Here is a 288,358-nt window from a genome sequence, read left to right on the forward strand (position 1 = left end):
CTAATTTTCAATTGTATGTGATGGTAGTGCACCGGGGAACCAATTTCAGGTTGGGAAAAAAACGGCCCCTTTTCATGAGCACATCCAATTTTGAATTGTATTGTCCAACAAAATTTTTTTTGACAACTGCTAACCATCTTGATCTGTCAGCGCCAGTCAAATCCATCCAGTCCTGCACAACACCCCCAAGATCCTTCTGCATGCTAACTCTGTCCCAAACCTTCCTTATTAATATCATGGACGAATGAAGCCCTTGACCGCTTTCCAAAATCTTGATCTTCAGGGCCCCCCCCAATCAAAAATTATTGCCCACTCCTTCTATAAATAACGGCCTTCCCCTGAGAAGTCTGGGAGATGGACGATGGTGTGACTGTAGGACTATGAGAAGGTATGATGGACGTGAGCTTTCGGCAGACCTATCAGCCGTCATAGCTCACTCAGTGTCTGAGCATCTATGGCTCCATAGTAAGTAAAGAGGAGGGCCATTTAAAAAGCAGTGGCAGAATAGAGCAAAGGCTCTGGTGGAGAAGAGTATACCCAGCTGCCTGAGACTAAACTAAGGGCCATTTAGAAGCATGGACGAAGGGCCTGGCTGGTTGCACGGAGTCTATGAAGAAAATCGTTCTTCTGAGGGGGCCGCACCATTTCAGGCCTAAGATTGCTGAGAGACAATCCGTGCCAGGCTACAGGAACTTCCTGGGGTCACCAGCGGAGAAGCGTACAGCTAGAGCCATGCAAGAAAGGAGATGTTCAGGAGAGGTGCCATAGAACTGTTTTTGATTCGTATCCTGGCGCCACGGCTTTTCGCGCATCAGTACCACAAGTAGGACACTATCTCAACGATTTAACTACCTGCGTCCTGCGTCAAAGACCTTTTAAATCTGCACTTGAGAGGGAATCCTCTGAACTGTCATTCATGCTAAAATTCGACACGTTAGTCTCACCAAAGACTCTGGCTATCTTACCCATTACAAAGATAGCTTCCCCAATTTTCACCTCTAATACCATTAGCTCACAGACATCTACCTTCCCCCCCATCCCCCTTCTGTTCTGAAATTTCATTTGTTCTTTTCATATGTGTTCATTTTTTTAATTGTATCCTTTGGTATATATGATTGTGACTATTTTCTTCCACTATTTCATCTGAGGAAGTGGGTCAAGCTCACGAAAGCTCATCATCCAATAAACCATCTTGTTAGTCTTTAAAGTGCTACATAATCCTGTATTTTTTTTCCGTTCGCAGTGAGGCGTTATAAAGGCTAGGCAAAACATGCAATAGACGTTTACAGAGCTGTTTCTCAGCCATGTTTTCAGCTCTCAATGTTGCTTTTAGTCAAGCCGTTTGTTCGCGACTACTTCCTGCTGCTGGGCATTATTCCAAGCTGTAGCCAGAGAAATTCTAGGGCGCTAGATGAAAAGTGGTGTTTAATTCATGATAGTCATAATGTCAACCTATTCAGAATGTCTGTTGATTTGCAGTGTTTTTGTTGTTCTCCGCTAAGGCATATTTGTTCAGAGAAATAGCCATGGAGCTATATTTAACCAGTTCTACTTCAAAGAAGCAAAAGGTGGAGTGAATTTTTTTAAGGCACTGCTGGTGTACTTATTGTCATACCACAAGAGCCCCACTTGGTGTAAATCAGGTTAGGCCATCAATCATGGTTGAAAAGTACATGTAACACTGCTAAAAAGAACAAGCGAGCAGTTAATTTTGATGGTGAGCCAATGGGCTGACAGCCTTGCAGTAGGGAGGGGGGGCTTAGGCTGCCGGTCCCGCAACTAACTCTCAGCAGTACCAGGCGCACGGTTCACGGAGCACCCACAGTAATTTAAAGAGCTCAGGCTACCGTTGCTGCTATGACTGTGTGGTGCGCTAGCTGGCTGTCTTTCTAGAAGAATCGGTCCCATGGCCTTTGGTTTAAGGATGACACAATTGCATTCAAAATATTTTTAAATTCTAGACGCGTCATTGAACAGGTTTTATTTCAGTGGTTTCATTTAGGGAGCCCTACTGCGTTTCTTCACCAATAACAATTTTGTCAGGCTTTAGGGATCATTTGGTATTCTAACGATGTGATGGTGTGCTACACCCGGTAATTAAACTAAGTAAGGACAGAGCCTTCCCCGATATGTAAAGATTTTTGGAGAGTCATTTGAGAATCTTGGTAACTGAAATCCTTTTGTAAACAAATAACTGTCTCGTACGTGCCCCCTTTTGGCTGAGGATGTGAATACGCGCCGGTATGCTAACTAGTTCTAGGCATGTAGCTAGGCCAGTTCTCCTTCTTCCTACCCTCTTTAGGAAGCCTAGTTCGCCACACTACCACCGCGGACAAAACCCACAGAATTTCTAAAACGGCAACCGTAATATAGTGTTCGTGGAGCTGTGGAAACCCTGTGTGGCCAATTTCGGCAGTGGCTCAATTTGTCCCGATCCAAGTTGAGATATTTTCCACTTTGTACAGTATATGTGGTTACTTAATGTTCGTTTTGACTTGATGAATTAGGTCTATTTTGCCTTGAATTCTGTGCTTGTCTGATGAAACTCAGTGGCCGTTCTTCTGCACGAACAAGTTTAATATACGCTAAATCGTCTTAGCGTCAAAACTGTCACCTTACTGAACTAATGCTGTGGTCATTGAATTTCCAAAAGCATGGGTCATGGCGGATTTTATATATATATAATTATGTTGTTTTAACTCATAGCTGGCGTGGGGGGGCTGTGAGTTGTCAATTCTCCCTCAAAGCAGGAGCTTTGCCTCTTTCCTTAACCAGCTGACTCGCCCAACATCAGGAACGCCATCTGAAGAACTACTGAGTTCGTAACCAGTCAATATAGGCATAATACAAGCGTACCAATCAAGACTAAGGCTTGACTAAGTCAGGGAGACTGGGGCCCACTTTAATAGGTGAGGCAGAGTTGTGACCACAAAGTACTTTTGTCCTTGGCTAGCCAGTCACAGTGTTTGTTTAATCCTGAACTGATGGGGTCAAATTTGTAGTTGAAGTAGTCGCTCTTTGCAGGTAGTCTTGAAGGTGTTTCGCTGCAGTATGGCATAAGACATTCTCATTGAAGTGGAACAGTTGTAGTGCTTGGTTCGCAATGGATTTGTAAGCAAAATTAAGGGGACGTTAAAAAGGAACATGCTAACATAACGCAGCGAATTTGTTTATACTTTTTCCCTTTCATAAATGGCACAGGAACAATTTTTGACGTTTTTCTCTGCGTTGCGTGGCACCCTGATTAAGAAATAAATTTACTACCAATGCATATCTCTAAAGCATCTCCGTTAAATCTTTTCCCTAATGGCGAAGCTAGCATTATCCCACTGTAACGTCAGACTGTTTTCTTCAGCTCATCACTACGGTGACCACCTTTCCGCCATCCTCTTTGGAGCCTGCCTCAAGGAATTTGAAATCTGCTATCACAGTCCCCCCACTCACACGTCTCTTCTGCAGACTAAAGAGCCGCAACTCCCTTTCTGCATACGGCATATGCTCCAGCCCCTCATGATTTTGGTCACCCTCCACTGGCCTCTCTCCAATGCGGTCACTAAAAGGGAATACTCACTTCCCTAGCTCCCAGGAGGCAATGCGCCCCCGTGGTAACCCCCCCCATTGCTCATTTATCTGGCTCACGGGCATATACAGAAGTAAACCACAAGTCCTTTTCTGTGGAACTGCCACTTAACCAGTCAGTTCCCAATCTGTAAAAATGCCTGGAATTCTTCCATACCAAGTGCAGGACTGTATATTTGTGTTGCTTGAGTCTCATCAAATTTCTTTAGACCGCTCCTCTAATCTGGCCAGGACACTCCAGAGTCTAGCCCTGGCCTTCAGGGGGCTACGGTGGAGGAGGATGCTGGTGACATAGAGGAAGCGATGGGCGAACATCGCAGAGAGCGAGCATGGAATAGTTCCGCATCTTGGCGCTAGTCTGCCTCTGCCGGAGAGCTCCCAGGGTTCCAAGGAGCCAAAACAATTTCTCGTTCGTTCGCTAACTTTATCTATAACTAAATGGTGGACCGGGGGGGGGCGGGGGGGGCGGTTTAAGGTGGCAGTTGTTGACTGGCTGCCCACTCCTTGTACAGTGTACTCAGCGGGGGGGGGGGGGGGGGAGAGGGGGCTCATGATAGGCCTCTCTGGCCTCCTTGGTTCCACGCCATCCCACAACACGCCACCAGTTTGACATCATGGAGCCACACAACAGTGCTGCACGCTGCCCACGGTTATGGCTGCACTCAGTTGCATAATAAATACTTCAATAGTCCTGTGTCTTGCAAGGTGCAGGACTAGGACCCAGGTTATCAGTATAGTCACAAAAGGGATACTAAAATTGTGACATAATAGAGAATGAAATAAAATCAGTCTTTTTTTAAATGTTTGGCCGCTTGGAAAGGCATAAAGTATAATCTTATACTAAGGTTGATCGTGATGTCTGGCGTTTGACTTTTATACGGCATATTAAAAAAAACCCGAAACGTAATAAGCAAATGCTTGTTGCCAAACTTCGAAATTGTCCTGCACCTAAGGAGCTGTGATGCAGCATTTTTCATAGCATGAATGTATAGAATGCTTCGCCCACACTCCCACAGAGCAACATTCCAAGAAGATGCCTGACAGTGTTTAACAAGCACAGCTTCTCTTGCTGCTTTCTTTGGCAGCATTACCATTGCTCTTTTTAAAGCTAGTATTTTTTTCACATTATGAGTACAGTGGCATCTGTATAACCACCAGAATCAACAATATTAGGATCCGCCAATCAATAAAGTTAGGCGCTTAGAACCAATGAAGGTATAATAGCTGACTAATAGAAAGCCCGTATGCCATGTGGTCGTGGCACTCACCTAGTAGAATAATTTCTTTCACATGATAATGTAGATGAATAATTACACCGCTGAATGTGTTTGTGAGTCCTTCCGTACCCAATTGTACGGTTCAGGGCTGTAGTTTCCTAACGCAGTTCAGGGCATGAGACAGGCTATTATAATAGAACACTAAGGTTATGGCTGGATAGCATCACCATGTCAAATACGTAGCTTGCGTAGGCTTTTGGCATTATCTGCATTGCAGGCTGTCCAAAGAGGAACCGCCAGCTCGCCATTATTTCAAAATCTATTCTTGAATGTGTATACATCTCTTTTACGCGGTCCTTGTGTTACTTCATGGTCTACCACTTCCCTGCTTTACCTCCGGGCTTACGTCAGCGCCCCCTATCCCCCGCCAACTAACTTAGTTTAAAGCGTGCCTGGTTTACAAGGCGGGCTGAGTCCCATCTTGTACTAATAAGCCTTGTGCCTGGAGCCCATGTTTGAAGAATACAAATCCCTGTCGCTGCACTCCCTCAAATTTACCATCAAACGTCTTGCTTCTTCGTTCCAGCGCTACTTAATCGTCAGTGACTTGTTTAACGGCATACTTGGCACTTGTGCTAGCTACTTAATGGAGACGGAGGCAGGTTAGTGATCTGAAGTTTTCTCAGGCACGTAAGATTCTTGGGCACTTCCTGACTGCTAGCTCCAGTCAAGCAGCAGCCCGCACGTTCAAGTTTGGATGATGCTGTCTGTCTGTCTTAGACGGCAGTCCACAATCATCAGAAGCTGGCGACTCTCTTGGGAGTGGCGCCTCTCTCTAGGATTATACATATTCTTACATACTACTGCGTCTCTTTAGCGTAGGCGCCAAAGCAGCCCTTCCCCTCAGTGGGATGTGTTTTACAGTAATGCCGGTGGTACAGCCTGATAGTGGGACTTTTACCTCTATTGAGATTGGGGATACCTGAGTTTTCTCCGGGAAGGTCACACGCTGCAAATTGTCTGCACCGTTCTGCAGTGCAAGTACCCCCCCCAACACACACAGACAATCACTTAAATCAAGGGTTCCAGAAGCATTTCTGCTTCAACTGGAGAAGTCCCTCACAAAAGTTCTTTTTAGCTTCTCTTGTTTTGATTAACACGAAAAACAAGAAATAGCCTGGTAGCACGTTAATGACTACGAAAACATGGCAATGGTATCACTATCTATGCCATCACGAGCTGTCATGTGCAGAGCTGTCATGTGCAGTTTCCGCAGCTGAGTATAGTGTTGACTGTCCACAATGACGGGACCAAGTAGGGGGAGAGGGAACAGACACCTAAAGCCTCGATAGTGGAAAGAGGCAGATGACAACAATTAGCGAAGACAAGTAGGAACACCAACTACTATAGAGGCACAGAATCATTGGCGACATCATTGTTTGGCAGGTGGGTCATTACCTGCCATTACCAGCCATCCGGTAGCTCTATTTAATCGTGCACCATGAGTATCAAACCTCCTAATGACTTGTATTCCCTTTGTATTTGGCGTGTGGCATTGGTTTGTGAAAAACAGGCACTTGATGCGCAGTTAATGAATGCCGTAGTAGATTTAAATTTTTCCCAACTGGTTTGTGTCTGTTCTCTTTAGGGCTACTGTGGCCATTAAATGTTTCCTGCAGAGACTGTGCAGTGACTGTGTAGTTTGGCCTATATCTATTGCATTCGATGGCATAGATTACGTTGAGATTTTTGGGGGAGGTTGGTTGTCTGTAAGCCAGAACTGGCCTTTCCTCCAAGGTATCTGAGCGTGAGGGGGTTATTTCCAGGTAGATTACTGCAAATGCGTTGGCGGGGGGTACGTAGTGAAATGTGAGAAGAAACGGAAAGATTTTTATTTTCCCTTTTGGGGCTGTTTTGAAGTAATTCATGCCTCGGTACGTTTTTGGCATTATGAAGCTGTTGTGTCACTTTTCCAGTCTGTGTGTGGGGGGGGGAAGGGGGCGGGTTATTTCAGTTATAGCGCTTCTCTGTCTGTGGGATCAGCGATATCTCGTTGTATCTTAAGGCTGGGCTACTCTGAGCATTGTTTCTGGACTGGAAGCTGGAGGCGTGAATTGTAGCTGTCGGCGAGTTTGCGGTATACTGCGGTGGAAAGTTTTCCATTATTGACTTGTACTGTAGCGTCCAGCATGTGGTTTTCTTCTGAAGCCAGATCCAGGCTGAGATTGTTGGTGGGCTGGCTGTTGAAATCCCTTGTTAAACTCTTCAAGCGGCTTCCATGTGAAGCTGTCATCAATAGAGTGTAAGTAAAGTGCATGTGAGCGCTGAAGAAAAGTTGTACAGCGGTAGCTATAACTCTCTTGTCATAGTGTGGTTGCACGCTCAGCCGCGGATTTAAAAGATGCAAACTGTTGCCGAAAGCGAAGCTCTTATGTATGAAGACAAAAAGCGCAGCGCTCTGTAAGTAGGTGGGCAATGGTGTTATTCGGGATGGTGTGCATCGTGGCCTGTAAACAATCGCCTTGTGGAATCTTGACGTAAAGGACGTCAAGTTACCAGTTTCGGAGTAAGGGTCTTAAGCGAGTGTTAGTGAAACTTTGTTCCCAGAGCAGACGTTTCAGATTTTTTTGGGTATCCTTTAGAGCGCTCACAGGAAGAGAGGCTTGTATAATTTGGTTTGACCTGTTCATGAAGATCCTAGCACTGTCTTTTTATACTACCTGTGCCTGCTAATGGGAAAAAAATACAGTGAATGGAAGACGAACAATCACGTGGAAAGCCGAGCTGGAATGTAACAGGAAAAACAGCTAGTCTCTAAGCATCTAAAGGCTGCATAGTCAAAAGAGACTGCTACAAACTATTAGCAGGCACCACGTACTATAAAAAGATACCCTCAGGCATGCAGAACACATTGCTAAACCATTAATCCTAGACAGAAACTGCCTTTCTGTTAACCAAGATACAAAAATGCGAAAAGGCCAGCCGATTCATCAGCTCAAGTAGTGGCAACAAAAACTCAAGTATTGGCACAGGCTTAGCTGGCTATATTGATTCCCTCCTCAGACCCTGTGCTGCCAGCATGCAGTAGCTCCCTCCATGACACCACTAACGTCCTGAGAACCCGTCAAAACAGCAGTACTTTACATGATACGATCATCCTGGTAACTTGACGTCCTTTACCTCAAGATTCCACAAAGCGCCTATACAGTAGTTGGTGGTCATACTTTTCTTCTCTAGACTGCTCATCAATGACCCCTGTCTCCACCCCAGCCGTCTACGGTAAGAGCCCAACACTATGTCCTCATTCTTACACATGCTGTGGAATTGCTGTTCCCTAATGCTGTCCTGAGCTTCCCGAAGGGAGGGATTGTGCTAGGACAGTGTCTTTGGTTTGTGGTCTCCTACAGCCTTCTTGGCCAGAAGTTAAAGAAAAAAGACTCGGATAAAATGGACAGTAAGTTGTCGGGCTCAATAGGTAGGCATCATCAGTTGGATGTAAAACAGCCATCAGGGCAGCCTAGCTTGGCGCCAACTTAATGCCCTTACTGCAACTTACTTTCTTAATGTGCTTCCTAATTACGAATTATTTACTCAGCCTTTTAGCCGGCAACAAGGTACAACCCTTGTTGTAAGAGCGCATGTAAATGTACAGGAACATGGGACTCTTCGGTTTGTTTGCCCAGGAAAGCTGTGCCTAAGCTGGTCTGTCAGACGTAGCTGGAGCCTTTCTGGTACAACTAGCAACAGCAGTGAAGCCAGAACAGCCTGGGCCTCTGTTCAGATCCTATAGCATGGCGCAGTTGCCGGTGTATATCTGCTAAGCATGCTAGTCTTCTCTAAAGCTCGCACTGCACGGCCGTGGATGCGCGCTAGTCCCTGCAGTTTTTTTTGCTACCTACTCCGTATATTAAAGCCAGATTCTTACGCTGGCTCGGGTAAACAAGCCGTCAGGCACAGGAACACTAATGCGGTTGTGGGGGTGTGACTCAAGCCTGTTATTTTTGCAGTGTGGACAAAGCTCACACTACAGGTGTCAGAAATGCCGATGGAGGCGGTTAGCTGACAGACCCAGCCCAGCAACTCTAAACCTGGTTTGCAGTGTGGACTCTCAAGTGCTTCCATGAGAAACATGACCGCACATGTCCCAATGACCCAGAGGCAGTGAGCGGTGGACATATCCCATGGAGGCCCCAGTGCATATGTCCATCCCCATTTGTCAAAACACCTGGACTTTAATGGGCCAGAACTGGACGCTGTACGTTGCTGCATAGCAGCCAAGGAGTCCCAGTGCTTAAAGCGGTAGAGTACGGCTTAGGCCAGTGGTCTCCAACCTTTTTACACCCAAGATCACTTTTTCAATGACAGACCAAGCCAAGATCTACTGCCCCGCCCCTTCCTTGATGCCCCGCCCCTTCCATAAAGCCCCGCCCTCTCTATTCTCCTCCTCTCCATCACGTGCTATCCCCAATCCTTACACTGCTGCGTATTTTTTTTTATTCTTCCGTAGGAAGAGGTTTTTTTCCAACATTTGGCCTGTCTACATTGGACCAAATGTCAGAAAAAAAACCCTTCTTTTGGAAGCCACCTTATTTCTTGTGGAAAGAAGAATATAGGGGTGGCCAAAAGAGCCTGTGTGCTCTTCCACTAAAAAAAGCGGAAGAACAAACGCAACCCTGGCTGCAGAAGAGTTTTTCTGGGATATCTCCAGAATCCTGAAAAACTCCTGCAGTCTTGCTGGACCCTTGCTATGTTGAGACAGGATGTGTAGGCTCTGGGGTGGGAATGAGGGATTTGGGTGTGGGAAGGGGTGAGAGGTGCAAGCTCTGGGAGGAATTCTGGATGCAGGAGGAGGTGGAGAAGGGGACACTGGCTCGGGGAGGGGGCTCCAGGCTGGGCTGTGTTGGGATACTAAGCAAGCCACAGGCTTGCGGCTGTGAGGCTGCAAGAATTTGGGTTGGGGGATGTGAGGGGCTGTGGACATGAGGTTCCAGTGTTTGATAGGCTCAGATCTAGGGTCTGGGGAAGGGGGAATGCAGGAGTGGTTGTGGCCAGATGGGGGCTTGGCCCCAATTTTGAGTTTGTTGGCCAGGCTTCATTTTTAAATAGAATACTATGTTAAACACAAAAAGTTTCTGCATTGTCTTTATTTATGAGAATGGCAGGGAACCTGCCTTGAGTCAGGGTCACTGACCCATAGAAAAGTCATTTGGGAGCAGAGGACACAGTACTGGGGAGGGGTGCTAGTGGGTTCTGGAGCAGGGAACAGGGTGCCAGTGGGGGCAGGGGAGAGGGGGCAGGGTGCCAGGACAGGTTTCTGCAGCAGGGGACAGGGTGCTGGGAGGGGGACAGGTTTCTGCAGAGGGGAGCAGGGGGACAGGTTTCTGTAGTGGGAGACAGGGTGCCAGAGGGAACTGGTTTCTGCAGGGGGGGGGCAGAGTGCCGGGGGACAAGTTTCTGCAGGGGGGGGCAGGTTTCTGTAGCGGGGTCGAGGGGGCAAGGAGAGGGAACAAAGTTTGGGCAGGGCGTTCCCTACACCAGCCATGGAGGGAAGCCTCCGACCCGCGCTCCCTCCGGACTGACCGCCGGGCTGGAGCGAAGAAAAGCGGCTCAACGGCCAGCTGGCCATGGCACTCGGACAGGGTACCATCAAGTTCCATGTGGGCAGGCGCAGAGGGGAAGCCGCCCAATCAGCTGGAGCGTGGTTCAGCCTCCTCTGGGCTGAACGCCACAGCCAGCAGGCCAGGCAGCTTCTCCTCTGTGCCAGCCCACGTGGAGCGTGGTGCACCCTGGCTGAGCGCCATGGCCAGCTGGCCGGGCAGCTGCTTCTCTTGCCTCCAGCCCGGGTGCCCTGCGCTCAGCCCAGGGAGGCTGTGCCTAGCTCCAGATGTGAAAGCCAGTCAGCTGGCTGGAGTGTTTCAGCCCTCCCAGCTCCCACCTTTCCTCGCAGCTACTCACCTGTGTTGTTAGTGAGTAGCTGCTCCTCAAATGAGGAAATCTAATGTAAATGTCCTGCACAGGTGTGCATTTCAGAGAGGGCTCAAGAGCTGCTCTTAGAGCCCCTGAGTTCTACCGGTAGCTCACGATCTACTTGTTGGTAACCACAGGCTTAGGCAATGCTTTCAGTTAGTCAGGTTGAGCCTGACTCCTAAAGGTCACCACTTACTTCCTATTATATAGGAAGCAGGACAATGGAGCTAATGAATGCTTCTGCCAATAGTGAGGGCCCTAAGCCTGGGTTTCTACCCAAATTCAGGTCAAAGGTCTCCAAGTTTAACTGAAGGCCCCAAAGCAGCTGATGGCAAACAAGAGCCCTGCAATGCTTTGATGTGTGCTAAGGATGAGCGGTTGTGCAAGGAATGATAATTGAGTGACGGACTTTGCAATACTGATTTTTGTCATGTTCAGGGAAAAGTTAGTGTTTCCTTTGGCGTAAATAGCTGTGTCTTCCACGGTGTTTTGATTAATTATCTTGGTCACTTTAGTCAGGGAAATACTTTTGACACTGCAGTGAACTGAAATGACCTAGAAGTAATTTCTTAAAGAAAGCTGACACTGCTGTTTATCTCTAAGTAGCTATTTAATGTCTTGCTCAGAGATGCTTTTTGGAAAACCAGCCCTGAGTTACTATCAAGGCTGCATACCATCACAATACCAGATGACATTAAACAAACCAAATTAATGTCTTCATTCAATAACTTTCTGCACAAGGGCTGGGGGTTGGGAATGAAAATTGTAAAGGGTTCAGCCTGTAGCTTTGTGGCTTGGAAACATACAATGTCACCAAAGGAAACAAACAAAAGCCACCATCTTTTTCAGGAATCCACTATAGCAACCAACATGTGTCTTCCATGGCTTGCAACTCGCATATCACAGGATGGGGGGGGGTGTGATTCTTAAACAAAATATTACGTGATAGATAGTCTGGCTCTATTCCCCCCCAATGAGAAGCGTGTCTAGCTTCTGTTGCAGGAGAGTCTCATGAGAGGGCTACGGAAGGGTTGGGTTGGAGGAAAGGAGCCAAACGCTTACCCTCGGAGATTATTTACAAAGCCCATGTGGCTGAAGCTCTGTGAGCTCAAGCACGATGGCAAAGGTTGCAGAATTTGGTGGCTCGACCAAGTCTTCAAAATGCCTATCTGGAATTTGCAGGTAGGATGCGGTAGCTTGGGCCTGGGGCAATGGGACGACCACCAATGGCTCCGGAACTTATGCATGCGAAAGCAGACGTTCCTGGAGCTATGTTCCAGGCTCGCCTCTGCGCTCCAGAGAACCACCACCCAGCTGCGGGCACCCATCCCCTTTAACAAGAGGGGCGCCATCGCAGTCTGGAAGCTGGCCACCCCGGACAGCTACCAATCAGTGGCAAACCAGTTCAGGGTGGGCAGATCCACCAACAGTGGCGTTGTGATGGAGGTAAGTCCCGGGGGGGGGAGTGGCATGGGGGGAGGGTGCTGCACTCCATGACCAGGGGCAGCCAAGACTCCAGACAAGGATTTTGGATGTTAAGAGCAGCCCATTTTTAATGGAAATTGGTTAGCTAAAACATCTTTGAAACACCCTCAGACATTATTTATTTGTATTTTAGGCTTTTCCACAGCTTTTAGTTTTTTAGGGTTTTTTTTTAAAGACACACGCTGATGGACTTAAACTGTGCCTTTTTCTCCCCCATGTTACTTCCTAATGGATCAGTGTCTACCATGAATACTTTATTTACTTCTTTTGGGGTAATACATACTTCAATATCAGCTCTGTTGTGCCAAACGCCTAATATGCTACTGAAATTCACTACTGCATCACAACTGGGACCAATATATTACTTCTTGTGGGTACCATAAAACATGTTTTGCGGAGGGTTGGGGGTAACGTTTTTTCTTTACAAAGGGAAGTGGGTAATGCGCATCTGATACTTGCTCGGGTGAATAATTCTTATACTAATCTTTACCTTGGGCTAGATTCTCTATTGCCTTGTATTGTCCATAGTAGTCCATACAGTTAATGTGTTAAAATCCCTCCCTGTTAAGCAAAGCTCTTAAAGCAATGGGATTTAGCCTGTACTGCAGTACTTTGCTGAATCAATGTCTTTTGCCTGTGGAAGGTGGCTATACATTGCTTCCTATACAACTTGCAAGGCAGGAGGTTCAGGTTAACTACATTCCATGAGACTACATGAGGAAGGATTATCACCCGTTCGGGCAAAAGTCCTTTTCCGGAAAAACTGTTCCGGAAAAGGGCCAGTGTAGACAGTACAGTAGTCTTTTCCGCAAAAAAGCCCCGATCGCGAAAATGACGATCGGGGCTTTTTTGCGGAAAAGCGCGCCTACATTGGCCACAGACGCTTTTCCGGAAAAAAGTGCTTTTCCGGAAAAGCATCCTGCCAATGTAGATGCGGTTTTTCCGGAAATACTTATAATGGAAAACTGTTCCGTTTTAAGCATTTCCGGAAAAGGGTGCCAGTGTAGACGTAGCCATATTGTTTATTATTGTTTAATGACAGATAAACACACACAAAATGTTACAACACTAAACTCTTAATAGTTTGGCATCTGCTTCATGGGATAAGAAAATAAAGTGATTTGAAAAAAGCTTGTTTTCACCTAGTACAGGTATCATAACATCACATCATTTAATGTATAATATAACCTTTATTTTTTCTAAACTCTTGGAAACGTACATAACAATCGTGCTTTATTTATGACACCATTTATAGACATTAAAATGCATCTTAATTTATAAATATTGTACATTTGGTCCATAGAATAAGTTGCAATTTACTAAATAATACTGTACTCTTTTAAACAGGCTCTGTATATATTTTAGAATATGTATATATTACATATATATTTTTATATAGAGATAGATTTGCTTGGTGTTTAGAGAATAATTCCTTATTGCAAAAAGCATATATGATCATACAATAATTTTTCTTCTTTAGGGCAAATACTACAAAAAGATACAACTATTCACAGTTTACACGCAATAATTCTACAACACTATGTTTGTGCTATATATGATAATAGTCTGTACAGAGCTCTGCTATAGAGAGGTCTGCCAAACATCTGTCATAATTGTTTACAATTAAACATTTAATACTGCATTTTTCTTAGAACAACATGGGACTCAATTACATTAAATAAAGCAAAAGTTGGAATTTTTATCCTTAGTCTAATGAAAATCACAATTATCATGTGTATATATGATTTGTACGTATGGTGTATGTTTTTTCCTAAACCCTGAAAACTTACAAGACTTGAATTTAGGAATGAATTCAGCTAAAGACATGTAGAATGTATCTTTGATTTTAGAGTATTTTTACAGTTGACCTACTGTATGAAACAATTTAGCAGCTACTAAACAATACTTTGTGATTTTATGACATAGGTTGAAATATATGTGTATATATATATTCTACAATTATGTGCTTGACATTCTGAGAATAATACCTTATTGCAAGAACATATGTTTGTCAACTTCAGACAAAAACAACAAAAAACCCAATGTTCACAGTTAATGTTTTTCACATAGTAGTTCTACATAAATTGTGTGCTATCTAACATTGTACTTTGCACAAACGTTTGCTGAAAAAGCATGTTTCATTGCACAGTTCTGTCACAGTCATTTACAATTGAACATCGAATACTGCATTTCCCATAACTCTTGCCATCCTACTTATAGCTGCCAAATAAGTAACACCAAATAGGATCTGATCTTGCATTTTCTATACAGGAAGAGCTTCAGTGGGAGATTTAATATAAAGGAAATTCAGAGTAGAACCCATAATGCTATTTATGTTATAGCAATAACCTTGTGCCTTCATCACCACCATGGACAATATGAAAAAAAATCAAGAAAATAAAAAATAAAGTCTTCAAAGTGCTAGAGCAGTCTACAACTTATTATGTACTTGTTAGTTACAAACTGTGTTGAAAGATCTTTAAAAAGACTGAATACAACAGTCCATGATTTAAAGCCCTAACTTAGACTCATATGGAAATGGTTCAATATTTAAACTGTTGTTTTGGTTTTTATTTTGGTGGCAATATGATATTCTTGTTTATGGAGTAATATAATCAGAAACATTAGGGCTGTGTCTACATTGGCATCCCTTTCCGGAAAAGGGATGCTAATGAGACACTTCAGAATTGCAAATCCGCGGGGGATTTAAATATCCCCCGCGGCATTTGCATTTACATGGCTGCTGCTTTTTTCCAGCTCGGGGTTTTTGCCGGAGAAAGCGCCAGTCTAGACGCGATTTTCCGGAAAATAAGCCCTTTTCCAGAGGATCCCTTATTCCTACTTGAAAGGATCCCTTATTCCTACTCGCGTCTAGACTGGTGCTTTTCTCCGGCAAAAAGCCTGAGCCGGAAAAAAGCGGCAGCCATGTAAATGCAAATGCCGCGAATTTGCAATTCTGAAGTGTCTCATTAGCATCCCTTTTCTGGAAAGGAATGCCAATGTAGACACAGCCTATCTGTATTTGGCTACAAATAATTTCTGCTGCTTTAACTTGGGAAGCTTAGGAAGAACTTATAATAGTTTCATATTACTGTACTATGTATTTTGCTAAAAAAATTGAATGAAATATTATGCTTCTACTGTGTGTATCTAAAAATAGACATACAATGATTCAGTATATTTCACTATAAGACCATATTATTAGTTTGTGGAAGTAAGTGCGGCAAGCCTAAGTGTAAATAATGTATTTAAGCCAGTATGCAAGAAATTGTTTAAACTGTATTTCTATAAATATGAATCAAACTGAACCTATACCAGGAAAGGTTTATAAATATAGCTAAACTTAAGATGTTGGAAAAATAATGAAAAGAATAAAAAAGAATAGTGTTTACTAATACGAATTTCAAGGGCAAACTTTTCACTGGAAATCATCTGTTTACAAAATATTTTGCCTGTAAAAAACAGCTTTCAAATTTAATCGCACATCCTGCAAAGTCAGAAATAACAGTCTTGGGATTCAGCTGTAAGAAATATATCATTAAACTACTAGAAATCATCAGCACAAAACATCAAATTGTTATGCTAAAAGATAGATTAAAAATGTCCTGCACCTTAGTTTACAAATTCCAAGATAGTTAACTCTTATTGTGAAAGGATAAAAACATTAACAGTCTGTGGATTGCCAGAAAACATAACATTGTCAACATCTGAGTCCCCCCACATGATTTGATCGTACCCCCCAACAATTCCCTAACAGGGGTGATGGGTTGTGTTTTTTTGCCACTAGAGGTAGGTAATTATATTCTCAGACATAAATTTGTGGTCATATGCAACCATTTTTTTGTTTTGTTTTTCCAGAGTACCATTTGTACCTCTCCAATACAGAAATTTAGATATATGCTTCTTTGTTTGCGGAGTTGCTTTGCTGGGCTTGGTCCGGACAATTTTCAGGATGAGTAATGTCTTCACTTGGCTGAATCATTACTTGGATGCGCTGTTTAAAAATGAGTGAGAAGTCACTGAATATTTCTAAACTTTTCATTCAAGTCTTAGCTAAACATCTTTCTCTGGACATTGCTGTCTATTCCACCTGGTGATGCAAAGATTAAAATACACAGGCAGTCACATTTGCTAAACATTTTAGTAATGAACTCCAGTAAAGGTGAGTATTTGGTCTCCTTAATCAGGACAGGAATGGGAATAATTTGTAAATGGAATCAGGTGCATTAACATAAAGACTGAAGTATTTCAGCTAAGCACTGAAGTGCTTTACTGGAATTCAGCTTTATCAAGATGAAAAGGGTGTCAGCTAGGCAAATCATGCATTTTTAAATCTTGTTTCAATTATTGCACATCATGCAGCCAGACACTGGCATACTTTTGACATTGTGTTAAAGAAAACAATTTTTAATATAGATACATGGCCATAAAAAGCTTTTCCTCCCTAGCATAAAACATGGCTTCAGCCCTAATAGGGCTGTTGTGTAACTTAAACATTTTGGCTTACATTATGCAAGATTACTATTCTTTCCCCCCCTTCTATGTTTTATTACTGGGGACATCATATGCAAAAAAGGGGTCTCTGATCCTTAATCATTTTTCTCACTTGAAATCAAAATCCTGCATTGGTAATCCTGACCTAGAGTTTTTTTAACAAAAGGCGGTCAGGATTGAATCTTTGATCAGCAAGTAATTTTTAGAGCTGATCCAAAAAAGGAATTTCTATTCTGTGGGAAATTCCAACATTTAAACATTTGTTTTCATTCTGCAAAAACATGAAAAAAAATCTTAACTAGAAAATGACTCTTCAGAAGTTCACTTTGAGTTTTGGATAAAAGTTAACAGAGTTATAACATTATCTGCTTGGTTTGCCTATGTGACGTAGTGGTTTGCCTATGTGACCTTGCTGGTTGCTATGCTGGGCAGTGGGTGGTGAGTGACCTCCACTGGCTGCTGGCTGCAGCACGGCCCAGTAGGGCAGGGCATGAGTCATTATGCAAGGGGGCTTTGAACCTGTCTGACCAATTATCTCCCAGGGAGCGGAACAATGGGAAGAAGGGGAGTGGACTGGGGGCAGGGCTGGAAGTGAGTGAGTGAGGTTTCTGACTGGTATCATGGAGGAAGCAGCCTAGGCAATGGGCTGGGATTTAGGGGCCCAGGCTCCCCCATCTCAAGGGGGGCTGAGACATCCTAGGCCTGCCCTGTAACCAGATTCCATCTGTGCTGTGCTGTATCCTGGAGAAGCAATAAACTCCCTCTATTCTACTGGCTGGTGGAGTCTGTCCATGCCATTACGGGGGTGCAGGAGATGGGAAAACCCCAATGCGCTGTCACAGCCTATTTATAGTTAGTGGTCACATACAATATTCAGTTACTACTTACGGTTTATGAAAGCTTGATGATGCTTTAAAATGACTAATCAAACGTTATAGATTTAATCTATTAAGTTATTCATGTCTGTATTATCTACTAATTGTGTATCAATCTTAAATTAAAGGGTAATTAAATTGGCCAACTTCAGTCATGGTATCACATAGCATGGCTATAAAACAAATCTGCCCCTAAGATTCTATTTCCATACAAATGCCCCAGCACTCATAATTATTAGGAAAAGCAGAAGGGAAGAGAGATTCCAAAAATATTTCAGTCAAAAATTAGAATTTTTTTCCATAATCTTCCATGAAACATCAGCAAGGCTTTAAGGCTGAGTGATGACAAGGGTTTGGGCAGCAGATTTGAACAATTCATAAGCCATCACCAATTGATTGTGTTTAGGGTCATCTGTCTTCTTGCAGGGACTTAAGGAATAAGGAAACCCTTGCCATTGGGGTGGATGTGTTCCTACACCCACTGCAAATGGCAACATTTGCAAATACTGGGAGCTGTAGGTCCCAGTATCTCCCTGTGGCTTCCAAACTCACTGGGAACTCACTGTGGCTCCTGGAAATTGTGGAGAACTCACCACAGCTGCTGGGAACCATGGGGAACTCACTCATTCCTCAACAGGCCAGGACAGGAGACCCGTGAATATACAGAACCACAAATAGGGTCTTCTGTACTCTAGAAAATCTGACACAAATCTGAAAAGCTCTGGTACCTCCAATCATGAATCACAAGAATCACAATGATGTTTTAGCACAGAAGATAACATATATGTTCAGATATAATCTATTTGGTGATGACTTTGTACACTGACATATAGAACATTTTGCCATTCTATAGCAGCAGCTGTCTGGCGGTCTCAAAAAGCTTTAAAAATATTAAGGGTGTGAGCCATTCAACACCCTTATTAAGTTGGAAGTGCTATCACTCCCATTTTATATATGGGAAAATGACACAGAGTGAAGTTAAGAATAAACTTCCAGAATAAAATAAGGCCTTTATTCAAGCTGTTTAATTAAAAGACTAAATAATGGTAAAGCATAATTATAAGCAATGGACTTGATTTTCAGGACAATTTCCCAGTGATAGAATAGCACTGTGGTATGCTAGGCAGCCAAGAATAAATTAAAGCAACCGCCAGGCTACTCAGGAGCCAGAACGGCTCCAAGACTGGGAGAACACAAAAAATGGGTGAAGGCTTTCTTTGCTGCTATCCAGTGTCCCCGCAAACCCCAGCTTAACCACATCACTGGATCTGGGACAATGTCGATGGGAATACTTCTGGGTAGCCTCAGGAAAGAGTTCTCTCTTTCAGGTTCAGAGATTCAGGCCATTGTGATAATCTAGTCAGATTTCCTGCATAAATCATGAAACCACACCCACTGATTTTTGCATCAACCCCACAACTTCCAACTGAGCAATAGCATATCATTTACTTAGAAAGGTTTCCCTTCTTGAATTACAAATTTTTCAGATGACTGAAAAATGACTATGCCCCAAGATCTTCATTTCCCTTATTTCTGCAGGCCTTTGGCAAGACCTTTCAGGGTGCAAACAATGATATTGAGCAAAGATACTCTCCCCTCTACTAAGCCCATTTCTGAAGACAGAGCTGTCACTCGTGTCATGGCCTCATGGGATATCAGTATGCCTATATACCTTTTAGGAGCTGGGGTTTTTGAAATACATTTTGTGGTCACTTTCATACATACTAAAGAAGCTGGAAGGTGCAGAACCAAACACACTATGTTGGCTTCACATGGGCTGTCAGACAGGTAATTTTGTTGCAAACCAGGAACAGGTAGTAGCTCTCCTGGTGAGAGGTCCTGTGTAGTGAGCATAGGCCTCTCCTGCAGCCTTTGCTCATGAGAGTAATCACAAAAGATAACTTATGCATGTGGATTACAGCATGTGCTCTCCAGATACTCTGCTGATTTTCCAGTCTCAGCAAGAGCAGAGATATAGGTAGGAGTGACTAATTTTTAATTCCTTCAGAAGGATAGCCAAGTTGTGGAGTTGTGGTAGTCTGTAACTAGAAAAACTTAAAAACAATGAATAGTCTAGAAGTACCATAAAGACTAACGAAACATGTAGATGGTACTGAGGGAGTTGGCAAATGTCATTGCAGAGCTTTTGGCTATTATCTTTGAAAAGTCGTGGAGATCGGGAGAAATCCCGGATGACTGGAAAAAGGCAAATGTAGTGCCCATCTTCAAAAAAGGGAAGAAGGATGATCCAGGGAATTATAGGTCGGTCAGTCTTATCTCAGTTCCTGGAAAAATCACGGAAGGGATCCTTAAGGAATCCATATTGAGGCAGTTGGATGAGAGGAAAGTGATTAGGAATAGTCAGCATGGATTCACAAAGGGCAAGTCGTGCCTGACCAATCTGATTAGCTTCTATGATGAGGTAACTGGCTCGGTGGACATGGGGAAGTCAGTGGATGTTATATACCTTGACTTTAGCAAGGCTTTTGATACGGTCTCCCACAATATTCTTGCCAGCAAGTTAAGGGATTGTGGATTGGATAAATGGACGGTAAGATGGATAGAAAGAGAGCTAGAAGGCCGGGCCCAGCGGGTAATGATCAATGGCTCGATGTCAGGATGGCGGTCAGTTTCTAGCGGAGTGCCCCAAGGTTCGGTTCTAGGACCGGTTTTGTTCAATATCTTTATTAATGATCTGGATGAGGGGATGGATTGCACCCTCAGCAAGTTTGCGGATGACACTAAGCTGGGGGGAGAGGTAGATACGCTTAAGGGCAGAGATAGGGTACAGAATGACTTAGACAAATTGGAGGATTGGGCCACAAGAAATCTGATGAGGTTCAACAAGGACAAGTGTAGAGTCCTGCACTTGGGACGGAAGAATCCCAAGCATAGTTACAAGCTGGGGACCAACCGGTTAAGTAGTAGTTCTGCAGAAAAGGACCTGGGGGTTACAGTGGATGAGAAGCTAGATATGAGTCAACAGTGTGCCCTTGTAGCCAAGAAGGCTAATGGCATATTAGGTTGCATTAAGAGGAGCATTGCCAGCAGATCCAGAGATGTCATCATTCCCCTTTATTTGGCTTTGGTGAGGATGCGGATCTGGAGTATTGCGTCCAGTTCTGGGCCCCCCACTACAAAAAGGATGTGGACACATTGGAAAGGGTCCAGCAGAGGGCAACCAAAATGATTAGGGGGCTGGAGCATATGACTTATGAGGAGAGGCTGAGGGACTTGGGTCTGTTTAGTCTGCAGAAGTGAAGAGTGAGGGGGGATTTGACAGCAGCCTTCAACTTCCTGAAGGGAGGTTGCAAAGAGGATGGAGAGAGGCTGTTCTCAGTAGTGACAGATGGCAGAACAAGGAGCAATGGTCTCAAGTTGTGGTGGGAGAGGTCCAGGTTGGATATTAGGAAAAACTATTTCATTAGGAGGGTGGTGAAGCACTGAAATGGGTTACCTAGGGAAGTAGTGGAGTCTCCATCCCTAGAGGTGTTTAAGTCTCGGCTTGACAAAGCCCTGGCCGGGTTGATTTAGTTGGAATTGGTCCTGCCTAGAGCAGGGGGCTGGACTTGATGACCTTCTGAGGTCTCTTCCAGTTCTATGATTCTATGATTCTATGATAATGAACTTTCCTGTGTACAACCCACTTCTTCAGATGAATGGAGCATTAAAAGTCCAGATCCAAGAATAAATAAGGGAAGAGAGCAAGGGGAAAAGGGGAAAAAAGGGGAAAAGTAAAAAAAAAAGTGAATTTGAGTGTTTCAGTTTCAAGAAACCGATAAGAACAATTTGCACTTACTCTTAGTGCCCATTGTTGAGTTGGCTAAGTCATTAGGATGTGGAAGGTAGTGTGCTAGCCAGACAATGTCTTTATTCATACCTCTATGATAGGAATCAAACTTGTAAATGAAGTTAAGTTCCAACCCTTCCCTGTGTATTTGGCTTGTGGAATTGGCCTGAAACAACACAGTGACTTGGAGATCCATTAATGAGTTTCCCGGGCAGGTTGAAGTGTTCTCTAACAGATTTTTGTGTGTTGCCTTTTTGGATATCTGATTTGTGTCCATTAATTCTTTCTCATAGAGACTGTCCAGTTTGGCCAATGTACCTGGCAATTGCTGGCATTTGATGGCATAGATCCATGGCTCTGAAACTTTTTGGGCTCTGGAACCCATTAAATGCATAAAAATTTATGCGGAGCCCCAGCGGTCCACTGATTGTATGTGTTGTGCCTATTGATGCTGGTCACGTTAGACTTCCAAATTTTGTGAAATTTTGTACATATATTTATCAACTCGTGTATTTTATTCATAAATAATAACAATTAAATCATTTACTTTTTAATTCAGATTTTAAAGCACAACATTTTTTATAAGAAAAATTACTATTTTTTGCCCCAAATCAAAAACAATCATTATTTTTAGTGAGAAGAGTGGGCTTGCTTTCTATTCTTACAAAGTTCTTTAATGTCTGGCTTGATAGAAGAAAGCTGGATTCACATATCTGCTTCTGCATCCAGTCTGTTGCAGTATTTAATTTTGGTTGAAGTGAATGAAGAAAATCCAGTCTTGCATAGATAAGTAGTGGCGAATGGGAGGAGTATTTTAACAGCTTTCTTCGATAACTATGGATATTCTCCTCTGATACTGCACCAAAATTCCAGAAATGGTAGTTTCTCAAAGGTTGGTTGTATTGAGGAATCCAAAATCATGTCAATGAAAATTTGTCAACCTCGCGGAGCTCCTGGAGATGTCTCGCGGAGCCAAGGGGCTCCGCGGAGCACAGTTTGAGAAACACTGGCATAGATCTCATTAGTGAATATGCAGTTAAATGAGCCCCTGATGTAGTGGCTGATGTGGCTGGGTCCAGTGATGAAATTGCTTGTGTAGATGTGTGGACAGAGTTGGCACTGGGGCTGATTGTAGGGGTGGTCTCCTGGATGAGTAAGATGGAGGCGTGCTGGGTAGTTACTAGAAAGAATTTGTTTGAGGTTAGGGGGTTGTTTTTAGGCAAGGATTGGCCTTTCTCCCAAGGCCTGTGAGAGTGAGGGGTCATTTTCCAGGATAGGTTGTAGATTGTTGATAATGTGTTGGAGGGGTTTAAGTTGTGGGCTACAAGTGATGACAAGTGGATGAATATCACAGAGGTATGAATAAAGACATTGTCTGGCTACCTTCCACATCCTAATGACTTAACCAACTAAAAAATGGGCACTTAGAGTAAGTGCAAATTGTTCTTATCAGCTTCTTGTAACTTGAGGATATGTCTACACTAGCCCCCTAGTTCGATCTAGGGAGGCCAATGAGGGTGACCGAAATTGCAAATGAAGCGTGGGATTTAAATATCTACATATATTATACCATCTACATGTTTTGTTACTCTTTAAGGTAGTGTTTCTTAAATTTTTTGAGACTATGGAACACCAAACAATAATATTTCTTTATGTGGAACACCTATGAAATATTTTCATTAACATGTTCCCGGCCGGTCACCATTTTAGAAATTGACTAGCTCGAAGTAACTGCCCGCGTTTACACGCGGCAGTGAAACAGGATTCCGAATTAAAGCCCTAACTTGAATTAGCTGTTATTCCTCCTGCAATGAGGTTTACTAGCTAATTCGAGTTAGAGCTTTAATTCGGAATCCCATTTCACTGCTGCGTGTAAATGCGGGCAGTTACTTCGGGCTAGTCAATTTCTAAAATGGCGACCGGACGTGAACATGCTAATGAAGTGTGGGATATTTAAATCCCGTGCTTCATTTGCAATTTCGGTTGCCCTCATTAGCCTTCCTAGATCGAACTAGGAGGCTAGTGCAGACATACCCTAATTCACTTTTTTTTTTTAACTCCCTTCCATTTCCCCTTGCTCTCTTCCCTTATTTGTTCTTGGATCTGGACTTTTAGGCTATGTCTACACTGCACCCCTTTTCCGGAAAGGTCCCTTATTTCTCTTAAAATCAGGAATAAGGGACCTTTAGGAAAAGGCTTTATTTTCCGAAAGATCCCAGTCTAGACTGGCACTTTTTTCCGGCAAAGCACCGAGCCGGAAAAAAGTGGCAACCATGTACATGCAAATGCAGCGGGAGATATTTAAATTCCCCGCTTCATTTGCAATTCTGACTTGTCTCATCTGCACCCCTTTTCCAGAAAAGGGGTGCAGTGTAGACACAGCCTTAATGTTCCATTCATCTGAAGAAGTGGGTTGTACCCATGAATGCTCATTATACCATCTACATGTTTTGTTACTCTTTAAGGCAGTGTTTCTTACCATGGAACACCAAACAATAATATTTCTTTATGTGGAACCCCTATGAAAATTTTCTTTAAAAAAATTGTTGTCAGACAAAAAGAGACAAAACCAAAGAAACAACAAAACCAAAGAAGAGGTTAAGGCATACCTATGAGTTGTTCATGGAACACCAGTGTTCTGCGGAACATAGTTTAAGAAAACTGGTTTAATGTGTTGCTAGACTATTAGTTGTTTTTTAAGTTTTTTAATTCCTTGCGGGAATCATAATTTGTATTGACTTCTGGGGGGATTATGTGCTTCAGCAGTGGCCCAATCCTTCACACATTACAGAGGGAGAATTCTTAATCATCCTCACTGGGAAGTTTGCCTCAGGGAGGACTGTAAGAAAAGGCAACAGAGTTCAGATTTTCCGGTCTGCTAAGGCCACTTTCTGCTGCTACACCAAAGGGACAGGAGAGGAGGAGGTGTTGGTTTGGGGCAAGCTGGGGGCAGGAAGATGTAAGAGACCTTATGCTAACACCACAAGTTAGAGTAGGATCCTTCCCCTTATTTCTATATTGTGGTGAGGTCAGGCAATTACATTAATCTCCCTGTAGCTCAGAGCATGTTGGATGTAGTGACGAATAGGGGTTCAGGTCTTTAGTAATGTCACAGCCAGAGCCTCATGATGTCTAACCCCAATGGAATCAAGGGAGCTACACTGACTTGCTGCTAAAGATTTGTCCCCCGCCCCTCCAGATCCCTATAACTACATCAACCTTATCACAGATCAGCTGTGCCACAGTTGGCTACTGTGTTAGGAGTAAATTGCACTTAGTGGGCTAAAGATTGGCCACTTTGCCATCCTTGTACATTATAACTGGTGTTATGGTAGCAAGATATGTTACTATCTGACACCTTCAAAACTACTACATTTCCACATTTATCTTTTGAAGCAAAATTACTGTGCTAAGACAACTGATGCCAAGGAAACTAAGCATATATAGCTTGCATCATAGAATCGTGCACAACATTACCTGTTTTAAGGAGCCTTTTAAGGTAAGAAACATATATGCCATGTAGCCTGGAATCAGCACCATAGAAGAGAGCGCCATGAACCAGCCAACCCCTTGGCCCCATTTTGGGAAAACATAATTGCCCATAGTGAGAGGAGTCATCTGCACAGCACTGAAGATAAACACTCCCTGGAAAAAAAAATGGAAAAAACAGTGAAGCTTGACTGTGACCTACATTCATCAAACCACTTTGCTGGAGTTCCTGTGTTCAACCCTGAGACTGCCTCCAACCCCATGAAGCAGAGAGGAGAGGAAAGTGGGCAAAAAGTGTCTCCTTACCTCCTTGCCCTCATCACCGAATCCTACATGTGGGTGGGGGAGATCTGCCACAGCTGCAAGCCGGAACAACCCTCCTCTATCCCTCTTCTATCAGGCCTGCTTTATCCCTGCCAGCCAGTGCAGATGGGCCACTGAAGAAGGGGAAGTGAGCTGAGGCCAGGAAAACAGCAGGCATGGCCTACTTCTCCCACAGAGTTAGGGGGAAGCAGGAACTGAATTCTGGCTGAATTTTTGGCTCTGCCCTGCTCTGTGCTTACTGGGGGTTATATTGCAAAACTCTAGTCTACCCTGTGAGAAGCCAAGAATCATTAGTCTGAGAAATGGAAATTGTTTAACTACTTTAGGCTTTGTACTTTACTACCCTGTAAAATGTTAAAAGGTGTAATAGTTACTAAAACAGATGTGAATCTATGGTGTACATACTGGCTGCATTGGGCCAAAGTTTGACTTGTGATGACTACAACCCAATATCCCAAAAGTGATGACCAACACGGTCTGTATGTTTCTTGCATAAACTCCTTGACCCTTTACCATCCTTAATGCATATTCCTTTGGCAGGCTGTCTCCACTCTTTGGAATAGATCCTGGAAGGTATGCATGTATGGAACTTTACCAGAAGATAGAATAATACTTTTGCAGTATATCCAATATATTTGAGAAAGTTTGTCTGTGAGTGAGCAAGCAAGTCTTTCTGTCTGTCCATTTGTTAAAGAAACAAACGGTAAGCACTAGGACCACCAAATTTAATATTTGGATAATCTTATCCTAACTTAAAGCAAAGACAGGGGTTGGCTATGTCAGGAAAATGGGAAATGCCAGGAATGGAATTGTTTTCCATAACACAGGATGGGAGGGATCCAAGAGCAGAGACAGTTATACTCTGCAATGACCAGTGAGCACAAGGGACAGTTATACTGCGGAGTAACCACAGGCTGCACCAGGAAGAGAGTAGCCAGTTGGATCCAGAGTTCTCCATGCCATCAGCCATGGGCAAGTGGCCCTTTTACCCCCAAAACCTTTTCCCCAGACCTTGGTGGCAGTGCCAGACAGATGGAAGAGGAGAACATTTTTTATGTTTGTGCATCACTCCCTCTTTTAAAATGTGTCCCTAGTTCTTTCTCATTTTAGCTGCATTTTAGTATGCATTTGCACTGGTTTCCGACCACCAGGCCACAGACCCATGCCAGGCTGCAAACCGCTGGCTGCCCGGCCACAGCACACTGCCAGGCCACGCCCATGCCTTGATGATTGGCTCAGTGAGACTTTGGAGCAAGGTCCAATCTGCCCAGAAACCCCCCTTCTCCTTTCACTGAGATTGTCTCTTTTCCCTACACCCAGTGCTGCGCTGGCTTCTCTGCATGACACTACCTTGATGTGAGGGATACTACCTGAGCCCAGGAGTGGGAGGGTCCCAGGGGCAGGGGCTTTAGTGCAGTAGGTTGCTGGCTAGAACCCAACAGCAGCAGGCAGGGGCTCTGGGAGCCAGGGAGAGGCTTAGCCCCCACAGCAGGAAGCAACTTGAAGCTGCTGCTCGTGGTAACTCTGGGCCATGCTCTTGGCCAGATCCCCGAGTACTGGAAGGGGCTGGTGTTGGGCCCCCAGAGCTTGGGCTGCAGCCAGGAGGGGGCCAGTCCTGCCGCACTCCAGGAGCCTCTTCCAAGGCAGCACCCGCAGCCTGGCCAGGGCCCTACCCAGCCTAGCCCCTGTCTCAGGGCAGGCAGTGCTCAGAGGACAGATAAGAGAGATCTTGCCTCCCGCCCAGGAGTGGTGGCCCCGGTGTCCTGGCACTGCAAGGGGAGGGTTTGGCCCTGGGCTGCTTCCAGCTGAGCTGGCTGCGATTCCTGCCTGGGGCCCACAGAAGCTGCCACCAGCACCCAGTCTGTGCAGGGCTTGGGGACCCAGCCCTGGTGGGGAGAGTTGGGAGGGGCTGAGGGGTGGGGGCAGACAATGGGGTAAGAGGGAACAGGGATGTGAGAGGTGGGAGCAGGAAGGGGATGCAGGAGGCACTGAAAGGAGGTTGGGAGGATTCAGGGGAGACTTAGGGGTGGATGGGAGCAGGGGTGCAATAAAGGGAAACTCTGGTGGGGGGATCACAGGAGGGAAAGGGGAGGATGTGGGGAGGGGAGCCTGGGTGGAGACTGCAGGAGCAAGAGCAGCCTGGCTGGGGAAGGGAAAGACACAGAGCAGGGGTTGCACAGACGGGGAGGGAGAGATACAATGGCAGCTGCCCCACCCCAAGAGACAGGAGTAGGGAGGGGAGAGGTGACTAGTGGTAGTACTTGGGGCACCAGCTCCTATGCCCCTGACAACATTTCAGTTGTTAAATGCCCCCTGCCCCTGTGTGTGCCCCTCTCTGCACCCCTCCCTCTGCAGGCACCAGTTGCCCCTGGGGGAGGGACTGCCCCACCCAGCAGCCAGAGGGGAATTCTTTCTGTGATTTTTTTTAGCACTGTAAATATCTGCAACCTCTGATAAGTTACAATGACATGTATTGTGTGCAGGCAGATGCAGTGTAAAATAACACATGACCTCTTAACATTAATTACCATAATAAATATGCAAATAAAATGTTACCAGTGTGCCAAAAGTTTGTGAATGGGTTTGCCGGCCCATGGTATAAAAAAGGTTGGGAACCACTGTATGTATTGGATTTAGGGGACAGATATATTGCATAGGCTGCTTGTCAATTTCTTACTGCTGAGGAAACAGAGTGTGTCCATTTGGAATTCCCAACTTAAAACTGGTTTGGAATCATTTGAAAGATACCTTTTCATCATTTTTGCAATAGAAAGTTTGGAGGGGGAGGGGGGGTTGAGTTGCAATCCCATAATCTAACTTTAAACATAGGATTTAAGGAAACATGCTAAATCAAAGCAAAGCATGTCAATTGACCTGAACTGAACATTTAGTGGTTCACAAAAGTGAGATTTTGACTCCCCATCCCGATTTACAATGAGAGGAAAATCTTCACTTCTCACAGGATGGGCAAACTTCTCTGCTGAAATTTGAAGATAAAGTGGACTTACTGTAGAAGAATACAGAATAGTAGGTCAGTACTTCCACACACTAACTAGGTATAATAGGACTGACTCTTTTTTGTAAGCCAGGGAAAAGTATTCAGCATACTGTGTGCAGTATGGAATACTATTTGCCTTGTATTGCTTCAGTGTACTAACTGAACTTGCACTAACAAGTGATGCTCATCTAATCCCCCATTCATTTTGTTGAAAATATTATCTCTTGATATGTAATGTTGTCATTTTTCTGTAAATTCATCAAATTCAAAATCCCTTTCTTTCCTAGCCTGCTGCAAAAGGCTAACGCAGCATCCCGCAGGGGTAACAAAGAAATCAAAGCTCACTTCACTCACTAGTTCAGCCTTTATTTGCAAAGGCCACAAATAGAAAGTTTTGCCAAAGAGGAAAATACAATAGTAGCTTTTAAATCATATTATCATCACCTGTAAACACACAGTGATCAATGGATTACAGAAATAAAGATTTTTAAATAAAAAGCAATTATGCTCTCCTCACTCCTTCCATTTCCCATTGCAATTTTTTCAGACTTCCAGACAATATTTTAAAATTATTTTTAGAGAACTGAGAGGTGGGTCACTGCATTTGGGGAATGGCTGAATGCAAGGAACACTCAGAGCCCTGTGTGTCACTTCTTTGTATGGCTATTACAAATGATTGCTCATTAATCCTTTAATGAGAAAGGCACAAACTTTAACAATATGACTCCAGAATCTGCACACACCCATCTGTACATATGCTGTGTCTGGCACCCAACGAAGAGCTAGTTTCTGATTCCCTCATTTGCGGTGAGTGGTATCTAAATAATTCCTATTTTCAGATGTGACCACTGATGAAGTAAGTTTTTTTTTCAATGTGAGGATAGCAGAATCTGCCTCTGAATATGTAATAATAATCTTTCTGAATAGGTTGCATCTCATAATCTCTAATTTATACAAAAAAAGCAGCACATTTGTAAAACAGGCATGGATTGCAGTATCAATCCATGAGCCTCCCAATCTGAAGAGGTATTTCTCCATCTAACCAGTGGTCTCTAATTTTTCCTTTTGTGTGTATGCATTATGCAGTTTTCCATTATATGTTTATATAACATTGAATGATGTGAGCTAGAAGGTTTAAAAATCCTAATGATCTGTTTTGGTAATGGGTGCTGTGAAAAAGGTTACAAAAATGCCAGCTAATGAAAAGTAATGTGTAATTTTTATAACAATTAAAATTAATTGTTAATACATTTATAATTAGTTTAGTGTTTCTCCCTAATAAATATAATATATGATAATAGATAATTAGATATAGATAATTTTGTTGCCATATTGGTCATAACCATAAGCAAAATTCATTAATTTGACCAGTAGAGAGGATCTGCTGAACCAAATCACACTATTCCATGTTTAAATATTCAGTAAGATACTTAAACGTGTATCTAATTTTAAGCATGAATGTAGTTTCAACAAAGTCATGTGCTTAATGTCAGATATATGCTTAAATACCTTGCTGAAATGGGGCCTATACAATTATTAGAGCTGATCAGTAAAACCCTGCATAGATGCAAAATTCGCATCAATATCCACAAAAATTAGCTGTGCATATCTGCTTTCACATCCATGGATGGAAACAGATGGATTTAAACAGATGTCCCCAAATGTACAGGGTTCTAGATACAAAGTTTGTATCTGCATCTACATCTGTATCTGCAAAAATGAGCCATAGATGCCCATGATTATAAAATGGGTATCTGTGGATTTGCAGGGCTCTACTGGTCAGCAAATATTTCCTTCCCTTATGTATGGGAAACATTGATAGAAACAAAATCATTTAAGTTAAAACTGTTAGCAGAAATTATGGGCTTTGTAATAAAAATACTGAAAGTTTTTAAAAATTTCTAATGAAAAATTCCCAGGAAAGTGGACAGACTCTGTGGAAATTTTCGTTTTAGTCAAAACCCTAAATTTTTAGTCTATCCCTTCAGATTATATTAGGAAAGATGAAATTATAACTTATACATACACAAATGGGCAATATTTCAAGGCTTTTCTGGCTATTTTTTTGGGGGAGGGGTTAAATCTCAGATTTAACACTGCATCAACACTGTGTGTTGAGTGCCCACAGAGAAGGTAGAGCAGAAGGTAGATCAAGAAACCGAAAAATGGAAGGCAGAGATCTTTCTGATGTAAGGAGACACAGTGATGTTCATTAAATATTTTCTCAAGTGAGCCATTTATTCCCTTCAATTCAGTTAGCTAAAACTCTTTCTCATTTAAAATAAGCCTGCAGATTAAAGAGTAAAACATCCATTAGGTTGTCAGAAGCAGATGCCCTCAATAGTGCATTTTATATGCTGGGATTCATCCTCACTATCTTGAATCTGTGGCATTTCAATGAAGTTGAGATACACTAAACCAGCAAAGCCCATGATATTTACATATTACATTCCACTGGTTTACATGACACTTTTGGACAAAAGCCTCTCAGCGGGCCGTATCCGGCCCACTGAGGGCTTTGATCTGGCTCGGGAGGCAGTTTCAGGCCCTGCCTCCTAAACACATTGCCTCAGAGTTGGAAAGGTGTGCAAGCCCTCCTAACCGCTTTTATTGAAAGGGCTCACATCTTCCCCGTGTGCAGGGAAGGTGCAAGCCCTTTAAATAGGAACAGTTCAAAGGGCTCCGCATCTCTGTCTCCCTGGCAATGCGCTAGAGGCCCAGGGAGCGGCGAGTCCTTTTAAGTGCTTCTTTTTAAAGGGCTGGCACCTTCCCTGTGCCTGTCAGGCAGAGTGTTGCCTCGCAGCCACAGAGAACAGGAGAGCCCTTTAAATAGAAACAGCTGAAAGGGCTCACAGGTCCCCGCTCCTCTAGCGTGATGCAAGAGACACACAAGCTCTTTTCAGCTGTTTCTGTTTAAAGGGCTCTCATGTCCCCCATGGCTCCTAGGCAGTGCTGCCTGACAGGCCTGGGGAAGGCAGGAGCCTTTTAAACAGAAGCACTTGAAAGTCCTTGTATCTCTCTCCCTAGCAACACACTTGAAGCCAGGGGAGCTGCGAGCCCTTCCAGTTGTTTCTATATAAAGGGCTCTCCTGTTCTCTGTGGCTGTGAGGCAACACTCTGCCTGACAGGCACAGGGAAGGTGCCAGCCCTTTAAAAAGAAGCACTTAAAAGGACTCACCGCTCCCTGAGCCTATAGCACGTTGCCAGGGAGACAGAGATGCGGAGCCCTTTGAACTGTTCCTATTTAAAGGGCTTGCGCCTTCCCTGCACACGGGGAAGATGTGAGCCCTTTCAATAAAAGCGGTTAGGAGGCAGGCATGGGGAAGGGGCAAGCCCTTTAAAAAGAAGCACTTAAAAGCAGGAGCGGCCTTGGGTGAGCTGGCGCCCCAGGCGAAACACGCGATCGGCACCCCCGCCTCCAAAGCCCTCAAAGGCTGTTTATCTTGGCGCCCTAGGTGACCTCCTAGTTCACCTGTATTGATGGGCTGCCACTGCTTAAAAGGGCTCAGAGATCCCCGCGCCTCTAGGGCGTTGCAGGGAGCCAGAGACACGAGCCCTTTCAACTGTTTCTATTGAAAGGGCTCACCTGCTGGGTCCCGCATTGCTTCATTGCCTTAAACTGAAGCAATTGAAAAGAGCTCACAGCTCTTCCCCCTCTGGCCCGTTGCCTGGGAGCTGCCTGGGAGGTGTGAGCCCTTTCAACTGCTTCTGTTCAAAGGGCTTGCAACTGCCAAGCAGCTGCCAGACAACAGGTTAGCAGTGAGGGCCAGGAGCTGCGAGCCCTATTATGTGAAATCTAAGCCTCCACCCCAGACAACTCTGGGAGGAGGTTAGCTGCTGGCACCTTCCCCTCTGCTCCAGGTCCCTTCCATTGGCCAAAAGTCAGGGGGCAAGGACAGCAGGCCAAGGAAAGCGCCTAGTAGAGTATCTCCCAACCCTGCTCTTTCTGCCCTTCTGGGTTGGCCCATAGCAACTTCCAAAATTTGTGAAGTGGCCCCCCCTTCAAAAATTATTGGCCACCCCTGTTTTGGGGGCATTCTAGACCTTGGAATAGTACTGCTGTATCATATTGAACAGTGTGGAATATACCATACAATATGTGCCATCTTCACCATCAAACTACTCACCGCTTCTGAAAGACACTACAGGTTGAACTTCTCTGATCTGTGACTCTTTGGTCCAGCAACATCCATAGATACTGGTAGGACCATGGATGTTGCTGAATCCCAGAGTCAGAGTTTGCCAGCGGTCAGCAGTGGAGCTAGGCCTTCAAGCTGGCAGTCTGTTTGGCCAATAGCAGCAGAGTCTGGTGGCTGGAGAGGGGAGCCCAGTGGGGACGCTAGAGCCCCCATCCCTAAGAATCCAGAGGTCTGACCTTCCCTGGTTCAGCAATGCCCATTGTTCGGGACCCAGGAGTGCTGAAACAAGGAGGTCCAACCAGTAATATTAACCCTAGAATTCTGCTAGATATTTGTTTTTTAAACTGCTTCCAAAAGACTGACGTTCTAAGGGCCTGATTCTCCATTGGTCTTAAAGGAAACGACTTGTATTAATGTGCTAAGACAGCATGACTACATTCTAGCACCTTCTATATCGAGGTCATTCAGATCCCTCATATAATGGTATAAAGAATATTTTTGTTCCTTACTGCCACAATGATAGGAGTAAAGAAAGACCAGCAAAGTTTCCACCAAATGCAAGGTCTGTATCCCACCATCTCCTGGATGTTGTCATAAAATCTGTTCACACCTAGAAGACAGAAATAAAAAGAAAAAAAATTGTGACTGCCAGATGATGAAAACGTAACTGGACTGAGATAATAAAGTGTATGACCTTGCCACTATTCTGTCATCCTCCAAAAAGTTAAAATCTGCAGATCTGTGTTTTGTCCTCATCTGGGATAGCTAATGTTGCATTTCTTAAGAACATGAGAACATAAGAATGGACATACTGGGTTAGGCCAAAGGACCATGTAGCCCAAGTATTCTGTCTTCCAATGGTGGCCAATGCCAGGTGCCCCAGAGACAATGAACAACACAGGTAATCATCAAGTGATCCATCCTCTGTCACCCTTTCCCAGTGTCCAACAAACTGGGGTGAGGGACATTATTCCTGCCCATTCCGGCTAACAGTTTCTTTGTATGTTGGATTCATATGATGCATAGCTGCTTTCTATTCAAACATGATTTAGTTCTATTAAAGATCTCATCCAAAGACCATTACAAGCCACAGAAGATGTCCTACTGACTTCAGTGGGCTTTTGATCAGGCCCACTGATCAAATTAAAGTTACTAAATTGTTCCTGCTTTCCACAAATGACGATGGTTACCGTTCTGGCTTGGACAAGCATAGTGAGATATATAGTAGTCAGCAAAGTCCTTAACTAAAATTCACTCATGGACATGACTGTGTTTTGCATAAGCATGGAACTGGGGTCCCAACCCAATATTAAACTTGCTAGGACCCAGGGCAGAATATGGTATACGTTAGATTTTTACCTTGCTCATGCACAGGTAGCAATTTTTTTCAGCCAGGCTTTTAATCTTCAAAAGAGAAAAATTTGGCCCAATCTATTCTGCATCTCTATGCACCACCACAACAGTAAAGAAGCAACTAGAGCTAGACTGGAAGCAACTAGAGCTAGATTGGAAGAAAACATACCATAGCACCACGATATAGAGATACACTCAAAGAATACAAGAAATAACAGGCTCATTCCGCTTGCAGAGTAGTAGTCAAACAGCTTGAACACATAAATTCCACCCTATGAAATATAAGAAAAAATGACTAAAATTATCCCATTTCATCTGGTATTTGTTTGGAAACAGGTTAATATTTTTCAATTATATTTTGTAGTTATCTATTATTATTTAAAATTGTAGCTTATATAATTACTTTCTGAAAAGCTATATAATACTTAAGGTTGTATTGACTGCCTTTTTAAGAGGTCAGTAATTACCAAGTTCTAAAGTAACAGTAACCAATTAGTTTGCATATGTAAATTACAAACTCCTGATTGGCTCTACATTTAGTAATTTTTCTGTACTAATTTGCAACCAGTCAATTTATCATAATATTATTTTGTTTCATAGTGTTGTCATTTAAGGATTTCAAAGAGCTTTAGGAATATTGGATGCCCCAATATTACCCCAACTGGTGTAAATCAACATAGTTCTATTGACTTAAGTTAATTTTTGCTCCTTGAGCAAATCTTTATAGAATCATGATGGTTTTTGTCAATCTCCATTTTCAGCCCCTTGCAGTATATTTCTTTGTAAATATATTATCTTTAGAGCCACAGTAAAGGAGTTTTTCCATTTTTAACTTTATGAGCTTGATTGAATATACAAATACTGTAAGCGAGTGTTCAAAATCCCTTATATAAAATTTACCTGAGTAATATTGGACAGTCCTATCAGATAGGAAACAACGCACACAACAGCAATGAAGATTTCTCTTCGATTGCGTAATAATTTTGGAAATTCGTCCACCAAAGCTGTTATGAATCCTTCCACAGTACAGAACTGCAAGTAGATTTATAGGTTATATACAACACATTAAAATGGTGGCATTAGATTTAGCGCAATGTTTTTGAACATTCAATGCTGCCTTATAGCTGCTCCCATTAAAGCTAATGGAAAATTCAGTGGATGCAACATAGGTCAATGCTGAACACTTCTGAAAAACCACCTTTACTGGTTATTAAAATCTAAGCAACAAATTATCCTACAAATTAACAGATGCTTCATTACAATGAATGTTGTTTCTTTTGTGATGGAAGAAGAGGTGCATACAGCCTAAGCCCCACATCTGGCAAACAATTATGCTTGTTCCTGATTGGGATTTCATACAAGCAGAACATTAAGTATATGCATAAAAGCTTTCCAGACTATGCACCTTAATTGGAAGGTGAAAAGCTTAGGGTTGGCTCCTCATTTGGTACGTATCACCATAGCACCATTCAGGCAGTAGAATGATGCCAATCTACATCAGCTGACAGTCTGAACCCCCATGGAGAAACATAAGAAAAATGGCCAATAGAAAGTTATTTTCATGATGACTGAATGTATGCCAGTCTGTTGTATGCAAAATTATAGTCACAGTAAGAAGCGAAATCATGACTTAGCCAATATTTGCATTTCTTCTTAATGAAACATTTCATGCACCATAACTGATGGAATAGTTAGAAAAAAAGAAGAAAGCCTGACAGCCTATTGACATATCTTGTTTGTAATAATTTTAGACTCACTTCTTTGGCTATTACAGTAGCCTCGAGACAACCTCTTCGAAGAACATTTTTGACCCAATTAATTTCACAATAGTTCCCCAGAGTGAAGGTTGTGGTTTATTATTTTTCAACGAACTTTACGCTTGACAAAGGAAATAGTAAAAAGAATAACCTTTGGTTTAATTTTATTTCTTTTATTAAAATGCCTTGCTTTTGTTTGCATATGTACCATTAGTAACCAAATGTATAATATTATTTGCTAAGGTCCTTCACATGGCAGCTGTATCTATGAATCCCTGCATCTCTGTTGAACTTCAGAACTGTTTTATGCAGGGATCTTCACTCTCATGGTCAGTGGCAGGATCATGGTCTACAAAGGTATTTTGTAAATGAATGGAATGTAGAGAAACTGAAAATATTATCACCCTTTTGGCAATTAAAATATAAGCTACCCATTCCTTTTTCTGTGGTGTAAATATGTTCTTGCAGTTGTATGATGTTTTATAATTTTTTAAGCACTGTAAGTCCAAAAAAGATTTTCTCCAAAATATTATTCTTTCGCATCTTGTTTTCAGTTCGACAGTCTGGCAGAACCTTTGAGCTCTGTACTGACCGACTAGTCATTTCAATATTGAGGTTAACATGGATAAAGTCCTTCCTGGTGTAGGCCTAGCATCTCAGAGACTTGCTTCCTTTCCACACATTACCATGAGAACTGTGCTAGCCTCTCTCTCTTTTTTGTCCTTCAGGTGCCCAAGACAAAGTTTCACAGTAGTAGCCATCTGACTCTTGAATTGCATTTATAAGTTATACTTCAAACCTTGCAATTTAAGATGCAACATGGCCTCTTAGTCTACACCTTCTGCTAGTTGTAGATTCTGAAGGCTCCTTCCACTTGTTCCACTAAGCTAGACTTTTCTAGCTATCAGATTAGCTTTCAAGTCAGGTGCTGTGGGGAGTCATAGTGTATATGATTCCTTCATTAGGAAACGTTTGTTACAGCTAAACCTCTAAACTATGTTAAAATATTGCTACAGAGATGAACGCCTCAGAAATGTTTATAATCTAGGGATGTTAGAGTATAACCGATTAATGGATAAGCTGATGTTTATCAGTTAATTGCCTCAGTTACACTCAGTCAGCTCCCGGGGAAGTGGTTTCACTGTGGCAGGGTAGCAAAGCCACCTCCCCAGGAGCCAGGGAGGCAAGAGTTGACTGCTGCTCGTGAGCCCTCCCGAGAGGTTTCTCTGCAGGCTCTATAGCATGAAGCCTTTGCTGTGGGCTCTGTAGTATAAAGCTAAGCGGGCAACTGTGTAACTGCTGAGATTTTCAGTGGTTACATGTTTACCCTATTACACAATTTGTAACATCATGACTGGCTTCGTTTTTTCGAATGGCGAGTTTTCAGATCAATTTGAGATATCCAATGGTGTGAAGCAAGGATGTGTGCTGGCCCCAGTGCTAGTCAACCTCTTTTTTACATGTGTCCTCAGCCACACAGTCAGGGACTTGGACCATGGAGTCAGGCTTGATGAGTCACTTTTCGACCTTTGTCGTTTGAATGCTAGAACCAAGACACTTGAGAGGCTCATTCTTGAAGCCCTTTTTGCTGACAACTGTGCACTTATGGCACACAAGGAATCTGATCTCCAGCTGATCTCAAGTTTGCTGAAGCAACTCGCCTCCTTGCTTTGACCATCAGCCTAGGTACTGTTTCAGCCTGCTCCAGGATCTGCTGCTCTCCCCCTTCAATCTTTATTGAAGGAACAGAGTTAAAAACAGTGGACGAGTTTAAGTACCTCGGCAGTGTGATAGCCAATGACGGCTCCCTTGACAAAGAAATTAATGCCAGGATCTGCAAAGCCAATCAGGCATGAGGACGTCTGAGAGCACGAATGTTGAATCAGCACAATATTTGACAATCCACTAAACTGAAAGTATACAGGGCTGTAGTCTTGACCTGTTTGGATGTGAAGCATGGACCTTATACAGAAAACATGTGAAACTATTGGAGCACTTCCACACATGCAGCCTGAGGCCATTACTGCACATTCGATGGCAGGCACAAACTTGGAAGTCCTTGACAGAGCAGGAACCACAAGCATTGAAGCCATGATTCTGAAAGCCCAGCTTTGTTGGACAAGGCACATCATTTGAATGGAGGAGTCAAAAATTCCTAAGCAACTCCTCTATAGAGAATTCTCCCAGGGCAAAAGGAATCAAGGTAGGCCTCAGAAGAGGTATAAAGACTGTGTAAAGGCCAACGTTGGTCATGCTGGATTAAAGCTAAAGCAGCTAGAGCTGCATGCAGAAGACCGAACAGGCTGGAATGCTCTCGTACAACACATATATGACAACTTTGAAGAGCAGTGATGTATATGCCTGATTGATGCTCGTGAGAGGAGAAAAGCAACAGTAGCAGCCACACCAACAGAGCCACGACAATTCCTTTGCCCCCACTGTGAACGTCCATGCCATTCAAGGCTTGGACTCCTCAGCCACATATGAGTCCACAACCGATGAGCCTGTGCAAGCTCAAGACATCACGTCAGACACGACAGACTACCAACAACATCCCTATTATAATAAATAGAAATTTGTTAATAGGGATATTTGTTAACAGGAGGCCCAGTTTGCAGAGTACGCATCCTGCATACTGAACCTATTTTTGCTGCAGCCATTGACTCTGAGGTTTGGAAGTAGTAGTTCCTGTGGAAAGTGGCTCAGTACCATTTGCTGGCCCTCAGAATATTCCAAACCCTGAGGTCCCCTTACCTATATAAGGGTATGTCTACACTACAAAGTTAATTCGAACTAACAGACGTTAGTTCGAATTAACTTTGCTAGGCGCTACACATGCAAACCGCTCGTTCGAACTTAATTCGAACTAACAGTGCGCTTAATTCGAACTAGGTAAACCTCATTGCACAAGGACTAACGCCTAGTTCGAATTAAATAGTTCGAATTAAGGGCTGTGTAGCCACTTAATTTGAACAAGTGGGACGCTAGCCCTTCCCAGCTTGCCCTGGTGGCCACTCTGGGCACCACCAGGGAAACTCTTCTGCCCCCCTCCCGGCCCCGGAGCCCTTAAAGGGGCACGGGCTGGCTACGGTGCCCGTGCCAGGTGCAAGCCTGCCAGCACCCAGCCAGCAGACCCTGCACCTGGCACGGCTCGAGCCGGCCACCCGCTACCACGCAGCCCTCCCCCTCTTCCCGGGACCAGGCTGGCGGCTCCCGGGAGTCTGCCCAGGTCCGCTAGACCAGGCGGGTGCCCGCCTCTTGTGCAGACATCGTGGACCTCATCCACGACCTCTGCACTAGGCACAGGAAAGTGGCAGTCTAGGGCAGGAGAGCTGGAGCTGGAGAGCTGGAGCAGGTTGGCATGAAAATCAAGGTGGTCCAGTGAGACCCCTGACCCTGAGCCCTGAGCTTAGAATGGCCGTACTGGGTCAGACCAAAGGTCCATCTAGCCCAGTAGCCTGTCTGCCGACTGCGGCCAACACTAGGGACCCTGGAGGGGATAGACTGAAGACAATGACCAAGCCATTTGTCTCGTGCCATCCATCTCCAGCCTTCCACAAACAGAGGCCAGGGACACCATTCCTACCCCCTGGCTAATAGCACTCCATGGACCCAACCTCCATGACTTTATCTCACTTCTCTTTAAACTCTGTTATAGTTCTAGCCTTCACAGCCTCATACAGAAAGGAGTTCCACAGGTTGACTATGTGCTTTGTGAAGAAGAACTTTCTGTTGTTAGTTTGAAGCCTGCTACCCATTCATTTCATTTGGTGTCCTTTAGTCCTTCTATTATGGGAACTAATGAAGAACTTTTCTTTATGCACCCTCTCCACACCACTCATGCTTTTATAGACCTCTATCATATCCCCCTTCAGTCTCCTCTTTTCCAAGCTGAAAAGTCCCAGTCTCTTTAGCCTCTCTTCATATGGGACCTGTTCCAAACTCCTGATCATTTTAGTTGCCCTCCCCTCTCCCACCCTCTCTCTTCCCCTCTCCCACCTCCTTTTCCCAGTCTCCCCGAGTTTTGTTCAATAAAGAGAGTTTCTATTTTTAAACACACGTGTCCTTTATTTTGTACATCAGGAAGGGGGGCTAGGGAGGGGTAAATGGAAGGAGGTGAGGGAGGAATGGGGTACGAGCCCCCGATGGGGAGGACTGGACTGGCTCTGCGGGCTCCTCGGGGTAGAAACTCTCCTGAAGCCCCTCAATTGACCCCCCCCTCCAGATGGCAGCCTGCGGCAAGTGCAGCCGGGCTGATGGCCGAGTGCTGTGATGTGCCGAGTGTGGGCACTCCAAGCCAGGACTGCTTTGCAAGCGGGGAACCCCTGAGAACTATCTGTCTGGGGTGGGGTTCGGGTCCCTTTAAGCACAGCCCTCGGCTAGCCTGAGGCAGCAGCTCCACACTCTAATTCCTAACCTGATGCCCTGCCGGCACTGCTTCTGGCCAGCCTTAACCTCAGTTCAGGGTCCACTCAATGTGGACATGCTAGTTCGAATTCGCAAAATGCGAAGTCGAACTAGTTTTTAAGTCTAGATGCGCTAATTCGAATTAGCTTAGTTAGTAATTAAGTTAGTTCGAATTAGTGCTGTAGTGTAGACATACCCTCAGTGATTCTGTACTCAGTGATGGCTTACACTTTGAAATGCATAGGAAGAGCATATCGTGTCAGAACTGTGTGTCATTAGAAAGAAAAGGTGAATCACCAATAAAATATACTTACCTCTCTCGCTTTGTCTCTCTAATGTCCTGGCACGAACATGGCTACAACAACACTGTATACTGTGGGTCATGTCATACATACTGTAGAATAAAATTTGCTTTCTTAGTAAATATTTTTAAAAATAATCTACAGTAAGCAACATTACCTGGCTGTCAATTCCAAGCATAAGCAACATGGAGAAGAACAGAATTGCCCACAATGGAGAGACAGGTAACTGTGTTACAGCTTCTGGATAAGCTAAAAATGCCAGTCCAGGACCTGGTAAGAGAAGCAAGAGATGGGTTGTTAATGGTATGTCTTTATTTTAGCTTTGATATAATACATCAGAATGGGGAAGGTATTTGCATGCTCTGGTACTTCAGTTTTAGATTTGTTTGCCAATCTGTTCCAGGTGCAAGTTGGGCTAGGACAGCTATAACAGAGACAGAAAATAAACTTCATTATAGAGAAATAAGTGTTACTTCAAGTTCAAATGTTTTAATTTAGGATTTTGCATCTTTGGACTCCTTGGTGAACTATATCGGCTTTAGATCTACACTCAAAGGCTGTGTCCAGACTCAGGGTTTTTTTTCGGAAAAAGTAGCCTTTTTCCAAAAAAACTTCACCTGCGTCTAGACTGCAGCCGCGTTCTTTCGAAATTAAATCGAAAGAACGCGGCTCTTCTTTCGACGGCGGTAAACCTCATTTCATGAAGAAGAACGCCTTCTTTCGAAAGTGCTCTTTCGAAAGAAGGCGTTCTTGAATGTAAATAGGGCTTCTTCGAAAGAGAGCATCCAGACTCACTGGGTGCTTTCTTTCGAAAAAGCAGCTTGCTTTTTCGAAAGTTCCGTGTGCAGTCTAGACGCTCTCTTTCGAAAGAGGCTTGCAGTCTAGACATAGCCAAACAGTTGCTGATAGCTGTAACTACAGCCAGAGAAGTCCTTAGGAAATGTGCAGACAATTCCCCTCGGTGTGGACAGAATAGATAATAAGAATATCAAAAGTAGCTCTGCTGGAGATGGAGATTTACTTCCTTTTATTTAGAATACAACCACTTGCTATTTCATGGAATTATTTCTATTGCCATGTACATCACTCAAGAACTGTTTTCTAACAGTGGCTCAGGCCAGATGCTTCAGAGAGAATGAACAAAACAGGGCAATTCCAAATGATCCATCCCATTATTTAGTACCAGGTTCTGACACTTGGAGGTTTAGAAAGTCCTGCAGCATGAGGTTGTATTCCTGGCCATCTGGGCTACTATCAACTGATGGACATATCCTCCATGAATTTAACTGTTAAACGTCATTCACAACATCCCCAGAAACCAAGTTTCACAGGATGACTTTGCAGTCTTTGAAGAATTACTTCCTTTTGATAGCTTTAAACCTGTTGCCTATTAATTTTATCTGGTGATGACCAATTCTTGTGCTATATAAAGGGGTAAGTAGCACTTCCCTATCATTTTCTCCACATCATTCATGAGGGGTATTTTAATCAGCCTCTACCATGTCCCACTTAACTGTTTTTTTCCTAAGATGAACAGTCCCATCTTTTTAATCTCTTTTTTTTATATGGAAGCTGTTCCGTGCTCCTAATCACTTCTGTTGCCTTTTTCTGTACCTTTTCTAATTCTAATATATCTTTTTTGAGATGAAGCAACCAGAACTGCACACTGTAATCAAAGTGTGGATGTGTCATATAGTGGCATTAGGATATCTATTTTATTATCTATAAACTTTTCTAATGGTTCCTAATATTCTGTTTGCTTTTTTTTTATTGCTGCTGCACCTTAAGTTGCAGGGTGGGAGGTCTAGGTTGGATATTAAGAAAAACTATTTCACTAGGAGGGTGGTGAAGTACTGGAATGGGTTACCTAGGGAGGGGCTGGAATCTCCATCCCTAGAAGTTTTTAAGTCCCAGTGTGACAAAGCCCTGGCTGGGATGATTTAGTTAGGGTTGGTCCTGCTTTGGGCAGAGGCTGGACTTTATGACTTCCTGAGATCACTTCCAGCCCTATGATTCTCTGATTCTATAATTAAGTGACTGTATTCAGGAAACTATCCACAATAAGTGAAAAATCTCTTTCTTGAGTGGTAACAGCTAATTTAGATCCCACCATTTTGTATGTGTAGTTGTGATTATTATTTCCAATGTGCATTACTTTGCACTTTTCATCATTGAAATTCCTATGCCATTTTGTTGCCCAGTCACCTAGTTTAAAGAGATACTTCTGTAATGCTTCACATTCAGCTTTGGACTTAACCTCTCACAAGTAATTTTGTATCAACTGCAAACGTTGTCACTTCACCATTCACCCCTTTTGTCCAGAATACATAGAACAGTGCTGGTCCCAGTATGCTTGGTTTTTTTACCATGAATCACAAGGACTGAAAAATGAAGTGAAAAATTACTTTAATTAAAAAAGGAAAAAGCTTGCTTTTGTTATCTCAGCACATTGGGAACTACTGTTAGTAGGTTGATGGAGAAATTCACAACAGCTAAAATAATAATAGAAATAAAAAATGGGGTGCCTCTTCCTAAAGTGGATACCCTAGTTATTAACTGTAAATTTAATAAAACCTTATTCAGTTTTCACAGAAAATAAATTACATCTGTGATAACTGGCAGGAACATACTGTAGCTTTTGGAAAAGCAAAGTAGCATACAACATTAGACAACTGAATCGTCTGTTTCCATATCCACATTGCATACACATTGACGTTTGCTGGTCAACATTATGAAATATGATTGGAATGCATCCTACTAGGGATGTTAGTGTATAGTTGTGCAAATGATTAATTGAATATCCTGGGCTTATCGGTTAATCCTAAAGATGACACGCACTCCTTCCTTCTTGCTGACTCTGATACAGAGGCAGCAAGGGGGGTGGAGGTGAGAGCTGGTGAGAGCTGGAACACACAGAGCTGCCTGCCTTCTTACCCCTAAACTGCAGCTTTGATAAACCCAGCTCCCCTCATGGACTGGCTCCTGCCTCTGATAAAGAGGCAGCAGTGTGAATAGCAGGGGGCTCCCCAGAGGTGGGGCCAGGAGTGCACTGGCTGCCAGCCCCAACCCTGGGGACCTTTGAATAATCATGTAATCGGTAAGATTTGGTGTGGTTACATGGTTATTCAATTAAACAATATCTAACATCGCTATTTCCTACAAGACAAAAATGCCAGAAAGAGAAATGTGCGCTTGTTTTGCTGTGTTCCCAAGCCTCAAGGAAATACAGAGCAGAGGTTGCTAAGATCATGTCTAAAAATTCCTCTCTTAATTCATACTACTATTTGCAAAATGAAACTGGAACTTTTAGATAAAATATCGGCAATAAATATATTAAGATTCAAAGACCAAATATTTCAGGTTGCATTGTGCAGTTTATGGTGTATTAACAAACCCACATGTTTAAAAATAATATTTGAGATGGGCCCAACCCAATATAGCAGATCTGTATTGCTCCATAATTTTGGGTGGTGGGTTCTGAACTGGAATCTGCAGACAAATGTTAGGGTTGGCTTGTATCTCTGGACTAAACCAATAATCCCAGGTCCAAACACCATAATACACAATGTATGAAATCCACATATTGAGCCAAGCTCCTTTCTGATAATAATGATACCTTACACCTAACAAAAGGGAGCAAGTATTCTTCAGAGCTTAATCCAAATCAGTCCGATGATATATATAAATCAGGATATGAACCACATTTTTTTCCAGTGTTGCTTAGCAAAACAGAGTATGCTTCCAAAATCAAATCCCAACAGGAACATGGAACTGCCAAACTAGATTTGGCTACAGCACAGCATCTGTAGTGTAATTGTCAAAAGAAATATACACAATACAGGCAGTCCCCGACTTATGCGGATCCGACTTATGTCGGATCCGCAGTTACGAACACGGACTGCGGGACCTCGCGGTCCCGCCGCCCGTGTACTCCCAGCGAGAAAAGCTGCTCTGCGTCTGCCTGGTCTGCAGACCAGGAAGACGTGGAGCAAGGCCGCGGAGGGGCTCCGGCAGAGGAGCAGCCCAGGTGCGCCTGGGCTGCCCCAATGCCGGCTTCCCCCGAGGCTTTGCAAAGCCCCTCCGCTGCCAGAGCCCCTCCGCGGCTTTGCAAAGCCTCGGGGGAAGCCGGCAGGGGGGCAGCCCAGGCGCCCTGGGCTGCTCCGCTGCCCGAGCCCCTCCGCAGCTTTGCAAAGCCGCGGGAGAAGCCAGCAGCAGGGCAGACCAGACGCGCCGCGGCTGTCCCGCTGCCGGCGTCCTCAGAGGCTTTGCTCCCTGTCTCCCTGGTCTGCTGGTCTCCAGCAGACCAGGGAGACGGGGAGCAAAGCCTCGGAGGACCTGGGCGGCGAGACCGCAGTGCGTCTTGGTCCGCCGCCCGCGTCTTCCTGGTCTGCTGGGGGGGGGGGGCGCAGCTAGTACGCCCCCCCCCCAGCAGACTAGGCTTTTCTCCGGTCGCCTGTGGCGAGCAGCTGGGGCGCTGCTGGTTGGTCCCGCAGCGCTGCTCTGGTCGCTACTGGACCAACCCGGCAGCACCCCAGCTGCTCTGCCCCAGGCATCCCCAAGTCAGCTGCTGCTGAAACTGACCAGCGCTGACTACAGGAAGCCCGAGGCAGAGTTGCTCTGCCCCGGGCTTCCTGGAATCAGCTGCTGATCAGTTTCAGCAGCAGCTGACTCGGGGAGCTTGGGGTTCTTAAGTTGATTCTGTATGTAAGTCGGAACTGGCGGTCAGTTTCAGCAGCGGCTGAATCTGGACGCCAGTTCCGACTTACATACAGATTCAACTTAAGAACAAACCTACAATCCCTATCTTGTACATAACCTGGGGACTGCCTGTATTCCAAAAGCCACTTCCACAATATCATAAACTGCTCTTTCAATTCAAGTAGCCTATCTCCTGTCTGTGAAATCAAGGGAATGTCATTTGACTAAGGATGTTAAAATGCAGTTAATTGACTAGTTGACTAGTTGATGAAATTTCCATGACTGGTCGATAGGCACTGCCGCATTCCTCCTTTGAAATGTGCAAGAGCCCCAGCAGGAACTCCCAGTGGAGGGCAGGGGGGGTCTTGTGCATTTCAAAGCCATGGAGGCTGGGGTGGGTAGGGGACTCCATGCTAAGGGCTCCCCTATCCCTTTGAATCACACGGAGGCAGCAGTTTCAATGGGGCAGCAGCAGCACAGCTCCTCGCGAATCTGGGATCAACTGGGGACTCCCCAGCTAATCCTGGGTCCTGGGGAAATGCCATGGGGAGGCCAAGATCAGCTGGGAATCTCCTGCTGATCCCGGTATCCAGGGCTGCTCCTTTGAATCCCCGCAGAGGTGGTGTTTTAAAGGGGCAGCCTGCTGCACAGCTGTGCAGCTGCTGCCTTGGAGTTTCAAAGCTGTGCAGCATTGCCACTTTGAAGTACCCCTCCGCCCCCTTTGCTGCCTCTATTTCATAGGGGCAGTGGGGGGGGGGGGGAGGAGGGGGGGATGGAGAAGGGGGGGAATTGACTAGTTGACATTACTATTTGATAAGCAAATGCTTATTGGATAGTCGACTAGTCTTTAACATCCTTACATTTGACTGGTATTTTTTATTTCCATTTGCATATTGTTTTATACCAATGTTGCTGAGAAAAGTAGCAATACACCACTACACAGTCCAGCAAATCATGTGCTTGCTGATCTTATAGAAAGGCTCTTTACAAGAGCAGCTGCAGATAATAATGACAAAAACTCAAGTCCAAAAAGAGACATATAATAGTTTCATGACAGTGCATATCACTTTTTCAGAATAAAAAAGATATGAACTTCTGCAGATATGGAAGAAAAAATAATGACAAATAAAATCCAAAACTAATACTATGTATTAAGTCCCATCTGGACATTAGAGGCATTTACGTCAATATTAGAGACTGATACAGGTTTCTGAATGCGTTCACTTCTCTCTCAACTCTCTTTCCACTATCCCAATCATCATTGGGTAAAACAGTATTCTGGAAAAAAAAACCTATGATTAAGACACAATAACCACTCATAGACTTTAAGGTCAGAAGGGACCATTATGATCATCTAGTCTGACCCCCTGCACAATGCAGGCCACAGAATCTCACCCACCCACTGCTAGAATAATCCTCTCACCTATATCTCAGATATTGAAGTCCTTGAAATGATGGTTCAAAGACCCCAAGATTCAGAGAATCCCCCCGCAAATGACTCATGCCCCAGGCTACAGAGGAAGGCAAAAAACCACCAGGGCCTCTGCCAATCTACCCTGGAGGAAAATTCCTTCCCGACCCCAAATATGGTGATTAGCTAAACCCTGAGCATGTGGGCAAGACTCACCAACCAGATACCCAGAAAAAAGTTCTCTATAGCAACTCCTATCTTCCCACCATTGGCCTATTTACCACTGATAGTGAAAGGTCAATTAATTGCCAAGATCATGTTAGCTCATTAAACCATCCCCTTCATAAGCCCATCTAGCTTTATCTTGAAGCCAGATAGGTCTTTTGCCCCCACTACTTCCTTTGGAAGGCTGTTCCAGAACTTCACTCCTCTGATGGTTAGAAACCTTCACCTAATTTCGAGTCTAAACTTCCTAATAGCCAGTTTATATCCATTTGTTCTTGTGTCCACATTGGTATTGAGCTTAAATAATTCCTTTCCCTCCCTGGCATTTATCCCTCTACTATATTTAAAGAGAGCAATCATATCTCCCCTCAGCCTTCTTTTGGGTAAGGTAAACAAGTCAAGCTCCTGGAGTCTCCTTTCATAAGACAGGTTTTCCATTCCTCGGATCATCCTAGTGGCCCTAATTTGCACCTGTTCCAGTTTGAATTCATCCTTCTTAAACATGGGAGACCAGAACTGCACACAGTATTCCAAATGAGGTCTCACTAATGCCTTATATAACAGCACTAACACCTCCTTATCCCTACTGGAAATACCTCACCTAATGCATCCCAAGACCGTATTAGCCTTTTTCACAGCCATGTCACAATAGTCATCCTGTAATCAACCAGGACTCCGAGGTCCTTCTCCTCTTCCATCACTTCCAACTGATGTGTCCCCAGCTTATAATTAAAATTCTTGTTATTAATCCCTAAATGTATAACCTTACACTTCTCACTATTAAATTTCATCCTATTACTATGACTCCAATTTACAAGATCATCCAGATCTTTCTGTATGATATCCCGATCTTTTTCTGAATTGGCAATACCTCCCAACTTTGTGTCATCCACCAACTTTATTAGCATACTCCCACTTTTAGTGCTGAGGTCAGTAATAAAAAGATTAAATAATAATGGTCCCAGAACAGATCCCTGAGGAACTCCACTAGTAACCTCTCTGGAGCCTGACACTTCACCTTTCAGTATGACTCGCTGTAGTCTCCCCTTTAACCAGTTCCTTATCCAGCTCTCAATTTTCATATTGAGCCCCATCTTTTCCAATTTAACCAATAATTCCCTATGTGGTACTGTATCAAATGCCTTACTGAAATCGAGGTAGATTAAATCCACTGCATTTCCTTTATCTAAAAAAATCTGTTACTTTCTCAAAGAAGGAGATCAGGTTGGTTTGGCAAGATCTACCTTTTGTAAAACCATGTTGTAATTTGTCCCAATTGCCTATGTCTCAATGTCCCTAACTCCTTTCTCCTTCAAAATTTTTTCCAAGACTTTGCATACTACAGTGGCTCGTCTACACTGGCCCCTTTTCCGAAAGGGGCATGTTAATTTCACAGGTCGTAATAGGGAAATCCGCGGGGGATTTAAATATCCCCCGCGGCATTTAAATAAAGATGTCCGCCGCTTTTTTCCGGCTTTTAGAAAAGCCGGAAAAGAACGTCTACACTGGCCCCGATCCTCTGGAAAAAAAGCCCTTTTCCAGAGGATCTTATTCCTACTTCAAAGTAGGAAAGGGCTTTTTTTCCGGAGGATCGGGGCCAGTGTAGACGCTCTTTTCTGGCTTTTCTAAAAGCCGGAAAAAAGCGGCGGACATCTTTATTTAAATGCCGCGGGGGATATTTAAATCCCCCACGGATTTCCCTATTACGACCTGTGAAATTAACATGCCCCTTTCAGAAAAGGGGCCAGTGTAGACGTAGCCAAGGGTTGTACCGTTTGACTGGAGAATTGCTAATATAGTTCCTATCTTTAAGAAAGGGAAAAAAAGTGACCCAGGTAACTACAGGAATATTCGAAGTAGGAATAAGACCCTCCGGAAAAGGGCACTTTTTCCGGAGGATCGGGGCCAGTGTAGACGCTCTTTTCCGGCTTTTTTAAAAGCCGGAAAAAAGCGGCGGACATTTTTATTTAAATGCCACGGGGGATATTTAAATCCCCCGCGGATTTCCCTACGACGACTGGTGAAATTTACATGCCCCTTCCGGAAAAGGGGCCAGTGTAGACGTAGCCCTTGAGTTTAGAGATTCATTAAAAATTTTTGCTAATGGACTTGCAATTTCATGTGCCAGTTCCTTTAATATTCTTGGATGAAGATTATCTGGGCCCCCCAATTTACTCCAATTAAGATGTTCAAGTTTGGTTTCTACCTCGGATTTGGTAATATCTACCTCCATATCCTTATTCCCATTTGTTATGTTGCTGTTATCCCTAAGCTCTTCATTAGCCTCATTAAAGACTGAAACAAAGTATTTGTTTAGATATTGAGCCATGCCTAGATTATCCTTAACTTCCACTCCATCCTCAGTGATTAGCGGTCCCACTTCTCTCTCTCTTTTTTTTTTTTCCTATTTATATGGCTATAAAACCTTTTACTATTGGTTTTAATTCCCTTTGCAAGGTCCAACTCTACATGACTTTTAGCCTCTCTTACTTTGTCCCTACATGCTCGAACCTCAATAAGGTAGCTTTCTTTGCTGAGCCCTCCCATCTTCCACTCCTTATATGCTTTCTGCTTTCCCTCACAATCTCTTAGCATATTAACTGCAATTTACTTAAAATAAACTATGTTAAAAGTGTTTTTTTTAATTCAGGAAGGTCATTTAATATTTTCCCTATAACTGTACTGCTTTCATAGGGTGCATCTACACAGCAGGGGTTAACTCGAAATAAACTACGCAAATTGAGCTACGTCAATTGCGTAGCTTATTTAGAAATAGCTTATTTTGAAATTGGGAGTGGCTACACAGCACTTATTTCAAAATAGAGCACTCTTCCTCTGACTTCCTTTACTCCTCATATAATGAGGATCACAATAAGAAGTTCTCCAGCTTGACAGTATTTCGACATTATTTCAAAATAACTTTCTGCTGGGTAGACGCAAACTATGTTATTTTGAAATAATGCTAGTTATTGCGAAATAATGTTGCTATGTAGATGTACCCATACCTATTCTATAATTGTGGGTGAGTCTGACATTTTTCAAAGTTTTAAAAAAAATTTAAGAACCAAACTGTGAAGAGAGAATGACCCATGCTGAAAACATTCTGTGTTCTGTATTCATCTCATGTTGCACAGAAAAGCCCACTAGATCTTGCTCCGGCAAGAAGAAATATAGTAACAGATGCACATTATTTTTTAGCATGAAACAGCTACTGTATTTCAGCTATTTGCTTCAGCCTGGATTCATAAAGGAAATTTAAGTGTTGCAATACTCAGTGTCAGAATACCTAACTTTTAGATGTTTAATAAAGTTAGTTTAACAAGCAGAATGATTAATCAAAACAATCAAAGTTAGAATAATTAACCTATATAACAAAAAGGATTTAGTATAATTATTGACATATATGAATATTATAGAACAATGAAAAAATAATGGGTGAGCAGAAGTTAGAAGACACCATTGCTGCTAGTCTGCTGCTTTTGCTTCAGAAAAGCACGAGAGCACATTTTTGGTTTTAAGTTGTATGGATGTGTAAAAGGAAATTACTCACCTTGTGCAGTAACAACTGTTCTTTGAGATATGTGTCCCCATGGGTGCTCCACTGTTCGTGTCAAGCTCATCATGGTGCCACAGATCAGAGATTTTTCTAACAGTGTCTGGCCAGGTTGCACATGTGCGGTGGGAGGGGTGCATGCTGTTTGGACCTTGAAGCTCATAAGAACATAAGAATGGCCGTACTGGGTCAGACCAAAGGTCCATCTAGCCCAGTATCCTGTCTACCAACAGTGGCCAGCACCAGGTACCCCAGAGAGGGTTGACCGAAGACAATGATCAAGCGATTTGTCTCCTGCCATCCCTCTCCAGCCTCTGACAAACAGAGGCCAAGGACACCATTTTATCCCCTGGCTAATAGCCTTTTATGGACCTAACCTCCATGAATTTATCCAGCTTCTCTTTAAACTCTGTTAGGGTATGTCTACACTACCCCGCTAGTTCGAACTAGCGGGGTAATGTATGCATACCGCACTTGCTAATGAAGCCCGGGATTTGAATTTCCAGGGCTTCATTAGCATAAGCGGGGAGCCGCCGTTTTTAAATCCCCGCTGCTTCGAACCCCGTGCAGCGCGGCTACACGGGGCTCGAACTAGGTAGTTCGGACTAGGTTCCTATTCCGAACTACCGTTACTCCTCGTGAAACGGTATGCATACATTACCCTCCTAGTTCGAACTAGGAGGGTAGTGTAGACATACCCTTATAGTCCTAGCCTTCACTGCCTCCTCTGGCAAGGAGTTCCATAGGTTGACAACACGCTGTTTGAAGAAGAACTTCCTTTTATTAGTTTTAAACCTGCTACCCATTAATTTCATTTGGTGTCCTCTAGTTCTTCTATTATGGGAACTAATAAATAACTTTTCTTTATCAGCCCTCTCCACACCACTCATGATTTTATAGACCTCTATCATATCCCCCCTCAGTCTCCTCTTTTCTAAACTGTAAAGTCCCAGTCTCTTTAGCCTCTCCTCATATGGGACCCGTTCCAAACCCCTAATCATTTTAGTTGCCCTTTTCTGAACCCTTTCCAAGGCCAAAATATCTTTTTTGAGGTGAGGAGACCACATCTGTACACAGTATTCAAGATGTGGGCGTACCATATTTTTATAAAGGGGCAGTAAGATGTTCTGGGTCTTATTTTCTATCCCTTTCCTAATAATTCCTAGCAACCTATTTGCCTTTTTGACCGCCGCTGCACACTGTGTGGAAGTTTTCAGAGAATTGTCCACGATAACTCCAAGATCTCTTTCCTGATTTGTCGTAGCCAAATTAGCCCCCATCATACTGTACGTATAGTTGGGGTTATTTTTCCCGATGTGCATTACTTTACACTTATCCACATTAAATTTAATTTGCCATTTTGTTGCCCAATCACTCAGTTTGGTGAGATCTTCTTGGAGTCCCTCACAGTCTGCTTCTGTCTTGACTATCCTAAACAGTTTGGTATCATCTGCAAACTTTACTACGTCACTGCTTACCCCTTTCTCCAGATCATTTATGAATAAGTTGAAAAGGATTGGTCCCAGGACTGACCCTTGGGGTACACCACTAGTTACCCCTCTCCAATCTGAAAATTTACCATTTATAAATGAGCTTGTGCGCACAGCCTACCTGCCCTTAGTTTCTTCGTTTACAGCCTGTCTACTATAGTTGATCTGAAGAAGCAGTGAGGATGGGTGGATCATGGAGTACCCATGGGGATACACATCTCAAAGAAACATCATTACTGAACAAGGTGAGTAACTTCCTTTCTTCTTTGAGTGATGTCCCTGTGGGTGCTCCACTGTTGCTGACTACACAGCAGTACCCCAAAAATGGTAGGAGGGCTTTGGATTAATTTATGTGAGCTGTGGAAAGCACTGCACTGGCATCATTGGAATTCGTGGTCAGCTTCATAGAAATTGCATAATGTCTCATGAAGGTATGCTTAGATGATCAAGTGGCAGCACAGCAACTGTCCTTAAAAGGTTGCTACAGCTCATGTTGAATGAGTTCTAGGAAGCTTAGGGAGATGTCTGCCTTGTAGGGAGTAGCACTGGGTAATACAAGATCAGTTTGGAGGTGCACTGAGGAGAGATGCATCTGATGAAGTGGGTCATTGCCTAGGAAAGCTCATGCTCCAATAAATCTGTTAGTCTATAACATGTCACAGGACTTCTCATTGGTTTTGAGAGGAGAGAAGCATTTCTCGAAACAAATAACTTGTGTGACCTGCGAAACGGTTGTATGCAGTCTATATAAAAGTACAAAGCTCTCCGTATGTCTAGGGTACGTCTAGACTACATGCCTCTGGCGACAGAGGCATGTAGATTAGGGTACCGGACATAGTAAAATGAAACGGCGATTTAAATAATCGCCGCTTCATTTAAATTTACATGGCTGCTGTGCTGAGCCGACAAACAGCTGATCAGCTGTTTGTCGGCTCAGCGCGATAGTCTGGACGCTCCCCTGCCGACATCAAAGATATTTGTCGACCACCCAGGTAAACCTCATCCCAGGAGGCATACCTGGGTGGTCGACAAATACCTTTGATGTCGGCAGGGGAGCGTCCAGACTATCGCGCTGAGCCGACAAACAGCTGATCAGCTGTTTGTCGGCTCAGCGCGGCAGCCATGTAAATTTAAATGAAGCGGCGATTATTTAAATCGCCGCTTCATTTTACTATGTCTGGTAGCCTAATCTACATGCCTCTGGCGACAGAGGCATGTAGTCTAGACGTACCCTAAGGTATGTAGAATGGCTTGTTTGTGGGAGGTGGGAGGCTTTGGATAAAAGGTTCATAGGATGATGGGCTCCTTAATATGGAAATCTGAACAGACTTTTGGCAGGAAGGAAGGGTGAGGCTGAAGAATCACTTTGTCCTTATGATACATGGTATAAGGCAGGGTGGCTGTGAGAATAATCTCACTAATGCTTTGTGCAGATGTGATTACTACCAAAAATACCATTTTCATCACCTGTAGAGCTAGGGGGCATTTGGCAAGAGGCTCAAATGGTAATCTAGTTAAAGCACTGAGCACCAGCTCCAAATCCCACATAGGGGCTATAGGTCTATGTGGGGGGCAAGGGTTGTGGTTAGCCAGCCCCTCGAGGAACCTCTTGGAAATGAGGTGTACAAAAACCGAAGCCCCATCAATCAGTAGATGGAGTGTTGATAGTGCTGCTAGGCGAACTCTTAGAGGCCTTGTTTTAGGTGTACGATATAGTCAAGGATTAAGTGAAGAGGAGGATCAGATGGATACATATCAATGCTTGTACACTAAGATGCGAAGTACTTCCACTTATGAAGGTAGGTATTGTGAGTGGTCTGTCTTCTACTCTGGAGAAGAATGGCTTTCACTTGCTGGGAACACCTTTCTTCCATTCCTGCGAATCAGATAGAAAACAGGCTATCAGATCTAGGGTTTCTGGGTGGGGATGGAGAAAGGTGACTCTGTTCTGCAATAGGAGGTCTGGGCAAGTTGGAAGAGGGAAGGAAGGTTGAAGAGACATTTGAGAGAGATAGAGAAGCCAGGTCTGTCTAGGCCAACCTGGCGTTATGAGGTTGACCCAGGCCCCATCCAACTTGATCTTCCTGAGGACCCAGGCAATAAGTGGGATGGGTGGGAAGGCATAGTGGAAATGAGCATCCATAGAATCAGGAAGACATCACCCAATAATCTGGAACCTATGCCCACTCTAGAGCAATGAAGGGCACATTTGGTATTCCTGTATTTTGCAAAGAGATCTACTGTCAAGAATCCCCAACAGCAGAAGATTTCTTGCAAGACTTGCATATAGATCTCCCATTTGTGGTCTATTTTGAAGTAACGGCTGAGGGCATCACCTATAATATTCTTGATGCCTGGGAGATATGGCACCATGATGTTGACGACATTCCAGATACACCAGTTCCAGAGGCATACAGCTTTAGCACAAAGGGAGCGAGAATGGACACCCACCGATGGTTGATGTAAAACATAGTGGTTGTATTGTCCATGAGGATGCATACTGTAGAACCCTGCATGTGCTGAAGAAACTGCCTGCAAGCATTGTGCACAGCCCTGAGCTCCAGCAGGTAGATGTGTAGATGTGTGAGGACCGCTTGCCTTGGGCAAAATGGTGGTATAAGTATGCCCCCCCAACTGAGGAGAGATGTGTTGGTAGTAATCTGGCTCGACTTTTGGGCTTGGTGGAAAGGGACACCCGCAAGAAGGTTGACAGGACAGATTCACCATTGCAATGAAGTGAGAATCCTTGGAGGTATGGAAATTCACGTATGAATGTGGTATTTGGAAGAAATGTACACTGCAGTGAGCCAGTGTTGGAGGCAATGAAAGTGAAGTTGAGCGTGTTGGACCACATACGTTGTGGTGGACCACATACATTATGGTAGTGACATGATCCATTAGACAGATGCTGGTAAATACTGATACCGTAGGGCTTGACACCATGGTGGAAAGCAGCTTTCTTATTGTCTCAAATCACTGGTGCGGAGGTAAGCATGTGCTGTCAGGGAGTCCAGATGGACTCTTATCAACTCTAGAGATTGGTTAGGATGTAGGGTGGACTTCTAGTGGTTTATAATGAACCTGAGGGAATTGAACAACCTCTGAGCAAATAGCACCATGCTCTCTGTGGCTTGTTTGGAAGGACTGCAAATGAGACAATCATCCAAGTAAGGAAAAATTATGGTGCCTGCATGACATAGGAATGTAGCAACTACAGCCAGCATCTTGGAGAAGACTCTGGGATTGGAGGAGAGCCCAAAAGACAGATATTGGAAATGGTCCGAGGCAACCGTAAACCAAAGGAAACATCTGAGTGCAGGGTGAATTGTTATGTGGAATTAGGTGCCTTGGAGGTCGAAGGCAGCAAACCAGTCTTCCTTGTCCAGTGCCAGGATAATTGATGTGAGTGTAATCATCTTGAACACTTTGTTGAACTTTGTTGAACTGCTGAAGATCAAGGATTGGTCTCCACGCGCCTGTTCTCTTCTCTGTGAGGAAGTAATTTGGATAAAATCCCTTGCTCTGATATCTTTCGGGCACCTAATCTATGGCTCCTATGTGGAGAAGTTCTACCTCTCAACAGAGGAGTATTTTGTGAGAGGGGGTCCCTGAAGAGGGATGGGGAGGGTGGGGAGGTTAGCGGAATGGTGGTAAGAAGGAGGGAGTATCCGCATTTGATGATTTCTAATACCCAATAGTCCATGGTAATCGTCACCCACTGATTGAGAAAGGGGCATAAACAGCGGTGGAAAATGTTGCGTTTGGGTGGAGAGGTACCACTGGCTCTTGAAAAAGCTTCAAACCTGCTGTTTAGAGACTTGGTGAGCAGATGGGCGGTTGTTTGGGATTAATCGGCGTTGATTTCTAGGCTTAGCGCGAGGTTGGTCAAATGGCCTTTGCTGTTGTATGCCATAAGAGAACTCATGTTGTCTTTGGTAGGGTGTATAGTGCTTCCTTCAATATGGGGGCAGATACACCCTAGAGTACACAATGTTGTGTGAGAGTCCTTGCTAGAGTGAAGGATCTCATTAGTTTTAGCTGCAAAATGTTTATCTTTGCCAAAAGGAGAGGTCCTCCTCTTTGTTTTGAAAATCCTAGGGGACCACCGTCGCTTGAAGCCATGATTATCGCCTCATGACAATGGAAGTAGCCGTCACTCTTGCAACTGTATCAGCAGAATCAAGAGCCATTTGAAGGTGTGCTGTAGTGTAACCCTCTTAAACTATTGATTTTAGGATTGGTCTCTTGCCACGCAGGAGGTATGGCATAAACTCAGTGTGTCTTTTTATAGTTATCAAAATTGTGGTTGGCGAGTAAGGCAGTGTAGTTGGCTATTCTAAGTTGTAATGTGGATGAGGAGTATACTTCCCTACCAAATAAGTCCAGGAATTTGTGCTCTTTTTCTTTTTGAGCGGATTTGTATTGGGGGTTTTGGGCTCTATGCTGTGCTGCGTCCATAACCAGTGAATTTGGTTGTGGGTATAGAAATAAAAAGTCCATGCTTTTGGATGGCACAAAATATTTTCTATCAGCCCTCTTGTTCATTGAGGGGCTGAGGCTGGTGTGTGCCAAACCTCATCTGCCACTTCCACAATTACTTCATTGATTGGGAGGGCAATTCTTGATTTTGAGCCGTGCTGAAGGTTCTTCAGGAGCTTATGCTGTTTCTCCTGAACTACTGATAATACCACCTCCTGGCTAGTGGTGACTCTTTTGAATAGATCATGAAACTCTTTCAGGTCATCAGTGGATAATGGATCATCTGGGATGACAGCCTTGTCTGGTGAGGAAGAGGATTTGTCAACTGGGGAAATGTCAGGTTGTTCTGCATCCTCAGTAATTAGGCCATCCTCTGTCTCAATGTCCTCAGTTGGCTGGGGAGAGCAACAAGTGTGAGAGGCAGGTATGGACCTAGGAACTGACAGTGATGGTACCATTCGTCAGTGTCATGGAGGTGCCCAAAAGCAACATGGGGACCAGCGAGGGGAGTAACATGAGTGGTAGGACCAGTCCTGGTAAAAGGAAGGGTGATGGTCATTGCATGGTTGGTGTCTGTAGTAAGATACACATGTTCTGGCAGGAGAAGAAAGATGGGAAGAAAACAAAGTGCTCTGATCATTGTCGTAGGTGCTGTCGTGGGATAACACCAGTGAGCAAGGTGGGGAACTTCTTATTGACAAAGGGAATGAGAATGGTGTCTTGGAGGAGAAGGATGTGGACTTCTCTGACGTGGATCTACAATCAGTGATGGCTCCCGGTAATCGCGGGAACGTAAGACAGAGTGGTGGTGGTCAGGAGGAAGACTTTGTGGTGCTGCAGAACTCGGTGCCAATGGTTGGGGCATCGGTGCCAGTGGAGACAGCTGTGGTTCTGGGCTGTGTGTGTGAGGCAAGGGCTTGGCAGATTTAGATTTTGCTTTTGCTGGTGCCAAGGTCTTAACTGGTGCCGCCATTGTCTGCGGAGCCACCGAGGAGCTGGTGCTGTTGGTGTTGCCGGTTTCCTGTTCCCAGGTATCAGACTTTTTCAGTGCCAAAGAGGATGGTATCAACTTTTGGGTGGCACACAAGGTGCCTGGCTTGTCTCCCGAACTCATTCTTGGAGGTAAGAAGCAGGCTGGGGAGACTTGGGCAGCGAGAGCTCCAAGTCTTTAGACTTCCTGTTAGCCTTGTCAAGGTGGCTGTCTTTGTCCCTGGTGGTTTGAGGCTTCACAGCCTTGTCAAAAAGCAGCATATGCAGCCTGAGTTCCCTGTCTTTGTGGGCTCTGGCAGTAAGGCTTCAGCAGTGTACACATTTCTGGGGAATATGGGCCCAGACAGCGTATGCACGACCCGTGGCCATCAGAAGCGAGCATAGGGTCATGCCATTTTTCACGTCTTAAAACCCAGAGAGCTAGGCATGTTGTCAACAGAGCTTTCTTTCTTTCTTTCTTTCTTTCTTTCTTTCTTTCTTTCTTTCTTTCTTTCTTTCTTTCTTTCTTTCTTTCTTTCTTTCTTTCTTTCTTTCTTTCTTTCTTTCTTTCTTTCTTTCTTTCTTTCTTTCTAAACTCTGCAAAGCAGGGTTTCTTCTTTCCTTCTCTTCTCACCTTTTTTTAAATTAAGGCTGAAGGGACCATCGCTGGAGACTATTGGCACGGCTCCCTCAGAAACACTGAAGCAACTATTTACAGCAAAACCTTTTTTTTTTATAACAACTAACAAGTTACTGGAACATAACAACTATCAGCTCTATATCAATTAATTCTAATAAAAATGTTAATTCTAGGAATCGGAAGGAGGAGAGAAGTTCGAATTCCATCTGTGACCGGGGGTAGTAATGAATAAACTGAGGGCAGGTGGGCTGCACGTGCAAGCTCCAAGGCACAAACAGCATGCATCCCTCCCACCACACATGAGCATCCTGGCCAGACACTGTCTGTGGTTCCGGGATGAGCCCAACACCAACATTGGAGCATCCATGGGGACATTACTTGAAGAAGAACTTCCAAGTTTTGCTTTGAGAATGTTTGCATTTCAAAGCAAAGATCTCAGAAAGTGCAAACACAGATGGAAGCTAAATACTGCAGTCAGTTTTAACAGCTGCAGCTACTCAATGATCTGCTTCATTATTTTTTAGACTGTCAAGAACCTGATAATTTCAAAGCAAAACTCACTTGATTTTTAGTCAAAACTATGAAAAAACTGACTCATCCAGTTTCAGTGCAAAACATGAATTGACTGAGATTTACTCAATAGAACATCCAGATTCACTTGAAACTGATAACTAATTTCTTATAACCCTAAAGTACCTTTGAATGTACAAGCAGTAGTAGTTTATGTTGTAAATTACTTATTACAGGAAAAGTATTACCCAACTGGTGTTACAGAGATGCTCAGACTACCTATGAAGACGCTAAGGCAATGGCCACACTTCCCTGTAGTTTGGATTATGAGTGTGTGCACCAAAATGCTGCAATATGTGGATGCTGTCAGCATAAGCTGTTTGAAAAGGACTATGTTAATGAAAACAAGAAACCTTGCAATCAACACCTGCAGCCTCTACCCAGGGGAGCTACCATGCAATGCTTTGTTATGTGTTGCTTTTCCCACTCCCATGGTTCAAACTATGGGGCACAGTAGACAAGGCCTAGGACTGCTCTTATTTTTCAATCACAGATCACTCACAACAGGCCTGTATGCAGGGTGTGTGAGTAAAGGGTGTGAATGCATCCCCCCAATGGTCCTCCAAATTGCCCCCTAGTTGCCCCAGCCTCCCTCCCCCGTCTTCTGGCCTGCCGGGGGAAGACAGGGGTGGCATGCTGCCCAAGCCTCCCTCCCCTGTGCTCTGGCCAGCCGTGGGAAGGCAGGGGCTGATTTCCTTTCCCTCCCCCAGGAGTGAGGCCAGGGGCAGGGCTGAGCCACTATGGCAAGAGCGGAGCAGCCACCAACCCCTCCCATGACTTAGGCTGGGCTGCTGTAGCTGCATCATGGACAGTCAGGGGCTGATTCCACTATAGCCCTCCCAGGTAGCCAGGGAAGCAGGCTACTGTTCTGCTTCGTGATCCACCAGTTGACTGCTTGCTATCAACCGATCGACTGTGATTGACATCTTGGGCACCCCAGATATAGGATGTAATTGTAATTGGGCTATAATTGAGCCTTGCTGGGTGATCCACAGGCATCGGGTGATTAGCCCTGCTTGATAGCAAACTGTTGTTCTTTTCATTGAAAAGGTACCAGTTAGGACGCCAATATAAAGCAACAATAGACAAATGACAAAACATATGCGTTAGCTTCCCATCGCTAACAGTTCATTTTAAAATATACAGGCATTTCAAAATAATTCCTTGTTAATATTATTCTAGTTTAAAATAGTATTTATTTTTGAAATTGGATTTTAGGCACAACTGGAATATAACTGGAAAATAAGGGACCATTTTAAATTTAAATGAAAATTATTTAAAATTAAAACCCTTTATAAAAATGGTCCCTTAAATTCCAGTTGTGACAGTTTTTATTCAAAACAGATTTAAATATTGCTATGGGGAGGAAAAAGCAGCAGGAAATATATATTTTAAAAAATTATATTTAAAAACATTGTGGTCCACATTTACAAAAAAGTAACCTGGTTTTGGTACACACTTCATTTATATCAGTCTATTTCCAAAGTTACCTGTTTCATTGCAACCTTCCAGCTGACTCAACATTTACTAGTTAAATCCTTTCATATGCCCTTTATTGAATCATTTAAGCTGCTATAAATCTTGGCAGTAGTACATTGTGAAAATATTATTTAAAACAGCTTTCAAAACATGTTCAAGGCTACCACAAAGTGAAATCATCATGGGAATCTTGCTCTTAGGGAAGCCTTAAAATTTTGTAAGCCTATATTGCCAACAAGTAATTAAACAGAATAGTTCGATAAAGTATATTGTAGAAAGTATATTGTATAATGTATATTGCTGTAAGCAGATTAATGGATGTAACTGAACTGCTTAAAGAAATAGGTTGCCTACCTGATGCTGCAACATCTGCAATAGGCCTTTTTGTGACATTAGCCATGAATCCAACAATGGAAAAGATGACAAAGCCAGCAAACATACTTGTGCATGAATTTATACAACACACTATGATGGAATCCCTGAAACAAAGGAAGAGGTGCATTAGACTAATAAATAAAGCAATACTGGTTACATTCCTGTATTTTCTATTATCTTTGTTGAGAGGAAGGGTGCCTAAGGTTAAGGCACTTGACTCATCACATCTGGATTCTGTGATATACCTTCTATGTGACTCTGTACAAGTCACAGAAAGTAGTAAAGTGGGGATACTATTTTGGTCTTTCCTATTTAGATTATTTGATTTTAGGATCTGGAAATGTTTCTTAGTATGTATTTGTAGAGCTCCCAATACAGTGGGGTCCTGATCTCAGTAAAGATGCCTAAGTGCTACTGTAATATATATAACAATATGTTTACCTGTAAACGTTGTTGTGGAAAGGGTTGTAGCTTCCAAGAGCTATCAGTGAACCAAGACCCAAACCATACGAGAAAAAAATTTGCGTAGCAGCATCCAGCCAGACCTAATTGCAGAAAGTAACATATTTTTTCACTATGTTTAGACAGAAACTTGTGTGGCTGCTCAGGTGCTTTTGTAATGGTGAGCAATTCACATGGAACTTTTGTTTACAAGAATTAAATGTTTACCTCAGAATCAGAAAGCTTACTGAAGTTAGGAGTGATATAGAATAAAATGCCTTCCTTTGCTCCAGGTAGCGTCACTCCACGGAAGAACAGGATAATTAGCATGACATATGGATAAGTAGCGGAGAAGTATACCACCTAAGAGAAAGAAAAGGATTTGTAAGCATGGAGTTAAAATGGGCCCTTTGCATTGACTTTCAGTAGCTTTAGCTATTTGCTTCAGAAGTGATAAAACCCAGATTTGTTTTTCAATCCATAATAACGGGCAAGGGTCACATTTCATGGGGAAATAATGGGACACTGCTCTTTGTTCCCCTACGCCATGCCCAGAATCTTCCATTCAACCAATCTAAACTAACAGCCCCTTTCCACTGTTTTTCTCTCTGCCCTTAGGACCAGAGGCTAGGGAGAAGACAGGGCTGCCAGTGAAGCACTGGTTCACATTGCTCTTCTCCTTGTGCTTGCAGTGTGAACACCAGCTTTGCCATGCAGAGCCCAGCCAGGAGGAGAGCACCAAATGGTTCTTCCCACTGAATGAACTCTATCCCTGCTAGAGGGGCTCTGTTCCTACGCCAGGAAGGGTGAAAGACATTTGTCGGTGATAGAATTACCCTGCAGTGTCTCATGACATCATCTGTCTTCCAAAACTCCTGAGATGGGTTGATGTGAAGTTAAGCTACAAAAAGGCTACGTCTAGACTGGCATGATTCTCCGCAAATGCTTTTAACTGAAAAGTTTTCCGTTAAAAGCATTTGTGGAAAAGAGCGTCCATGCCAATCTAGACGCACTTTTCCACAAAAAAGCCCCGATCGCCATTTTCGTGATCGGGGTTTTTTTGAGCAAAACAAATCTGAGCTGTCTACACTGGCTTTTGCCCAAACGGGAGCAGCATAGTCTTTCTGCAAGAAGCACTGATTTCAGACATAGGAAGTCAGTGTTCTTGCGGAAATTCAAGCAGCCAGTGTAGACAGCTGGCAAGTTTTTCCGCAAAAGCAGTTGCTTTTGCGAAAAACTTGCCAATCTAGACACAGCCAAACAGTATGGCTGCTTCCTTTAAGAATACTAATGCAGGAGAAGGAGAAATGAAATTCTACACTGCAGCTGTGTCCTTTTAACAGCTACATCCAGTTCTCAGCTGAACCTGAAAGTGGAATGTGGATTTTAATGACCTTTGAGAAAGTCTTTAATTGGTCACATAAAAATTTGAGTGTGGAATTCATTTAAAGCATACGTCCTAATGGCAGAGTTAAGTATTAGCACAGTATGATAGCACTACTAGAGCGGAGACCGAATCTGATGACTACAAATACTTCTCTCTTCAGAAAAGCAGCAATTCATTTTAACATTGCCTTCAGTCCATATAAAGGGAGCAGATGTGCACACAGCATTCACTGGATTACTGCCTTTCAGTAACTTGTATTTTTCTGTATAATGATAATGTTTTATATCTCGTCAGCATGCCAAATCCTGGCCCCCTGCACAAAACCCAAAGTCCTGGTAGTGTGGGATCCCACAGCCTCATCCAAAAGCAGGTTGGAGCTGTTTCCAACAGCAGCAGCAACAGCACCTACACTGCACATCTTCCTGTTTGGGGAGTTGTTTTTATTCACAGAAGGGTTAATGAGAACACTATAAAAACATGGGTCCATGCTAACTGCAGATCTCAGGTGCACATATCCCCAGCCATCCCTAGGGAAGCAGGGAAGGAGTAGTCTTTGCCTTCCCTGCAGCACAGTGACAGCAATTCTGATTGGCCCCAACAAGGGCTCTGCAAGGATGAAAGGCTCTCTGGACCCTTTCCAACCCAGTGTGCAATGGCACAAAGGCCAAGCCTTCGAATTACACTGCAGATGCATTTCAAATGCATGCAGTTAGTGTACTGTATGTGTCATTTTTCGTAAGTACACTGCAGCATTATTGCTATCACCAGTAGATATTCACAAGACAGCGTGATGGATGCAGACCAGTTGGCCGCTGAAGTCTAGAAGGGTATGTCTACACTACAAAGTTAGTTCGAACTAACAGACATTAGTTCGAACTAACTTTCATAGGCGCTACACTAGCGCTCCGTTAGTTCGAATTTAATTCGAACAAATGGAGCGCTTAGTTCGAACTAGGTAATCCTCATTTTACAAGAATTAAGCCTAGTTCGAACTTACTAGTTCGAATTAAGGGCTGTGTAGACCCTTAATTCGAACTAGTGGGAGGCTAGCTCTCCCCAGGTTTCCCTGGTGGCCACTCTGGCCAACACCAGGGAAACTCGTCTGCCCCCCTTAAAGGGGCACGGACTGGCTACGGTACCCATGCCAGGTACAAGCCTGCCAGCACCCAGCCAGCAGACCCTGCACCTGGCACGGATCGAGCCACCCACCCGATGCCCCCCAGCCCTCCCCCTCTTCCCGGGACCAGGCTGGCAGCTCCCGGGAGCTTGCCTGGGACCGCAAGAGGCGGGCACCCGCCTGGGCTAGTGCGGACATCATGGACCTCGTCCACGACCTCCGCACTAGGCACAGGAAAGTGGCCGGCTAGGGCAGGAGAGCTGCCAGCCTGGCCACCCAGGAGCAGGTGTGCATGAAAATCAAGGTGGTCCACTGAGACCCCCGACCCTGAGCCCTGAACTTACAATGGCTGTCCTGGGTCAGACCAAAGGTCCATCTAGCCCAGTAGCCTGTCTGCCGACAGCGGCCAACCCTAGGGATCCTGGAGGGGATGGACCGAAGACAGTGACCAAGCCATTTGTGTCGTGCCATCCCTCTCCAGCCTTCCACAAACCTTGGGCAGGGACACCACTCCTACCCCCTGGCTAATACCACTCCATGGACCCAACCTCCATGACTTGATCTCACGTCCCTTTAAACTCTGTTCTAGTTGTAGCCTTCACATCCTCCTGCAGCAAGGAGTTCCACAGGTTGACTCTTTGCTTTGTGAAGAACAACTTTCTGTTACTAGTTTGAAGCCTGCTACCCATTCCTTTCCTTTCCTTTCCTTTCCTTTGGTGTCCTCTAGTCCTCCTTTATGGGAACTAATGAAGAACTTTTCTGTATGCACCCTCTCCACCCCACTCATGCTTTTAGAGACCTCTATCCTGTCCCCCCTCCGTCTCCTCTTTTCTAAGCTGAAAAGTCCCAGTCTCTTTAGCCTCTCTTCATATGGGACCTGTTCCCAACCCCTGATCATTGTAGTTGCCGTCCCCTCTCCCACCCTCTCTCTTCCCCTCTCCCACCTCCTTTTCCCAGTCTCCCCCAGTTTTGTTCAATAAAGACAGATTCCATTTTGGAACACAATTGTCCTTTATTTTGTACATCAAGAAGAGGGGCTAAGGAAGGGTGAGTGGAAGGAGGTGAGGGAGGAATGGGGTACAAGTCCCCGATGGGGAGGACTGGGCTGGCTCTGCGGGCTTCTGGGGGTGGAAACTCTCCTGCAGCCCCCCAATTGCCCTCTCTCCCCAGATGGCAGCCTGCGGCAAGTGCAGCCGGTCTGATGGCTGAGTGTTGTGATGTGCCCAGTGTGGGTACTCCGGGCAATCCAAGCCAGGACTGCTTTGCAAGTGGGCACCCCTGAGAACTGTCTGTCCGGGGTGGGGGTCAGGACCCTTTAAGCACAGCCCTTGGCTAGCCTGAGACAGCATCTCCACGCTCTAAGTCCTCCTCTGATGCCCTGCCGGCACTGCTTCTGGCCATCCTTACACCTGGTTCAGGGTCCACTTAATGTGGACATGCTAGTTCGAATTAGCAAAACACTAATTCGAACTAGTTTTTTAGTCTAGATCCGTTAGTTCGAATTAGCTTAGTTCGAATTAACTAATTCGAACTAAGTTAGTTCGAATTAACGTTGTAGTGTAGACGTACCCATAGAAAGTAGATTTAGTGTTTTCTGTTCTCTGAGGTTATGTCTACACAGGAACATTATTTTGAAATAACATAATCCACATCTACGTAGCCAGCAGTTATTTCGACACAATTTTGAAATACTATCAAGTTGGAGGGACTCCTTACTTGGACTCCTGTAACACTCATTTTATGAGAAGTAAGAGAAGTAGGAGGAAGAGTGCTCTATTTCAAAGTAAGGGTTGTGTAGACAGTATCAAAACTCAAAATAAGCTATTTTGAAATAAGCTATGCAATTGATGTAGCTTAATTTACATAGCTTATTTTGAGTTAAGCTCTGCTATGTAGACGTGCCCTGAATGACCAAGGCAGGGACTGCTACAATGCAATTAAGGGTATGTCTACACTACAGCACTAATTTGAACTAAGCTAATTCAAATTAGCACATCTAGACTTAAAAACTAGTTCGAATTAGCGTTTTGCTAATTCGAACTAGTGTGTCCACACTTATTGGACGCTGGGGCGCATTTAAGGGCAGCTGAAACCGGTTCCGGCAGGGCATCAGGTCAGTAGTTGCTTTGTGTGGCTGCTGTCGGAGGCTATCTGAGACTCATGCTTAAAGGGGCCCCCCTGGACAGCCGGTTCTCAGCTTTTCCGCTTGCTTGCCTACCTCGCCGAGGGACAGGAAAGTGTTTTTCTCTCTGCCTGTCTGTGTCGGTGCTTCCCTTTCGAGACGCTGCTGCAGTTGGCAACATGGAGCCAGAGCTTGCCCTGGGCTTTTCGGTGCAGTTTTTGGACTTGCTGCTGCAAGCCTGCCAGCAATGGCTGGAGGCTGCTTTGTACCACCTGGTGCACGTCAGACCCCTACCTCTCCACCTGGCCTCCCTGGGGGCCGTGGAGGAGCCACAGCACCACCTGGACGCCAGCGTGCCCCGCTGCATCTGGCATCTGGACACCAGCAGCGACTGGTGAGACCGCATCGTCCTGGACCGCTGGGGAGACAGACAATGGACCAAGAACTTCAGGATGAAAAGGGACACCTTCCTGGAGCTCTGCGAGTGGCTCGCCCCTGCTCTGCAGCGACGGGACACTTGCATGAGGCCCGCCATCCCCCTCCAGAAGCGTGTGGCCATCGCCCTCTGGAAGCTCTCCACGCCGGACAGCTACCGATCCGTCGGGAACCAGTTCAGCATGGGGAGATCCACCATCGGAGCAGTGCTCATGCAGGTACAGCACTCACCGGCCACTGGGCCGGGGGGGAGGGCGGCTGCAAGGAGGGCCGCCAAATGAAATTAATGGGGAGCAGGTTTAAAACTAATAATAAAAGAAAGTTCTTCTTCACACAGCGTGTAGTCAACCTGTGGAACTCCTTGCCAGAGGACGCTGTGAAGGCTAGGCTATAAGGGTATGTCTACACTACCCTCCTAGTTCGAACTAGGAGGGTAAAGTAGGCATTCTGCACTTGCAAATGAAGCCCGGGATTTGAATTTCCCGGGCTTCATTTGCATAAGCGGGGAGCCGCCATTTTTAAAACCCCGCTGGTTCGAACTCTGTGCAGCGTGGCTACATGGGGCATGAACTAGGTAGTTCGAACTAGGCTTCCTAATTCGAACTACCGTTAATCCTCATTTCACGAGGAGTAACGGTAGTTCAAACTAGGAAGCCTAGTTCGAACTACCTAGTTCGTGCCCCGTGTAGCCGCGCTACATGGGGTTCGAACCAGCGGGGTTTTAAAAATGGCGGCTCCCCGCTTATGCAAATGAAGCCCGGGAAATTCAAATCCCGGGCTTCATTTGCAAGTGCGGTATGCCTACATTACCCCGCTAGTTCGAACTAGCAGGGTAGTGTAGACATACCCTAATAGAGTTTGAAGAGAAGCTAGATAATTTCATGAAGGTTAGGTCCATAAAAGGCTATTAGCCAGGGGATAAAATGGTGTCCTTGGCCTCTGTCTGTCAGAGGCTGGAGAGGGATGGCAGGAGACAAATCGCTTGATCGTTGTCTTTGGTCCACCCTCTCTGGGGAACCTGGTGCTGGCCACTGTCAGTAGACAGGATACTGGGCTAGATGGACCTTTGGTCTGACCCAGTACAGCCGTTCTTATGTTTTTATGTTCTTATGACCCAGGGAAAATAGGGGGGAGGAGGCGAAAGTGCCCCGCATGAGAAGGTTCAGTCTGTCCCGTCCGTACTACCCGCTGCCCGCGGGGGTTGCTTCTGGGAGTGGGGTGTGCGGCAGTGCAAGGGAATGAACACTCCCCGCCACCCGGGTGCCCCAGTGATTCGTGGTTTGCTGTGTCTCTCTGCAGGTGGTCAAGGCCATCAACTGGGTGCTGCTCTACAGGGTGGTCTGCCTCACCCCCGTCATCTGGGGGTTCAGCGCCCTTGGCTTCCCCAACTGCGGGGGGGGGGGCATCGATGGGATGCACATCCCCATCCGTGCCCCGGAACACCAGGCCTCCCAGTACATTAACAGGAAGGGGTACTTCTCCGTGCTCCTGCAGGCCATGTGTGACCACCGGGGCCAGTTCACGGACATTAATGTGGGCTGGTCCGGCAAGGCACACGATGCCAGGGTGTTCCGCAATTCCTTCATCTGCCAGAGGCTGCACGCTGGGACCTTCTTCCCCGACCGCCACATCAGGGTCGGGGACATGGACATGCCCGTGCGGCCTACCCCCTACAACCCTGGCTCATGAAGCCGTACACGGGGCACCTCAACCCCACTTGCCCGGCCTTCAATGCCAGGCTCACCAGGGCCAGCATTGTGGTGGAGGGGGCCTTCGGATGATTGAAAGCACGATTTAGGTGCCTCCTCACCCGCCTCGACCTCGCCGAGCACAATATCCCTCCCGTGGTGGCAGCATGTTGTGTGCTGCACAATTTGTGCGAGAGGAAGGGGGAGGCTTTCCTGCCAGCCTGGATGGCTGAGGCTGAGCGCATGGCTGGCCAGTACACTCAGCCCCGCACCGCCGCCATCCGGGAGGCCCAGCAGGGGGCCATCCGGATCCGGGAAGCCCTGCGGGAGAGCTTCCATGTGGAGGAGGAGGACTGAATTCTCCCTGCATGCCCCACTGGGGCCTTCTTCCACCCTCCGCTCCTTCCCCTTTCCCCCCCTAACCCGCCTTCCTAATGTCAAATAAAGACATCTGTTTTGCCAACAAAAATCTCTTTATTGTACATAACTGGGGTGGGGGAGGGAGGAGGAAGGGTGGGAGAGGGGAGGGGGAAACCTGGGAGGAGGGAGCTGGAAGGGGGTGGAAGGGAAGGAAGGGAAGGGAAAGCTCAGGCTTGGGGATCCTGCTGGCTCTCCCGTCTCGCAGCACTGCGGGTGCGGGGGAGTCGGGGGGGAGTGGGTGTGGAGGGTGGGGCAGGAGGGAAAGGGGGTGCGGAGGAAACGGGAGGGGGAGCAGGGGTGGGAGGAGGAGCAAGAGCTGGGATGGCCACAGGGGATGGAGCAGGAGGAGGCAGGAACCTGTCCACCAAGGTCTGGAGGTGACCTGTAAGGGCACAGCCCTGCTCCTCCAGCACCTCCAAACTCCGCTGCCACAGCCGCAGGTCCTCCCGGACCCAGTGGTCCTGGGTGTGGAGCTGGTGCTCCAGGAGCCAGAGGTGCCACCACTGGCACTCCTCCTGGTGCCTGGTGCGCCTACTGGCCTGGGTGCAGGTGGCTGTTGCAGGCGGGGTGGTGCACCCTGCAGTCCCAGGTGCTGTGGCTGTGGTGAAACAAGAGCAGTGGTCAATTCTCCCTGGAGACAAGGTGGGTGAAACCCAGACCCCCTCTTCAAGGCCAGGGCCCCTGCATGACATCCAGCTGCTGCTCCATGGTGGGCAAGGCCCAGGCGCACGGTCCCTGGGCTCCCTCTCCCCCACCCTCCCATACACATAAGGGGAGCACGATGGCACTCACATGTGGCGCCCTCCTCGGCCTCGGACGACACAGCTGATGTGCTCTGTGGGATGCCTCGGGGGTCCTGGGCAAGCTCCCTGCAGGCTCCTGGCTCTCAGCATCCTCCTCCTCCTCCTCCGTATCAGGGACAGGTCCCTCTGCCCCGGGGTCAATCACCATCCAGGGGGCATGGATGGCGTGAGCCCCCAGGATGCGGTCCGGGGCCTTAAAGTGGGGGCAGGTCTCCGGGTCGGCCCCTGGCTGGCAGGCCCTGGAGTAGGACTGCCGCAGGTCCTTGATTTTGCAGCGGACCTGCTCCCAGGTCCGCATGTGGCCTCTGGAGGCCAGGCTGGCAGCCATGCGGCTGTAGACGGCCACGTTCCTGTGGCTAGTGTGGAGATCATGGACATTGGACGCTTCCCCCCAAACCTCGATGAGGTCCACGATCTCCACACTTGACCAGGTCGGCACCTGCTTCTTGAGGCCCTGGGCAGGCTCCTGGGAGCTGCCAGCCTGGTCCTCGGAAGAGGGGGAGGGCTGGGTGGCAGCGGGTGGCTGGCTCATCCTGTGCCAGGTGCAGGGTCTGTTGGCTGGGTGCTGGCAGGCTTGCAACTGGCACAAGCAGTGTAGCCAGACAGTGGCCCTTTAAGGGCTCCGGGTCCAGGAGGGGGGCAGAAGAGTTTTCCTGGTTTGGCCCAGAGTGGCCACCAGGGCAAGCTGGGAAGGCCTAGCCTCCCACTAGTTCGAATTAAGTGGCTACACAGCCCTTAATTCGAACTAGTTAATTCGAACTAGGCGTTAGTCCTCGTAGAATGAGGTTTACCTAGCTCGAATTAAGCGCTCTGCTAGTTCGAATTAAGTTAGAACTAGCGGTTTGTATGTGAAGTGCCTATCAAAGTTAATTCGAACTAACGGCTCTTAGTTCAAATTAACTTTGTAGGGTAGACATACCCTAAGTCAGGCTGGCACCTGGGGCCAGTTAAGAACTTTCCAGAAGCAGCAGGCTAATCTGAGCACCTGAAGGCCATTAAGGACTTGTTGGGGCTAGTTTAAAAAGCCTCCCATCAGGCAGGGCTAGCAGGTAAGGACTGGGAGTGAAGAGGTGCTGGGGAAGAGCAGAAGATTGAGGTCAGGTACTAGGAGAAAGCTACTGGGAGGAGTTGGTTGGGGAAGTTGCCCAGAGAGATGCTGTTGCTCTGGTGGTAGAGAAATTACTACTTCCTCCTACTGCTGCCATTAGGGTCCCTGGGCTAATGTTGCATTAATGTTTAGTAATGTAACCTCTACCTTACCTGTGTGTAAAAAGAATCTGCTCTCAGATCAGAGAGCAGGCCTGGGTCCTCATTCCAACTCTCCCTGCACTGTTACAGTGGCAACCCTTGAAGGGGGCGTTTGGGACTAAAGAGTAGTTCACCCCAAACCCATTTGTCTGGCCTATGATGAGAATGGCTTAGTAGTCTGTGACCCTTATCTCTAGTAAAGGGCAAGAGGCTATGCAGAATGTCACTGAGAGCCTCTGAGAGAAATGCTATCCCCCTAGATGTGCAGGATCTGTGTGGCAAGGCTGGAGCTTTGCCACAATAGGTACCTTGTAATAAGAATACAGGAGTGTTGGAAAACCTACATCCTTGTGGCAAAGTTAAAGAGTTAATTATCCAGTATGGGATTTACTTTGGCATTATTGGTCACAGGAAACCTAGAATGAAAATTTCCAAACGGTTGATTCAGGGTTGTGTGGGTTTCCCTCCCCCACCCCCCGACTCTCATTTATTCTAAGACTGGTAGTATAGTAGATAAAGTGGCCTCAAAAAGTGAGTGTAATCAATCTGCTCTCCTTTACACTGGCAGAGTGGTACAAAGAAGCATTAGGGTACGTAAGAATCAACTCCTTAAACTAGAACCTTTCTCCTCCCCCCACGGACAGCTGCTTCATTAAGCAGGGACTAACTTCTTTAACCAAAGTATGAAGCTGTGAATTTCTTCTTACACACAGGTAAGGTAGAGGTTACATTACTAAACATATTGGGCTAAATGCACCACAGTTGCACATCTACATCCATATTACATGGTTTTAAGTTGACCCATTTTTCATGAAGTTTTCCATTATCATAGAATCATAGAATCATAGGACTGGAAGGGACCTCAAGAGGTCATCGAGTCCAGCCCCCCGCCCTCAAGGCAGGACCAAGCTCCGTCTACACCATCCCTGACAGATGTCTATCTAACCTGTTCTTAAATATCTCCAGAGCGGGAGATTCCACCACCTCCCTTGGCAATTTATTCCAATATTTGACCACCCTGACAGTTAGGAATTTTTTCCTAATGTCCAATCTAAACCTCCCCTGCTGCACTTTAAGTCCATTACTCCTTGTCCTGTCCTCAGAAACCAAGAGGAACAAATTTTCTCCTTCCTCCTTGTGACACCCTTTTAGATATTTGAAAACCGCTATCATGTCCCCCCTTAATCTTCTTTTTTCCAAACTAAACAAGCCCAGTTCATGAAGCCTGGCTTCATAGGTCATGTTCTCTAAACCTTTAATCATTCTTGTCGCTCTTCTCTGTACCCTTTCCAATTTCTCCACATCTTTCTTGAAATGTGGCACCCAGAACTGGACACAGTACTCCAGCTGAGGCCTAACTAGTGCAGAGTAGAGCGGCAGAATGACTTCACGAGTTTTGCTTACAACACACCTGTTGATACAACCTAGAATCATATTTGCTTTTTTTGCAACAGCATCACACTGTTGACTCATATTCAACTTGTGGTCCACTATGACCCCTAGATCCCTTTCCGCCATGCTCCTTCCTAGACAGTCGCTTCCCATCTTGTATGTATGGAACTGATTGTTCCTTCCTAAGTGGAGCACTTTGCATTTCTCTTTATTAAACCTCATCCTGTTTACCTCTGACCATTTCTCTAACTTGCTAAGGTCATTTTGAATTATGTCCCTATCCTCCAAAGAAGTTGCAACCCCACCCAGTTTGGTATCATCTGCAAACTTAATAAGCGTACTCTCTATCCCAATATCTACATCATTGATGAAGATATTGAACAGTACGGGTCCCAAAACAGACCCTTGAGGAACTCCACTTGTTATCCCTTTCCAGCAGGATTTAGCACCGTTAACAACAACTCTCTGACTACGGTTATCCAGCCAATTATGCACCCACCTTATCGTGGCCCTATCTAAGTTATATTTGCCTAGTTTATCAATAAGAATATCATGCGAGACCATATCAAATGCCTTACTAAAGTCTAGGTATATGACATCCACCGCTTCTCCCTTATCCACAAGGCTCGTTATCCTATCAAAGAAAGCTATTAGATTAGTTTGGCATGACTTGTTCTTCACAAACCCATGCTGGCTATTCCCTATCACTTTATTACCTTCCAAGTGTTTGCATATGATTTCCTTAATTACCTGCTCCATTATCTTCCCTGGGACAGACGTTAAACTGACCGGTCTGTAGTTTCCTGGGTTGTTCTTATTCCCCTTTTTATACATGGGCACAATATTTGCCCTTTTCCAGTCTTCTGGAATCTTCCCTGTCTGCCATGATTTTTCAAAAATCATAGCTAAAGGCCCAGATACCTCCTCTATCAGCTCCTTGAGTATCCTGGGATGCATTTCATCAGGACCTGGTGCATTTGTAGGAACATTTGTAGTCATTGTTTGTAATGTTGTAGTTGTGTTGGTTCCAGGATATAAGTAGGCAATTGCCTACTTCATTTTAAGTGGAGTTTTACAAGATGTTTGAATTATTTAACCTTGTACACTCTAATTGTCTTCTCCAGACCTCAGGGAGAGTTCTGTGAAGCTGCAAAGTTTTCCCCTTCCACCCACAGAGATTAATGTAACAAATTATTCATTCCGTCCCCCCCATCTGGTCTGTCTTTCTCTCTCATTTTTAGTAATTACCTAGTAATTTTTGAGTATTTATCAAAAACCTTCATATGTTGTGTTAAAATATGCTTGACAGAGCCAAGGAAGGAAAATGGAAGATTCTGTACTTTATAGTAAAGCAGCAATCTCAGAGGGGTCTTCAGAATATTTTGTTGGGCAAAATAGGCATAGCTTTAATTTAAGAGTATTCACAGTTCTAAAGCTTACCTTTCCTGTCCAGCCTACCCCCTTCCAGATGCAAAAATACACTAAAATCCAGGCAATTGCCAGGGTAATCGCTAATGGCCATCGGATCTGCCCTGACTTTTCCAGCCCATCTGTCATTTGATGCATGTTGCGTCTAGAATCAGCAAAAAGAATGATGCATTTAACAACCACTTATTCAGAAGTATGTATGATGTAGCTGAACTATGCATATGCACACAAATTATGTATAGAAAAATTCTGCTCAGCTTACTCCCAAAATTCGACCACAGCACTTGTCATGTTGGTGGTATTTGCTATACTGTAATTGGAGAAACAGTGTTCCGTGTTCCATGAATTTCCACAGTGTCTCCAAGGAAGAGTCTATTTTAAAAGAAAAAGAATAAAACTACTAAAAATATTTTACAAGTAAACATCACCTCAGGTATATCCTCTGACAAAGATTGATGGTTGATTCAAAAACTAATGTAGGTTGAGTTCTGCATTGTACGTATTTCCCTGGGGGGAATTTCTTCTCAATTACATGAATCAAAAATGAAAATGTTTCCTCCTTTCTTCACTGCATCAGGCAAAAATGTTTCAGAATCAGCTATGCCTCTCAAAATGTGAGTGTATTGACAGTTCTTTAAGCTACAGCTGCTCAGGAAAGGACCTCAAGGACTTTATTAAAGGTAATGAAATGTGACTACTTTTGAACACACCATTTCCAAAGGTTTCATTTCCCCCCCCCCTCAGACCTAGATAACTTAAACTAGATTTACTATTTTATATGACAGTATTCCTTACTTAAAGATACTTAATTGATGTTTTTGATTAAAAACCAGAATGCAGTGATTGGATATCTGTGCAAGTAATTTTGGACAACTTGTGGCAAGTAATTTCAATAATGTATATTCCCTGTTGATAGTAATACCTTTGGAAGCCAAAAATTTCACATACTGCATATGTTGCAGTATACAGAGTGGGTGCGTCTAGATTGGCAAGATTTTGAGCAAAAGCTGTCTACACTGGCCACTTGAATTTGCGCAAGAGCACTGACGTTCTAATGTAAGAATTCAGAGTTTCTTGCGCAAATACTTTGATGCTTCCACTCAGGGATAAACCCTCTTGTGCAAGAATACTTGCGCAAGAGGGTCAGTGTAGATAGGCACCTTAATTTTTTGCACAAGAAAGCCCGATGGCTAAAATGGCCATTGGAGCTTTCTTGTGCAAAAGCGCATCTATACTGGGCACGTATGCTTTTGCGCAAAAGCACTTTTTGCACAAAAGCATCCGTGCCAATCTAGACGCTCTTTTGTGTTAAAAGTATTTTTGTGTTAAAACGGAAAACTTTTCCATTAAAAGTATTTCCGCAAAATCATGCCAGTCTAGACGCAACCAGTGAGTTTATCAGAAACTTCATGAGAATTCAAAATACTCTAATTCAGACCCCGATCCTACAAGAACACTTCCCAACAACATTGTCACATGTAAAACATGTTATGGGCAAATAGAATATAATCACAAACAAAGAAACTGGTTCTTTACTGAGGTCAAAATTCCCAGAGCTGAACACAATTATGAGCAAAATTGAGTGGGAGGAAAAAATAAGTGAATGACAGTTGGAAATTGTTTAAGAATGCTTTAAGAAATTATTTTAAAAAGCTGAAATGTATCCATAAGAAAATCTATGACCTGTAAGGTTAAAGAAACTAGGAAGGAATTATTTAGATGAAGATATTACTCGCCCTGTTCAGTAGCAATGGTTCTGTGAAATGTATATCCCTGTGGGTGCTCCACTCAGGCCTCGGTGCAAAAATCTCCTGTGATAGTCTGTGGTGGTTCTCTTCTATAGACAGTAGGAAGTGTATATGCAATTAGCAATCCACTTGGACATGTTATGCAGAGACAGCTGTTCCATGGGAACCAGACGTAGAAATGAAAAGTCTGTCTGATTTCCTGAATTCCTTGGTTCTATCTATGTAGAACACAAGGGCTCATCTAGTGTCCAGAGTCATTGAGGTGAAAGTCCGATATAACTTTAGGAAGGCACTTGTGATGAGCTCTGAGGATGATTTTATCCTTGGCAAAAATAGTATGGAGGATGAGCCATCAGGGCTGCAATTTCCCTTACCCTTCTGGCAGAGGTAATTGCCACTATCAAGGCTACTTTCATAGCTAGATGTTGTGGAGAAGCAATGGCTAATGACTCAAAGGGGAGGGGTTATTTCTGTGAGTGTGCCAAGCACAAGGTTTAAGTCCCAAGGTGGCAATGGCAGATGTAAATTTGGATGCATCTTTTGCAAACCCATTAAGAAACACTTCCTGGTTCATGGAAAGCTGTGATGGCGGACAAGTGGACATGAATGGAACTAATATAAAGGTCCATCAGGTATTCCAGCATGATAGTTATTGGAACAGTGTTTGGTAGCCATTAACAATGGCGGCACCACTCTTGAAATAATTTCCATGTGTTTTTGTAGGTTTACCTCATGGAGAAGCACTGACTATTCAAGAGGATCTGCTTCACTCTCTCTGAACAGGTAAGTTCTTCATTTTGGAATCTTGAAGAAGCCATGCTGTGCATTTGAGGGCCCTGAGCTTTATTTGAGAGTTTTGCCTTGATTCTGGGTCAGTAAGTGGGGACCAGTAGGGAAGGGGATCAGGTGGACAATTGATAGATGGTGCAGATAGGAAAACCACGGTTGTCTTGGCCAGTAGGGCGCTATTAGAATCACTGTGGCTCAGTCTGTGCAAATCTTGTTGATCACCCTAAAGAGTAAGGGGGTCAGTGGGAAGGCATACAAAAGGGGAGAGGTCTAGGGTATAGTGAAGGCATCTCCCTCTGATCTCTTGCCTCAACTCGCTTGGGAGCAGAAGCGGTGACATTTGCCATTGGCTGCTGTCTCAAATAAGTCTGACTGGGAACTCCCATTGTCGGAAGATTGGGAGGATGACATTGAGGCTGAACTCCCACTCGTGCTTTTCTGAGACGAGTCTATTCCAGTTCCAGAACCTGATTGCTCCTGCTGGTTGATATAAAACGTAGAGGGTGTGTTGTCCATGAGGATATATATGGTTCTGCCCTGGATGATGGTAAAGAAGTGTGCATATGCACTGCAGATGACCCCGAGTTCGAGTGTTGATGTGAAGCTGCATCTCAGATCGTGATCATCTGCCCTGGATTGTCTGTGTGCTGCAGTTGGCACCCCAACTTAGTTATGATACATTGGTTGTGACGACCATTGATGATGAGGAGATTGCATGGGGAGGTCCACCTTTTGAGAGATCGGAGAACTAATGGAGGAACTGTAAGACATCTTGTGTGACTATGTCAGTTGGGAATGTAAATGGTTGCAAGCCAAATCTATAGGCAGCACATGTGTAACCTCGCATGGGAGACAACAAATGTAATAGCTGCCATGTGTCCTAGAATCTGAAGGCATATGTGTGCAGTCATAAAGGGAGTATGTATGACTCCCTTGATAAGTTCATATAGTGTCTGGATCTGCTGTAGCAGAAAGTAGGCTCTGGCTGTCACAGCATCCAGGAATGACCCAATAAACTCTATCTTCTGGGTCGGCTCTAGGGTGGATTTCTAGATGTTTATGAGTAGACCCAGGTGAGAGAAGCAGTCCTTGATGGCATTTGTCATGATTAGTGTTTGCTGATGTGAGGAGCCCTTGATTAAGCAATTGTCCAGGTAGGGGAATATAATGATGACCTGCCTCCTGAAGAATGCCTTAACCACAGCCAGAGTTTTAGAAAAGACCAGTGGAACCATGGGAAGTCCAAAAGGAAGGACTCAATAATGGTTAGAGGTCTTCACCTACCATAAATATGAGAAACCTAAGTGTCGAGTGTATCATTATATGAAAATATGCATCCTGAAGGTCAAGGACTAAGAACCAGTCCCTGTCATCAAGTGCTGGTATAATAATTCCCAGAGTCACCATTCGAAACTTGCTGTTGTGTATGAATTTGAGCTTTCTGAGATCCAAAATAGGCCTCCAACCCCTTGTTTTCTTAGCAGTTAGGAAATAGTTGGAATAAAACCTTATTCTTTGAAATTCTGGAGAGACCAGCTCTACTGCCCCTAAGCTGAGTAGTTTTTGTACCTCTGCTCATAGAAGGGGCTCATGAGAGGGGTCCCTGAAGAGGAATAGGGAAAGGGGATGGGTAGGGGATATAGAGATGAAAGTTAATTGTGTAGCTAGTATTGATGATCTCTAGGACCCATTTGTCAGTAGTGAAGAGAGCCCATTTGTGCCAAAAGGGCCTCAAATGGTGGTGGAAAATAGGAGTGGTATCACTGGATCGGTGGGATGGTCGCTCAGACCCCTGACCACATCTTCAAATTTGGTTGTAGTTGGTTGGTTATTAGAGGACTGATTATGTTCTATTGAAACGCTGTTTGGGTCTGTTATCATATGGACCCTGCTGCTGTCTCTGATAGTATTTCTTGGCCTCTGGTATGGAGTTTATCTTTTATTAGGCTGGGTGTACATGCCTAATGTTGGAAGTGATTTGTGGGAGTCCTTCACTGAATATAGGACTTTGTCTGTCTTGGCCGCAAATAGTTAGTTCCTGTTGAAGGGAAATCTTCTATCTTTGTCTGCAACTCTCTTGGGACTCCAGAAGATTGCAACCATGAAGCCCTGTGCACGACTCTCGCAGTCGCTACCATGTCAGCTACGTCCAGAGATGCCTGAAGGGCTGTTCATGCTATTGATTGGCCCTCTTTCATTATGGATTGGAGCCGGGGCCTTTTTACTCAGGGAGGTCTTGCAGAAGCTCCTGTAGCCTAATGTAGTTGGTGTGGTCATAGTTCGCCAGGAGAGAAGTGTAATTTGATATTCAAAACTGAAGAGCAGCAGAGGAAGAAAGAGTTACTCACCTTGTGCAGTAATGGTAGTTCTTCGAGATGTGTCCCCCCGTGGGTGCTCCACTCCGGGTGCTGATGTGTCCTCATGCTGGTGACTGGAGACTTTTCCAGTGGTTTCCACCATGCCGTGCATGTGCTGTGGTGCCCCTTTGTACCGTTGGAGTCTGTTAGGCGCGCACAGCACAGCACGGCCCCTCCGTTCCTTCTCTACCTGTTAGAGCATGGGGCTCCAAAGCAGGGGAAGGATGGAGGGTAGTGGAGCACCCATGGGGGGACACATCTTGAAGAACTGTGTGAGTAACAAGGTGAGTAACTCTTTCTTCTCCTTGGAGTGGTGTCCCTGTGGGTGCTCCACTCTGGGTGACTACACAGCAGTTGTCGGCCCATGGAGGTGGGTTTGGAGCTCTGTGTTAGTCACTGTGGATAGTACTGCTTGTCCCACTGCCCTGGAAGATGTGATTGAAGAGGAGAGAGGGTAATTCTGTGTGAATGGACGGTCAGATGACCAGGTGGCAGTGTTACAAATGTCCTGGAGAAGAACGTTGCTGAGAAAGGCAATAGTGGAAGACATCGCCCTGGTGGAATGTACTGTGATGGTTTCAGGTAAGTTTTTTATCAGTGTATAGCATATCCGAATACAGGAGGAGATCCATCTTGAGATCCTCTGAGATGAGATTGCTTATCCTTTGGATCATTCTGCATAGCACAGAAACAGTCTAGGGGATGCTCGCCAGGCTCTGGTGCGGTCAATGTAAAATGCAAGTGCCCTGAGGACATCAAGAGTGTGCCATGCAGCATGCACTGGATTGGCATGCGGCTTAGGAAAAAGGCAGGTAAGTTTATGGGTTCGTTGACATGGAAGGGGGAAGGTACTTTGGGGAGGAACTTCGGGTGGGGTTGAAGTATAACTCTGTCTTTGGTGAACACCGTGTACGGGGTTCAGCCATCAACGTGGCGAGCTCGCTCACCCTCCTACTGGAAGTCATTGCAACTAGGAAGGACTCCTTCATCGATAGATCTGACCAAGAGCAGCTCACTAGTGGTTCAAAGGGTGGTTTTGTCAAGCTCTTGAGTACATGGTTCAGATCCCAGACTGGTACTGGTGGACAGATGGGTGGGAAAGTGTTCTGTAGACACTTAAGGAACCTCTTGGTTATCGGGTTTGCGAGGAAGGAAACCCCTTGTTCAGTGCGATGAAACACTGCTATGGCAGCCACGTGTACTTTAATGGTGCTAAGAGCAGGGCCTGACTGTTTCAGGCATAATAAGTAGTCTTAACAGGATGGGGAGGGAGTGGATTTCAGGGTTGTCGTATGTGAGCGCTTGCACCAGTGAGAAAATCTGTTCCATTTATAGAGGTATGTTCTCCTAGTGGATTTTCTTCTACTGTTGATCAGTATTTCCTTCACTGCTTCTGAACAGTTGTTTTCAGCATCCTGGAGCCATGAAGGAGCCAAGCGTGGAGATGAAGCTTGTGGAGTTCTGGATGGAGAGTTCTCTCGTGGTTCTGCGATAAAAGGTCATGATGGAGTGAGAAGGCATACGGATCTACCATTGTCATCTTGTGAAGGTAAGGATACCAAGTCTGTCTAGGCCACGCTGGTGCCACTAGTGTGACTTGAGCCTGATTTGTCCTGATCTTGTTGAGGACCTTGTGTAGGAGAGGAAAAGGAGGGAAAGCGTAAAGGAGAGGAGCATCCCACCTAATAGAAAAGTTTCCCTAGGGCTGCTCTGGAGCAATAGAGGTGACACTTCCTGTTGCTTCTTGTGGCAAAGAGGTCTATGTCTGATTGGCCCCACTAGTGAAAGACTAGATGGAGTGTGTCTTTGTCTATTTCCCATTTGTGCTGGTTGTGGAACATGTTGCTTAGTGATCTGCTGTGATGTTGAGTACTCCAGGAAGGTAGGAGGCCAGCGGGGTGACCTGATGTACCAGACACCAGTTCCATAATTTGATGGCTTCCGTGCAAAGGGATGGGGATTGTGCACCTCCCTGTCGATTGATATAGTACATGCAGGTGGTGTTGTCTGTCATTATAGTAATGGACTTGCAAGCTATGTAAGGTTGGAAGTGTTGACATGCATATCTGACTGCTCATAATTCGAGGAGGTTGATATGAAAAGTTTGTTCCATAAAGGACCATTTGCCGTAAGCTGTGATGGTCCCTAAATGGGCTCCCCAACCCATTTGATGAGTGATCATTGTAACTGTGGGGGAAGGCTGCTGGCATGGTATGTCATCTAGCATGTTTTGTGGGTTTGTCCACCATTGTAGGGAATTGAGGATGCGTGGTGGGATAGTAACTCATTTGGAAAGTTGATCCCTGGAGGGCTTGTAGGTTGTGGCCAACCATGACTGTAGGCCCCTCATGTGAAGTCTGGCCAACTTGATGACGTATGTTGTAGAAGCCATATGCCCGAGGATTTTGAGGCATTTGCGTACCGTCATGGTCAGAGCTGATTGTGCACTCATGATAAGATCGTGTATGGTATTAAATCTGTGTTCGGGCAGAGTAGCCTTTGTTGCCACTGTGTTGATGAGGGCCCCTATAAACTCCAACTTCTGGGTTGGGTATAGCATAGATTTTGTATGATTTATATGGAAGGCAAAGGGACAAGATTTATCCATACCCTTGATCTGGGAGGCCGGTTTTGGAGCCGCTGGTGCATCCTCTGATGGTGGTTGAAGTGACTTCTCATAGAGGAGTTTTCAGTCTGTTCGCTCGATCACGTCATGCTCTAGCCGTTAGCTTCGAGCAGTGGGGGCACTTTTGTGTCTGATGCGACTCCCCTAGTTACTTTATACACTTAGAATGCCTGTCGGAAATGGGCATAGCATCCCGGCACGTCTCGCACCTTTTAAAGCCGGGAGATCCCAGCATGAGTTACGGGGGAAAGGCGGCAAGTCACAATGAAACTTTTTTTTTAAACTTTTGATTGGGGCAGGTTGGCAGGGGTAAAATAACTTGGGGTATGTCTACACTACCCCCCTAGTTCAAACTAGGGGGGGGTAATGTAGTCATACGGAGTTGCAAATGAAGCCCGGGATTTGAATTTCCCGGGCTTCATTTGCATAAAGCCGGCTGGTGCCATTTTTAAATGCCGGCTAGGTCGGACCCCATGCTGCGCGGCATAGACTAGCTAGTTCGGATTAGGCTTCCGAGGTGTACAGCTAGTTCGGATTAGGAAGCCTAACCCGAACTAGCTAGTCCATGCCGCACGTAGCCGCGCGGCATGGAGTCCGACCTAGCCGGCATTTAAAAATGGCGCCGGCCGGCTTTATGCAAATGAAGCCCGGGAAATTCAAATCCTGGGCTTCATTTGCAACTCTGTATGACTACAATACCCCCCCTAGTTCGAACTAGGTGGGTAGTATAGACATACCCCAAGATACTGACGTAACTAATAGGATTAACTGGGTTTTTTTTATAGTTTTCTTTGACAGAGGTCGCGAGGAAAAGATGCTCCATCTGCTGCCGAGAATGGTAGAGAAGGAACTGAGGGGCCATGCTGTGCGTGTGCTTAACAGACTCCAACAGCACAAGGGGGCACCACAGCGCATGTGCAGTGCGGTGGAAACTGCTGGAAAAGTCTCCGGTTGCCGGCTCGAGGACGCACCAGAACCCAAAGTGGAGCACCAACACAGACACCACTTGAAGCAGAATAGACTTTCCTGCCAAAGATATCCAAGGTGTGGCTTTGTACTAAGGCTGTCTGGCTCGTGATGGACTGAGTCCATGACCAATGAATTTAGATAGAGATGTGAAAAGAGAAAATCCATGCCCCTGGTCAGGAATAAATATTTCCTATCTACTCTGTAGTTAGTAGGAGGGAGAGAGGCTGTTTGCCAGAGTGCCCCTGCTGGTTCCATAATAGCCTCATTGATCAGCAATGCTATCCTAGAGAATGTTGCTGGTTAGAATATCTTGAATAGTTTGGGTTCTTTTTCCAGCACCTCCAGCAGTGCAATGTCCTGAGATTGAGCTACATGCTTGAATAAGTCCTGAAATTGTTTCAGGTTGTCTTCTGGTAGAGAGGAAGATGAGCAGAAGATGGCCTCATTTGGAGAAGAGAAAGACTGTGGAACTGTCCAAGAGGGAGTGAGAAGTCATCATTTTTGTCCATTGGCTCGGGTTGGGCTGTTACTGAAGGTGAGTGTGGAGGATTAAATGGTGAGGAGCGTGTTGTGATGAGTGAAGAAGGCATTGCTGTATGTGCTACTGTGGATACCAGTGTCTCATATGAACAATGATGGTGAGAGGAATGGGGGTGGTATTGGTTCCCAGGGGGGCCATTGGGTTTGGAACTGCTGAGGTCAGTAAGGACAAGTGTGATTAAACCACAGAAATTGCGGTGGGTGGTGTGATGCTTGGTGCTGAGTGGAATGCAATGAAATCATTGAGCCTTTTTTTGGGTGCAGTGCTGTGAGAAGAATCTGCTATCCTGTTTGGTTCTTTGGCCAGTACCAGGTGACGATGTTGTGGGTGAGAAAGAAATAAGTTCCGAAGATTGTTGGTGCGGCCATGGTTGATGGATTCTTGGAGAATGCAGTGGTGAAAGTGCACTCGGCCCCAGTGGAGATGGTGCATGGGGCTGCAGCACTTGGTGCATATGATGTGTTTTACACAAAAGCTTCTTGGCTCTGGGGCCGGAGCATGCTTCAATTTTGTCTGCCAGGAACCAGAATGTTCACTCAGGGTATGTCTACACTACCCCGCTAGTTCGAACAAGCGGGGTAATGTAGGCATACCGCACTTGCAAATGAAGCCCGGGATTTGAATTTCCCGGGCTTCATTTGCATAAGCGGGGCGCCGCCATTTTTAAAACCCCGCTCGTTCGAACCCCGTGCAGCGCGGCTACACGGGGCACGAACTAGGTAGTTCGAACTAGGCTTCCTAGTTCGAACTACCTAGTTCGTGCCCCGTGTAGCCGCGCTGCATGAGGTTCGAACGAGCGGGGTTTTAAAAATGGCGGCGCCCCGCTTATGCAAATGAAGCCCGGGAAATTCAAATCCCGGGCTTCATTTGCAAGTGCGGTATGCCTACATTACCCTTCTAGTTCGAATTAGGAGGTTAGTGTAGACATACCCTCAGTGACGAGATGGCCATAGGTGCCGGGAGCAGTGGCATGTCTGGTTTTGTCGGAGCTGATTGAGAAGCAGCACCAGTTGGTATGGAGGAGCTAGACTTTCTCTTTGGTGCCAACTCCACTTTCTTTGAACATGCCATTTTTCGCTTCTCCATGGTGCCAGAAGTAGATGGCACCGGCAAGTGGGAGAGTGGTAGTGATTAATGGCTCGATGTCAGGGTGGTGGTTGATTTCTAGTGGAGTTCCCCAAGGATCAGTCCTAGAGACAGTTTTGTTCAACATCTTTATTAATGACCTGGATGAGGGGATGGATTGCACCCTCAGCAAGTTTGCAGATGACACTAAGCTAGGGGGAGAGGTAGATACCCTGGAAGGTAGGGATATGGTCCAGAGTAACCTAGACAGATTAGAGGATTGGGCCAAAAGAAATCTGATGAGGTTCAACAAGGACAAGTGTAGAGTCCTGCACTTGGAACAGAAGAATCCCAAGTATTGTTACAGGCTGGGGACCACATGGCTAAGTAGCAGTTTAACAGAAAAGGACCTGGGGATTACAGTGGATGAAAATCTGCATATGAGCCAACCGTGTGCCCTTGTAGCCAAGCAGGCTAATGGCATATTAGGTTGCATTAGGAGGAGCGTTGCCAGCAGATCCAGAGAAGTGATTATTCCCCTTTATTTGTCTCTGGTGAGGCCACATCTGGAGTATTTTGTCCAGTTCTGGGCCCCCCACTATAGAAATGATGTGGACACATTTGGTCCAGGGGAGGGTGATCAAAATGATTAGAGGGCTGGAGCGCATGACCTATGAGGAGAGGCTGAGGTATTTGGGTTTGTTTAGTCTGCAGAAGAGAAGCGTGAGGGGGGATTTGATAGCAGCCTTCAACTTAGAATCATAGAATCATAGAACTGGAAGAGACCTCAGAAGGTCATCAAGTCCAGCCCCCTGCTCTAGGCAGGACCAATTCCAACTAAATCAACCCGGCCAGGGCTTTTTCAAGCCGAGACTTAAACACCTCTAGGGATGGAGACTCCACTACTTCCCTAGGTAACCCATTTCAGTGCTTCACCACCCTCCTAGTGAAATAGTTTTCCCTAATATCCAACCTGGACCTCTCCCACCACAACTTGAGACCATTGCTCCTTGTTTTGCCATCTGTCACTACTGAGAACAGCCTCTCTCCATCCTCTTTGGAACCTCCCTTCAGGAAGTTGAAGGCTGCTATCAAATCCCCCCTCACTCTTCGCTTCTGCAGACTAAACAGACCCAAGTCCCTCAGCCTCTCCTCATAAGTCATATGCTCCAGCCCCCTAATCATTTTGGTTGCCCTCCGCTGGACCCTCTCCAATGCGTCCACATCCTTTTTGTAGTGGGGGGCCCAGAACTGGACACAATACTCCAGATGCGGCCTCACCAAAGCTGAATAAAGGGGAATGATGACATCTCTGGATCTGCTGGCAATGCTCCTCTTAATGCAACCTAATATGCCATTAGCCTTCTTGGCTACAAGGGCACACTGTTGACTCATATCTAGCTTCTCATCCACTGTAACCCCCAGGTCCTTTTCTGCAGAACTACTACTTAACCGGTTGGTCCCCAGCTTGTAACTATGCTTGGGATTCTTCCGTCCCAAGTGCAGGACTCTACACTTGTCCTTGTTGAACCTCATCAGATTTCTTTGTGGCCCAATCCTCCAATTTGTCTAAGTCATTCTGTACCCTATCTCTGCCCTTGAGCGTGTCTACCTCTCCCCCCAACTTAGTGTCATCCGCAAACTTGCTGAGGGTGCAATCCATCCCCTCATCCAGATCATTAATAAAGATATTGAACAAAACCGGTCCTAGAACCGAACCTTGGGGCACTCCACTAGAAACCGACCGCCATCCTGACATCGAGCCATTGATCACTACCCGCTGGGCTCGGCCTTCTAGCCATCTTTCTATCCATCTTACCGTCCATTTATCCAATCCACAATCCCTTAACTTGCTGGCAAGAATATTGTGGGAGACCGTATCAAAAGCCTTGCTAAAGTCAAGGTATATAACATCCACTGACTTCCCCATGTCCACCGAGCCAGTTACCTCATCATAGAAGCTAATCAGATTGGTCAGGCACGACTTGCCCTTCGTGAATCCATGCTGACTATTCCTAATCACTTTTCTCTCATCCAAGTGCCTCAATATGGATTCCTTAAGGATCCCTTCCATGATTTTTCCAGGAACCGAGGTAAGACTGACCGGCCTATAGTTCCCTGGATCATCCGTCTTCCCTTTTTTGAAGATGGGCACTACATTTGCCTTTTTCCAGTCATCCGGGATTTCTCCCGATCTCCACGACTTTTCAAAGATATTAGCCAAAGGCTCCACAATGACATTTGCCAACTCCCTCATTACCCTCGGATGCACTAAGTCCGGACCCATGGATTTATGTACGTTTAGGTTTTCTAAATAGTTCCTAACCTGTTCTTTACCTACCACGGGCTGTCCATCTTCATCCCATCTTGCGTCACTTGGCGCGGAAGTCCAGGAGCCGACCTTGTCCGTGAATACAGAGGCAAAGAAAGCATTGAGTACTTCAGCTTTCCCCACATCATCTGTCACTAGGTTACCTCCTTCATCCATTAGGGGCCGCACACCCTCTCTGATCACCTTCTTCGTTTTAACATGCTTGTTATCCTTCATATCCTTAGCCAGTCGTAATTCCATTTGTGCTTTCACCTTCCTGATAACCCCCCGGCATTCTCGAGCTATACCTTTAAACTCCTCCCTGGTCATTTGTCCAAGTTTCCACTTTTTGCAAGCTTCCTTTTTGTGCTTAAGTTCACCAAGGATTTCCCCTGTAAGCCAGTCCGGTCTCCTACCATGTTTGCCTCTCTTGCTACGCGTCGGGATGGTTTCTTTCTGTGCCTTCAATAAGGCTTCTTTAAAATACTGCAAGCTGTCCTGGACTCCTTTACCCTTCATGTTTACATCCGAGGGGATTCTACCCATCAGATCTCCGAGGGAGTCAAAATCTGCTTTTCTGAAGTCCAGGGTGTGTATTTTACTACTCTCTTTTCTTCCTTTGGTCAGGATCCTGAAATCTACCATCTCATGATCACTGCTTCCCAGGTTGTCACCCACCTCCACTTCCCCTATTAGTTCCTTCCTGTTTGTGAGCAGAAGGTCAAGCTGCGCACGGCCCCTGGTCGGATCCTTCAGCACCTGTGTCAAGAAGTTATCCCCAACATTCTCCAAAAACTTCCTGGATTGCCTGTGTACTGCCGTATAGGTTTCCCAGCAGATGTCAGGGTGATTAAAGTCCCCCACGAGAACCAGGGCCTGCGATCTGGAAGCTTCGCTCAGTTGTCCGAAGAAAGCCTCATCTACCTCATCCACCTGATTCGGTGGCCTGTAGCAAACACCAACCACAACATCAATGCTGTTGTTTGCTCCTGTAAACTTCCTGAAGGGAGGTTCCAAAGAGAATGGAGAGAGACTGTTCTCAGTAGTGACTGATGGCAGAACAAGAAGCAATGGTCTCAAGTTACAGTGGGGGAGTTTAGGTTGGATATTAAGAAAATGATGTCACTAGGAGGGTGGTGAAGCACTGGAATTGGTTACCTAGGGAGGTGGTGGAGGTTTTTAAGTCTCAGCTTGACAAAGCCGTGGCTGGTTTGAGTTAGTTGGGATTGGTCCTGTTTTGGACAGGGGCTGGACTTGATGACCTGTTGATGTCTCTTCCAGCTCTATGGTTCTATGACCCAGGACGTTGACAGCAAAGACGATCCGGAGAGGCCCAGGATGAGTGGGAGATTTGAGGGCAATGAATTAGCCCTCTTGTGAGGTGTCAACTGCTCTGCCAGTTCAGAAAACATCCCCCAGTGGTTGAAGGGACTTTTTCTTTAGGAGGTTCTCAAGTCTCATTTCTCTTTTTTTTTTCTGGCTCTGGCCATCATGTTCTGGCAGTGTGGGCAGTTCTGCACCACATGGCCTTTGCCTAGACATTTTATGGAGGACATGTGGTCATCTGATGCAAGCATTGAGTCCCTGCAAGAGTCACATTTTTTAAAATCAGGAGAGCCTGGCATTTTGACTAGGAGAAGATTTAAAAAAACCCGGAGAAATAGTAAGCAGAGAAAAACCAGGCAAGTGTGGTTTTTTTTTTTAAACTATGAACTAATGAACACTAACTTAAACTAATTAAAACTGGTAACAAATTATAAACTAACTACATTATTTTTATCTTTTCAGTCAGAAAGAAAGCACTACTGTAACTCCATCTTCTGCCAAGGACGGTAGGAGTACCTGTATACATCAGGGCTAAAGCTGAATTAAGCTATGAAACTTTAGCTATGTCAAGAGCATAGCTTAAGTCTAAATAGCTTAATTTGGCTTTTGGCACTGTCTACACAGCAGGAAGTCGAAGAAAGAACACTCCTCCTTCGACTTCTCTTACTCTCCATAAGAAGTCCTCCAGCTCAATATTATTTCAAAATAAAGGCTTGTAGTGTAGATGTGCACTATATTATTTCAGAATAAAACCAGTTGTTCCGAAATAATGCTGCTGTGTAGACATACCCTAGAAAAGGAACTAAGGGACACTTGCTCCATGCACACAGCCAACAGAACAGCGCAAGACAGCTACTGTGCATGAGCAGCGCGGGAAGGCACTGTTAGGCAAAAATCTCTGATGGTGCGAGGATGCACCAAGACCTGAGTGGAGCACCCACAGGGACACCATTTGAAGGAGAATCATTATCTACAAACAAAATCCTAACACAGCAAACAAATCTGATGCTTTTTTTAGATGAAGGGTGCTATGACTTAATAGACTTAAATTTTATGAGGCATCTGTCTTGGTGCCATACAAAAAATCACGATATAATAGCAGAATAGTGTAAATTAAGTGGTTTGATAACACAAAGTAACTATTGTATTATTAGGGAATTATCCTATGGGGTGTTTCTAGTGAGGTTCTACCAGAAACTGTTCTTGGCTCAATGCTATTCAAATATTTAGCAATAATCTGGAAGAAATCATTGCTAATGAAATTTGCAGCACACACAAAAATGATGGGAAGTTAAATAATGATGAGGACAGACCAGTTACACAGATTGATCTGGATTATTTAGTCATGAACACTTTTGTTTGAACAAAATGCACTTTAGTGTAACGAAATGCCAGTCATGTATCTTGCAATAAAGAATTTGTTTTGCACTTACAAGATGGTAGACAATTTTGACATGGAGTGATGCTGAAAAGAACTTAGGGGTAAATGGTAGGTGGCCACCTGAACATAAGCTTCCAGGGCAATGCTGTAGGTAAGAGGGCAAACACAGTCACTGGTTGCATAAGAGGAGGAAGTTTGAGTAGGAGAGGGAGGTGGCAATACCTCTGTATACAGCATTAATGAGACCATTAATTAAATATTGCATCCAGTTCTGAATTCTCCATTTTAAAAATATTGAAAAACTGGAAATGGTTCAACAATTTATTCAAGGTCTTGAAAACATGCTTCATAGTGAGACACTCATGAACCTCATTTTATTTAGTTTATCCAAGAGAAGATTAAGAGGTAGTTTGATTTTGGTCTAACATGGCCAGGGAACCACTTTTGGCCAGGGCCACTGACCCACAGAAAAATCAGTTGGGGGCCACACACAAGCAACCCTCCCCCCCCAAAACAAAACCTTCACTACTCATATGCCCCTTCCTCACACTGAACTCAGTGCACACCACTCTCCAGTTCCTGCAGGTGACCAATCCAGCACTAATGCTCCAGCCCTGAGGGGGTGAGAGGAGGGTACCAAGGCTCCATGTTTCTTCTGTAGATAAGCAAGCCAGCACTAACATTCTAGCCCCACAGGGAGGGAGATGCTGAGTCTCTGGGATTCCTCTTGCAGCTAGCATCCTAGCTCTGTAGGGGGAGGCACCAAATCTTTGGGCTTCCATCTACAGCTCAGGAAGCTGGCACTTATGTGCCAGCCCCACAGGGGAAGGGGACACTAAGGCCTGGGGCTCCCCTTCACTGCAGAACAAGCCAGTGCATGTGGTCCAGTTCCATGAGGGGAAGAGGACACAGGTTCAGGGCTTCTGGCCAGTAGGATGGAAACTTGCTGTGGCCAGATCCAATTAAGCCAGGAACTGGATCTGGTGTAGGTTCCCTACTCCTTGCCCACAAGTATCTACATGTGGAAGAAATTTTTTATATCAGATGGCTCTGTAATGTAGCAGAAAAAAGCATAACAAAATACAGTGGTTGGAAGCTTGACCTAGACAATTTCAGACTAATTATAAGGCACAATATTTTTTTAGCAGCAAGGGTAATTGACCATTGGAACAACACATTTCAGAACATGGTGGATTCTCTGTCACTTGCAGTCTTTAAATCAAGACTAAATGATATGGTATAGCTGAAACAGATGTTATGAATCTGTTTCATAACAATAAAATAATACATTAGGCAAGATTCTTGACTCTGCCATGGCCACTTTGAGATACGTTAGTGGCACAAATTAGCCATAACTGACCTCATGTTTCCCTTATGAATTTGATGCAGAAATTACTGAGTGATGTTCTCTGGCCTGTTATCTAGTCTCTGGCCTCAGACTAGATGACCATAATTCTCCATTCTGGCCATAAATCTATGACTCATGGAAACATCTTAAGTTCCTAAGGAACTCATTTAGAGTACAGATGCAAGTTCTAACTGAGTCTGTATACATTCAAATGTAATATGTTTGGAAAGTGGTTTTACCAAATTTTTTCCTATGCATTTAAAAAAAAGTTAGAGAACAAGAGTTCCTTAAATATGAAATATAAAAAATAAAGAGAAGCAAAGTAAAGGTTCTAAAGAAAAGCCCAGTTAAAAGAATCTAATGAAAGCTGAATTCAGAATTTCCATTGTAGCATACATAATATTGAACAATAACATAATAAATTAGGCAAGATTCTTGACTCTGCCATGGCCACTTTGAGACATTTTAGTGGCACAATTTAGCCATAGCTGACCTCATGTTTCCCCTTATGTTGGTAATTCCAGGGTGGTACAGAACCATGTTTCCTGGATCTCTACATTGGTGGGTGCATGTGTGGAGTGCCACTGCACTTTGGCAACCTATGGAGTTCTCTGGAGTTACAAACTGAGCCTGCTCTAAAATGCACTAAAAGGAACTGAACCAATCACAGGATTGGGGAACAACAAAGGTTCAGAAAAACTAGCTTTGTCCTCTCACACTCATGGTCTTCTGCTGAACAAAGAATCTAGATATCTGTCTTAGAACAATGTGGCAGAATAAAGACAAATGTTTCTAAATAGAAGCAGGTGAGCACAAAACAACAAGCACTAAGTTGTTGTTTCTATATTTCTGTTTGGGGGAGGAGGGTGGAGCATCTTTACAAACAAAGAACACGAGATCAGATCTGTTTTAGTCAGGCTTGCACTAATGAGAACTAAACGGGAAGCATCTCTTACATTATATCACACATAGGTGGAATCCCACTTAAATTTCCATGAAATTCCATTCAGCATATAGTGGAAGAGAAGACAGATGTAGACTGTGCTCTACAGAAGTGTAGTGTTCTCAGGCAAAACTCTGGGTAACTGGGTAATAATTTAATAAAACTGTATGAGTGGACCCAGTTGTACAGGAAGGGCACTTAAAACATTAATACATAAGTAAAAAATGTCAATGTGCCAACTGTACTTCCAGTTATAATGGACCTTTAATTTAGTAACATTGCTTGTTGACAAAAACAATACTCAATTTTGGAGCCTATTTATATTTTTCAACTGAAATATTTTCCTGATGAAAAATAGGGTTTTGTTGGACACAAGTTTTGCATGAAAATATCTTCTAACACTTGTGGCCTTTTAAGGGCAAATTTTGAAATGAAACACATTCTTTCAAATTCAAATTTGTTTAAAATATTTTGAATTTCTTCTCCCCTCTCATTTTATCTTCTTTTCCCCACAAAGTGTAATGAAAGGAATAATGTCCAACTTTTTTTTTCCTCCCTCACTTTTTTCATTGTATCTTTTCAGAACTTTGTTAACATCGGAAAAGTTAGAGTGGCGAAAGGAACATTACTACTCCAACTTTTTCAAAATTGGAGAAGTTTTGAGAAGTTACAGAATAGGGGAGAAAAAGTGGTGGGTGTCTGTGGGACTGCAAATGCCATTCATTCTGTGAAGTCATGGTTGAAAACAGGGGAAAAAAGTATGAAATTCCAACATTTTGGAATTTTTGGGCTATTAGAAAAACTGAATCCAAATGAAATTTTCACTGAGTTTCATTCTGTATTTTTAATGAAAAACTGCATTTTTTTTGTTATAAATTTTCTGTTGGGGGGGGGGAAGAAAGGACTGTTTATGTGCTTTATTTGTTTTCTTTTTTAAAATTTCTCTCTACTCAAATATAAAGGTTCCACCCAATTTTATTCTCAATAAGATTATTTTTAAATCCACAATGAAGTTTAATGAGGGTAGATTAAGCAAGTATCAGCAATAAATTTCTGTATCTTCTATTAAAACAAAAGTACACACACACACACACACACACACACACACACACACACACACACACACACACACACACACACACACACACACTTACTTACAGTGGTAAATGAACTATATAGGTAATATATGGCCCAAGAAATAATCACAATGTAGTAAATATTTAGCCAAAAGGACAGGACAGCAGCTGCTAATCCCACTCCTGTAGGAAAACAAAACAAAAGCATTAGAGATTTTTCAATTACTCTTTGCAAAGTTTTTAACAAAATCAGTACCATTATAAACAATCATATTTTGAAAGGAAAACATCACATATCGAACAATTATATCATACTGATTTAGCTATCATGAACCCAGCTGAAATTCTAGAAGTAACATAAGAAGTGGACACTAATTATGAGTGATTCACATTTTGGGTGCGCCAGTTGAGACACCTGATTCCTGAGTTTGTGAAGTGATAAACACTAAGGCTGTGTCTACATTGGCACCCCTTTCCGGAAAAGGGATGCTAATGAGACCAATCGGAATTGCAAATGCCGTGGGGGGGTTAAATATCCCCCGCGGCATTTGCATGAACATGGCTGCCGCTTTTTTCCGGCTCGGGGTTTTGCCGGAGAAAAGCGCCAGTCTAGACGGGATCTTGCGGAAAATAAGCCCTTTTCCACAAGATCCCTTATTCCTACTTGAAAAACCCCGAGCCGGAAAAAAGCGGCAGCCATGTGCATGCAAATGCCGCGGGGGATATTTAAATCCCCCACGGCATTTGCAATTCCTACTGGTCTCATTAGCATCCCTTTTCCGAAAAGGGGTGCTAATGTAGACGCAGCCTAAGCTTTTATTCACATCCGCTGTCACTGAGGTGCTCACCACTCTTGAAAATAACAAAAATAACCATCTCTTAGATACCTCGAGTTAGCACCCAGAACAAATGGATACTTTTGAAAACCGAGGCCTAGTTGTATGTTCAGTACTGTATTGAAATACATATGAAAAGATTTCCAACACACAAAGCTATGCACTAACTCCCTTCCTTAAGTAAGTTACCCCATCTCAACCCTGGTCTCTCAGCAAATGTCCATGGACACAGAATAAGCATCCCCCAGCAGCCAGCAAAGGAAGGGTATAGAGTTAAGGGCTACCCACTGAGAATGCTCCACCCTCAGCTTCCTACAGCAACTCCTGGAGGGACTGTTTGCCATTCAAGCTGGTTTCAAAGGTACATAGGATCCAAACAATATAAGACTGTTCACACAATTGTGCCTGGAGAAGATCAGGTGTGAACTCCAGAGCACAGATGTAATATGTTATCTGTGAGAAACACCATTATGTAGGCAGTAACCTGCATCATCTGAATTCTCCAAGAAGCTCTCCCAGTACAGCCCTATTTCAGTAATCCACACAAGAGGTGGACAAGGTGAGAGTTTTAAGTATAGCATGATCTGCATCTAATGGGTAAAGTTGCGCACACAGATGGCAACGCAGAAAAACTAAAATGTGTACTGCAGAGCAGAGCTCTACTAACTTTTGTATACTTAGTTTCATTTCAGGTTTCATTACTAACCCAAAGCCCTAGTGCTGGGTGCTACAAAATGATTTGTGATTTCATATGCAACCCAGTTAAAACTCATGGTTTCTCGTTGTTGTCTCAGTAAAAAAAAAAAAAAAAAAAAGTTTGGATTACGTTTTGCCCTAAGTTCAAACTTAAAATTGTATTGGGGCCTACAGGCATTGGGGCCTATAGGCATTGCTGTAATACAAAATATTAATATATCATATATAATTAATATAATTATTAATAGGGGCCGAAAACCTATCTGAAGAAGGTTAAAAGGGAGATTGCCCAATGTTTCTATGAACTGAAACTACTATATTTTATACCTCCTCCACATAGTACACTTCAAACACTCTTTACTAAGACCTCCTCGTCTACACTGCAGGTTTCTTGCAAAAAAGTTCTTGTGCAACAGTGTGTCCATACTGCCATGTGCTTTTGCGCAAGAGCATCCATGGCAGTGTGGACGCTGTATTGCACAAGAAAGCTCTGATGGCCATTTGCACAAGGGCTCTTGCACAAAAAGGCTTATTCCTCATACAAAGAGGAATAACTCTTGCGCAAAAAGCCCTGTGTTCTTACTATTTACTGTACTTTTTCCTTGCGCAAGAATGCACTTGTAGTGTGGATGCTCTACAAGTTTTTTCACAAAAATGGATGTTTTTGCACAAAAACTCTGCAATGTAGATTTAGCCTAGGTAAAACTTTCTGAGATTTTTCAGAATGACTCAAGAAATTTGTATGCCCAACTTCTGTTAATTTTAATGAAATCTGAGTGTATAAATCCCTTATGTAACTTTAAATGTTTCAGTCCCACTTCAGAAAATCATGTATTTCTTTTAAAAAATGAGCAAAATAAAAATGAAACTATGTTGTATCTGTTCCATAAGTTCATTGAATCTGGAAGTGTCAGAGAATACATATTTATGCAAATCTCATACTGTACCTTTAAACATTGGTGCAAGCTTCCAGACTCCGAGGCCTCCTATAGATGTGAACTGACCAAGAGAACATTCCAAAAGAAATAGTGGAACTCCAGCAAAAATTAAAGTGAGAAAATATGGAATCAGGAATGCTCCTAAAAGGAACACAGCAAGCAGTCTGTTAGAGTGAAAAAATTTTAAACCCACAATTTTATCATCTTCCTTGCCTATTATAGAGCAGATTTTCTCATCGTATCTTTTTTATTTTGGTTATTAAAAGTAGCTAATATACATTAATGCCTTTCTGAACAACTAGAAGCTCTAAGAGTTAGAAAGTCAAGGAAAGAAGGGACTTCACCTAGCATCATTTAGATTACTTGTCTTTAAAATAGATAAGGTGGCACAAAGGAGAAGGAAAGCTGCTGGATGTGGCCAGGTGAGAATTACCCGATAAAGGGGAAGCTCACAGCTGAGGTAGCCAGCCCTTGCATCATGTCAGCTCTGTTCTGGTAATGAAGCAGCACTGCCAGGCTACGTCTACACTGGCATGATTTTCCAGAAATGCTTTTAACGGAAAAGGTTTTCCATTAAAAGTATTTCTGGAAAAACGCGTCTACATTGGTAGGACGCTTTTCCGGAAAAGCACTTTTTGCGGAAAAGCGTCCGTGGCCAATCTAGATGCGCTTTTCCACAAAAAAGCCCCGATCGTCATTTTCGCGATCGGGGCTTTTTTGCGGAAAACAAATCTTAGTTGTCTACACTGGCCCTTTTCCGGAACTGTTTTCTGGAAAAAGACTTTTGCCCGAACGGGAGCAGCATAGTTTTTCTGGAAAAGCACTGATGATTTTACATTAGATTGTCAGTGCTTTTCCAGAAATTCAAGCGGCCAGTGTAGACACCTGGCAAGTTTTTCCAGAAAAGCAGCTGATTTTCCGGAATAACTTGCCAGTGTAGACACAGCCCCAGAGGGTAATGTGTTTGGTTAATTATAATTGCCAACCCCATGAATGCTCTGATCTCCACAGGCCCACAGCAGTGCAATCCATCCTGAGAATCAAGCTGTAACCAGTTCCTTGATGGCCACCTCCTTGCCACACCAAGCAAACAATTTATTTTCTTGTTTTCATAGACTGGAAAAAAGATTATCCAAAGCTTTCATTTTAATGTTAAAACAAACATTTTGTGGTGAGTTCTAATCTAAATATATACAGCAGCCCACAAACATAAAATAAAATGCGTACCTCCACCATTCTTGCCACAAAGATATGGAAATCGCCATACATTCCCCAAGCCAATAGCATAACCCACACAGGACATAAGAAAGTCAAATCGTCCTTTCCAGGTATCTCGGTCTGGAAGATCGGTTTTCTTCTTCTGTACTTTTACTACTAAGGTCTTAGGCTTGTCATTGGTAATTGAAGCATCACTAAGTTCAGTGGAGATTTGTCCATCTGCAACTTTTGTTCCATTCGTTGCCATGTTTCTGGGTTTAGCTGGAGAGGCTCTGGCAGGTGGACGAGAAATTTCAGCACCGGTCCACGTGGACAGCAGCTTTGCGGTTCTAGATATCCAACTAGGAAGTTAAGAGTTTGATAAAATGAAAGAATGCTGGAATGGTTTGTGACCTGATCTGAAATCTCAAAATCCACTTCTCTAATAATCTGTAAGACATAAGATCAAAACAGAATTCAGAGCTGTTCCTACTGTAGTGGTCTCCAACATTTTATGTGGAAGATCATTTTTTGAGTTTAAGGGTAACCCAGGATCTCCTACAATGCTTCCCTGAGGCTCCACCCTCTTCTCCAAAGCTCCCCTTCCTCCTTCACTCTCCCCCACCCTCATTCACTTTCATCTGGCTGGGGCAAGAAGTGCAGGAAGAGGGTGAACATTGCAGGTTCTGAGAGGCAGTTTGGGTGCAGAAGGAGGCTCCAGGCTGGGGAAGAGGGTTGGGATAAAGGAGTGAGGAGTGCAAGCTATAGGAAGTAGTTTGCCAGGCCCATGGACAGGGTGGGAGCAAAGGTGGGAACTGTCCTGGCCCTGGGGCCTGGCAGTTCTGAAAGGCCCAGGGTTCCCAGCTGCTGCCCTTTATATCACTGCCAGAGTGTGGTGCGGCACACTCTCCATGACTAAGGGCTGGGACAGCATGGTTCTGACAGAGCTGAAGGCTGGCTGCCCTTCCTCTGCCCTTTCCACCCCTTCTGGCAATGCAGAGTTGCCCCTCCCTGCCCAGGGGCCTGGCATGACTGTCAGCTCCCCTAGCCTCAGCCTGGATCTCCTTCCTGCACCCAAACTTTCTCCCAGAGCTTGCAGCCCTCCCTCCCTCCTGTATCCCAACACTCCGGGGCTACGTCTACACTGGCATGATCAGTTTTCCGTTATAAGTATTTCCGGAAAAAGCGCGTCTACATTGGCAGGATGCTTTTCTGGAAAAGCTCTTTTTCCGAAAAAGCATCCGTGCCAATGTAGATGCGCTTTTCCGCAAAAAAGCCCCGATCGTCATTTTTGCGATCGGGCCTTTTTTGCGGAAAAGAAATCTGTGCTGTCTACACTGGCCCTTTTCCAGAACAGTTTTCCGGAAAAGGACTTTTGCCCGAACGGGAGCAGCATAGTTTTTCCGGAAAAGCACTGATGATTTTACAGTAGATCGTCAGTGCTTTCCCAGAAATTCAAAGGGCCAGTGTAGACAGCTGGCAAGTTATTCCAGAAAAGCAGCTGATTTTCTGGAATAAGTGGCCAGTGTAGACACAGCCTGGATGTAGGAGGGGGCTCTAGGCTGGAGCAGAGTGTTGGGTGCAGGAGGGATGCAATGTGAGCAAGTTTGAGGGCTGGCACAAGGAGTAGGGGTGCAGGCTGCAGCTAGGAAGCACTTACTACAGGTGGCTCCCAATCTGCAGCACTACAGGGCTCAGGCAAGCTACTTCTGCTTGGCCCCATGCTGCTCCTGGAAACACTGGCTGGCTGAGTTCAGGTACCCTCTGTATGGTCCTGGAGGGAGTCCCTAATGTGATATACTGCTGCCTGTATTGGCTAGTTCCCAGCCAATGGAAGCTGCTTGGGCAGTGCTGGAGGAGGAGGAGGCAGCATGGAGCTACCTCACCATTCCCAGGGGCTACAGAGACTGCGTGTGTAACCACCACCAGGTGGATTTGAACCTGGGACCTTTGGAGCTTAATATAGGAGCCCTTTGAGGTAAAAGCCAACTAGCTCTTAGTCCATGCTGTAGAAGTCACTTGTTCTTATCTGGTGCTGTGTTCTAGGTGCCACTGCACAGGACAGTGAACCACACTAGGTGTGTGGATTACACTTGCACTCAGTCAGCTGGCTGCTCCTAGGAGCAGTGTGGAGCCAGACAGAGACTGCCTATCTGAGGATCACAATCAACTGGCAGAGGCTCCAGGATCTACCAGTCTATCACATTTGATAGATTGGTGAGCAGTGTTTTACTGTAACCTCCTGTCTGAAGCCTAATCCAAAGCCTGTTCGTATCAATGAGATGACGTTCGTTGACTTAATAGCCTTTGGATTGGCGTCTTTCATTATGAAAGCTACTTTTATCATGTGTTTTATGTAAGGGCTTGATCCTGCCTTATGGGATATTTGGTGTTGAATCAACCAGAGCAGGATCAGAGTGTCAGACCAAGCATAAAACTAAATAGTAAGCTTCAGACCTCATGCTTAAACATGCATTTAACAATTCCAGTAGCACAGCATAACATTCTACAGTAAGGAATAGCATACACTGACTTTTTCTTATGCTCCAAAGAAAGCAGTAGTGCGGTGGCAACAATCAGGAAAATTAAACAAGGGACTCAGGACACATCCCACATAATGAACGTGCTTGACAAAATATCCCTGATCTTTTTTAGACTAGAGTTTAACATCAATCTACAGGTTGGTCAGGGACCAAGTGTTTCTACATCCCAGTGCATAATTCTGCTCCTTAGTATGATTTGTTAATAATGAATGTGCTGCTTTAACTGTTTAATAGATTCTTTAAGTTGTAACAAATTAATTACATTCACAGGTTCTCTTTATTTTCAGGGACCTATCATGACTATCAGTATTATTTTCTATAGATAATTGGTGCATTCTTCTTTTTAAGATGATGCATTTAGAACAGCGTGTTTCATCCAGGAGACTCAAAGGTATTTGCAAATAGGTTACATTGATCCACAAGGCTCAACTCTTAAAGGCTGAAGTAAAGTAAGTCATAACCTTATATATTCCTCCCATTAACAACTAGTATATAGAATGCAGATGATTCACTCCACCTTGAAATTTAAGATATCAGGCTACAGTGATCACAGGACCATAGCCCTGTATTTTCTGGTATGTGTTATACCCCTGGGCCTTTTAAACACATTTCCTAATACTGAATCAATCATTCTATACTGCTTTACCATGGTGGCATGTTACTCTTCTGCGGCCATGGTACACAGAAGAGAAAGAGCAGAAAATAGGCATAACTTGTAATCCTGCAAAGTGCTAAGCATCTGCAAATCCTATCGATTTCAATGGCTTATTTTTAATTCAACCAGCATTTTTAAGGATATGAGTTCTTGAACACTGAACAGCCCTATGTTTGCAAGGGGCAAAACTGTATAACAACAAAGAAGCTGAACATGGATTAAGTTAGATAACAGTCAGTAAAAGACTGAGGGAGTGTCTAGACTACATTCCTCTTTCAAAAGAGGAAAGTAAATGAAGGAAATAAAAAATGCAAATGAAGTGCAGATTTACAAATCTCACGCTTCATTTGCATAATCATGTCTGATTGCTTTTTAAAAAAAGTTTTTTTTTTAAAAAAAAAAGCACTCTGGACATGGTTCTTACAAAAAGAAAACCCTTTTTTGAAAGAACCCTGTAAACTTCATTTTTTCAGAAATAAGGGTTCTTTCGAAAAAGGTTTTTTTTTTTCAAAATAACTGCATCTAGACTGCTTTTTTTAAAAAAACCTTTTTTGAAAAAGTGATCTAATGTGATTGCAAATGAAGCGCAGATTTACAAATCTTGTGCTTCATTTGCATATTTTCAATTTCCTTCATTACATTCCTCTTTCAAAAGAGGAATGTAAGTCTAGACACACACTTTAGTGTATTGGCTTTACTCTGCGGTTAATGTACATTGGCATGATCTTGCGCAAATACTTTTAATGCAAGAGTTTTTGCGTTAAAGTATTCGCTTAAGAGAGCGTCTACACTGGCATGTGCTTTTGCACAAGAGGTGTGCTTTTGTGCAAAAGCATCCATTTTAACCAGCGGACTTTCTTGCGCAAGAAATTCATGTTGCCTGTCTACACTGGCCTCTTGTGCAAGAACAGTTGCGCAAGTGGGCTTATTCCTCAGCGAGAACCTTATAGTTCTTGCGCAAGAAGCACTGATTTCACACATTAGAACATCAGTGTTCTTGCGCAAGAACTCCCTGCCAGTGTAGACAGGCAGCATTTTTTTGTGCAAAAGTGCGTGCTTTTGCGCAAAATCATGCCAATGTAGACACAGCCTGCATGTTGTATTTATAATCAACAAATTGTAACAGAGTTTAATACAGTCATTTGAAAAAACTTTTCGAATCAGGGTACATCTAGACTGCAGAATTTTTTCTGGAACGGAAAATTTTGGAAAAGCAGGCGCACATTTTTGGCATCCCTGTAAACTTTGTTCTATGAGGAAGAAGGAATGTTCTGAAAGAGGCTTCCCCCCCCCCCCGACATTTGACCCAGTGTAGATGGGCCAATTGTCGAAAAAACCTCTTTCGGAAGAAAAGCAGAAAAGTTCTTTTTCCAATAGAACTTTGTAGTCTAGAGACAGCCTCACACTATACTTTCCATTCCTCTTAGATCCACAGGTCACATCCCTAAATAGAATGATTTCATGTGGATAAAATCAACTGGAATTGTGCTGGAAAGAACACATCATCAATCACAGCTTCTGGACTCAAATTGAGAAATATCAACAATTTACATCTCTCTTATTAAGTCCTTCCTCCTCCTTTTGAGCTGCAGTTCAGTTCTCTTCTGGTCACACAGATTAATAATTTAAAATGACCATATTCTATAATGTGGGACAACTCTATCTGTAGGATTAGTTGCCAGCACTAAACATTTACTACGTCCCATTTCAAATTTAGTACTTGAATAAGGATTTGTTAAATACAAGTCATGCATGTTCATAAAGACACAAAAAATCCTTATAGCTGTGTCTAGACCATCTCTCTTTCAACAGAGGGATGTAAATTAGACACTTCAAAATTGCAAATGAAGCAGAGATTTAAATATCCTGTGCTTCATTTGCATAATCGCATCATTGCGTTCTTTTGAAATGGCACTTTTTTAAAAGAACACCATGATGTGATTATGCAAATGAAGTGTGGGATATTTAAATCTCCGCTTCATTTGCAATTTTGAAATGTCTAATTTACATTCCTCTGTTGAAAGAGGGATGTAGTCTAGACACAACCTATGGCTATTTCTACACTGGCGGGTTGTTGCGCCAGAAGTATGCAAATGAGACTAAGCATGGAATATTGCTGAGCCTCATTTGCATACCTAATGAGCTGCCATTTTTGCGGAAGAGGCTCTTGCGCTAGAAGGAGCTCTTGCGCTAGAAGGAGCTGTCTATATTGCCCCTTCTTGCGCAAGAAAAACCCTCTTGCACAATGCCGCTACGCTGATTATTTTCAGGAATAACTGCATTGCGCAAGAGAAGTTTTCTTGCACAAGAAGGGGCAGTGTAGACAGCTCCTTCTAGCGCAAAAGCCTCTTCTGCAAAAATGGCAGCTCATTAGGTATGCAAATGAGGCTCAGCAATATTCCACTTTTAGCCTCATTTGCATACTTCTGGTGCAATAACCCGCCAACGTAGACATAGTCTGTGTGTCTTGCTCAAGATGTTTGATTCTTCTCTCCATCACATCCCAGTTATTTTTACTGCAGAAATCTCTGCTGCCATCTATCCCCAGCTTTCTCCAACTCAGATATTTCTTCCATTGTTTCCAGTTCATCATTTCTAAAAGACAAATGCATTTACTCTGATTTTCTGGTTTGGAGACTTTCCTTTTGGTAAGGGTATCTGGCACTGTATCCATAATATTTGTAAAAGCTCCCATCCTGAGTGCGGAAAGCTCCTACTGCCAGGGTGCGCATATTTCCAAATTTGGAGAATGAGTGTGGGCTTTGGGAAAATTAGTCTCCCTTTGCCATTTGGTCATTTTCAAGGGGGAGGGGGGAGAACATTGTTTTGCAACATCTGAACAAAAAATTGCAGATGTAGATATCAGAATGTTCTTCCAGCTAGCTTTAAGCACTGGGGAATCAAGGATAAACCCTATACCAATGTAAACAGTGAGAGCACAAGTGAAAGTGGCTAGAGATGGGTAGGTGTCATCATTCCCAGTATCTGCCAGTCAATAGAAGAAAAAACATCAAAAGTGACATTTTGAGTTTAACCTGGATTTTTGTTTTAAAAATTGTACTTTGAAATATCTGTTCTATGATACAATGGTCTAAATTCCCTCCCCACTTCAATAGTTGAAGTTAGGGGAGTGATTAATTTGGCCCATATTCCCTGACTCAGGCAAAAAAAAAAAAATTACACATAAATGGTAAAATATTTGTAGGATTAAGGTTGGATTTTTCCCAGGAGTCTTTATGGAAACAAGTGCCCAAATTTGTGCCTATTTCCCTTAGGCTGAAATGTTCAAAGGAACTCAAGTGAGTGGAGAAGTCTGTCTCTGGACAATGTGATAGCTGAATATGGGCTTGATGCTTATGATAACAAGGAATCAAAGCTCCAACTAATCAACCACATGGGCAAGCTTGGGAACCCAGTTTGACTAATGCACTTCAGGCCTGACCTATAACAACTTGTGCTATAGTTCCTGTCTGTGACCATGTTGGAGAATATTGTACAAGTGTGAGTGTGTAAACGAAGAGCTGGTGCAGACAAATATCCACTAGGGCAGGGATTCTCAAACTTCATTGCACTGGGATCCCCTTCTGACAACAAAAATTACTACAGGACTCCAGGAGAGGAGACAGAAGTCTGAGCCGCCTTGGAGAAGTGGGGAGAGCCAAAGCTCCACTGACCCAGGCCCAAGGGCTTCAGTCCAAGGCAGGGGACCTGTTACCTGAGCCCTACTGCCCAGGGCTGATGCCCTCAGGGTTAGGCCCCAGGCTCCAACAAATCTAAGGTAGCTCTGGCAATCCCATTAAAACAGAGTCCTGACCCACAATTGAAGAACCATTGCACTAGGGTTTAAACAGAGACAAAGAAGCTCTCTTGTAACCTGCATAGGATTGGAAACATATTAGAAGTCATGCTGTAAAATACTAGGTAGCACTTTGGACCAAATTTTTGAGTGTAACTGCTTTTGACACTACAAAAACAAAAATGCACTTGTACATTATATGCTTACCTGCCATTGGACATGCCTTGTAAGTACACTGTAACTACATCATTTTATAGATTACTGGTAATTACACATTGGATCAAGTGTCCATGTTGTCTGTGCATCACCAAAAATAAAACAAAAACCATTGTCATTAGCATAATTTTTGGATATATATTGTGGCAAAGTTATGGCTGTGCCCGAGGTTCCTGTGCTTCTGGTGGATAGTGTTCAGCCTCAGAGGCTCTCTGTGTCCCACCACACAGCCTCTTTCTTTTAACTAGAGGCAGTGTTCACCACATACTGAGCCAAACTCATCACAGGCTAGTCCATAATATGGGGGTGAAACCCTCTGTAGTCCCAGTCTCCCTATCCAGGAACATACTCTGTAGTGGTGTGAAGAGGGTTGGGGGGAACCTGGGTCCACCCACTACTCGAAGTTCCAGCCCAGCAACCATATGACAGAGGCAACAGATGGTGTTCATTCTACTTCCTGTCTGGCAGCTACTTCCCTGGGCCACTTCCCCAAACAATCCCTCCCAGTACCTTTTCCTGGTACCTGATCCTCCAACACTCTCTTCCTGCCTTGCAGCTCACACCCAAACACCTCTCACTCTCAACACTTTGGCTCCTTCCTTCCTTCCTCCTCCATGCCACCTAATAGGAGAGGAGCTCTTTTAAACCAGTCTCAGCAGGTTCGTGATTGGCCCCAGGTGGTCTAATTAGCCTGACTCCTTTTTCTCTTGGAGGCTCCTAATGAACTCCAGGTGTTCTAATTGGCCTGATTATCCAGACTACTTCTGGAAAGTTCCTGCTGGTTCTAGGTCAGCCCCTGACAGTTTACCCAGGGACCAGAGATCTACTTAGTCTAAGGCTCACATACTTTTCTTCTAGCATGCTTCTGTAACCCTCTGACCTGACCCTGTCACAAGATCTATGATTTCAGTAGGAGCTACGTAAATATAAGTAAATGATCATGAAATATATTTGAAATATTTTCTAAACAGTTCCATGTATTTTAGTCCAGTCTCTTTGCTAGTATAAACAGGTGTCACTTTGGCTAGAATGGTACCTATTTACACAAGCAGATGATCTGGATCCTGTATTGTTTGACAGATGACATAATTTACATTTCACGTGACAGCCACCAATAGTGAAGGAAATGCAGTTGAATGTGAAAGTTTGAGCAGATACATAGATGTGTAGTGCTCTAATCTTGAATGCCCACTCTTTAGAATGCAATTTTTTTTTTAGGGGGCAATTCAAACCTGAAGCTGAGTTGCTAAATGGATGCATTTTAACATTGTTTTAAACATTAGCATAGTGAGTGCTAGACTTACGCTTTGCCACCTGACATCTAGTTTAGAGAAGAGGCATAAATGAACATGCTCTATATCATATCTGACACTAATCACTCATTTTAGGTGACTGCAGATATGTACTCTTCAAAAGGTAAGTAGCAATAAAGTGTGGGCATTCCAGTCACTTTATTTAAAATCTAAGCACTATTTCAAAATTAAGGCCTTAATATTTTAAGGAGAGCCCCTACACATGGACCCTGCAACAATGCAGAGCCCCAGTGAATTCAGTCACGTGGAATTCTTTTTCACCAAAACCAAAACAAAGAATGGATGCTGGTGATGAGGTTTTGCAGGTCTTGTGGCCAATGTAAAACTCCTGGCAGGCTCTCCTGTGGGACAGTCACTTTCCGGCTACATCTAGACTACAAGCCTCTTTCGAAAGAGACTTTTTCAAAAGATACTTTCGAAAAAGCTTCTTTGAAAAAGAGCTTCTAGACTACAACCAGTACTTTTGAAAAAGCAAACCGCTTTTTTGAGAGAGAGAACTCAGGCAGTCTGGATGCTCTCTTTTGAAAAAGCAGTTTGCATTACATAGCGCCTTTTTTCAAAAGAGCACTTTCAAAAAAAGGCGTTCTTCCTAGTAAAACTAGATTTTCCGTGGTTGAAAAAACTGCCACGTTCTTTTGATTTACTTTCAAAAGAACTCAGTGACAGTCTAGACGCAGGGGAAGTTTTTTCGAAAAAAGCCCACTTTTTTCGAAAAAACCCTGTAGTCTAGCACACCCTCCTTGTCCACAATTGTCCTGCCTCTGACCTTTCAAGCTACCTCTTATGGGTTTCAAAACATATTAGCTTCTATTTCCTTGCATTTACTTGATTAAGTTTGCCACAATGCTTGTGAGCTCTCAGCGAGGGGATTGGATGCTAGTGCAGATGTGGCATTAAGGATTGATTTTGTTACAGTGATGCTGGGTTCCACAAAGCCATTTTATGAAATAAACAAAATGGTGGGGGGCTAGGGTGGAAGGGGGGGGAAAGGTAAGCAACAGTATTGAAAACTATGATTTCTGTGTACTGATACCAGAGGGCAAAATGGGAACTGCCTTCTGCTTTGCGCAAAAAATGATGAGCAATTCTTTTTCCAGTTTTTCATTCATATTTTTCAATCATCTTTTTTTGTGTGTCAGTACCATGATTACATAAATGGAAAACCTCCCTTTCTGTTAGAAAAATCTAAATCAGGATTATTTATGATTTCCTGTTTTAACCAGTGAGAAAAATCCATGTAAATCTGGCCAGCAGCCCTTACTTCTTGTTTCCCCTTTTGTGGCTTACTGCTCAGATAGGAAAGTTACTCACCCTGTGCAGTAATGACTGTTCTTCAAAATGTGTGTCTCCGTGGGTGCTCCACTGTTGGTGCTGGGTCATCCTAGAGCTGCTGATTGGTGCCTTTGCAGCATTTGTTAGTGGGGCCACACATGCGTGAGAGGCACCTTATGTCATTCGTGCCTCAGCACCTCACATGTGCACAGCCCCTCCCCCCAGTTCCTCATATATGCCCAAGTAAAGTAGACTCCAAGCAGTGGTGCAGAAGGGAGGGTTGTGGAGCACCCACGGAGACACACATCTTAAAGAGCAGTCATTACTTTATTTTCCGGAGGCTTTATTTTCCGGAGGTTCTCTTATTCCTACTTGAAAGTAGGAATAAGAGATCCTCCGGAAAAGGCTTTATTTTCCGGAGAAGCACGTCTAGACTGGCGCTTTTCTCCGGCTTATCTCCAAGCCGGAAAAAAGCGGCAGCCATGTTAATGCAAATACCGCGGGAGATATTTAAATCCCCTGCGGATTTGCCTATTCCAAAGTGCTACATTAGCATCCCTTTTCCGAAAGGGAGGCCAGTGTAGACACAGCCAAGGTGAGTACAAGGCAGTACACTGGTGGGATTCAGAGTCACTGTTTGGCGGCTGTGGACAAGACAGCAGTAGCTACCGCTGTATCTTCTGTGAGCTAAGACATAATGGGATAGTGCCTATCAAAGGTATGGTCAGATGACCAGGTGGCTGCCTGGTAAATAACTTTAAGAGACATATTCTTCAGAAAAGCTGTCGAAGTTGCAGTAGCATGGGTAGAGTGTGCCCTTGGTGGAGTTGCTAAAGGCTTACTGCGGATGGAATAACAGTGGAGTATGCATGATGATATCCATTTAGAGATACACTGGGTTGAAACTGGCATGCCTCTCAAGCATTCTGTGATTGATACACAAAAAGGCATGGAGTCTTACACAAAGACTGAGTCCTATCTATGCAGAAGGCCAACGCACGTCTAATGTACAGAGTATGAAGCATAGCATCCCTAGGGGATGTATGAGGTTTGGGAAAGAATGTGGGTCAGACTATTGGTTCATTAATGTGGAAGGAGGTGCAGAGGTAAGAAGGGGGGGATGTGGGCACAGAGTTACTTTTCCCTTAGTGAAAATAGTATAGGGCAGCCCCAATATCAAAGCCCCAGTCTCACTAACCCTCCTTGCAGAGGTGATTGCAATTAAAAACAGCACTTTCATCAGAAGCAATGGAAGAGTACAAGTCATGATGGGCTCGAAAGACAATGTAGAGCCAAGTCCAGATTCCTCGAGGGTGCTGGGGCCCTATGTGAGAGATATAGATTCACGAGGCCCTGAAAGAATCTCCTGGTGATGGGGTGAGTGAAAATTGATGAACTCATACATGAAAAGCTCTTATTGCTGCAAGATATAGCTTGAGCCATGAAATGGATAGACCCCCATTTTTCGGGTGTAATATGTAGTCAAGGATTCAGTGTAATGGTGCAGTTCCAGGATCGATGTGAATTTGCTGGCACCAGGAAGAGAACCGCTTCCACTTTTGCAGGTAAGTGCAGGGAATTGGAGCAATCAAATTTTTGAATTGCTCCTCTTCAGCTCCGCTCTGGCACCAATAGTGACGGCCCCAGCTCCGCTCCGACTCCACTCCGCGCTCCGACTCAAATTAATTTTTAACTAAATAAAAAAGTGCATACTGTAATTTTGAAAAAACATGATTTTTATTCAGTTTTAAAACAATTTAAATGTCATCAACAATGATGCAAACTAGAATAATTCATAATTCAATCTTTAAAAAATTATTGCAGCAATCAAGTCGTCTTTAATAGCCTGCTGCAGATCATTTAAAATGAATTTTAAAGCTGAAAACAGTCGCTCTACACTAGCTTGAGTTGTTTGCATGCTTGAAGCAATTCTACAGGCAGCCTGAATGTGGTGTTGGTAGCTGTGAATGGCCTCAAAAACAGACTTAACTTTTAGCCTACCAACAGACTCCATCACCTCACAATCTTCCCAAAAATTTCTCTTGAATAATGCTTCATTACAATTATGAATCGCAGAAACTCGCTGGCGTCTTTCTTGTTTATCCAATTCCTTTTCGAAGTTGTCATCTTCTGAAGAATTGGTGCTTGAATTATCTCCATTTCTCTGTGATGGTTGAAGACGTCTCAGGGATGGACCCTCGAATGCTTGCCGAGACGCGTGCTTAAAGGGACCCCCCCCAGACAACTGTTTCTCTGCTTCTGCTGCTGGCTTACCTCAGGGAGGGATGGCAAAGCTTCTGCAGTGTGTGCTCTTGTTGCCTAGCTTTCTTAGATGCCACAGAAGTTTGGTTTCATATTTTTTTTTCTGGTTTTTAATCTTTTTTTGCCATGGAGCTGGAGCTGCCCCCGGGCAGGCGATGGCCCTGCACTCATGCTGCAGTTTCTGCAGTACTTCTTTGATATCACCATGACAGTCTTTCTCCATCTGGACTCAGACCTCACCCTTGAAACTCCTGCCCTTGGTGCAGGACCAATGCTCTTGTCACCAAACTTCCTAGTGGAGAGGCAATTTTGGAGGCTGGACACCAGTTCCAACTGGTGGAACAGGCTCATCCTGGAGTGGTGGAACAACCAAAACTTCTGCAAGCAGAAGGCCACATTCCTGGAGCTCTGTGCCTGGCTCATCCCTCCCTCCGATGACAGGACACCCATTTGTGGCCCGCCATCCCCCTGGAGAAGTGGGTCGCTATTGCCCTGTGTCAAGTATCAGAGGGGTAGCCGTGTTAGTCTGAATCTGCAAAAGGGGTGAGGAGTCCTGTGGCACCTTATAGACTAACTGAAGTGTAGGAGCATAAGCTTTTGTGGGCAAAGACCCACTTTGTCAGATGCATGTGGAATCTCACCACATTGCATATTGCCCTGTGGAAGCTCACCATCCCCGACAACTACCACTCAGTGGAACACCAGTTCAGTGTGGGGAGGTCCACCGCTGGGGCCATCTTGATGGAGGTCAGGCACTCTCGGGGGACATCCCTGTGGTGGGAGGAGGAGCTGGAAAAGGAGTACTGTCAGGAAAGGGTAGGGAGAGTAGGGGGTGGAGTGGGAGTGTATGTGGGGGGCCTCCTGGCCTCACCCAGCCCTGCTGCTGGGGGTGTGGTCTGAGAGGGTGGCTCCTGTGGTCCTTGGGGGGGATGAGAGGATGGCGGGCACCTGTTTTGTGTGTTTCTATATGTCTCCTTCTGCAGGTGGTGAGGGCCATCAACTCCGAGCTGCTGCACAAGATCATCCACTTCAGAGGCCTGGACACCATCATGGATGGCTTTGCTGCCCTTAGATTCCCGAGTTGTGGAGGAGCAATTGATGGGACACACATCGCAATCTGTGCATCGCCCCATTGAGCAGTCCAGTATATCAACAGGAAGGGCTACTTCTCCATGGTGCTGCAGGCCCTGGTTGACCACCAGCGACAGTTTACAGACATTTGTGTCGGGTGGTGGGGTGGGCACATAATGCTCGCATGTTTAGGAACTCATACCTCTGCTGCAGGCTGGAACATTCTTCCCGCAGTGGAACTTTGCGGTCAGGGATGTGCAGATGCTGATTTGCATCATGGGTGACGCAGCCTACCCCCTGATGCTGCGGCTCATGAAGCCTTGCACTGGCCACCTGGACCCAAGCAAGGAACAATTTAATATGCATATGAACAGGGCTCGGATACAGGTGGAATGTGCCTTTTGGGCGTCTAAAGGGGAGGTTCAGGTGCTTGCTCACTTGCTTCGACATAGGGGATTGCAACATCCCCAAGGTGGTGGCTGTGTGTTGCATGCTCCACAAGCTTGTGGAAAGCAAAGGGGAGGCCTTCCTCCCAGGGTGGGTGACAGCAGCTAGTGGCGAGGAAAGGAAGTTTGAATAGCCCCGGACAGCTGCCATACGCCAGGCCCATCAGGACGGGGGGGCGCATCTGGGATTCTCTGAAGGAGCCCAGTGACTCTCCCCAGGGCCTCCCCAATGGGGGCTTAACCCTGGCCCCCCAATACCTTTCCCCCCACAACCCATCCCTGCTCCCACTTACTGGACATTCAGTACAGACACCACGTTATGTTAGAAAAATAAGCTTTGTATTCAGTTATAATAAATGTAATTAACAAAGACGCCAGGTTATGTTTGAAAAATAAACCTTGCATTCAATTGAAATAAATGTGATTAACGGAGGTGGAGGGGGATCAGAACCTAGAGTGGAAAGGGGAGATCAGAACCTGGAGGGGGGAGGAAGGAGGGAGGCTCAGGACTGAGCGCGTCGCCTGGACCGCAAGCTCCTGCCGCCTCGGGTCCGAGGACCTTGACGGACTCGGGGTTGGGTGGGGCGTGGCACAGTAGGGGCTGGGCAGGAGTGGGGGCTGCAGATGGGTCTGGGATGGCAGGGGATGAGAGGGGGCAGAGGGACAGGAGCAGAGTGAGCAGGAGGAGCAGCAATGGGGACAGGATCTGGGAAGGCTGTGACCTCCTGGATGATGGCACATATTGTAGTTCACTGCTGGATGAGCTTGTTCAGCCAGCGGTCGTGCAACAGAGTCTCTGCCCGCATCCTCTCAGCTATGTTGTCCTTCAGCCCTTCGAGGACCCCAATGTGCTGGCACATGAGGTCTGGATAGATATGCCATGGGCCCAGCTGGGTGGTGGGACTGGTGTAGCTTGATCCTCAGGCTGTGGAGGACAAGAGAGAGAAGTGGTCAGTCTTGCGTGCACACACTGTCCCTGAGGGCATGCTCTCCTTGTGAGCAGTGAGTAACTGTCCTTGGAACAAGGGACGCCAATGTTCTGTCAGCAAGCCCACGTGTGGCCTGGCCAGCAACCCCGGCCTCACAGGGGCCCCAAAGTGCCCAGAGCACCATCCTGTCCCCGCCCCCACACACACCATGGCCAAGCAGCCCAGGGAAGTGTTTGGCTACTATGGGTTCCCAGGTGCTGGAGAGGGGCCTGGAGCAGCTTGGCCCTCCCAGGCCCTTCCCTCCCTATGCCTGCATGTGGCAGCACTGTCTGCGGGAGCAGTGTTGCTTTGCACGTGCACACATGGCCGAGTGCTATGTGCGACACTCGATCTGTGTGGGGTCGTGTGTGCACCCTTGTGCCCAGCCTGCTTCCCGCAATGCCTGGTGTGGGGAGGACAGCCTTCCCTAGGGTCGGACATGTGTGGGGCCCTCCCCAGGCTGTGAGCAGCAGCCCATGTGTGCCCTGGGACAGCTGCATGCTGCCCAGGCCAAACATGATGCATGATAATTGCACCCCATCCTCTGTGCTGCTGCCTCCCCCACCCTGTGTGTGTGGCAACCTCACAGCACTCACCTGATGTTCCCTCCCGGGGGTCTGAAGATGCCTTGGAGGCCTCCTGGGTCTGAAGGACCACAGTACCAGTGTCCTCCTCCTCCTCCAGCTGCTTGTCTTCTGGATCCCCCTCCACTGGGAGCTCCAGCCACTGCTGTATGGGTGTCTCCATCCCAGACTCGACCCGCACCCATGGAGACAGGGGTTCCCCACACCCCAGGGTTCTGACCAGTTCCTCATAATAAGCGCAGTAGTGAGGAGCTTCCCTGGAGCGGGAACTGTGCTTATGGGCCCTTGCATAATCCTTAACCTTTGCTCTTACTTGATCCTGGGTGCGGGGATGGTGGCCTTTCTTCACCAGACAATCAGCCATGAGGCCATAAATGTCTGCATTCCTGCGGCATGACTGGAGGGCCTACAGGGACTCCTCCCCTGACCACAGCTCAAGGAGTGTCTGGATCTCTGCCCCGAACTAGCATGTAGCCCTGCGTTTTGTGCCCCTGGATGGGTCCTGAAATGGCTCCCAGGAAGGGCCAGGAGGATGTCGAGGGGAAGGAAGGGGAGGTTGTGGCTGTGCCATGGCTGTTTCTTGTTGTGGTAGGGAGAGCCAAGCAGTCAGGGTCCTGCTCTGAGGCTGGCTTACTGCCACAAAGGATGACCCAGGTGCTTGTGGCTTTAAGACATGGGCTGGAGACAGGAAGTATAGAGCTGTGATTAGTGTGGATGGAGTGGCCACCAGGGTTTTTCCCGGAGGCCTTTTTTGAAAAAGGCATTCTTCCTCATAAAATTTACTGCTGTAAAAAAATGGCCACATTCTTTCTATTTAATTTCGAAAGAACGTGACAGCAATCTAGATGCAGGTGAAGTTTTTTCGAAAAAAGACCACTTTTTTCAAAGAATCTCTGTAATCTAGACATACCCTAAGGTGCCACAGGAGTACTCATTGTTTTTAAAGTTACAGACTAACATGGCTACTCCGCTGAGATTTTATTTATAGACTGGCTTATAGTACCACCTATTAAGGTTTCCTGACAATTCCCATTATAAGATATTGTTTTTATTTGCTTATAACTTTGTTGAATTTAACCATGCAAGGCAATATTTTCTACCATGTCTGCTTGATTCTCTGTTCTCAGTGCCAGTGCTGGGCTGAGAGCAGTAATTAAAAGGAAAGCCCGTCTGAGCCCAGAGCAGTTGCTTTGTAAGGATGGTACAGACATTGTCTGTATTTACCCAGGAGCTGTGAGGCGATGGAGAATGATCTGTTGCTCTGTGGGAATGGCTTATGACTTTCTAATCTTCCACATGTGAAGGTATGAAATGTGCCCAGTTTGGTTATCAACAGGGACTGTCAGAACCTCGAGCACAGAATCTTCAGAGCTCTTAGGTGTTAAGCTGTACCATATCTCTGTGTGTAAAAAGGGAGTTATTCACTTTGCACAGTAACAACTGTTCTTCGAGATGTGTGTCCTCGTGGGTGCTCCACTGTTGGTGATGAGTCGCCCGGAGTTGCAAATCAGAGCCTTCCAACTAGTTTCCCCCATTGAGCTGCACATGCACAGGAGGCATCTCATGATGCTCCTGCCTGAGTGTGCTATTCATGGGGCTCAACCCCTCCCTGTCAATTCCTCATCTGCACCTGAGTAAGATTCCAAGCAAAGAGGAGGACGAGAGGGTCATGGAGCACCCACAGGGGGACACATCTCGAAGAACAGTCATTACTGCATGAAGTGAGTAACTCCTTTTTCTTCTTCGAGTGATGTCCCCGTGGGTGCGCCACCGTTGGTGACAATAGAGCAGTATTCAACCTGGATGGAGGGAGTCAGAGTCATTGTTTGGTCGTGGTGGACAAAACAGCCGTAGCCACCACTGAATCATAAGTGAGTTGTGGTAACATGGCATAATGTTTAGTGAAAGTGTGGTCTGATGACTATGTCACAGCTTGATAAATGTTTCTTAAGGGAATGTTCAAAAAGGCCATGGAAGCCTCTGTAGCCTGAATAGAATGTGCTCGTGGTCGATGCTGTAATGGTCTGTTGGCCTGGGTATAACATCTAACTATGCTTGTCTAGATCTACTTTGAGATATGTTGGGATGAAATAGATGTACCTCTTGAGTATTCAGTGATGGAAATAAAAAGTCATTGAGATTTATGAAATGCTCATGTTCTCTCCAAGAAGGCCAATGCTTCTCAAATATCAAGAACGTGTAGGCTAGCATCTCGTGGTGAGGCATGGGGCTTTGGGAAAAAGGTAGGTAATACAATGGGCTCATTCACATGGAATGCTGTACAGACTTTTGATAAGAATGCCAGATGAGGTCTCAGTGTGACTCTGTCCTTTGTAAAAACCATGTATGGTGGCTCCGCCATAACGGCCCCAAGTTCCCCAACTCTCCTCTCTGAAGTGATGACTAGTAAAAAACAGACCTTTATAAAGAGGAAGGGGAGTGCAACAGTGGCCGACAGTTCAAAGGGGATACGTTGAGCTGGTCAAATAATCCAAAACAAGGTTCAAGTCCCATAAGGTTCAAGGTAGAGTCCTATGTTGTGGAGGCCCTTAAGGAATCTTTTAGTGACAGGAAGAGCAAATACGGAGAAACCATCTCTAGGGGTGTGAAAAGCTGTTATTGCAGAAAGGCGGACCCTTAGAGAGGAGAGTGAAAGCCCTGGCATCTTAATATTTAGCATGTAGTCCAGGATGGTGTTCAGTGGGTTTGTCCAAGGGTATATCTCGGACCTCTGACACCACTGAGAGAAACGTGCCCATTTTTGCAGGTAAGTCTTTTGTGTAGATGATCTCCTGCTATGAAGGAGAGCATCCTTTATCTACTGAGAACATCAGGCTTCCAGGTCCGTGAACCAGAGAGAAGCCATGCTTGAGATGAAGAGTATACGGTTGGGGGTGCAACATCTTCCCGTGGTTCTGGGAAAGGTTGCGGCGGCATGGCAATGGGTAAGGAGGTTGAACCAATAGCTTGTGCAGGTATTGGTACCCATCTGTGCAGATCTTGTGTAGGACTCTGGGAATAAGAGGTATGGGGGGAAAAGCATAATGCAGAGGGGCTGTACATTGTATCACAAATGCATCTCCCAGAGAGTGTTTGCCGAGTCCCGCTCAGGAGCAGAATCAGGGGCATTTGTTATTTTGGGGAGAAGTGAAGAGGTTTATCGATGGCCACCCCCATTGGTAGACTATTGAGTTCGTGATCTCTGGATGTAGTTCCCATTCCTGGTCTGTGGAAAAGTTGCAGCTCAAGGAGTCTGCTGTGGTGTTGCTGGCCCCAGGTAGGTAAGATGCTATGAGTGTAACCTGGTTGCAAACGCACCAATTCCTTAGGAAGATAGCCTCTGCACATAGGGAGTGGGAGCAGGTACGGGAGCGGGTGCTGCCTTGTCTGTTTATGTAAAACATTGTGGAGATGTCATCTGTGGGATCCAAATTATGTGATGGACAATTCTGGGCAAGGCTGGATTAAGGGGGGGCTAGTCGGGCAGCTGCCCGGGGTGCCAACCTATGTGGGGAGCCTGATGGCAGTGGTAAGGGGCACCGTGCGCCCGGCCACGCAGTGCCCCTTATATCTGCTACAAGCACCGCGCACCCAGGGCCGGGGGCCATGCAGTGCCCCTTAGAGCTGCAATCAGGCGCCATGCACCCGATTGCAGCTGTAAGGTGCGCAGCACACCAGGGGACGGGCATGTGCTGTGCACCCGGGGGCAGAGCTGCACATGCATCGCATGCCTGCTGCCCGGGGCGCAGGAATGGCTTGAGCCGGCCCTAATTCTGGGCACTAAATGTGTGTGTTTCTTACTGCCCCTAGCTCCAACAGGTTGATGTGCAATGATGTCTCGTGCAGAGACCATTTGCCTTGGACCACTTGGTCGTTCATATGGACTCCCCAGCCTAGGAGAGATGCGTCCGTCATAATTTGTACTGTAGGCTCAGTTTAATGGAATGGAAACCCCCACCAAGAGATTGTCCGCTGACATCCACTATTGTAGAGATGCAAGAACGTCTGGAGGTATAGTAACTCTCTTGCTTTGAGAGTGGTGAGATGTGATGCACACAACTGATATCCAGAGTTGAAAGCAACGGAAGTTCAGATGGGCATGATGGACCACGTAAGTAGTTGCAGCCATGTGGCCCATCAACCGGAGGCAGGTGAATATCATGGTAGAAGAGGTCATGGATATGGTGTTTATGAGATCTTGCATAGCTACGAATCATCGCCAAGATAAGTATGCGTGGGCTGAAACTGAATCTAGGCAAGCACCAGTAAACTCTATGCCCTGGACTGGGTACAGTGCCCATTTTTGTTTGTTGATAAGAAGGCCTAGACAACTGAGGAGGGCTCTGGTTTTGTTTATAATGGAAGTGGTTTCTTCCCATGACACTCCTTTTATCAGGCAGTAATTGAGGTATGGAAAAATGATGACGTGAGTTGTATGAGGTACGCAGTGACCACTGCTAATACCTTTGAAAATACTTGGGGAGATGATGAAAGACTGAAGGGTAGGACGTTGTACTGATAGCAGTCTGATCCGAGAGTAAAACACAGGTAATGCCTGTGTGCTGGATGAATGGCAACATGAAAGTAAGCGTCCTGCAGGTCGAGAGCTGCGAACCAGTCCCCTTAATCTAATAATGGGATAATTGTGGTTAGTGTGATCATCTTGAATCAGTGCTTCTTGAGAAATTTGTTCAGTTTGCGGAGGTTGAAGATCAACCACCAACCCTCCATTTTTTTCTCTGTCAAGAAGTAATTAGAGTAGAACCCCCTTCTGTGAAATTCCTCAGGTACTCCCTCTATAATCCCAATCATCAGGAGGTGATTGATCTCTTGTCTTAGTAGGGCTTTGTGAGAAGGGTTCCTGAAGAGGGATAGGGTAGGGGGTTGATTGGGGAGGGGGGAATAGAGGTAAAGGGGATCATATATCCTATACAAATTATTTTTAACACCCAAGGGTCTGACGTAATGGACTCCCAATGTGTTAAGAAGGGATGCAAAAGGTGGCCTTACTGCATTGGCATTGGATTGTGAGGGAGGTTTTGCAGACCCTCAAATCTTCTGCGTTGTGGCTTGGTTGGTAGAGGGGCAGCCCTGGTTGAAGCACCTTCTTTGTACCCACTGTCCCAGTCTGGTATCTTCCTAGGGTCTCTGTGGTGGTCAGTTATATTGTCCATATCTGTTGCAGTTATAGGGGGTGGAGTGTACATGCCCAGAGTGCAGAGCATGCTTCTTGAATCTTTACTATTGTGCAGAACATCATCTGTTTTAGTTGCAAACAATTTCAATTTGTCAAATGGTAGGCCCTCCACTTTGGACTGAAGTTCCCGGGGAACACCAGAGGCCTATAATCAGGACACCCTGAGCATTACCATTGCTGTAGCTGTCACCCTAGCTCCAGTATCGGCGACATCCAATGCTGTTTGTAAGGCGGTGCAGGTCATTGTATGGCCCTTATGGACTATTGCCTTGAGGATAGGTCTTTATTTCTTTTAAATTAGCTATAAGACTACTTTGCAAAAGTTGTTTTCTGGTATGATTCGCAGCTCTTTAAGCATGAGCAGAGCTATAAAACTGACAAGTGTTCACAAACTGGTTCCAAATGTAATATATAGTGTCATACCAATGCAATAGTTTCCATTCTTCTAAATGCAATTCTGTTGCGTCAGCAGCACCTTGCAGAATCTGCCACTTTTCAATGACTTACAGCGCCCTGAATAAAATCTATTTTGCATTGAAACTTGATGTTGTGCATCACTTTAAGGAGCAACTCATCCTGCTAATGGTGTAAAAGGAGCAGCTGTTATATATGCTCTTCTAGCTCTCAAAGCCCATAGAATCTGATTCAAACTACTGTACCTAACAGAAAATTCACAAGGTTCTCACTGTTTGCCATCCTGTAAAAATTAAGAAATATATTGAAATTACATGGGCCAAATTCAGAATAAGTACAAGTGGGCATAATGCAAATTTGCTGCAATATTTTCAGTACTGCCAATCCAGAGCTTAAAAATTAGCCAGAACAAAAAATATCATGACCTCTGCTTAAAAATTATGAGTTTTTTAAAAACAATATTTTGGTTTATTTGCTTTCTCGTTTTAGAGCCTTTAAGGCTGACTTGGTCTATATTTTCAAGCTTCACTGTAGCCAGGAGGGGTAGAAATATACTTCACCTAATCACAGCACAGGAGCTCAGACTTTCAGGAAAATACTAACATCATGAGAATTGGCAATCACGTACTTCTAAGCAGACTGATGGGAACAGCCATCTTGCTGAATGGCATTATTATTTATGAGTTGTGATAGAAATGTAGCCGTGTTAGTCTGGTGTAGCTGAAACAAAATACAGGGCTATGTAGCACTTTAAAGACTAACAAGATGGTTTATTAGATGATGAGCTTTCGTGGACCAGACCCACTTCCACTATTTGATCTGAGGAAGTGGGTCTGGCCCACGAAAGCTCATCATCTAATAAACCATCTTGTTAGTCTTTAAAGTGCTACATAGTCCTGTATTTTATTTGAGTTGACACTCTTGCCACACATTCATGCTTTCCTGACCATCTTCACCTTTTAAACATGGGGATAGTTGGTTTTATTATTTTAATTTAAGAGAGTATCCTTACATCACTAAAGGGAGAATGTTGCCTTCATCATCAAGTTCTTATTCATAAACATGCAGGTTTTCAGCCTCCTAATAATATGGGTGGCATCAATAGACCCTAACATCCTATTGCTAGCCCTGAAAACACTGTGGGTCCAAATCTTGTTACGATGCAGCTAAGTAACTTTTACTCCCCAATGAGCAATAACACTGAGAGGGAAAGGATTGCCTAGTGGTTAGGAGCTAGCTTCAGAGAGTACGCTTCAATTCTTGATGTGCTGCAGACATCCCATGTGACCTTGGGCAAGTCATGTAGTCTCTCTGTGCCTCAGTCCATGTGTTAAATAGGAATAACAACACTGCCCTACCTCATGAAGATATTAGGATAAATATATGAAAGTCTCCTGTTCTCAAATACTATGGTACTGGAATCTGTACAATACAACAGACAGTCTGCAGGCAGTTCATGCTTAGTAGCATAAGGAATAAGGTCATTTCCCTTGCAGAAAATATTTTGCCAGTATCAATGCTAGCCTGTTATTGAATATGCCCTAGATCAAAATAAATAAATACATTCATGGTCTCTTAGGGAATGTCTACACAGTATGGCTAAATCTGAAATAAGCTACACAACTTGAGCTACATCAATTTCGACTTTGAGCACATCTACACAGCATTTATTTTGAAACAGAGCACTCTTCCCCCCACTTACTTTACTCCTCATACAATTAGTTTTACAGAAGTCGGAGTAAGAAGCCCATTAGTTCAAATTTATTTCAAAGTAACAGGCTTTCTGTGTAGATGCACACTACATTATTTCAGGATAACTGATGTTATTCCAAATAACACTGCTGTGTAGAAATGCCCTTAGTTAACAGGTCGAAAACTGTTTTCAGGGTGGTTATATCCATGCTGGTTCCAGGATATTAGAGAGACAAGTTGGTTGAGATAATATCTTTTCTTGAACCAGTCAGTCAGTCAGAGACAAGCTTTCAACTTCGCCAGGCTCTTCTTCAGACTACCTCTCAGAATCTAGCATTGGAATTTACATAATTATCTATACTGATAAACATACCCATGCACATTTCCTTGACTGACATTTAAACTGCCAAGTATAGATGGTCATTGTTTCCCCATGCTGAAGGCCCCATACGCCACATGACTGGTTTGTGGAAAAAATTAACATAAATGTATTTAACTTTTATTCCAAAATACCTAGGCAGAGGAACATGAAAATGAATGGCCTCTCTCCGTGAGTCAGCAACCAATTACACATGTATTTTAGATGATTAGCTAAAGACCCTAATCCAGCAAACCATGCAAGTAAAGGAGTAGCCCACAAAATCAAAGGTTAAACATGCGCTTGGATGCTTTGTGGGAGCATCTAATTTTGTTCCTTTGTATTGATAGAGTTTGTAGGACTGAAGGTGGGTTTTCAAGTCTATGGCCCAGGTCCTACAGTGAATTGTATGCAGCAGAGCCCTGTCAATGGGGCTCCATGTGGGTGCTGCACTCATTGCAAGAACAGGTCCATGTTGGTAGCTATTGCCCACTGCTGGATGAGAAGAATGGCAACTCTATGTACAGACAAATGGAAGAACCATTTATATTTCCACTTCCTAGCCTATGTGACTAGTTACAATTCAAACCAGTGTGTATCTATATATCTGTGGTTTCCACAGCTGCCAACAGATGGCAGACTACAAAAGCAGTAATGAAATGATGCTTATGTACCCCCTAAAAAAGGGGTACAACATTTTTTAAAGCCTGCCCTCATTCCAACCTGAACTCAATGGAGAGATCAAAATGAAAATGCATCTCCTACAGCTCTTCCACTTCGTACTCAAACTGCTTCCTTGGAGCACTTTAGGCTCTGATCTCTTGGACACAAAGATCACATCTTCCTCTCTATTTATGTAACCTTGGTAGACTAGACTTCACTTCCCTTTTTCCAGTGTCTACATAAATCCCAACTCTCATAGAATGTAGCTGGAGACCTAGAAAAAATTCCTTAAAGAATTTCAGGAAGGACCGCCTAGTGTCAGCCTCCCTACATGCAAGTCCCAAAAGAAACAAAAGAAATTAATTTAATTAAATAACTTTATAAAATCTTATGATGAAGGAACAAATAATAATCATTTTATAGCCTGTCTTCACTGGTTACTGTCTTCACAGTTACTACAACACAAAGAGAAAACCAAAAGTATAATTTGAACAGTTCAGGCCACACAAAACACAAAAAGAAATGGAGAGATCCCAACAGCTTAGGTTTAGTTCACCAAATTCTTGGTTTGGGTCTCTGCTCATCACATCTGCACCATATGTGGAATCTGAACCATCTCTCTACTTGCTTGTAGGCTTCCTCAGCTGAACTCCAAGCAGCCTCCCCTACTGCTGTGGATCACTGCTAGACAGCCAGCTAACTGATTAGCCAGTCAGTTAACTCACAAGTTAACTTAAAGAAAACCCTGTTACAAGAAAATATAAAACCTGAGAACAAAATAGAAATGGCTCTTTCCCCATTGCTACATTTAAAGAGGAGCTGAAGAATCACACTAGCTAAAAGAGTTAACTCAAACAGTTTGGCTAAAATCAAACAACATTCCAAACATATAACTAAAACAGAAGAAGTTATTTGCCCCTCCCTATTTTCCCTTGATACAATTAATATTACCTGCTGCAAAGTGCTGTAGAGTGAGGGCAGCAGCCTGCCCTCTGCTCCTGGCTCAGCCTCTCCCAGCTTATGTGGGGCCCTTAGAAAAGAAGCTACCCTGCCTCCTTGCTCATGGAGTCTGATCCCAGCAACAGAGACAGAATCTATTGCAGCAGACACCAAACTAGAGATGTTAAATTAATAGTAATTGATTAATTGAATAGTCAATGCATTTTGTATCGACTATTCGATTAGTTGACAGGGTGTCTCTGCCTTTGAAGTGTAGAAATAGCCCTAGGGCTGTTGCTACATTTTAAAAGCGAAAGCACCACATGGAGCCTTGGCTCCCGCTGACCTCGGGCTCCGTGTAGCGCTGCCACTTTGAAACATCACAGGAAGCCCAGAGTCAGGCTCCTCACAGCATTTCAAAGCAGCAGTACCCTGTGGAGCCCGGGATCAGCTGGGGACTCCTCTGCTGACCTCGGGCTCCACATGGTGCTGCCACCTTGAAAGGCTGCATGCAGCCCAGATCCCAGGCTCCACACGGTTCTGCCATTTTGAAGTACCCTCTCCTCTTCCCTGTCCCCTTCCTGCCTCTTTCTGATAGAGGCAGAAAGGGGGGGTGGGGAAGCGACTAGTTAACAAGCATTTGCTTATCGGATAGTCAACTAGTCTTTTTGGGTATGTCTACACTACAAAGTTAGTTCGAACTAACGGACGGTAGTTCAAACTAACTTTAATAGGCGCTACACTAGCGCTCCGCTAGTTCGAATTTGAATCGAACTAGCGGAGCGCTTAGTTCGAACTAGGTAAACCTCATTTTACGAGGATTAAGCCTAGTTCGAACTAGCTAGTTCGAATTAAGGGCTGTGTAGCCCCTTAATTCGAACTAGTGGGAGGCTAGCCCTCCCCAGGTTTCCCTGGTGGCCACTCTGGCCAACACCAGGGAAACTCTATGCCCCCCTCCTGGCCCCGGACCCCTTAAAGGGGCACGGGCTGGCTACGGTGCCCGTGCCAGGTGCAAGCCTGCCAGCACCCAGACAGCAGACCCTGCACCTGGCACGGCACAGAGCCACCCACCCGATGTCCCCCAGCCCACCCCCTCTTCCCGGGACCAGGCTGGCGGCTCCCGGGAGCTTGCCCTGGACCGCAAGAGGCGGGCACCTTCCTGGGCTAGTGCGGATATCGTGGACCTCATCCACGATCTCCGCACTAGGCACAGGAAAGTGGCCGTCTAGGGCAGGAGAGCTGCCAGCCTGGCCACCCAAGAGCAGGTGTGCATGAAAATCAAGGGGGTCCACTGAGACCCCCGACCCTGAGCCCTGAGCTTACAATGGCCGTACTGGGTCAGACCAAAGGTCCATCTAGCCCAGTAGCCTGTCTGCCGACAGCAGCCAACCCTAGGGACCCTGGAGGGGATGGACCGAAGACAGTGACCAAGCCATTTGTCTCATGCCATCCCTCTCCAGCCTTCCATAAACTTTGGGCAGGGACACCACTCCTACCCCCTGGCTAAGACTACTCCATGGACCCAACCTCCATGACTTGATCTCACTTCCCTTTAAACTCTGTTCTAGTTGTAGCCTTCACAGCCTCCTGCAGCAAGGAGTTCCACAGGTTAACTATTTGCTTTGGGAAGAACAACTTTCTCTTACTAGTTTGAAGCCTGCTACCCATTCCTTTCCTTTGGTGTCCTCTAGTCCTTCTTTATGGGAACTCAGGAAGAACTTTTCTGAATGCACCCTCTCCACCCAACCCCTGCTTTTAGAGACCTCTATCCTGTCCCCCCTCCGTCTCCTCTTTTCTAAGCTGAACAGTCCCAGTCTCTGTAGCCTCTCTTCATCTGGGACCTGTTCCCAACCCCTGATCATGTTAGTTGCCCTCCCCTCTCCCAGCCTTTCTCTTCCCCTCTCCCACCTCCTTTTCCCAGTCTCCCCCAGTTTTGTTCAATAAAGACAGAGTCAATGTTGGAAGAAATGTTATCTTTATTTTGTACATCAATAAGAAGGGGGGCTAGGGAAGGGTAAGTGGAAGGAGGTGAGGGAGGAATGGGGTACGAGCCCCCGATGGGGAGGACTGGGCTGGCTCTGCGGGTTTCTGGGGGTGGAAGCTCTCCTGCAGCTCCCCGATTGCCCCCTCTCCCCAGATGGCAGCCTGCGGCAAGTGCAGCCGGTCTGATGGCCGAGTGGTGTGATGTGCCCAGTGTGGGTACTCCGGGCACTCCAAGCCAGAACTTCTTTGCAAGCGGGGCACCCCTTAGAACTGTGTGTCCGGGCTGGGGGTCGGGACCCTTTAAGCGCAGCCCGCGGCTAGCCTGAGACAGCATCTCCATGCTCTAAGTCCTCCTCTTATGCCCTGCCGGCACTGCTTCCGGCCATCCTTAAGCCCTGTTCAGAGTCCACTCAATGTGGACTTGCTAGTTCGAATTAGCAAAACGCTAATTCGAACTAGTTTTTAGTTCTAGACGCGTTAGTTCGAATTAGCTTAGTTCGAATTAACTAATTCGAACTAAGTTAGTTCGAACTAACTTTGTAGTGTAGACATACCCTTACTTAGGTGAAAGGGATCATGATTTTAAGGAATTGTAGAAGGGAGAACAGCAAAATAGAGACAATGGATTTCAGGAAGGCAGGTTTTGGTAAGCTCAGAGAGCTGGTAGGTAAGGTCCCATGGGAAGCAAGACTAAAGGGAAAAATAACTGAAGGGAGTTGGCAGTTTTTCAAAGGGACATTATTAAGGGCCCAAAAGCAAACTACTGTGTAGGAAAGATAGAAAGGATGGAAAAAATAGCTTTGGCTTAACCAGGAGCTCTTGCATGATCTAAAAATAAAAAAGGAGTCATATAAAAAATGGAAAGAAGAACAAATTACAAAAGATGAGTATAAGCAAACAACACACGTATGCAGGGGCAAGATTAGAAAGGCAAAGGCACAAAACGAGCTCAGACTAGCTACAGACATAAGGGAAACAAGACAACTTTCTATAAATATATTAGAAGCAAGAGGAAGACAGGGTAGGCCCATTGCTCACTGAGGAGGGAGAAACAATAACAGGAAACTTGGAAATGGCAGAGGTGCTTAATGACTTCTTTGTTTCAGTCTTCACCAGGAAGTCTGATGATGAAGGGATGCCTAACATAGTAAATACTAGTTGGAATGGGGTAGGTTCAGAACATAAAATAAAAAAAAGAACAAATTAAAAATTACTTAGAAAAGTTAGATGTCTGCAAGTCACCAGGGACTGATGAAATGCATCCTAGAATACTCAAGGAGCTGATAGAGAAGGTATCTGAGCCTTTAGCTATCATCTTTGAAAAATCATGGAAGTTGGGAGAGATTCAGAAGACTGGAAAAGGGCAAATATAGTGCCCTTTTAAAAAGGGAAATGAGAACAACCCAGGAAACTACAGACCAATCAGTTTAACTTCTGTGTCAGGAAAGATAATGGAGCAGGTAATTAAGGAATTCATCTGCAAACACCTGGAAGATAATAAGGTAACAGGTAACAGCCAGCATGGATTTGTAAAGAACAAATCATGTCAAACCAATCGGATAGCTTTCCTTGATAGGATAACGAATCTGGTGGATAAGGGAGAAGCGGTGGATGTGGCATACCTAGACTTTAGTAAGACATTTAATATGGTCTTGCATGATCTTCTTATCAATAAACTAGGCAAATATAACTTAGATGGGGCTACTATAAGGTAGGTGTATAACTGGCTGGATATCCACTCACAGAGTAGTTATTAACGGTTCACAATCATGCTGGAAGGGCAGAACAAATGGGGTTCTGCAGGGTCTTGAGACCAGGGCCAGATTAAGGGGGGGGGGGGCTAGCCGGGAAGTGGTAAGGGGCGCCACGTGCCCAGGGGCGGGGCCACATATATGTTGCGTGCCCGGGCACTTGACGCCCCTTGCCACTTCAATCAGGCGCCCCCACCATAGGTTGGCACCCGTGGGCAGAGCTGTGCATGTGCCACTCGCCTGGAGGCGTGGCACTCCTTACCATGTCAATCAGGTGCTGTGCGCCCGGGGTGGGGCCACGCCTGCGCCGCGTGCCCGCTGCCTGAGGCCCAAGTATGGCTCAGTCCGGCACTGCCTGAGACCGGTTCTGTTCATCATCATCAACAATTTAGATATTGGCATAGAGAGTACACTTATTAAGTTTACAGATGACACCAAGCTGGGAGGGGTTGCAACTGCTTTGGAGAATAGGGTCTTCATTTTAAATGATCTGGACAAACTGGAGAAATGGTCTGAGGTAAATAGAATGAAGTTTAATAAGAACAAATGCAAAGCGCTCCACTTAGGAAGGAACAATCAGTTTCACACATACAGAACGGGAAGTGACTATCTTGGAAGGAGTACTGCAGGAAGGGATCAAGTGAAATATGAGCCATTAGTGTGACGCTGTTGCAAAAATAGAAAACATGATTCTAGGATGCATTAAGAAGAGTGTTGTGAGCAAAACACAAGAAGTCATTCTTTCACTCTACTCTGCACTGGTGAGGCCTCAATTGGAGTACTGTGTACAGTTCTGGGCCCAACATTTCAATGTGGAGAAATTGGAGAAGGTCTAAAGAAGAGCAACAAGAATGATTAAAGGTCTAGAGAACATGACCTATGAAGGAAGACTGAAAGAATTGGGTTTGTTTAGTTTAGTTAGGAGAAGACTTAGATGGGACATGATTGTGGTTTTCAGGTATCTAAAAGGGTGTCACAAGGAGGAGGAAGAAAAATTCTTCTCCTTGGTCTCTGAGGATAGAACAAGAAGCAATGGGCTTAAACTGCAGCAAGCGAGGTTTAGGTTGGACATTAGGAAAAACTTCCTGACTGTCAGGGTGGTTAAACACTGGAATAAGTTGCCTAGTGCTGGCTGGCTGACCCTTCATTGGGTAAGCCTGAGCAAACTTAGGGTATGTCTGCATTTACACCCTAGTTCGAACTAGGGATGCAAATGCAGGCATTCGAAATAGTAAATGAAGCTGCGATTTAAATGTCCCGCACTTCATTAGCATTATCTCGGCAATGCGCTGTTTCAGAACCCAGCTGATTCGAAAGTGAAAGTACACTCCGGGCCGCATTAGTTCGAATCAAACCCCTTGGTTCGAACTAATGTTACTCCTCAAAAAATTTAAATCCTGTCTTCATTTACTATTTCGAATGCCTACATTTGCATCCCTAGTTCAAACTAGAGTGCAAGTGTACACGTACCCTAAGTGATCAGCCACCACAAGAATAGTCTTAGTGCAGGAAGCATCTGTCTCTAAGGTTAAAAAGTCTATGCACACCAGTTCCATAGGAGCATATACCTTAATATTCACAAGCTTGGCAGCTTTTTCCACTCTAGCTTTTCTCTGAATATAGTGCTCACATTCTTGACATATCCTTTCTACTGCCTGGTCATTCTAGGCCAATAAAATCAGTCTCTAGCTAATTCCAAAGCTCTCTCAGTCCCAAGATAACTCATTTAATCATGGATGCCTTCTAATGCTCTATCCCAATGTGTGCAGGGGATTATTAGCTAAACTGGTCGCCATTGGACTTTCTGGTACAAGACCCCATCTGAAAGAAAAATCTTGGGCCATTCCCATAAATATAAGGGAAATGTTTTTTCTATTGTGGGCAATGGATAGGCATCCTTTCTGGTAATGCTGTTCAGTTTCCTATAATCCACCACCATTCTAAGAACTCCTGTCTCCTTACGCACCATAGGAGATGCATATGGGCAACAGGTTTCCTCAATCCCTCCAAGGGCCACCCACTCACAAAGATGCTGGCATAGATCTCATAGGGTACGTCTACACTACAGCGCTAATTCGAACTAAGCTAATTCGAACTAACGTGTCTAGAACTAAAAACTAGTTCGAATTAGCGTTTTGCTAATTCGAACTAGCATGTCCACATTAAGTGGACCCTGAACCTGGCTTAAGGATGGCCGGAAGCAGTGCTGGCAGGGCATCGGAGGAGGACTTAGAGCGTGGAGATGCTGTCTCAGGCTAGCCGAGGGCTGCGCTTAAAGGGACCCGACCCCCACCCCGGACAGACAGTTCTCAGGGGTGCCCTGCTTGCAAACCAGTCCTGGCTTGGAGTGCCCGGAGTGCCCACACTGGGCACATCACACCACTCGGCCATCAGACCGGCTGCACTTGCCGCAGGCTGCCATCTGGGGAAAGAGGGCAATTGGGGGGCTGCAGGAGAGTTTCCACCCCCAGAAGCCCGCAGAGCCAGCCCAGTCCTCCCCATCAGGGGCTCGTACCCCATTCCTCCCTCACCTCCTTCCACTTACCCTTCCCTAGCCCCTTTTCTTGATGTACAAAATAAAGGACAATTGTGTTCCAAAATGGAATCTGTCTTTATTGAACAAAACTGGGGGAGACTGGGAAAAGGAGGTGGGAGAGGGGAAGAGGGAGGCTGGAACAGGGGAGGGCAACTACAATGATCAGGGGTTGGGAACAGGTCCCATATGAAGAGAGGCTAAACAGACTGGGACTTTTTAGCTTAGAAAAGAGGAGACGGAGGGAGGACAGGATAGAGGTCTCTAAAAGCAGGAATTGGGTGGAGAGGGTGCATTCAGAAAAGTTCTTCATTAGTTCCCATAAAGAAGGACTAGAGGACACCAAAGGAAAAGAATGGGTAGCAGGCTTCAAACTAGTAACAGAAAGTTGTTCTTCACAAAGCAAAGAGTCAACCTGTGGAACTCCTTGCTGCAGGAGGCTGTGAAGGCTACAACTAGAACAGAGTTTAAAGGGACGTGAGATCAAGTGATGGAGGTTGGGTCCATGGATTGGTATTAGCCAGGGGGTAGGAGTGGTGTCCCTGCCCAAGGTTTGTGGAAGGCTGGAGAGGGATGGCACGAGACAAATGGCTTGGTCACTGTCTTCAGTCCATCCCCTCCACGGTCCCTAGGGTTGGCCGCTGTCAGCAGACAGGCTACTGGGCTAGATGGACCTTTGGTCTGACCCAGTACGGCCATTGTAAGCTCAGGGCTCAGGGTCGGGGGTCTCAGGGGACCCCCTTGATTTTCATGCACACCTGTTCCTGGGTGGCCAGGCTGGCAGCTCTCCTGCCCTAGACAGCCACTTTCCTGTGCCTAGTGCGGAGATCGTGGACGAGGTCCACGATGTCCGCACCAGCCCAGGCAGGTGCCCGCCTCTTGCGGTCCCGGGCAAGCTCCCGGGAGCCGCCAGCCTGGTCCCGGGAAGAGGGGGAGGGCTGGGGGGCATTGGGTGGCTGGCTCGATCCGTGCCAGGTGCAGGGTCTGCTGTCTGGGTGCTGGCAGGCTTGCACCTGGCACGGGCACCGTAGCCAGCCCGTGCCCCTTTAAGGGGTCTGGGGCCGGGAGGGGGGCAATAGAGTTTCCCTGGTGTTGGCCAGAGTGGCCACCAGGGAAACCTGGGGAGGGCTAGCCTTCCACTAGTTCGAATTAAGGGGCTACACACCCCTTAATTCGAACTAGCTAGTTCGAACTAGGCTTAATCCTCGTAAAATGAGGTTTTCCTAGTTCGAACTAAGCGCTCCGCTAGTTCGAATTAAGTTCGAACTAGCGGAGCGCTAGTGTAGCGCCTATGAAAGTTAGTTCGAACTAACGTCCGTTAGTTCGAACTAACTCTGTAGTGTAGACATACCCATAAATCTTCAAAATCTGAAGGTGAAAGCCTTCTAGTTCTTTCTTTAAAAGATACATTATCTGTAAGTTCAATTCTGTGTGTCACTCCTGAAACTCTTCCAAAGTCTAGGTTATGAACAGCAAAGGCCTTATAAGCTTCTTTACTGACAGTTTCAGCAATCCTCTTCTTCTCTGCAGCACTAAGAGGGGATTTTTCAAAGTCAAGTGGCAGTATGATGCCATCTCTATCTTTAGTTGTAGCTGCTGAAACCTAGGTCGGCACCAGTTTTATACACTCCACTGCTTGCCCTTTCATAAAGACAGTGTGAGGTTTCAATATACATCCTTCCTTGTTAGGTTTTTTACCTGTACTTCTATTCTCAGAACTGCTAGCGCTCAAGGTGCAACACCAACACCTGGATCTTCCAGAATTACAACAGTCGCTTAATTCATCCACAGCAATTTTCAGAATTCCTGGCACTGTTTTGGATGTGCCAGGTGGAATTTTCACTGATTTTCTTCCTCTCAAGACCACTTCAATCCCTTTATCAGCTTCTTTCAGTAACCTCTGAGTGAGTAAAAAATTGACTGTACATTTCAGCCCATTCATTTGGTAATTAAATCCTACTTAAGAATTCAGTACCCCATATTTTCTTACAGTCTGCCACAAGATGTTTCTACAGGCTGGTGCTTATGAGTGCTGACACTTGTTGATTCAGACATTTATCTGAACAAACCAAGGCTAGTACCTTGTTTGTCATGTTGTTTGTCAGTCCCACAGATGAACTTTGGGAATCATATTTTCAAAGTTATATATCCAAGATATGCAATCATTTTCCCTCCAGCCCGTTCTATCTGAAGTATAGACTGTATACAGTTGACTGTATCTTTTGATAAGATAAATACTCATAATAGAAAGTTTCACATATGCATGTCACTCGAGAACTAGTATCTGTTGGACAGGTACTCTATCTAGGTTAACATAGCCATGACCAGCAGGTTGTTCCAACTGTCGGATGGCTTCACTGACACCCATTTGGTGTCCTCAGTCTCTTGAACCCATTGATTAGCAGCCTGGTTCTGAGAGTTGTTAGTTTCTTTCCTTCCTTGCTCACAGTTGACTGTCCATCAATCAATTGCTGATGTACTAATTTGGGGTTAGGAGAATTCTCACATTCAATTTGCAAATGTCCCTTTTGACCACACTTAAAGGATTTCTTGCGTTAAAATTTTAATATTACTTGTTTATTAGATTCTTTAGGGCTTTGAGGAGTAAATCGTTTGTCTGAAATGGACATTTCAGAACTTGTCTGGGTCAACTGCAGTCCCACTAACTGCTGTTCAGCCTTGCAGATATTTTTCCTTCCAGTCTATTGCAGTGACTTCTTCATTGGTGCAGAAAGTAATTGCAAATGCCTTTTCCAATGGCAAACTACTCCTACTCAATTGCCTTCCTTTTTCCTCCAGTTCTTATAAAAGTTTTCTCTTTTGTTTATCGGAGTACTCCCTTTCAATGGACCTCACCTCAAAAAGGAGTGTGGAGTAAGAGATGTTCTTTTTTCTACCACTATAATTAATTCCTTTTATTAAAAGTATATTTAATAAGGATTCATGCCAACAACCACAGAAAAATTGATCTTGGATTATGAATACAATTCAATATATTTTACCCTACCAGCCTCAAATTTTTTTTGAGCTAATGCATATAGTCCAGTGAGGAATGCAGAAATTGGTTCTCTAGTATGCTGGTATGTCTCAGAAAATTGAGCCTTAAGATCAGATGAACTTATTACACTTCCATATGCTTTCTCTAAAATATCAAAGCATTCTACAGCATATGCCTTGCTACTAGCTCCTAAGGCCACCTTCAATGCTCTGGGTAATTAACTTACAATAATGTTCCTTCTTTTAACTTTATCAGAAATCTCACTCTTCTATCATCTCTTTAGCTTGTGCTTGTCAAGTAGGATAATTTACTTCTTCATTGGGTCTAGGTGAATTACCCAAGAAACATTTTAGTTTAAATTGCATATCAGTCACTGGCAGATTTCACCACTCTCTTCAACAAGAGATGGTGCATGGTAGGAGGGAGACTCACCACAGAAGTGGAGGCTTCTACTGGAACTCTGTCTAGAACTGGTGTAACATCTGTTAACCACCCACTCTGTCTTTCACATGCAAGTGTATCCACAGCCTGTTCAGTCTTGAACCCTCTGTCAGAATGCACAGAATAGCCATGATCCCTGCACTGAGGCACTCTAGACAAAGAAACAGTGGATATAAATGGCAAAACCTCAAGATGAATAGGAGTTACAACCCATTCCTGCTCTAGTGTCTGCAACACACATTCTCTTCATATGCATATCACAGAAACAGGGTCTTCAATTTCACAGAGAATCATATTGCTTTGTTCTCCCATCACCCTCTTCATATTAGTCACATGATCAAAGGCTCAAATAGCTCTCTTAATTTCTGCTGTACTATCAACACAGGATGCATCACTGATCCAAATAGTCCTAACCCTAACTGGATGCAAGTTTTCATTACCTTAATATTATAATAAAATAAATGTTATAACTATGATAGAACCCCACATGGACATGAATATATGCAACTCAAAGGTGCTTTGAGCAAATCATTTCATATAACTTATCTATCTTCATATCATGATCCACCAGTTGGCTGTGTCTACACTGGCAAGTTATTCCGGAAAATCAGCAGCTTTTCTGGAATAACTTGCCAGCTTTCTACACTGGCCCCTTGAATTTCCGGAAAAGCACTGACGATCTACTGTAAAATCATCAGTACTTTTCCAGAAAAACTATGCTGCTCCCGTTCGGGCAAAAGACCTTTTCCAGAAAACTGTTCCAGAAAAGAGCCAGTGTAGACAGCACAGATTTCTTTTCCGCAAAAAAGCCCCGATCGTGAAAATGACGATCGGGGCTTTTTTGTGGAAAAGCGTGTCTACACTGGCACGGATGCTTTTCCGGAAAAAGTGCTTTTCCGGAAAAGCATCCTGCCAATGTAGACGAGCTTTTTCTGGAAATACTTATAACGGAAAACTGTTCCGTTTTAAGCATTTCCGAAAAATCATGCCAGTGTAGATGTAGCCATTTTGTTTATCTTATTTTGATGTGTCATTCTTTTGTGTAAGATTAGTCATATGGAGTAGACAATACTTTATGATTTTTAAATACGTGAATGAAAGTCATCAAGAGATGCCTAGGTGTCTTGGCAATTGTGTGCAAATAGCCTTTTGTCCTTAAGTCTTAGCAGTAGTTGATAGGGAGCAAACAAGTGACTCCTCATGCAATTAGGGAATTCTTTACAAAGAATAGGAAGGTGGGAGTCTTTTGTCTGGGCTGCACCTGAAAGAAGGAGCCAAAGACCCCAGGGTGGGGAACAGCCCTGCTATGGAGGGGCAGCCGGAAAAGGGGTTTTAGTTTGAAAAGTTTGTCCTGAAGTTTCAGTGTAGAATCAGCTAAGCATTTTTGTCTCTTTTGATTTGTAACCTACTTTGCTCTGCCTGTTCTCACTTATTACCACTTCAATCCTACTGCTTGTACTTAATAAAATCACTTTTATTTTCTATCAGACCCAGTGCAAACAATTATCTGGGGAAGCAATCAGTGTGCACATTGCCCCTTTCATTGTTAAAGGTGACTTACTGAATTCATTTGGGGGTCGGGGGGTTGATCCCATTTGGGAGTGCTATCCCTAGAAGCTGAGCCCAGAACTACACTCTCCTTAGACCTGAAAAAGTTCAGTGTCTGTATTGAGGCTCAGGGTCTTGGCTGGGGGAGACCACTGGGAGCTGGCCCAACTGGATGTGGTGGTGAGAAGTCCCAGAGAACAGGAAGATGAGTGGCTGTGGCCCTGTCAGCACTCTGGGAGGCACCTCCCAATGGGTCTTCTGTGACTGCACCCTGTCACAATAATTAACTGCAATATTCCTCAAAAGAATTCAGAGGTGAGCTCTGAGCAATCCTCAAGTCCCTATCTGTTTGGGCACCAATTTGTAAACCTTGGGTGGGCTCCACTTCACTGCCCTTCTCCAGTGTCTACAGAAACCTCAACTCCCACAGAAAGTAGCTGGAGACCCAGAATTCAGTCTCTTAAGGAATTTCAGCAATGATTGTACAGTGTCAGCCTCCCTACATTCAAGTGCCAAAAGAAACTAAGGAAATGAATTTAATTAAAGAACTTAATAAAATCTTATGATGAAGAAACAATCTAATTTTACAAGATAACATAACCATTTTATAACCCACAGACATGGTATTCATAATTACTACAACAGAAGAGAAAACCAAAAGTAAAATTTGAACAGTTCAGGACACAAAACACATGAAGAAACTGAGAGAGCCCAAGAGCTTAGATTGAGTTCATCAAAGTCTCGGTTTGTGTCTCACATCTGCACCATATGTGGAATCTGAACCATCTCTCCACTTGCTTGTAGGGATCCTCAGTTGAAGTCCACGCAGCCTCTTCCCCTGCTGTGGATCACTGCTAGACAGCCAGCTAATTGATTAGCCAGTCAGTTAACTCACAAGTGAACAGACCAAAGGTAAGTCTACACTACAAAGTTAATTCGAAATAGCAGCTGTTATTTCGAATTAACTTTCATAGTGTCTACACAAGCCGCTATTTTGAAATAAATTCAAGATAGTGGAGCCTTTATTTTGAATTTGGTAAACCTCATTCTACAAGGAATAACACCAAATTTGAAATAGCTAAGTCGAAATAAGTGCCGTGTAGACACTTATTTCAAATTAGGGGGCCTTCAGCGCTTCCCAGTTTCCTCTGGTGGCCACTCTGGACCAAACCAGGAAAACTCCTCTCCTCTCCCCTAGCCCCGGGGCCCTTAAAGGGGCAGACTCTGGCCACTGGGCACGTGCAAGAGCCAGGCCTACCAGCAGCCGCAGACCCTCAGCCAGTGGTCACACAATGGCAGCCAGTGCCCACCGGCTGTCCCCAGCCCAGTCCCCCAGCATCCAGGGGCCAGCCAAGGACCATAGACAGCGCGTGCCCTCATAGACTAGTGTGGAGATCATGGACCTCATTGAGGTTTGGGGGGAGGCTTCCAACGTCCATGATCTCCGCACTAGGCAGAGGAACGTGGCCATCTACGGCCTCATAGTGGCCACCAAGGCCAGGAAAGGCCACAGGCGCACCCAGGAGCAGGTGCGCCTGAAGGTGAAGGAGCTGCGGCAGGTGTACACCAGGGCCACCAGGGGAAGCACCACAGCAGGGGGAGGGGAGGGCAGCGAGCTGGGAGCTGAGGTCCCTGACCCGGGTGCAGCAGAGGGGCCACCACTAGCTGTCCCGGCACCAGAGTCGGCAGGGTCGTCCGGGGAGGCCATACCAGGTAAGTGCCAGCACTGTCCCCTACCCAGGGGGAGGCAGGGAGGGAGACCAGGGACTGTGCATGTGGGTCATACCTCCCACGGATCATGCAGCCACCTGTGCACATGCGAGCACGTGCCATGCCACCCTTGGGCAGGTGGCTCCAGCTGCGTGACACCCAAGGGCCATGGACCAATAGGCACACGTGTGTGTGAAGAGACCTGACACGCTCCCAACCCCAGGGCAGGACCCAGCAGGACGCTCTCCCTTCACACGCCCCCCCACACAGAAGCAGGGGACGTTTCCCCCCCGGCCGCACTATACATGGCACATGGGGCATGGGTGTGGTCTTGGGGCAGCTCCCAGTCCTGGGGGGAGCCAGACATCCTGACCATGGCCTCTGTGCAAGCACATCGGCTCTGACGGTTCAGGGCATGGTTGCCCTCACGTCACAGGGGGCGGGGCTGGGCATCATCCACTGTGTCCCCAGGGAGAACTGACCACTTCTCTTCTTTCTCTACAGCTGCACCAGCTGCTTGTACAGGGTGCATCACCCAAACCAGGACAAGCTCCCACACCTTGGCCTCAGCAGGACAACCACCACGCTGCAGAGGTAGTGGGACCAGCACTTGGGTGCCGTGCAAGCCCTGTACCGCACCATCCAGGCCTGGATGCAGGAGGACCTGCAGCTCCGCTGGGAGCAGCTTGCTCAGGACCGTGCCATGTGCTCAAACCTGCAGGCCCTGCTGCAGAGCGTGCTGCCCTGTGCCGGTCCTGCGCCTGCTGCCCCCCTAGCTACTGTTCCTCCTCCCACTCCTGCCCCCTCCCACCTCTTCCTCCTCAACCTCCACACCTTCCTCCTCAACCTCCGCACCCTCCTCCCCATCCCAACCGGGGATGCCGAGGCCCCTGCACCTGCCATGCTGGGAGACATGTGGCCCGATGAGACCCCCACCCCTGAGCCCTGAGCTTCCCCTCCCGCTTCTTCCCCTTGCTTCCCCCTTCCAGCTCTCTCCTCTCCTCTCCTCTCCTCTCCTCTCCTCTCCTCTCCTCTCCTCTCCTCTCCTCTCCTCTCCTCTCCAACCTCCTTTCCCCAGTCTTCCCAGAGTTTCATTCCCTCTCCCTAGTTGTGTTAAATAAAGACATTTTCTATTTTTGAAAATATGTGTATTTTATTTGACATCAGGAAGGGGGGGGCTAGGAAGGGTAAGTGAAAGGACGAAAGGGAGGAATGGGGCACAAGCCTCCAGTGGGGCAGACCGGGAGACTGTTAGTGCTTCTCAGGGTGGAAGCTCTCCTGCAGGGCCCCCTGGATCCTGACAGCCCCTCAATTGGTCATCCCGGATGGCAGCCTGCAGACAGTGCAGCCAGGCTGCCGGCAACATGTCCACGAGACGCAGCAGAGTCCCCGGGGGCAGGTCTAGTTCCATGTTGCAGAATGCCATGGTGCCCCGAGTGAGGGCAAGCAGAGCACTCCGAGACACAAATGCTTTGCTGTCCCTCAGCGTGGTAGACCAGCAAGCACAGAAACCTGAGAACTGTCTGTCCGGGATGGGGGGTCGGGTCCCTTTAAGCACAGACTTCGGATAGCCTGAGGCAGCAGACCCACACCCTAAGTCCGACACTGATGCCCTGCTGGCACTGGTTCCGGCCAGCCTTACCTTTCATTCAGGGTCCACTCAATGTGGATGTGCTATTTCAAATTAGAAAAACACTATTTTGAATTAGTTTTTGTGTCTAGATGTGTTATTTCGAATTAGCTTATTTCGAATTAACTAATTTGAAATAGTGCTGTAGTGTAGACATACCCGGGGGCTGTGTCTACATTGGCACCCCTTTCCGGAAAAGGGATGCTAATGAGACCAGTCGGAATTGCAAATTCCGCGGGGGATTTAAATATCCCCCACAGCATTTGCATTTACATGGCTGCCGATTTTTCCGGCTCGGGGTTTTGCCGGAGAAAAGCGCCAGTCTAGACGCGATTCTCCGGAAAATAAGCCCTTTTCCAGAAGATCCCTTATTCCTACTTTCAAGGAACAGGAATAAGGGATCTTCCAGAAAAGGGCTTATTTTCCGGAAAATCGCATCTAGACTGGCGCTTTTCTCCGGCAAAACCCCAAGCTGGAAAAAAGTGGCAGCCATGTAAATGCAAATGCTGTGGGGGATATTTAAATCCCCTGCGGAATTTGCAATTCCGACTGGTCTCATTAGCATCCCTTTTCCGGAAAGGGGTGCCAATGTAGACACAGCCTTAAAGAAAAGGCTGTTACAAGAAAATACAAAAACTGAAAACAACAAAATAGAAATGACTATTTCCCCACTGCTACATTTAAAGAGGAGCAAAAATCAATTGCAGTGATGCATAAATGGGTGTGCACTAAAATGGAGGCTTATAGGCCTAAAATTCCACTAAAATCTGAGTTCCCTTAACTCCCACTGAATTCAGTAGACATTGGATTGGTACCTACTGGAGGAATGAACTTTCATGGACAAGAAGTGGTAGTTCCCAACACCTTTGGAGCTTGGTTCTACAATCCTTATTTCAAACCAGGTTTCCATTGGCTTTAGTAGGAGCTGAGGTAAGGATTGTAGCTTGAGTCTGAGAAATGGCATTGGTTAAAAAAAACCCTTTTCTAATTTTAAACTTCATATGGATGCAGATCTGAATTTTCCTGACATTGACAGCATTTAGAAAGGAGGAAGTGGGGTAGGCTTGGTTAATACTAATTTCTATTTCCAAATGTACACATCTATCAACCGACCAGCTGCTGTTAAAGAAGTTTGTTCCAAATGCTTCTAAGGTGTTTTATGATGTGTATACATTTTAGATCCCAGCTTATTGTTTTACATAGCCCTATTTGCTGAACATTACAAAAAACAACCTTTTGCATTATGCACTCATGCTTTCTACACATAGTTGGCTACGTCTACACTGGCACCCTTTTCCGGAAATGCTTAAAACGGAACAGTTTTTCGTTATAAGTATTTCCGGAAAAAGCGCATCTACATTGGCAGGATGCTTTTCCAGAAAAGCACTTTTTCCAGAAAAGCGTCCGTGCCAGTGTAGACGTGCTTTTCCGCAAAAAAGCCCCGATCGTCATTTTCGCGATCGGGGCTTTTTTGCAGAAAAGAAATCTGTGCTGTCTACACTGGCCCTTTTCCGGAACAGTTTTCTGGAAAAGGACTTTTGCCCAAACGGGAGCAGCATAGTTTTTCCGGAAAAGCACTGATGATTTTACAGTAGATCGTCAGTGCTTTTCTGGAAATTCAAGGGGCCAGTGTAGACAGCTGGCAAGTTATTCCGGAAAAAGGCTGATTTTATTTGACATCAGGAAGGGGGGACTAGGAAAGGGTAAGTGGAAGGACGAGAGGGAGGAATGGGGCACAAGCCCCCAGTGTGGCAGACCTGGGAGACTGTTAGCGCTTCTCAGGGTTCCGGAAAAGCGGCTGATTTTCCTGAATAAGTGACCAGTGTAGACACAGCCGTTGTGTTTTATATTATATATATAAAAAAAACAGGTTATAGGCACACATTGCGACAGATGGCTTCTTTTGGAGGAACCAGAATGGATATGCCCTCAAACAAAATAAAATGGTTACCTTTTCAGCTACTGCTTCAAGTTAAAGTCAATTTTTCCTTTTTTTTTTTTAATCCTCAGGCTTCAATCCAGACCTCTAGGTTTAAATGGGATTTCATTTTTAAATTAAAGCAGTTTAACTCAGAGCAAGAAACCCTCATTCCCTGTCAAATCAGAAATTTAAAATGGTGTGCTACTGAAGTGTCTCGCTATCTTTAAAATTTCTGGCTTGGAGTGATAAGGACAACCAGTAAGCTTGTTCCAAAAGTAAGAGATAAACTAAACAATTTGCTTTCATCTTGCTTCAAAAAGTAGAAGCTCAAGATAAATTTTCAAATGTTGCAAATGGTCAATAGGTGAAGATTAGTCATCTTTTTCTTTGAGTGGTGACCGAATTTCATTACTCTATTGACACAGCATGCTGGTAGCCCCTCCAGCAGCCATAAAGGCTGTGTCTAGACTGCATCCCTTTTCTGTAAAAGGGATGCAGATTAGACACATCGCAATTGCAAATGAAGCGGGGATTTAAATCCCCCCCCGCTTCATTTGCATAAACATGGCTGCCGCTTTTTTCCGGCTCGGAGGTTTGCCGGAAAAAAGCGCCAGTCTAGACGGGATCTTTTGGAAAATAAAGCCTTTTCCGAAAGATCCCTGTCTAGACTGGTGCTTTTTTCCGGCAAAGCTCCGAGCCGGAAAAAAGCAGCAGCCATGTTTATGCAAATGAAGCGGGGGGGGGGATTTAAATTCCCGCTTCATTTGCAATTGCAATGTGTCTAATTTGCATCCCTTTTACGGAAAAGGGATGCAGTCTAGACACAGCCAAAGTGTAGCTAGCAACTATATTCCCAAAACTAATACAGTCAAAGCTTGTTATCTGGCACTTGAATATTGAGAAAACTCAGTTAACCATCATTGCTTCCAGCCACCATACCCCATGTCTTCAGGTGCACATGTTCCCGCCAGTCCAGTTGGCCAGCTTGATTGCCTCTACCCATTGCAGGGCTTCTGACAGCCAGCACTGCCAGCTGCCGTCATCCTCAGGTTTCTTCTTCCACTTCAGCCTACCTTAAGCTTTTGGGAGCCAACTCTGCTGGAGAAGTGGTGAGGAGTCCTGTGGCACCTTATAGACTAACTGAAGTGTTGGAGCATAAGCTTTCGTGGGCAAAGACCCACTTCATCCGATACATGTCTTTGCCCACGAAAGCTTATGCTCCAACACTTCAGTTAGTCTATACGGTGCCACAGTACTCCTCACCGCTTTTGCAGATTCAGACTAACACGGCTACCCCTCTGATAACTCTGCTGGAGGGCTCCTTGGCAGCTGGCCCACTTGTCTGCCTGCCGCATAGAAGAGCTCTGAGGCTCTGGGGGAAGGTGAAGGTTGCCAGGCGTTTCTAAAAGGGTTGAGGGGGTTGATTGATGTGTTTTCCTCTGGACAGGGGCAGGGGCAGGGCAATAAGTTTGAATATACAGCACATTCGGTTAACCAGTAACTTCCATTCCCCATGAGTCCTGGATAACAAAGCTTTTATTGTACCAGATTTGCTGAGCATGGACCGCCCAAGCCCAAGCTGGTGATGCTGTTCAGTACCATGTACACTAAATGTCACTTTGGGGTAGGGATGTCATCGTGTAGACTGGGCTTACCAGTTAATCCTGTCGACTACATGCATTTCCACTCCCCTTGCAGCCTCTGTATCACAGGCAGCAATGGGCAGAGACTGGGAGCTGGTGCCTGTGCCTGTGCCTTAAAAGCCAGCTTCCCATGAGCATTGGTTCTGCTTGCTCCCTCCTGTACTGCACTCTGTACTCCTGTACTCTGATAAAGAGGCAGCAGCATGGAGGGTGAGAGGATTAGGCCTCCCCCACCCTTTCTGCTCCTACAGAGTTTGGAGGGGGCAGGCAGAAACCGGTATTGGGGGGAGCCAGCTTAAAAGCTGGTTCCCCCCCAGCACCAGCTCCTCGGTGCCACCTGCCCCCCAGGCTGCTACTGCAGACAGAGGCTGCTTCACAGCAGCCTCCTCTGACCCCCATGGTATGGCTTCCTAATAGAGGCTGCAACGTGGGACAGTGGAGGCGGGCCAGAGGAGGCTGCCACAAAACAGCCTCTGTCTGTAGTAGGCCTGCGCTCTTGGCAGTGACAGGTTGCTCTGCATCCCACGGAACAGCCTGTCTACAGGGGGTCAGAGCTCCCCATAGACAGAAGCTGCTCCGCATCCTATGGTACAGCCCCTATCTCCTGGGTGTGTGTGTCTGAGCTCCCCACTGACAGACGCTGCTCTGCATTCCAACAGAACAGCCTGGCTGTGTCTACACTGCACCCCTTTTCCAGAAAAGGGATGCAGATTAGACACTTCAGAATTGCAAATCCGCGGGGGATTTAACTATCCCCCGTGGCATTTGCATTTACATGGCTGCCGCTTTTTTCCGGCTTGAGGATAAGTAGGAATAAGAAATCCTCCGGAAAAGGGCTTATTTTCCGGAGAATCGCATCTAGACTGGCGCTTTTCTCCGGCTTATCCCCAAACCGGAAAAAAGCGGCAGCCATGTAAATGCAAATGCCGCGGGGGATATTTAAATCCCCATGCAGCTTTGCAATTCCGACTCGTCTCATTAGCATCCCTTTTCCGGAAAGGGATGCCAATGTAGACGTAGCCCCCATATCTGCAGGGAGTTGGAGCTCCCCATGGACAGAGGCTGTTGCCACAGAGCAGCCTCTGTCTGTGCGAAACTTAGACCCCCACCCCTCGCAACCCTGCTGCTGCCTCTGTATCGGAGGAAGCAGACAGCCAGTCTCCATGGGGAGCTGCTTTTTAAAGTAGCTCCCCTGACAGACTGGTGCCTGCCTGCCACCCTGTACTGCTGCCTCTGATACAGAGACAGCAACGCAGCGTGGCAGGGGGCTCCTCGGAAATGGGGCCAGGAGCACGCTGGCTGCTGGCCCTGCCTCCGGGGACTATCGAATAATCATGTAACTGCTAAGATTTCATGTGGTGATACAACTATTCAATTACATGATATCTAACATCCCTACTTTGGGGGAAAATAATTTAGTCCTATAAGCAGTGTATGTAGGTCAGAGCATATTGATCATAAGTTCTGGACAACTAGATCTACTATACTGGCAAGTAAAATGTCAGGTTTCCTGCTTACCAAACCAGGCCAACTGGTAGACTGAATGACCGTCACAGCAGTCTGAGCTCTCTCAGTGGTAACTGGAGAAGGTCTGTGCACAGAACTAGAATGGAGATTCTATTCAGATTGGAAAGGGAAGGACCAGGGGAAGGGCCGTGGTCTGACTCAATGTCTTGGAGAAGATGGTGGGACTGGGGAAAACGTGCTTTGGTTTCAATGTGCTGGCCATCTGTGCTCTGATCTGTAGTCTGTTAGTACAGTAAAGCAGATGATGCAAGAAACATTTTTATTTTTATTTTTAAAGGCAGAATATTGTTTGCAAGTTACAAGTCAAACTCTGATGGTTTGAAGTGAGAGAAAGAGAGAGAAGGCTTTGACAGGCTTGGAGTACATAGAAAAGGGTTGGGTATTTTTTAAATAACCCAGAGGTATTACGTTAAATCAATATAGCTATATTAGTATAAACCTCTATTACAGGTTCTACTACTACAGGTTGAACCTCAGTTGTCTGGCACCATCAGGACCTAATCAGTGCCAAACCAGAGAATTTGCCAAACCATGGGAAGTCAATATTGTCAAGTAGTATTACCAACACTTCCACTGCTTAGGCTATGTCTAGACTGCATGCCTTTTTCGACTCTGTCCAGATTACATTATGCGGATTAAAAAGTCAATTTGCTTTTTCAAAAAAAAGCGTCCAGACTGCCGGATGCTCTGTTAAAAAAAGAAGGCACCCAGAAGTGCTTCTGGCAGGGCATGGGGGCAGCCTTTATTTCCAGGTGCTGCTGCATGCCCTTTGCAGAGACGCATGCTTAAAGGGATCCCCCTGGACAGCCGTTGCTCTGCTCCTGCTTCTGGCTTGACTACCTCCTAGAGGGAAAGCAAAGCTGCTGCAGTGCTTGCTCTGGCTGTCCTGCTTCCTCGGACACCGCAGCAGTTTATTTGCAGGGTTTTTCCCTGCTTTTCACCATGGTTTTGGCCATGGAGTCTGAGCTACCCTTGGGCAGGCGATGGCCCCACACTGCCATACTGCAGCTTCTGCTGCATTTGTATGACTCTGTCATGAATCTCCTGCCCCATATAGACCCAGACTGCACTGAGAAGACCCTCCTCCGGGATGCAGGAGCTCTGACCTTGCCCCCAAACTTTTTTGGGGACAGGCATATTTGGAGGCACGAGACGAGTTTGGACTGGTGGGACCGACTCGTCATGCAGCTCTGGGGCAACGACCGCTGGCTCCACAACTTCCAGATGCAGAAGGCCACATTCCTGGAGCTGTGTGCCTGGCTCGCCCCTGCTCTGGAACACCAGGACACCCACCTGCCTGCCATCCCCCTGCAGAAGCGGGTCACAATCACCCTGTGGAAGCTGGCCACCCCCGACAGCTACCACTCTGTGGGACACCAGTTTGGCATGGGGAGGTCTACCGTCGGGGCCGTCTTGATGGAGATAAGTCACTGTCAGGGGACAGGCCCTGCTGAGTGGGGGGGTTGAGAAAGGGCAGGGCAAGGACAAGAGGGAGTGGGGGATGGAGTGGCACTCGGAGGCCACTCGGAGGCCACGCCTGCACTGAGGCGGGAGAGGAGGGCATCCTGACAAGGGGAGGGGTTGGTTGGGGACTGGGATGGTTCTCTTCCCAAGCGCTTAGGTAACCTGTCTAACTCCCTGGTCTCTGTCTGTCTATTTGTCTCATGCTGCAGGTGGTGAGGGCCATCAATGTGGAGCTGCTGAAGAGGCTTGTCTGTCTCAGGGACCTGGACAACATCATTGCCAGGTTTGCCGCCCTTGGCTTACAGAACTGCAGAGGAGCCCTCAATGGGACACACATCGCAATCTGCGCACCGCCCCATCAAGCAGCCCAATTTATATAGAGGAAGGGCTACTATTCCATGGTGCTGCACACCCTGGTCGACCACCAGGGACACTTTATGGACATTTGTGTCGGGTGGTCGGGGTGGGCACATGATGCCACATATTCAGGAACTCCTACCTGTACTGCAGGTTGCAGGCAGGAACATTTTCCCCCCAGCGGCACCTCGCGCTGAGGGACATGCAGATGCTGGTGTGCATAGTGGTTGACGTGGCCTACCTCCTGAAGCCCTACACTGGCCACCTGGATGTGAGCAAGGAGCTTCTCAACACGCATCTTCGCCAGGCTCGCATGCAGGTGGAATGCGCCTTTGGCCGGCTGAAAGGGAGGTTCCGTTGCCTCCTCACATGCCTGGAGATGGGTGAACGCAACACCTTGGAGGCGGTGGCCACATGTTGAGCCCTCCATAACCTGGTGGAGAAGAAAGGGGAGGCCTTCCTACCAGGGTGGTAGACAGGTCCTGATGGTGAGGAGAGGCCATTTCAGCAGCCCTGGATGGCTGCCATCTGCCAGGCTCACTAGGCTGGTGTCCAAATCTGAGAGGCTCTGAGGGAGAGATTCTCAGAAGGAGCCCACTGACTCTCCCCAGGCTCTACCCGGTGGAGGGTTTGGCCTGGCCCACCCCTACCTTTCCCTCCGCAACTCTCACTCTCTTCCCATTAAGAAGACATATAAGAGCCGATTTTCTTTGTAAACAGAAATTTGTTTTATTAGAAACACTAGCAGTAAAGGAAATGTGTGAACTGTTTAACAAAACTCTCTTTTTACTGTTCAACTGTTTATAAACAAAGTAAATCTGTCAGTCAAAAATACAAATTTTGTAACATAACTGAAATGTCCTTTAACTGGGGTGGTAGGGGACTGAAAACCTGGAGCGGGGAGGGAGCTCAAGTAGGGTCCTGCCACCTTCCTGCAGTCTGGCATCTCCATGGCCTTGGGATTGGGTGGAGTGAGACCCAGTCCTGGCCTGGGCAGGAGGTGGGGGGGGGGGGGTGGAGCTATTGGGCCTGTGGGGGCTCGGGAGCAGGAGGGGCTGAGGAGGAAGGGGGGCTGGAGGAGCAAGAGGGGCTGGAGGTGAAGGGGGAGCAGAGGCCTGGCGTGCAGGAGGAACAGTGCCCGTGACAGGGGCAGGCAAGGCAAAGACCTCCCACATTGTGGCACAGATGTTAGTGCGCTGCTGGACTAGTTCATCAGATGTCAGTGCACGGCTGGACCAGCCTCTGCCTCTGTCCTCTGCTGGAGGGTTCTGTTGAGGTACTGCAGGGCCACTACGAGCTCCCTCAGCAGGTCTGCGTAGACCCGCCAGTGCCTGTGGGTGTCATGGGTCCAGGATGGGGGTGGGGCGGGTGTGGTGCTCCCCTGCTGGGTAGAGGGCCTGGCTGTGGAGTAAAAGAAGAGGAGACAATCAATGTCTGTGTGTACCTCTGTTGTCCCCGAGGGCATGCCTTTGGACTGGAGACTCAGGGGTGTTACACATGACACCGCGTGTGAGTTGGGCAGCAGCCTGAAAGCCTCACAGGGGCCCCACAGTGGCAATGGAACTAGGTGGCCCCCCGCACTGCCAACCCGCCCCTGTGTGGTGACTCCTCAAAGCACTCACCTGATGATCCCTCCTTGATGTCCACGGATGCCTGGGAGGCCTCTGGGGTCTGGAGGGCCAGCTCCTGGGAGAGGGTCCCTGCTGCCTCCTCTTCCTCCTCCTCCTGATGCAGCTCTCCCACCTCTCCTGCCTCATCTTCCTCCCTTGGGGGTCAGTCCACGATGTGGTGGGGTAACCCAGACTCCACCACACGCAGTGGAGTCTGGGCTTCCCCACTGCCCAGGATCTTCTCCAACTCCTGGTAGTAAGGGCAGCTCTCTGGGGCTACCCTGAAGCGGGAGCTTTGGTCCCGGGCCTTGGCATATCCCTGCCGCAGCTCTTTGACCTTGGCCCTCACTTGTGCCATGGTGCGGGGGTGATGCCCTTTGGTGGCCAGTCTCTGGGCCACGTGCTCGTAGATGTCCGCATTCCTGCGGTGGGTCTGCAGGGCCTGCAGGGCTTTTTCCTGGGATCAGAGCTCCAGCAGGTTTTTGATTTCTGGTGCCCCCCTTTTGGTGCCCCTGGCTGGGTCCTCCTATCTGTCCTGAGAAGGGCCTTGAGGCAGAGACATGGCTGGCACGGGTGCTCTGGATAGTTGCCGGACAGCAAGGCCTGTCTGGGTGCCTGTGCCTTTAAGAGGCTGCAGCCAGGAACCACAGAGGTGCTCTACATGGAAAGGCTGGACTGTCCACCAGGGCTTCTTCCTGGAGGCCTTTTCTCCCAACAGAACAGGCTCCCTGCGCCACACACACCCTTCTGTCGACAGATCTCTGTCAACAAAGGTGTTTGTCTGTCAACGAGGTTTACTGCTGTCGACAAGACTGCCGAGTTCTGTTGACTTACTGTTCACAGAATGCAGCGGTAGTGTAAATGCAGGTATAGTTTTTTTCAACAAAAGCCAACTTTTGTCAAAAAAACTCTGTAGTCTAGACACACCCTTCCTGGGATATTAGAAGATGTGTATGGGTAAAATTAGAACTAAAGAACAGCACAGAACTCTGAAAGCCAGGACTGGTGGCTGTAAATAATTTTTATGAGACCATGGGAAACTTGGCCACATCCATGATAAGTGGACATCCAACTAACTAAAATCATGCTGGACCATGAATGTTCCTGGACCAGAGGGGTGTAACCTATACAAGGCCAGGACTACATAAATAAACTTCTGCTGGTACAGTAACATTGGTTGTAATTTTTATCACTTCTATACTGTCAAAAGTTTGAGTGAAGACACATAGCATAAAGTACTTTTGATGGTATAGTTTATTTTTCTCATCAGATTGATATAAGCTATGCTGGCAAAATCACTTTTTTGGCAGTACAAGATTCATTGACATGAAGAAAGTATGTCATCATAGCATGCCAGTAACCCTTTTCCAGCAAAGGCCTGGCCTACGAGTGCCTTCTTTCAGTTTAGCTAATGCTGATTGTTTTAAGCTAAGCCACAAAATAACTTCTCATGTCCATGCATCCCACTGATTTTAGCCTGTAACTTGCAAAGTTATCACAGTACGACTATACTGGAAAACAGGTAAAACTTTCCTGTGTAGACAAATCCTCATTTGCTGCTGCTGGATAACACAATTTAATTTCATTTTGTGAGAGACATGGCATCTTCTCTTCTACTTTTTAACAAACTTGTAATTGCACTGTTACCTGCATTTGTCAAGGGTCAGGCAGTTTAATTTTCTAATTTTCCTTGATTGGCAAGGTCATTATTTCAAATGCCCATATATGAAAACTATTCAAAACTATTTGAAAAATATTGGGAACACGGGGCACCTTGTTGTGTTTTCTGTTTTAAAAATAAAAAAGTATATCTGCCATCCTGAATCAAATGAAGTCTGCACATGTGTAGAATCCAAAGGTTTCAAGAGTGTGGCTTTATTAACAATTAAATTAACAAGAGCAAAATACATCTCTCCAAGCTCCACTGCTCTGAGGATTCCTACTTCAGGACCACTCAGCTCAGACCCTAGATCAGGGCTGGGCAAAACATGGTCCCCGGAGCTACCAGATCAGGCCTGTGGATGCAGGGGGAAGCCCCAGGCAGGCTCTCTGCTTGCCTTGTCTCACCTGCATGCGGCTTAGATGAGCGGCTGCCAGGCTGGTTTTTTCCCACAATTGTGAGCCTGGAGAGGAGGTGAGAAAGGCTTCAGGAGCTGCCCCCAGCCCCAGCTCAATGCCATTGGCTGGTTTCTGGCAATTGCGAGCTGCCTATACAAAGCACCATGCCCTCCCTCCCTTCAGACTCATAAGGGAATGTCTACACTAGCTCGTTAGTTCAAGCTAGGTAAGGTAATTAGGGCAAGTGGAGTTGCAAATGAAGCCTGGGTTTTAAATATCCCGGGCTTCATTTGCATGTTCCCGAGCACCGCCATTTTTAAACCCCCTTTGTCCGAACTCCGTGCCCGCAGCTACATGCAGCATGGAGTAGGTAGTTGGAATTAAAGATCCTAATTCGATCTACCATTACTCCTCATTCCACGAGGTGTAATGGTAGTTTGAATTAGGATCTTTAATTCCAACTACCTACTCCCTGCTGCGTGTAGCCGCGGGCACGGAGTTCGGACTAAGGGGGATTTAAAAATGGCAGCGCTCGGGAACATGCAAATGAAGCCCGGGATATTTAAAACCCAGGCTTCATTTGCAACTCCGCTTGCCCTCATTACCCTACCTAGCTCCAACTACCGAGCTAGTGTAGACATACCTATAGTTATTCACACATGCACATGGCCCCTGTAACCTCTGCAGGGGTGGAGCAGGCAGGGAGACTGCCTCAGAAACGTGCTGGTAAGTGTCCCAGGGTTACTCTAGCCACCACCAGTTAACCAGTGATGCTTACTGGTTAATCATTCACATCACTAAGTGGTGACAAGTGGTTCTTCATTAGAACAAGCCCATGCCTATTTATATAGTAAAGCACACTCCAGATCTGGTGAAGATCTGTTTGACTGGATGCTTTCCATCCTAATTAATGCCTTGACATTGGACCAAGATTGTGCTAGTGCTGCTTTGTAGGATTATCCATAATGTTGCTCAAGTATTAGAATTTTCACTTGTATATGAAATAAGTTATGACAGTCTCAGTTCTGACTCACCCTCTTTGACTGGTGGCATTAGTGGCATTGTCATTTATATTAAGCGAAATGAGCGATGGACACACTGGAAAGAGAATACAAGTGAGAACTACTGGTATAATAATCACAAACAAATGGAATGCAGAGAAATAAACATTTTCAGGCAACCATGAAAGCAACAATATTCATATTAATTTATTTGAGAAAATGAGACCGCTGCCTAGAGAGTGGGACAGCCACTCTTTTTTCCCATGCAACCACATTTGTATTCTTAGCTGCCTGTGGACTTTAGATGAGAAATATTATTCCTCAGCTTCCCTCCAGCATCTCAAAATTATTTAACCTGTATTTTCAGCTATTTCTCCTGTTCTCCTGTCTAACCACAGCTTGATTTGGAGACATTCAAACACATTGTTAATTGAGTCTTTCTGCAAGGGTGACTCATGACAAAATGCTACTGGTAATAACTCATCTAATACCTCAGCACTAGCCTATATGATGATGAAACCTCAAAACAAGACCAGATTTTCTGGGTAAATGTTTGAGAACCGGTGTTGTAAAGGCACACACTAGGGCTGTGTCTACATTGGCAAGATTTTGTGTAAAGCCTGCTGCCTGTCTACACTGGCTGCAAGTTCTTGCGCAAGAACACTGACGTTCTAATGTAAAAAATCAGTGCTTCTTGCACAAGAACTATGATGCTCCGGCTCAGGAATAAGGAAGAACACTTGCACAAGAGGCCAGTGTAGACAGGCAACATGAATTTCTTGTGCAAGAAAGCCCTATGGTTAAAATGGCCATCGGAGCTTTCTTGCGCAAGAGAGCATCTACACTGGCACGGATGCTTTTGTGCAAAAGCACATCTCTTGCGCAAAAGCACATGCCAGTGCAGATGCTCTCTTGTACAAATAGTCTAACGCAAAAACTCTTGCGTTAAAAAGTATTTGCACAAAATCTTGTCAATGTAGACATACCCTAGTATAGCAGAAAAAAACCTAGGAAGTAAGATCTCTCAAATATGGAAACAGGATTTTCCCTTACAATAATAACATTTAGCTCTTTTATTGTGCTTTTCATCAAGAGATCTCAAGGTGCTTTACAGAGGACATTCGTATCATTACCTTCGTTTTACAGATGGGAAAACTGAGGCACAGAGAGTTGAAATGACTGCCCTCATTCACCCAGCAGACTAATGGCAAATGCCTCATTCAGAATCAGTCAGGTCCCAAGGATGCCAGACAAGGGAGATCCAACCTGTATTGAGTCTGATATTATTAAAAAGTAATAAAAATGTATTTTATGATGTACACTTGACAACCTCAGAAATTATTCATCATTTTCCGCTGAATTAATATGTTTTGTCAATGGCTCGTTTCATTTTTAGGGAACAAGCTCTGGGATCTGATCTTCAGACTACAGATAATTTTGAAGAATTCTAGATCACTGTGAAAACCAAACAATTTGAACATCCCTCTTTTTTATGAGCTTTCTGCTTTTGCCCAATGAAGGGCTACATAATTGCCTGAAACTGCAGTTTCAGCTACAGCAAACCATATGTAGCAGCTCCCACTGAAACATTTAAAGCTAAGACTTAATTAGCTCCTCTGATTAAATGGCAGTTCATAACCATTACTTCTTTCAGCTATGGAGTACCCTTTCCCTTGAATATTCTTTTTTTCAGGATAAATGAAGAATATTCATCATGAAGAAGATAAAAGAAAGGCATCTAAAAATTTTCTGCACAGAATTTCCATTCCTGAGCTATGTCTCACTAACTCTCTGCAAGACAAGTATACTACAGATCACAAACATCACTGTAATACTGTAATAGGGAACATCTGTAACAGAAATGGTCTCCCACAGACAGCACTATTTCAAAGGCTACTATATAGAAAAATGAGTAACTAAACCCCAAAGTATCTATGTTCCTGAAACTCAATGCACTCTCAACTGTTTTCTGTGCTCACTTAATACTTAGATGATCTCTTTATTGGGACAATCGGGATTATGGAAGCGCTCAGGAATTCTGAACTGGAAGGATAAAGTTAAGCAAAAGTAGCAGTAATGTAAGGGGACTGTTAGCCCCTTGCTAAAACTCTGTGGGAGTGTTTGGTTTGCCAGCTTGCAGTATCAAAAGGGGAAGGGTCCATGAGACTGACAGATCCCAGAGACAATGGAAAGCAGCCAACACCCCAGCTCAGCCTGATTGACAGGTTGGACAGGCCAGTGAGGAAAGTGAGAGGCCAGGCCCCATCCTCCCTGTGAGCTGGGATTGTTCTGGGTCTCTCTGGGCAAGGAGAGAGCTGAGAGACAGCTAAGAGCAGTGCAAGCTGTGCTGAGGGGCAATTTTGCAGCAGCAGAGCCAGGCACACACAGCTCAAGGAGCGCAGACCCTGTGTTGCGCAGCAGACTGGCAGTGCTCAGAGAGCCAAAAGGAACAGAGAAGCAATGCAAGGACTGGAGACTGGCAAAGCAGCACAGCCTGCAGCTGGGTGTGGTGAGCAGCTGGGAACTGCAAAGTGTGGGGAGAGGCTCTGGACTGAGAGAGGGGTCTGGCCACTTAGAGCTTGAGGCTGTGTGGTCACTGCCAGAGCAAGCGTGTCCAGCCTGCAGCCCCCCTGCAGCACATCCAGGGCTTCTAAGGAAGAGACTGTGAACTGTCCTTACACTCTGCTGTTTTGATGTCCCCGTGCTACAGAGCAGGGCTGTGTGTTCTCAGTTAACCTTTCTCATTTTTTTCTTATTCTTTTCTCTTTAATCAGTTGATGTTTAGTAAATTGTATTTGCTTTGAACTTTATGGAATGATCACTGGGCCAAGAAGGCCTGCAGTGTGAAGAGAGGACCTCGGAGTGGGGACACCCTAACTTCTGCCCCTAGTGACTACAAGGTCGGGGATTAAGCCCCAGGAAACCTGGGCCCAGCCTTGTTGGGGTTTTGAGGACTCTGCTACTCAGGAGAGTGGAAGGGGAGCCCTCAGGATCAGGGGAGCCGTGGGGTAAAGGAAGTGGGAGCGGGGACTCGGATCATTTTGCTGGTCCATTTCACCGGGGTGGTATAGAAGCCAGGAAAGTTCCCCACAATAACGGGACCATTCCCCCGCTTACAGTAACATTAAGGACCAGATTTTTAAAAGTCTGTAGGCACTTAAAAATGCAAACACACACCTTGTGGGATTTTTTAAAAGCATGTAACCTCCTAACTCCCACCAGTGGGACCTCTCTGGAATATTTAACTGGGTATCCCAAAACCACCATTTCAAGGCTTTTGCTTGTGCCTTTGTGTCTCTTAAAGGGGATACAAATCAATCCTAATTTAGTATTAACTAGACTGGGGTAGGCAATAATTTTTGATGAGGGGGCAAGACTTCAAGAATTTGTAAAGGGTCAAGGGCCACACTCGTCCCTGATATTAATTGAGGTGTGGGGTCTGGGATGGAGATTGGGTGCAGAGGGGAGCTTGGGGTAAGAGATGTAAAGGGGATCTGGGAGGGAGTCTGGGTGAAGGAAGGGGTTGCGACCTGGGGCAGTGGCCTGGGGTGCAAGGATTGTGAGGGGTTTGTGGTCTGGTAGAAGGGTGGAGGAAGGAGTGCAGGATTTGGGAGGAGTTATGTGTGCAGTAACAGGGGTGCAGAGGGTTTGGTTACATGGGATAATGCTGTAGGAAGGGAGCTGGAGTGCAAGAGGCAGGCTCTGGCCAGGGGACACGTATCTGGCGGGGGCTCCTGGCCAACATCCCAATTGGTTCCTCAGCTAGGCTCCCTACCTTCCATGCCCCTGTCTGCATGGGCATGCATGGCTGAATCTGAATGCCGAAGGCCATGTGTGATGCCTGTCCTGCAAAGGGTCCAATGGAAGCTGCAAGATTTTGATGATCGTGGGGTCAGCGTAAAAAGCGTCTCCTCCCTGTCCCCAGTGTTCAGAGAGCTGTTCTGAGCATAAACAGGGCAGGAAAGGCAGGGAGGCTCCCACAGGCTTGGCAGGACTTATTTTGCCCACCCCTGTACTAGACCATTCCCATAGCTAACCTGTGTGGATATGGTGACGATATTTTTCTAGATAAAGCCTCTTCTTTAGGCTTACCTGTACTTATTTTCTAATTTAGCATTACAATACTAGTTTTAAAATAAAAATATAGACGGATTAATCTTTGATCACATGGGCAAATACCGTAAATGTGAACAAAATTTAAACTAAAAACTAATAACAGTAAAGCAATGGATATTGCATGAAATCACAACCTAGCCATGCAAATTCCAGCTGGTAACATCACATATACGTGCCAGCCATCCTTTATCTAAAGCTGCAATGTAGGCAACAGCTCACCTGATTTCAATCACCCTACAGAAAGGCTGCTAAGCATTGCAGTCCTATTCACATGGCTTGTTCGGAGTTCACAGATCTGGCTGACTCTTTCAAAGTCAGGAAGTGTAAACAGAACGCTAAAACCTGAACCCTTAAAGCTCAGACGCCAGAGAGCCTATTTTTCCAACTCTTCTCCTTGACAATAGGTGAGAAATGTGCTCAGAAGAGAGAGAGGGAGGAACAAAGAGTGGGAGTGTGGTGGCTTGAGGCCACCCTGGAGGTGCTGTGGCTTGGGGCCACCACGGAGGCACTGAGGCTCGGGCCGGCCCCAGAGGAACCACTACTGCGCCCACATGGCTTGAGGCCGCTCCGGAGGTGCTGCCACCATGCGGCCCCGGGCCACTCCGTAGGCACCACAGCCTGGGGCTGGTCATGGAGGCACCACTACCGTGCTCACGTGGCTCTGGGCCTGCCCCGGAGGCACCGTGGCAGCGGCGTCTCCAGCCTCTGGGGCTGACTCTGGACCATGTGGCTGTGGTAGCAGTGCCTCCGGTGGCCCTGTTTAGGAACCTGAGACCCAGCACTATCTTGTCTCCAGTGGCAGCTCGTGGTGTGGAATGGCTGAGTTCTTCCCCTTCCTTCCTCCTGTGATGAGGATCTGGCCCACTGAGAGACTTTTGCCCACCCCTGCTCTATTCCCTACTGGTTTCCAGGAAGAAAGTAGGTATCTGGGAATGTTAGAGTGAGCAGGAGACTCTGGTGCATCTCTCAACGTTCACACATTTGTCCTTCTCTCCCAGTCCGTCTGGCTTGCCCTTATACCCACTGAGATCTCAAGAACAAGATGAGTTACACATAGAACATGGCAACCATTGTTGGGAGGCAGTGGAAGGATTATGTACAGCAGGGAGAGAAAGTATAGATGAGATGGCAGAATATAAGAGGATATGGGGACTGTTGTCAGTCAGGCGGCATCCTCCCAATGAGTTCCTGACAGGTCTCTGGCTCTGTTGATGATGATAACCAGAAGGCTGATTGCATGTGTGCTCAATGATGTGGGCCCAGTCTTACTACACGGAGGACCCAAAGGCCTAGTAGGGTTTAATGGGGAACAGGTATCAGAAGGGAATTAGGGTTTGGGGGTTGGTGGGAGTTGTCGGATATCAGTACCACAGAGCTAACTTCTCAGTTTGCCTGCCTGCCCAAGTGAAAATCATTCAGTTTTCAAATCCTGAAACTATGAGGAATTTTCGGTTTTGAATTACAAATGGGGCAGAAGGGAGGGTCAAGATTTGTTTTACAACAGGACTGTAGCTGTCATCGTAACAATGGAGAAGCAGTAAATATAGCACATCCTTGAGTGTGCTGGCTTATTGCTAACTAAAAACAAAATAGGAGAATTATACTACAGCAATATGTTTTCACCACACTGAAATATTATCCTGGGAGAATTTAAATAGCTGTGTGCTTAGGATGAATACTTCATAATTTGACAGTAGTCTAGAATTCTAGCCAGAATGCGAGAACAGTGTCAGAAGGAAAGTAAAGGAGGGAGAATTATGAAATAGAGCATTTAAAATTCTATCTGGATGGATTTGCTAGTCAAAATGTCTTCTGGAATTTGGCCAAGCCCGCTCACATTAGACCCTCAAAAGCCTGCAGGTATAATTTACATAAGTGCAAGTGTTAATTTGCATAAATTTGAATATTTACTGCATGTTAGGCTCCAAAGTCATTTTTTGTCTCCATATCTTCAGGAGGAGATGACCTGCTCCCCCTACAGCAATTTCACAACTTACTCTGCTCCCTTTCTCACTCCCTCTTGTCCTCTGAGGGGCCCTATCACTGTCTGTCTCTGTTCCTCCTCCCCTGAGATCTTTGGGCCTTATTGAAAGCTCCCTCATGCATCCCACTATCTACTATATATTTTATAGAGTTTGTGTGTGAGTCTGTCTGTTCAATAACTCCTAAATGGTAAGAGCTAGGACCACAAAATTCAGTATACAGTTTCCTCTTACCCCATGGGTGCTCCACTGTTGGTGTTGGGTCTTCCCAGTGCCGCAGATTGGAGTTTTCATTAGCAGTAGTCAGCCAGACTGCACGTGTGCAGCACGTGCCTCATGCCATTTCCATCTTTTTGATCATGTGCGCAGTCCAGCTTCCACCAGTTCCTCGAGTCCACCCCGATGTCTGAAAGGTACAATAGGAGACTCCAAAGCGGGGAGGAGGGAGAGTAGTGGAGCACCCACAGGGACACATATCTCGAAGAACAGTCATTACTGCACAGGTGAGTAACTTCCTCTTCTTCAAGTGGTGTCCCCGTGAGTGCTCCACTGTTGGTGACTGAGTAGCAGTATCCAAAATATATGGAAGGCAGGTAACAGTCATGGATTGGTCACAGTCAAGAGTACTTCAGAGGCCACCGTAGTATCACTAGATAAGGTCAGAGAAATTGCGTAATGTTTCAAAACAGTATCGTTGGTGGACCATGTGGTCACTTGGCAAATATCCCAGAGGGGAACTCTGTGAAGGAAAGCCATGAAAGTTGCTATGGCTCTCGTAGAGTGTGCTCTATGTGCCTCTGGCAATGGTTTATTTTGTATAGCACTTTACTATGCAGGAAATTATGAGTCTGGAGATGCATTGCGATGAGAGTGGTTCACCCTTGCAAAGTTCCGCCACCAAAATTAGCAATCTATCTGATTTGCAAAAAGATTGAGTCCTGTCTATGTAGAAAGTGAGTGATCTGCACACATCCAGAAAGTAAAGCATAACCTCCTGATTATTAGCATGTGGCTTTGGGTGGAAGGATGGAAGGACAATTGACTCATTTATGTTGAAGTCCAAACATGCTTTAGGGATGACCACCTGTCTTCTTCACTGTGAGGAAATAGTGGAAGTAGAAGACCCTGCCCCTGAACTCTTCTGGCACCATCTCTACTACTCTGATGTCGAGAAGGCAATCTTTCAGTAGATCTTTGTGAGAGGGGTCCCTTAAGAGGGACAGGGAGGGTGGGGGCAGTGGGGATAGCATTGTGAACAGAATGGTGTGGCCGGATGTTACAATCTCCAAGATCTATTGTAATGGTACAATGATCTATTGTAATGGTAGCCCAGCGATGGTAAAATGGTCTCAGCCGATGGTAGAATGTAGGGGTGGAATATTTGGGATGACTCAGCAACGGGAGGTTGTGCAAGGCCTTGACCAGCAAGTCAAAAGTACTGCTTGTTTGGCTGCTGGTTCAAATTACAATTATTGAGAGGAAACCTCCTCTGAGGCTGTTGTGGTCGAAACCTGTAGGGGAACCTTGACTACCCTGCCTTGTCAATAAATGGTGATGTCTGCCTTGTCCAAAGTGCAGACCTCTAAAAAACAAAACCCAGGCTTCTCTCAAGTCTAGTGCACGCATACATGCAGGTAAGGTCGAGGAGAAACTGTGAGAGGAAGGAATGTTTTGAATAACTATGGAGATTAAGCATGGTACGCAAGATCACATCAAGAACAAATGACAAGCGACTTCGTACTGGTACTTCAGTTTCTGATACGCAAAAATTACAGATGCAGCCATACAACTGTCAACTGCGCACATAGCAGTAACATCCTGAGTAGCAGGATGTACCCCAAATAGGGGCATTTGGCATTTTACATATCCTTCACAATACATAATCAATTGGTAAATATTATTAGAACGACCAAATCTCTCTGGGTGTGTCTAGACTACATGGTTCCGTCGACGGAGCCATGTAAAGTAGTTTACTTGACATAATCAATAAAGCGGAGATTTAAATAATCCCCGCTTCATTAAAATAAAAATGGCCGTCGCGCTGTGCCGAAAATCAGCTGATCTGGCACAGCGCGGCAGTCTAGACGTGGCATGGTCAAGGGAAGCCTTTGTCGACCACTCCTGTAAGCCTTGTGAAAGGCTTCTCTTGTCGACGCACCACGTCTAGACTGCTGCGCTGTGCTGGATCAGCTGATTGTCGGCACAGCGCAGTGGCCATTTTTATTTTAATGAAGCGGGAATTATTTAAATCTCCGCTTTATTGATTATGTCGAGTAAACTACTTTACATGGCTCTATCGACAGAGCCCTGTAGTCTAGACACACCCTCTTTGCTATAAAATGGGCTACAAAATGACTTCCTGCCTGGTACTGTAGGTAGCATACCGGTGAAGTATAAATGAACTAGGTTTTATTATTGTATTATAGTAGATCTTCTATTAATTGCTTTTGCGTTGCTTTGTGCTGTATTAATTGCTTTAGAATTTATAGTATGTAAGGTTTAAATTGTATAGTAATTGTTTTTAAGGCTTGTAAAACTCAAATAACTATTAACTGCTTAAAGCTTGTAATAAATAAGAAAGTGGTTAAGTTTCCCTGGAGTGTCCTGGTTTCCTTTGGATGTAAAATAAACCAAGCCACACGACAATTGGTGTCATGAACAGGATCTGAGGAACCCAAATAAGTCCATGAGGTTTGGGAACCATGGCACTTTCCAGGAGTGGTATGGGAGAAAAGGATAAGGACCGGGGGATGATGCCGGGATGGGAACTTGGTAACCCCTGGACTGTCCTTGCACATGTTACAGGCCAAACTCAGCTGCTGGTCGGCTGGGATTGAGATAAAAGTCAAGTAATTTGGTAAAAACTGGGGGGAAATATGGACTGGCATTTGTAAAGCAACAGGAAACTCTAAAGAATAGGAATAAAAGTAAAAAAGCTAGAATTTTGCAATTAATGTAAGATGGCTTAAACAGCATTCCATTATATTAGCTTCCCAAATACATTTGGATAAATCCAAATTTTCATGTAAGTGGGGGAATGGTCCCGCTATTGTGGGGAACTTTCCTGAGTTCTATACCACCCCAGTGAAATGGACCAATGAAAGGATCTGAGTCCCTGCTCCCACTTCCTTTACCCCACGGCCTCCCTGATCCTGAGGGCTCCCCCTCCACTCTCCTGAGTAGCAGAGTCCTCGAAACCCCAACACGGCTGGGCCCAGGTTTCCTGGGGCTTAATCCCCGACCTTGTAGTCACTAGGGGCAGGAGTTAGGGTGTCCCCACTCAGAGGTGCTCTCTTTACACTGCAGGCTTTCTTGGCCCAGTGATCATTCCATAAAGTTCAAAGCAAATACAATTTACTAAACATCAACTGATTAAAGAGAAAAGAATAAGAAAAAATGAGAATGGTTAAATGAGAACACACAGTCCTGCTCTGTAGCACAGGGACATCAAAACAGCAGCCTTCAGAGTGTAAGGACAGTTCACAGTCTCTTCCTTATAGGCCCCTTAGAGGCCGTGGATGTGCTGCGGGGGGGCTGCAGGCTGGACATGCTTGCTCTGGCAGTGACCACACAGCCTCAAGCTCTAAGTGGCCAGACCCCTCTCCCAGTCTGGCCTGCTGGGCCTCTTGGCTGGTGATATCTCCCTGCTCAGAGCCTCTCCCCCCACTTTGTTGGTCCCAGCTGCTCACCACACCCTGCTGCAGGCTGTGCTGCTTTGCCAGTCTCCAGCTCCTTGTGTTGCTTCTCTGTCCCTTTTGGCGCTCTGAGCACAGCCAGTCTGCTGCTCAACACAGGGTCTGCGCTCCTTGGGCTGTGTGTGCCTGGCTCTGTTGCTGAAGGACTGCTCCTCAGCGCAGCTTGCACTCCTTGGGCTGTATGTGCCTGGCTCTGTTGCTGCAGGACTGCCTCTCCACACAGCTTGCTCCTCTTAGCTGTGTCTCAGCTCTCTCCTTGCTCAGAGAGACCCAGAAAAATCCCAGCGCACAGGGAGGACAGGGCCTGGCCTCTTACTTTCCTTACTGGCCTGTCCAACCTGTCAGTCAGGCCGAGTTGGAGTGTTGGCTGCTTTCCATTGTCTCGGGGGTCTGTCAGTCTCATGGACCCTTCCCCTTTTGATATTGGGAGCTGGTGAACCAAACACTCCCACAGAGTTTTAGTGAGGGGCTAACAGTCGCTTTACACAAAAAAGGAACCAGAAGGTGTGATGACTAGTTAATAAGCCCACCTTTCTTGCTAAATTAGTAATGAACAAAACCTGTGTCCATGGAAAGGGACAGAGAAAGCAGGATCAGGCCCAGATAGAGAAAGAAGCAAAAAAGCAAGTGAGTGTGGGAAAGAGGTTTGGAGCCCTGAGGGCAGAGGGGCAGGAATAAGGGAAAGCTCTAAGTACAGGCATTGGAGATTTAAATTCTTGGAAAATTACTTGAAATAGTGATATCTAAATTAATGAAATTTTCATTTGAAGTGAAGGACAATGCAAGTGATTAAGGGAAAGAGTGAGAAGTTAACTCTGCAGAGTCTGGAAGGAACTGAGCAATTGTTGTAATATGCTAAAAGGAAAAGCATTACAGGAGAAACAAAAAACAGGACTATGGAGCACTTTAAAGACTAACAAGATGGTTTATTAGGTGATGAGCTTTCATGGGCCAGACCCACTTCCTCAGATCAAATAGTGGAAGAAAATAGTCACAACCATATATACGGTGTGTATATATATATATATATATATATATATCATGTATATGGTATATATGGTTGTGACAATTTTCTTCCACTATTTGATCTGAGGAAGTGGGTCTGGCCCATGAAAGCTCATCACCTAATAAACCATCTTGTTAGTCTTTAAAGTGCTACATAGCCCTGTTTTTTGTTTCAGCTACACCAGACTAACACGGCTACATTTCTATCATTATAGGAGAAGAATTCTTGACTTCTTTGCAACCTTTCTGGGGGAGAAAATGTGCTCTTACCCCAAAGGAATTTATGTAAAGAATCCAGGCAAAAAACCAATCTGAGTTAAATAATTTAGCCATGGTCACTTTAGTGGAATTTGCTAAAAGAACATAAGGGAATGTAATTTGTATAGAGCTATGAGAAAATAGTGTAAATAGAAGTTAAAAGAGTGTATGTATGTATATAGTATGTAAATATGTGAGGTTTCTAGGACCTAACCAGTATTTTTACATGTTTATGAAATTCTGTTTTGTAGGTTTCAGGTAAATGAATTGGTTTGGTTTTGTTTGAATAATGCCATTTCATTCAGAGTTATAAAATTGACAAGACACTTTTGCCAGATATTGGTAATTAGTGTTGCTTGGCTTTTTATATCTAGCATTTAACCCTTCAGGTGTCTCAATGCTTCATTGTTTTTATAGACCAAGTTTTGGCTATTATAAGAGGCAACTAGAATCAGAAAAATGGGGAAAAGACTAAGGAGAGAGATTCTGGATTTCTTGTTTTTGGCAAAATAGCAAACAAGCAGGACTTTAAAGTAAACAGCAATCAAAACTCTTAAATTAAATTTTAATTTTTTTAAATTAAAAAAATTCTGTAAGATAATTAAAGTCAATAGTTGTTGACTTAAGACAATGGGATTTAAGCACATTCTTAAACATTTTGATTCAACAGATGTCTCTGTCACAGGCTTCCAGACTTGCTTTTTGAACAGGTCACAGTCCCTTTATCTGATTAGCCATTTGTAAAATGGAGATACTAATTTGTCTTTATTATTTTTGTTACTGTAACCCCTAGGATCTTTAGGCATAGACAAGGACCTCACTGTGATAGGCAATATATAAATGCAGAACAAAAAGGCTATCACTGCTTCCTACCACTCTTTGTTGGTCATATTTATAAGACACTAGGGTTGTCAAGTGACATGTATTAATGCCTGCGATTAACACAGCCCATTATTAACCCGTTAAATTTTTTAATGCATTAATCACAGGCATTAATGCAGTGCTGCCCCCTTTGAAGTGCTGCTGCGGCATTTCAAAGGGGCAGCACAATGCGGAGCCCAGGATCAGCTGGGGACTCGCCAGTTGACCCCGAGCTCCACTGCCCTTTTGAAACATGCAGAGGCGGTGTTTCAAAGGGCCAGCCGCCTCACAGCTGAGCCAGGGATCAGCTATGCTGCCGCTGCCCCTTTAAGATGCCATGTCCGCGTGCATTTCAAAGGGGCAGCCCTGGAGCCTGGGATCAGCTAGGGACTCCCCAGCTGAGCCTGGGCTCTGTGCAGCATTTCCCCAGAACCTATAAGGTACAAATAATAATATATATTTTATAATGTTCTGTGATTTATTTTGTTCAGCTATGATTCTGATTTTCCCCCCAACTTTGTGCTCTGACACAGCTGTGCATCTTCCAGTACTTGGACATGATAAGTTTTTATGTGTAATAAAAACACTTAAAAGCATGAAAGTCAAAGGTTTGAAGCTGGGTTAATTAATGCTTCTGCAAATGATATACCAGTCAAAAAATAATCCCACATTTATATTAGCTCTCTAATGAAAACAGTCAATAAAGCAAGCAGTGGGGTTTGTACCTGTGTTAGTCCCAGGATAGTAGAGATACAAGGTGAGATACGCACATGATACACCCATGTCTGATTGCCTCTCACCCTCTAGCTATGGCACCCTGGGCATGGGCCCAGATTGTCCAGCCCTATGCCCGGCCCTTCAACAGGGCCGGCCTTAGGGCTGCCCACCACATGGCTCCAGCTCAGACCCCAGCCACCACCTGTCAAGTGGCTCTGGCTCAGGCCCTTGGAAAACTATTGGCCATCTTTGCTCTCAGAACAGCTTCCTTTGCAAAGCTGGCACTGACTCTGCCCTACATATTCCACAAATAAACAACTTTAAAGCTGTCAGCCCAGCACCTGTCCATCCCACTTATTTTCTCCTACTCTCTCTCCAAATCCTTTTGCATCTCTCCTACCCACTTAGGATCTGCATAAACAAAACCATTACTTGATATTAGACTTTAAGGCATCAGACATGGTCAACTGATTTGGGATGCAGGTGGGAACAAGGGATGATTTGGGAACAAGAGGAAGCAGATACCCCTTTCCCCCCAGTAACTAACAACTGACACAACTAATGCAGTTCTCGACATGGGTTAAAAAATCTTCAACTCAAGCCTGAAAAAGCTGCATGTCCTGATAATGACAAAGGCTTACAATACTGGCTGCTACAAACAAGTCCCACCAGCAGGGAACATGTCCCTCGATCCCTAGACCCAGACCCCAGTCATCAGAGCTGCTGCTGCCACTTCCTACATTGCTTGGACCTGAACCCAAGCTTCCAGAGCAGCTACTGCCACTGTTCACCACGAGGCTGCTCGGGGTCCAGCCCCACCTGCCAGAGCAGCTGCTGCCACTCACCACAAGGTGGCTCGGGCCCTGGCCACTGGAGCTTCTGCCACTGCTCACTATGCGGTGGCTCAGGCACTGGCCCCAACCGCCAGAGCTGCCGCCACTGCTCACTATGCGGTGGCTCAGGCTTTGGCCCCAGCCACTGGAGATGCTGCTGTTCACTATGTGGTGGCTCACACCTGGGCCCCGGCTGCTGAAGCAGACACTTGCTCACCTGTGGTAGCTTGGACCCAGGCCCTGGCTACTGAAGCACACTCACCACACAGCCCACCCTGGCCACAGCTCCAGCCCTGGAGAAGGGCTAAAGCTAGGGACAGGGCCAGGGCCACATGACGACTGCCCAGCTGCTCCTTGGGCAGGGTAGCTTTCCCACACATGGCTCCATCCCAAAGCAGTTGATCAGCCACTGCTTGCCCCTGTTGAGGTAGTCAGGGCTCAAATTATTGGTGCGCACTAGTGCAGGCATGCACCTTGGAGGGAACCATGCAAGCTGTTGAAATATACAGAGAAAAGCAAGTAGGGATGGTTCAGAATTCACACAGGAAAATGATCTGATCAGTAAGAACGGGCTATTTTAAATGAATTGCTTTTCTACCCACATTCTGGCCATAGCAGCACTACAAAGTTGAAATTTTAAAAAAGGGAAGGCACATGGCTTGTGCAATAAAACAACTTAGACTGAATCAAAATCTCCAACCTTCAGATTCCTCCCCTCTGGAGAGAACAAGATTTAGATGGGTGGTGGTGGTTGGGGACTTCCTATTAATGGGAGATGGTGTCCTCCATCTGCTGTCCAGACTAGGAAACTCAAGAAGTGTGCTCTTTGTCTGGAACTAGAATTCAGAATGGGCATCTGCCAAGCCATTGTATCATTACCTCTTCCTATGTCTCCACATGAGCATCAAGGATACTGCCAAGAATTACCTTGAGCAGGTCACTGCAGACTATATGGCTCTGGGAAGAAGAATAAAGGAGTTTGAGATGCAAGTTGTGTTCTTGTCCATTCTCCCTGTTGAAGGAAAAGGCCCATGTAGGGGGCATAAATTGTGTAAGTAAATGCATGGTTGCACAGGTGGCATAGGAGAGAAGGCTTTGGATTCAGGAACATGGATTGCTAGTGCACCTAATGCAGAGAGGGAAGAGCACCTTCGCAGGCAGGCTTGCTAACATAGTGAGAAAAGCTTTAAACTAGGTTCTCTGGTGAATAGTGACCTAATTCCTGAGGTAAGTGGAGAGGTGGAATACCAAGAGGAAACACAAGGAGGAGGATGCAACAGGGAAAGCCTACTGATTCATACCGAGAAAGTGGGGCAATTGGCTAGTTATCTTAAGAGCCTATATATGAATGCAAAAAGACCGAGAAACAAACAGGAAGAATTTAAAGTCCTGATTGGAACAAGAGAGACTTGGTGCAATGTCATATGTGAGTATAAATTGTTCAGAAAGGACAGGTGGGAGAGAAAAGGCAGAGGAATTGCACTGTATATAGGAGAGAAATATGATTGTTCAGAGCTCCAGTATGAAACTGGAGAAAAGCCTGTTGAGAGTCTGGGTTAAGATTAGAGGCAAGAGCAACAAGAGTGATGTTGTGGTGGATGTCTTCTATAGACCACTAGACCACGAGGTTCAGGTAGATGAGACTTCCGTCATATAATTAAAAAAAGTTTCCAGATCACAGGCCCTAGTTCTTATGTGGGACTTCAATCACCCTTACATTTCCTGGGAGAGCAATACAGCAGTGCTAAAACAATTAAGGTCTCCCCACATACCAGGTCCTGGAGAGCTGCCTGTCCCCCTGCATGTAACCATGAAACCACAGAAATTTCCAGTAGCTACATGGTTACTTAATTAAACACATTTTAACATCCCTACTTCACACGTGTTAGTATTGTTGAAATAGATTTTAGAGTCATAAGAACATATTTAATGTTTAGACTTTATGGAACGCTTGTAGAATGCGGCATATATTAATCCTACATATAATATCACTATTCTGTGTTACAAGGTAATGTTTAAATGTTTGCTTTGTAACTCTAAAAATATTTGCTAAAACAGTGAATTCCTCATAGTCAGGAGAGAAATATTACCAAGTGCAAAACACTAAATTATTACAAAAGATGGTGTCTTCTTCTGCCCAACAAAAGAAGGTCTACAGACAGCAGACAAGTCATTGTGGACAAAAGACTTTAGTGATTGCTTCACCCATATTCCTGGAGAGCATGTGCATAAAAGGCCATGTCCCATCACAGCTTGAGTGCTAAGGAAAGGGAATAAATGTGCCTGATAGAGGGAAATTATAATATTTATGCTGTCTGTACTTTGAAGAACAAAGATTCCAAAACATTAGCAAAAGAGCCCCAGGCTGCTTGGCTTGGGCTTCCATAAAGTACATAAAACTGGCTTATTACAGACGCTTTTATTAACTTTTAAACTTAAGATTGTGTGTGTGTTTACCTGATATAACTGCATAAGTAACTCTAATTTCTTTTTCCTACTTAATAAACCTTTAGTTAGCTTGTCATAAGACTGGCTACAAGTGCTGTCTTGGGTCAAAGATCAGAGTATAACTGACCTGGGGTAAGTGACTGACCCTTTGGGAATAAGTGTAACATGCACGTTTCTGTGATATTTGTTGCAAGGGACCATCTATCAGAGAGGCAGGCCTGGGGAACATGATAGATCAGAGTACCACAGGGCTTTGTGGCTCCCTAGTAAGGCTGTTAATAGTGCTTTCAGATTTCTCACTTGTTAGTTGGTTTGTGAAATCTAAGTATAGAACACAAGCAGTTTGGTGTTCATGTCTTGTTTCTTCACTATTCACCCTCCACTCCAGACGTCATGACATAAGGTTTCCAGTAAGATTGTATCCTTTCCACACATGTGTTATACATACAACTCAGCACAAAAACAGAGGGGAGGTGACTAACAACTTCCTGATTTTAGAATACAGGCAGTCCCCGGGTTACATGGATCCGACTTACATCGGATCCCTACTTACAAACGGGGTGAGGCAACCCCACACTAGCTGCTTCCCCCCCAGCAGACCAGGGAGACACGAAGCTAGCGCCCCCCCCCCCAGCAGACCAGGGAGACACAGAGCGGCTTTTCTCAGCAGACACCTCAGCTTGAGAATAAAGGACTGAGGGAAGTGAGGTGTGGGAGAATAAAACTGAGCTCTGGAGAAATGTTTGGCTAGAGTTTCCTCTACAATATGTACCAGTTCCGACTTACATACAAATTCAACTTAAGAACAAACCTACAGTCCCTATCTTGTACATAACCCGGGGACTGCCTGTACTATATAATAGCCAGGACAGAGGAATGCCCTAGAAATGCCATCTTCTATTGCCTGCCAATCTTGGCATGCCCTCTGCATGGGATGTGGGCAGAGCACTAGAGAGCAAGCAGAAGTATTACTCTTTGGGACCTTTTTGCACCCATTTTTCCAGTGCAGGGGAGAATTTCTCCTCTACATCAAAACTAGAAATAGTCCACTTAATAGAGTAACTTATAACCTAGCTTCAAGAAGCCCCAAATTTGCTCTCAGTTATATAACCACATCCTCAGTGAAATCAATGAGCTTTCATGGCCTAATTAAGGGAAGAACTTAGTCTAGGTAGAGTCAATAATTTATAAAGTGCCCTATTCTGAATCACAATATTGCTGTGGCAGGGGCTCCAGCCATAGTCACCCAAAACAAGCATGACTTCTTTGGATGTTGAATTCATGCTGGATGGGAAAGGATTATTAAGCCTAAAACATGTCCCAAGCTGACAGCATCCAATACTAAAGTTCTGTGCCCACACTAAGGCTATGTCTACACTCGCGGCTTCTTGCGTAAGTAATATGCAAATGAGGCTAAGCGTGGAATATCACCGAGCCTCATTTGCATGCCTAATGAGCCACCATTTTCTTCAGAAGAGGCTCTTGCACCAGAAGGAGTGTCTACACTGCCTCTTCTTGCACAAGAAAAGCCCTCTTGCACAACGCCGTTACACCTATTACTTTTCAGGAAGAACGGTGTTGCACAAGAGGGTTTTTCTTGCGCAAGAAGGGGCTCCTTCTTGCGCAAGAGCGTCTTCTGAACAAAATGGTGGCTCATTAGGTATGCAAATGAGGGTCGGCGATATTCCACGCTTAGCCTCGTTTGCATATTACTTGCGCAAGAAGCCGCGAGTGTAGACATAGCTTAATTGGTGGCATGAGCAGATGATCCTTTGATTTCAATGAACAGACAACTCCACAGATACCAGTGAAATTGCACCTGCTTCTGACACTGTGAAACTTGTCTTCTTGCCAAACTTAGGGCCTTAATACTGCCAAACAGGTAACATTTCAAAAGCAATTGCTGCATCTGCATAGCCGAGTGAATATGGGACATAAAGGAAGCCATTTCGTCCTTTAATTTTCTTTGGTCCTTTCTCCATACCTGTCTTGAGGTTGACCCAAACTACAGATACCTATATATCTGTATTTGCTTTTTTTATCAATAATTTCCTTCAGGAAATATATGATTCATACACACACCAAGTAAATATTCTACTTCTTAACATCAATTGGTTATTACAGATTTCCTGTCTTCTCTTCACATGGAAGTGCCTATCACACTGTAAAAAATTGCATTCAGGAAAGATATATTAGTTCTTACGAAGCAGCACCTCCCCAAGAAAGCAAATATTAAACCTGAAATAAAGATATCATTGAATTAAAGCATAAAAAGCATTATATAAAAGTTGTCCCAAATATGTATATTTGGTTAAAAAATATAAATGGCGAAAAAAAACAAATTGTTTCCCTAAAGTGTATCAGCTACTTAGTGTGCAGTGCGTGTTATACATCTTACACAATTGTTCTTTCCTTGCCCGGTTTATCATCTGACTAAACCCATCAATCAGTAAAACAGAGCTAGCCAAGATGCACTACCATCCATTAAAAATAATTGTGCAGATTAAGGACCTGATCCTGATAAGTGCTTTGTACCCACAAATGCCATTGAGTGCACTCAGCACATTGCAAGGAGGGGACACTGGCTGATCAGAACAAGTTTTTACAAAACCTAAGGCCAAAAGAAATGCTTTTACAATAGATCTATTCATTTATATATATTAAAATGGAAACAAGTAATACAGACCTGAGGGTGTGCACACATACACACAAATTCTACATACAATATTAAAAATTCTGCAAAATTCTGCTTATTTTATTTGTCAATAAATAAATGCAGAGGCTATAGCACGGCAGTGGGGACCACAGGCCACTGGCTACACAGAGGTGAGAGATCATCCTGAAAGCTCCTCCTATGATATGGACTCAGCTATTAGGCCGCACCTGACCCTGGCACAGAACAAGGGCCAGCCAGTCTCAAACACTCTGGGGGCCTGCCCTTTCACACCAGTGCACCAAGACAGCAAATGAGTCTCACATGCTCACCCAGTCCTGACCCCAAATTGAGCTGATTTGATTGGAATAACGGAGACTAGGTAGGATGACTTGCATGACTGGAGCACTGTCATGGAAGGGTATGAAGTGTTCAGGGAGAGCAGGCGGGGGAGAAAAGGAGGAGGAGTTGCATTGTATGTAAAAAAGCAGTATGACTGCTCGGAGCTCCAGTATTTAAAGGGAGAAAAGCCTGTTGAGATTCTATGGGTTAAGTTTAGAGGTGGAAGCAACAGGGGTGATGTTGTGGTTGGTGTCTGCTTAGACCGGATCAGGCGGATGAGGTAGACAAGGCTTTCTTTGGACAACTGAGAGAAGCTTCCAGATCACAGATCCTGGTTCTCATGGGGGGACTTTAATCACCCTGACAACTGTTGGGAGACCAACACAGCAGTACACAGACAATCCAGGAAGTTTTTAGAGAATGTTGGGGATAACTTCTTCATACAAGCGGCGAGGAGTCCTGTGGCACCTAAGGGTATGTCTACATTACAAAGTTAGTTCGAACTAACTTTAATAGACGCTACACTAGCGCTCCGCTAGTTTGAATTTAATTCGAACTAGCAGAGCGCTTAGTTCGAACTAGGAAAACCTCATTTTACGAGGATTAAACCTAGTTCGAACTAAGTAGTTCGAATTAAGGGGTGTGTAGCCCCTTAATTCGAACTAGTGGAAGGCTAGCCCTCCCCAGGTTTCCCTGGTGGCCACTCTGGCCAACACCAGGGAAACTCGTCTGCCCCCCTCCCGGCCCCGGACCCCTTAAAGGGGCACGGGCTGGCTATGGTGCCTGTGCCAGGTGCAAGCCTGCCAGCACCCAGCCAGCAGACCCTGCACCTGGCACGGCACAGAGCCACCCACCCGATGCCCCCCAGCCCTCCCCCTCTTCCCGGGGCCAGGATGGCGGCTCCTGGGAGTTGCCCGGGAACACAAGAGGCGGGCACCTTCCTGGGCTAGTGCGGTCATCGTGGACCTCATCCACAACCCCCGCACTAGGCACAGGAAAGTGGCCGGCTAGGGCAGGAGAGCTGCCAGCCTGGCCACCCAGGAGCAGGTGTGCATGAAAATCAAGGGGGTCCACTGAGACCCCCGACCCTGAGCCCTGAGCTTACAATGGCCGTACTGGGTGAGACCAAAGGTCCATCTAGCCCAGTAGCCTGTCTGCTGACAGCGGCCAACCCTAGGGACCCTGGAGGGGATGGACCGAAGACAGTGACCAAGCCATTTGTCTCGTGCCATCCCTCTCCAGCCTTCCACAAACCTTGGGCAGGGACACCACTCCTACCCCCTGGCTAATAGCACTCCATGGACCCAACCTCCATGACTTGATCTCACTTCTCTTTCAACTCTGTTCTAGTTCTAGCCTTCACATCCTCCTGCAGCAAGGAGTTCCACAGGTTGACTCTTTGCTTTGTGAAGAAGAACTTTCTGTTACTAGTTTGAAGCCTGCTACCCATTCCTTTCCTTTGGTGTCCTCTAGTCCTTCTTTATGGGAACTAATGAAGAACTTTTCTGTATGCACCCTCTCCACCCAACTCCTGCTTTTAGAGACCTCTATCCTGTCCCCCCTCCGTCTCCTCTTTTCTAAGCTGAAAAGTCCCAGTCTCTTTAGCCTCTCTTCATATGGGATCTGTTCCCAACTCCTGATCATTGTAGTTGCCCTCCCCTCTCCCAGCCTTTCTCTTCCCCTCTCCCACCTCCTTTTCCCAGTCTCCCCCAGTTTTGTTCAATAAAGACAGATTCCATTTTGGAACACAATTGTCCTTTATTTTGTATATCAAGAAGAGGGGCTAGGGAAGGGTAAGTGGAAGGAGGTGAGGGAGGAATGGGGTACGAGCCCCCGATGGGGAGGACTGGGCTGGCTCTGCGGGCTTCTGGGGGTGGAAGCTCTCCTGCAGCCCCCCAATTGCCCCCTCTCCCCAGATGGCAGCCTGCGGCAAGTACAGCCGGTCTGATGGCCGAGTGCTGTGGTGTGCCCAGTGTGGGTACTCTAGGCAATCCAAGCCAGGACTGCTTTGCAAGCGGGGCACCCCTGAGAACTGTCTGTCCGGGGTGGGGGTTGGGTCCCTTTAAGCGCAGCCCTCAGCTAGCCTGAGAAAGCATCTCCATGCTCTAAGTCCTCCTCTGATGCCCTGCTGGCACTGCTTCCGGCCATCCTTAAGCCAGGTTCAGGGTCCACTTAATGTGGACATGCTAGTTCGAATTAGCAAAACGCTAATTCGAACTAGTTTTTTAGTCTGGATCCGTTAGTTCGAATTAGCTTAGTTCGAATTAACTAATTCGAATTAAGTTAGTTCGAATTAACGTTGTAGTGTAGACGTACCCTAATAGACTAACAGATGTATTGGAGCATAAGCTTTCATGGGCAAAGACACACTTCATTAGCTGCATGTGCTGAAGGAGCTGATCGGGGCCATGTGCAGCTTGACAGGGAGGAACTAGTAGGGGAAGTAGAGGTGGGTGACAACCTGGGAAGCAGTGATCATGAGATGGTAGATTTCAGGATCCTGACCAAAGGAAGAAAGGAGAGTAGCAAAATACACACCCTGGACTTCAGAAAAGCAGGCTTTGACTCTCTCAGAGAACTGATGGGCAGGATTCCCTGGGATACTTACATGAAGAGGAACGGAGCCCAGGATTGCTGGCAGTACTTTAAAGAAGCCTTTTTAAAGGCACAGGAAGAAACCATCCTGATGCACAGCAAGAAAAGCAAATATGGTAGGCGACAAGATTGGCTTTCTTGGTGAGCATAAACACAAAAAAGAAGCTTATAAGAAGTGGAAACTTGGACAAATGACTAGGGAGGAGTATAAATATATTGCTCAAGAATGCAGGGGAGTTATTAGGAAGGCGAAAGAGGAATTGAAATTGCAGCTAGTAAGGAATGTGAAGGTTAACAAGAAAGGTTTCTTCAGGCATGTTAGAAGTAAGAGGGTGATCAGAGAGGGTGTGGGACCCTTACAGGAGTACAGGAGCTGCCAAAAAAGCTCCCCGTTGTTGGCAGAGCCGCGGCTACACTTTACTTTCACTTTCGACACTGAGCCTGATGGGCACAGCGTCGGAATGTGAGTATGCAAATGAAACCCGGGATATTTAAATCCCGTGCTCATTTGTACTTCAGAAGTGCTTGATTTGCATCCCTCTGTTGGCACTCCGTTGACAGAGGGATGCAGTCTAGACATAGCCATGACGTGGGAAAAGCTGAAGTACTCAATGCTTTCTTTGCCTCCGTCTTCATGGACAAAACCAGCTCCCAGACAAATACACTAGGCAATGCAGTATGGGAAGGAGGTGGACAGCCCATGGTGGGGAAAGAACAAGTTAGGAACGATTTAGAAAAGCTAAACACACACAAATCCATGGGCCCAGATTTAATGCATCTGAGAGTAGTGAGGGAGTTGGCAACTGTCATTGTGAAGCCTTTGGCCATTATCTTTGAAAACTCGTGGAGATCGGAAGAGATCCCGGATGACTGGAAAAAGGCAAATGCAGTGCCCATCTTTAAAAAAGGGAAGAAGGACAATCCAGGGAACTACAAACCAGTCAGCCTTACCTCAGTTCCCCAAAAAATTATAGAGAGGATCCTCAAGGAATCCATTTTGAGGCACTTGGAAGAGGGGAAAGAGATCAGGAATAGACAGCATGGATTCACAAAGGGCAAGTCGTGCCTGACCAATCTGATTAGCTACTATGATGAGGTAACTGGCTCTGTGGATATGGGAAAGTCAGTGGATGTGATATACCTTGACTTCAGCAAAGCTTTTGATACTGTCTCCCACAATATTCTTGCCAGCAGGATAAGGGAATATGGACTGGATAAATGGACTATAAGGGTACGTCTAGACTACAGGCTTCTGTCAACAAAGAGCGTCTAGACTACATTCAGTTCTGTCGACAAAGCAAGAAGCTTTGTCGACAAAACCCTGTAGTCTAGACACAACCCTACATGCAATAACACCTTCAGTCGACAGAACTCTGTCGACAAAAGGAGTTATGCCTTGTAAAATGAGGTTTACCAGCGTCGACAAAACTGCTGAGTTCTGTCGACGTTATGTCGACAGAACTCAGCGGTAGTATAGACGCAGGTATAGTTTTGTCGACAAAAGTCCACTTTTGTCGACAAAACTCTGTAGTCTAGACACACCCTAAGATGGATAGAAATTTGGCTAGACTGTCAGGCCCAGTGAGTAGTGATCAACCCCTCGATATCAGGTTGGCGGTTGGTTTCTAGTTGAGTGCTCTGAGGATCGGTTCTAGCACCAGTTTTGTTCTTCATCTTTATTAATAGCCTGGATGAGGGGATGGATTACAACCTCAGCAAGTTTGCAGATGACACTAAACTAGGGGGAGATGTAGATATACTGGCGGGCAGGGATAGGGTCCAGAGTAAACTAGACAGATTAGAGGATTGGGCCAAAAGAAATCTGATGAGGTTCAAGAAGGACAAGTGCTGAGTCCTTCACTTGGGACAGAAGAATCCCAAGCATTGTTACAGACTGGGGACCAAATGGCTAAGTAGCAGTTCTGCAGAAAAGGACCTGGGGATTGCAGTGGATGAGAAGCTGGATATGAGTCAACAGTGTGCCCTTGTAGCCAAGAGGGCTAATGGCATATTAGGGTGCATTAGGAGGAGCATTGCCAGCAAATCCAGAGAAATGATTATTCCCGTTTATTTGGCTCTGGTGAGGCCACATCTGGAGTATTGTGTCCAGTTCTGGGCCCCCCATTATAGAAAGGATGTGGACTCATTTGAGAGGGTCCAATGGAGGGTGACCAAAATGATTAGGGGGCTGGAGCACATGACCTATGAGGAGAGATGGAGGGAGTTGGGTCTGTTTAGTCTGCAGAAGAGAAGAGTGAGGGGGGATTTGATAGCAGCCTTCAGCTTCCTGAAGGGAGGTTCCAGAGAGGATGGAGAGAGGCTGTTCTCAGTAGTGACAGATGGCAGAAGAAGGAGCAATGGTCTCAGGTTACAGTGGGGGAGGTCCAGGTTGGATATTAGGAGAAACTATTTCACTAGGAGGGTGGTGAAGCACTGGAATGGGTTACCTAGGGAAGTAGTGGAATCTCCATCCCTAGAGGTTTTTAAGTCTTGGCTTGTCAAAGACCTGGCTGGGTTGATTTAGTTGGGATTGGTCCTGCCTAGAGCAGGGGGCTGGACTTGGTGACCTCCTGAGGTATCTTCCAGCTCTGTGATTCTATGATTCTCTGGCTGGGAGGATCAAATATTGAGGGGCTTAGTGAGGAGGGATCCAAGTGCAGGGTGAAAAGTTTCTGTGCAGGGTAATCTGGGTACCGGCAGCTCAGTGGGGGCCCAGGTACAGGGGGCTTGGGGGGAGTCTGGGTGCTGGTGAAATGGGACTCTGCATTTTGAAGCCAGACTAGTCTTAGTTGTGGCAGATGACAGAACAAGACACAATGTTCTCAAAACGCAGTGGAGAAGGTTTCCGTTGAATATTAGGATAAACTACTTCTCTAGGAAGGTGAAGGTACCTAGGGAGGTGGTGGAATCTCCATCCCTGGAGGTTTTAAGGCCTGGCTCGACTAAGTCCTGGCTAGTAGATTTAGTTGGGTAACATGATTTCCAGAGGTTTCTTCTAATCCTAATCTTCTATGATTCTAGGTGAAGGTGGCTGGGGCTTTGGGAGGAGGGCTATGAGAACCGGCCTGAGCCCTTCCCCCTGAATATGTACCCCCCACAAGCTCCTCCCTCCAGATGGAGACCATCGTTACACTTAAACTCGCACCACTCTGCCAATGGGTTCAGGTGTAAAGGGGTGGGGCTCATCATAGTGGGACTTCAAGTGGGAGTATGCTCTAAATGCAGAGGGAGGGGCTTGTGGGGATCTGAATGTAGGGGGAGTCCAGGTGCACAGGGCGAGCCTTGGCAAGGTGGGAGTCCAGGTACAGGCTCAGTTGAGTGGTATTCTGGGTGCGAGGGGGGGCTGAGATTTGGAAAGGGGGTCTGAACACGGGGGCTGTACATGCAAGGAGGTGTCGGATGGCTGGGGGAGTAGCTGCTCATACACTCACCCCCCTCCCTGTAGCTAAGCTAATGAATGACGGGAGCAGAAACTGGTATTGGAGGATGCAGTGCAGGAGAGGTTTCCGGGGGTGCATCTGAAAGTCCTATCTACCTCCACTCTCAACCCCAGCATAGCTGTGACTAGCATCTGAGCTCAGGGCAGGGTAGGAGCCACCAGCCAGTGTGTCCACAGTCCCATGGTGATTTCTCTCTCTGCCAACTTTTCTGGAAACCTGATATTATAAGCCAGCATCACTGGGAAGGGTGCATGACCACTCTTGTGACTCCCCTTTGCTTCCCCATCAGCAATTATTTTTGTGTAAGGAAGCAAAGAAATCTGCTGGGGACGTGACTTTACATGATGCACAGTGGTATAGAAATTCCCCAGGAGTAATCATAAGAACAGTCAGAATTGGTCAGACCTATGGTCCAGTTAGCCCAGTATCTTTTCTTCTGACAGTGGACAATGGCACGTGCTTCAAAGAGAATGAACAGAACAGGCAAGTGATCCACTCCCTTCATCCACTCCCAGCTTCTGGCAATCAGAGGCTAGGGACACCCTGACATGGGAGCATGGGATTGCACTTCTGACAATTTTAGCTAATATCCATTTTATGGACCTAATCTCCATAAACATATTCTTTTTGGAACCCTGTTATATTTTTTTGCCTTCACAACACCCTCTGGCAAAAAGTACCACAGGTTGATGACATGTTGTGTGAAGAAGTACTTCCTTTTGTTGTAAACCTGCTGCCTATACATTTCATTGGGTTACTCTTATGTTATGTAAAGGAGAAAATTACACTACATTATGATTTTATAGACCTCTCTCATATCCCGTCAGCTGTCTCTTTTTCAAGCTAAAAGGTCTGTCTTTTAAACCTCTCCTTCTATGAAAGCTGTTCCATACCCCCAAATCATTTTGTTGTCCTTCTCTGTAGATTTTCCAGTCCTAGTATATCTTTTTTTAGATGTGGTGACAAGAGCTGCATTCAGTATTCAATGTGAGGTCATACCAAGAATTTATATAGTGGCATTATTATCTTTATCAATCTTATTATGTATCCCTCTCCTAATGGTTCCTTAACATTGCTAGCTTTTTTAACTGGCACTGCACATTGAGTGGATATTTTCAGAGAACTATCCACAAGAACTTCAAGATCTCTTTCTTGAGTGGTAACAGCTAATGTAGACCCCATTATTTTGTCTGTATAATTGGGATTATGTTTTCCAACGTGCATTACTTTGCATTTATCAACTCTGAATTTTAGTCATCAACCATTTTGTTGCTCAGTCACCTGAGCAATAGTTTTATAACTATTTGTAGTCTACTTTGGACTTAATTTAATAGGCATCTCTTTGCAGCATGTGGCCCAAATGCTGCAGCTAGAGTATGAGTATCTGAATAGGAAATTGGTTAAAAACTGCTGTGTTCAATGGTTAAGGTGAGATAAACACAACAAAATGTAGACTAATGCTTTCCTTCACCTGAACTTTTATGTCTGCCACTGAAATGCAGGCAAATAATAAAATCAGTTCTGTCATTAGTTGTAACAGAGGACCATACTGGCCTCTACTTCTCTTGACAGAGTATAACAAAACAGCACTGATGTATCCTGAGGAGAAGGGACAAGGATCAAGCTCACTGCATGCACTCTCTTTCTCTTTACCCCACAGTCGCCCTTACATAAGTCATTTTAACAGTCCTAGAATGACAAGGGGACATTGTCAGCAGTCTTGTGACCTTCTACTCTGCTGCCTCCAGGCAATGGCTAGCACAGTAGTTATCTATGCTTATCTTGCTATTGGCAAAACAAGTAGTAACTCAGGATCTGTCTTGTACACTTCCTATTCTGAAAGGGACTTTGCTCAGACACAAGGGCTACGTCTACACTGGCCCCTTTTCCGGAAGGGGCATGTTAATTTCAGCTACCGTAGTAGGGAAATCCGCGGGGGATTTAAATATCCCCCGCGGCATTTAAATAAAAATGTCCGCCGCTTTTTTCCGGCTTTTAGAAAAGCCGGAAAAGAGCGTCTACACTGGCCCCGATCCTCCGGAAAAAGCGCCCTTTTCCGGAGGCTCTTATTCCTACTTCGAAGTAGAACTATCCACAAGAACTATCCACTTCGAAGTAGGAATAAGAGCCTCCGGAAAAGGGCGCTTTTTCCGGAGGATCGGGGCCAGTGTAGACGCTCTTTTCCGGCTTTTCTAAAAGCCGGAAAAAAGCGGCGGACATTTTTATTTAAATGCCGCGGGGGATATTTAAATCCCCCGCGGATTTCCCTACTACGGTAGCTGAAATTAACATGCCCCTTCCGGAAAAGGGGCCAGTGTAGACGAGCCCAAGATGTCAGGAGGGAGCAATGGCCAGAGGAGGCCAGCTAAGAATGAGAATTCTTCCCTCAATGTAGTCACATGATATTTGGAGTGTCTCTTTTGCAGTCCCAATAGTCCAGCACACTTGAGGAATTTCAAAGAAACAGTGAGGTGCATTGTGGAGTTCAAAACCCCAAACCCTCTCTCATGGGTATAATCTGGCCATGGCTAAATTAATCTATTGTTCAAAACTGAGTTTTTTAACCTGACATATTAACTATCTCTGGGAATTTCTTCATTTCAATTTAGTACTTTAGCAACTATTGCTATGTTTGGGAGAGCTGTGGGACACTGCACTGGGTGCAGGTGGTTGGAGATATTTTGCCCAAATGCCTCATGATTTCTAAAAGGATTGTAGACAAAGTCACCAGCCAGCAAAGTAGAAGAAAGTTCCCAGCTCCCTAGTTCAAGACCCTTTCCTCCATTCATACAAATGATGCTCTTATTTTCCAACAGGAATTCCAAGATAAGAGCAAATAAATGGAAAATAAGCCATGGTTTTCCCAGCCTCCACTAACTGGAAGGGGAGAGACCCACACTAGACACTGCTATTTAGGGACTTCTGCTACCACTGCCTCAGAAGCAGGAAAAGAACGGTTACTTACCTGTAACTGTTGTTCTTCGAGATGTGTTGCTCATGTCCATTCGAATTAGGTGTGCGCACCGCGTGCACCGCGTCTTCCGGAGCATTTTCCCTAATGGTACCTGTAGCACCGGCAGGGCGCCCCCTGGAGTGGCGCTGCCATGGCGGTGCATAAGTATCCCTGCCGGCGCTGCCCCACCTCAGTTCCTTCTTGCTGGACACTCCGACGAAGGGAAGGTAGGGTGGGAATCGAATGGACATGAGCAACACATCTCGAAGAACAACAGTTACAGGTGAGTAACCCTGTTTTCTTCTTCGAGTGGTTGCTCATGTCCATTTGAATTAGGTGACTTCCAAACCAACCCGACTTCAAGGAGGAGGGGTTGGAGCACTCAGAAAGAGAAGTCCACGAAAGTTGGACAATGCAACACATTTATTCAACCAGTGAACACAGAAAAACTGTAAGGGTATGTCTACACTACAGCGCTAATTCAAACTAACTTAGTTTGAATTAGTTAATTCGAACTAAGCTAATTTGAACTAACGGACCCAGACTAAAAAATTAGTTTGAATTAGCGTTTTTCTAATTCGAACTAGCATGTCCACATTAAGTGGATTCTGAACCGGGGTTAAGGATGGCTGGAAGCAGTGCCGGCAGGGCATCAGATGAGGACTTAGAGCGTGGAGCTGCTGCCTCAGGCTAGCCGAGGGCTGTGCTTAAAGGGACCCGACCCCCACCCCGGACAGACAGTTCTCAGGGGTACCCCACTTGCAAAGCAGTCCTGGCTTGGAGTGTCCTGAGTGCCCACACTGGGCACATCACAGCACTCGGCCATCAGATCGGCTGCACTTGCCACAGGCTGCCATCTGCGGAGAGGGGGCAATTGGGGAGCTGCAGGAGAGCTTCCACCCCCAGAAGCCCGCAGAGCCAGCCCAGTCCTCCCCATTGGGGGCTCGTACCCCATTCCTCCCTCACCTCCTTCCACTTACCCTTCCCTAGCCCCCCTTCCTGATGTACAAAATAAAGAAAACGTGTGGTCAAAAATAGAATCTCTTTTTATTGAACAAAACTCGGGGAGACTGGGAAAAGGAGGTGGGAGAGGGGAAGAGAGAGGGTGGGAGAGGGGAGGGCAACTAAAATGATCAGAGGTTTGGAACAGGTCCCATATGAAGAGAGGCTAAAGAGACTGGGACTTTTCAATTTAGAAAAGAGGAGACTGAGGGGGGATAGGATAGAGGTCTATAAAAGCATGAATGGGGTGAAGAGGGTGCATCAAAAAAAGTTCTTCATTAGTTCCCATAATAGAAGGACTAGAGGATACCAAAGGAAAGGAATGGGTAGCAGGCTTCAAACTAGTAACAGAAAGTTCTTCTTCACAAAGCAAAGAGTCAACCTGTGGAACTCCTTGCTGCAGGAGGATGTGAAGGCTAGAACTAGAACAGAGTTGAAAGAGAAGTGAGATCAAGTCATGGAGGTTGGGTCCATGGAGTGCTATTAGCCAGGGGGTAGGAGTGGTGTCCCTGCCCAAGGTTTGTGGAAGGCTGGAGAGGGATGGCACGAGACAAATGGCTTGGTCACTGTCTTCGGTCCATCCCCTCCAGGGCCCTTAGGGTTGGCCGCTGTCGGCAGACAGGCTACTGGGCTAGATGGACCTTTGGTCTGACCCAGTACGGCCATTGTTACCTCAGGGCTCAGGGTCGGGGGTCTCAGTGGACCCCCTTGATTTTCATGCACACCTGCTCCTGGGTGGCCAGGCTGGCAGCTCTCCTGCCCTAGACGGCCGCTTTCCTGTGCCTAGTGCGGAGGTCGTGGACGAGGTCCACGATGTCCGCACTAGCCCAGGCGGGTGCCCACCTCTTGCGGTCCCGGGCAAGCTCCCAGGAGCCGCCAGCCTGGTCCCAGGAAGAGGGGGAGGGCTGGGGGGCATCGGGTGGCTGGCTCGAGCCGTGCCAGGTGCAGGGTCTGCTAGCTGGGTGCTGGCAGGCTTGCACCTGGCACGGGCACCGTAGCCAGCCCGTGCCCCTTTAAGGGGGCTGGGAGGGGGGGCAATAGAGTTTCCCAGGTGTTGGCCAGAGTGGCCAACAGGGAAACCTGGGGAGGGCTAGCCTCCCACTAGTTCGAATTAAGGGGCTACACACCCCTTAATTTGAACTAGTAAGTTCAAACTAGGCTTAGTCCTCGTAGAATGAGATTTACCTAGTTCGAACTAAGCGCTCTGCTAGTTCGAATTAAGTTCAAACTAGCGGAGCGCTAGTGTAGCGCCTATCAAAGTTCATTCGAACTAATGTCCGTTAGTTTGAATTAACTTTGTAGTGTAGACATACCCTAAAAGTGCAATGTGACACTGATAACAAACATATTCACAATACAGAGTTGAGTACTGCAGAGCCCACTCCTGCTTTCTCCCTGGCCTGCTACGCCAGCGCGTAGTGCGCCATAAAGGTGTGGAGCGATGACCACATGGCTGCCTTGCAGATTTCAGTGATTGGAACCTGTGCCCCAAAAGCCACAGACGCCTGCGCCCTGGTGGAGTGTGCTGTAACCTGGGGTGGGACCTTCCCGGGTAGGGCATAACACTCCCTGATACACCCTGTTACCCAATTGGACAACCTCTGGGTCAAAATGGGAAGCCCTTTCATTCTGTCAGCAACAGCAATAAACAATTGTGTGGATTTGCGAAAAAATTTGGTCCTATCAATTTAAAAAGCTAGTGCACGTCTAGCATCCAGAGAATGGAGCACTTGCTCCTTAGGGGAGGCGTGCGGCTTTGGAAAGAAAACCGGAGGTAAATTTTTTGGGAGAAATGGAACGGTGACACCACCTTGGGGAGAAAAGCCGGGTGAGGGCGGAGCCTCACGTTATTGTCAGAAAACACCAGGTAGGGCAGATTTATAGTTAACGTCCTCAGTTCGGAGACCCTGCAAGCCGACGTAATGGCCACAATGAATGCAACCTTCATAGAGAGGTGCTTCAAAGAACACATGGCCAGTGGCTCAAAGGGGGACGACACAAGTCTAAACATAATGAGATTAAGGTCCCAAGCAGGAAGAGGGGGTCTAACCAAGGGATACAAGTTATCCAAACCCTTGAGGAACCTTTTTACCACGGGGTCAGAAAACAGAGAAACTCCTGCCGAACCAACATGGAAGGCGGAGAGAGATGCCACATGGACTTTGATAGAGGAGGTAGAGAGGCCACCGGACCTAAGTTCAAAAAGGTAGTCCAGAATGGACGGGACAGGTGCACAGGACGGGTGCACTCCTCTTCTGGACGCCCAAGGCGAGAAGCGCCGCCACTTGGCTGTGTACGACCGCCTGGTAGATGGTTTCCTACTACTTAGGAGCACCATCTGTACTTCCTGGGAACATTCCCTTTCCGGTTGGGTCAACCACGGATAAACCAGGCCGTTAGGTGGAGAGACCTGAGATTCGGGTGAACCATGGTCCCCCCGTCCCAAGGTTGGGTCAGGAGATCCCGAGCTGGCGGGAGCATTATAGGCTCCTCGCTGAGCATGTCCACCAGTATAGGGAACCAGAATTGTCTGAGCCACCAGGGGGCTATCAGGATGACTGTGGACCTGAAGGTCTTGACCCTGGTCAGAACCCTGGGAATTAGGGGAAACAGAGGGAAAGCATAAAGGATGCCCGCAAGCCACGTGACCGTCATGGCATCCCCCCAGGAGTGTTCCCCAGCCCCAACAGGGAGCAGTAGCTCTGACACTTGGTATTGCGTGCTGAGGCAAACAGGTCTAGTAGGGGATAGCCCCACCTGTGGAAGATCTGACATAGTGCCGAGTCCTTAAGAGACCACTCGTGGGCTCCGAAGGACCTGCTCAGGGCATCAGCCAGCAGGTTTTTGCACCCCGGCAGGTACTCTGCCTGCAAAACTATGTCGTGCTTTACGCACAGGTCCCAGAGGTACAGAGCCTCATGGCAGAGGGGAGGCGACCGGGCTCCCCCCTGCCTGTTGATGTAAAATACAGCTGCCGTGATGTCCAGGCGGACCAGGACAGAGCGGTGAGAGAGCTTCGACAGGAAGGTCTCACACGTTCTCCTGACTGCTCTGAGCTCCCGGACATTTATGTGCAGAGCCCGCTCTGCAGGGGACCAAAGACCCTGGGTCCTGTGGCACCCCAGGTGTGCTCCCCAACCCAGGTCCGAGGCATCTGTGACCAGAGTGAGAGGGTACGGTGAAGGGGATCCCGCTGCACACCACAGCCTCCTGAGTCCACCATTGTAAGGAGGCTATTACCTCCGGAGGCACTGTGAGAACCGTGTCCCAGAGACCCCTGGATTGGTTGAATGCCTTTGCCAACCAGGTCTGCAGAGGCCTGAGCCTCATTCGAGTATGGCGTACCACATACGTACACGCCGCCATGTGCCTCTGCAACCTTGAGCAGACCCGAGCGGTCGTGATAGGGAACCGAGTTAATTCGGAGACCAGCTACACTATGGACAGGAACCTGGCTCTGGGGACAAGTGTCCTTGCCACTTTGGCGTCCAGGAGGGCACCCACGAATTCGACGTGCTGAGAGGGAGTCAACGATGACTTTTCCTCATTTAGAATGAGTCCCAGCCTTACAAAGAGGGCCCTTGTGAGGGACACCTGGGTCTCCACTTGTTCGTAGGAATGACCACGAATTAGCCAGTCGTCCAGGTACGGAAATACGTGTATCCCTTTTTTGTGGAGGAACGCCGCTACGACTGCCATGCATTTTGTAAAGACCTTTGGTGCCGTTGAAAGGCCAAATGGGAGCACTGTAAATTGGAAGTGGCATCGGGAAACAATGAAACGGAGAAACCTTCTGTGGCTGGGTCTTATCACCACATGGAAGTAAGCATCCCTGAGATCGAGAGTTGCGTACCAGTCTCCTAACTGTAAGACCAGAATGACAGAAGCCAGGGTTACCATTCTGAATTTGGATTTCATGACTGCCTCGTTGAGGTCCCTGAGATCTAAGATGAGACGGACCCCGCCCTTGGGTTTCTGGACAATGAAATATCGGGAGTAAAACCTCTTGCCCTCCAAGTGGAAAGGGACCCTCTCCACAGCTCCCTTTTGGAGGAACACCAGCACCTCCTGGTGGAGCGTGCCTTCGTGAGAGGTGTCCCTGAAAAGGGACGGGGTGGGCGGGTTGGAAGGGGGCGAGCCCAAAAAAGGGATGGTATAGCCACTCCTGACTATGTTTATTTCCCAGGCGTCGGTCGTGATTTCTGCCCAGGCCTAAGCAAACTGGGATAACCTGGCCCCAAACGGGGGGCCAGGGTGGGAGGCTGGTGTGCGACTCTCTGGGAGCCCGTCAAAATTGGTGCTTGTGTTGCTGGGAGGGACCTTGACCAACCTCACGGGGGTTTGTCTATGACCCCTTGTGGATGAGGGGCCCGCAGCGGCCCCTGCACCCCCACCGGGAGCACGAGGATGGCATCTCCAGTAATCCCCATGGGAGACCTGGGACTGCGGTCTCCCCTGCTGCCTGTAGGGCAGCTGACGACGCTGAGGAGCCGGTGTGTGGATCCTTAAGGACTGAAGGGTAGACCTCGTGTCTTTGAGCGTATGGAGCCTTGAGACCGTGTGCTCCAAGAATAATGCCTTGCCGTCAAAAGGCAGATCCTGGATAGTAGATTGGACATCAGGAGGTATTCCAGACACCTGCAGCCAGGCACCACGGCGCATAACCACACCTGACGCCATGGTGCGGGTTGTAGAGTTGACAGCGTCCAGGGAAGCCTGGAGGGCTGTACAGTTGATGGCTTTACCCTCAGAGGTCATGGCCGCAAACTCCTGACAGGACTCGGCCGGCAGCTTGTCCTTAAACTTATCCACGGCCTGCCAGGTATTAAAAACATAATGACTCAGCATTGGGTGCTGATTAGCAATGCGGAGTTGCACCCCACCGGTGGTGTACACCTTCCGGCCCATCAGGTCAAGACGTTTGGGCTCCCTAGCTTTTGGCTGGGGAAGCTTCTCCCTGCAGGCCGCAGCCTGAACGATCAAGGACACCGGGACAGGCTGGGAGTACAGGTGTTTGTGCCCCGACTGGACTCTTTTAAGGTAGGGGTCAGGGTCGCCAGTGTTTGCCACAGGGCATTGGTAATTTTTGCTACGGTTTTATTAAGTGGCAAAGCCAAATGGGCGGGTGCATCGTCCGAAAGAATGTCAATCATGGGGTCCGTGTCCTCCACTACTGGCTCCACAGGGACACCTAGATTGGAGATCAGACGCCTGAGCAGCTCCTGATGTGCTCTGGCAACCATAGTAAGCAGCGCCAGTGCAGGATCCACCAGGGCTTCATCAGGAGACCATGATAACGACAACTCCTGGATCGGTGCTGGGTCCAGCGTAGGCCCCAGGTGAGGCACTGGTTGGACAGGCGGTACTGCTTGCGGAAGTGGTTCCAGTACCAAAGCCTGTGTCTCAGCTGCAGGATCCGGCACAAGCAGATTCTGGGGGGAAGAAGGGGGTCATGACAGCGACGCTGATGGTTGCGTTCAGCGACCCAAGGCTCCTGACACCACAGAGCAGGGCACAGGCCCCTGCCATTGGTGGTAAGCCCATGGAGTCCAAAAGGGCCACTGCAGTTGAGGCGGCCAAGTCTGCTGCACCTGTGAACGATCACGTTGGTGCTGGGAACAGGATCTATGAGCCGAAGAGGCTCCCGAGGACTCTGACCTGAACGATGTCACATCAGAATCTGACGAGTAATCAGATTCTGGCCAGGGAGGTGCAGATGAGGAATGTCCCGTAACCGATGGAGGGGCAAACCTGGCCATGGACTCGGGTTTGCCTGCGTGTGCTCGGTAGGGGCGTGCCAGCACTGGGAAGACTGGTCCCGGTGCTGGTGCCGTTAGTGGTGCCTGTTGCGGCACCGGGGGAACAGGTGGCTGTTGTGGCACCGGGGGAGCTGGTGGTTGTTGCGGCACCAGAGGAACAGGTGGCTATTGCGGCACCGTGGGAACTGGTCCTGGTGCCGAGAGTGGTGTTGGTGCTGAAGGGTCGAGCCTCGGTGCCCGGGGTTGAGCCGGTCGAGGCACCGGGAGGCCCAGTCCCGGTGCTGGTTGCGATGCCGATGCAGAGCATGGCGGTGCTGCCGAAGCCGGTATTGGTTGTGAGACAAACCCCGAAGAAGCCGATGTCACCATCGATTGAGGTACCGGCAAGGTCCACATGGTCGATGCCGGTACCTGCGATGGTGCCAAGACATACATCGGTGCTGAAGAGGCTGATACTGAAAGGCCCGGCACTGACAACTGAAACAGCACGCCTAGGAAGCAGCTCAGTGCCAACGTCGACGATGACGGTGCCGTAGAAATTGCCACAAGGCTAGAGTGGTACGGCACCAGGGCAGCCAAGAGGGGGACAGGAAGAGGTCCTAGCACCGAGGAAAGCCGAGCCCAGTCGGGTGCCAGGTGAGGCTTGGAGGCCTGCGTTGATACCGGCACCAGTGAGGAGGCAAGCGGTACTGGTCCCACCGGGGACGGTCCTGCTGCATAAGTTGCCTGAGCTGGCCCATCATGCCGGTGTGGAAGTGAAGCCAGAGCCAACACGGCCTCCGGCATAGGCGACCTCGACCCTTCCACTTCAACCAACGACAGAGGGGAGGTAGTGAGGCTAATGAGGTCCTGCGTCGCCTCAAAGGTGTCCGGCATGAAAGGGCGGTGCGAGGGTAATTGCCCTGGACTGGACGGACGTCCTGCTCGCTTATGCTGCACCATAGAGGATGAGGATGTGTGCACCGGTGAGTTGGCACCATGGTGCAGGCCCGACCTGGGTTTCCAGCTCGGAGACCTCCCACGAGACTTTCTCGAACTCTTCGGTGCCGGAGAGTGAGACCGGTGCCGGGCTCTCGACACCGAGGTCTGGCCTCGGGATGGAGCATCTCGCGTGGACGCTGATGCACTGTGTACTGCAGAGTGCCCAGCCAGTGCCGGCTGTAAAGCTGCCTCCATGAGGAGGAGTTTTAGATGAGAGACTCTCTCCCTCTTAGTGCGCGGCTTAAAAGACTTGCAGATCTTACAGGCGTCTGTAAGATGACTCTCACCCAGACATAAGAACATAAGAACGGCTGTACTGGATCAGACCAAAGGTCCATCTAGCCCAGTATCCTGTCTACCGACAGTGGCCAGCACCAAGTGCCCCAGAGAGGGTGGACCGAAGTCAATGATCAAGCAATTTGTCTCCTGCCATCCCTCTCCAGCCTCTGACAAACAGAGGCCAAGGACACCATTTTATCTCCTGGCTAATAGCCTTTTATGGACCTAACCTCCATGAAATTATCTAGCTTCTCTTTAAACTCTATTATAGTCCTAGCCTTCACAGCCCCTTCTGGCAAGGAGTTCCACAGGTTGACTACACGCTGTGTGAAGAAGAACTTTCTTTTATTAGTTTTAAACCTGCTCCCCATTAATTTCATTTGGTGTCCTCTAGTTCTTCTATTTAGGGAACTAATAAATAACTTTTCTTTATCGTCCCTCTCCACACCACTCATGCTTTTATATACCTCTATCATATCCCCCCTCAGTCTCCTCTTTTCTAAACTGAAAAGTCCCAGTCGCTTTAACCTCTCCTCATATGGGACCCGTTCCAAACCCCTAATCATTTTAGTTGCCCTTTTCTGAACTCTTTCCAAGGCCAAAATATCTTTTTTTGAGGTGAGGAGACCACATCTGTACACAGTATTCAACTGTCGTGAGGGTCTCCTTTGGGCATGAACTTTGCGAGACGGTGCACGCCTTAAAGCCTTGCGGTCCTGGCATTCCTCACCTCTGAAGGGGGAGAAGGAACAAAACATAGAGACACTAACTACCTAACTAATTGAACTACTTACAATGCTAAGAGAAAAGGGAACCATTAACTGATCTAAGAGAGAGACATGCTCCGACGACCGTCACAGTAAGAAGGAACTGAGGTGGGGCAGCGCCGGCAGGGGTACTTATGCGGTGCCACTCCAGGGGGCGCCCTGCCGGCGCTATGGGTACCACTAGGGAAAATGCTCCGGAAGACGCGGTGCACACGGTGCGCACACCTAATTCGAATGGACATGAGCAACTACTCAAAGAAGAACCTTAGATATGGTTGCTTACAGTGCACTGAAACAACCAAAGAATTCTTAGCTATGATGTGGGCACTGGTCCATTATGAAGAGAACTACAAACAGTAACTCATATCACAAAGGTGAATAAGCTTCCCTCACATGGTAACAAAACAGAATTAGACTGGAATCAGTAACTACCCACAAAAAGGTTCTACCTCCCATTACCAACCTTCTAAACCAGTCCCCCGTTTCCCTTCTCTTTGATTCTAACAACATTTACACGCACACGCACACACACACCCGCCTACCTGGTCTCAGGAAATTTTCAAGAATAACATCATTCATTTAGACATGTAATAACTTTTCCAGTCCTGAGTTTGAATGGAGACTCAACTTGATCTCCAGTTTTACACCTTCCATTTTGTATATGTAAACAATGAGACACAGCTATGTGTATGTGGTTTTATGCCTGCTTAAGAAAGCCTGTTAGAGATAAATACTCATCTGTTCCTCCTTATAGATGCTGGGGCAAATGGAGTTAAAAAACAAAACAAAACAAAAAACCCACTGAATGAAAAACAAATGTATCGGAAAGTATCATAGTACTTAAAGGCACTATGAACAGGGATGAGGATAATTAAGTATCCTTAATAAGGATAATTATATTGCAAGACCTTTACTAAGATAAACAAACTGAAATATTACCTCAATAAAAGTACAAGTTGAAACTCTCTAGTCAGCACTCTCTGGTCCAACAACATCCAAGGTCCAGCATGATTTGAGTTAGTCAGAGGTCCAGTGTGGCCAAGTTTTCCAAAGTCCCAAAGTTTATTTACAGACACAAATTCTGGCTCTCAGTGTTCTGTGCTGTTATTCAGCTCTAATTTACTCCTAAATGTCTTCTAAGAGGCCAATAAAAAGTGAGGGTATTGGCAATGCAGCTCGACAATACTGACCTTCCATTGAAAATTTTCTGGTTCAGCACTGATCAGCTCCTGAGGGTGCCCAACTAGAGAAGTTCAACCTCTCTGTGCAAATACAGCAAACATATTTTTATTAATTCTATCTGACCAGGTCTTCTTTCCCAAAAAGCAGTAATAAAGTAGATGAATCTACAGAGATACTCACAAAACAAGTAGTACAGAAATCAGTCCATTGTAATCATTCATAACTATTAAATGTAGCAAAGTGTTATGTTGTCCACCTAAAACCTCCACTTCTGTTCTCAAGTGAACAAATTCATAACAATGCAACCAGCACATAAGAACATAAGAACGGCCGTACTGGGTGTGACGGACTGGGCCATGTCTGGGCACAGCTGAGGGCGTCCACTCAGGGCGAATTGCTCAAATCCGGGGCTCCTTACAGCCCCAGACTGGTGACCTCTCCAAACAGGCCACAAACCAGTCTCAGAGCGCTTCAGCTGCCTGCCTGAAGCCTCATGAGCAAAACCCCTCCGACACCCCAGCAATATCCGTGCCCCAGATGGCCCCGGGCCTCATAAACAGGTGGGGGGGTCCTAGCACCCAATCCCACCTACCCCAAACAAGTTCTGTCCGGTTCCAAGAAACCAGCCACAGATCCCTGGTCAATTTACCCTCTGAATCTTACCCACAAATCACGCTGGGCCAATCCTTTAGAATCTAAAACTAAAGGTTTATTATCACAAGAAAGAAAAGCATGAGAGTCAGGTTGTTAAAGAATAGTACGTTACATGCACCGAATCTCCCAGTCCTCAATGCAGGCTCTAGCAGAGATGTTACAGCTGCTGGTTTAAAAGTTCTTGTTGCACATCCTGGCATCAGGATGGGTTCACAGGTCTTCCGGGCTCTTCGATCCCTGCAGTGCTGCCTCTGGGATGAAGTGCTGAGCTGAGAACAAAATGGCATCGACCACATGGCCTCTTTATACCTCCTTCCTGGCCTCTTCTTGTATGCAGCAGGTCACCTGGTCAGAGGCCAATCTCTGTGTTTCCTGCTGGCTGCTCTCAGGTGACAGCCCCCATTCTTTGGGTGTGTCCTTGACCCATCAAGTGCCATTGTCCTACAGGGCCTGGCTAATCAGCCTGTCCATAGCAATGCTTAACCACATTCCGAGAAATATTCAGCTTCCACACAGACTACAGATTCCTACCTACACACACAGACATTATACACTCACATAAATAGCGTACATAAGATCAGCAAACAATAAGCTCCCATTCAATACCCCACATGGCTCCCTTTTATACCAATTTCTGGGGCCAACACCCCCACCTAGGGGTGCAGCAGCGATCTGGCTGATTCCCTCCAATTCAGTAATGTGACACTGGGTCAGACCAAAGGTCCATCTAGCCCAGTATCCCGTCTGCTGACAGTGGCCAGCACCAGGTGCCCCAGAGAGGGTGGACCGAAGACAATGATCAAGCAATTTGTCTCCTGCCATCCCTCTCCAGCCTCTGACAAACAGAGGCCAAGGACACCATTTTATCCCCTGGCTAATAGCCTTTTATGGACCCAACCTCCATGAAATTATCTAGCTTGTTGTAGCCAAATTAGCCCCCATCATACTGTACGTATAGTTGGGATTATTTTTCCCAATGTGCATTACTTTACACTTATCCACATTAAATTTCATTTGCCATTTTGTTGTCCAATCACTCAGTTTGGTGAGATCTTCTTGGAGTCCCTCACAGTCTGCTTCTGTCCTGACTATCCTAAACCTTTTTGTATCATCTGCAAACTTTACTACCTCAGGGTATTTCTACACTACCCTCCTAGTTCGAACTAGGAGGGTAATGTAGGCATACCGCACTTGCAAATGAAGCCCGGGATTTGAATTTCCCGGGCTTCATTTGCATAAGCGGGGAGCCGCCATTTTTAAAACCCCGCTGGTTCGAACCCCGTGCAGCGCGGCTACACGGGGCTCGAACTAGGTAGTTCGAACTAGGATTCCTATTCCGAACTACCGGTACACCTTGTTTCGAGGTGAAACAAGGTGTACCGGTAGTTCGGAATAGGAATCCTAGTTCGAACTACCTAGTTCGAGCCCCGTGTAGCCGCACTGCACGGGGTTCGAACCAGCGGGGTTTTAAAAATGGCGGCTCCCCGCTTATGCAAATGAAGCCCGGGAAATTCAAATCCCGGGCTTCATTTGCAAGTGCGGTATGCCTACATTACCCCGTTAGTTCGAACTTGCGGGGTAGTGTAGACATACCCTCACTGCTTACCCCTTTCTCCAGATCATTTACGAATAAGTTGAAAAGGACTGGTCCCAGGACTGACCCTTGGGGTACACCACTAGTTACCCCTCTCCAAACTGAAAATTTACCATTTATTCCTACCCTTTGTTTCCTGTCTTTTAACCCGTTCTCAATCCAAGAAAGTACCTTCCCTCTTATCCCATGGCCATGTAATTTACACAAGAGCCTTTGGTGAGGGACCTTGTCAAAGGCTTTCTGAAAATCCAAATATACTATATCTACTGGATCCCCCTTGTCCGCATGTTTGTTAACCCCTTCAAAGAACTCTAATAGATTAGTAAGACAGGATTTCCCTTTACAGAAACCATGTTGACTTTTGTCCAACAAATTATGTTCTTCTACATGCTTCACAATTTTATTCTTTACTATTGTTTCGACTAATTTGCCCGGTACTGAAGTTAGACTTACCGGTCTGTAATTGCCAGGATCGCCTCTAGAGCCCTTTTTAAATATTGGTGTCACGTTGGTCATTAGGTACGGAAGCCGATTTAAAGGATAGGTTACAAACCACAGATAATAGCTCAGCAATTTCCCATTTGAGTTCTTTTAGAACCCTTGGATGAATGCCATCCGGTCCCGGAGATTTGTTAACATTAAGTTTTTCTATTTGTTCCAAAACCTCCTCTAATGACACTTCAATCCGGGACAGTTCCTCAGATTCATCACCCACAAAGGACGGTGCACATTCAGGAATCTCCCCAACATCCTCAGCTGTGAAGACTGAAGCAAAGAAATCATTTAGTTTCTCCGCAATGGCTTTATCGTCCTTGATTGCTCCTTTTATAGCTCGATCATCTAGGGGACCCACAGGTTTTTAGCAGGCTTCCTGCTTCTAATGTACTTAAAAAACATTTTGTTATTTCTTTTTGAGTTTTTGGCTAGCTGTTCCTCAAAATCTTTTTTTTGCTTTTCTTATTACATTTTTACACTTGATTTGACAGTGTTTATGTTCCTTTCTATTTATCTCACTAGGATTGGACTTCCACTTCTTAAAAGATACCTTTTTGTCCATCACTGCTTCTTTTACACGGTGGTTAAGCCATGGTGACTCTTTTTTAGGTCTCTTGCTATGTTTTTTAATTTGGGGTATACATTTAAGTTGGGCCTCTAGTATGGTGTCTTTAAAAAGCTTCCATGCAGTTTTCAGGGATTTGGCTCTAGTCACTGTGCCTTTTAATTTCTGTTTAACTAACCTCCTCATTTTTGTGTAATTCCCCTTTTTGAAATTAAATGCCAGGGTGCTGGACTGCTGAGGTGTTCTTCCCACCACAGGAATGTTGAATGTTATTATATTATGGTCACTATTCCCAAGCGGTCCTGTAACGGTTATATCCTGGACCTGATCCTGCGCTCCACTCAGGACTAAATTGAGAATTGCCTCTCCCCTTGTGGGTTCCTGCACCAGCTGCTCCAAGAAGCAGTCATTAAAGCCATTGAGAAATTCTCTTCCTGAGGTGACATGTATCCAGTCAATATGGGGGTAATTAAAATCCCCCATTATTATAGAGCTCTTTATTTTGGTAGCCTCTCTAATCTCCCTTAGCATTTCAATGTCAGTATCGCTGTCCTGGTCAGGTGGTCAGTAATATATCCCTACTGCTAATTTCTTATTATTGGAGCATGTTATTACTTCAATTTGCCTTAAGAGACAAAATAGCATCTGGTGTTGATATTCATTTAAATGTAATGAGGTGTAATATATAATTGTGCATTCTTTAATGAGACGGCTTCAGGAATGAAGGTTAAAATAACTACAATTAAATCATTCCTCTTTCTTTGCAGCCAAGAAGGTGCCTGATCCAGTGGAATCAGAATGGGGCTACTGGATAAAGTAAGGAAACGGTCAGAGGACATGTGAGAATGAGTACCCATTAGCCATTTCCCACGACCAGGGATAAAGAAGTTACCCTGTGAAGTAATGATTGTCCTTCGAGATGTGCCCCGTGGGTGCTCCACTCTAGGTGTCGGGTCCCATCCCGGTGCTGCGGCTCGGAGAATTTTCATAGCCATGCTCCGCCAGCCTGCGCATGCGCGCTCCTTCAAAGCACCGTTCGCACCTTTGATCAGCCGCGCGCAGGCTGGCAACCGCCAGTTCCTCTCATCCACTCATCTGAAAGAGAGAGGAAACAAATCCGGAGTGGGGAGGAAGGGCAGGTCGTAGAGCACCCACGGGGCATATCTCGAAGAACAATCGTTACTTCACAGGGTGAGTAACTTCTTTTTCTTCTTCGAGTGGCCCTGTGGGTGCTCCACTCTAGGTGGAGCAATACTCAAAAAGAGTCCAGAGCGCTCTGGAATTAAAATTTATGATCACGATTAAGTATGATTAAGTACTGCCGTACCCACCGAGGAGTCCGAAGCAAGATGGTTAACTATAGCATAATGTTTCATAAAGGTGACATTAGAGGACCATGTCGCTGCCCTGCAAATGTCCCGAAATGGGACTCAGTTTAGGAAGGCCATAGTAGTGGAAACCGCTCTGGTGGATTGAGCTTTTGGAGGATACGGCAGAGGTTTTCCCCGTATAGAGTGACACATAGATATGCATGAAACGATAAGTCTCGAGATACGCTGAGAGGTCAGTGGTTGGCCTCTAGAACGGTCTGCCAATGACACTATTAAATTGTCCATTTTCCTAAAGTCCCACGTTCTATCAATGTAGAATGCCAAGGCTCTTCTTATGTCCAGCGCATGCAATATCACTTCTTGCACTGAGGCATGGGGTTTAGGGAAGAAGCATGGTAGAACCACCGGTTCATTATGTGAAATTCAGAAGAGACCTTTGGAATAAACACTGGATGAGCTCTCAACGTGACTGAGTCTTTAGAAAAAACTATATAAGGAGACGAAGCCATGAACACTGCTATCTCACTGACCCTAGGAGCTGAGGTAAGGGCTAGGAGAAACAAAAGCTTGGTGGTAAGTATGTGTAAAGGAATCGTGGCTAAAGGCTCAAAGGGAGGATGAGATAGAGTTTCCAATACTAGATCCAGATTCCACGAAAGTGGAGGGGGTTTCCGGGGTGGATTAAGGTTTGAGAGCCCCTTTAGGAATCTTCTTGTAGTAGGGTGTGCGAATAGAGAGAAGGACTCGTCCATATGATGAAAAGCATTAATCACTGCCAAATGCACCCGTAGGGAAGCTATTGCTAGTCCATTATCATGGAGTTGTAAAATGTACTCCAATATACGAGGTAAAGGTGTGGAGCAGGGGTCTAGGTTGTTAACAGCACACCATGCCTGGAATCTGGACCACTTAGCTATATACCTAGCTCGTGTAGAATCTTTCCTGCTATGCATCAACATCCTCTTGACTCGCTGGGAACAGAGTTGTTCGAAATTGCTAAACCAATGAGCATCCATGCTGTGAGGTGTAGAATCTTGGGTTTTGGATGATGCAGAGATCCGTTGTTCTGGGTCAAGAGATTTGGGAGGAGAGGTAGGGAGTACGGTGCTCTTACCGACATCCGGTGGAGCATTGAGAACCAAGGCTGACGAGCCCACGCTGGGGCTATAAGAATTACTCGAGCCCCATCTATGTTGATTTTCTCGAGAACCTTGGGTATTAGAATGACTGGGGGGAAAGCATACAACAGCGTCTGTCCCCAGTGGAGAAGGAAGGCGTCTCCTAGTGACGGACATCCTATTCCAGCTCTTGAACAATAGGTGGGGCATTTCCAGTTGTTTTCTGTGGCAAACAAGTCTATTGTCGGAAACCCCCACCGAACAAATATATGGCTTAAAAACTCCGTGCAGATTTCCCACTCATGGTCGTGGGGGAAACGTCCGCTGAGTGAGTCCTCTACTAAGTTGTCGACACCTGGAAGGTAGGATGCTACTAGAATGGTGTTGTTGTGAATACACCAATTCCATAACTGGACGGCCTCCGTGCATAGAGAATGAGATCGGGCGCCTCCCTGCCTGTTGATATAAAACATGGTTGCCATGTTGTCCACCATGATTCTGGTAGTTGTATCCCGTATGTGGGACTGAAAATGCTTGCAAGCATGTTGTACCGCCTGCAACTCAAGTACATTGATATGTAACATCATTTCTTGAATTGACCAGCGACCTTAAATTGTCAGGTTGTCCATGTGCGCCCCCCAGCCCGTAAGGGAAGCATCTGTGGTTATTTGCCTTGTAGGTTGTGGGCGATGAAATGGGATGCCCGTGAGAAGATTGCTTGGCTTGACCCACCACTGAATAGACTCTCGTATATGTTGGGGTACCACCACCGGTCTGTGGATACTGTTTTTTGCCGGACTGTAAATCATGGCCAACCAATGCTGGAGGCAGTGAAAATGTAACCTTGCGTTTTGCACCACGATGGTGGAAGCCGCCATGTGGCCCATCAGTTGTAAACAGACGCATGTAGGAATTGTCAGAGCACGCGTTACAGTATGTACAAGGTCTTGGATCGCCACAAAACGTTCCGACGGTAGGTATGCTCGTGCCACGGTTGAGTCGAGCCGTGCACCTATAAAAACCAGGCCTTGACATGGAATTACCGCATATACTCGAGTATAAGCCGACCTGAATATAAGCCGAGGCACCTAATTTTACCCCAAAGAACTGGGAAAAAATATTGACTCGAGTATAAGCCTAGGGTAGGAAATGAGGCAGCTACTGGTAAATGTAAAAAATGAAGATAGATACCAATAAAATCTCGGTATCTATCAGAGACGCTCGGACACTCGGCCCAACCAGCTCAGCCCCCGCCGCCCCCGCCCCCGCCCCGCAGCCCCCACGTTCCGGCCCCCTCGCCTGCCAACGAGCCCCCTCTAAACGAGCCAGCGGGGGGCGGGGGGGGCTGTGAGAGACCAAAGCCGGGCATCGATGGGCCAATGAGCCAGTGGGGGGAGCGGGTGCCGGTGCTGCCTTGATTTTACCACGGGAGGGGAGGGGAGGGGAGGGGGATCAGGGAGCAGTGGCTGGTCCCGAGCTCAGCTGTTCCCGAGCTCAGCGCTGCACCCGAGAGTCATGGCGAACGGCCCCAAACGCCCTTCCTCCCACGCGGCAAGGGCCCATGGTGCCGGGCAGGCAGGGGCTGGGGGGCCAGGAGAGCCAGGAGGGCAGGGGCTGGGGGGCCGAGGGGGCAGGGACTGGGTGGGCCAGGAGGGCAGGGGCTCGGGGGGACAGGGGGGCCGGGAGGGCCAGGAGGGAAGGGGCTGGGGGGGACGAGGAGACAGGGGCTGGGGGGGACAAGAGGACAGGGGGGCTGAGAGGGTCAGGAGGGCAGGGGCTGGGGGGCTGGAGCTCCGGGCTCACGCGTCTAGACCCGGCCGGCGGCAGAGACGCGCTGAGCCCGCCCGCGAGCAGGAGGCTGACTCGAGTATAAGCCGAGGGGGGCATTTTTCAGCACAAAAAGTGTGCTGAAAAACTCGGCTTATACTCGAGTATATACGGTAATTATGACTTTTTTACATTTATGAGGAGGCCCAGGGATGCAAACTCGCTGGATACTGTCTGCACCATACGACATGCCTCCATATATGTTGAGCCCCTGACAAGACAATCGTCCAAATAAGGGAATATTGTCACTCCTGTCCTGAGTAAATGGGCCACCACTACTGCTATAGTTTTGGTGAAGACCCTGGGGGCATATGCCAGTCCGAACGGTAGAACCCTGTACTGAAAATGTTCATTGTCCAATTGGAATCGAAGAAAATGCCTGTGAGCCACGTGAATAGCAACGTGGAAATAAGTGTCCTGCAGATCGAGGACTGCAAGCCAGTCTCCTTTGTTTAACGACGGAATGATAGTTGCTAAGGTCACCATCTTGAATCGATGTTTTCGAAGGTGGCGATTTAACTTTTGAAGGTCTAAAATGGGTCTCCAGCCTCCTGATTTCTTCGGCGTGAGAAAATATCGGGAATAAAAACCTTTTCCCCAAAACTTTTGGGTACTCTCTCTATTGCCCCGATTGCGAGCAAGTGAAGAACTTCTTGTTTCAGCAGTTGCTCGTGAGAAGGGTCCCTGAAAAGGGACGGGGTGGGGTAGGAGGGCGAATGGAGAGAAAGGGAATTGAGAGGCCGTACTGTACCACTTCTAGTATCCATCTGTCTGTGGTGATGTTGGACCACTGACGGTGATATGATTTCAGTTGATGGTGAAAGAGATGAAGAGTTTCGTTTTCTGCATTGACCATGGAAGGCGTGCTTGCAACCTCGACGGAGAAGTCAAATCTGCTGTTTGGTTGAAGATTGATTGGTTGAACGATTTTGCTGGGGCCGTTTCTGCTGAGAACGTTGCCTACGGCGCTGATTTTCTGACATGCATGTCTGTTGTCTGGGAAAATTAAAATCATATCTTCGCTGATAAGGGTAATAGCGCCTACACTTAAAGGTGGGCGTGTACATCCCCAGTGTACATAGGGTGGTGCGAGAATCCTTGCCCGAATGGAGGACTTCGTCGGTATTTGCTGCGAAAAGCTTAAGCTTATCAAAGGGGAGAACTTCAACTTTGCTTTGCAGCTCCTTTGGTGCTCCTGCAGACGAAAGCCATGACGATCTCCTCATTGCGATACCCGTAGCCGAGGCCCGTGCCGCTGTGTCGGCCACATCCATTGCAATCTGTAATGCAGTGCCACATGTTGCGTATCCTTCCTGTACTATTGCTTTTAGTAGTGGTTTCTTAGTGTCTGGAAGATGATGTAATAATTCCGCTAGCTTCGAATAATTATCAAAATTGTGGTTTGATAAATGGGCCGAGTAGTTTGCAATGCGTAATAGGAGTGTGGCTGAAGAATAGACCTTCCTACCAAATATATCTAACTTTTTATTGTCTTTATCAGGGAGCGCACTTTTGTACTGTGGTGCTTTGGCCCTTCACTGTGCTGCGTCAACCACTAACAAATTGGGCTGAGGATGATTGAATAGAAAATCTAACCCCTTTGCCGACACAAAGTATTTCCTATCGGCCTTTTTACTCGTAGGAGTAGCCGATGTTGGCATCTGCCATATCTCATCCGCCACTTCCATGATTGCTTCGTCAATTGGTAAGGTGATCCTTGCATGCTGCTGCGGACGGTGCGTCTACACCGGAACATCTGCCAGCTGTATTTCCTGCATGCCTGCTACTCGTTTAAACAGGTCTTGGAATTGTTTTAGGTCGTCCGGTGGAGATAATTCACCTGGGCAGATTGCCTCATCTGGTGATGAAGATGCGCAGTCCGCTGAAGAAGTTTCTGGCTTGGGGTCCTCTGTTTCAGACAGCTGCCCCTCTTCTAGCTCGGACTGGTCCTGTTGGATAGATTGACTTATCGATGGAGGAGGTGAGTTTAACTGTTGCGGTTGGTGAGGTAAGTATTGTGCAATTGGTGATCGGCAGTTGCAGGAGGATCCCCTATGTGAAGATAATACATGTTCACGGTGGAGACGGTCATTGCACGAGTGATAGTAGTGCCCATAGTAGTGCTCAGAACATGACAGGGAAGAATGACATGATGAACGTGCACTACTTTGTTGAATGTAATAGACGCGTCATGGAGAGCGTCTAGAGGACCCATATCTAGATGACAGTCCGGGTGAGCGAGATCGTGAGCGGGACCGCTGTGCTTCTAAATATACCGTGACTCAGTAATTGCGCCATCTGCATGTGACATGGACCGGAGAGACACTGTAGTCACAATACCGTGCACGCCTGGGTGGCAATGGAGATGGTCCTGGTAAGAAAACTGGGGAGGCAGATCTGTCCCTTACATGAGTTTTTGATAGTGCTTTCCTAGGCATTGAGGCACTGTCGGTCTCCATGGCAACTGGAGAGCTCTGCACGAGTGAAAACAGAGCGGTGCCGGGGAGATCAGCTGCAGCTGCTCTGCTGTCGGTGCCGGCAGAATGCCCGGTGCCGAAGTTGTTAAACCTGCCGATGGTGCCATGTCAAGGACCTGCACACCTGAGTCCGGTGCCACCAAGGCTGGTGCCGTCACAAGTGGTGCCGCTGGAACCCGCACCGCTGAAGTCGGTGCCGCTAAAACCGGCACCGGCTGGCTTGTCAGTTGCAGCATTAGCGCTCTACCACAAGCCAGCGAAGCTGAAGCCGGTACCGACACTAAAGCAGCTCAAGCCCTTGGCATTTGTGATTCTCTGTCGCCGGGGCCAGTAGAGTGTCGGGACCCCCCAGGAGTCACTTTGGGGGCTGTCGAAGCCCTTGAGGCTGCAGGAGGAAGGAAGCACATCGGGGACGGCTTCGCCCTCTTTGAAGTCACCGGTCCCGGAGAAGCCGCTCCCCTTTTACAAGCAGAGGTTTTTGCGGTGGCTGAAGAGGACATCGGGTCAGGCTGGAGTGCCTTGTCAAAAGACATCATTTGGACCTTTATCTCCCGCTCTCTGCGGGCTCTGGATGTGAGCTTGCAACAGTGAGTGCACTTTTGAGGGACGTGAGATTCGCCCAGGAACCTTATGCAAACGTCATGGCCATCAGCCGCCGGCATAGCTTCACGGCAAACTGAGCATTTTTTACAACCGGGAGACCCCGGCATTGCTAGGAGCCGATGAGAGTGGCTGGATGCCGACCCTGTTGATCTCTGTCCTTTGCTCCTTGTCAATTTCAGTTCTTTAGCGCTTAGCCGTAGCGCTTGAAGAAATTGATTTGAAGAGAAAAACTTTTTTTTTTTAAGAAGATCAATAGAACTGTAGAACAGGAACACGACTAACACTAAATGTAACTATTTACACTGAAAAAACTAGCTAATAGCATTACTGAGAAAAATAGATATGAGAACACAGGGAGCTCCGACCGCAACCTGACGCGGTTGAGAGGAACTGGCGGTTGCCAGCCTGCATGTGGCTGATCAAAGGCGCGAACGGCGCTTTGAAGGAGCGCGCATGCACGGGCTGGCAGAGCACGACTATGAAAATTCTCCTAGCCGCGGCACCGGGACGGGACCCGACACCTAGAGTAGAGCATCCACAGAGCCACTTGAAGAAGAACACAGTGGTTGTGTCTACATTGGCACCCCTTTCCGGAAAAGGGATGCTAATGAGATACTTCGGAATTGCAAATTCTGCGGGGGATTTAAATATCCTACTTGAAAGTAGGAATAAGAGATCTTCCAGAAAAGAGTTTATTTTCCGCAAGATCCCGTCTAGACTGGCGCTTTTCTCCAGCAAAACCCCGAGCCGGAAAAAAGCGGCAGCCATGTTCATGCAAATGCCGTGGGGGATATTTAAATCCCCCGCGGAATTTGCAATTCCGAAGTGTCTCATTAGCATCCCTTTTCCGGAAAGGGGTGCCAATGTAGATACAGCCAGTGGCTACTTTAGCCCTTGTTTGCACTACTGGTAACAGAGCAATTCCAGTGCTGTTCTCCATCCTAGAGAATTGCTTCTTTCAGCACTGTAGCTTCTCATACTGGACATGGGGGCCTGGGCCTCAATCATGTGGCATGGCCCTCATGGGCTTCTCACAGATGACTAAGGAAAGAATGGCTGGATTCTTTTATCTGGACCAGCACTTCAGAGTATTAATTATTGTCGCGGCTTTGCTGGTAATGAACTGGGTAGGTATATGCATAGGTACCAACTTCATGGGACCATGGGGCAAAAATGGTGGGGGCTGAGCCCCCACTGACAACTCCCCAAGAGCTCCCCAATGCCTACTACTATTCTCCAAGCCGGTCATATGGAACAGTGCCTTCATCCTTGTACCTCCAACATGCCATGACCAGCTGTTTCAGGGCAGTTAGGAGGCGCTGTGGGGAGTAGCAAGGAGAGATCTACACTTGGCAGAAAGCAGCACATCAAGGGTGGGAAGAGGCAAAGCAGGAGCACAGCCTTGGGGAAGGGGTAGAGTGGGGCAGAGCTGGGGGTTGAGCACCCTCCGGAACTTTGCCTATGAGTATGTATATTTAAGGGAAGTATTGCACCAAATATGACAGTTAAAACTTGAAAAAAATCAAGGCAATAAATTCCATTCTGTACCTATCGATGTTCTGAATAAAATAAAAGTTTAAACACTCACATGGGAGGTTAACCATTGATTGCAGTGGGATCAGCAGCATGACCATATTTATACTACTGCAGTCTCCTTCTCCACAAACATTTTTTCAGTTTTAGTTTCTCCAAATTCTTACATTTTCTCCAAACCATTTTCCTAATAAGTACTCGTTTGCACATAACTGATTTTTTCTTCCATATTAAATGCCTTTTGCAGACTAGCCTAGTGTTCCTTGATCTGTATCCCTGCAGTAGAAGATAGTAATACAACTGCCTGCATAGTATTCTGTATCTTCTGTTGCTTTCCTTCACCAGGATTTCAACAACTGAGAGTTGTATGCTACAGTCATACAACATTGGCAAGCAGCCAATGTTGATTTGTATATATGTTGTAGCAAAACTAACCTGTGGTAGCTTTCTATGTAGCCTATAAGAGAATGCCTTTCAAGACAACATCTGCAGAGTACTAGAAAACCTGTAAAGAAAGGAAATGACCTCTTATATCATCTAAAATAAATGGGAGCACGAGGGCATCTATTGATGGAAAGAATTCATTTGCAACCTGCCAGCAAACAACAATACAGAGCTTCCTAGCAAGCAGATATATACATATGTTCATTTAACTGCTGACAATCAGACATCTCAGATGCTGGTTATTGGTGGGGCTCCTTTCTATAACCAGCGTGACCAATTTACTCTGAATACAATTTCAGTTTTGAGTTACAGATTTGATGTTTTTTGCAACTTGGAAAAAGACTATGGTTTGTGATTCACTTGTGAACATAATTTTTCCTCAAACATAAAATGGCACTCAAGATTTTTCAAAAGGAAAAGCCTGTAGTTGAGTATGCAGAGCACAAGGACAAAATAACTAGGTTCCTAGTCTGCTAACAATAGTAATCACCTGGCCCTCAGATATTCATGAGTATTTACAAAGTATTTGCTTTTTTCAGCACCTTTGACTATGTCTACACTGCCGCTTTTTATCGGAAAAAGGTACACAAATTGCGCTCTGCAATTTGCATACCTTTTTCCAATAGTTTTGTCGGAAGATGCTTTTCCATAATTTTGGCAAAACCTCCTCTTTAGGAAGAGCCCTTCTTCCTTGTGGCACGAGAAAGACAGGGTTTCCGAAAGAGTGCATCTGCTCTTCCGCAAAAAATGTCGGAAGAGCAGATGCGTTCACTGGATACGGTGGAGGTTTTCCAGGATATCTCTGGTATCCCAGGAAAACCCTGTAGTTTAGTCATAGCCAAAGTTCTGTGCATGATAACCAAGATATGCCTAGACATAGCCAAAGTTCTGTGCATGATAACCAAAATATGCCAAAACCTATACATGACAGATTTTTCCCTGAACAAGAGGGCAGGTCTTTTACAAGTGGCCAAATTCTGAATACCGACTACTGAATTCTGACTTCTACACTACCTCCAAAAATTTCACTGATGCAACTGCTGTGATATACAACCTCCTTCACAAACAGATGTAGGATGGAAACCTGATTTTTAAATTTTAAATGTTCAAAGAAAAAGCAGCAGCTCTGGAATATGTTCCATTAGCCATGTATCAGACCCCTCTTCCTCTTTAGGGACAAATCAGATGATTGAAAAATCTGAAGGTTTCTTTAAATTATGTTTCAGTTTTGTCTCTGTGTATGTGCATCTACATAGCAGGGCTTAACTAGAAATAAGCTACACAAATTGAGCTATGTCAATTGTATATCTTATTTTGAAATAGCTTATTTTGAGATAGGGATCATCTACACAGCACTTATTTTGAAACAGAGCACTCTTCCTCTGACTTCCCTTACTCCCTTACAATGAGGGTTACTGGAGTCAGAATAAGACGTCCTCCAGCTTGACAGTATTTTGACACTATTTTGAAATAACTGCCTGCTGTGTAGACACGGACTAAGTTATTTCGGAATAGCGCTAGTTATTTCAAAATAATGTTGCTATGTAGATATACCATGTATCTCCATATCGTTTTTATACATGACAAACCAGATGTCCCCAACTGCATCATCTGTCAAGTGCCTCTGAATTCCTCTTTCAATGTTTTATAAATTTGAACTCTAGACTCTCTTGCTATGTAAAATAATCAAAATCATCCCCATGTTAGGTGCAAATTTTAATATACTTGTCAATGACAGTCTTCCTGCGAAGTCCACTGAGTGTCACAGTAAAGTTAAAGCAATAATTCTCCTTTTAAGTCAACGGAAGATGAAGTTCCACTATGTGCTTTGCATAATCTTTAAATTCCACAGTAGCAGACTGATCACTCTACTCTGGTGACATAGAGTTAAACCCAGCCATGGGAAAGGATTGGGACTGTGAGCCAATGAAATGAGGGCAGGTATCAGCCAATCAGGGCCCAGCAGAGGCACTATGAACAGGGGCTGCTGTGAAGCTCAGGGAGGCACTCTTTCTCCAGTTGTGGAGCAGGAAGGATTTGGTTGCCTGGTAAGATAGAGAGGGTACCTAAGACACAGCAGTTCTGGGGAAGGGCAGGAAGAGCTGGGGAACTTTGGTCAGGCAAACTCCTAGGCTGAGGGCTTGCTTTCAAGGCCTCAGAGGTTCTAGGGCTGCAGGAAAGTAGCCAAAGCAGGAAAAGGCACACCCTCTTGACAATGATGAGTGGCCATTTCAGACTGAAGCTTGCCCCTGAGGCTAGATGACAACTGGCAGTTGGTCACTGAGACAAGGTGGGTATAGGGGGTTGGGGTTTCCTGAAAGGGAAGACCTTAGTGTGTGGACCTCAGGCCTATAACATGAGATAAGGGGCACGGGACATGGGGCCTGAAGTGGCGGAGAAAAAGACAGGATACTAAGAACGAGACACCAGCCAACAGGGGGAATTTCAAGACTGATAGAGCTGCCTGCATAGACCAATAGGAAGTGCTTGTACCGGTGAATGCTTGAATGATTATACCTACAGAGAAAGTTGTAACACCTAATACACTCAGACACCAGGGGTCCTTTGATGATTAACCTTAGAAGTATTCTTAGGCTTTCCTTTTCATTTTTCAGAAAAGCACAAAAAAGCCCATCTTTTCTCCTGGGTTCCTAGATGGTATTTTCAGTAACACACAGTGGCCCAGATTCTCAGCTGGTGAAAATCGATATTACTCCATAGATTTGAGAGGAACAATGCTAAAGTACAGTAGTTGAGAATCTGCCTGATTGTTCTGTCATTTTATCTTCAGATGGATGAATGCATTTATCCATGTTTGGTATTAGTAACCATTACTAGGTCATTTTTTGTGTTCAACCAACCATGGTGCTTTTGATTCTTAGTTCTTTAAATTTTCCTTCGCCTTCTTTATTTCGGAGCATCCAGCAGTGGAACCACAGGCTTAAATCTCTCTGTCAATCATTTATTTAAAGTGTTCATTTTCTGCTACATTGACTAGAATATTATTAGTATAAAAGATTGCAACTTTTTAATCTTTGCCTTTTACTTGTTTTTATGGCATAATGACCTGTTCACCTTACTCCTTTTTAGAGGAAAGAGGTGTTGACAACAAATGGAATCTTCTCCTGAATGATGCTGATGTTGAAATATGACTGGCAAGCTTGAAAGAGGCATTCAAATTATTATAGGGGTTACGTTTCAGTGTTCTTCCTCTAAAGTTTGGAACTAACAACCGCAAGTTGGGGTTTTGGGAAATTAGGTGAGGAATGGGCTGAAGAGGAACAGGAGGGCATATTGCTATGTCAGGTAAGAGAGTTGGACGTCTCTTGGCCAAGAGGGTAAATCAGAATAATTTTCACTTTATCTCACTGAATTTTCAGCAGGATCTCGGATAGAAGAGAAATGGGTAAAGGCATACAAGAGGTCCCCAACCCATGGGAGAATGAGGGCATCACCAAGTGAATGTTTCTCCAGGCTAGCACTGAGGCTGCAATAAGGACATTTCTTGTTCTGGTAAGTAGCAAAGATATCTGAAGTCAGGGGTCCCTAAAGAGTGAGGCACCTCTGCGTTCAGTTCCCACTCATGGTTGTGACAAATTCCAACTGACAATCAGCTGTCACATTCTGTAACCCTGATAGATAGCTATGATGTTCACCTCAATTCCAAAATCTGAGTGCTTTCTCACAGAGGGAGGGAGATCTGGCATGCAGTTGGCATTTTATGTAAAACATACAGGTTACATTAATTCCATCATGACTTTCATGTGGATATTCTTGCTGAAAGGCAGAAAATGTGCAGACATTCCTATCATCCTTTAGCTTCAAAAGTGTGATATGGTGGGTCACTTCTGTGGAAGGCCATTTGAACCTTGTGATTATGTAGGTGAGCTCCTCGGCCTGTTAGTAAGGCATCTGTCCCAGGGTGTTGAGTCTGTGTAGCAGGAAGAATGCGCTCACTTGTTAGTGCTGATTAACCTTGGTACAGCAACCAGAGTTTGTGCCAGTGCAATGAAGAGAACCTTGAAGAACACCCTGAATGTGTCTAGACTGGCCAGTTTTTCTGGAAAATCAGCCGCTTTTCTGGAAAAACTTGCCAGCTGACTACACTGGCCACTTGAATTTCTGCAAAAGCACTGATGATCTCATGTAAGATTGTCAGTGTTCTTGCGAAAATACTATGTTGCTCCCGTTCGGGCAAAAGTCCTTTTGCGCAAAACTTTTGCACAAAAGGGCCAGTGTAGACAGCTCAGCTTTGTTTTCCGCAAAAAAAACCCAATTGCAAAAATGGCGATCGGGGCTTTTTTGCGGAAAAGCGCGTCTAGATTGGCATGGACACTTTTCCACAAAAAGTGCTTTTGCGGAAAAGCGTCTGTGCCAATCTAGACACTCTTTTCTGAAAATGCTTTTAACGGAAAACTTTTCCGTTAAAAGCATTTGTGGAAAATCATGCCAGTCTAGATGTAGCCCCTGAGTGGAGCAGTCTGTACTGATGATGGTCCTGCCAAAGGTAAACTATAGATAAAGTCATGCATGAGGAGCTTCAGGGGATAGCTGAGTTAGTCTGTTAGGGTAGATCTACACTGCCACCCTAGTTCGAACTAGGGTGGCTAATGTAGGCAATCGAAGTTGCAAATGAAGCCCGGGATTTAAATATCCCGGGCTTCATTTGCATCTTGCCGGGCAGCACCATTTTTAGATCCCCGTTAGTGCGGACTCCGTGCCCGTGGCTACACGCGGCACGGAGTAAGTAGTTCGAATTAGAAAGCCTAATTCGACTCGCTGAGAATTGGAGGGTCACAGACACACTCGTGATCACCTCCCTAGGGTGAGCCGACGCTATGAGTACAGATACCCCGGAGGCGGGGTGGGGGAGGAATGAAGTAGCCCAGGGCAGGGCGGTGAAATAGCCCATGGGCTGGTGCGTTCAGGGGCACACCCCACCAGCCGGACCGAGACTAACGTACAGTCCCAGTCTTTAGGGCCCTGGGTTGGGGCCTGTGAGTGAGGGTGGGCCCGGGCCCCCCTTCCTTCCCCCACCCGAGGGAAAGGCGAAACTAGTAGGACCCGACGTGAAGAGATAAATTGACTGGCTTCGAGAACAGTTGACTGGACCCCAGACCAGACCGAGGGAGGGGACCTGGTCACAAGATGGTGGAGAATGTGGGCATTTTATGACTACCCATGTCCCTGGATCAAAAAGGGGGGGGCACGGAGCCCTCAGGGGTAGGTAAGGAACTAATTCCCTCTACGTCCCCACAACGGGGACACCTTTTCCTTTTTTTTTCTGTCTTCGTTTTAATCCCAAGGCACCAGTTGGTGACGCCTGGCACCCGAAGGACAGGCAGTGTGCTACCGCAGAAGAAGGATGGAGCCGGGAAAGATTTTTAGCTTGGCTCACGGAACATCAGCGACAGAATCAACAGCAACAAACGCTACTCATCCAGCAGCTCTCGGCCCAACACCAGGAGCAACAAAGACAACTGGTGAGCCCCCCATATTTCGAGGTACAAGGGGACCGGTTATATCGGGTAATGGTGGGAATGGATACTCGGGAGATAGTACGGCAGTTAGTGGTGCCCCGGAGGTATCGGCGCCAAATTATGGATGTGGCACATGCTAATCCGTGGGCCGGACACTTAGGCTACGAGAAAACATTACAGCGGGTTTTACAGTGCTTTTATTGGCCCGGGATGTACCGCTAAGTAAAAGAGTTCTGCGGGCCGTGCCCCGAATGCCAGAGGGCTGGGCCTAAGGCCATCCCAAAGGCCCCTTTGGTGCCCCTCCCCGTGATAGAAATCCCGTTCGAACGTATCGCCCTAGATCTAGTAGGACCCCTTGAGAGAACAAAAACGGGATATAAATACATTTTGGTGGTAATCAATTACGCCACCCGTTATCTTGAGGCAGTCCCCCTGCAGAATACCACAACTCCTACTTTGGCTACAGAGTCAGTAAAAATCTTCTCCCAGGTGGGAATACCTAAAGAGATCCTAACGGATCAAGGCACAAACGTAACATCCTGCCTTATGGGGGAATTATGCCGGCTACTTCAAATAAAAGCGTTAAAGACCTCCATCTACCATCCTCAGACGGATGGACTAGTCAAGAGATTTAATAAAACCCTTAAGGGAATGTTACATAAGTTCGTGGATCAAGACCCCGGGAATGGGATCGGATGTTACCAGCATTATTATTCGCGATCCAGGAGGTCCCCCAGGCGTCCACCGGCTTTTCACCTTTTGAACTATTATTTGGACGCCGGCCACGGGGGATACTGGACGTGGTCCGGGAAAATTGGGAGGAACAGACTAGTAGAGTACAGGGGGCCGTCCAGTATATCCTTAACCTCCGGCAGAAGCTACATGAGCTAGGAGAGTTCGCCAGAACAAATTTAAGGGCCGCCCAAGAAAAGCAGGCTAAATACTACAACGGAGGTGCCTGCCTACGAACTTTTGAGCACGGGGATAGGGTACTTTTATTATTACCCACGCAAGACTCAAAACTGTTGGCCAAGTGGCAGGGCCCCTTCGAGGTGGTGCGGAGAATAGGAGAAGTAGACTATGAAATAAGGTTGACAAGGGGCCGAGAAGGTACTAAAATTTACCACGTCAATCTCCTTAAAGCATGGAAAGAACGGGAGGGTCTGCTGGTGAATCCCACACCTACTGGCTCTGACTTAGGGCCGGAGGCGACAAGCGACCCCCTCCCAGCTCCATTCCAGATGGAAGTTACCCTGACTACGACCTAGGAGAGGGAAATGGAAGATATCTTATGGAAATTTCCAGACATAATGACGGACCAACCCGGACAGACGACCGAGATATACCACCATATTGCAACAGAACCCGGAAAAAAGGTACGGGACCAGATTTGCCCACTACCCCGGAAGATGTGGGAGACGGTAAAGGAAGAGGTACAACGCATGCTCAGGTGGGGGGTAATAGAAGAATCCCGCAGCGACTGGTGGAGTCCAATAGTGTTTGTCCCGAAACCCGAAAAATCGTGGAGGTTCTGCATCGATTTCAGAAAAGTGAACAACATCTCACAATTCGATGCATACCCCATGCCTCGGGTGAACGAACTACTCGATCGGCTGGGAGAAGCCCAATATCTTTCCACCATCGATCTGACGCAAGGATATTGGCAGATACCATTAACGAGGAATTTGCGAGAAAAGACGGCGTTCTCAACCCCTTTTGGGTTATACCATTTCGTACGAATGCCTTTCGGTCTTCATGGGGCAGCTGCAACCTTTCAACGTTTGATGGACAAGATCCTGAGAAACCATGGACGATATGCGGCAGCCTACATCGACGCTATTGTCATATATAGTAAAACCTGGCCGGAACATTTACAACGAGTGGAGGCCATACTCAAGACGTTACAGGAGGCAGGACTCACGGCGAGCCCAGCCAAGTGCCAGTTTGGAGCCCGGGAGGTAACGTACTTGGAGGGGACAATTACGCCCAGCGAGGGTATGTCTACACTACCCCCCTAGTTCGAACTAGGGGGTAATGTAGTCATTCGGAGTTGCAAATGAAGCCCGGGATTTGAATTTCCCGGGCTTCATTTGCATGATGCCGGCCGGCACCATTTTTAAATGCCGGCTAGGTCGGACCCTGTGCCACGCAGCTACACGCGGCACGGACTAGCTAGTTCGGATTAGGTTTCCTATTCCAATGCTGTCTTTAGCACCAGTCTGGTTATTAACTGATCCTCTTTAAGGATGGCCTGAAACTGTCTCCAGGAAATGTTCTAGAAATACAATAAGTTACCCATCATTAATAAAATCATATTTGGCTGTAAGTTTGGTATTTCATTAATCTAAACTGTACTGTTTCCAACAAATACGTCATCCTGCCATGTCTGATTATATGGGGTCAACTTGACATTACATTATGTTGCTTGCTTCATGCATTAACCACATCACTACAATTGAGTTAGTAAGCAGATGTTGAAACAAGAAAGCTACCTCTTTGGGATGGATGTAGGGTTTTTTTGGAGTGGTGGGGATAGGAGGTTTTTTTTTAACTCTGTCACTGGTTGGTGCAAGAGAGGCTGGTTTCTGTCAGCTGACTTGGGTAGGATCTAAAATTGCCTCATTAACTAGGAGTGCAATTTTGGATGAGGAAGAGGTTTGCAGAATGGACACCAACTTGTGATGTGTATCTGCCATATCCTGTAGCTGAATCTGCAGTTCATCTGCCACCCAAGATCCAGGAAGAACAGTACAGCCTCATCTGGTGGAGATAAAAAGAAGTTTGGTGGAAGGGTGTGAAGAGGCGAGGAGGTGGTGGAACAAAGATGAGGGCCTTTGCAGAGGGAGTGGGTTTTTTAAGTCACTCTCCCTCCTTTAAGTTAAAGTCTCCAGGGATGATCTGTCAGCACCGAGTCCCCCTGGAGACTGAAGTGCCTTCTCCATAAAGAGAAGTATTAATTTCAGCTGTTAGTTTCTGTGAGACTGACATTTTAACTGTGGCAGGTGAAGAACTTTTGTGAGGCTGTCCCAGGAATCAGATACAATAAGAGTGTCTGGAAGTTACCATAACTACTTAAAGGAGTGGAGAGCTGGGCCTGTTCTTAGGCAGCAGATGGGGATTGCAGAGTGCTATTATTCTCTAGCAATAAGGAATGCAGAAATTCTTTACTCCTTCTTCTCCTTTTTTTTTAAACTGAAAAAAAATCTCATTCTCAACTCAGGGGAGAGGGAAAATGCCCCCAGACAGGACAGGAAATGTAAACTAAAGTTATTTTCCTTTCTTTATTGGCTTTTTTCTTTTATCCCAAGGGAGTGAAAAAGGAACACTAAGTATTAGAGAAAACAAAAGAAATAAAATCCAACTACAGTAAAATTCCAATAGTCCTGCATCCAATTGTATGGCACTCCTGATAATCCAGCATCAAAATGGCAAGAGATTAATGAGTGAGCTTTGGCAAAAAATGAGTCACAAGGCAGCAGCGGTAGCAGCTGAACTGAGCGAAACCGGATGGGACCAAGTCAGTCTGTCCCTGTCATTGTGTGATGCTGGACAGTGCTTGTGCTGCAATAAAAAGGGTTAAAACACTTTATATATAGTATATTCTGTGTGTGTGTGTATATATATATATATATATATATATATATATATATATAACCATTTTATAGAACCTACTGATAGTCCGGCATATTTGATAATCCGGCAGCACCTAAATCCCAAAGGTTCTGGATTATCGGAAGTCTACTGTATTACTATAACTGCTATAAGTAGTGGATAAGGAAAGGACAACTTCTTACTTTCTTGGAGACCAAAGGCAGTTGAGAAGGATGTGAGGAGGAGAGGGAGATCACATGCACTGGCTCACAGAATTCTGCTACCAAAAATCTCTGATTAGAGATGCAGGGGCACACATCGACCTACAGTGTAATACCCAAAGGGACACCACTTAAAGAAGAACTGTTGTAGATTCATCACTGTGAAGACTGAAAAACAAGATGGCCAGATGCCTTTACAAAAACCTACAAGACTAGATACTCTCTCTAGTTCACACAAGTTACTAGAGTTCATCTGTTTCAATAGTTTACAATTGCAGAAAAAAATGTGATGTTAAAAAGGGCACTTCGATATACAGGCAGTCCCCGGGTTACGTATAAGATAGGGACTGTAGGTTTGTTCTTAAGTTGAATCTGTATGTAAGTCGGAACTGGCGTCCAGATTCAGCCGCTGCTGAAACTGATCAGTTTCAACAGCGGCTGAATCTGGACGCCAGTTCTAACTTACATACAGATTCAACTTAAGAACCCCAGGCATCCCCAAGTCAGCTGCTGCTGAAACTGATCAGCGGCTGATTCCAGGAATCAGACCAGGGGGACGGGGAGCAAAGCGGCGGAACACGCGGGCAGCGGACAGCCCAGACGCGTCTGGGCTGTCTGCTGACCGCGCGCTCCGCAGCTTGGCTCTGCTTTGCCCCCCCCGTTCCCCTGGTCTGCAGACCAGGGGGACGGGGGGGCAAAGCAGAGCCAAGCCGCGGAGCACGTGGGCAGTGGACAGCCCTGTCCACTGCCCGCGTGTTCCGCCGCTTTGCTTCCTCTCCCTGGTCTGCTGGAGACCAGGGAGAGGAAGGGCCCTGTTCGTAACTGCCGATCCGACGTAAGTCGGAGCCGTGTAACTCGGGGACTGCCTGTACTCACAATACACAGCTTCTGTGTTTTCAAACATGTCTGCCTTACTTCAACATTCAACCAGCCACAAAGACTGCTTGTTGGTTCATATATTTCAATATCACAAATGTCGTCTCCCAAGACATAATAAATACACTAATCGCCGGTTTGTGTCTGGCCTCAGAGTGGATGAGTAGGAGAATGAGGAGAACACAAAGATCAGACACAACAGCAGTCCCCACTTTCAAGGTAGTACAAAGACTACTTCCGCCTAACAGTAAGAGAGCAGGGAGGAAGCAAGTTCATGACCTCACATCTCTTCCTACCAGGCTAGGGAGCTGAGTTGCAGCATATAAGGGAGGAGGCTGCTAACTATGCCAAAAATATTGGAGCATGCTTCCAGCTCCCATCCAGAACACACCATACGATCCATCATCTATAGCCAAGCCCTTCGATACAACCACATCTGCTCTAATCTTTGACGCTGTTGCAAAAAAAGCAAATATGATTCTAGGTTGTATCAACAGGTGTGTTGTAAGCAAAACTCGTGAAGTCATTCTGCCACTCTACTCTGCACTAGTTAGGCCTCAGCTGGAGTACTGTGTCCAGTTCTGGGCGCCACATTTCAAGAAAGATGTGGAGAAATTGGAAAGGGTACAGAGAAGAGGGACAAGAATGATTAAAGGTCTAGAGAACATGACCTATGCAGCCAGGCTTCATGAACTGGGCTTGTTTAGTTTGGAAAAAAGAAGATTAAGGGGGGACATGATAGCGGTTTTCAAATATCTAAAAGGGTGTCACAAGGAGGAAGGAGAAAATTTGTTCCTCTTGGTTTCTGAGGACAGGATAAGGAGTAATGGGCTTAAAGTGCAGCAAGGGAGGTTTAGATTGGACGTTAGGAAAAAATTCCTAACTGTCAGGGTGGTCAAATATTGGAATAAATTGCCAAGGGAGGTGGTGGAATTTCCCTCTCTGGAGATATTTAAGAACAGGTTAGATAGACATCTGTCAGGGATGGTGTAGACGGAGCTTGGTCCTGCCTTGAGGGCGGGGGGCTGGACTCGATGACCTCCCGAGGTCCCTTCCAGTCCTATGATTCTATTATTCTATGATTCTAATCCCACTGACAGAGACCAGAAACTTCAGGATCTCTACCAAGCATTTATAAACCTCAACTACCCACCCAGAGTAATAAAAAAGCAAATTGAAAAAGCCAGTCTAATACCTAGAAATCAACTACTTCAAGACAGACCCAAGAAAACCAACAATAGAACACCACTTGTCATCACCTACAGCCCCCAACTTAAACCTGTCCAACACATTATCAATAAACTACAGCCTATATTGGAACAGGACACTAAACTCCAAGAGGTTCTGGGAGACAGACCCATAGTCTCCTATAGACAACCACCTAACCGCAAGATGATTCTTACCAACAACCACAGGACATACCACACTAATACCAGCCCTGGTGCTTTACCTTGCAACAAACCCCGTTGCCAGCTTTGTCCACATATTCACTCTGCTGATACCATTATTGGACCTAACCAAGTGAGTTACAAGATCAAGAACACATATTCCTGCGCATCCAGAAATATAATTTATGCTATCATGTGCCGAAAGTGTCCGTCTGCTATGTACATTGGACAAACGTCTCAGACACTTCGCGAAAGGATCAATGCCCACAAAACAGATATCAGACAGGATCACAAAGAAAAAACAGTTTCTTGCCATTTCAACCAGAAAGGACATTGTCTCAATGACTTGATTACCTGCATCCTGCTTCAAAGACCTTTTAAGACTTCACTTCAAAGAGAATCCTCTGAACTGTCATTCACGCTTAAATTCGACACTTTACACTCAAATTTGAATAAAGATGCCAATTATCTTACCCCTTACAAAGATAGCTTCCCCAATTATCACCTCTAATATCATTAGCTCACAGACATTTACCTCCCTCTCTTTCTCCCCATACCCCTTCTGTTCGGAAATTTGATTTGTCCTTTTCATATGTGTTCATTTTTTTAAATTGTATCCTTTTTAATTGTATCCTTTAACTTTAATGAGACTGCTCATGTGAGTAGATATAACTCAAAATGAGTAAGAGATGCAGGTATTGGCCAATTATGTTTACTATTATGAATGCATTAGAAACTCAATTTTTACTCAGGCAGAACTTTCATGGACTTCAAAGGTTCTTATTCCAATATAAATTCTGCATAAGAAGAGACTACTAGGGTATGTCTACACTACATGGCTCCGTCGACGGAGCCATGTAGATGAGCTTTGTAGACATAGCAAAATGAAGTGGCGATTTAAATAATCGCTGCTTCATTTACATCAAAATGGCAGCCATGCTGGACGCTCGGCAGTTGACATCAAAAGCCTTTGTTGACTGCCCAGTTATGCCTCGTGGAATGAGGTTTACCAGGGCGGTCGACAAAGGCTTTTGATGTCGACCGCTGAGCATCAGACTACTGCGCTGTGCTGCCAAACAGCTGATCAGCACAGCATGGCAACCATTTGGATGTAAATGAAGCGGCGATTATTTAAATCGCTGCTTCATTTTGCTATGTCTACAAAGCTCATCTACATGGCTCCATCGATGGAGCCACGTAGTGTAGACATACCCTTTGAATTTGTCTCATAACCATCAGTCCCAATAGTTGTGAGCTCTGCAAATGGAATGGTAATATTAATGGTTCTACTTAAACACAGTAGGTTCTTAAAAAATCAGATCCTTATAAGGCTTTCAAATAGATTCAAAGGATTATCCTTCACAAGAAAATCTTATGATGGTTCACAGGATTCAAAACAATTTAATACGTACCTCCATCTATAGTCTCTTCAGTCATAATTAAACATTAGAAATAATTATATCAGACATTTAATATAAATTAAAACCAGATTCTATATGTGTGAAAATATTGCTGTCCAAAATCTAACAACTTCAAATAGACTGTTAAAAGATACCAACAGTGTTTTTTTTAAAGTTTAACCTATTTTATTAAGTGTTTCATAACTCAGCAATAAAATTAACTAGGCACTTTGTAATGGAAGGATTTAAGAACAGGGAATGAAGAATTGTATTCACGGAGTATGAGAACTGCATTCTAAATTATTTGTTCTAATTATTGGAGCTAACAAACATTTCCAAATGTATTCTCCTCAGCAGTCATCTCAAAGAGATAATATTCCATAAGTAATCAAAACAAACAACCCCAGATACTCATATCTATGAGAGGCTGTTACTAAACACAAATTCAATTTCAATGTTATAGTTAAGACTTCTGATAGTGAAAAATTACGCTCAATGACAATAAATTCCAAAAACTACATGAATCTGACCAAAAAGATTTATAAGCACAACAGTGCCAAACAATGCCTAAAAAAGTCAAGCTATAAAGATCAAGGGAATGTTTAAATCAAATTAATACTGTATATTTTCTGTACAGAGTGAGAGGTGAAATTTCTCCTATAGATCAGACATTGCCAAACAGGTTTGCTAGTCAGTACTAACTAGGGCAGCTATGAAATGAAGTTTCATAAATGATAAATAAAAAGGAGGCTCTCTGAGATAGAATTACAAAAGCCTCCTCGTAGTCTAAGGGTGCATCTACACACTACTCTTACCTCAAAATAGCTTATTTCAAAATCTGGTGTTGCCTACACAGCACCAAATTTTGAAATAAGGTTCTATTCTGAAGCGTCCCTTATCCTTCATGCAATAAGGTTTACTGGGATGTTGGAATAACGAGCCCGTTATATTTCGATATAACGGGATTGCTCTTAAGATGTGGAATAGCTATTTTGGGATACCAGAGGCATCCTTAGCAAAGAATCCCAGGCCTCGTCTACACTAGGAGTTTAGGTTGAATTTAGCCACATTAGGTTGATTTTTAAACAATGAGTTCACACCATCAAGGGCCATTAAAGTTGATTTTGGTACTCCTGCTTTTCACAAGGAGTAATGGCAAATTCAACCTTCCACAGTCAACTTTCGGGTAGTTCAGACGATGTGAACATGTAAGTGAAAGTTGCTTTTCTTGGTCTCTGGGAGCTGCCCCACAGTGCTCCAATGTGACTGCTGTGGTCAGGACTTTCAACTCTGTTGTTCTCCATATGGACAGGATAAGCCCCAGGAAAATTTGTATTTCATTTCTTGTTTGGCCAGCATGTCGAGCAGACCTCAGAACAGGCAGTACACCTTAGCAGCACACCTGACCATGAATGCCAAAGGTCGCAAATGAGTTTGAGCATGGAGCATGCAATCTGTTCAGGCAAACTATGAACCAGCAAAAGAAAGACTGATATCTATGTCAAGGTTGCACAGGGCAGGGTGGAAAAAGGATAAATCAGGGACGCCCAGTAGTGCCATGTGAAAATAAAGGATTTCAGGCAGGCGTACCAGAAAACAAAGGAGGCAAATGGATGGTCTGTGTCAGTGCTTCAGACATGCTGCTTCCCAACCCAGTCTGTGGATTCCTCCCAAGAGACTCTTCAGGCAACAGCCCCTTGTCTTGGGCAGGGTGGAGAGTGTGGATGAGGAAGGATAATGATTAGCAGGCAAGGAGAACATCCGTCTCCTGGCAGTCAGGACCTTTTTACATCTTCCTAGGATGCATCACCACGAGGGCCCTGATGGCAGAGATGGTGCTTCTGGTGAGCTCACATTTTTAATCATGCTACTGGAGGGTTTAAAGGCAATTGGGTGTGATCTATGGTGGCCATTCTGCCTACAAAGCGAGAGTGCCCCAGAACAATTTGTTAATGTGTCTGGAGAAGGAGCGGGAATCCTTCCTGCACATCTTCATTAAGGTACTCCTTCATCCTTCTCACAAGATTTTTGGGGACGCCTGACTTATTCTGTCCTCCGTGGTAGAACATTTTTCCATACTAAGCCAGCAGTATGCTGTCTGTCATCATTGCAGCATTAGTTCCATGTTTCTGGCCACATTCAGTCAGCATCCAGGATCTATCATTGTTATGTGATTCAGAGAAGACTGATATCATGCATGGCAACCTGGCTGAAGCAGTGGAAGCTGTGTAACTGATACCACTGGCAATATACCTCTATTTGCTCACCCCCAGCAAAGCATTGTTTGAGCCCCTGCCTTGCTGCCATGCCTGGCACTGCCAGACACTGGCATTTCAGTGTCTGTGTGAGCCACTACCCTGCTGCCACACCCAGGCCCCTTGCCCTCCTGCAGGCTCCTTGGTGACTGCATGAACTCCTGTTCTGCCTCTCACCTGGACCCACTCCTACCCGCAGGCTCCTATGGGAAAGGAAAGTTGAACTGTCCCAGGAAATAGGAGGTGCTGAACACATGGTCACTGCATGAGTCCCTGCCCTGCTGTCTTGCCATGGTGGCCCCCCCTATGCAAATGCAGATGCTTGCCTAGCTGCAGTAGTTGCTATTTGCAGGCACTGAGTGAGCCCTGACTTGTCCTTACCATGCCTGCCACCACACTGAATCCAGATGCTCCCTTAAGATATCTATGGTGCACCTACTGCATACTGGGTGCTTACAAGCATAACTTTGGCTTCGTACATAACACATGCCTATTGTCTTGGGCAAACATTTTATGCTAAGAGCTTAGGTTCTTTATTCCACAATGTATCTTCTGTAAAGTCATTTCACTTTTTTTCAGTACAGTGGGTGCAACAATTAGCCTGTTGCTCATTCCTCTAGCTCCTCAGCTAGTGCAGATCTGAAGGTGAAAACATAACCAGGATGACATGTTCAATGAACAAATGCAATAATGTGCCCACATGGACAGGGTACAATTAAATGCACGGAGGAGAATGATGCTGGAGAAGATGTAAGTGGAATGTGAGGCAAGAAGAGCATGCAGGGAATGTGAAGTGAAGACACAGGAAAATCTTCAAGATTTTGGGAGAACTGATAAGAGTCATATGTACAGAGACCCCCTCCAGTCCATACTGAAACACATTGTCTTCTCACTAAATTCTATAGCCCCTTTTCCCAGGTAGGGATGTGGGAGGGGAGTCAAGAGCAGCCTTACACATAGCCCCCAGGGATGTCTCCCAGAACAAAAGGCTGTCATTCTTACATTTGGTGATTGCTAAACAGGAGGATTGTAAAACACTGCTTTCCCTTTCCCTCCACCCCCAAAGCTTCTGCCAGGAACTCCTTTTCTGTCCTTTATTCCTTGTGTTCCATTCATAAAAATGTGTGATTTCTCAACAACAGTGCCTTTATTATTTGCATTGCATGGGAGCGTGGGGGTTTACAGGCAAGCATACTCAATGCAGGGGGCATTTCATTAAGAGCAACATGCATGACTGTCATATTGCTGTCTGGCCAGTCACAAAGCTGTTTTGCAAAATATCTCTGATTTGCAGTGTCCTTTGATGTACTCTCCTTATTGCCCTGCTGTCTGGCTGTTTATAATTAGTGGTTAGACACGGTGCCTCCAGACCACACCCAGACATAACATTTTCCTCCTTACTTTCAGATATTATGATTATGGAGTATACAGCAGGCTGTCACACCTATGGGAATGTTGCTTTCACTGAAGTCTAAGCTAGTCAAACCGTGAAACCTTCTCTTCAAACATCCAAAAGCACATTCTATCACTATTCTGCACTTGCTCAGCCCATAGTTATACTCCTTATAGCAGTCCAGGCTCCCATGAACCATGGAAGCAAGGGTATGCTGGGTCTCCAAAGATCACTTCAACAGCTCCAATGGTAATTTTCCAGTCTGGGAAGAAAGTTCCATCTTGCAGCTTTCTGAAGAGACCAGAGTTCCCAAAGATGTGTGTGTTATGCACACATTTCTTGACTATCCCACATTGATGCTGGTGAAATGGTCCTTGTGATCCACCAGCGCCTGCAACACCATTTCTTCCAGATTATGTACTCTTTGGCAAGGTAGTCAGGTGCCATGATAAATTATGCATTCCATCTATTGCTCCACCATAGTTAGGGAACCCCATTGTGGCAAAGCACTTCATTGTATCTTGCATGTTTCCCAGATCACTACCCTTTGTAGCAGAAAGGTACCAGTTGCTTTGGCTACTTGGATCATAACAGCCGTCATGAATTTCTAGTACAGGTTGAACCTCCCTAGCCCAGCTTCCTTGGGACCTGACTGGTGCTGAACCAGAGAATTTACCGAACCACAGGAGGTCAATATTGTTTAGCAGCATGACCAACACTTCCATTTCTCTTTTGGCTCTAAGAAGACATTTAGAGGTAAAATAACAGCACAGAACACTGAGAGCCATGAATGGTAGCTGTAAACAAACATTAAGGGACCACGGGAAACTTGGCCACACCCATGATATGAGGACATCTGGCAAATTAAAATCATGTTGGACCATGGTTGCTGCCAGACCAGAGTGTGCCAGACTAGAGAGGTTCAACCTGTAGGATTTTTTTGCACTTTATGTACAGAGTTTGATTCAGGTTAACTAGTCTAAGTGGGGTTGCCACTTGTACTGTTTATTCAAGGATGGTCACCTACACCTGCTGAAGGCAAGTGTACAGTGTACCACACTCCCCCAAAGGGTTCAACTTTGGAAGGGCAGATTCAATTTGCATTTAGATTCCCTGGGATATCCTAAATCAATCAATATCCTGCCCAAGCCCAGTCCCTGACAGGCACTGCCCAATCTTGGGCAGCAGTGGATTCGCTGGTAGAACAAGACTTAAAGGCACATTCTGGTGCTGTGACTCCCATAGGTAAAATTTTCTTCCACCAAGGGGTTGTTAGTTACTGCCAGGGAATGAATCTGGCTGACAAAATGCACCTGGATAGCAAACAGATAATGCCTCAGAATGTTTTTGAGGTCACAGGTGCAAGTCTCATCTGATATAACTGTGTATCTCCATGGACTCCAATGAACTTTGGTGATTTACACCAACAAGTGAGTTGGTCGTAAGGTGTGTGTGTGTGTGTGTTTTGCCAGATATTACCTTTTCTTAATTTAGGACCTAGAAAAATCCAAATATGCAACTTTTATTGAAATAAGTAATATTTTTTAAAATAAAATTCTGACACAAAAGTGAATATTCTTTAAAAAGGACCACTGATGAATTCTTTCTGGAGTGAATGATCCATCTTGGCAAAGGCTTTTTGATATTGTGATAAATGTGAATGTCAAGCATTAAACAAACAAACAAAAAAAACCCCTAAAACTAAACTAGATTTGGCCAAACAGAATTTGTTGAACCAGAAGCTCCATTGATTGTGGCTCCCTCTTTAGTTTTTGAATAATTTGTTAACCTGTCCTGCTAGCTGTGAATGTTTTCCTTGTGTATGTAAATATTCACCAAACAAAGAATCTGGCCAAGCCTAAGCAAGTGTACATCGATAATGATAAAAAGAGGCGCTCATAGATGAACTGGAGTTTGGTGGTCTTGGCCATTTGTGCATCTTAGAAACTACCATATAATTTGGTATTTGTAGGGATCTGCTTGAATAAGTGTAGGATTAATCCAGATCATGAGTCATATGGGGAAGCAGGCACAGTCCTGCTAGTAGTGAGGCTCACAAGGCCTATGCACCAATTACATTTAACTTGAATCCCTATTTTGAGAATTTAAATGGGACAGAAGTGACTTTATGCGGTCCCACTACACACAAGAGAATGTCCTTCAGTAGATGGGTAGTTTTAGCCCTTACTGTTAGCTCCACATTTTCAAGAGTATTGTAGTCTCATATTTTTCCATTGTGAATTAGAGGACTAAAAATAGTCAGTTTGAATATTGATAAATAAATATCACAATTTAAAACAATTAGCAAATGACTCTTATAATATAAACTACCCTTATAATAATGCCCAATGGGAAAAAAATCAAACCAAAACAAAATGCAGTAAGTTTTTAAGGTACTCTAACGGCATCCAAGCATCTCTGAATTTAGCCTTCCTAGTAATCCACAATTACTCCTTAGGTGGATGTGCATTGTAAAATACAACATTTATACAAATACTCAAAACTCTTGCAATCAATATGCAGCACAGATCTCTCCACTATAGCAGGGACATTATCTTGTATGGCACATGCCCAGTTACCAAGGCAACCAGCATCCTTCAACCAACTCTATTATTATGGCTATTACAGGCTTTTAGAATCTCTACTGCCCAAGCCATCACTCAGAGCCAGATGTGAGAAGAAAAGCAAAATATATAGAAAAATCTGCTTTATTGACAAACATTATTAGAAGCCAAAGGTAGCAAGGGAAATTAAATTCAATCATCTAAGGGGAAACAACTCTTAATAAAGATTGTTATGTAAGTAAGACAAACGTAGCGACAGTTCATTGCAGACATTCAATTCTGAAGATGAATCATTGTCTCAGTGAATCTGATGGTGGAGAATGGTTATGGTACAAATTATACAATAGATAAAATTGTTCTGCAAATCTGTTGCATTCAAGTATTAATTTCTCAATACTGCAGATATCAAATGTACCTGTGAAAAAGGACTCAAGCAAGCTCTAAATGTATCAACAAAATGTATTTAGATTTTACCTTTTCACATTGTCTATTGAATTTTGAGAGTTTGGATGTGTTACTACCAAATCTATTATATGTACAATATAATCTTAATTTGATTAATATAAATTGTCCCAGAATACTTTGGGAAAGGCTTCTACATCAATAATTACCCAGGCTATTTTTGTATAATATATAAATATTTCCACATCAAAGCATTCCTACAACCTCATTATGCTCTATTCTGCTTAATACAATGTGTCCCTGAGCCACCAACAAGGGAATTTCAGGCAGAAAATAAGTAATCTAGTTTATTTAAACAACCCTTGCCAAATTGTCCAATAAGTTGCTAGCTAGTCAAAGTGAATCACATGCTGGGGAGGATAGGAGGGATGATGCTTTGAAGGCAGTGAGTGGTTTTGAGAGTTCTATGAAAAAGTCAGATACCCTTTATACTAGGAAATTTGTTCATTTCATACAAAAAATGTTTCTGAACTTGTGCAGATTACTCCTGATCCCCACTTACCCTTATACTGTGCTCAGCACTGTTTCAGAAACCATGGTTACACTGAAATAGTTTTGAACATAGTTTGTTCTTGAGTCTACTAGCCACTTTTAGTATCATTTGTCAGCAAGAGGCAAATTGCCTACTGTGAGCTGGAGTCAGCCTGCAGAGTTAACACCTCGTTGAGATCGATGGAACCACTCCATATCTCTCTCAAGACCCACTCTCTCCTATATGACCATAAAAAAAACAGGGAGGTTCCAGTGTATGGAGAGAATGGGGACAGGATTTTGAGAGCTTACATATGAGATGTGTAAGCATTGTGCTCCATATCAGTTTTCTGTGCATTCTTTGAATAGCTGCTGGGTAGTGGCTCCATTCCTGCAATATGACTTATTGTGTGCTCTGGTTGGAGTTACAATTTGGACCTTTTAGCAGCTCACAATTGCCTATTGTTTCAGGTTGGTTGGCTGCAGATACATGAAGACAACACTACTGAGGTCACATTTGAAAAGTTTTCTTTCCATTGCTTGGAGTCTTTGGACTTTCATCTAGAGGTTGATATGAAATTTTTCTGTGCGCCCTTGGCCACTGAGTTTGTTAAGCCCTGAGAAAAGGCAACAGAAAAATCACTTAATTTGATCACCAATAACATTAACATCATACCTTTGTGACCCAATTAACAGTAGGAATTCAGCTTGGTCTCTTTTGCTGCCCATATTTTTTGTGCATGCAGGCACCATTTCTGCATTGCAACTAAATTGAGGCCATCGTGTGAGCCATAGAAACTTAAAACATCTTTAAAGTTTGCATTGAAAGCTCATCCTTCAATTTAGGGCCAGATTCCAAACTTCTTACTCATTCCAAACTCCTAACAATCAACAGATTGTTCTTAAGTTACACTGATATAGTCCAGAGCAAAATTTGGCCTGGAATAAAAGTTAGGGTCATATTGTGCCTGACTCTTACATAAATCAACAATGACTCTTCTCAATCACTCCTACACAGCTAACATAAAAGTTGGATGAAATTGCATCCTCTGTGCCAGTGGGGATACTCAGAATGCTCCCTCTCTATGCTGCAGGGAGAGGAAGGTATTGCTAAGGGGATGGGGGAAGGTGGGAGAAAGCTTGGTCCTTCCCTCCTTCATATGAACCACTCAGTTAAGTCAGATGCCTGACTGCACAAAGGGGAATACACTAATAAACTGTACCCCTGCAAAGAGAAAATTATGGCTGGATAGTCTTTGTGGTTCAGAAGTGAACTAAAGAAGACTAGCCTATTAGTCACCCGTTACAGTGGTATGTGTGCTCTCTGAACAGTCAAGCCCTTAAGGAATCTGACCTTAGTAGGGTTGCCAGACAGTCCAGTATTTTAGCTTTCTATGTGGGAAACAAATTGAGAAAATATAAATGAGAAAATATAAATGCCCAGTATTTCCTAAATAAGATGTAATGTAGATTGTGATGTAATGTCAAGTGTGTCCAGTATTTTTGTTGAAACCATGTGGCAACCTTAGTAAAATATTGCTATTGTTCATTTAAAACATTAAAATGGCTTGATATACTACATAAATTGAGCATTATCAATAGAACTGGGTATTAAACAAAATTAGAATTCAGAGTATCTTAAACCTTTTTTACACTTTAAAGGAGCAACATATCAAATGAATAACACACACATACTATTTGAGGGTCCACTATCACTCTAGTTATATAAACAAATGATTTACATAATAAAATTTCATTTTAGCTTCCAGGGTTTTCTGGATTATAAATGTTTTCCCCAGCTGCACAATCCAAGTACCCCTTCTGGTCATATGGAATTATTTAAATTAAAAGCATTTATCTGTTTGGTTCTACCCCCACTGGTGTTTATAACATTTATTTGTATAGGAGGCGACAATGCCTCTGCATGATTTCAGTAATGCCTGTGCTGATCATCAGTGAAATAGTAGCAATCTGTGCCACTCCGCCTTACTGAATGCTTCCTTAGGTTTTCAATGTACTGTAAAGAAATTCTGGAAATGAGAAACATACCAAACAATGCCATCATGCTGTTGATGATACTTTGTTGTTAACCCTAACATGTTTACAACATCCAAGGTTGCAGTCTTGGCTTCACTATAAATATTAGAAAAGAAAATGAAGTCACTTGGTGGAAAAATGGGATTATAGGTGGTTGGGCTCAATGACCTCCTGAGGTCTCTTCCAACCCTATGATTCTATAAAATTTAAAAGACAGTAAGAGTCAGGTACCATTCCCCCTGTAGGCGGCATATCAGTTATGAGATTGATGGTCTACCCTACTTTGGCCAGAAAAAATCTAGTTAGCTAGTAACAGCCCCAAAATTCTGATTTGTAAGGAAATCTTAATACACCTCTCTGAGGTCTGAAGTATCAATTCTGAGTTTTAAGGACACTTAAATTGCAATAGAAATGTCACAATTTGAGACAGCACACAAAAATGATACACTTGAACAAGCATAAATGCAGAATACACATATCTGAAAAAGGGGTCAGCTGAGTCATTTTATTTAAACAAGAGAGATGTGTAAATTAATGGGAATTTTGCTTGCATGAGAAATGCAGGGTCAGCCTCCGTGATAGAAACACATATATTTCTATTTTCTCCCTTAAAAGTCACTAAGAGATGGAATGTAACAGACACGTGGTACCTACCTGAAAATGTATATTTATTTTTTAAAATTAAACTTCCAAAGCAAATAGGTTTCTGACATGTATTCTTGACTACTGAATCATACAAAAAGATGACAATTGCTTTTGTCACATTATTCTATGGAGCTTTATAATTAACTATTACATATAGACTGGGTATATGATGCAAAGGCAAAATATTACAATATAAAAATGAAATTAATATTGTATATTAAAAAATCTTCACTCCCCTATTAAGCCTGATTGTACCCTCAGCAATAGAATGATCCTTTTTTGGAAATAGGTCCATAAATTTAAATGGGCCATCAGAGCTAAAGATATATCATAAATCAAATCAATTTCCACAACTGTATTTTAGGCTATATTATTTTGATTATCATATTTTATGAAAATATTTAATTTAAAATATGGGAAAATCTGGCCAAGTTTTTAAACCTTTATTTTTTACATCACTTGTTAAAAACACAGCAAATATTATAATAAACACACTCATAAAACTGTGAGTAAAATTAAATATTTATTTGCATTTTGAAATGACTGAATTGTTTTTAATTCATTATTCAGCAACTGATACTTTTTTTGAGAAGTGATTCAATGCTTGAAAATGAATTCATAACAATAAACATGGAAAGGAGTCTCTTGCTTATTAAGGTTTAAATCTTAGTTAGATTATGAGGACCTAAATCTGATTTTATGTGGTGGATAACCCATACTTCAAGTCAGGCAGAAATATGGTTTTGACTTATTTACCCTATTTCCATGAACAATAGTTGCATATCTGAGTTTCTTAAGAGCAAGAAAAATATTCCACTTACCACATGCTGAACTGAATACAGTAAGTGGTTTAGCAACTAGTGTGCAACATTTTCTTTTTACCACAGAACCTACATCTTCTTTGCATCCCAGATTTCTAAATACATTTGATGGAGTTTGTATTGCTAAGTCATGTCTACGTCTAGACTGCAAGCCTCTTTCAAAAGAGGCTTTTTCGAAAGATACTTTTGAAAAAGCCTCTTTCGAAAAAAGTGTCTAGACTACAACCAGTACTTTTGAAAAAGCAAGCCACTTTTTCGAAAGAGAGCATCCAGACTGCCTGGATGATCTCTTTCGAAAAAGCACACTTTGCATTACATAGCACCTTTTTTCAAAAGAGCGCTTTTGAAAAAAGGCGTTCTTCCTTGTAAAACAAAGTTTTCCTCGGTCAAAAAAACTGCTGTGTTCTTTCGATTTACTTTCGAAAGAACACAGCAGCAGTGTAGATGCAGGGGAAGTTTTTTTGAAAAAAGGCTACTTTTTTCGGAAAAAAAACCCTGCAGTCTAGATACACTCCATGAGTGAACCAATATGAAAACAGAATTATAGCTAAAACCTGCAGTGTCTTCCTGTTAAAAGCTGATCACACTGGCAGTAAGAGACATTGGAACAGAAACAAAGAAATTCAGAATTTAAATTGTTTGACTATGTTGGGCTTGTTACTCTGCGTTACATCCAAAATATTGCCACTAAATCTAATGAAGTTACTCCAGCTATACCAGTGTTAAGAATATTTAATCCCTAACTTGCAGATTACACAATTACCACTGCCGATGCTCTCCGCATCTTCATTTTCACAAGCTTGTATATGTGCCTCAAGTCAAATAAATATTAAAATCATTACAAATTAATTTTATGTAATCACAAAATATCCCTACAAAATGCTAGGTTCTTGTAATCTCACATATTTAATTATTAACACTACTACTTACAAATCTATGTTTGCACTTCATAAATTCAAAAATACCACGGAGAAAAAAAAACCTTAAAAAATAATAATGATTTTCAGCACTAATAGATTCAGAACCAAATCCTGAAAGAAAACTTCCTCTAAAGTTAACAGAAGTTTTACATCAATAAGGCAAGTTGATTTGCTGCCTAATATAAGAAGACATCATAACTTTCGATTTATCTGAATAAAACACTTCTAAATTGTGGCTATACATTTTGTTCCTATACAGTGAATCAATAAAATCAACTAGAAGAAGTCTCATATTTTATGATGAAGTCCTTTAGAGTAAATATGGGAAAAAAGTAAAAGATGCCTTATGAACAGTAGTATCTAAATTCAGTATCTAAATTTATTCTGATTTACAGCCTAAAATAAAAATGGGAAACGAGCATAAAATTTGCTGCTTCTCATATCCTTTGCAGATTAAGATAATATTTTAGAGAGGAAATGGAACATAATATTTTAGTCAATTTGCCATATTTACTTTTGAAATGATTTGTGATAGCTGTCAGATATAACACAGATAGAGTAAATACTGATTTGCATAGTGTTTGTTTGGATTTGCACATACTGTAATATAATACCCAAGCTGCACATCTTGTGTACTATTATTACATGAGTACTATGATAAGACATTACTCCCTCATTTTCACTTTCTTAAACAATTGCCACAACTGACCTGGTTTTTCCAAAATGAATTCTGTCACAGTAATGAAAATGTTCATTGTCTTTCTCTGTTGGTCAAGGTGGAGCAACCATCTCATGTTCAAGAAGGTCATTATTGCACAATAGTCATCATGCTTTGATATAGTCTCTAAGTAGAAAGCATTCAGAAAAGGTTCTGAGATGCTTGGCTTTACATATTTTATATAACCAAATATGTCAGTGCATTACAGGACAACCATGTAAATGTCATTGGTGATCATTTAAAACTCAGTCAGAAGGCACTGATTTTTCACAAAGTCCAAACCCATATTTTGTTTTCAATGTGCAATGCAGGCACAAGCAAGAAGATGCATCACATGTAGCAAATCCTGAGAGGAGGATGAAAAGAAATTGCCATGGAATATTATCAAATCAGGATTCTCTTGAACAATACAGTTCTACTACTCATTCATATCTGAGTTATTCTAAAATAGGTCTACAGCTCATGAAAATTTGTCACTGCATGCAAGATGGGTGCAGAAAGACTAATGGGATTTATTTAGAAATGTACCTGGCACCAATAACTGGTGAGTGCCTACTGTTTGTACATTCAATTATAAAGCTTCTATTCCCCTTGCTTGTTAACAATTCCTGTGCCCAGTCACTACTCATCTGTCCTTAATACAGCTGTCTCTACAGGGGTGAACTACAGAAGTTGACTGGCCTGCTGATGTAACACATCTATGTCTAAAGTAAATAGCTTTATCTCACTAATTCAGCTCAACACCAGTTCTTGAGATTAGCCTGTCCGTAATCATTGTCATTGGTTTGTTTTGAAATGTAGTTCCAGAAATCCATGATATTCACCAAATTTGTTGGTTGTCTTTAAAAATCAAAGAGCAATCACCATGACAGTGCTCATAAGAGAGGGCTTCATTCTTTAACTACTTCCAATCCCTGATAAAGAACCAACAGCAACATGAAGATAACCTCTTTTTCTGGTCTTTCAGCATGTACAATACTTGTATTGAGATAACATGGAATTTATACATGCATAGGCACAAATAAAATAAATTTTTTCCACATTTATTAAGAACAGTTCACTTAAGAAAGTTGATAGATGAATTTCAGAATTATTTCAAACTTAAATACAATTAATTATTAAGATAAAAGAGTGCATATAAATCGATTTAAATATTATTTATCGTATACTTATAGAACTCTCCAAGTAAAAATACCCAAGCTGGTCTATAAAAAGCAGCCTATCCAGTCATTACTCAAATGACATGTCTTTTCTCTTAAAACCCCTGGTTTAGGTTTTAAACGTGGTATCAAATATTGTGCTAAAAATTCTACCACGTTACCTTATGAAAAATATATCATTTTCTTATAAAGAATTAAAGAACGATTCCCTCACGGAAGAGGTTTACTATAATCAGAATTACAATTTTCACAGAACGATGAACTCAGAATTTAAGATTATAAACTGAGTTTCATTATGTCTAAGGAGAATTCTCATGAATTAATATAACTATCTGAAGTTCAACTATTTTAATTAGTTAAGAGTGTAAAGCTATCAACACATAAAACTAACATTGCAGTTATCATCAGATTATACCCAGCTACAGTTATGGCTAATATTTTTACTTTATTGGTAATTTGAGGTGTGGGGAAAAGCTTTCAAAATATATTTGTGCTTAATTATCAACATTTGCCAACCTGCGTGCCTAAACTTAGGTATCCAAATTCATATTTTGATACATAAATAAAATTGGTCTGATTTTCAAAGTGCTGAACTTCCAAAAATCCAAGTGAAGTCAGTATGAACGGAATATGCTTAGCACCTTTAAAATCAAGTCACCTATTTAGCAGCACCAGCTTTAAAAATATTGGTCATTGTCTCCATTTCTACACACATTCTCCCCATTTGAAGTTTTATCAATTAAGTCCTTAAATTCTAAGATCAGGATCAGGCCATTGCTGCTTCATGTCCCACCCTGGCTTCCAAATTGGAATGTCTTTTTTGCTGGAACTCATGAGTGTTATTCACTGGAATTTGCCGTGCAGGTCAGGCAATATCCTGAAGGTAAGGGGGAATTTTAAGATATGCATATCAAATCTTATTACTGTTCTTTAATGAGAATTAATCAAATGAAGGATGTGATGATGCCATTATGACATCATCTACTTAGGGATTTAAAAATCATCATTTCTTGGAAATTGAACCTGTCCAATAGAGACAAAGAAAGCGGTGGAAGATGGTAAGATCTGCTCCATTCGCTATAGGATAAATTAATTATTTCCTTCAACTGTGAAGTTCTGAAAAACAAGGCATATGGTAGATTAATTCTACCTGTTGTTTCAAATAATGATATACCTATTTTTCCTAAAACTTAAATCAGTCCAACTGCTTTCATATTATATGAGCCATTTGAAGAAAAATGAATTACAGATTTGTTCCTTTCCTGGTATTTTCTTTCGGGGTTTTTGGCAATTTCCAAACATTTAATGCCCCAAACCCTTTTTCCCACAGATGAACAACATCTGCTTTGAAGGAAAAAGCTTACAAACAGTACACAAAGCTAATCTAATTTTTTAAAAGAGAAAAACATCTAAAGTCACGCAGCCCTAAGTCCAATAGCAGAAATGTAGAAATTACACTAGCAATATTCACTCCAATAAAATTAACTAGAAACATCCATTCTATAAGATTCTGATATCTGTAGAAATTCTATTAAATGTCTTTCTCCCTTAAATGAAGAAAAAAAATCTTTGTCTGTGAAAATAAATTTGTTATGCTATTTCTGGTGGCTATTTCTGGGCATCCAAAAGGGTTAGATGCCCGGAATCTATGACTGACCTGATTATCTTTAAAGTCCACTAATCTCTAGTGCGAATATAGATTTTTAAAAGTTCTAATGCAGCAAAGCAAAAAGATAAATTAATTGAAATTACAATTCTAGGAAATGCATTAATAAGCTATAAATACTAAGCTCTCTGTATTTTTTCAAATTGGTATTGTGTGTTTTAATTCTAGACCAAAAGTGAAGCTCAATCATGTTGATTTAAAATGTTATTTTATCCTCTGAGGAAAAAAAATCTAAGATGACACTGAGAAAATGTAATAGCAGATTATCTAGAGTTTCATTGGATGAGGATTGCATGTTTTCCAAATGCAAATGATTCAGATAATATCCAAAGAATGGTCAACTTACTCTTGAAAAACCTATGCCCTTCATTATTGTTCAATTAATTTCTTTATAAAACCATGTAATGTTGTAGTTTGTTAAGCAGATCAAAACAAAGATTCTGTTAATTTTTGAAAACAGAAATGAAAGATTATAGTTCACCTATTTTTGGCCAGGAAATGTTTCATACATAACAAAGGACTGACAATATGCAAGTTATATTTAATATACATGAAAACATCCATAGAGATATAATTTTAAATAGAAATTTAATTTCCAGCACTTTCACTGTACTTATAAGTAAACTGAGACACTTGAGTTGATTGTCTAATGTCAGAAAAGAGTGAAGTTCATCAACATAGTCAGCTAAATGAACAATTTCTCTTCAAAATTCAGATTCAGACTGCTACTTCTATGTCAACCAAAGCCATTCCCATATCGTTCCATTTGAAATTTATGTCTTCACAGAGTATTTCTCACATCTCTATATATTGTTTTGAGAAAAATATTCCAACCACAATATCTATGTCTCCAACACCCCATCACCATCCTCTCAAACAATAAAGAAACAAGTTAAGCAAAAATAAATGATGGTGAAGAGCATCAGAACAAGTGAACTATCATGTTCATTAAATAAAAGTGATATAAACAGTAGCTCTTTAATGTACGAGTCTGATTGAATGATTTTAGTCATTCAAGTTAACGTTTGTTTCATATTGACTTATTTTGATCTCTTCATCCTGACTACTTCAATAGAACAGAAAAATGTCAAGTTAACAAGAAGTCAGTGGGTATCTTAGTGAACAGCAAAATGAGGAACAGAGAGAACTGATTTTGTTCTTGCTAGGGGCTTCAGAGTGCCTCTACCTAATTACAGGTAAAATCAGAATAGGCTGGAGTTAAACACCTTCAAGCACTGACCCTCTGGGAAGAAAACTGGGAACAGGAATGACTTTACACTGGCATTAAGCAAATTCTTGTTCATTGACCTTCATTACCAAAGCTCTTGGTATCAAGGAGCATGTCAAGCATTCTGTGTCACTGTTGATAACATTGTACAGGAAAACAACATGACAAGGTGCAAATAGGGAGAAAAAAGGAAATCTTCAGCAAACAGCTCGGCAAGAGGACAAAGCTCTGTGTTAACAATGCTGCACATCAGCGTAATAGATGTTTGGTGGTTTGTTTTCATTCACATAATAAATATTCTGTGTGTGTGCAGCAAAGGTAGATAACTTTACATCTGTAACTTGATCATTTCAATGAGGCAATAGTCCTCTAAGACGTGATAAGAAGATAATTAAAGCTAAGATATAATTAAAGCTACTAACAGGGTCACGGCGTTTCAATTCCACCTTAGCTGCCTTCAGTTTCAAGTCGCCAAGTATCTTAGATTCTCTTTTTGCAACTGCCCGCAACTGGCTATTGCCGCCCAGGAGCGTGTCCGGGATGGAGCTGCCAGCGCTAGCGAGCGTGCTCTTCCCAGACGCGAAAAGAAGCGGGGCTGCAGAGTTAGTTCGCGGCCGAAACGCCACATTTAGCCAAAGCCCGGAGGTCGCGGGGCCCCATCCCGCTCTCCGAGCGGCTCCGGCAAGTCCCGACGTGCGCGGCCGGGCGGCTCCCGCAGCGCTGCCGCCGCTGGCTCGGAGCAGGGGCCGGCGGCTCCCTGGGGGCGCTACCCCCGAGATCGAGCCGCAAGGGGCCCGCCCGCCCCGACCCGCCACACGCGCCCCGGGGAGCACCTACCTGCCGCTGCCGGGGAGGCGCCGGAGCCCGCTCGCCGCTCGCCCGCTCCCTGGGAACCCGGCGCCGCGACTCCAGCGCCTGCTCCAGCGCCCGCCCCGCGCAGCCCACCCGGGGGGGCCGGGCCGAGCGGCCCCGCCCCCACAGCCTGGCCCTACACCTGCAGCGGGGGGGCGTCACTCGCAGCCGGGCCGCGGGGGGGCAGGCGTGCTGGGCTTGTGCCTGCAGGACTGGGGGGCGGGAATACACCGGGGGGAGCTGAGACTGGAGGGGGGCGCAGGACTGGGGGGCGGGAATACACGGGGGGGGGAGCTGAGACTGGAGGGGGGGCAGGACTGGGGGGCGGGAATACACGGGGGGGGGGAGCTGAGACTGGAGGGGGGGCAGGACTGGGGGGCGGGAATACACGGGGGGGGGAGCTGAGACTGGAGGGGGGGCAGGACTGGGGGGCGGGAATACACGGGGGGGGAGCTGAGACTGGAGGGGGGCAGGACTGGGGGGCGGGAATACACGGGGGGGAGCTGAGACTGGAGGGGGGCGCAGGACTGGGGGGCGGGAATACACGGGGGGAGCTGAGACTGGAGGGGGGGCAGGACTGGGGGGCGGGAATACACGGGGGGGGAGCTGAGACTGGAGGGGGGGCAGGACTGGGGGGCGGGAATACACGGGAGGGGAGCTGAGACTGGAGGGGGGCAGGACTGGGGGGCGGGAATACACGGGGGGGGGAGCTGAGACTGGAGGGGGGCAGGACTGGGGGGCGGGAATACACGGGGGGGAGCTGAGACTGGAGGGGGGGCAGGACTGGGGAGCGGGAATACACGGGAGGGGAGCTGAGACTGGAGGGGGGGCAGGACTGGGGAGCGGGAATACACCGGGGGAGCTGAGACTGGAGGGGGGCGCAGGAGGCGGCCAGAGGAGCGGAGCGAGCCCTTGGGGGATGCGAGGGCAGAGAAGCCGCACTGGGAAGGTGCGGCCCAAGGGTCTGGCGGGGAAGGGCGGGAGGAGAAGCGGAACTAAGGGGGGACACTGCCCCTGGCCAGGTGGGAAGGAGGCTCAGCTGCGAAAAAATGAGGAGTAACATTAGTTCGGACTAAGGGCTTTAGTCCGAACTAACGCGTCCCGGCACGCACTTCCTGGTTCGAATCAGCTGTGATTTGAACTAGCGCGCATGTTAATGGAGCGCGGGATATTTAAATCCCCGCTTCATTAACTACTTCGGTTGTCTCCATTTGCATCCCTAGTTCGAACTAGGGATGCAGTGTAGACGTACCCAGAGAGTAGCAAAATACACACCCTGGACTTGAGAAAAGCGGACTTTGACTCCCTCAGAGAACTGATGGGCAGGATTCGTAGGATGCTAACATGAAAGGAAAAGAAGTCCAGGAAAGCTGGCAGTATTTTAAAGAAGCCTTATTAAAGGCACAGGAGGAAACCATCCCGCTGTGCAGTAAGAAAAACAAATATGGTAGGCGACCAGATTGGCTTACTGGGAACATCCTTGGTGAGCTTAAACACAAAGGAAGCTTACAAGAAGTGGAAACTTGGACAGGTGACTAGGGAAGAGTATAAATACATTGCTCAAGAATGCAGGGGAGTTATCAGGAAGGCGAAAGCACAATTGTAATTGCAGCTAACAAGGGATGTGAAGGGTAACAAGAAAGGTTTCTACAGGCATGTTAGCAATAAGAGGGTGATCAGAGAGGCTGTGGGGCCCTTACCGGATAAGGGAGGTAAACTAGTGACAGATGATGTGAGGGAGTTGGCAAATGTCATTGTGGCGCCTTTGGCCATTATCTTTGAAAACTCATGGGGATCGGGAGACATTCTGGTTGATTGGAAAAAGGCAAATGCAGTGCCCATCTTTAAAAAAGAGAAGACAGACAATCCAAGGAACTACAGACCAGTCAGCCTTACCTCAGTCCCCGGAAAAATCATGGCGGGGAATCCATTTTGAGGCACTTGGAAGAGGAGAAAGTGATCAGGAATAGTCAACATGGATTCCTGAAGGGCAAGTCATGCCTGATGAATCTGATTAGCTTCTATGATGCGGTAACTGGCTCTGTGGATATGGGAAAGTCAGTGGATGTGATATACCTTGACTTTAGCAAAGCTTTTAATTCAGTGTCCCTCAATATTCTTGCCAGCAAGTTAAGGGAATATGGATTGGATAAATGGGCTGTAAGACGGATAGAAAGCTGGCTAGATTGTTGGGCCCAATAGGTAGTGATCAACGGCTCGATGTCAGGTTGGCAGTTGGTTTCTAGCAGAGTGCCCCAAGGATCGGTTCTAGGACCAGTTTTGTTCAACATCTTTATTAATGACCTGGATGGGGGATGGATTGCATACTAAGCTAGGGAGAGAGGTAGATATATTGGAGGGTAGGGATAGAGTCCAGAGTGACCTAGACAGATTAGATGATTGGTCCAAAAGAAATTTTATGAGGTTCAACAAGGACAAGTTCAGAGTCCTTCACTTGGGACAGAAGAATCCCAAGAATTGTTACAGGCTGGGGACCGACGGGCTAAGTAGTAGTTCTGCAGAAAAGGACCTGCGGATTACAGTGGATGAGAAGCTGGATATTGGTCAACAGTGTGCCCTTGTAGCCAAGAAGGCTAATGGCATATTAGGTTGCATTAGGAGGAGCATTGGCAGCAGATCCAGAGAAGTGATTATTCCCCTTTATTCGGCTTTGGTAAGGCCACATCTGGAGTATTGTTTCCATTCTGGGCCCCCCACTATAGAAAGGATGTGGACGCTTTGGAGAGGGCCCAGAACTGGACACAATACTCCAGATGTGGCCTTACCAGTGCCGAATAAATGGGAATAACATGACCTATGTGGAGAGGCTGAGGGATTTGGGTTTGTTTAGTCTGCAGAAGCGAAGAGTGAGGGGAGATTTGATAGCAGCCTTCAGCTTCCTGAAGGGAGTTTCCAAAGAGGATGGAGAACAGCTGCTCACAGTAGTGAAGGATGGCAGAACAAGGAGCAATGCTGTCAAGTTACAGTGGGAGAGGTCGAGGTTGGTTATTAGGAAAAACTATTTCCCTAGGAGGGTGGTGAAGCACTGGAATGGGTTACCTAGGGAGGTGGTGGAATCTCCATCCCTAGAGGTTTTTAAGTCTTGGCTTGACAAAGCCCAGGGGCTGTGTCTACATTGGCAAGATTTTGTGCAAAAGCGGCCACTTTTACGCAAAAACTTGCCACCTGTCTACACTGGCCGTGAGTTTTTGCACAAGAACACTGACGTTCTAATGTAAGAAATCAGTGCTTCTTGCGCAAATACTCTAACGCTCCTGCTCAGGAATAAGCCCTCTTGTGCAAGTGTTCTTGCGCAAGAGGCCAGTGGAGACAGGCAGCCAAGACATTTTGCGCAAAAGCAATCTAAACGGAAAAAAGCTCTGGTGGCCGTTTGGATGCTCCATACCTGGAGGCAGCTCCAGACTTCCTGGTAAACTGAGCCCCCTTAAAGGCAGACGCAGCCTGCAGAGGCCACAAGGAAGAAGCCTTTTTTTGCTGCTTCTGTCCAGAGCTCTGCCACGCGGCTCCTGCTGTCCCCAACAGCCACCAGAGCAGGATGGCAGCTCCAGGGGGGGAACAGCCACCCGCACCCCCAGCACAGGAGACCCCAAGGGGCTGAAAATGAAGGGCCCCATCCTGGTCCACAAGGGAGCTGGAGGCCCTCCTGGACCTGTGAGAGGAGGAGGAGGCCCTCCACGACACCCGCTCCCGTCGCCGCAATGCGGAGATCTTTGACTGCATGGCCCAGGCGCTCTCACACCAGGGACATCCAGCCCAAACCCTCAAGCAGGTCCAGGCTAAGGTGAAAGAGCTGCGCCTGGGCTATGTCCGGGCCAGTGAGGGCCAGGGGGCAGGAGCCAACAGCTGCCCCCACTACCAGCAGCTCCACCGGATCCTGGGCCAGGCAGCACCCCATGGACCGTCCGTCCCTGTGGACACCTGCAGGCGCATCCCCGTCACCAGGACCAGTGAGGTGGGGGAGGAAGATGAACCAGCCAGCAGGTCAGAGGATGAAGGCAGCACTGCAACCCTCCAGGCGGAGGCCCCCTCCGGCAGCCCCGATGTCTCCCATGTGTCCTCGGAGGCCGGGGAAGGATCCACGGGTGAGTGTTGCACTTTGCACTCACAAGGATGGGGGGAGAGCCAGGCACCCAGAAGGGGGAGGGGGAGAGTGCGTCACTCAGGCCACGTGAGCTGCACGCTGTGTAGCATTAGCAGTACGCAGCACGTGCAGCCATGGGCAGCCTGGTGACCGAGCGGCATGTGGCCACGGCAGGCAGCTCCAGGGCACGCCTGGGACCGTGCTGCTCACACACATCCAACTGGACCAGGGGGGAAGGGTGGATGCTGGCTAGAACCAGCCAGGGCCCCAGGGGCTCAGGCCAGAGCCCGCACCTCTGCAAGGGTGCAGCACACAGAACGGCACACTGCCCCATGTCTGGCTGTGCGGCACAGTCAACTGCTCCTGGGAAAACTGCAGCGTCACAGCCCTGTGAGCGTGGCCCCCACCGAGCCCCTCGCCTGCTTCCGGTGCCTTGGCTGGCCCCCTGAGGGAAGTCCCCACTGTGGCCACACATGTCCCTGAGCTACCGTGTGTGAGGACTAGCGGGAGGGGAAGGGGGGAAGTGCTCAGGCCAGCCCTAGGGCCACCTGAGTTTTGGAGCAAGGATTGGACACTCCCCAGTCACTTTCCTGGTTCCGTCCAGGAGACATCCCACGTGATGGGGATCTGAGAGCCCAGACCATGTCTGCCATATGTGCTCCGAGGCAATGGGTGGGGATTCATCTCGCTCCCTGTCAAACACCATTGATTAGCCCAAAGCCTCACAGCCTCCACCAGCAGGGAGTTCCATAGGTTAACACAACACAAGTGCCCTCCCATCCCCCAAGGGGCCAGGACACAGACATGGTTACAATACATGGAGGAGGACCCTACTCTAGGGGTGGTCCTGTATGCAAACTTACAACACGAGGAGAAGGGGGTAACCGAGTGGGTCCAAGCCACACTACTGTGGTGTCACCTGGGCTCGGGGCAGGAGGGCATGGGGTGTGGGGACAGTGGCTGGGCTGCCTGCCTGACCCATCCTTTCCTCTGTTTCCTGAAGCGGGACCAAGCAGAAGCAGGGGACCCTCCAGCCCTGCGGCAGTGGCAGCGGCACCCCCAGCCACCCAACCACCAAGCCAGCGGGTCCGGCTGCGGGACCAGCTCCTTCGGCGGCACATGCAGGCTGTCCAACGGGTGGAGGCAGCCATCATACGCTGGGTGGAGGCGGACCTGCAGTGGTGCCAGGAGGCCTGGGGCCCCTTCCAGGCCCAGTGTGTGCACATGGCAGATGCCATTTCCCACACTACGCACATTGGCCATGCCATACATTATGGCATGGGCTTGCTCCATGCACCTGCCATCTCTCCCATAGCAATGCCCGTGCCCCCTCCTCTCCTGCCCCTCCTGCTCCTGCAATGGCCCCTCCTACTCCTGCCCCTCCTGCCCACCTCCCTGTGCTGCCTGCCCCCATGTGCAGGTCCATCCCCGCAGAAGCAGTCGCAGGGGCCACCCCTCCCAGCAGCAGCTCCTCCCCCTCCCAGCAGTAGCTCCTTCCCCCCAGTTAAGAGCCTCCACACCCTCCCACCCAAGATCTCCCCCCTCCCCATTGTAAATAAAAAGTTCAAATGTTGTGTTCCAAAAAAACCTGTGTTGTTGTTTATTGGGAGGTAAGGGGAAGGGAGGAGGTAAGGGTTGGGAATGGGAGGGAGATGTCAAGGGAGACAGAGGCGACCCTACTATGGGGCCTGGGAGAACATCTCCGTCAAGGCCTCCCGGATGCACACCCCATAGTGTTGTGCCTAGAGGATGGCAGCTGTGCGGGGCTGTTCATAGGCCTGGCCCTCGCCTGCCATCCATGCCGGGAGGAAGGCCTCCCCACTCCACTCCGCTCCACAAGATTGTGGAGCACGCAGCACGCGGCCACTACCTCTGGGACATTCCACTCACCCATCTCGAGACGGGTGAGCAAACAATGGAACCGGGCTTTCAGACACCTGAAGGCGCACTCCACTTGGTTGCGGGCCCGGATGAGGCGGTTGTTGAACCGGGCCTGGTTGTGGTAGGTGTGGGTTAGGCCGCGTCCCCCATAACACATGTGGGCACGGGCACGTCCCCGACAGTAAATTCCCACCGGGGGAAGTAAGCGTCCACCTGCAGCCTGCCAAACAGACCAGAGTTGCGTAGGATGCGGGCGTCACGTGCCCTGCAGGACCAGCCCGCATAAATGTCCAGGAAGCAGCCACAGTGGTCCAAGTAGGCCTGGAGTACAATTGAGAAATACCCCTTTCTGTTTATAAAATGGGCCGCTCGATACTCCGGGGCATGGACGGGGATGTGGATTGCATCCAGGGCTCCCCCGCAGTTGGGAAACCCGAGGGCAGTGCAGCCGGCCAGCGTAGCCTCCACATCGCGCAGACGGATGACTCTCTGGTCATTGATGGTATGGACAACCTGCAGAAGGGTGCAGAGAAACACAGGGGAACACATGACATAAAGCAGGGTGAGTCCATGTTCCCTTGGGGTCCCCCCCCCGTGATGCCCTTTGTCCTCACACACACACACGCACCAGGGCCCCCTTGCCCCACTTCCCCCCCCCACCAGCAGGCCTGTGCAAGGGAGGGACGGCCCAAACCCCTGGGTGACCCAGCCTGGAGTCCTGCCTGCCCCTGGGCATGGAGTGCAGCACCCTCCCCCTCCTCCCATTCCCCCAGGACTTACCTGCATGATGACGGCACCGACGGTCGATCTGCCCACCCCGAACTGGTGTGCCACCGATTGGTAGCTGTCCGGGGTGGCCAGTTTCCACAGCGCGAAGGCGACCCTCTTGTCCACGAGGATGGGTTCCCGTAGCCGGGTGGTGATTCTCTGGAGCGTGGGGGCAAGCCAGGCACACAGCTCCAGGAACGTCTGCTTTCGCATGCAAAAGTTCCAGAGCCATTGCTGGTCGTCCCATTGCCCCAGGACCAGCCGGCCCCACCAGTCAGAACGTGTGTCCAGTCTCCACAAGGACCTCTCCACGGTGGGGTGGGGATGGCACAGGAATGCCATGGCCTCCCTGGTGAGGGAGTCCAGAGCGACCTGCGTCTTGAGGTCCTGGACGAGGAGTGCAGCAACCTGGAGCAGCAGCTGCAGGCAATCCAAAATGGCCGGAGGGGGCCAGAGCAGGCACGAGGCCTCTCCTGGCTCCATGGCACAAGAAACAAGCTGAGCTACAGAAATGAGCCAAAGGCACTAAAAGGCAGAAGGCAGTCGTGTCCAAAAAGGCAGAGGGCAACCACAACTAGAACTGCTACGGCTGTCAGTCCCTGCAAGAGGTCCTATAGCTCGCAGCAGGAGAGAAACGGCTGTCCGGGGAGATCCCTTTAAGCATGTGTCTCAAAGGAGCTCCAGCCCCCGCCCCCGGAAAGGGCTGGTGCACTTTTGCCCTCTTCAAAATGGTTCCGGGCTTCTGCTTTTGCGTAAAAGTGTCCTGCCAATGTAGACGCACTTTTGCGCAAAAGCGCATCATTCTTACAATGAGTCCCGGACCAATATAGACGCTCTCTTGTGCAAATACTTTTAACGCAAAAACTCTCGCGTTAAAAGTATTTCCGCAAAATCATGCCAGTGTAGATGTGGCCTGGCAGTGTTGATTTATTTGAGATTGGTTCTGCCTTGGGTGGGGGCTGGACTTGATGACCTCCTGAGGTTTCTTCCAGCTCAATGATTCGATGATAAACATCTATCAGGGTATGTCTACAATACCCCCCTAGTTCGAACAAGGGTGGTTAATGTAGTCATACGGAGTTGCAAATGAAGCCCAGGATTTGAATTTCCCGGGCTTCATTTGCATAAAGCCGGCCGGTGCCATTTTTAAATGCCGGCTAGTTCAGACCCCGTGCCGCGCGGCTACACGCAGCATGGGGTCCGACCTAGCCGGCATTTAAAAATGGCGCCGGCCGGCTTTATGCAAATGAAGCCCAGGAATTCAAATCCCGGGCTTCATTTGCAACTCCGTATGACTACATTACCCCCCCTAGTTCGAACTAAGGGGGTAGTGTAGACATACCCCCAGGGGTGGTTTAGATCAGGGTTTCCCAAGCTATGGGTCACCATTACATTTCAAACGGGTCACCCAGTGTCTTCCCAGGTGGTGCTCTTAAGGAGTCTTTCACATATTTGAAAAGGTCCCCGCTGACCAGCCTTTCACCTGAAGGAGCCATTCATCTGAAGTGGTACTCAACTTAACTGGTTTAACAACCTTCAGGCAGCTAAACCAATCAATTGAATTGAATATCGTTTCAGTGACTCAGAGCAGAGTAGGGCCAGGGTCTCCAACCTTTCTAAACAGGAGATCACTTATTGAATGTAGGTGCAATCCAGGATCTGCCTCCTTCCTTCCCCTTCTCTGAGACCCTGCTCTTCTCACTCTGTCCTCCCATTTCCCCTCCCTTTCACCAGGGAGGGGCAGAGGGTTGGGCTCTGGTCTGGGGCTAAGGGATTTGGGGTGTGAGGGGCTCTGAGCTGAGCCTGGGGCAGGGAGTGGGGGTGTTGGAGGGGTTCCGGCTCTGTAAGGGAGTTTGAGTCAGGGAGCTCAGGGCTAGGGCAGGGGCTTGGAGTGTAGAGAGGGGTACATCACTGGGGTAGGGGTTTGGAGCTGGCTCCAGCTGGACACTGTTTACCACAGGTGACTTCTGTGTGGTGATGGGAAGGGGGGAGCGGGGGGGGGGGCGCTAAGGCAGGCTCATCCCTGCCCTGGCCCTGCACCACTCTCGAGAGCAGCCAGCAAACTCCTTCCGCCCCAGCCCCTGTCGTCCCCCTCTGCCCATTCTATGGAGACAGAACCCAGGGTGGGAGGGGGGCACCCTGACATCAGCACCCTCCTCTCCCGTCCCTGCTCTGTACCACAATCAGGAGGCTCCTGGGGGGTGGGGGGAACCTCCCGGGCAGGAGGGGCACAGCAGTGGGGGGGAGGGGCAGCTGAAGTACCTGCACTCGACAGCCTCTTGCTCAAACCAGTCAGGATCCCCTGTCAGAGGCTCCAAGATCTGCCGGTAGGTCCTGATCCACTGGTTGGCGGCCACTGGAGTAAGGAAATATCCCTGGACATGGGCAGAGCTGGCCCAAGGTACGGGCCAAGCGGGCTACTGCCCGGGGCGCCCCATTGTAGGGGCTCTGCGCAGGGCTACTGGGCCAGGCAAGGGTGGCACCGGGCATGCCTGGGGGCGGGGCCATGCATGTGCCCAGCGCCCGGGGCAGAGCCACGTATGCACCGCATGCCCGGGGCGGCAGCAACGCACTCCCAGAGCCCAGAGTGCACAAATGGCTCGGGCCAGCCCTGGACATGGGGGAAAGAAATGAGAATGCTAGGGAATGCAGAGCAGAAGCTGTGCCCAGCTCAGGTGGGGTGGAGGTGGGAGGGGGGCCAGGTGTCCGGTTGAGAGGTTTCCAGCTATCCTGGCCGGGGTTCCTGTAGCTGGCATTGGCTGGCCAGGGCAGAGTCCTGGCTAGCTTGCAGCCATGGGGGGCTGGGATAGGGCCTGGGACTGTGTTCGGGAGCCTGGGTGGGGAGAGGTTGGGACTGTGCGGGGGGGGGGGTGCCACAATAATTCTGAGGATACAACTGTTAGCAAAGCAAATGCAAACTCAACCATCCCATTAATTTAAGTGCAGGTGAAACTGTTTGATAAAATTCTAAATTGTACTTGTTTTTTTGAATAATGTGTATTATGTTTCTAATATTTTTGTAACACCTGTGAGACTCCCTGGCCCAGAGTGTGTGACTCCCAGAGTGTGACTACCTGGGTACATCTTCACTAGCTCAGTAGTTCGAGCTAGGTAGGGTAATGAAGGCAAGCGGAGTTGCAAATGAAGCTCGGATTTTAAATATCCTGGCCTTCATTTGCATATTCCCAGGTGCCGCCATTTTTAAATCCCCCTTAGTCTGAACTCCATGCCCGCGGCTACATGTGGCAGGGAGTAGGTAGTTCAAATTAAAGATCCTAATTCGAACTACCTACTCCATGCTGCGTGTAGCCGCGGGCACGGAGTTTGGACTAAGAGGGATTTAAAAATGGCGGCGCCTGGGAACATGCAAATGAAGCCCGGGATATTTAAATCCCGGGCTTCATTTGCAACTCCGCTTGCCTTCATTACCCTACCTAGCTCGAACTACTGAGCTAGTGTAGACGTGCCCCCTCTCTCTGACTGTGACTCCCAGCCCCTCAAGCCCCGAGTGTGACTCTCAGTCCCCTGAGTGAGTGTGCCCCCCGGCCCCTAACTGTGAGACTTCCAGTCCCTGAGTGTGACCCCTCCAGCCTCTGAGTGTGGGGTTTAAGCCAGGGTGGGGGAGCAGTTTGGGGATAAGTGTCTTTTACCCACCACAACTCAAATAAATGTAGCGTTATTATTCTATTGTTAATGTATTTTCAGTTTTTCTATGAAATAACTACTATAAACAGGAGGAGGCACAATTTTATATTCTTGCCTCAGGTGCAAAATTAGCTAGTTACAGCACTGTTCCCCCCACCCCCGTTTTTGAATTGCCTTGGGTCACCAAGTCTTCCTGAATTGTCAGAATGGGTCCCCATCTGGGAAAGGCTTGGAACCGCTGATCTAGATGATACAGGGTCCTGCCATGAGGGCAGGGGACTGGACTTGAGCTCTCGAGGTCCCTTCCAGTTCTAGTGCTCTATGATTCTAGGCAATTGGGCTAGACATGGAGAAAGGGTCTAGGACAGGGGTGGGAAATCATTTTTAATGAGGGGGGCATGCCATGATTTTGGAAAGTGGACAAGGACCACACAGTTCCATGATATTAATGGAACAGGTGCTGGGTCTGGGATGGAGGTTGGGTGCAGAAGGAAGCTTGGGGTAGGGGACTGGGGTGTAGGAGGGCATGTGGGGCCTGGGAGGGAGTTTGGGTGAAAGATGCAGCTGTGACCTGGGGCACTGGACTGGGGTGCAGCAGAGAATACAGGTTTTGGGTTGTGACCTAGGGGAGGAAGGGGTTGTGACCTGGGTCAAGGGATTGGGGTGCAGGGGTGTGGGTTGTGACCTTAAGGTAGACAGGGACTGTGATCTGGGGCAGAGGACTGGGGTGCAGAAGTTTGAATTATGACCTAAGGCAGGGGAGCTGTGACCTGGGACAGAAGATTGGAGTGCAGGGTCTAAGAGGGGGCATGGGTTCAGGAAGGAGGCAGAAGATTTGCCTTATGTAGGATAGAGGGGTAGGAATGGGGGGGAGGAGCAAAAGTTTGGGGGAAGGGAGGAGTTGGGGTGCCAGAGGCAGGTTCTGGCTGGGAGACTTACTTGGATGATTCCCGGCCAGCAGCCCAGCATGTTTCTCAAGCAGCCTGCCTGCCTGCCCTGCCCCCGCACAGGTTGGAGAGGCCATGTGCATCTGTGAATAGCTGTGAGTATGAGAGGAGTAGTGCTTTGCATACTGCCAACCAGCCAATGGGATTTGCTGGATGGTGGGGGCAGCGCATTAAGCCTCTCCCCCAGCAGTGAAATACAAACATCCCGCAACTGCTTTTCTGAGTGGCATGCAGTTGGGGGGGGGGCGAGGGGAGAGCAGGGAGTCTGCCTCGGGCTCATCCTGTGTCCATGGGCCTGATCTGGTGGCGTGGTGGGCCACATCCAGCCCGCAAGCTTAATTTTGCTCAGCTCTGGTCTAGAATCAGGTTCTCTATTTCCCAGAAATAATAATATGGCAAAAGTTATAAAAATTAGAGGCAGTAGACCGCAACTAAAATATTAATGTCATCTGAGACCCACATAGACAGGAAAAAATTAGACTTATAATAAAACAATTCAAATATTACTCAACATAAACACTTATAATTAATGAGCAACAATATTAAATTCAGTTAACATATTTACTACATCAAACCTCATACGGAAGTCACTGGTGATTCTGAGCAGTCTGTCAGCCCATGCATTTGTGTATCATAATTCAGCAATTTTATGAGATCAACTCTATGTTCCCTAGTACAGATATAAATACCAGTGTTTATATTGCTGTTTGAATATATTTGAAACACTGGATGTGTCTAGACTACAGGATTTTGTCTACAAAAGTAGCCTTTTGTCAACAAAACTATATCTGTGTCTACACTTACAGCTGCAGTCTGTCGACAGAATGCAGCAGTTTTTTTGACAGTGGTAAACCTCATTTTACGAGGAAGAACGCCTTTGTTGACAGAGATCTGTAGACAAAAGGGCTATGTCTACATTGGCCCCTATTCCGTAATTGAAAGTAGGAATAAGAGATCCTCCGGAAAAGAGCTTATTTTCCGGAGGATTGCGTCCAGACTGGCGCTTTTCTCCGGCTTATCTACAAGCCGGAAAAAAGCGGCAGCCATGAAAATGCAAATGCCGCAGGGGATATTTAAATCCCCCCCCGGATTTGCCTATTCCTAAGTGCTACATTAGCATCCCTATTATGGAATAGGGGCCAATGTAGATGTAGCCAAGGTGTGTGTGGATGCAGGGAGCCAGTTCTGACGACAAAAAAAGCCTCCAGGAAGAAGCCCTGGTGGACAGTCTAGCTTTTATAGGTACAGCACCTCTATGGTTCCTGGCCGCAGCCTCTTAAAGGCACAGACAAGCAGACAGGCCTTGTTGTCCGGCAGCTAGCCAGAGAACCTGTGACAGCGATGTCCTAGCCTTAAGGTCCCCCTGGCCCTTCTCGGACAGAGATGAGAACCCACCCAGTGGCACGGAAAGGAGGGCATCAGCCTTGTCAGGCCAGAAATAAAAAACCTCTTCGAGCTCTGGTCCCAGGAATAAGCCCTGCAGGCCCTGCAAACACACCACAGAAATGAGGACATTTATGAGCACCTGTCCCAGGTCCTGGCCACCAAAGGGCATCACCCGCGCACCATGGCACAAGTCAGGGCCAAGGTATAGGACCTGCAGCAGGGATATGCCAGGGTCCGGGACCAGAGCTCCCACTCCAGAGCAGCCCCCAAGCAACTCCCCTTACTACGAGGAGTTGGAGCAGATCCTGGATTGTGGGGAAGCCCAGACTCCACTGCATGTGGTGGAGTCCGGGTTCATAGACTCATAGACTTTAAGGTCAGAAGGGACCATTATGATCATCTAGTCTGACCCCCTGCACAGTGCAGGCCACAGAATCTCACCCACCCACTCCTGGAATAATCATCTCCCCTATATCTCAGATATTGAAGCCTTCAAATACTTTGAAGACCCCAAGATGCAGAGAATCCTCCAGCTGTGATCTGTACCCCATGCTACAGAGGAAGGCGAAAAACCTCCAGGGCCTCTGCCAATCTACCCTGGAGGAAAATTCCTTCCCGACCCCAAATATGGCGATCAGCTAAACCCTGAGCATGTGGGGAAGACTCACCAGCCAGACACCCAGAAAGTTCTCTATAGTAACTCCTTTGACCTATTTCCCACTGATAATGAATGGTCAATTAGTTACCAAGATCATGTTATCTCATCAAACCATCCCCTTCATAAACCCATCGGCTGCGTCTAGACTGGCAAGTTTTTCCGCAAAAGTGACCACTTTTGCGCAAAAACTTGCCAGCTGTCTACACTGGCTGCTTGATTTTGCGCAAAAGCACTGACATTCTACTGTCTGAAATCAGTGCTTCTTGTGCAAATGCTTTGACGTTCCTGTTCGGGCAAAAGCCCTTTTCCGGAAATGTTTTTGTGCAAGAGGGCCCGTATAGACAGCTAAAAACTGTTTTGTGCAAAAAAGCCCCGATGGCGAAAATGACGATCGGGGCTTTCTTGCACAAAACCGTGTCTAGATTGGCATGGACGCTTTTCCACAAAAAGTGCTTTTACGGAAAAGCATCCGTGCCAATCTAAACGCTCTTTTCCGAAAATGCTTTTAACGGACTTTTCCGTTAAAAGCATTTCCGGAAAATCATGCCAGTCTGGACGTAGCCATCTAGTTTAATCTTGAAGCCAGATAGATCTTATGCCCCCACTACTTCCCTTGGAAGGCCGTTCCAGAACCTCACTCCTCTAATGTTACCCCACCACATCATGGACCAACCCCTCCTGAGGGAGGAAGACCAGGAAGGAGAAGTGGGAGAGCTACATCAGAAGGAGGAAGAGGAGGAGGAGGAGGAGGAGGAGGCAGCAGGGACCCAGACTCTAGAGACCTCCGTGGACATCGGGGAGAGAACATCAGGTGAGCGCTTTGCGAGGTCAGCACACAAGGGTGGGTTGGCAGTGCGGGGGGCCAGCTAGCCCCATTGCCACTGTGGGGCCCCTGTGAGGCTCTCAGGCCACTGCCCAACTCACGCGTGGTGTCACGTGTAACACCCCTGAGTCTCCTGTCCAAAGGAGAGCCCCTGACAGCCACGGCATGCCCTCGGGGACAGCAGGGGTGCACACAGACATTGATTGTCTCCTCCTCTTTTCCTCCACAGCTGGACCTTCTACCCAACAGGGGAGCACCACACCCGCCCCGCCCCCATCCCGGACCTGTGGCACCTGCAGTCACTGGTGGGTCTACAAAGACCTGCTGAAGGAGCATGCAGTGGGCCTGCAGGACCTCAACAGGACCCTTCAGCAGAGGACGGAGGCAGAGGCCGAGTGACACAACAGGCTGCTGGATGAGCTGGTCCAGCAGTGCACTGACATCTGTGCCCCTATGGGGGAGGTCCTAGACTTGCCTGCCCCTGCTCCTCCAGCCCCCCCCCCCGCTTCCTCCCCAGTTCCCTGTCATGATCATGAGGGTTAGCCAGCAGCCTGGAGACTAAGGGTATGTCTACACTACCCCCCTAGTTCGAACTAACTTAATTAGCTGGAGCGTGGAGCTGCTGTCTCAGGCTAGCCAAGGGCTGTGCTTAAAGGGACCCGACCCCCACCCCGGAAAGACAGTTCTCAGGGGTTCCCTGCTCGCTTGTCTACCTCGATGAGGGACAGCAAAGCAGTCCTGGCTTGCAGTGCCCTAAGTGCCCACACTCGGCACATCACAGCACTCGGCACGAACTAGATAGCTACACGCGGCACGAACTAGATAGTTCGGACTAGGCTTCCCAGTCCGAACTACCTGTACTCCTCATTCCACGAAGCCTAGTCCGAACTACCTAGTTCGTGCCGCGTGTAGCCGTGGGCACGGAGTCCGCATTAGCGGATATTTAAAAATAGCGGCGCCCGGCAACATGCAAATGAAGCCTGGGAAATTCAAATCCCGGGCTTCATTTGCAAGTTCGTATGACTACATTAACCACCCTAGTTCGAACTAGGGTGGTAGTGTAGACATACCCTATGAAAATTAATTCAAACTAACGGCTGTTAGTTCGAATTAACTTTGTAGTGTAGACATACCCTAAGGGATTAACTACACATAGACAGGTGGAGTGGCCAATAGAAACGTAGGTAGGCATTTCAAACTGGGACAAAGGAATTTTGGTTTTTTCCCTCTTTTGTTCTGACAGCAGATCCCATACCCAACCCGTAAAACAATAAAACGGATTTATCTAAACTTTACCCTACTTACAGAAAGTGAAAAATTGTTCCTTGGTGAGAGAGGGTATGTCTACACTACCCTCCTATTTTGAAATAGGAGGGTAATGTAGGCATACCGCAATTGCAAATGAAGCCCGGGATTTGAATTTCCCGGGCTTCATTTGCATAAGCGGGGTGCCGCCATTTTTAAATCCCCACTCGTTCAAACCCCGTGCCGCGCGACTTCACGCGGCACGAACTAGGTAGTTCGAACTAGGCTTCCTAGTTCGAACTACTGTTACTCCTCGTACTGTTTCTTCTTGTGCAAAAACTTGCTGGGTGTCTACACTGCATGTGCGTTCTTGTGCAAGTAAATTTATAGTACAGCGTTGGAAAACAGGGCTTCTTCTGGAAAAATTATTCCTTTCCCCATGAGGAATAAGACCTCTTGCACAAGAGGGCAGTGTAGACAGGCAACATGAATTTCTTGCACAAGAAACCCCTAAGGCTAAAATGGCCAACAGTTTTCTTGCGCAAGAGAGCGTCCACACTGCCATAGACACTCTTGTGCAAAAGTACATCTCTTGTGCAGAAGCACATGCCAGTGTAGATGCGTTGTCGTGGAAGACTTTTTGCGCAAGAACTCTTCCGCAAAACAGTTCTTGCACAAGAAGCTGCCAGTGTAGACGTAGCCATATTAGTATAAACTGACATTTCTCCCTTGACTTCAATGCAGTTGTGCCAGTTTTCACTAACAGAGAATTTGGCCCTTTTGTCTCCTTAAAGGGATAATACAACATAGAGGGAAGCATTTGCTATCTGACATACCCAATGATCTCTAAATTCAGTTTGAGACCTGTCTACCTGGTTGATTTAATCAATCCTTTGAATTGCTACTGAAATCAAATGGATATGGACAAAAACATGTTGACACCACTTCCACAACAAATTTCTCTTTCTCTTCCCCCACCTTCCTCCAGTAGATGTATTGAGTAAGCTGTGGAATGTAAACATATAAATATAGACACTAATTCACTATTATTCACTGGAGGTGCTTATAGACTACCAGTTTTGCCTGTTTGGTTTTCCCTTTGATATTTACATACCCTCTGCTTCTTGTTTCCCACCCCCTTCAATTTTTTTTCCTTCCCCCGTCTCCCCTATTTATTTTGAGTCTGGACATCCTAAACTCAAAAGTCCAGTCATCTGAAGAAGTGGGTTTTGCTCACGAAAGCTCATAATACCATCTACATGTTTTGTTAGTCTATAAAGTACTACCAGACTATTTGTTGTTTTTTAAGTTTATCCTGTATAGACTAACTTGGCTACCCCCTGAAGCTTCTTCTGATGAGATTATCTTGATTGGATCATCTCATCTTAAGTAGTAGGTTTTGGCCACAAAAGCTCATGATACTATACATGTATTTTTGTTAATCACTAAGGTGCCACAAGACTACTTGCTTTTTTAAAAATTCATATAGTAAATGGTGATATATAAACACCTCTCTGATGTTTAGGCACACATTTCAATTGCTTGCTTAACTTCATATTGAAGAATAAGCAGAATAGAGGCGTCATGGTTGAGGTACTCATAAAATGTGCTTATTTTGGCAGTTTGGAGAAAGACAAAGCTGATACAGCTATAGAATAAAATCAGCTTTCCCAAAGATTGGCACAAGCAGGACATTGTCTGAAATGATCCAACTTGACTCATCTTGGAAAAAAACCCTGTAAGACAGATATCCTCAAATTCTCTTGGTGAAATCTTGTTACTAGTTACTATCCTCCACTCATTGCAAATGGATCATTGGGAAGGTAACACTGACAACATTTTTTTTTAAATATATATAGCTACTTCACAAATAGCTTTGGTGTAGTTAATGAAATTCAGTCACAGAGCAGAACATTTGGCTTTCAGATCAGATTTTTTTTACAAGAAAGTATCAAAATATTTTATGAGTGACATATCACAACTTATGCATTTGTTGATGCAGATGCCTTATTAATAGAGTTAGTTGGGAATTTTTTCAATGATACATTTTGGGAAAATCATGATTTGTGGAAACTTTTTGCGAAAATAGTCAGATTTCATGGAAAGAAATTTTGAAATTGTGAAAATGCCAGTTTTAATATTTTAAATTAATTTTTGATTGTGTGGTTCAGAACAATATTTTACTTAAACTTTTTAATTGGTAAAAATATACATCTAAACTGATCAGATGGGTCCAATTACAATTTTTTTTAAATGTAGGCTTTGTGAAATTTTTCAAGATTTCAACTTTTTGTCCTGAAGCAAGATACTATTTTTTTCTAAATTTAATTAGCTGTAAAAAAAAATCCTGATCAGTTCTAAGTAGGAAGGCCTCCTGTGTGGGGACTATCTTGAAGCAGAAGCATACAGCAGAGTATGAATAAGAGAAGAATATCTGTTTGTACAGAGCAGGGCCGTAACAAGGGCAAAGCACGTGCCTCGGGCACACAGCCGAGAGGGTGCAGTCCTGCAGCTGTGCACCACGTCCGGGGTTTCAGGAAGTGCACGGGCTTCACTTCTCCTTCTCAAACAGCTGGTGCACTCCTAAAATGACAGGTCTGTGGTGTGCCGGTGACTTCTTTCCCCTGCTGTCTTCCTGCGTGGGGTAAGGGGAGTAGGAATCCTGGGACCGCGGAAGCTCCAACTACTCAGGCAGCATGTGGCTGCCGAGGGGAACAAGGTGCACGCTGCCTGAGCAGTAGGAGCTTGCGCGATACCAGGATTCCTACTCCCCCCCTGCCCTCCCTGTGCACGCACAGGTAGGTGTCGTGTGGTTTGATTTATTTTAGATCCAAAGAAAACCAGTACACTTCAGGGCTACTTAACCTCTTCGGGTATGTCTACACTACAGCGCTAAATCGAACTAACTTATTTTGAATTAGTTAATTCGAACTAAGCTAATTTGAATTAGCGCATCTAGACTTAAAAACTAGTTTGAATTAGCGTTTTGCTAATTCGAACTAGTGCGTCCACACTGATTGACGCTGGGGCGCACTTAAGGGCAGCTGAAACCGGTTCCGGCAGGGCATCAGGTCAGTAGTTGCTTTGTGTGGCTGCTGTCTGAGGCTACCTGAGGCTCGTGCTTAAAGGGACCCCCCTGGACAGCCGGTTCTCAGTTTTTCCGCTTGCTTGCCTACCTCGCCGAGGGACAGCAAAGCGTTTTTCTCTGCACCTGTCTGTGTCAGTGCTTCCCTTTGGGGATGCCACTGCAGTTGGCAACATGGAGCCAGAACTTGCCCTGGGCTTCCTGGTGCAGTTTTTGGACTTGCTACTGCAAGCTTGCCAGCAATGGCTGGAGGCTGCCTGGCACCATCTGGTGCACGTCAGCTCCCTATCTCTACGCCTGGCCTCCCTGGGGGCTGTGGAGGATCTGCAGCAGCGTCCGGATGCCAGCGTGCCCTGCCGCATCTGGCGTCTGGACACCAGCAGCGACTGGTGGGACCGCATCATCCTGGAGCGCTGGAGAGACAGACTGTGGATCCAGAACTTCAGGATGAAGAGGGACACCTTCCTGGAGCTCTGCGAGTGGCTCGCCTCTGCTCTGCGGCAACGGGACACTCGCATGAGGCCCGCCATTCCCCTCCAGAAGCGTGTGGCCATCGCCCTCTGGAAGCTCTCCACGCCGGACAGCTACCGATCCATCGGGAACCAGTTCGGCGTGGGGAGATCCACCATGAGCGCTGCTCATGCAGGTACGGCACTCACTGGCCACTGGGCCGGGGGGGAGGGGGACTGCAAGGAGGGGATGGGCCGCCCCAGGGAAAATGGGGGGGGGAGAAGAGACAAAAGTGCCCTGCACCGGAGGGGTCGGTCTGTCCCGGCCGTACTACACGCCACCCGGGGGGTTGCTTCCGGGAGTGGGGCGTCGGGCAGTGCCAGGGCACGAACACTCCCAGCCACCCGGGCGCCCCAGTGATTCGCGCTTTGCTGTGTCCCTCTGTAGGGGGTCAAGGCCATCAACCGGGTGCTGCTCCGCAGGGTGGTCCTCCTTGCCGACCCGGACAATGTCATTCAGGGGTTCGGCGCCCTGGGCTTCCCCAACTGCAGGGGGGCCATCGACGGGACGCACATCCTCATCAGTGCCCCGGAGCACTAGGCCTCCCAGTACATCAACCGAAAGGGGTACTTCTCCGTGGTCCTGCAGGCCGTATGTGACCACCAGGGCCAGTTCACTGACATTAATGTGGGCTGGTCCGGCAAGGCACACGAGGCACGGGTGTACCGGAACTCCTCCGTGTGCCAGAGGCTGCAGGCCGGGACCCTCTTCCCTGACTGCCACGTCAGGGTTGGGGCGTGTGCCTGGTGGGGGACACGGTCTACCCCCTGCAGCCCTGGCTCATGAAGCCGTACACGGGGCACCTCAACCCCTCCCACCAGGCCTTCAATGCCAGGCTCACCAGGGCCCACATCGTGGTGGAGGGGGCCTTTGGATGATTGAAAGCACGATTTAGGTGACTCCTCACCCGCCTCAACCTCGCCGAGCACAATATCCCTCCCGTGGTGGCAGCATGTTGTGTGCTGCACAATTTGTGCGAGAGGAAGGAGGAGGCTTTCCTGCCAGCCTGGATGGCTGAGGCTGAGCGCATGGCTGGCCACTATGCTCAGCCCCGTACCACCGCTGTCCGGGAAGCCCAGCTTGGGGGTCGTCCGGATCCGGGAAGCCCTGTGGGAGAGCTTCTAGGTGGAGGAGGAGGACTGAATTCTCCCTGCATGCCCCACTGGGGCCTTCTTCCACCCTCCCCACCTTCCCCTCTCTAACTTCCCTTCATAATGTCAAATAAAGACACCTGTTTTGCCAACAAAAATCTCATTTTTATTTTACATAACTGGGGTGCGGGGAGGGAGGAGTGAGGGTGGCAGAGGGGAGGGGAAACCTGGGAGGAGGGAGCTAGAAGGGGGAGGAAGGGGAGGAAGGGAAGGGAAAGCTCAGGCTTGGGGATCCTGCTGGCTCTCCCGTCTTGCAGCACTGCAGGTGCGGAGGTGTCGGGGGGAGTGAGTGTGGAGAGTGGGGCAGGAGGGATGGGGGTGTGGAGGAAGCAGGAGGGGGAGCAGGAGTGGGAGGAGGAGTGAGAGCTGGGATGGCCGCAGGGGCCGGAGCAGGAGGAGGCAGGAACCTGTCCACCAAGGTCTGGTGGTGGCCTCTGAGGGCACAGCCCTGCTCCTCCAGCGCCTCCAAACTCCGCTGCCACAGCCGCAGCCGCAGATCCTCCCGGACCCAGTGGTCCTGGGTGCGGAGCTGGTGCTCTAGGAGCCACAGGTGCAGCCGCTGGTACTCCTCCTGGTTCCTGGTGCACCTGCTGGCCCAGGTACGGGTGGCTGTTTCAGGCGGGGTGGTGCGCCCTGCAGTTCCAGGTGCTGCGGCTGTGGTGAAATAAGAGCAGCGGTCAGTTCTCCCTGGGGACAAGGGGGTGAAACCCAGCCCCCCTCTGCAAGGCCAAGGCCCCTGCATGATACCCAGCTGCTGCTCCATGGCGGGCAAGGCCCAGGCGCACGGTCCCTGGGCTCCCTCTCCTCCCACCCCCTGTACACATAAGGGGAGCATGATGGTACTCACATGTGGAGCCCTCCCTGGCCTCGGATGACACAGGTGATGTGCTCTGTGGGGTGCCTCGGGGGTCCTGGGTCCTGGGCAGGCTCCTTGCAGGCTTCTGGCTCTCGGCGTCCTGGCTCTCCTCCTCCTCGGTGTCAGGGACGGGGCCCTCTGCCCTGGGGTCGTGAGCCCCCAGGATGTGGTCCAGGGCCTCAAAGTGGGGGCAGGCCTCCGGGTCGGCCCCTGGCTGGCAGGCCTGGGAGTAGGACTGCCGCAGGTCCTTAATTTTGCAGTGGACCTGCTCCCGGGTCCGCATGTGGCCTCTGGTGGCCAGGCTGGCAGCTATGCGGCTGTAGACAGCTGCGTTCCTGTGGCTAGTGCAGAGATCGTGGACATTGGAGGCCTCCCCCCAAACCTCGATGAGGTCCACGATCTCCGCACCTGACCAGGCGGGCGCTCACCTGTTGTGGACCTGGGCAGGCTCCTGGAAGCCGCCAGCCTGGTCCCGGGAAGAGGGGGAGGGCTGGGCGGCAGTGGGTGGCTGCCTCGAGCCATGCCAGGTGCAGGGTCTGCTGGCTAGGTGCTGGCAGGCTTGCAACTGGCACGGGTACTGTAGCCAGACCGTACCCCTTTAAGAGCTCCGGGGCTGGGAGGGGGGCAGACGAGTTTCCCTGGTGGTGCCCAGAGTGGCCACCAGGGAAAGCTGGGGTGGGCTAGCCTCCCACTAGTTCGAATTAAGTGGCTACACAGCCCTTACTAATGTCTGTTAGTTCGCATTAACTTTGTAGTGTAGATATACCCTTTCTTCTTTATTGCAAGCTTTAAGGAGTTATTAGAGTTGTTTAAGTTTACAAGCCTTAAGAACAATTACTATACAAATTAAACCTTAAATACTATAAGAACATAAGAACGGCCGTATTGGGTCAGACCAAAGGTCCATCCAGCCCAGTATCCTGTCTACTGACAGTGGCCAATGCCAGGTGCCCCAGAGAGAGTGAATCGAACAGGTAATGATCAAGCGATCTCTCTCCTGCCATCCATCTCCACCCTCTGACACACAGAGGCCGGAGACACCATTCCTTACCCATACTGGCTAATAGCCATTTATGGACTTAACCTCCATGAATTTATCTAATTCGCTTTTAAAGCCCGTTATAGTCCTAACCTTCACAACCTCCTCAGGCAAGGAGTTCCACAGATTGACTATGCTCTGTGTAAAGAAGAATTTCCTTTTATTTGTTTTAAAGCTGCTGCCCATTAGTTTCATTTGGTTGCCCCTAGTTCTTATATTATGAGAACAAGTTTTCCTTATTCACTTTCTCCACACCACTCATGATTTTACAGACCTCTATCATATCCCCCCTCAGTCTCCTCTTTTCCAAGCTGAAAAGTCCCAGTCTCTTTAATCTCTCCTCATATGGGACCTGTTCCAAACCCCAATCATTTTAGTTGCCCTTCTCTGAACCTTTTCTAATGCCAGTATATCTTTTTTGAGATGAGGAGACCACATCTCTATGCAGTATTCAAGATGTGGGCATACCATGGATTTATATAAGGGCAATAAAATATTCAACTCCGCCGTTGCCTGGTCCCAAGTCCAGGATGTGAAAGGAGGAGGGTTGTACATCGGGCTAGCAACCCACTATGTAAAAAACTCTTGCTACAGAAACGTCAATGAAAACTTTAAAAAGCCATCAAAGGGTTGATCAGCTGAGGATCGAGGCAGCAATGCCTAGCATGACAAGCAGAGATGAAAGCCGAAAGGAAGTTTCTGCTCCGATACAGTCCCTAGCGAGACCCAAGCAACAAGTGAGAGTGGCAGCATGGAACGTAAGAACCATGTACGAGACTGGGAAAACAGCACAGGTGGTGAGAGAAATGTCCAGGTACAAGATCAGTATTTTGGGCATTAGTGAAATGAGATGGACTGACTCAGGGATGATAACACTTGGTTCAGGGGAGACTGTCTGTTACTCTGGAAGGTCAGATGGACAGCATCAAGAAGGGGTTGGCATCATCATGGATATTCAGGCTAAGAAGAGCCTTCTGGGATGGGAACCAGTCAACTCTCATATCATCAGAGCAAGATTCTTTTCCAGCTATGCCAAAACCACCATTATTCAATGCTATGCATTCACCGAACAAGCTACATAGGAGGAGAAGAACTTATTCTATTGCAACCTGTAAGAGCAGATAGACAAGACACCTCACCACGACGTTTTGATCGTAATGGGGGATCTGAATGCAAAAGTCGGATCGGATAATGAAGGCTATGAATCCTGCATGGGCCCAGAGGGTGTCGGCGAAAGAAACGATAATGGACAGCATTTTGTAGATTTGTGCCTGGAGAATGGTCTGGTGATAGGAGGCACTGTCTTTCAACATAAGACAATACATAAGTTGATCTGGATATCTCCAGATAGAAGGACTTGTAACCAGATTGATCACATTGCTATCAACCAGAAGTGAAGAAGATCCATGAGAGATGTCCGAGCGCTGAGAAGAGCAGATGCCAACAGCGATCATCATCTTCTTCTTTGCAAGCTGCAGCTCAAGCTAAAACGGCTGAAAAGGACAGACAGAAAGACTGGTGGCCAGCTCTTTGACTCCAGTAGACTAAAACATCCAACAGTGAAGATCCAGTTCACTCTAGAGCTGTCCAACAGATTCAGCCTGCTCGAAGACCTGATAGCAGATGATATTAATATCCACTGTGAGGAGATCCAGAAGGTATACCAGGAAACCAGCAAGATTGTACTGGGGTACAAGAAGAAACAGAGAAGGGAGTAGATTTCAGATGCTACATGGCAGCTCATTGAGAACGGAAAGGCGGTTAAACAGCGCACACTTGCAGGCAGTGATGAAGATAAAATAACAGCTGTATAGGTCTACAGGGACCTAAACATTGGCGCGAAGAGAAATGTCCGAAGAGATAAGAAAGCGTATGTGGACAATATTGCCACGGAGGCCCAGGCAGTAGTAGACAGAGGTGATACTAGGACAGTGTACAAGATCACCAAGACTCTTATAGGAGACTTTACCAACAAGTCTACTGTAGTAAGAGAGAAGAACAGGAAAATGCTGGTGACAGCAAAAGAACAGCTCAGCAGGTGGACGGAACACTTCAGGGAGACTCTCAACAGACCAGACCCAGAGGAAGAGGCTGACATTAGAAGTATGAACCTCCAAGTAGACATGGAATATGGGGACATCAGTGAGCTGGAGATAGCAGACGCTATCAAACAGATGAAGGGCAACAGAGCACCCGGGGAAGACCAGATCACTGCTGAAATGCTTAAGGCAGACCCCAAGGCAAGCGCACAAGCTCTGAAGGATCTCTTCAACAGGGTCTGGGAAGAAGAGAGGGTACCGGAGACCTGGAAGAAGGGCATCATTGTGAAGTTACCCAAAAAAGGCAATCTGTCCATCTGTGGGAATTGGAGAGGCATTAATCTGCTGTCTGTGCCGGGAAAGATTTTCTGCAGAGTCCTGCTACAGAGAATGCGAAAGGGCATTGGGAAAATCCTCAGGGAAGAACGGGCTGGCTTCAGAAGTGGAAGGTCATGCACGGACCGATCTTTGTCCTATGCACCATAGTGGAGCAGTCAATAGAGTGGAACTCTTCACTCTACATTAACTTCATTGATTTTGAGAAGGCATTTGATAGCATCCACCACCCCTCACTCTGGAGGATTCTACAAGCATACTTCCCTGAGAAGTCATTAACATCCTGAAGGACCTGTACGCTGAGAATCAATGCTGTGTGCGACATGAAGGACAGCAGAGTGACTGGTTTCACGTGAAGACAGGGGTCAGACAGGGCTGTGTAATCTCACCTGTTATCTTCCTTGTGGTCATCGACTGGGTGATGCGCAGAGCCACTGAGGGCAGATCAAGGGGAGTGCTATGGGGACCGACTGCTCATCTTGAGGACTGCGACTTTGCAGATGACCTTGTGCTTCTCACGCATGATCATCAGGACATCCAAGAAAAGACCAACATTGTTGACTGGACAGCTAGAAGCGTTGGGCTCAGAATTCACCCTGGCAAGTCCAAAGTGATGAAACTGAGGACAACTAACACCGATAAAACCATCGTCATGGGTGAAGAGTTAGAGGAAGTAAATGACTTCAGATATCTCGGCAGTTACATCTTGGCGGACAGCAACATCGACAAAGAGATCTCCGCTAGAATTGCCCTGGCAGCGCAAGCCTTCCAAAAGCTTAACAACATTTGGAAGTCGTCACTGTTGCAGACCAGGACTAAACTGAAGATCTATAGGTCGAATGTGCATTCAGTCCTGCTGTATGCTGTAGAGATTTGGAGGACTAACAAGAAGATTGAGAGCAGACTCAGAGGCTTTGAAGGACGGTGCCTTCGTCGTATCCTCAGAGTCAGCTGGGAACAGCATGTTACCAACAAGGAGATAAGCCAACACACTGGCATCAACAATGTTGTGGACGAGATCAAGCAGAGACGCTGGAGATGGCTGGGGCATGTCCTTCGGATGAGTGAAACAAGAGTCCCTCATATGGCACTCAGATAGATTCCACCTGGAAAGCGTAAAAGAGGGAGTCCGTTGGGCACCTGGAGGAGGACTGTGGAGGAGGACATGAAAAGGAAGGGCACGACCTGGGAAGAAGTCAGCCGGCTTTCTCAGGACTGTGAAGGCTGAAGAAGATTCATTGGTGCCTTATGCTCCATCAGGAGCAAAGAGGATTATAATAATAATAATAATAATAATAATAATAATAATAATAATAATAATAAATAAGATATTCTCTGTCTTAGTCTCTATCCCTTTTTTAATGATTCCTAACGTCTTGTTTGCTTTTTTGACTGCCACTGCACACTGCATGGACATCTTCAGAGAACTATCCACGATGACTCCAAGATCTCTTTCCTGATTAATTGTAGCTAAATTAGCCCCCATCATATTATATGTATCGTTGGGATTATTTTTTCCAGTGTGCATTACTTTACATTTATCCACATTCAATTTTGTTTGCCATTTGTTGCCCAGTCACTTAGTTTGGTGAGATATTTTTGAAGTTCGTCACACTCTGCTTTGGTCTTAACTACCTTCAGCAGTTTCGTATCATCTGCAAACTTTGCCACCTCACTGTTTACCCCTTTCTCCAGATCATTTATGAATAAGTTGAATAGGATTGGTCCTAGTCTGACCCTTGGGGAACCCCACTAGTTACCCCTCTCCATTCTGAAAATTTACCATTTATTTCTACCTTTTGTTTCCTGTCTTTTAACCTACTGACTGGAGCTCCCTCCCCTGGAGAGATAACCTCAGTGTGAGAGGATACCCCAACATCTGGAAGGAGGGTCCCAGCTATGGGAAGGTTTCCCTCTGCTCCCGTTGACTGCTCTCTTTCCCTGAGACTTTCATCCTCCTTAACAGCACAAGGGCTGTCTGACCGGAAGTGGGACAATTCTACAGTGTCCCAGAAAGCCTCATCTACATATCTCTCTGCCTCCCTGAGCTCCTCCAGTTCAGCCACCCTGGTCTCCAAAGCCATACACAGTCTCTGAGGGTCAGGAGCTCCTTGCACCGAATGCACACCCCATAGGGCAGGTAATCATACCTGCTACACTGAGTGCAATAAACAGGATAGCCCCCATTCTGCTGCTGGGCTTCTGCCTGCATTCTCTCCTACAGCTACCTAGGTTATTGATAGGGTTTCTAGTTAAATCAGGAAGTTTTGATTAAAACCTTTAAACTAAACGATAAAAAATGGCAAGTGTACCCTGGCCCCTTCCCACTCCCCTGGAGAATTCCCCCTCAAAACTCCCTGTTTGCTGCTCCTGTTCGCAAAGCTCCCTGGTCACTGACTCACTGCTTTATAAAGTCCTGGCCTGCCTGATAGCCCCACCCCCAACTAAGGCTCAGCCAATTAACAGAGGCTTCTAGATTTCAAACCTTTAGAAGCTCACAGATATCAACTGTCAGCCACAGCACATGCTCCTTCAAACAAACAAAATAAACAGACAAACACAAGCTCAGCACACAGCAAGTAACCCCCAAACACACAAACACACACTACAGACAGCCACTTACCTCAAGGGTCCCGTATTTGCTCCTCCTTTACCTGGAGAACTTCCTCTCAAAACTCCCTGTTTGCCTCTCCTGTTTGCAAAGCTCTATAAATTCTAAAACAATTAATACAGTGCAAAGCAATTCAAAAGCAATTACTAAACGATCTACTATATACAATAATAAAGCCTAATTCACGTACACGTCACCTGTATGCTACCTACAGTGTCAGGCAGGAGGTTGTGATTCCGTCTTTTCCCACCCATAGGAGCACCACCACTGACGTAGCTGGTGTGAAGGGCCTAATCACTCACTTCTAGTTACCTCAAGTAGGACGTGTGGGTCAATCCTGCCAATTCTCTCCCATCAATTGTTCTTACTAAACCTAATTTATAGCAAAGAGAGAGTTGGTCATTCTAATAATATTTACCAATTAATTATGTATTGTTTAGGATATGTAAAATGCCCAATGCCCCTATTTGGGGTATATCCTGCTACTCAGGATGTTACTACGCAGTTGACAGTTTCATGGCTGCATCTGTACTTTTTGCTTATCAGAACAAAAGTACCAGTACAAAGCCACTTGTCCTGTCTTCTTGATGTGGTCTTGTGTACCAGGCTTAATCTGCATTGTTATGCAAAACAATTCCTGACTCTCTGGCCCTGCCTGTGTGCTTTGTTACACCAGATTTGAGACAGGCCAGAAATCCACACTTTGCTCAAGGCAGACATCACAATTTATCGCTATGGCAGAGTAGTCCAGGCTCCCTCACAGCAGGCAGCAGGGGGAGGGAAGTGGCTGGCACACCATAGACCCAGCTGTTCAGACAGCGCACAGCTGTTTGGGGGTGGGGAAAGCAGCGCATGTGTTTCCTGAGACCCAGACCTGGCATTCAGCTGCAGGATCCCCAGGTACTGACCCCAGCTGTCCCTGTCCCCTCTCCCTGGCCAGATCCCCCGCCCCATCACCCTGCCCCTTGCTTTCACCAGCACCCTGCCCAACTCCCTGTCCCCTACCCCCCAACAGAATCCTGCCCCAGCACCCTGCCACCTTCCCCAGCAACCACCAGCACCCTATTCCGTGCTCCCTCCCCCCCAGCACAGTTGGGGCCACATAAGTGAGACTTGAGGGAGGGGGTTGGGTTTTTGCATCTCACTTGTGACTGACTTTTCTGTGGGTCAGTGACCGTTGACTTAAAACAGGTTCCCCACCCCATCTGCCCGCAGTGTCATAACACTACTGCACCTCCCCCCCCCCGACCTCAAATCTGAGCCTATCATACACTGGAACCCCCTATCCTAAGCTTCCCAAATCTCCAAACTCCTGCATCCCGACATCCTCAGTCTTCTGCCACAACACTCCTGCACAATCCACACATCACAAATCTGTGTCCTGAGCCCATCATACTCACAGCCTCCTTGCCTTGAGTCCCTCACATATCCAACCCAAACTCCTGCACCCTCACATACACAAGCCTGTGGATTGATCAGCACTCCAACCTTCTACCTGAGCCCAACAGTCCCCAGCCTGGAGCCCCCTCCCTGAACCAGAATCCCCTTCTCCACCTCCTCCTGCATCTAAATTCCCTCCCAGAGCTTGCACCTCTCACCCCTTCCCACACCCAAATCCCTCATGCCTACCCCAGAGCCCGCACCTCCTGTCTCAACCCAGTAAGAGTGTATAAGGGCTGGGGAAAGCAAGTGATGGAGAGGAGGAAAACAGAGAGGGCAGGGCCTCAAAGAAGGGGTGGGGTCTTGGGGAATGGATGGGATAGATCTTAGCTTGTCCCGACATTTAAAAAGTGATCTTGGGTGTAAAAAGGTTGGAGACCACTGTACTAAGCTATCTTCACTTGTGCCTTGCACCGCGTCAGCGCCCCTGCCTGTGCTGAGGACTGTCAACTTGGACCACTCCTTAGGGGCACTATTGTCTGATTTCAAAAAGACGTTTCCTTTATGAGATCCATGGTAAAGTCAATATGGTGATTCTTTAAACATATGTTTCCAATTTTCAAGATAACTATTTTAACTGGGAGTGAGAGCCATTTAAAGGCTATTGTATTTAAGTTTAAGAATTGAAGAGGGATTTTTTTGGGGTGATTCTTTTATTGAAATGGATACTGATAATCTTCAAAAAGCAGCAGTAGATTTAAGTTTTAAATATGACAGCGATTTGAATACCTCAGAAATTTTGTCAGAGATTAATAGTTTTAAACATCAGGCATTAGAGCTCTGTTGTCAAACATTTCATCTGCGACTAGTTTGGACCTTCTACTGTTAATTCATTAATATAATCTGGCCAAATCTTATCCAAATTTGGAAATCTCCTTGTCAATATTTCTCTGCTTGCTAGTGACTGTGGCTTCTTGCAAAAGAAACTTTAGTAAACCAAAATTAATTATTGTTATTTATGTATTTTCCCTTTTTCTACGAAATAACTACTATGAATATATAAACATGAGGGGGTGCAATTTTATATTCTTGCCTCAGGTACAAAATTAGCTAGTTACAGCACTGGTACAGGGTACACAAGATATGTTTGGGATAAGAAGCAGGAAGGTTTGTAGGTAGGGTAAGACCCTTTACTGTAGTGTCAGGAATGATGAATAAGAAAGCACTGAGTCTCAATGGTCCTTTTGTGCATGTGTTGGGTTATAACTATGTTGATGCATTGACAAAGATGGTTGCTCTGAACTGGCTGGCAACTTGGTAAACACCCTAGGACAGTGTTTCCCAATTTTATTTGGCCATGGAACCCTTTTCAGAATTTCAAGCAAACCTAGAATAGTAATAGAAATGTAGCCGTGTTAGTCTGGTGTAGCTGAAGCCAAGCCCTTCGATACAACTGCATCTGCTCTAATCCCACTGACAGAGACCAGAAACTTCAGGATCTCTACCAAGCATTTATAAACCTCAACTACCCACCCGGAGAAATAAAAAAGCAAATTGAAAGAGCCAGCCGAATACCTAGAAACCATCTACTTCAAGACAGACCCAAGAAAACCAACAATAGAACACCACTTGTCATCACCTACAGCCCCCAACTTAAACCTGTCCAACACATTATCAATAAACTACAGCCTATATTGGAACAGGACACTAAACTCCAAGAGGCTCTGGGAGACAGACCCATAGTGTCCTATAGACAACCACCTAACCGCAAGATGATTCTTACCAACAACCACAGGACACACCACACTAATACCAGCCCTGGTACCTTCCCTTGCAACAAACCCCGTTGCCAGCTTTGTCCACATATTCACTCTGCTGATACCATTATTGGACCTAACCAAGTGAGTTATAAGATCAAGAACACATATTCCTGCGCATCCAGAAATATAATTTATGCTATCATGTGCCGAAAGTGTCCGTCTGCTATGTACATTGGACAAACGTCTCAGACACTTCACCAAAGGATCAATGCCCACAAAACAGATATCAGACAGGATCACAAAGAAAAAACAGTTTCTTGCCATTTCAACCAGAAAGGACACTATCTCAACGACTTAACTACCTGCATCCTGCTTCAAAGACCTTTTAAATCTGCACTTGAAAGGGAATCCTCTGAACTGTCATTCATGCTAAAATTTGACACTTTACAAGTGGGTCTCAACAAACACTCTAGTTATCTTACCCATTACAAAGATAGCTTCCCCAATCATCACCTCTAATATCATTAGCCCACAAACATTTACCTTCCCTCCTCCCCCCCCCCCGCACCCTCCTTCTGTTCTGAAATTTGATTTGTTCTTTTCACATGTGTTCATTTTTTTAAATTGTATCCTTTGGTATATATGGTTGTGACTATTTTCTTCCACTATTTGATCTGAGGAAGTGGGTCTGGCCCACGAAAGCTATTAAACCATCTTGTTAGTCTTTAAAGTGCTACATAGTCCTGTATTTTGCTTAAGCAAACCTAGGTTTGTCAAGCCAAAAAAAAAAAAAAAAAAAAAAGAGCAGAATCCACCAATGTATGAAAATCACATTCCTTCCCCAAGACCCCCGCCCCTTTGAGGCCCCATCCTCTCTATTCCCCTCCTCTCCATCACTTGCTATTCCCAACCCTTATACATTCTCACTGGGTTGAGACAGGAGGTGCGGGCTCTGGGGTGGGAATGAGGGATTTGGGTGTGGGAAGGGGTGAGAAGTACAAGCTCTGGGAGGGAATTTGGATGCAGGAGAAGGGAAGGCTGGCTGGGGAGTGTTGGGCTCAGGTGGAAGGTTGAGGTGCCGAGCAAGTCATGGGCTTGTGGATGTGAGGGTGCAGGAGTTTGGGCTGGATATGTGAGGGACTCAAGGCAGGGAGGCTGTGAGTATGATGGGCTCAGGACACAGATTTGCAGTGTGTGGATGGTGCAGGAGTGTTGTGGCAGAAGACTGAGGATGTCGGGATGCAGGAGTTTGGGGATTGTAAGAGGCTTGGAACAGGGGGTTCCAGTGTATGATAGGGCAGATCCCAGGGCAGATTTGGGGTCAAGTGGTGCAGAAGTGTTATTATTCAGCAGTGAGATGGGGATTTGGCCCCAACTGGAGGCTTGCTGGCCAGGCTTCATTTTTAAATAAAATATTATGTCAAACTCAAAAGGTTTTAGCACTGTCTTTATGGGTATGTCTACACTACAAAGTTAATTCGAACTAACGGATGTTAGTTCGAATTAACTTTGATAGGTGCTACACTAGCGCTCCGCTAGTTCGAACTTAATTCGAACTAGCGGAGCGCTTAGTTCGAACTAGGTAAACCTCATTCCACGAGGACTAAGCCTAGTTCAAACTTACTAATTCAAATTAAGGGGTGTGTAGCCCCTTAATTCGAACTAGTGGGAGGCTAGCCCTACCCAGCTTTCCCTGGTGGCCACTCTGGCAAATACCAGGAAAACTTTATTGCCCCCCTCCCGGCCCCGGATCGTTTAAAGGGGCAAGGGCTGGCTACGATGCCTGTGCCAGATGCAAGCCTGCCAGCATCGAGCTAGCAGACCCTGCACCTGGCACGGCTCGAGCCAGCCACCCGATGCCCCCCAGCCCTCTCCCTCTTCCCGGGACCTTGCCCGGGACCGCAAGAGGCGGGTACCCGCCTGGTCTAGTGCGGCGATCGTGGACTTCATCCACAACCTCCGCACTAGGCACAGGAAAGTGGCCTTCTAGGGCAGGAGAGCTGCCAGCCTGGCCACCCTGGAGCAGGTGTGCATGAAAATCAAGGTGGTCCACTGAGACCCCCGACCCTGAGCCCTGAGCGTACAATGGCCGTCCTGGGTCAGACCAAAGGTCCATCTAGCCCAGTAGCCTGTCTGCTGACAGCGGCCAACCCTAGGGACCCTGGAGGGGATGGACCGAAGACAGTGACCAAGCCATTTGTCTCGTGCCATCCCACTCCAGCCTTCCACAAACTTTGGGCAGGGACACCACTCCTACCCCCTGGCTAATACCACTCCATGGACCCAATCTCCATGACTTTATCTCACTTCTCTTTAAATGCTGTTCTAGTTCTAGCCTTCACAGCCTCCTGCAGCAAGGAGTTCTGCAGGTTAACTATTTGCTTTGGGAAGAAGAACAACTTTCTGTTACTAGTTTGAAGCCTGCTACCCATTCCTTTCCTTTGGTGTCCTCTAGTCCTTCTATTATGGGAACTAATGAAGAACTTTTCTTGATGCAGCCTCTCCACCGCACTCATGCTTTTATAGACCTCTATCCTATCCCCCCTCAGTCTCCTCTTTTCTAAACTGAAAAGTCCCAGTCTCTTTAGCCTCTCTTCATATGGGACCTGTTCCAAACCTCTGATCATTGTAGTTGCCCTCCCCTCTCCCACCCTCTCTCTTCGCTCTCCCAACTCCTTTTCCCAGTCTCCCCGAGTTTTGTTCAATAAAGAGAGATTTTATTTTTGACCACACATTTTCTTAATTTTGTACATCAGGAAGGGGGGCTAGGGAAGGGTAAGTGGAAGGAGGTGAGGGAGGAATGGGGTACGAGCCCCCGATGGGGAGGACTGGGCTGGCTCTGCGGGCTTCTGGGGGTGGAAGCTCTCCTGCCAGCCCCCCAATTGCCCTCTCTCCCCAGATGGCAGCCTGCGGCAAGTGCAGCCGGTCTGATGGCCGAGTGCTGTGATGTGCCCAGTGTGGGCACTCAGGGCACTCCAAGCCAGGACTGCTTTGCAAGCGGGGCACCCCTGAGAACTGTCTGTCCGGGGTAGGGGTCGGGTCCCTTTAAGCACAGCCCTCGGCTAGCCTGAGGCAGCAGCTCCACGCTCTAAGTCCTCATCTGATGCCCTGCTGGCACTGCTTCCGGCCATCCTTAACCTCGGTTCAGGGTCCACTTAATGTGGACATGCTAGTTCGAATTAGCAAAATGCTAATTTGAACTAGTTTTTAGTCTGGATCCATTAGTTCGAATTAGCTTAGTTCGAATTAACTAATTTGCACTAAGTTAGTTCGAATTAGCGCTGTAGTGTAGACATACCCTATGAGAGGTGCGAGGAACCTGTTTTGAGTCAAGGGTCACTGACTCACAGAAAAGTCAGTTGGGGCCACACAAATGAGATGAACCCCCCCACACCAAGCCTCACTAATGTGGTCCCAACTGTGCTGGTGCGGGCAGGGGACAGGGTGCTAGTGGGTGCTGGGGCCGGGGAGAAGGTGCTGCTGGGCAGCAGAATGCTGGCACAGGTGGTGGGGTGCTACGGCAGGATGCTGGGGTCAGGGACATGGTCCTGATGGGCACTGCAGTGGGTGGCAGGGTGGTGGGACAAGGAACAGGGTTGTGCTGGGATCTGTGCTGGGTGGCAGGGTGCTGGAGCCAGTGACAGGGTGGTGCTGGGTGCTAGAGTGGATGGCAGGATGCTGAGGCCGAGAACAGGGTGGTGCTGGATGCTGGGGTGGGTGGCAGGGTGCTGGGGCCAGTGACAGGGTGGTGTTGGGTGCTGCAGTGGGTGGCAGGGTGCTGGGGCCAGTGACAGGGTGGTGCTGGGTGCTGGGGTGGGTGGCAGAGTGCTGGGGCCAGTGACAGGGTGGTGCTGGGTGCTAGAGTGGATTTCAGGGTGCTGAGGCCGAGGACAGGTTGGTGCTGGGTGCTGGGGTGGGTGGCAGAGTGCTGGGGCCAGTGACAGGGTGGTGCTGGGTGCTAGAGTGGATTTCAGGGTGCTGAGGCCACGGACAGGGTGGTGCTGGGTGCTGGGGTGGGTGGCAGGGTGCTGGGGCCAGTGACAGGGTGGTGCTGGGTGCTAGAGTGGATGGCAGGGTGCTGAGGACGAAGACAGGGTGGTGCTGGATGCTGGGGTGGGTGGCAGGGTGCTGGGGCCAGTGACAGGGTGGTGCTGGGTGCTAGAGTGGATTTCAGGGTGCTGAGGCTGAGGACAGGGTGGTGCTGGGTGCTGTGGTGGGTGGCAGGGTGCTGGGGCCAGTGACAGGGTGGTGCTGGGTGCTAGAGTGGATGGCAGGGTGCTGAGGCCGAGGACAGGGTGGTGCTGGGTGCTGGGGTGGGTGGCAGGGTGCTGGGGACAGTAACAGGGTGGTGCTGGGTGCTAGAGTGGATTGCAGGGTGCTGAGGCTGAGGACAGGGTGGTGCTGGGTGCTGCGGTGGGTGGCAGGGTGCTGGGGCCAGTGACAGGGTGGTGCTGGGTGCTAGTGTGGATGGCAGGGTGCTGAGGCTGAGGACAGGGTGGTGCTGGATGCTGGGGTGGGTGGCAGGGTGCTGGGGCCAGTGACAGGGTGGTGCTGGGTGCTGCAGTGGTTGGCAGGGTGCTGGGGCCAGTGACAGGGTGGTGCTGGGTGCTAGAGTGGATGGCAGGGTGCTGAGGCCGCAGATAGGGTGGTGCTGGATGCTGGGGTGGGTGGCAGGGTGCTGGGGCCAGTGACAGGGTGGTGCTGGATGCTGGGGTGGGTGGCAGAGTGCTAGGGCCGGGGACAGGGTGCTGCTGGGTGCTGGGGCCGAGGACAGGGTGCTGCTGGGGACAGTGCTGGTGGGGGCAGGGGACAGGGTACTCGTGGGGGGTCTGGTCAGGGGAAAGGGGCAGCTGGGACCACTACCTGGCAATCCTGCAGCACCTCTAGGTTACGGGAAGTGTGCAACTGCACTTTCCCTCCCCAAACAGCTGGCGTGCATGCTGCCTGAGCAGCAGGGGCTCTTGCACTCCAGATGCTGTCCTGTGGCGCGGGGGAGGGGGAAGAGGAAGGGCATGGTGAGTCCCAGGGCAGAGCGCTCTGCCTGCACCGTCGGAGCTGTGCAGTCCCGGGTCTCCTGACTTCCCCCCACTTCCATCCCATGCAGAAAGGCGGCAGAACTAAGTTGCCGGGTGCCACAGCCCCAGCTGTTCAGGCACATGACCGGCTCCTTTGGGGAGGGGAAGTGCTTTCCTCCCTGCTGTAAGTCACGTGGAGTCACTCCTGTCCAGCACCCCCCTGGCGTGCTGGCTGTCCAGGAGCAATTGTTCCCCTCTGCCCCCGCCTCCCTATGCCTCTGTGTCACCAGGGAGGAACCAGAAACAACCTAGCCAGCTCTCTCTCCTTCAGAGGGGGTGGGGGACTGTCGGCTCTTCACGGAACCCCTACTTTTGCTTCGCGGAACTCCAGGGTTCCACAGAGCACCAATTGGGAAACACTGCTCTATATACTGGAGCTCTGAGCAATCATACTGCTCTCTTAGGGTACGTCTACACTAGCCCCCTAGTTCAAACTAAGGACTTAGTTCGAATGACCTTTTAACTGCAGCGTGTAGCCGCGGGCAGTTAGTTCAGACTAAGGGGATTTAAAAATGGCGCCCTGACGGAAAGATGCAAATAAAGCCCGGGATATTTAAATCCCGGGCTTCATTTGCAACTTCGAATGCCTACATTAGCTTCCCTAGTTCGAACTAGGGGGCTAGTGTAGACATACCCTTACATACAATACAGCTCCTCCTCTTTTTCTCCCAGACCTGTTCTTCCTGAACAGTTTATACCCTTCCATGACAGTGCTCCAGTCTTGCAAGTCATCCCACCAAATCGCCATTATTCCAATCAAATTATAGTTCTTTGACTGGGCCAGGGCTTCTAATTTTTCCTGTTTCTTTCCCAGGCTTCTTGCATTTCTGTACAAACACCTTAGATAACCAGTTCATTGCCCTACCTTCTTCATTCGACTCAGGAGTCCTCCTTTGTTGCCTGTTCCTCCTTGTGTTTCTTCCCGGTATCCGACTTTCCCACTTACCTCAGGGCTTTGGTCACCATCCCCCAATGAACCTAGTTTAAAGCCCTGTTCACTAGGTTTGCAAGCCTGCCTGCTAAGATGCTCTTTCCTCTCTTGGTTAAGTGGATCCCATCTCTTCCTAACAATCCTTGTGCCCGGAACAGAGTTCTGTGGTTGAAGAAACCAAAGTCCTCTCTCCGACACTACCTGCGCAACCACGTATTTATTTTCTCAATTTGATGATCCTTATCTGGACCTTTTCCTTAAACAGGGAGGATGGATGGGAACACCACTTGCGCTTCAAATTCCTTGATCCTTCTTCCCAGTGCTACATACCATATTTTAGCAAATATAACCTGCAGGTTATATGCATTTTTACAAACCCTGCACCCCCCCCCCCCTGCAGGGTGTACTCGTGCGCAGAGTATACAAAACTTTTTTTACTCACCTGAGGGTGAGTGCAGCAGCATGGGAACTGGGTGGTGAGTGCTCCCCTCCCCGGAGGCTTGGCCTTCCTGAGCTTGCGGGAGAACCGGGGGGAGGGTGGTGTGGTGGTGAGTGCTTCCTTGCCAGGAGACTGGCTAAGTCCCCATCCCCCCATTCTCCCCCGGCACCATAAATTAGTGAATATACCCCCTGGCACAGTTTGAAATACAAGTCTTGTATACCCCGAGGGCTATACTCGTGAGCCGGGTACACAGGTTTTTTTTTACTCAAATAGCAAAAACCGCGGGGTATATTCGGGTGTGGGGTATATTCGCTAAAATACGGTAATCTGCAGTGACCCACTCAAGGTCATTCTTGGCCGTATCGTTAGTTCCTACCTGAAGAAGCAGGAAGGGGTAGCGATCCAAAGATTTGATCAGGTTTTATCTAATCTGCTCTTAAATAACTCCAGAACCTCCTTAATAATAGAATCATAGAGGTAGAAGAGATCTCAGGAGTCATCAAGTCCAGCCCCCTGCCCAAAGCAGAACCAATCCCAACTAAATCAACCCAGCCAGGGCACTTAGTCCAGTGTTTAACCACCCTGACAGGAAGTTTTTCCTAATGTCCAACCTAAACCTCCTTTGCTGTAGTTTAAGCCCATTGCTGCTTGTCCTATCCTCAGAGGCCAAGGAGAAGCATTTTTCTCCCTCTTCCTTGGGACACCCTTTTAGATACCTGAAAACCATTATTGTGTCCCCTCTTAGCCTTCTCCTTTCCAAACTTAAAAAGCCCAATTCTTTCAGCCTTCCTTCATAGGTCACGTTCTCTAGACCTTTCATCATTCTTGTTGCTCTTCCTCTGTACCCTTTCCAATTTCTCTACATCCTTCTTGAAATGCGGTGCCCAGAACTGGACACAATACTCCAATTGAGGCCTAACCAGCGCAGAGTAGAGCGGAAGAATGACTTCTCGTGTCTTGCTCACAACACTCTTGTTAATGCATCCTAGAATCATGTTGCTTTGTTTGAAACAACATCACACTGTTGGCTCATATTTAGCTTCCACGTGGAGTACAGCTAGTTCGGATTAGAAGCCTAATCCGAACTAGCTACTCCGTGCCGCGTGTAGCCGCGTGGCACGGGGTTCGAACTAGCCGGCATTTAAAAATGGCGCCGGCCGGCTTCATCCAAATGAAGCCCGGGAAATTAAAATCCCGGGCTTCATTTGCAATTGCGGATGACTACATTACCCCCGCTAGTTTGAACTAGCGGGGTAGTGTAGACATACCCTAAGCTAGCCTAGGCTGAATTCAGACTATTCTGGTTGACTTAGTTCTTTTTGAATTTAGGGGTGTATTCTTATAATCTTACTCAAGTTGCATAATCTTTTATTCCTTAACGCAAGGTTGAGTTCTGGGTATTCTCAACAGACCCGCAATAAGCTTCACTATATGCAAGGAATAAAGGTGGCTCTAATGGTGTCACTATCTCCACAACAACCCATGTCTTAGGATGGTGCTGCAGGCAGTCTGTCTCAGTTTCCTTTTGAGGTTCCTGGAAAGGGTCTACTCACAGCAAAAGTCTTTAAAATAAAATTATCCCTCTGTGGAGGGTTAATTTATTCAAAACAGTTCATCTTTCAGAATGAGCTCCCTTTCACTCACCTGTAGATTCAAGTTAGATAGTCCTGGCACTATTCAGTTCAGTCCTGACCTGCCTGATGGGAAGTTCACCCCTTTAGACCAGATTTTCACAATCCTCCTTCTGGGATTGCCTCCTCCCTTGGCCTACAAACTCAATGCTTTATATTAGTGTTTCCTCCTAGGAACTGTGGCCTGGATCCACAAAGAACTTAGGAGCTACAACACATTCTGCTTCAATGCCAGCACATTCTGCTTCAATGCCTAACTTCTAAACACTTTTAAAAAAATCACAGGAACAACATTGCAATCTACAAAGCCTGAGGTAGGCCCAAAACTTACTATACAATTAATAAGGCTATGATTTAGTCATGGACATGGGTATCTTTAGCAAAAGTTATGGACAGGTGACTTGCAATAAGCAAAAATTTACAACCCATAACCTGTTCATGACTTGCTTTATAAATACCCATGATTAAATCTTAGTTGGCGGCTGCTGTTCTATGGTCGACTATTTGGTCCAGTTGCTGGGGCCATTGAGGAATGGCTGCTCTGACCAACCCCCAGGACACCCACCAGCCATTGCATCAGCTGGATCTGGAACCACTGCTCAGGCAGTACCAGGGGCTGCCAAGCAGTGACCAGTGCAGCTGGCTATGAGACAACTTCACCGATTGGTACAGCTGGCTGTGGGGCCCCTCCGTCAGTGACTGTTGTGTCTGTTCCTGGGGCCACCTGAGCAGCTGGCCCCAAGGTCATCCACATTGGCTATGACAGAAATGACAAGAGGTGGTGGAAAGTCACGCAATTCCTGATTTTCACCACTTCCCTGACAGACCCAGAGTTCTAACAATGAGTAGGGAAAGACAGGCATTTGAAAATACAATCCATAAAGTCAGCATCCTATGTAGGGAGCTGCCTAAGCTAACCAGTGGGAGATGTTGGCAAGAGGAGTATGTCCTACATCCTTCCCTGCTCACAGAGATAGGCAAGGAAGCACATGATGTTACTTAGCAAGCCATGAACAGGAACTCTTCCTGTGGAGTCAGCTAGTTTAAGTAGTTTTGTGTGGAAATGGCTCAGGTACCAGCCTCACACTGCACAAGATAGCATGGCAACCATCCTAAAAACATTTAGCCTTAAGTTTACAGCACCTGGGATGTGGGAGAGAGGTTTAATTCCCCCCTCTTTGCCTGGAACAAAAAGGAATTCAACAGGACAGAATAAGGTAGCCCAGAATCAGACTAGTCAATAGCTGAGCAATGAGGCTATGTCTATACTGCAGGCTTCTTGCGCAAGTACTTTTTGCACAAGAGCATGTCCACACTGCCATATGTTTTTGTACAAGTGTGTCCATAGCAGTGTGGATGTTCTCTTGTGCAAGAAAATTCTGATGGCCATTTTAGCCATAGGGTTTCTTGCACAACCCCTGTTGCCTGTCCATACATGCCTTTTTATGCAAGAACTGTTGTGCAAAAAGCCATGTGTTCTTACGATTTACTGTACTTTTTCTTGCATAAGAACACGTTTGTACTGTGGATGCTTCACAAGTTTTTGTACAAAAATGACTGTTTTTGCACAAAAACTCTGCAGTGTAGACATAGCCTCTGAGTACTATCCTGAAAGGTGTAGAAAAACACCTATTCAAATCTTCTCCCCTCCTTTGGCAGATAAAGTTTTTACTTATTGACCTTGAAATAAACTATACTGCATCAAAACCAAGAAATATGTATGTTACATAGGGCTGCTTTATACCACAAAAAAGAGCTCACAACAATCATCCAGGGAGAAAACAGTCCTCACCCTTTGAAACACCAAAGAATTGGGGGCAGGGGTTAGAAACTGAACTTGTTGTTGCGCTTTCCTGAATGATGTAGGAATGCAGCAGGGTTCATCCTCATGCAGAAGAATGAGGGTTCACTTCCAGAAATTAGAACTCTCCCCAAATTTGTTGGAGGCACAGGGCCTTTGAATCTAATTCTTACTCCAGCTCCTTAGTAGAGCTGCTCTATTGGAACTTCATTGCCAGGAACACTCCACCTCATTGCTGCTCCTGGAATCTCCATATAAATAGGAGAACTAGAATGGATTGCACAGGGTCGGGCTGGAGGTAGGGAAAAGCGAATACAGCAGCAGGCTGCATGAATTTGTCTGCACTGTTCCCAGAACAGGAACAGCCCAGATCTCATCCATTCCTGTCCCTGGAGGATGCCAAGATGATGGCTAAACTTCTTTCCCTGTGGGACAAAGGCAATTTGGATATGGATGGGATTCAGTCCTCACTCCCCAGGTACTTATTTTACCTCTCCCAGTTCATCTAAACAGAATAGGCAATAAAGTGCATTTAATGTAAAATGTTCCTGGACACTTATCAATACAAGGAAGGAAATATGTTAGAATGCTCTTTGCACCAACATTGTTGATACTCTCAAGATCTGTGATAGTTCCATTGAAGAAGCTGAAAATTGGTTTAAACTAGAAGCTGTTAACTAAAGGAAAAAAACAGTTGTCTGGTTAAGTACAGAATAAACTGGTACTTGTTTTGGCAGCTATCACAACTCTTGATATTGTATTCACACCTCTTTTAATACCGTTAAACATGACAAGATACAGGATCACATTTTAACACCCCTCTAGACAAGATGATAGAAGAAACAGACTGTAGCCTTGATCATTCTAATTGTGAACTGTGCAAACAGCCCCAGCATGAAGTCTGTGACCCAAAATAGCCTTCTGGAAACAAATATGAAAAATAAGGCAAGGAGCTATAATTTTCTAACTCCTTTGAAAATCGGATGGAAACTATCTTTTCACAGACAACTGAATATTTCAATGAAGCCTCTATGGCCTTTGTCTTATAGCAACAATTAGCCATGGTTTTAAATAATGTAGTTGAGTGTCAAAGCTTGGAGCTACCGCAATTTGAACAGATCTCAGAAGCTCTGCTGGGTAAGGCCTGCTTAGTACTAGGACAGAAGCTATAAAAATGCAGGCAATCCACTGTGTGGTGCTAATAATTCATCAGGTGATCCTGACCCCCTACCGTAGGCTGAATGGAGGTGTGTCAGTTGAATCAAAAGGTTGTAACCACCTATATACGTTCAAGATCTTGTAGCAATTCTTTCCACAAGTATGGAGGTGCTTTCAGATATTTTCTTGATTAATGTGGGTGTCAGTATTCCACCTCTCTAATGGTGTGTCTAGACTACAGAGTTTTGTCGACAAAAGTGGACTTTTGTCGACAAAACTATACCTGCGTCTTCACTACCGTTGAGTTCTGTCGACATAACGTCGACGGAACTCAGCAGTTTTGTCGACGCTGGTAAACCTCATTTTACAAGGCATAACGCCTTCTGTCGACAGAAGGTGTTATTGCATGTAGGGTTGTATCTAGACTACAGGGTTTTGTCGACAAAGCAGCTTGCTTTGTCGACAGAACTGAATGTAGTCTAGACGCTCTTTGTCGACAGAAGCTTTGTCGACAGTACCTGTCGACAAAACCCTGTAGTCTAGACGTACCCTAAATCTCCCCAGTAATTCTAATTGAATTTGGCATTTTTCATCACCTGCTGCCCTACTATGTTGTACAGTTTATTCAGTTCTGATAAGCAGCTGCTGTGTTCCTCCCCAGAGATGGCCACATTTCAGTGATTGAAGAAATGACACACTGATTTGAATACAGTGGCATGGATTGCAAGAGCAGCATTTGGCCAACATTTTCTAAAAAGCTTACAGAACCCTTGGGATGAAAGGCATTATTATAAGTAATTTGTTTTTCATTATTTTGCTATTAAAAACAGCATGTGTGTCACCCTTGTAGCTAACATCTTTCCCCTCTGAAGCACTGCCACACAGGGTCACACTGCAGAGAAATCTTTCCATCAGTTAAACTTGATTTTTTTACTTGGAAATATTGAGAAATTATACTTTAATGTGATGTTACTTATTTCTTATTTTATTCCAGTACAAAATAGGAAAGCTAGAAAAATACTAGCGGCCCATACCCCCATTACTCATTCAGTTGATACCAAAGATGGTTGTAGTACATTGCTGGCTCAGTAACCAGATAAATATTGAACTGAAATCAAAGAATTCTTAAAGCAGGGATCATCATACTGCGGTGATTGACCAGCTTCCTTTCAACATCACTTTATATTTTTTACCACTTTTCTCCTCTACAATGTCTTTCTTCACTGGGAGGGGGAGAGCTGAGGTTGTAAGGAACACAGCACATCAGCTGCATGGGAACAAGGTAGGGAATGTGCTAGTTCTGGGAATAGCTGGATGAACCTTTCATCCCTAGGGATCAGTTGGGATTTTGAGGATTACTCCAGCCCTAAATTACCCACTGAAAGGTCCTCATTAGGACCACCTGTGAGAATGAACCCCAGGCTTGCTGGATACTGCTAGAACACAGGTTTGGTTTTAATAGAGTAACATAATTTGAGGCCTGATCAAAGCCCATTGAAGCCAATAGAAAATCACCCATCAATTCTAGTGAGCTTTGGATCAAGTCCCTAATGATAATTGCATTGGAGCCCAGTCATAACGGTTTCTGCTGGAACCAGTATTTGGTCTTAATAGACTATAACAAATAATGTAATGATTATCACAATAGCTCTTTTTCATTTCTATAGCATTAACAAGCCTTCATAATGTTTCATTACATTTTCACATCCTAGAGCAAAGAGAGCTGGCTCGAATAACATTTTATAGAATAACTCACAAGTCTTAGCTTTCCCTTAAGGGCAGCTATTTGACTTTAATAACATCTGGAAATGAAAGAGAAATTGAATACAGAAATGTAGGAGCAATGCTAACTATAGCAGGAACAAGAGGAAATTCAAGAATACCATCATAATAAGATCAGGATCTCAAACAATTATGAATAGAGACTATCTAGGGACTGTTAAAAGATTTGCATGGTTGAGGAAGCAGCATGAGACAGCTCTGTCAAACACACTAGTTGTAAATATGGAGGCAAAGGCACAATTAGCATGTTGTCCATTTCCTGTCATCAGAATAAGTTCTCAAAGCAGGCGATCCTTTTCCCAAATCCACTCTGATGCAAATCACAAAAACTGGCCTTTGCAACTGTTTCACCCTGTCCTGTGATGTGAAGAGCCCTTTATAATATATTCCTGCTCACAAGCAGCTCCAGCATGTAAGTCACTCCTAACTATGCCTGTGTGTGTGCTGCAATCAGCCAGCCACACCTCAGCTCTTACTAGCCTTAAAATTAGGATATGTCTACACTACACGTTTCTTTAGGATTAAGATGTATCCCTTCTGCCCCAGGCTGTCAGCCATCCAGCTATAGATATCAGCATTCCTGAAACTGGTGTGGAGATTCTGGAGGTTTGCCTCCTCTCCCCAGAACTCAATGAGATCCAGCATCTCTGCACTAGATCAGGATGGTGCCCACCTCTTCCGCCTCTGAGCAGGGGCTTGGGAGCTTTCTGCAGCTGTTAGCAGCTGTGGGGGGCTCAGGTTCAGTGCTGTGGTCTGCCATGGCAGCAGGGTTGGCAGATCTGGCTGCTGTTGTGTGCCATACACAGTTTCCCCTGAGTCTGCACCTTTAAAGCTTGCAGGAACAGGGGAACTATAGAGTACTGATGACTGTGGACAGAGTGGCCAACAGGGTGCCTGTGGGAAGTCCTGGAGGCCAGTTATTTCAAACTAACCACAACTGCACAGTGTACACATACCCTATTTTGAAATAACTATTTCGGAATAGGCATTATTCTTCATAAAATGAGGGTTACAGAATTCAGAATAAGAAACCTGTTATTTCAAAATTATTTCAAAATAATGGGCTTGCTGTGTAGATGCTCACTTTGTTATTTCAACACATTCTGGCTACGTCTACATTGGCATGATGTTGTGCAAAAACTCTTTAGCGCAAGAGTTCTTGCATTAAAGTAGTTGCGCAAGAAAGCATCTATATTGGCCGGGACACATAGTCAGAGCGATGAGCTTTTGCGCAAAAGCAGGAGATTGGAACCATTTTGAAGAGGGGAAAAGGGCACCAGCCCTTTCCGGGGGTGGGGGCTAGAGCTGCTTCGAGACACATGCTTAAAGGGATCTCCCTGGATAGCCATTTCGCTCCTGCTGCGAGCTTTAGTACCTCTTGCAGGGACTGACAGTCGTAGCAGTTCTAGTTGTAGTTGCCCTCTACCTTGTTGGACACCACAGCATGTGCCTTAGTGCCATTTGCTGATTTGTTTGACCTCAGCTCTTTTGTTGTGCCATGGAGCCAGGGGTGGTGTTGTGCCTGCTCTGGCCCCTTCCGGCCATTTTTGAGTGCCTGCAGCTGCTGCTCCATGCTGCTGCACTCGTCGCTCTGGACGCCCTCACGTAGGGAGGCAGTGGCACCCCTGTGGCATCCCCACCGCACCATGGAGAGGCCCTTGTGGAGACTGGACACCAGTACTGATTGGTAGGACCAGCTGGTCCTGGGGCAATGGGACGACCAGCAATGGCTCCGGAACTTTTGCATGCAAAAGCAGACGTTTCTGGAGCTGTGTGCCTGGCTCACCCCTGCGCTCCAGAGAACCACCACCCGGTTGCAGGCACCCATCCTCGTGGACAAGAGGATCACCATTGCCATATGGAAGCTGGCCACCCCGGACAGCTACTGATCGGTGGCACACCAGTTCGGGGTGGGCAGATCCACTGTTGGTGCCGTCATCATGCAGGTAAGTCCTGGTGGGTGTGAGGGGAGGGTGCTGCACTCCATGCCCAGGGGCAAGACTCCAGGCTGGGGAGATGGGGCATTCCCTATCACCCAGGGGTTTGGGCCATCCCTTCCTTGCACAAGCCTGCTGGTGGGGAGGGAGGAGGAGTGGTCTGTGCAGAGAGGGGGCTCTAGTGTGTGTAAGGACAGAGGGCATCACAGGGGGATGGAAACCCCCTAAGGGAGCACTCACTCACCCTGCCTTATGTGATGTGTTCCTCTGTGTTTCTGGGCCCCCATCTGCAGGTCGCCCATGCCATCGACATCCTGCTCCAGTGAGTCATCCACCTGTGGGACATGGAGGCTACGCTGGCTGGCTTCACTGCCCCTGGGTTTCCCAACTGCGGGGGAGCCCTGGATGCAACCCACATCCCCGTACGGGCTCTGGAGCATTGAGCAGCCCATTTCATAAATCACTCTACGTGCTCCAGGCCCTTGTGGACCACTGTGGCTGCTTCACAGACATTTATACAGGCTGGTCCGGCAGGGCACATGACACCCACATTCTCCAAAACTCTGGCCTGTTTGGCAGGCTAGAGGCGGGCACTTTCTTCCCCTAGCGGGAATTTACTGCTGGGGACATGCCCATGTCCACATGTATTGCGGGGGACGCAACCTACCCCTGCTGCCCTGGTTGATGCGACCCTACACGGGGCAGGCAGACCACGACTGGGCTCAGTTCAACAACCGCCTCAACTGGGCCCGCAACTAGGTGGAGTGCATCTTCGGCCGTCGGAAAGCCCAGTTTTGCTGTTTGCTCACCCGTCTGGAGATGGGTGAGCGGAACGTCCCTGAGGTGGGGGCTGCGTGCTGTGTGCTCCACAACATCGTGGAGCAGAAGGGGGAGGCCTTCCTCCCAGCACGGATGGCAGGCGAGGCACACATATGGGGTGTGCATATGGGAGGCCCTGACGGAGATGTTCTCCCAGACCCCACATTAGGGTTGTCTCTGTCTCCCTTAACATCTCCCTCCCATCCCCAACCCTTCCCCCCTCCCCTCCCCTTACCCCCCAATAAACAACACCGATTTTTTTTGAAAACAACATCTTGAACTTTTTATTTCACAATGGGGATGGAGGAAGGGGGGCTCTGAACTGGGAGAGGGAGGAGGGAGCTGCTGCTGGGAAGGGTGGCCCCTGCGACTGCCTCTGCGGGGGAGGACCACTACATGTGGAGCAGGCAGCATGGGGAGGTGGGCAGGATGGGGTGCATCAGGAGGGGGCATGGCGGGAGCAGGAGGGGCAGCAGGAGGGGGCACGGGCATTGGCATGGGAGGAATGGTGGGTGCATGAGGCAAGGCCATGCCATAATGCACAGCTTGCCCAATGTGTGCAGTGAGGGTGGTGATGGTATTGTCAATGCACTCGCACTGAGCCTGGAAGCGGCCCCAGGCCTGCTGACACTACTCCAGGTCCGCATCCACCCGGTGTGTGATGGCCACCTCTATCCTCTCGATGGCCTGGCTTGGTGCCTGGGCAGTTGGGGGTGCTGCTGCTGCCTCAGGGCTGGAGGATCCCCCGCTCCTGCTCAGTCCCACTGCAGGGAACAGAGGAAAGGTTGGGTCAGTCAAGCAGCCTGGCCACCATCCCCACACCCCATGCCCTCTGCCCCTGAGCCCAGGTGACACCACAGTACTGTGGTTTGGGCCCACTCAATCCCCCCCCCGGACTAGGGTGCTCCTCCACGTATTGTAACCACCGGTCTGTGTCCTGGCTTCTTGGGGGGCGGGAGGGTGCTTGTGTTGTGTTAACCTGTGGAACTCCCTGCTAGTGGAGGCTGTGAAGCTTTGCGCTAATCAATGGTGTTTGACAGGGAGCAAGATGAATCCCCTGGGAGCACGTATGGCAGACGTGGTCTGAGCTCTCAGATCCCCATCACGTGGATGTCTCCTGGACAGAACCAGGGGTGACTGGAGAGTGTACCTTCCTTGCAGCGAAACTCAGGTGGCCCTAGGGCTGGCCTGAGTGCTTCCCTCCTCCCTCTCCCGCTAGCCCTCACACACGGTAGCTCAGGGACATGTGTGGCTGAGTGGGGACTTCCCTCAGGGGGCCAGCCAAGGCACCGGGAACAGGCGAGGGGCTCAGTGGGGGCCACGCTCACAGGGCTGTGATGCTGCGGTTTTCCCAGGAGCAACTGGCCGTGCCTCACACCCAGACTTGGGACAGTGTGTCATTCTGTGTGCTGCACCCTTGCAGAGGTGCGGGCTCTGGCCTGAGCCCCTGGGGCCCTGGCTGGTTCCAGTCCTCATCCACCCTTCCCCCTGGTCCGGATGTGTGTGAGCAGCATGGTCCCAGGCGTGCCCTGGAGCTGCCTCCCGCGGCCACGTGCCGCTCGGTCACCAGGCTGCACTTGGCTGCACGTGTTGCATACTGGTATGGTACACAGCGTGCAGCTCACGTGGCCTGAGTGATGCTCCCTCCCCCTCCCCCACGAGCACCTGGCTCCCCCTGCCCTTGTGAGTGCAAAGTGCAACACTCACCAGTGGATCCTTCCCCGGCCTCTGATGATGCACAGAAGACGTCCGGGCTGCCTGAGAGGACCTCCAGCTGGAGGGTCACATTGCTCCCCTGGTCCTCCTCCCCCGACTCACTGGGCAGCTCTGCCTCATCCCCCGCCTCGCTGGGCCTGGTGATGGGAGGGCGCCTGCTGGTATCCACTGGCACCGACAGTCGCTGGGGTGCTGCCTCTTCCAGGACGGCGTGGAGCCGCTGATAATGGGGGCAGCTATTGGCTCCTGCCCCCTGGTCCTCTCTGGCCTGGCCATAGCCCAGGAGCAGCTCCTTCACTTTAGCCCGGACCTGTTTGAGGGTCCAGGCTGGATGACCCTGGTCAGAGAGCACCTGGGCCATTTGGTGGAAGATGTCCACGTTCCGCTGACGGGACCATGGAGGGCCTCTTCCTCTTCCCAGAGGTTCAGGAGGGCCTTCATCTCCCCTGGATCAGGAAGGGGTGCGCCGCTTTGTGCCCCTTAGGGCCTCCTGTGCTGGGGGTGCGGGTTGCTGTTCACCCCCTGGAGCGGCCATTCTGGGTGGTCTGCTGGCTGTTTGGAGGGAGCAGAGCCACGTGGCAGAGCTGGGTGGCAGAGGTGCTTCTGCCTCGTGGCCTCTGCAGGCTGCGTCTGCCTTTAAGGGGGCTTGGGTTACCAGGAAGTCTGGAGCTGCCTGCACATACAGAGCATCCAAGCGGCCACGAGGGCTTTTTTCTGTTTGGATGGCTCTTTGCAAAATCTCTTGGCTGCCTGTCTACACTGGCCTCTTGTGCAAGACCAGTTGCGCAAGAGGGCTTCTTCCTGAGGGGGAGCATCAGAGTTCTTGCGCGAGAAGCACTGATTTCATACATGAGAATGTCAGTGTTCTTGTGCAAGAACTCGCGGCCAGTGTCAACAGGCAGCAAGTTTTTGCGCAAAAGCGGCTGCTTTCACGCAAGATTGCGCCAATGTAGACACAGCTGAAGAGAGGAAACCTCTTTTGAAATTCTCTCTTCCAGTTTGAAATTCTTACCTGCATTGTTATTGGCTGACCACCTGATACCTTGGCTAGGAGGCATCAGTTAATCCCATAGTCACCGGGTGCTGGTTAGCACTCCTGATTAGGACATACCCACATCGAAAATTATTGCCCCCCCCCCCCCCCCCCCGTTCTAGAGCATGTTTAATTAATAAGGACAAAAGAGGTTTCCACAACAAATTACATTGTCTTGCTATGAGTGAGAATACTGGGATATATTCCTCTATCTTCATCAAAATTTCTATTTGGTCTTCAATAAATACTTACAACCCAATTTTTCAGCCATTCTTATTCACATGTGTTATCATTGTATGAGCAGTCCCACTGACTTCCATGGCAGAGATGTGGCTACAACAGTAGACAGTATGGCTGCGTCTAGATTGGCAAGATTTTGCACAAAAGCGACTGCTTTTGCCCAAAAATTTGCCAGCTGTCTACACTGGCCGCTTGAATTTCCGCAAGAACACTGACGATCTCATGTAAGATTGTCAGTGTTCTTGTGGAAATACTGTGCTGCTCCCATTCGGGCAAAAGCCCTCTTGCGCAAATGCTTTTGTGCAAGAGGGCCAATGTAGACAACGTGGTATTGTTTTGCACAAAAAAGCCCTGATGGTGAAAATGGTGATCGGGGCTTTCTTGTGCAAAACCGCGTCTAGATTGGCACGGACGCTTTTCCGCAAAAAGTGCTTTTGTGGAAAAGCGTCTGTGCCAATCTAGATGCTCTTTTCCGCAAATGCTTTTAACGGAAAAACTTTTCCGTTAAAAGCATTTGCGGAAAATCATGCCAGACTAGACGTAGCCTATAGGTCTAAGGCTGTGTCCAGACTCAGGGATTTTTTCGAAAAAAGTAGCCTTTTTCAAAAAAACTTCACCTGCGTCTAGACTGCAGCTGCATTCTTTCGAAATTAAATCGAAAGAACGCGGCTTTTCTTTCGATGGCGGTAAACCTCATTGCACGAGGAAGAACACCTTTTTCGACGGAGATCCATCGAAAATAAGTGAGTGTGGACGTGCGGAGGCCATTTTTTAAAAAATAATGGCCTCCAGGAAGAAGCCCTGGTGGACAATCTGGGGCATGGCTTGCATGTCTCTGGTTCCTGTCTGCAGCCATTTCTTAAAGGGACAGGCACCCTCACAGCCACTTGTGGCAGCAAAGCAGCCAGAGCACACGGCTGGTGAAGTGCAGCATGTCCCAGCCCCAAGACCCTCCTGGCCCTTCCAGAGAGCCTTCTGGGGATCCAACCAGGGGCTCCAAACGCCGGGCACCGTTATGGTCTGGCCCAGAGATCAAGACCCTTCTCGAGCTCTGGGGAGAGGAGGAGGCCTTACAAGCCCTAAAAAGCAGGCGGCGAAATGCAGACATTTATGGCCGCATGGCAGAGGCCCTGGCCCAGAAAGGACACTACCCCCGCACCCAGGACCAGGTGCGCTCGAAAGTGAAGGAGCTGCGCCAAGGGTATGTGAAGGCCAGGGAGCATAGCTCCCGTTCTGGGGCAACCCTCCACTCCTGCCCTTACTATAGTGAGCTGGACCAGATCCTGGGTGGTGGTGGTGAAACACGCACACCACGGCGTCTAGTGCAGTCAGGCTTGGCGGACCCTGTGGTGGACGCGCCAGAGCAGGACCCAGAGCAGTCAGGAGACGGGGACATGGTGCCAGAGGAGGACAGTGAGGAGACGGCAACCCTCACCCTGGAGCCAGTCACACAGACCCCAGAGGTCTCCCAGGTGTCATCTGACGCCGGAGATGAAGCAGCAGGTGAGTGCAGTGAGGTTGTGTAACACCTGGGGGAGGAGGGGGTAGGTGGGTGCACAGTGGGTGATGCACAAGGGAAACCTGTCATGCTCAGGCTGATGCCCAGGTCACACACAGTGTTACCTTCAGAATGTCTGATTCCCCTGTCTCAAGGAGAGGGCATGCCCTTTTGGACAGCTGTTGCACACATGACTGATTGTGATAGAAATGTAGCCGTGTTACTCTGATCTGAGGAAGTGGGTCTGGCCCACGAAAGCTCACCCCCTAATAAACCATCCTGTTAGTATTTTAAGTGCTACAGAGTCCAGTTTTTTAGGACTGATTGTGTCTTCCTCTTTTCCTCCACAGCCGGACCAGCCGTGCAAGAGGGCCGCAGCACCCCAGCCCCACCTCCATCTCGGGGACATGGGAGCCGCAGACATAGGCGTGTGTATGCGGACATCCTGAGGCAGCATGTGGAGGCCGTGCAGGAGCTCAACACCATCCTGCGAGAGAGGGCGGAGGCAGAGGATCGGTGGCATGACCGGCTGATGGAGGAGCTGGTCCAGCAGCGCACGTCCCTGACTGCCACTCTCAGGGAGGTCTGCGGCTTGCCTGCTCCTGTGCCTGGTCCTGCTCCTCCAGCACCCCATGACCCCGCCCCACCAAACCCCCCTTCCACAACAGCATCCCTTTCCCCCCTTGGACCTCCCTTTCCCCCAGCCCCCCCAGTTCCCCAGCCCCTCTCTCCCCCTGGCCCTCCTCTCCCCCAGGCCTCCCCGTCCCAAGAGCACCCTATCCAGCCAACCGACAGGTGCACCACCCGATCCCGTGGCCATGGTGGACTCCGAACACGAGGCCCAAGCAGGAGACTGAGATCAGGCAAGCACCGTGCAACCTGATCCCCTTCCCCCCTCCAGGTTTCAAGTCCCCTTCCCCCCTCCAGGTTTCAAGTCCCCTTCCCCCCTCCAGGTTTCAAGCACCCCCATCACCCCAGTTAAATGACAAGGAAAGTGTTCAACAAAATGTTTATTGTACATAGTTTGGCATGAAACTATATTTTCTACATCAAAAATGAACAAAAGCTTTTTTATGTTTGCAACAGTTATACTATTTTCCACTGAGTGATATTTAAAACAATAAAACAGAACTTATTATTTTGAGACAAACCCTGGTGTTTATGATTTCTCCAAACAGGGTCAGGAGATGGGTTGTGGAGGGAAGCTTCTTTTGGGCCAGGGCCCAGTCCCCAGGCAGAAGCCCCTCAGTAGAGTCAGTGGCCTCCACTTGAGAATTGCTCCCGTAGGGCCTCCCGTATGCAAACAGCAGAGCCTGGCGGATGGCAGCTGTCCGGGGCTGGGCAAAGTGCCTCTCCTGACCATCAGCACCTGTACCCCACCCTGGTAGGAAGGCCTCCCCTTTCCTCTCCACCAGGTTATGGAGAACGCAACACGCGGCCACCACCTCAGGGATGTTGCTCTCCCCCATGTCTAGGCGTGTGAGCAAGCACCGGAATCTGCCTTTTAAATGTCCGAAAGCACATTCCACCTGGTTGCGAGCCCAGTTAAGGTGAGCATTAAACTGCTCCTTGCTCGCATCCAGGTGGCCGGTGTAGGGCTTCATCAGTCACGGCATCAGGGGGTAGGCCGCATCAGCCACTATGCACACCGGCATGTGCACATCCCCAACCGCAAAGTTGTGATGCGGGAAAAATGTTCCTGCCTGAAGCCTCCGGTAGAGGTACGAGTTCCTGAAGATGCGGGCATCATGTGCCCTCCCTGACCACCCAACACAAATGTCAGAAAACTGGCCACGATGGTCAACCAGGGCCTGGAGGACCATAGAAAAGTAGCCCTTTCTGTTAATGAATTGGGCTGCTCGATGGGGCGGTGCACGGATTGGAATGTGTGTCCCGTCGAGCGCTCCTCCACAATTCAGGAAGCCAAGGGCAGCAAAGCCGGCCATGACGCTGTCCAGATCTGGTAGACAGACGAGCCTGTTGAGCAGCTCCGAACTGATGCTTAACAGGCATCACCTGCAGAACGAGACAGACAACAAAATGTTACCACCTGCAGAACGAGACAGACAACAAAATGTTAGAAGGGGTGCCTTATCTCTTAGGAGGAGAACCCACCACCCACCTTCCCTCTCAAACACCCCGGGAATCCCCTCCTCAGAACTCCCCCCCAACAATTCAGGGTGAGTGGAGGAGCTCCCTCCCACTCACACTCCACTTTGCCCTTCCTGACAGTCTCCCTTCCCCCCACCCCAAACTGTGACTGTCCCCAGACAATGACTTACCTCCATCAGGATGTATCCAACAGTAGATCTGCCCACTCCAAATTGGTGTCCCACGGAGTGGTAGCTGTCGGGGGTTGCCAGCTTCCAGAGGGCAATGGCGACCCTCTTTTCCACAGGGATAGCGGGCCGCAGGTGGGTGTTTTGCCGTTGCAGAGCAGGGGCGAGCCAGGTACACAGCTCCTGGAAAGTGGTCTTTCGCATCCGGAAATTGCGTAGCCACTCTTGGTCATCCCAGAGCTCCATCACGAGCCGGTCCCACCAGTCAGAGCTGGTGTCAAGCCTCCAAAAACGCCTGTCCACAAAGAAGTTTAGAGGCAAGGGCAGTGCGGCTGCATGACGGACGATCCCTTCGTACCTCTGGTCTGGGTCCAGATGGGGAAGTAGCCTCATGACTGTGTCATGCAGATTCAGCAACACTTGCAGTATGATGGCGTGGGGCCATCGCCTGCCCAGGGGCAGCTCTGGCTCCATGCCAAAAAAATGGGTCTAAAACAGAAAAACCTCCACACAAAAAACCTGCTGGGGTGTCCCAGGAAGCTGAGCACTCCAAACCAGCACTGCAATGCCTTGCTTACCTCCTAGAGGGACAGCAAAGACAGCTGCAGAAGCAGAGCAACGGGTGTTCAGGGGCGTCCCTTTAACCACGCGTCTCTGCAAAGGGCAGGCAGCAGCACCCGGAAGGAAATGCTGCCCCCATGCCCTGGCAGAAGCGGTTCCGGGTGGCTTTGAATTTCGAAAGAGCGTCCAGCAGTCAGGACGCTCTTTTTCGAAAAAGCGGATCGATTTTCCGATCCGCGTATTGTAGTCTAGACGCGCTCTTTCGAAAGAGGCTTGCAGTCTAGACATAGCCTAAGAGAAAACACTGTCAAAAGCAACAGTACCTGGCTGATGCATACAGCATTTGGAGATTTGTCTTAATTTGAGATTTTATTTAAAAGGAAAAAGCCCACAAAGGATGAAGTGATCTGCAGCAACTGGAAATATATTTTCACTGCACTCGGATTAATATGCTAGGAAAAAAATCATTTTTCAGAAAGGTTCTAATTTTTTAATATTCCAGTAGTTTTCAGAGCTGAATGCTAGAGGAGGCTTTAGTGCCCCTGATAATTAATCTGCAATCCCAATTTCTTTTGCAAATTAAATCTTATTACAAGTGGGTCATGGATGTGGTACAGACCCACCAAAGCAGCGTTTGTTTTATGAGCAGCCTGCGCTTTTTGATTAGTCATGAGAATCCAATAAATATCAGAGCACTTGAAAATGCAGTTCTAAAACCAGTTCTGTCTAGCAGAGCAAAAGGGAGAGGGGGAAAAAGAATTAAGGAACTAAAGAGAACATTGATTTTACTCTGGGAACTAGCGTATATTATGTATTTCATTTATTACTCAAATTGTAGCATTAATACGATCCTATGTTCAGCTTATTTTTAGGGCCTGATTCTCCCTTGTCTTGCATCTTTATTTACACCTATTTAAATAGGTCTTCATTGGCCTGAAAATTTAGTTCTTTTGCCCTGGTCCACACTACCAACCTCATTATTTCAAAATAATGGGCTGGTTGATTTGGAAGAATAACCCCTGCTTTCCATGAGGAATAACACTTATTTCAAAATAGTCATTTCAAAATAGCACTAGAGTGGATACTCCACTGCTGCTATTTCAAAATAACTACTCCCCAGAGTCATTCAAATAATTATTCCCCAGTGCTTCCCGGGGCTCTAAATCAAGTTAGTGCATTCACATTAACAGAGCCTGCCTCAGACTAATTTCAAGACTTTCCTGTAGTGTGGATACACTTTTGTGAAATAGTTATTTCACAAGTTATTTTAATATAAGTCATTTTGAAATAATTTCCTAGTATAGACATGCCCTGTAGGACCTCTTTGCACTGCCTCTAAGCATAAGTGTAGATCAGGAACTTTGTCTTTTTAAAAATCTAGGCCCTGACTCTCCATTGCATTGCCCCTTGAGTAATTATTTACACATCTGCAAAGTGAATGCAAGAGTTGAGGTGAAACTTCACCACTGGCGGTGAGTGAGTGAGCAGAAAACGTTTCGTACCATGTAGCTTTGATTTTCCCTCAGCTGTAGCTGACTATCTGAGGTGCAAGGCCCCTGGTGCTCACTGAAGGGACACACACAGCTCTATCTTAATGCTCAATCCTGGGCAATAATTTTTGATGAGGGGCCACTCCAGGAATTTGGTAAGTTGTTGAGGGCTGCACTCTGCCATTATATTAAGGGAAGAGATGTGGGAATCTGATGGAGATTGGGTGCAGAAGAGAGCTGGGGGTAACGGATTGGGATCTTCATTGTTCCTCCCTTGCTTCCTAGAGCCCCCTGAGTACCACCTGCTGCCCAGGCCCTGCCCCTGCTGACCAGCCCTCCATCTCAGAGAACTGGATGCTCATCCAGGTGAAGTGCATAGCCCGTGATTCACAGGCCCAATCTCCCCCCTTCGCTGAGAAGGGTGAGAAGGCCCCCCCCAAAATCTTGAGGGGTGTCACTACTGCTGACATCACCATCTCCCTTGCAGAGTCCATCCTCAAGGAGGCCTTGGATGGAGCCCTCCCAGCCCCTCATCATCACCGCTGAGGCAACTGTTGTCTCGATGGCTGATGGGGAGGACACTTTGTATGAAGCTGCCAATCCCATAGGGGTGATGGCCGGTGCCTAGCAGCCAGGTCCCAGGCCTGTGAGTGCCCCCTCTACCTTTGAGGCCAAGCGGTCATCTTCCTGTCTTGTTAGGGGCCTACCACAGTAGTTGCTATTCTGACAGATGCCGTGGACTCAGACAAAGTCCGCCCAGACATCTGAGCCTGGTGTCGGTGCAGACCCCCTTCCCACCACTGTCCCTTCAGTCCCAGATCCCATCCAGGAGGCACTGCGTTCTGGTGGCCCGGAACTGGGGGAATGTATCCTCACTGTCTGCCCGAGCCTTGACCTCACTCCCAGTTCCGGTACCTCCCCTGCTCCTGCTTCTACCCATGATCCTGACCCTGCTCCTGCTCACAGCCCTGGTCCCAAACCCACCCCATCCCAAGACCCGCTCCCACTATCGCTGTTCTCCTTACCTCTGCTCCTGGCCTGACATCCGCTCCCAATCCTGACCCTACTCCTTCTACATGATGCTCACTCCCACTCAATCCCACTGTCATTGCCACTCCCATGAGAGCCATCTCATTCCTGCTTCCTACGAGTGGCCCTCAGGGTGGTTTTCATGTCTCCCATTTCCAGTTCCCTAGGGGCTGTCCTGGTTCCCTCCACCACACTCTCCCTCGCTGAGGATGGAGACGGGCAGAGCAGTGCCACCACTTTTGGTGCTGCACGGGGGATCAGATCCCTGCTTGCCTGTCTCTGTGGCCCACAAAGTCCGTCCGGGGGGTCTAGCCGGAGAAAGACTCTTCTACTCCAGCTCCCTCGGGGGTACCTTTGTTCGATCCTCTGGGAGATGGATCGTGGCTCCTGCTTCTTCTATGCCCTGGAGAAAAAGAGGGGGGCCAAAAACCATGTCACCTGCCTCCTGGAAGAGGACGGCACAGATCTGGAGGAGATGTGTGGAAGGGCCAAGGCCTTCTACACCAGCTTATTCTCCCTGACGCCGATGCCTGCAGGGTGATTTGGATTGAGCTCCTGACGGTCAGTGTGGGCAACCGAGACTGACTGGAGATGCCGCTTGCTATGGCCAAATCCTTGGAAGCCCTCCATCTCATGCCCACCAACAAATCCCTGGGCATGGACAAGTTGACCATGGAGTTCTACAGAGTGTTCTGGTACGCTCTCTGCCCAGACCTCATCACTGTCTGGGCCGAGTCCTTATAGAGCAGGGTCCTCCATCTGTCATGCAGGGAAGCAGTTCTTGCCTTGCTACCGAAGAAGGGGGACTTCCACTGTGTTTGAAACTGGCATTCCGTCTTGCTCCTCAGCATGGACTACAAAGTCGTAGCAAAAGCCATCTCACTGAGACTGTGGTCCATGCTGGCAGACGTTGTCCACCCTGACCAGACCTACACCATCCTGGGCTACAGCATATTTGATAATCTCTATCTGGTCCAGGATCTCTTGGAGTTTGGGTGCAGGGATGGTCTGTTTGCCCTCTTGTCCCTGGACCAGGAGAAAGTATTGGACAAGGTGGATCACGAGTATCATGGGTACTCTGCAGGCATTCGGATTTGGGCCCCATTTTGTGGGTTTTCTCCGGGTGCTGTATGGCTTCGCAGAGTGTTTGGTGAGGCTCAACTGGACCCTGACCAAGCTGGTCAACTTCGGGCGGGGAGTATGTCAGGAGTGTCCGCTGTCAGACCAACTGTGGTGATCGAGCTCTTTCTCTGTCTCCTCCGTTGGAGGTTGACAGGGTTGGTGCTTCAATAGCCAGAGCTGCGGCTGGTTCTGTTGGTGTATGCTGATAACATGCTCCTCATAGTCCAGGACATGGCCTACCTGGTGCAGGTGGCAGCCTGCCAAGTTGTCTACTCGGCGGCCTCCTCTGCTCCGGTCATCTGAGTCAAGAGCTCTGGCCTGGTGGTTGCAGATGGCTCATTCTCACTTGTGCTACAGGCCATCAGGTGGAGGATGGGTCCTCTGCTCTCTCTCTGCATCTTTCTATCTGCCACACATCCTTCTCCGCTGGAGAACTGGCAGGGTTTGTAGGCCAGGGTGAGTGGGCAGCTGCAGAGATGGACAAGATTGCTCCAGCGTCTCCCTGCAGGGGAGGGTGCTGGTGCTGAACCAACTTGTCCAGTCCATGTTCTGGCACTGGTTTAACACCCAGTTCTCCTGGCCAGGACTACACTGGATCTCTGCAGGGGTCTTGTGTCTTCCTCTGGAGGAGCAGGACAGTGCTTGGTCTGCATGCACAGCCAGGTCCAGACCTTCTGCCTCCAGGCCCTGCAGAGATTCCTCTATAGTACAGATAGTACTTTGGTGCACGTCTTACTTCGCCGCCTCCAAGGGCTCTGATATGACCAGCAGTTCTTTTTTCTCCACCCGAGGGGTCTTCTGCAAGACCTCTCAGAGCTGCTAGATATCTACCAGGAACTCCTCCAGACTTGGAAGCTGTTCTCAGCGACCAGGTCCATTGTGGCCACCGAGGAAGAAGATCTCCTCATACAGCCCCTGCTTCACAATCCAGCCTTGTGCTTGCAGGTGGCAAAGTCTCCTTCGGTGCACGAGAGGCTGATCATGGCAGAAACCACCAAGATCAGAGACTTCCTGGAATATGACGGGGGGACTGAGTGGACCCCCATATGCTTTCTCAGCGCATGGGGATCTGTGCCTCCTGAACCTCCCTGTGTATACTCCTGGAAGTGAAGGTGGCTTTGTCGCAGCCCACTCTCAATTTCCTGCAGCAAGCCTCATGAGAGGATATGTCCCTCCCCCTCTCACTGCAAGCCCCCGGCCCTCTTTCTCTGTCCCCTGTTCTGCGGGCCCCCTCCCGGCCTCGTCATCCTTGGACCCCCAGCTGGATGCAGGATTTGCAGCTGGTTTGTTTTCAAATCATGGCCAGAGCCCTTGGGAGGTTCCCAAACCCATATTCCTCCTCTTCCCCCCCCCCACACACCAGGAGCAATACCCCACTTACCCCATCCCTCGGCAGGGTTTTGTGAGGTTGGGACTGAAAAAACCTCCCAGAGAGGAGGCTTGCACCCCCACCACCCCAAACACCCTTTCCCTAGGGAACCCCAATCCAGCTGTCCACCCCCATCCTGGGACAGTAGCCAGAGAGCACCATACCTGCATGAGCAGGGTCTTGATGGTCGATCTACCCACGCAGAACTGTTTCCCAATGGACTGGTAGCTGTCCAGCATAGTGAGATTCCACAGGGCTATAGCAACCTGCTTCTGGAGGAGGATGGCAGGTCTCATGTGAGTGGTTCGCCCCTGCCCTCAGGCAACGGGACACTCACAGAGCTCCAGAAAGGTGCCCTTCCTCATCCAGAATTCTAGAGCCTCTACTGGTCATCCCACCTCACAATGACAAGCCGGTCCCACCAGTTTGCACTCATGTTCAGACGCCAGAGGCAGCAGAGCTTGCTGTGCCGGGGAGGGTGGGTAGGAGCCAGCAGCATGAGCCATGCCCGCAGAGAGCTGAAGAGTGTCTCCATGCGGAGCAGGGGATTGGGCTCTTGTAAGGCCTGGGCTGCAGCCTGCAGAAACTGCTGTATGAGTTACAGCACAAGCTGCAATAGCCATAGACTGCCCAGAGGCAGGTCTGGCTCCGTATCGAGAAAGCTGAGGATTTACTGTCCCTTGAGGAAGTAGGCAAAGGCAAAAATCCTGAGATACTCCTGGACAGGGGGGTCCCTTTAAGCACGAGGGGCAGATGCTTCCTAGAGCTGCTGCCTGAGGTTAACTGCTGTCCTGATGCCCTACCTGAAGTGGTTCTGGGTGGCCTTAAATGCAAATTAGCATCCAATTAGTGTGGACACTCTATTTTGAAATAGCTAAGTGCTGTTTTGATGAGCTTTTGGTGCATAGACATGCTATTTCAAAATAAGCTATTTCGGAATATTTCTTCCAAAATTGCTTATTCTGAAATAAATGTGCAGTGTAGACATAGCCTTCCAGTGCACAACTAGAAGGTGAATAAGAATGTCTTTTAGTTCCTTTGAACACTTGAGCTATCAGAGCCCAGAAAAAAACTAAAATGACCTAAGATTTTTCTATAATCCTTAATCACGAAAATTGTAATCAAACATAGAAACAGACTGAGCCAGAAAAAGCCTCCACTTTGCCAGTGAAAGCCTGCAGCTGACAGATGAGATAATAAGACACAAAGCCTCAGTCCCACAAAGTTTTTTCTGGTAAAGAAAGTTGTGTTGCATTGCTGTCATACTTAGCAACATTTAACAATAGAACTGCATGGCTGAGTGCTGGGTATTTCAGAGGAAAGTGAAAAACCCCATAAATGAAACCCATAGTACAGTGACCCTAACTAATAATTATCTTATAAAAAGGAAAATAAGAACAACCCAGGAAACTACAGACCAGTTAGTTTAACTTCTGTGCCATGGAAGATAATGGAGCGAGTAATTAAGGAAATCATCTGTAAACACTTGGAAGGTGGCAAGGTGATAGGGAACAGCCAGCATGGATTTGTAAAGTATAAATCATGTCAAACCAATCTGATAGCTTTCTTTGATAGCATAACGAGTCTTGTGAATAAGGAAGAAGCAGTGGACGTAGTATACCTAGACTTTAGTAAGGCATTTGATACGGTCTTGCATGATATTCTTATTAATAAACTAGGCAAATACAACTTAGATGGGGCTACTATAAGGTGGTGCATAACTGGCTGGATAACCATACTCTGTTAATGGCTCACAATCCTGCTGGAAAGGCATAACAAGTGGGATTCCGCAGGGGTCTGTTTTGGTACCGGCTCTGTTCAATATCTTCATCAACAATTTAGATATTGGTATAGAAAATACACTTATTAAGTTTGCAGATGATACCAAGCTGGGAGGGGTTGCGACTGCTCTGGAGGATAGGGTTATAATTCAAAATGATCTGGACAAATTGGAGAAATGATCTGAGGTAAACAGGATGATGTTTAATAAGGACAAATGTAAAGTGCCCCACTTAGGAAAGAACAATCAGTTTCACACATATCGCATGGGAAGCGACTGTCTAGCAAGGAGGACAGCAGAAAGGGATCTAGGGGTTATAGTGGACCACAAGTTGAATATGAGTCAGCAGTGTGATGCTGTTGCAAAAAAAGCAAACATGATTCTGGGACTCATTAACAAGTGTGTTGTGAGCAAGACACAAGAAGTCATTCTTGCGCTCTACTCTGCGCTGGTTAGGCCTCAGTTGGAGTATTGTGTCCAGTTCTGGGCACTGCATTCCAAGAAAGATGTGGAAAAATTGGAGAGGGTCCAGAGAAGAGCAACAAGAATGATTAAACGTCTAGAGAACATGACCTATGAAGGAAGGCTGAAAGAATTGGGTTTGTTTAGTTTAGAAAAGAGAAGATTGAGGGGGGACATGATAGCAGTTTTCAGATATCTAAAAGGGTGTCATAAAGAGGAGGGAGAAAACTTGTTCATCTTGGCGTCTGAGGATAGAGCAAGAAGCAATGGGCTTAAACTGCATAAAGGTTGGACATTAGGAAAAAGTTCCTAACTGTCAGGGTGGTGAAACACTGGAATAAATTGTCCAGGGAGGTTGTGGAATCCCCATCTCTGGAGATATTTAAAAGTAGGTTAGATAAATGTCTATCAGGGATGGTCTAGACAGTATCTGGTCCTGCCATGAGGGCAGGGGACTGGACTTGACGACCTCTCGAGGTCCCTTCCAGTCCTAGTATTCTATGATTAACCCCTCAAATTCATTGATAGCCCTTTTAATTTTTATCCTTTGTAGAGGTTCCCCTTGTTTAATTATCAATCCTTATTTGAAAGCATTTGTTTCCATAATGTCCTGTGACTGTAAGGATTCCCCGCATTAATACCTCTGCTATATCTACTTTTTCCTCTTCATTCCAAACTGAAGACTTATTTGCTACATCTACACTGGCAGCTTCTTGCGCAAAAACTTGCCTGCTGTCTACACTGCTCGAGCATTCTAGAGCAAGTAAATTTACAGTCTAGCGTTGTAAAACAGGTCTTCTTCCAAAAGAGGTATTCCTCTCCCCACGAGGAATAAGCCCTCTTGCGCAAGAATTCTTCCACAAAAGAGCAGTGTAGATAGGCAACATGAATTATGTGCGCAAGAAACCCATATGGTTAAAATGGCCATCAGAGCTTTCTTGCACAAGAGAGCATCTACAGTGCTATGGATGCTCTTGCTCAAAAGCACAACTCCTGCGCAAAAAGCACATGGCAGTGTGGACTCTCTCTTGTGGAAGATTTTTTTCACAAGAACTCTTCCACAAAAGAGTTCTTGTGCAAGAAGCCGCCAGTGTAGACATAGCCATTATGTTTAGTCTATCCCCACATGGGAGCTAAGATGCCTCTCATATCTTTTGGGTATTTTTTGTGTTTGGACCTCCCCCAGTTTTGCAAATGAAGTGGTCTAAATAAAACACAGTACTCCAAAGACCTGCTGTTGATTTACATAATGAAATTAAATTATTTTCAATCCCCTTCTTAATGTAGCGTATATTTAATCTAATTTGTTTGACCACTATTTGCATATTTCATAACGTCTTCACTGGCCTATCCACAATAACTTTTGCCAGACTTTTGCCAAATTGAGATTGCTCTTAGCCCCATGCACATTCACCGTGCTCCTCCTATTAAAGAATGACTCTAGTGTACAGGTTAGATGCACCTGTATTTGGTACAGGAGAATGACTGGCAAAAGGTAACATTTGTGAACATTCCATTTTCCTCATTCATCTTCTTTAACAAGGTTCTTGTGATTGTATGTTAAGAACTTGATCCAAAGCCTCTCCATTGATTCAAAATCATTACTAGAGCTGGTTCAAGACAGATCGAAAGAAACATATGTCAATTAAGCTGAACCAGAATTTTTTATTTTTAGATTTTCCTTTCAGGAAAATTCTGAAATTTTTGGATTTCACTCAGAGTGAGAACAAAGGCAAATGTCAGTAGTCATGTGAGCTTCTGTGAAGCAGAACTCTCAGCCTCCACACAGCTCTAATTGTTCCCTTCTTTTTCAAAGAGAAGACTCTCTTGTCACTATCTCTTACACTTACTGCCTTTAAACACAGCCCTTTGCCGAGTACTGTGATGGACTACACAAATCCAGGACCAAGCTGAAGATAAATAGCACTGGTTCTACTATTGGAAGACAGGCAAGGGGACCATAGTGGCACTTTGGGAAGAATAACCCTCACCAACCTGGTTGCAGGAAGGGAGATCAGAATTACCATGGTGAGACTCATCCTACAGATAAAAGGGGAACATTAAATC

General features: G+C 46.5%; 1 protein-coding gene across 3 annotated transcripts; it reads right to left on the reverse strand.

Annotated features, from left to right (window-relative positions):
* Positions 1–15,006: 15,006 nt before the first annotated feature.
* On the reverse strand, positions 15,007–225,980 carry SLC6A1 (solute carrier family 6 member 1). Of its 3 annotated transcripts, XM_075939323.1 has the most exons (16): positions 102,414–102,513; positions 101,895–101,984; positions 94,724–95,055; positions 93,506–93,637; positions 91,109–91,209; positions 72,809–72,918; positions 72,559–72,691; positions 60,735–60,869; positions 60,507–60,610; positions 60,045–60,169; positions 40,334–40,446; positions 34,611–34,742; positions 33,880–33,982; positions 32,867–32,967; positions 24,885–25,052; positions 15,007–16,242 (listed from the first exon to the last, which is right to left on the reverse strand). In XM_075939323.1, the coding sequence occupies exons 2-16, from the start codon at positions 101,906–101,908 to the stop codon at positions 16,138–16,140; spliced, it is 1,908 nt and encodes a 635-aa protein (XP_075795438.1). In that variant the 5' UTR covers positions 101,909–101,984; positions 102,414–102,513; the 3' UTR covers positions 15,007–16,137. The 3 variants fall into 3 exon arrangements, with proteins under 3 accessions (XP_075795438.1, XP_075795440.1, XP_075795439.1); XM_075939325.1 differs by lacking the exons at positions 101,895–101,984; positions 102,414–102,513 and adding an exon at positions 225,900–225,980; XM_075939324.1 differs by lacking the exons at positions 101,895–101,984; positions 102,414–102,513 and adding an exon at positions 225,900–225,978 and having other exon boundaries at positions 94,724–95,143.
* Positions 225,981–288,358: the final 62,378 nt, after the last annotated feature.

Source organism: Pelodiscus sinensis, chromosome 11 (assembly GCF_049634645.1).
Source record: "Pelodiscus sinensis isolate JC-2024 chromosome 11, ASM4963464v1, whole genome shotgun sequence".
In the NCBI taxonomy this organism is placed as follows: domain Eukaryota; kingdom Metazoa; phylum Chordata; order Testudines; family Trionychidae; genus Pelodiscus; species Pelodiscus sinensis.

Coding starts and splice junctions, on each gene's coding strand:
- SLC6A1 (XM_075939323.1), bottom strand. Junction 72,919..91,108: donor TATATAGTTCATTTACCACT/GTAAGTAAGTGT, acceptor CTTTTAAAATAG/ACTCTTCCTTGGAGACACTG. Junction 32,968..33,879: donor CTCTATATCGTGGTGCTATG/GTATGTTTTCTT, acceptor TCTGTCTTCTAG/GTGTGAACAGATTTTATGAC.